The sequence below is a fragment of the Pieris napi genome, chromosome 4 (genome assembly GCF_905475465.1).
Source record: "Pieris napi chromosome 4, ilPieNapi1.2, whole genome shotgun sequence".
Lineage (NCBI taxonomy): Eukaryota > Metazoa > Arthropoda > Insecta > Lepidoptera > Pieridae > Pieris > Pieris napi.
The window spans coordinates 7,242,901-7,472,319 of NC_062237.1; the positions used below are offsets into that span (position 1 = coordinate 7,242,901).

At 32.5% G+C, this 229,419-nt stretch overlaps 10 protein-coding genes and 1 long non-coding RNA gene across 20 annotated transcripts; 7 read left to right on the top strand and 4 right to left on the bottom strand.

The window, feature by feature from the left end:
• The first annotated feature begins 12,234 nt into the window (after nt 1-12,234).
• Nucleotides 12,235-56,590, top strand: LOC125048783 (putative inorganic phosphate cotransporter). 2 transcript variants are annotated; one of them, XM_047647664.1, is made up of 11 exons: nt 12,235-12,459; nt 46,644-46,822; nt 47,138-47,256; nt 47,709-47,838; nt 50,309-50,396; nt 51,025-51,251; nt 51,473-51,622; nt 52,630-52,762; nt 53,640-53,761; nt 54,143-54,262; nt 54,717-56,590. In XM_047647664.1, exons 1-11 carry the CDS (start codon nt 12,387-12,389, stop codon nt 54,930-54,932), a joined length of 1,557 nt encoding a protein of 518 aa, XP_047503620.1. In that variant the 5' UTR covers nt 12,235-12,386; the 3' UTR covers nt 54,933-56,590. The 2 variants fall into 2 exon arrangements, with proteins under 2 accessions (XP_047503620.1, XP_047503619.1); XM_047647663.1 differs by lacking the exon at nt 12,235-12,459 and adding an exon at nt 39,234-39,464.
• Nucleotides 56,591-56,664: 74 nt separating this feature from the next.
• Nucleotides 56,665-62,190, bottom strand: LOC125048782 (DNA-directed RNA polymerase I subunit RPA1). The gene is made up of 3 exons (XM_047647662.1): nt 62,005-62,190; nt 57,772-61,919; nt 56,665-57,475 (listed from the first exon to the last, which is right to left on the bottom strand). Exons 2-3 carry the CDS (start codon nt 61,909-61,911, stop codon nt 56,669-56,671), a joined length of 4,947 nt encoding a protein of 1,648 aa, XP_047503618.1. The 5' UTR covers nt 61,912-61,919; nt 62,005-62,190; the 3' UTR covers nt 56,665-56,668.
• Nucleotides 62,191-63,725: 1,535 nt separating this feature from the next.
• LOC125048784 (SUZ domain-containing protein 1) lies at nt 63,726-65,411 on the top strand. The gene is made up of 3 exons (XM_047647665.1): nt 63,726-63,862; nt 63,947-64,239; nt 64,397-65,411. Exons 1-3 carry the CDS (start codon nt 63,764-63,766, stop codon nt 64,605-64,607), a joined length of 603 nt encoding a protein of 200 aa, XP_047503621.1. The 5' UTR covers nt 63,726-63,763; the 3' UTR covers nt 64,608-65,411.
• On the top strand, nt 64,481-74,021 carry LOC125048785 (tetratricopeptide repeat protein 36 homolog). Of its 2 annotated transcripts, none has more exons than XM_047647668.1 (4): nt 64,481-64,603; nt 69,957-70,136; nt 73,065-73,240; nt 73,598-74,021. In XM_047647668.1, exons 1-4 carry the CDS (start codon nt 64,579-64,581, stop codon nt 73,676-73,678), a joined length of 462 nt encoding a protein of 153 aa, XP_047503624.1. In that variant the 5' UTR covers nt 64,481-64,578; the 3' UTR covers nt 73,679-74,021. The 2 variants fall into 2 exon arrangements, with proteins under 2 accessions (XP_047503624.1, XP_047503623.1); XM_047647667.1 differs by lacking the exon at nt 64,481-64,603 and adding an exon at nt 68,759-68,954.
• A 413-nt stretch (nt 74,022-74,434) lies between these two features.
• LOC125048596 (protein kinase C, brain isozyme) lies at nt 74,435-198,885 on the bottom strand. The gene is made up of 13 exons (XM_047647344.1): nt 198,573-198,885; nt 97,573-97,604; nt 94,700-94,782; nt 90,831-90,942; nt 89,054-89,182; nt 88,154-88,350; nt 87,680-88,000; nt 87,317-87,490; nt 86,915-87,006; nt 86,148-86,514; nt 84,765-84,929; nt 83,836-83,992; nt 74,435-78,404 (listed from the first exon to the last, which is right to left on the bottom strand). Exons 1-12 carry the CDS (start codon nt 198,752-198,754, stop codon nt 83,840-83,842), a joined length of 2,007 nt encoding a protein of 668 aa, XP_047503300.1. The 5' UTR covers nt 198,755-198,885; the 3' UTR covers nt 74,435-78,404; nt 83,836-83,839.
• Nucleotides 116,534-117,712, top strand: LOC125048598 (insulin-related peptide 4-like). The gene is made up of 2 exons (XM_047647347.1): nt 116,534-116,913; nt 117,019-117,712. Exons 1-2 carry the CDS (start codon nt 116,703-116,705, stop codon nt 117,183-117,185), a joined length of 378 nt encoding a protein of 125 aa, XP_047503303.1. The 5' UTR covers nt 116,534-116,702; the 3' UTR covers nt 117,186-117,712.
• Nucleotides 121,156-121,630, top strand: LOC125048600 (insulin-related peptide 1-like). The gene is made up of 2 exons (XM_047647349.1): nt 121,156-121,304; nt 121,387-121,630. Exons 1-2 carry the CDS (start codon nt 121,163-121,165, stop codon nt 121,551-121,553), a joined length of 309 nt encoding a protein of 102 aa, XP_047503305.1. The 5' UTR covers nt 121,156-121,162; the 3' UTR covers nt 121,554-121,630.
• LOC125048599 (bombyxin B-1 homolog) lies at nt 124,876-125,437 on the top strand. The gene is made up of 2 exons (XM_047647348.1): nt 124,876-125,034; nt 125,156-125,437. Exons 1-2 carry the CDS (start codon nt 124,893-124,895, stop codon nt 125,320-125,322), a joined length of 309 nt encoding a protein of 102 aa, XP_047503304.1. The 5' UTR covers nt 124,876-124,892; the 3' UTR covers nt 125,323-125,437.
• Nucleotides 165,596-166,967, bottom strand: LOC125048602. Its single transcript, XR_007116846.1, has 2 exons — nt 166,882-166,967; nt 165,596-165,705 (listed from the first exon to the last, which is right to left on the bottom strand). It is a non-coding gene; the product is annotated as an uncharacterized LOC125048602 (long non-coding RNA).
• On the top strand, nt 198,615-207,889 carry LOC125048597 (rac GTPase-activating protein 1-like). 2 transcript variants are annotated; one of them, XM_047647345.1, is made up of 14 exons: nt 198,615-198,734; nt 199,453-199,564; nt 199,835-200,037; nt 200,258-200,411; nt 200,817-200,980; nt 201,176-201,277; nt 202,326-202,443; nt 203,551-203,704; nt 204,002-204,119; nt 204,861-205,010; nt 205,317-205,567; nt 206,346-206,475; nt 206,847-206,971; nt 207,356-207,889. In XM_047647345.1, the coding sequence occupies exons 2-14, from the start codon at nt 199,453-199,455 to the stop codon at nt 207,384-207,386; spliced, it is 1,812 nt and encodes a 603-aa protein (XP_047503301.1). In that variant the 5' UTR covers nt 198,615-198,734; the 3' UTR covers nt 207,387-207,889. The 2 variants fall into 2 exon arrangements, with proteins under 2 accessions (XP_047503301.1, XP_047503302.1); XM_047647346.1 differs by lacking the exon at nt 198,615-198,734 and adding an exon at nt 199,230-199,248.
• A 2,219-nt stretch (nt 207,890-210,108) lies between these two features.
• Nucleotides 210,109-226,007, bottom strand: LOC125048809 (glycoprotein-N-acetylgalactosamine 3-beta-galactosyltransferase 1-like). 7 transcript variants are annotated; one of them, XM_047647717.1, is made up of 9 exons: nt 225,850-226,007; nt 225,047-225,106; nt 223,743-223,873; nt 218,065-218,297; nt 217,817-217,955; nt 215,648-215,744; nt 214,875-215,001; nt 213,817-213,971; nt 212,730-213,102 (listed from the first exon to the last, which is right to left on the bottom strand). In XM_047647717.1, the coding sequence occupies exons 2-9, from the start codon at nt 225,062-225,064 to the stop codon at nt 212,905-212,907; spliced, it is 1,098 nt and encodes a 365-aa protein (XP_047503673.1). In that variant the 5' UTR covers nt 225,065-225,106; nt 225,850-226,007; the 3' UTR covers nt 212,730-212,904. The 7 variants fall into 7 exon arrangements, with proteins under 7 accessions (XP_047503678.1, XP_047503673.1, XP_047503674.1 ...); XM_047647722.1 differs by lacking the exons at nt 225,047-225,106; nt 225,850-226,007 and adding an exon at nt 210,109-211,797 and having other exon boundaries at nt 213,044-213,102; nt 223,743-224,995; XM_047647718.1 differs by lacking the exon at nt 225,047-225,106.
• Nucleotides 226,008-229,419: the final 3,412 nt, after the last annotated feature.

Consider the following 229,419-nt stretch of genomic DNA (forward strand, 5'->3'; position numbering starts at 1 on the left):
TAAACATCGATGTATATCGAATATCCCCAATAGTTCGAGGTCCGGGTTATAAAATACCAGACACTATGTCGGGAGGTGGCAGATGAAAAATCGACTATGATTGATTTTCAATTATAAAAAGAATCGATTATTTTTAAAATTAAAATCGCGTACAAAAATCGATTTTCCACTTTAAAAAAAATCGATTTAAATCGAAATAAATTTTAATAATAATTTTTTCACATCACTAATCGACACGCCACTCTCTCGCCGCCTTAAAATCGCTTCTGCGCAGGCAAGGACATTTGTTCAAGATGTTTGCCGGTATCTGTAACCCACAATAGATAGCTTCTTCTATCTTTAGATACCTTTTAATATAATGGCTTTGGGTCTACGTCCTCTAAAACCTTCATAAGCCACACTTAGAAGGCGCGCCTCTAAGGAGATAAATTATCAAATGAAAATAAGATAACTCTGACGGGCATGGACCACAAGCATGAACTTCATGAAGCATGGGCGTGTTAAATGCTGGATTTTGATTGGCTGTTGTTTTGCGTCATGCTTGTCATATAGGATTACGTTTATGATGTTTTGAAGTCCTCTTAAGTCTTGATTACAATAATATAGAGATACGGATGCTGAATAAATGGTGTTTTTATGTACAATCATATTTTTTTCAATGATAAATTAGACCACCAAAATTTGCAAACACTATAATTAATTTTATATTTTACTCAGACCTTGTATTCAGGCCATTCATGAAAAAGATAAAAAAAAGTTGTGTACGTCCCATAACTGATTGACCGAGATTTAGTTTTGGTCCTAGCCAGTAGCCCTAGTAGGTAGATCTATTAGGTCCTTACATATGAAATTGGAGTTTGGAATTTGAAGAACAAAAAGTAGATTTTTTGAAGTTATACTTCTTTAGGCGCGTTATGAAAAATTGATGAGAGTGAAATTTTACGATGCGCGCGCACCTCAGACACAAAATTGTCAGTGTGATTATAGCGTGCGCGAGCGAGATGGGAATAAGACAATCTACAAGTAAAAAGAAATAGAATATGCGTGAAGTTAGCAGCTATGCCAAGAATTTTGAATGAACATAATGACATTTACCTTTTAAACAAATAAAGGAGTTTTAATTATTTTTTATAAAATATAAACATAGAGTTAAGAATATGGCAGAGATGCAACCAAGTAATGATTAATTTAAAATTACAAACCGAAATTCTGATGAAGACATTAGAGTCACTTAAAAATAAATAGTATAATGAAATAAAAATGTTTTAAAGATAAATAGTATTTTATTTGTTTAAATAACTTAATTGTTAAAACAACCTAAATTAAGAACTATCAAACTTATAAGTTTTCATCAATAAAAATGGCTCTCACTGCTGCTCCACGCAGTGTATTTTGAGATGAGGGCACTGTTGGTAGTGAGGGCAGGGTCTCTTCATCATCATCAGAGATAGGTCATAGGTTCCCCTTTTAAATCAATGGCTATATTGTGCAATACTGCCAAAGTTACAACATACATCTTAGTGTTTCCTTACACGCACCCTTTTTTTTAAATAGAATATGTTTAATTAATCAAAATATGTACCATTGCTATCCATACACTTTTGCCATAGGACTATAGGCAGTTCTTTGATCCCTTCACTAAAAAAACATTCGGACGGGAATCAATAAAAATTTTGAAGGCGGCTTCGAGTGCCCCATCAGTGTTGAATTTTTTACCTTGCCATTATTGCCATTTATAGCCATTGCAATGAGCACTACCGATTATTGTACAAGGTCCACTTTTCATCACAGGTAATGTTTCGATTTAAAGTCCCTTTATTATAGTGTCGGTTGAGTAATGTAACGCAGCAGTCGACGCGCGTTTGTCGATTTGCTTCACTCAATTAGTGAGGTACCCGCCTTCACCTTCCCAATTTGCTTCAAGTGGATTAATATAGTTTTATCACTAACACCGCAGCCTACAGCTAACTCAGACGTAGTTTGCGATAGATTAGCTTCCAGAATAGCCTTCAATTCTTCGTTATCAACTTTGGTCTCCAGCCGTCCACGGGGCTTGTTCTGCAGGTCAAAATTTCCAGAAAAAAAACGTTGGAACCAAAATTCACTGTGTTTTTTGCGACACCGCCGCCATACACATTATTAATCCTTCGAGCCGTTTCAGCAGCACTGGTGCGATGGTGGAACTCGTACTCGTAAATAACGCGATATTTCATGTTTCCATTTCATAGAGTGACGCAAAGAAAAAAAATAAAACGGGAAAATGAAATGAATTATGGTTTTCGATAAACAAATTTACTTTACTCGTGAGTAAATAGATGTAAAAAATATCAAAACGTCGATAATTCATATACAGTAAGGACCGAATATATATCTACTATTTAAAATCTGTAAATTATCGTATATTCTATACAGATTTCTATATTTTGTACATTGGTTTATATTTCTGTCTACAAAAAAGTAGGACCTAGTATCTAATATGTAACAATAATTATATTTCGAAAAAAGTGTTCTCAGAATCTTATCAAAAATTACAAGTGCAAAAATCACATTTTAGATGCATGATCTTGTGTTTTTATCTTGTGATTTTTATATCTACAGAAAATACTTATCTACTCTTAGCTGTATTAAGAGATTACTTATCGTTGAGGGTTAAGTAACATAACTCTCCCCATGTAGCATTGGTCTATAAAGATGTCATGTAGAATTGATCATTTCATGAAATAATAAACGAAGCTAGTAGGTAGCCTTCGGTTCTATCCTAACCAAATAAATTTTTCGTTGAGAACCGCACCTAGGATATTTTGGACAGTATAGCTTCAAGATGCTAAAGTAATCAATTAAGTCTGCTTTGCCTTTGCTACTAGATAATTTTCATGTATATGGCACCGTATATTTTACAATATACAATCTCTCCAATAGGTAATCCTGATAAATTAAAATAAATCGGTGGCGCTACAACCATTCCTGTATCTGTTTCATGATCATTCGTCAACTAATAGGCAAGTAGGTGATCAGCCTTCTGTGCCTGATACACGCCGTCGACTTTTTTGGGTCTAGGGCAAGCCGGTTTCCTCGCGATGTTTACCTTCACCGTTCGAGCGAATGTTAAATGCGCACATAGAAAGAAAGTCCATTGGTGCACAGCCGAGGATCGAACCTACGACCTCAGGGATTAGAGTCGCACGCTGCAGCCACTTGGCCAACACTGCTCAATTGCAATCAATCAAGGCAATCGTAATAGTAGGTATGTATGTTAGGCAATAGACGTCGCGCGGCACGGTTGCCATCCCCTGCCCTTTGTGTGTGCCTGTGACAAAAATTGGTGGAGCTAGAAGAGGCTTCTTGTCCCAGGATATGTAAAAATATAAATTGTGTTATTTTTGTATAAATTGAACACGATAATAAAAGGCTTTATATGGACATTGGACAGGTTTCTTACTGAATATAGAGTAAAGAAAGTATAGATACAAAAGATTTTTTTTACGCATAGACATTAATATTAAACTAAATAATTTAATATATGTTTATATACTATAGGGTGTATACTGTATAAATATCATACATATTTAATTCAGCGATGACGTAAATATTAGTACATTATGTCCTTGTAAGTTATCAGTTAACTTGCAAATAACTCCGTTTTTGAGATTGATAAACAAAGAGAAATAATTTTAGCAACGCTAAGAAAAAATAATAGTACCTACGTAATAATAACTTTCATCGCCCATTCTGATATATTTAAAGCCTTTAAAATGACGATCACATGTTAAACCAGAAACGTGTATGCAAATGAGTACAACAGGAAAAAATGCAACTGATTCGGGGAAATACCAGCAGAATTTTCGAAGTTTTAATTCAAAACGCGACCTTAAATTACAATCAACATACAAACGGCTTCGAAAGATTTGTTTCGGATTTTAATACTTTTATTGATATTTTGTTAATTAGACACTAATATTTAACGAACAATACGTACAATGAAAACTTTGACATAACGTATCGAAGAGTACCAATTCATAATTATATGTATTGTAATAAACTATTTAAATATTGTATCATAGCGCTCTATTGGTTCTGCTAACAACGTCAATCTACAATGAGACTAATAACAGTACTGTCAAAAAGGTTGTGCTAGTTGAAGATTACGACGCTACAACCCCCGTAAATTTTACTCTTATACAGCCTTCTTCAGTCGCTCCTTTTTTTTAGATTTGACGACAAAACTTAAATAGGTTCTTAATTTAAATGAATTTTTACAATGTATATAACTGTGATTCTCCAGATCTCCACCAGAAATTTCAATATTATTATAACCTTTATTTGTGTTTTTAGTGGCATGGATGGATAAAAAAAGATGATCTTGAACTTCTCCTATGAAACTTTATTTTAGAAAATTATTCAAGCTTGTTGCAAATTTGAAACTGCACTAAACTAGTATTAAATGTTTGTTTTCTAGTGGAATAAACGTTTTGTTTTCTTAAAATTAAAAAAAAAACTATTTGCTTAAAGAGCGGAACTGTGATTCCAGTGCATTGATAATATTTTATTTTCATTTGCTTCAGTACTACTCGTACTTACTTATACCTAAATGTCAATACTGTAAATGATAACAAAATGATCACTATCACTATGAATGATGTATGTAAGGTATTGGTCATATGGAGAAAATTAATTTAAAATGTTAGAAAGTTGTTCAGAATTGACTATATATTAAGCAAATAATAAAAAATACCCCACTTGATTGATTGATTCCGAAAGCACCTTGTACCTTCTATCACATTTTGATTTCATCGTCCTATAAGGACGTAAGCTCCGATTTTAGGGAAGGGGCTCCAACAATAGAGACTTTAATAATAAAATGATTTATACTTGGTTTCTCGATAAGTAAATTATTGGAAAACTCGACTAAAAACAATTTGGGGCGAGGGGGCCTCCACTCTTTTGTTACCCTGAGACCACCAAACCTCAAAATCCGGCATTGAAGGACTCCCTGGATTTCCTAGCTTTTGACCAGACCTCGTGGGCTTTCCACGCACCATTATTAAGCAAAACGAGAAAGTAATTATTTATACTAAAATCTTTTTATATTACAAAAAAATTTATATTTTTATTGAACCTCCTGGCCGACACAATAATAAAACTCTAACTAGCGCTTGTTAATAGTTTAGTCATGCAATTTCCGTTTCACCTCTTCAGGGCTAGAACTAGTACTTAAATATTCGTTTCGTCATCCAGTATAACAGATTCATTACAGATAACTTGATTTATCTCAACAACATAATACTATAGGCCAGTTCAATATCTTGCTTCATTTGTCATGCAACTGTAACCTGATATTATATAATAAATCAGCACCACCGGCTTGAACTTTCTTTTAATATACACAATAACACCTCAAAGTCATACTTTTTATGTATAGAACAGGGGGCCAACGGACAGGAGGCTCATCTGATGTTACGTGATGGACATGGACACTCTCAATGCCAGAGTCAAGCCTCAGATCTGACTTGAAGTCTAAGTCAAAGACTAAACAAATGAAGGTTTCATTCAGGTCTCTGACTAAGGATTTTTCGTCGAACCGTTGAACCTATTGTTATGTAATCCGAATTGACCGGTGAATCTTCAATTTAGTATTAGACTTTCGTAGTTTCAGAGATTAGGTTTAATAAACAATCACTTTTAAATTTTAATGTTTGTGTGTTTAAATGTTTTGATAAATAAAATTAAAAATATGTCTTTATTCATACATGTTGAGGCATTAGAAGATTTAGAATTGCATAATACATGAGGTCTGTTACATTAACACATTAACATAATTTTGAACGGCATTTTTTGTTGTAATAGCTTTTAGTCTTGGTCCCCAAATTTAGAAGCTTCTGTACTTATTGTTACGACTTCTTTAAACATGTTACAAGTACAGGTAACGTTCGACCGAGACAGCCATTCCCAAAAAAGGCCCAAATTTAGGGGAATCGAGATGTCCAGGGGCATTTATGATACTTTTTTTTCTTCAAAAATCACGTGCGATTCTATACATATCATTTATAACTCCAAGATCGAAATAACAGCTATTTTATATTACTTGAAATATTGTTAATGCATATTTGAAATGACCTGTCAAACCGAGCATACAATACCTTTAGGGGAAACATTCTGTAGATTGGCCCGAACAGATTACATTACTTTTAGTTTACTCCAGTCAAATTACGAAATAAATAAACATGAGCGAACACAGTTTGGGGATTTTGAGGATCGATAGGGGGGTGTATTCTGAGCATAAATTCCAATTTGAGGGGTTGTACTGAGGTCAGCTCAAGGTCATTTCGATGGAAACGCGTTTAATTCGATATCTCGAGAATGGTTAGTGTTAGGCGAAAAAATGTAGAGACCTTTTCTTTTCCTAACTAAATTTACTAACTTTTTTATTAGAAACTTTTTTTTATAACATTAATATTTTTCAAGTTATTACTCCCGCAAGGCAGAAATTTTACTTTTTTTTCAATTTTTCGTCGTTTTCTCCCCAACCATTTAATTTTATTAAATTTTACCGATCATGGAAGTGTAGATCTTTTAATTATGAACAATTTTGTTCTTAAACTTTTTTCCGTAATGCCAATACCTTCGGAGTTATAGATTACTTTACCGAGCGAAATCCGCGCCACTGTCGCAATATAAAAAGGTCAATCGATTAAACTATTTAAAAATTAGGTATTTAATTTAGGTAAATTTAAGTAAATTAACAATTAAAACTGTTTCACACATTTATTTATAGAAAAATTGGTTATAAAATTCGGAATATTAAGCACCCGAGGTCGATGGAAGTGATTCGTGAATATTCGTGGTCCTGACGGTATCGGGGCATACGTCGTCCTAAATTATCCGGAGCTGGTTTCAATGACATCGCTATCGGCTAATAATTACTGATTAATTATCATTATTAATCATATATTAAGATTAATAATTTACTGAGATCGATTGCGTGCAAATGCAAAACCAAATGCGGCAAAGCGTGCGAATGCAGAAAGGCCGGCCTCTTTTGCTCAGTGATTTGCACCAATTGCCAAGAGAACTATTGTTCGAATGTCGCGAACGTTATCGACGATGATGATCTTGACGCAATGGACGAGGAAGACGTATGCCCCGATACCGTCAGGACCACGAATATTTACGAATCACTTCCATCGACCTCGGGTGCTTAATATTCCGAATTTTATAACCTATTTTTCTATCAATAAATGTGTGAAACAGTTTTAATTTTTAATTTACTTCTTACCCAAATTAACCCAAGAATTAACCCAAGAATTTAGCCATATTAAATACCTAATTTTTAAATAGCTTAATCGATTGACCTTTTTACATTGCGACAGTGGCGCGGATTTCGCTCGGTAAAGTAATCTATAACTCCGAAGGTATTGGCATTACGGAAAAAAGTTTAAGAACAAAATTGTTCATAATTAAAAGATCTACACTTCCATGATCGGTAAAATTTAATAAAATTAAATGGTTGGGGAGATAACGACGAAAAATTGAAAAAAAAGTAAAATTTCTGCCTTGCGGGAGTAATAACTTGAAAAATATTAATGTTATAAAAAAAAGTTTCTAATAAAAAAGTTAGTAAATTTAGTTAGGAAAAGAAAAGGTCTCTACAATTTTTCGCCTAACACTAACCATTCTCGAGATATCGAATTAAACGCGTTTCCATCGAAATGACCTTGAGCTGACCTCAGTACAACCCCTCAAATTGGAATTTATGCTCAGAATACACCCCCCTATCGATCCTCAAAATCCCCAAACTGTGTTCGCTCATGTTTATTTAACCCGTTTTTAGCCATAATTTGACTGGACTAGTTAGAAACGTCTAGGTTTGACTAAAAATACTGTAGTCAAAGAGAATGCCATTTATTTCGGGGTTTGCCCGAAGACGTTAAATGAACCTAAGAGAGACCGATCATTCAGAAGAGACTGCATATCGACGTATAAAGGTGAAATATTGTACAAAACACATTTAGAAACTGCATTACTGCATAATCTTTAAATTATTACTATTTGTTTCGTATCGTGTCATTTACACGTTTAAACTTAAAAGATTAATGAATCACCTTCTTGATGTGATAATAGAACACTACTCAGAATCAAGTAGGTACTAAACAAATCGCTGGACTGAGTAAAACAATGGAATGTAAAAATATAGATAAGAATTTATAACTCGTCTGTATTGTTCTTAACGAATAAAGGTGAATTATGGAATATTATTTTTCTAGTCTTATAGCTAAATAACAACTTGAGAAATACATATTTAACTACAAATATAGGTAAGATAAAGAAACTATTTGGTTGAACAAATTAAGAATCTAGGAAATTTTGGCGATTCGAGGCGAGTAAATCTTAACGTATAGAGCAGTGATTCCCAAAGTGGTCTATATCGACCCCTAGGGGTCTATGACAACCTGCAAGGGGTCTACGTCAGCGAAAAAAAAATTTGGGGGTCCGTGACATGAAAATGGGGGTCCACGATAGTGGATCTCAACACATACACAGATAGTACCTATTGACTTACATCATACTATCTTATAATATCAAAACATATACATTACAAATAGATACAAAATTTTATTTTGAGTAGTTGTAATTTAAATTCAATTAATAAATGTATAAATTTACATGTGTTTTTACTTTAAGTTTTTAACACTAAACTTCACTACAGTTAGAAATTTACAGGAAATCAATATCAGGTAAGTAGGGGGTCTACCCAACACGGAAAAACATGGCAAGGGGTCTACGACACAAAAAAGTTTGGGGAACTCTGGTATAGAGAGAAACCTTTCCTCTTCCGCTTCAGATCTCGTTAGTATGTAAATATCGGATGCGGCGTCAGGGTGTCTAGGCGTAGAGGTCGGTCACCTTTAATAGGCTGTGGGTTAACGACTACACGCCGATATTGCGATAACGTTAAGGTGGGAACTGACCAAAGTTACGAGGTGTAATGTAGCATTCGCATCGAGCGTGTAACGCATCGAGCATGTTACGCTGTGTTTTAAAATCGGCGTAACATGCTCGTCAAACGTCTGTGCTCCGCTTTCGCCGCCAGTGTTCACGAGATGGCTGACAGCGAGGACGCGCTGGTATATTTGATTCTACTTAATTATTGTTTCATCCAAATTAAGAAGAAGAAAAAACGTTACTGGGCATTAAACTTATTTAAAAACAGAGGCGTATGTGGTGGTTTGTCATTGATAGCAACTTTGAAAAACCAAATGATTACTAGACAGTATAAAAATTGTGTACGCATGTCTCCGATCGATTTTGAAGAACTGTTGAATTTATTTGCTCTGGATGAGCTGGGTTCCACAACACTTCCTCATTTTATAGAAAAATACAGAGATTTTTCTTTGTCCCACTCCATGTTTGATTGATTGATTGATTGACGTGTGATTACTCGCTACGCGCGTGCGCTCGGGATGACTTTTGACAAAAAGCGTACTGACCGAACCGCGTAACACTCAAAGGATTCGCCAAAAAACCGACAGCCGGGTGGAGCACTCAAAGCGAGCAACGAGCGGCTCGTTGCTCGCTGGTTTCCCCGTAACACGACGTACTGACTGCACGAATACTCGCTGTGTAACATTACATTACATGTTACATTACACCTCGTAACTTTGGTCAGTTCCCACCTTTACAGTTTCACGTTCTAAGAACATAATGTGATTAAGAGTAACATTTCCTTAGTGACGTTTTGTATTTCTATGACCATTCATAAACAACCTGGATATTGTCAATTATGATTGTGTAGTCTGTAATTGAGTGGAGAGCCAAATAAAGTGGTAAACGTTTCGGGATTGACCAATTTAACCGCGAAAGAAAAACGAAGATTCAAACGCAACATTCAAACTTACCTTATTTGATTTGTTAGGGATAGAAAGTAAATTTCAAGATCATATCAAGCTATAAAATGCACTACACGTGTCTTGGCCTCAGATTGCATCCATTTATTTGATCATCTATTTTTATATCTACTATATCAACAGGTCGGCAGATTTTAAGTTCAAAAACTTGCCAGTCCAGGTTGTTGCATTTGCATTGCCATTAGCCGGGATTTAAACGGAGATTATCAGGGTTGAGTGTGTTTTAAATATGCTGTACGTACTCTCCACGTTTTTAATGAATATAGGTAATAAAGTTTATCTTATTAAAAAACCTAGAGGTATAATTATTAAACGTGTTAAGCAACAAACTCTCACATCGGTTATTCCTTTATTCACGAGGTTGGAAGTTCATCGTACAAAATTCGTCAGACATAATTTAGAATCGAAATCTTTTATTGATAACTTCAGCGGCGTCAAGGATAGGAGTGGAACAGAGTTTTACCTAAACCAAGTTACATGATATTCGAAACTGAGTAATTCGCTCGAATAGGAAGTCGTTGACTGACATTTAAGAAGTGTGCGACTATGGCGACTTTTACTTTCAAATGTGATTTATTCTTATTATTACTATACACATACATATATATTCTGCTCTTGTTTGCAATTTGTTGGAGTGAGTCGAAGTACAGATAGCGCTGTACATATTGAAGGCTAAAAGATTTACAGAAACTAGCTTCTCAGTAAATTATTGAAAATAAACTGATTGAAGTGAAACTTCTTTATCGGGGTTGGAAAAAAAATTAGTGTAACATTATTTATTAATATTTTAATGACAATTAAATTCATTAAATTCCTAACATATCTTCATTTTTCCGTCCCTCTAAGTATCGGAAATCTAAACTTTTAGATTTGTATAAATATGAACAACACTTCAAGATGAGTTTGCCACTGAAGTTTCACTTCTGACATGTGTACTTTGTACACACACACTTTTTTTTTACTTAGTAAATGTAAGATATAGATACAACTAAAAATTTGACAATACACAACTTATGTCTCACCATGTTGAATAAAACATGTGCGGTTGCCACAAAGCACATTGGTAAAATCTCGACAATGGAAACCTGTTAGCGGCGAGCCCCAAATACGGTAGCTTCAATCCTTTGTATTCAACCGAATACTAATTAGATTAGAACTTTTGGCCTTTCCTCCAAAATTTATCAAATCTGGCGCCGCGATTATGTATTGCGGAAAAACCTATAGTTTTTCCCATGATACAACTTTTATGTATAAAATACGATACGATAAAAAATCTCACATGGATCTTTAATTTAAACAGCCATATCAGAAAATCTAATAAATTAAAAAAGATTTAAACAGCAATAAAAATTAAAGTCGTATAAGAAAAGTTGTGTTTCCTGTTTTACGTATGTAAAATATATGATAATATTAAAAACATGTATTTTTTAATTATGAATTTATTTTATGAATGGATATAATAAGTACAATTGATTTGATTTAAATTAGAATTCGTTTTTAAAGGTCAATACAATTGTTTACACAATTTGCCGTATAATATTTTCTTATTAAAACATAGGTCAATATAGGCCTATGTTTTCTATATATGTAATTATATTTTATATATTATTAAATAAATATATTGTATATATAATTTCGACTTCCATTGTTACGGAATTTGCGCGTCAGTTCTTTAATTTCGGTAAGTATATATTAATTAAAATGTGAGCTTATCATCATTCCAATTAGAAAGAAAAAATAAATAAACATAGCAAGAAATGATTACTTTTTGGCACAAAATGATGTTAAAATTAACACAACCGTAAAGTCGAGTCACACCTTGAGGTCGTAAGTTCGAACCCCAGCAATATACAAATGGGTTTATTTATAAATTAATATTTCCTTATAAAAGGAAAACATCATGAAGAAACAATTGACGGGAGGTGTCAGTCACTGCAGGCTAGCTTTTGCGTAAAAAAAATTTATCAAAAAAAATTGATACACAAATCTGAAGTTAAGACCATGTTGTAGTGAGTAGATTTTTCAATCTCAGGGAACCCATAAACACAAATTAGACATATTTTTGGTAATAACCTCTTTAAATATTACATAATATTTTTTTTTTTTTATTTCGGACCGTCTGTAAATAATCACTGCCCCAAGCTTGCGATTCTATAGCGTTGTGCGTCGTTTATGGCCAAGTTCGAAGTAGAAACTTTTCACAAATTTCATCGGATAAACGAGAAAAGTGATAAAACTGTCAAATAATTATTTATCAACTGTCAATGAAATTCATCTACCTATCGCGTGTTCATACGAAGTAAACACGTACCTTTTATAATAAGCCTAGACCGGCGCGCTGCGGCAGTCGAGTTAAACCTCTCTGACACTTTGCACGCCACGAAAAATACGCCATGGCGCTCTGACGGTAAATTACGATTACAACCTATTAAGAACATCGGTCAAACGTAGTGCAAGTGACACTTTTTTAATTTAATTGTGACAATGGGTTTAAAATCTGAAGATGATAAGCGTCCAAGCAAATTGGCGATCATGGATGACATATCGGACACACCACGTAAGTTGTTTCAAATTTTGCTTGTTATATTTATTAAATGTAAACAATAGCTGATACCTTTATTATAAACGGATTGCTGAACAATCATTTGTTACATTTGCATAGTTAATGTCGTTTTATTTCGAATTTTATATTAATTGCGGCCAATTAGTTAAATGTTGTAATCTGCATTTTTATGAGGTATTTCCTTAATTTAAATTAGTATTAAAATTTTTTCGTTGTTTTTATACTTTCTTTTGATTTAGTGTGTTTCTTATTTAAATTGAAATAACCTTGGCAATTGAAAAACTTACGTCGAAGTAATTCGTGTTATCAATAGGATATATTTATTTCTACCACTCCTATATACTCAATGTATTATGTATTAAAAAATGTAAAATTTTATCTAATAATAACTCGTACTTATTTAGAATTATGGTTTGGGAATAGAATATTCGAGTTTTGTAGTTCTTAAATTACAGGATCTTACTAACATCTCATCTCATCTTTAACCTTTAAATATGATAAAAAAATTGGAAATGAAATTTTCTTGTTAATATAAAAACTAAATTATTAATAAATCTAAATAATCTAAATTATCTTAAAAAAAAATGAAAACAAAAATAACTTTCATATTTTTAATTGCCACCGTGTTATAAGTCCAAGCATAAGAATTGCTCTCAAATTTGAATTTGGACTAAAATTAAAGTCTGCATGTAATACGTGTGTGTAGGTACATGTACTATCTATAATCTAAATTAAGTTATTAGGGGTAAAGGGGGTTTTATTTCATAGAAGTAGGTTTGCCTGTTTGCCCCCTGTTATATAAATTATACAAATTAGGCCTTTTGTCCTACACATATCGTCGTTTTTGGATCACACACATGCCGGTTTTATCTCGATTTTTTCGAACGTGTTTCGTGTTAGATGCGCACATGGACAGAAAGTCAATTGGTGCACGGTTGGAAATCGAACTTACGACTTTTCATCGCTGAGGATGAAAATCGCATGCTGAAGCCACTAGGCCAACACTGCTAGTTTAATATATAATGGGATTATTTATAATGTAACTTTATGTTATAAAGGATAGCTAATTCAATTTTGATTACAAAATACAAGGACGTGAATTAGGTATTATAATTACAACAGGCAAAACATAATTTTAAGCATTTTTCACATTCCATTAAATTGAGGCTGAACATTATATTTCTCTACAACGTGGTGTCTTTTTCCACATAGAAAAAAAACTAATTATAGAGTAATTTAACTACAAACCTTTTGCGATAAGAGAAATGTTTTACGAAGAAACTGAATTTTTACGCAGTTCGTCCCCGATGCTGTGTTGTTCAAGGTTTGTACGTGATGAACCCGGATTATTTTCTGGTTAAAAGGGATGAAACCTTATCTACCTATATAGAGAAACAGTGAACCAGTGAACCAAGAAATGTTTATACTGTTCTTAAAAATATATTGCAAGTTACACTAATTACCAGTAACGGGAAAATTGATTCATGAAATATGCCTTGAAAAGAATCATTAAGAAATATTGTAATATGAAAAGTATTTCCTTTGTTATTATATGCACAATGCTGTATGAGAGATGAGATGCGATGACTGTTCAGTGTACGTTCGGGTAACTTTCGTGAAAAATATATTATTAAAAAATAATAAGAAACGCACTGAAATACGTTAATATTTTTTAAGGCACATTTTGACGCACACCATTGCTATATGTAGAATAGATTGTGTGGGTAAAAAAGTATTCTTTTGTTTCAAGATTCGTGTGGTCACTGAAACCTATAACTTGTAGGCACCTGCTTAATGAACGGATGGAAGTTTCCTCCACCTTATTCCTCCAAGGCTAACGTGTTTAAGTAGACAATTCCAAAACAACGACGTAATTTAATTTTTCCTAAATAAAAAAAAAAAACGTTCTTAAAAAATTGTAAACACAATACGAGAAAGTTATAACTTTCGGCTGGTTAATCAACTTACGCAGTTACGGATCTATCAACACTTTTAGATTGTGTGAGGTCTAGAGGAGGCGCGACTTCAAATAATACATAAAGTATTTTTATTTACTTTTAGAACCGCCACGGAAATATTTTTACGAACTATAAGTATACACACACCATAGAAAGAGATATAATAGTCTTAAAACATTTTTATCAGATTAATTTTGTTTAGAATACAGCTAGCCCGAGACCTAGTTGCAATAAAAAATTCTTGTCATTCACCCACTGGCTTATATAATGTAAAATACAAGATCTGAGGTATTTAAAGGTGAACAAGAACATTTCTAGTTACAAATGTCGAATTCTAAAGGAAAAATGTGACCGATCGCATGTTATTGTCTAGGGATAATTAAAATCTAAGTAGATGTGTTGTTAGACGATTATAGGAAATTTGAGGCTTATTTTTTTTAGGCACCTTTAGTTATATCTGATATCCGACCTCGTTTGTGCAACAGGCCATGCGTGTTCAAAATTCAAAATTTGAAACGTATACAATTAATTTGTAGACTAACAATGATTTTATTTTAAAATATATTACTTTAGAATTAAGAGTATCTATGCACATTGCACGGTATAAAGACTATGTATATCCTATAGTAAAAAAAAATGTGATTTATAAGTATAAAAGATTTATAAGTCGTTAGACATTAATTAATGATTGTATTACACAATTGTATTATTATCAATTACCGTACATTAGTCAACCTCAAAAATGTGTAAACCTACATTATTGTGCTATTCGGTTTTAATATGTCCAATAAAAGTGAAATCATTGCAAATTGAAATACATAATTACTCTTTGATTAACCTTAAAAAGACATCTGGCCATTTTAATATCTAAATACAGCTGTCACTTTCATAGTAGGTAATACAAGGTAATTCATCTAGTCTCTGCATCTTATCTTATGTCATGCCATAGATAATTAAATTCAAATAATTAATGAGTCAATTGTTCGTGAGCACCATTACGGAACTTTATTTCTACCAAGCTGATCTACCATGAAATAGAATAACAATAGGGCTTAAGAAAACACTATATTAAATTTAAACTTGAATAGCGAAAATAGTATAATATATTTTATTTAATAATAAAATATTTACGACATCGTGCGCACAATATGTTTCATATTCTGTCAGGGTAATAACAAATATACCTGGGGGCTAGGGCACCCACAAAGACGAGCCAAGCGAAGCCTATTCTCGAAGTGCTTCGCCGTTTTTTATAGAGAACATATGAATAAAAATAAATCAATGGCGTTACAACCGTGTTAGGTCAGGGCCTCAGATTTCTGTATCTGTTCATGATCATTTGGTTATCTAATAGGCAAGTGCCTGACGCACGCCCTCGACCTCCTAAAGACCTAAAACTAAATCCTTTTTAACATATTGGACAATATAAATTTATCTGGAAATTGGTCGGTCTGTAATCGGTTTTATAAAGGTAACGGTAGTTTTTTAAATTTTATAGTACATATATTATAAATGTTACTTTGATTTCAGTCAATTACGTGAAATAATCAACCGAAATCAAAGTAAACAACACTTTTTAATTTATTATGTACGTATATATAATAAAATCTTAAACGAAAGATTTTTAATATTCGAATGCTGACGTTTAATAAACCAACTAATTATTAGAAAAAATACCTTGGAAAATATTCATTTCTGGCCTTTCATAAAGGAAATTAATTAATAAGTTATAGTTAATTATATTTTAATTTATAATCTATCATTGTTAAATTATAATTAATTTTAATAATAAAATGATAGTTTCCTTGCATTTTCCCTAGTGCCGTTAATAAAAATAATACAATATTAAAAAGATACCTGGACATAATCACAATTGCTATGATAATAACACATCCTCTAGGAATAAATTATAATCATAAACAAATAGAGTGAAAGTGTTTGCTTAGAAAACTGTTAAAGAAAAGTGTGCAAACATTATAACGCATAGATAAGTTGCACGTTCAACGATTATAGATGAACAAGCAAATATAGTTAATTCTCTTTACATATTGGCACACCAGAAGGTCGCCAATAGGAAAAATATCTGAGGAAAACCTTTATTTGAATTTAAAGTTTTACTCTATGTTTCATCCTTTTGCTTTATAACAACGTATAAATTATACTACTTAAATTACAATAATACCCAATTCGACTTAGAGAAATTCAAGAAAAGAGCGTACCAATTCTAAAAAGGCACCGCAGAGTGTCCATGGGCGGTATCGCTTAACATCAGGTGAACCTCCGACCCGATTCCCCTTTCTTCTTTATATTATATATATATATATTAGATATTGTAGAAAAATAAAGACAAACTTATTAATTATAATTTTAGTTTTGAAAAATAATAGGTAGTTCTGGTTCGACTACATTAAACTGTACAATATATACGTATATATAATTTGCGGTTGGCATATACCTGCAGTAAAAAGGTGCCTGAAGGCATTAACCATCGTGATGTATTAAATCAGTTATTCATAATATAAAGAATAGAAAATATGTTCGATACTCTCACTCAGTAAGAGTGACTACCATAGATCCTTTTATAAGAGGAAAGCGATTTAAGAAGAAATTAAAAAAAAAATGTTCTTATTTTAAGAGTACTTTAAATCTTTAATTATAATAAAAAATTATACTAATTATAATTCAATACCTCTTTCTTTATAAATTTACGGAAAAAAACTTTAATCTACTTGTATAAACTCAAATGGGACTTATTTGGTCTACTTATAATTTCCCTTTAGTGCTTGCAACCCGAAAATTATTATTTCACCGAAAATCGAAACCAGCTTAAAATGAATGAATAATTGAGCCAGAAAGGCAATAATGCCAACTATTATGATTTCGTAGTGGCGACATCCATTTACTGACAAATAAAAGCGTTTACTTTTTAATCAATCAAAATCAAAAAATGACAAACTTATCTATGATGTTTTAATAAATACATAAAATAAAAATAAACTGAATAAATCTGATTTCATATCCTTCATCTCTTGCATCAGTGATATGGTTATCAATAATTGTCAAAATCCCACTCATATCCAAGGTATAATTTAAGATATGAAGATTTCTTAACTCGTAAAAGTATAGATTGCATCTGTGTTTACGTAATTCGTTGTGAAATCCGATATTCGCTATTTTTATTGAGATCAACCACGTTACACCTTTTTGTCATAATCTGCTACGATGGTAACCAGCCAACCTTCCAGTATTGTTTTTGATAACTCATAATTCGATTCCCGGTAAAAGTAAAAGGAAAAGAATCTTCTCACCTATTTGTCTATTTTATTTTAACGTAACATAGTTGTTTAAAGTTTACAATTTAAGACTTTTTAGAGAGACAAAAATTTACCAGATTTATTTGATATAAATCATCTTCTTCTTTTATTGCCTCTCCATTACTGGAGGTTGGCCGTCAGTATCTTGAAGCGTGTCTTGTCCTGTGCCAGATGCAGCAACTCTTCCGCCGTTGCAATACCCACTCCCTAACGTTGCGAAATCATGATTTCTTCCTTCTACCAACACGCCATTTACCCTGGATTTTACCCATTATAATTAATTGAAGGAGGTGGTAGCGGTCATGGCGCAACACGTGGCCCAGGTACGCAACTTTCCGTTGTTTAATGTTCTGCAAAAGCTTTTTCGACATTACAACTCGTGTCAGAACCTTCTCGTTAGAGACCTTCTGGATCCAGCTTATACGAAGCATGCGACGATAGCACCACATCTCAAATGCTTCTAAGCGCCGGTATCTTCAATAATATCATCAATATATAAATCATGGTTTATTTCTAAATAGTATAACTGTAATTAAGAGCAAGTAAAATCCTTAAAATGATCTTTTAAAAACTCTAGATTATCTGTATTAAAATTAGAGAGAGATAATAATAGATTATTGTTTAATCCATCTCATGTGATTACTCCGTGTTACGAATATCATTCTAGTAAATTTAATCTAAGAAAATATCTCTAATACAGCATTATGTTTAGTATTATGATTACCATTGTGATTTACAAAACTGAATTGGACCTAGAAATATTTTAAATTTAAATTCGAAATTTCTTTTTGCATCCAGAATCAGTGACATTGAAATGGCACGTGCTTGACCATAAACAAGTAAGAGTATTGCATTTCTAGGTTATAAGTGACATTTTGATGTCATCGATTTGTAATACAATATGTACCTGTTGGTGATACCAACGAACTAGTGTAATAGATCTTGTAATTTCGTTACACTGTTTTAATTATGAAATAGTTCCAGTAAATACGCGTTAAACTTTATTGTGAAGTACTTAATGGAGATTTACATACAAGAGATCTTTTAGATCCGACATATACAGATTAGATAATACACTTTGTAAATGACGGCTCGTAATTGCACTGATTACTTAAGTACTATTATAAAACCAGTTGCTAGTTCATTGATGTGTTTTATGGGCTTGACTAGCTTCGTTTCTGACTTTGCCTGTGAATATGAGAAATTAGCAAGAAATTCTATTATCCGGGATCGCAAAATCAACAAAACCGTTGAAAAAAATTTGGTGACAAATGTGTAATCATTTACATGTGAACAACGCGACGCTGGTCTGTTTACGCTTTACTCGTTATGGTTTCTAAAAATGTTTTCTACCTATAGATTGAAATTTGAAGAATAATATGGACTATCTTTTATTTAAGATTTGAAATACGAAAGTCATAGTCTGGTTTCTGAATCATACCCTAAATCTACGAAAGCCACAGTTTGCTTATTAACAAGAACGCTAAATGCGCAAATATAACTCAGTATACAAAAACGTTTATTCATATATGTTATGTATTGTGCTTGAACAGCAATAGTTATGTTGAATAAAATAAAACTATTCGCGAATTTGTGTCATATAAACTAGGACCATAATCCGCTGACGTTGAAAAATCCATACAAACAACAGTTTTATTGACTCAGTACAATAAACATTTTCCTCACGTAGGCCGGTAATACCGCTCAAAAAGGCCGCTGCTTATCCTTAGAATTTAGATGCTTGTCATCCAAGGCGATAACATTTGGTTCCTAGGATATCCTACGTTCGTATATATGTACTAACTCTCACCTAATTATGTCGTTTGTTTTACAGATTTTTTAATAAACTTGGGTGATAGGCGACGCGAACAACAATTTCCGTACTATTTTGTTTAATTATTCTCGCGAATACTCAAGTCCTAAACGCAATCATTTTCTGAGTTATAAAATATTTCGAAAGTCAACAAGCGTCTCATCGGTAAACTAATTAAAAATCATGACAAATATGCTGTGCCTTAATTTCCATTACATTAGTTATTTGTGACCTTGTTATTTTTACTCTGACTCATAATTATTGTATGAAGGTTAAAATAGTTCCTTTCAAGTAATAAAGCCCTTTCCCACGGCTCCTACAAGAGCATGGTTTATGAGTGTTTTACAAGATATAATGTATTTAAAAGCTATATCACGCAGTTTGAAGTTGTTGTTTGTCATAGTACTTTTCGTATGTTATATATATAATTGTTTATAAAAATAAAATTGTTTTAAATATAAATTTAAGAGATTCATGAAATTTATGTAAACACGCTTGCAAAGTCCGGAACAGGACTCTTATGAAATGAATAAAATAACCATATTTTTTTTATTACATTATTTTTACCGATTCTCGCAAAAGTTTTTATGCATATTCAGTAAGTCTGAGAACCGGCTACTATCTATCTTTCAAATCTTTAAGTGATAAGGGGTGTCCACCCAAAAAAATTTTTTTTTAATTTTTAGACAAATTTTTAGTTTTTATTTTTTTATACCCTCTACAGAAATATCACAGAAAAACCTAAAATGTTTTCATTCCGGAAAATCGAACAGTCTCTGGGGTAGCTTAGAAAAATGTTCCAAGTTGGTATGTACTAAAAAGGTAGGCTAGGGATTAAGTTGAAAAAAAGTTCGCGGGGGTAGCTAGTATTATATAAAACTATGTTCAAACTAAGTGTGGTAAACCAAAGTCAAAAAGAAATCTAGTAAAGCACGTATGTCTTACTCTAACACTAGAAAGTAATTATTACGTCACATTGTGTGAAGCTATAAAAATAGCAATAAAAATTTATTGCTGAGATAAATTGAAAATTAAACCGCAAACGTAGTTATTAGATTTTTATACTTTTAATATGGACTTTTAACTGCCTCTTATAATGGCCTCAAATTGAAAAAAAAACACGTAACTTTGAAAGGATAATAGTAAAAAATAATTACTAATTACTGAAGTTATATTTTGGAACCTAAAGATTGTATGACGTAGGTTGTCTTCTCAAAGATCAGTATTAGGGAAGTCAATTAAAGGTGATACCGATAAATCGCGTTATACTCAGATTCATATTACCATCCACGATGCAATGGCTGTAGGACAATATTGATGATACTTGTTGTATATAAATATGTCTACAACAATCCATCGAAGTTAGCTATACAATTCTGTGAAATCAATAAGAAAAATTTTACACTGTAAAATCGTGCCACAAACGCAAACCAATATTGCAGTAAATTACAAGTAATATATTAAGATATGAAAAATAAGAGAAATATCACTACATTAAAAATACTAGATTTTTCCAAGGTACATTCGCTTTCGTAAGATTGTCTTTTGTCACGTTCGTGGTTCGTAATATTACGATAACTAATGAAATACGTGTTTCTATACGTTCTATACACTTGTTCGCTGTGTTTAATTTATAGTTATTAATAATTATGTCAGTAGGTTACTTAGAAATATACTTGCATCAATTCGCCCTTGATCCACAGATGCAATGAAAAATTACTTAGCACCTCGATCCAAATGTTATATTATTCAGTTCATATAGAAAATAGCTTTTATTTATTTAACTGCATAATATATATGACAGACAATGGATTTCCTAAAACAGCTTTAAGTGAATGTAAACAGCAACAGTGAATATTAATCAATTTCGAAAGAAATTAACTATTTTCTTTTAAAAACCAAATGATCATACGATCAGTGTTTCATGTTAAGTATAATATATATATAAGTAAATCAATGCAAGAAAATAATATGAAAAACCTAGTATAATTCCTAATAAAATTAAACTATTATTATGGAAATGTACGCAAGTTATTTATTATATTTCAATTCCGTTTGGCGTATAGATGACCTTGGAATAGAAAATACTAATGATACTTTTTCGTATTATTCAGCGAAGTCAAACCCAAACAAAATCAGAATGTTAATTCGAAATTGCGTGTTCAAATCGCATGTCGCCGCTCCCACTGCAAAATTTGGGCTTTCTCGTAAAAACATTATAATCACTCATCAGTCATCGTGAGACGTAATTAAAGGTCAATAACCTTACATACTGGTTTATTACCTGCCGATTTTGGGTTGTGATAATTTCGCCATGCACTTTAAAGCCTTAACTCGTGTGTAATCTTAATTTTTAGCAGCGACTTATTATTCTTATATTATTTTTTGAGTTAGGCACTTTTATGTTCGAAATGCATGCATTTGGCTCTCTCCAGATAAATTTTTGGTATTCCGATATCTGAGTTCCTTGGAGTTCACTATTATAACATGTAACGACTGCGGGTTTCAATACAGCACCTTAGCCTCTCTCGCGTTCGCGTTTGCTTTTATCATGTGTGACATGTTTTTGATTTAGACCTGTAATGTAACTGTAGAAAATACAAAAGATCACGATAGAGATACAGCAAATCTGAGGCCCACGTCCAGCGCAGCCCTGCGATTCTGTAACTCACTATTCGAATTCACACAGCGGTTTTCGCACCGGCGCGGCGGTCGCTCTCAAATCAGTCGTGAAGCAATCATTTTATGATTTGACATTCTGAAAAGGTGGGAGCTTGTAGTTTATTGTTTATCAGAATGTCAAATCATAAAATGACTGCTTCACGACTGATTTGAGAGCGACCGCTGATGCGAAAACCGCTGTGTGAGTTCGAAAAGTAAGTTATAGAATCGCAAGGCTGTACGCTGATGTATGCATCGATGACGGTTTTTGTTAATACACTAACATTATTTTCCTATCGCGATTTTAGTTTTTTTTTAAATCTTAAGGTTTTACTTAAAGGATTTTATTGTAGGATAAAATGATTTTCGTAGTACTGATTTTTCGTAGTATTTATTTCAAGAACTGCTTAGAAATTCTTTGTATAGGTACACTAGCCGTTTCGCGCCCGCTTTGCTGGACGAATTAAAATAAATTTTATGTTTCATTATTTTATTTTTTTCCATATTTTTATTATTCTTCTTTTTAACTTCCCGCTAAGATAATTGAAATATTTCGAAAATCGAGTTTTTGACAGATGTTGACGTTTTCACGTTCAAAATTTATGCATACGGACTTCCGTATGCATAAATTTTCATAACAGTAAAACAGCAATAAAAAAATGAAGGAACGTTGGAATTAAAAAAATAAATAGCCATAAACCATCTAGGATCGACCATTTCGCATCGAATGGTGGTAGTTTCATGTCGATACGATCAGTGGTTTAAGCGTGAAAGAGCCTCAAACGAACACCATTTTCTTTTTATATATATAGATAGTAAACGAAATTTTGTGTTATTTAAAATCCTAACAGGACATAGGACATAAACAATGCCACGGAGGTAAAGCATTTAATAGGGAATAAGGTTTGTATTTTTTTAATAGAATAATGTACTGTGTAAGCGTGAAAATATTTGTTACTTGAGCACATATGTTATTCAATATTCCATAGATTCTAAGAAATCCAACTATTTAGTTCGGTTAAAGACAATACAGGTAATTGATGTTTGTCTGTTCAAACACGTTTGAAGGTGAAACAAAAAAAAATAAAGCTGGCGGTAATTTGAGCATTCCTTACATGGTAGTTCTAATTGTATACTTCCACAAATTTAGGTATTTCACAATTTAGGTATCGTAAGTACTTATTTTTTATTGGACAAGTAAAGTTAGTAAATTGTACATATTAACTGTTAATAAAAATTAGATTTAACTTCACGTAACTTCAATAGCGATGCCGATAATTTAATTATTGAGTCTACATACCACGTCATTCAACTTCCCAACATAGCAGGATATTCAAAAACTACATAGACATTCCGTCGCTAGATTTCATTAGGTTCGTTTTTAATGACTACCAATACCAGCGAAAGATCATAAAGTTAATGATTGTAATTTTGCGGTATTTTCTTTCGGGTGCTACAAGATGTTGTATTCAGATAAAATATATACAGTCAAACCTGAGTAAGTGACAACTGGGTAAGCGAGAAAACTCTTTTAATGAGAGTATGTACCGGGTCCCGTCATTTTGCCCTTCTAAAACCACTATAAGTGAGAAACATGAAACCTGTTATATATTATATATATATATATATATTTTTTCAGGCGTGAACCTCTCCATAAGCGACAGATAAACGCATTTAACTTTTGCTATTTATGACTCATTCTTTAATTTCGAGGTTATTAATTCAAACCAAATGTGCGTCTGTTATTGTTTTCTATAGTTTTTTAGACCTCTATATGTGAGACAGACCATTCTGTAACTTAGTAACCTAGAAACGGGTAAGTGAGAAACCTCTATAAGAGAAAATGAGATCGCGGTCCCTTGAGCTCTCACTTATCCAGGTTTGACTGTAAATAACGACCTATGTTAATAAAGTGATTCGCGTTTAGTTAAATTCCGCACATTCGCTTCGCGGTTTCTCCAATATACCTTATGTTCTAATCTTAAACAGACGCGAACCATATAAATAAATACATAACGTATTATTTAAGAACATAGATGTAACAAGGTCGTCTTACCTTATCTTGCAATAATTATGATCACTTTAAAAGGATAAGTGTCATGGAAAACTTGACCTAAAAATATCTCAAAACATATAAGCTACGAAGTCTTGAATTATCATAGCTTATTTAATATTCGTAGGTTACAAAATATTTATACAATATACTAATATGCAATGTGCAGATGATATATACCAAGTTCAGTAATTGATAAGCAAAGTTAAGTGACATTACCACTACGGGCATCTTGATGGGTCAAAAGAGGTTTTAACGGGTTTGCTTTATTTCAATTGCGTCAAAAGGTATAACTAATTTTAAATGCCTATTTAAATAAAAATATGACTCGATGTTTTAACAATTTCTCTGCAGCGTCTTATCAGTATGAAATATTGTGATTGCGCGTCATATATACAGGTATTGTTGTGCGTCAACACTTACTGTTACTTTAAAAAGCGTATTAGCACAAATAAGGCTGATTTCAAACGGACGGTATTTAGTATTAAATGTAATACTATCGTATTTACTTAGGCTTATAACATGACTGTACAAGAAATAAAAACAAATGGATTGGTTTGGTGGAAAAAGAAATCCATAAATGATTTTATTTATTACTATTTTATCTTTACTACTTGAACTTAAAATATACTAAACCTCTGAAATTCCACTATAATTTAATAATGGCTGTAACTAATGTAACAATGTATAAATGGCACCTTAGAAAATTATTGTTCCTGATAATTTATTATATCTTAATAAATCTAATATTTCCAATGTATTTGATTAATTATTTTCATACCTTATGTATTTTTTCCCTACCTCTTTACATTTTTGCCAAATGCTATCACTGTTAGTTTTTCCTTGCATATGCCAACTACATTTGCAGTGCGATACAAGTAATTTATATCCTAAATTCAAAAATAAAATTATCATAAACATTTATGTTAATAATATTATACAGATGTGACCTTGTGTTATTTTATCCTTAATGGCTATTTACTTATAGGCTTGTTATTTAATTCATATAAGCAGAGGATAAGAGCCAAACGGTGGCGCGTTTGTTTGTCACCAGCCTAGTCCGATTACAGGCGAAACAAGCCTTTGACCAATAACAATTGAACATCATTTCGCCTTTTGTTTTACAATACCAAGCGAATAAGGTTTCGTTATCGTTTAACACGTTCACTGCGTAACAGGCCGATATCAGCCTGCCGCGGTATTTCCGCTGGTGCGGACGAAGAAATCTATGTCCCTCTCTCTGGTGCGTAACGATTATCTCAGGTGTTTGTAAAAATTCGACAGGGACAAATATATATTTCATCTTGCGGTCAAAATTGTAGGTTTTCCCCATCAAAACATAACGGCAGGCTTTTATCGACCTACCACGCACTGACGCTGCTTTGCATCCGCTGAGTGCGGCAGTGGGCCTATTTCAGCCCGCCCACCCAACAGGCAGCTGGCGACCCGATACCGCACAGAGCGCGCGCCCGACCAGTTAGTGTTGTGCTATCTAACTGATCTAACATAGCGTTCGATATTATCGACGATGGCAAGCAATACAAGAAAAATACAAATTTAGGAAAATAGAGTAATTCGCCTTGCAGTTATTGACAGTGATAGTGACAGCAGTGAAGAAATATTTTCCACTAAGAAAAATAAAAAGTATTTCTGTTTCCAAGACAGGCATACATAAGTAAATAAATAAATTTTTCAGTTCCTTTAGTAGTAAATGTAAATTTACGATTAATTTAACTTGACGATTCAAAAGTAAACTTGGTTACCCACTTGAATAAAGATATTTTGAGTTTGAGTTTGAGTTGAGTTTACGATAATTCTGTTTTATTTTCGATATTTATCTGTCCCATCACTACTAAAAATATATTCTAGTGCGGTTCAGGTCGATATCGGCCTGCCGCTTTTCCTGCTTTATTTCTCATTTCCTGTTTGCCAGATCCCGGGGCGAATCAAACCTAAGGAAGGTGGGTTCAAGGTCATTCTAACAATATAAAAAAAAAAAGTAAACATTATGTTTCCACAAAGTTATAGCAATTTAATCTATCCTAGTGCTGTTGGGTCTAGAAAGACCTGCCACGCACCGGCGGAAATATCATTGGGGGCGCATTTTGGCCCGCCGCCGCACCTGATGAAACATTATTATTTTACTTGCCGCAGTGAACGTGTTAATCGATGGTACATAAGCGGCTTATTATACATATTTAATGTAGTCATGAGTCGTGCTTACATAATGAGTTTAGTTCCGCAGCTACACGTGCTGCAGAACTGCGCTTGCGACACAAAATGACTAATTTCTCTTACATATGTAAATTACGACAAAAGACCTGTTCTTTTTTTAAAAGTGATATAATGTTTCGCATCGTATAGTTAAACGATGCAATATTGTTTTATTTATTATTAATAATATGTTTAATAAACCTTTGTTTGGTATAAATAAACTGCTAATGAAAGTTGAATTAATTTATTAATACTAACACTAATTGGAATTTGGAATTGATTAGGAGTTCATTAAATTACAAATTCTTTTTAACTAGAAATGTTTTTTATTAATTGATTTGCCGCATCGGATAGAATGGATATGAAGTATGTTCTCTTTTTAAAGATAAAGTCAGAGCCAAAATATTTTATTTCTCGAAAAACGTAACCTCCAAGACGTCCGACGTTTATAATATTTGGAAATTTCACCAACTGGATAACTCGTTTTCTGCAGATAATTGCAACATTGACACAGAAATTGTAATGTATTCCTTTATCGTTCAACATGACCCAACTTGATGTTTTTATGCTTGAGACACTTTTTCATGACTCAACAAATGCAAGGTGTGATATAGAAGCTAGAAATGTTGCTTGCTGGTACTTTACTTACAAATATCGTTGCACAAAAGTTAGGAGTAATAAATGCCAATCCCTTGGCGTTGCGTAGAGATATGGGAGGAGAGATATAGCTCTGCATCTTCTACCGCATTTTCCTAGAGTGTTCAGAGGAGTTATTCGGATTAATATTAGCAGCTGAGTTTTATCATCGGATGTCGAGGCAGAATACGAATTCCACCCGTATCACCTTGACATCCGTCTTTCCACAACTGAGCGTTTTTCAAGGCAGGTTTTGCCGAGCACCACCACTATGTACCGAACCAATTCGACTTAGGGTCCTTCAAGAAAAGAGCGTACCAATTGTTAAAATGTTGGCAATGCACTCGCGAGCCCTCTGGTATTGAGAGTGTCCATGGGCGGCGGTATTACTTAACATCAGATGAGCCTCCTGCCCGTTTGCCTGTTCTATAAAAATAAAAAAACTCGTTTATAAGGACAACGCGTCTGCCAAACACCAAAGATTACTGTGTCCATTCTAAGCTTGGGCTAGTCACTTGGGGTTACAGCGGGGACTTGTCCCGTAGTTTACCAGGATCACATAATAATCGGGAAAACGAAAAAATCTAGGACAGCAGTAGTATTACAGTACGCCCTACGCTATAGACTATAGACTGTACACCCAAGGAGCTCAAAATATAACATGGGTTTAAATCTCATTGTCCTTAGGTACTTATCTAACTGGGACGAGGTCTGTTAAGCGGAAGGCATGAATGAATTTTTGAATATTATATTAACACAATTAAGAATACAAAGAGAGTTTATTAAAGTATTTTTTTTTATTAAAATTTACACGCTTGAACCGTATACAAACGCGTAAAACGCAAATATTTGACGGACTCACACATCACTCTTACGGCACGTGCAAACAAGAAAAATCATAAAGGCCCGCGTTTAGCGAATGTATTTTTCGATGTAGAAGAAAAATATGCTGTATTTACAGAAAAATGAGTCATTTTACGTGCACCTGCATAGCTTTCAAGCGTAATTGAAAGAAAATAAAATAAAATAAATTACTTTACTCTTGGTAGTGGTACATATTCGATTTTTTAATTTGCATTATTGGCTTTCTCTCTTAACATCCGCTTCGATTCAGTGGGAGACGCGGAGGTCGAATGTTCAATATTATTTATGAAACCTTGGTGGTAGTCTGTGGTCCGTAACATCTTCAGTACACAAACTTTAGTCACAATGTTATTATAACGTATAGATATCGTAACAATGCGGCTGTTTGTTTAGTAAAATAAACCTGGCGCAATGTATTGCATCATCGTTTTTGGTCTGGATAACACTTCCTGTTGAGGCTCGCCATAAAGCCTCCTTCAGGATTCAAATCGTTATAAGTAGAATATTTGAATACGTCTGTTTGTAGATGTTAACTACATAAGCCAAATGTACATTATACAGAATAAATAGGATTCAATGACTCATATTTTTGGCAAAAACTTGAAGTAAGATTCCAACCATTATTCATTTGATATCAATAATTTTCTTTTATCGTATTTAAATTAAATTATGCTGCATTATTGAATACGAAAGTGTTATTGTATGAATAAGATATTTATTCAATTGTATCTTATGAACGTTTTAAAACAAAAACAAGCTCTCAAAACAGCCATAGTAAAGGAAGGAAGATTATTTGACCTTCCACAGCCTTTCTCTTTTTGGTTCGTACCGAAATCAGCAGAAAATAGCTTTTACTTGTCGTAATATAGTGTTATTTTCTACACATATTTGCGAAATAGTTTCTAATACAATTTTCTAACTGAAGTGCGCTATGTTTAAAACTTTAATTCTGAGTATAGTTTTCGGCCGTTTTTAAAAAATGTTTTTAGAAAATGCATTATCTTAAAAAAACTGGACTAACGGAGTCTTCCCAAGGTCTATTGGCGCTGAAGATACAGGGGCTGATAAATTAATTTATTATAGCAAAGTATTAATTTACCCCATATAAATAATATATATTTTAAAATTATAATATTCAGTCTTATAATCAGTCTCGTTGTTATTATAAGCCAGCCTTTCTTTCCTATAAATTTGTGGCGTAGTTTTAATATAGTTATTTAAACATTTTATGTATAAAATATGTTATATTAAATATAATTTAAAAAAAAATATTTAACTAAATATCTATTGTACCGCCAACCAATAATCCATATTGTATTAATAACATAATCCAATATTCACTTAATGCGATCACGATTAGTACTGTGAGATTAATCTATTTCTTGAATGAAGTGTTAATTTTGGGATCAGCACACGAGCTGTCAACACTTAACATAGGCTAAAAAGATCACGACGATTACATCTGGTTGCAGCGTGAAGGCGTGACATGATGATTGTACGGAATTTAAGCCTAATCTTATATATTGCAGAGTAGATAGTGTTAAGTAGAAAACTGATAGTGTTTAGAGGCTGTCGCGTATTAGATAGAAGGTATGATTTGTCCATAGATCTTTCGTGGCCCAATTCTGTCACTCACTAACTCACTCCGCTGGCTCTAACCTCCAAAACGAGAAACATCCAGCGCTGTGCCGTCAATAGCTATCTTTCATATGCAGAAGGTTCCCGTCCACTCTGTCGGTCTAGCCGTACCTAGGCCGACCTACTGGTCTCAGACCAATCCTCTCAACATCTGCTATTTATATTTACTTCAAAGTTCCATTACCTCTATTTAGATTCCATACCGATTGTGATGTTTTGGTCGAGGGCCACGGCAAGAGACGTTAGTCGAATATTGTTCTAGAACCAGTGATGGCGATTCTACTATCGATTTTGCCCTTAATTATAAACGAGTTGAACATTCTTCTCTTACATATTAATTTTAATTTTGCTTATAAAGTTCTACGTTACAATGTGACCCACTCAGAGTTGCGTATCTGTAATGGTTATTTATAATTATATATCTAAACTCAGCTTGATTACTATTACTTGACTGATTTATAGACACATAGGGCAGCGTAACCCTTCAAATGGATATATCGTAAACGACTTAAATTTTGACAAAATGCCTACAGCCTCAAGTCTAAATAAACATCTTTGACTTAGTACTACTATATATGAAACTAGCAGACCGGCCAAGCGTTGCTGTGGCTAAGGTTTTAGTTATATTACATACCACCATGCTTTTTTGGTGGTAATGCCATTAAATTGTAGCTTATGTGAAACGTTGGTACTTTCAACACAGCGCCATCTGTTAGAATTGTGACTATCAAATAATAAACAAATATTTTGCAATAAAATAATATTGCGGGTATAAATTGAGATGTAAGCTATCCTATCTTTTAAGTTAGATCAAACTGCACACGGTGTGCAAATTTGAATGAAATCGGTTCGGTAGTTTAGGAGTCCATAGCGGACAAACAATGTGACACGTAATTTATATATATTAAGATATATATACATAATTTTAAAGTTAATATGCAGCTCTGGTATAAAGGCACCCAGAAGTTAGGACTCGTTTGTAGAGCTAAATCTGGGAACCCTTTTACATTTAGGAAAGAGCTAATCTATTTAGTGGTGACCGGTGAAGGTTGGAATTTTTTAATGTAGGTAAATAGCGTGAAGCGCAAGGCTGTTCAATTTGTTACAGCTTTATTAAGAGTTTAATATTAGGCCCGAAATATACGTGCGATTACCATTTAATTTCTTTTAGAAGATCTTTGTCAATGCAAAAATGCATCCAATACACACTAAGAATAAATCTCGTAATTACTAAATGCTTAATATATATCGATAGTTAATAGTAATGTATTTTGAATGGTTATTTATAAACATAAGACAATATCTCGTTAACACCGCCTCTGTTTGTTTATTTTTCATATGTTGACCTAAAGATTTAAGTTTCTCTAAACAATTGGTACAAAGCGCTAAAATAATTAATTTATAATCTTTATTAATAATTGTATTGGTACGAGTATGAGTACGTTATCTTAACCTAAAATTATTAGATACCTATATAAAATAAGAGGTATATGTAGCATAATCCAAATAGCTATGGTTATGATAGTATTGTTCCTCATTAGTATTATCAAGGCATTATAAATGGTAGAAACGGAAGGTTCTCGGAGTACGTATGGCACGGTTCTTCCTATTTTAAGTAGCCGCTGGCAACTTTAATTTTAAACGCAAAATATAAGTTGGATACGTTGCACTTATTTTAAGATTATTATAAAATTTATTGAGAAACGTCATTAGTATAATAACCCTTATTTGTTTAAGACCCGTGGCCTAGGATATCTCATGTTTCTTTTGTTTAAAGCATTACAATTTAATCACGTTTTATGCCGATACGGACATTAAATTCACAGTGAAATATTGAAAAGTATGCAACGATATTTCAAGTCAGATTTAGTATATACACGACTATTATGAATAGAATAAGTGAAGATAATGATAGCTTATCCTTGGTTAATGCTTATTTTATTGGCGTTAAAATTAATTTTATTATAAACTATTTTGTATAGGAATGAGTTAAAACGAAAGACGTCGTAATTGTATTTAAACGCGTTTCTTAATTAGAATTATTTCTTAATTAGAATTGTTAAATATATTGGAGCAATTTTATCACTTTAAATAAGAAAATACGTGTAGTATACTCGAAATTATTGACGCACACATATAAATATAAAAAATACTACATATTATAAAATCTTCTCTGTACATAATTTTCCACAGGATAAAAGGGTCATCATACAATTAAGGTCACCTTCAACGATATTGTTTAGAATGACCTTCACTCTAGATCTAAGAATATTGCCCTTTTCTTTATCTATAAATAAATATTTACTAGTTCATTAGATTAATTTTCTTGTTTAGAACTAATTGATTAAGCGATTAAAATCATTTTAATTTAATTTAATTTTTATATTAGCACCTGCCTTTAACATATAGCGTATAAACTTTTATAAAAGATCACGTAATAATCGTAGGAGCACTTATTAAACGTTTATTGTAAGAAACAGAGTTTAGACTAAGTGCTAGGTAAAAAAAAAAATGAAATTTTGCGACTGTCAATCTTACCCCCAAATCTGATCTAAATCTGAGAATCATCTCTATATAATCAACTAAATGTCATTAACAGTCTAAACGTTTAAAACAAAATTTAGTATTATGACGAAGAATATTTAATTTATAAATAAGTAAGCTGCGAAATATGGCCAAGTTATAAGCCAAGACATAATATACTTTTAAATTACATATTAATTTACAGGACAAATGTCTTATCATTGTATTCTTTTCGGGTAAGTATCAGTTCGTATGAAGATATATCAAAAATCTGGTCTAAGTACAGCGAAGTTTGTACTGCTGAATATCACGAAACCAAAACCAGAGGACCGTAGCATGCACAGAGCGTTAAGAATTTTCGTCGGGAATATTTAGCAGGTGTCGATGCTAGACGTAAAACGGTAGGCGTAGCTGTAGGTGGTGAAATGTTCCAGCCCGAAACGATCACAGCACAAACTATCCACCGTGCACATTTCCGTGCCCTACACGTTTATAGTATGAGACGATTTATTTTAAATGGAACCTCGCTGTTGACCTTAAGGGCCTTTACAGCTCAGCTCGGGCTGTTATGGCGAGCGTAGCTCGACCTGAATGGGCGTTCTTCCCGCGCAAGGGCGAGTGTGAGATTCGAACCTCGGCTTGGGCCGTCGTCAATCGCCTGAAGGGCAGGAGGGAAGCTCACTGGAGTGAGCAAAGTATGCAGTTACCCTAATCTCATTCTCATGAATCGCGACTGAAGCACCTGTAGCTGGTGGATATTGGCGGAGGACCCCGCGCGAAGACTATGTACCTACCTATAGTTTGAGACGATGTAGTAAGCATACACCTTCATATGTAAGATGTAGTCTACCCCTCCACTCTCATTTCTCTATTATATGGGCATTGCAAACAAACTCACTGACTCTAATTACAGTATCTTTTGGTTGCCTAATATTGTATCAACAACAATTACTGAAGTTTACTGAAGCGATTGTTTCTGTCAAAGATAATTTAAACCAGGAAGTGAAATAAGATTAACTTGTGATATTTTTATCGCGATTCTTTTTGAAGTTGATGAATTTATCAGTCATTTTACAAAATAGGCTTTGGATGACTATATAAATGGTTTAAGTAATTACATAATTCGACCTATTTTTGTTGCAAGGTGAAATCTAGTTCTAAAAGAAATCGAAAAGGTTAGAGCTTAATAAATTCTAGGGAATAACACTATTTTTATTTTAGGGAATTAAATGTATAATTATCACAATAATTATATTGGCAAAAGCGTTTTACAGCGGATAATTAATGTGTGATAATAGCGTAATAAAACACAATATCAAAAGCACTTTTTTAAGCAAATTACATTGTGTGGTAAGAATTAATTGAATTTTTGTATTGCTATCGCTTAAGTTTTACGAGGGCATTCACTTATAATATACATTTTCTTTGTTTCATATCAATAATACTTTACTAATAAAGAAATGAGATTTGTTATGAAACGTGGTTGAAAAACAAAAGACAATCATAGTGCAAATCACAAACAAATGATAGATAAATCAAACAAATAGTTTAAAATTGTGTACATGCACTTAAGAGATAAATAAATATTTTTGGATAGGCTTTAATATGTACTTAAATACTGTGTAAAGTATATTGCTTATTCATAAGCTGAAAATAAATCAGGGTATCACCATTATGCAGTATTTCCAAACAGTGTTCAATTAATTGTAAAAGAAAGTTACGTTAGGTATGCAGCGTTCTATAAAAAAAGTTCCTGCTTAGGTATGAATATCGAAATATCAAATATAATCGTGCTAACCTCAATGTACGTTTTCCTTGAAAAAAATACCGTTATTTAAACCTGAACTTGAATTCGATTTATCTTTTGGAATATGAATCTGACAAATCAAGGCTTATTATATATCTTCAGTTTTTCTCCAATATTATTTTAACGTTTCAAATTATCGTTTCTGAGACCCTGAGTTTTTCAATGGCTGTATACAATAAGACATTCCTAATAGCACTTGAAAGGGATTGACCTACTTAGCAAGTATCAGATAAGTCTCACTACAATCGTTCATACAGAATGTAATTTAAGTATAAGTAAGTGACAATAGGTTATGCAATAGCACGATACTTAAGCGTGTTATTTTTAAATGAAACATTCAAAAACTGTTGTTTCATGTTAAATTTTTTATATTTTATATGAAGGTGCAAATAAGAATAAATAACATCCCAACCATTCAAATTTTGACCCGCACCACCTCGGCGATCACTAGATATTCTCCAGATTTTTCTTTAGAATGCATTTCATTTTACGCACTAGCGAGTTAAGATATCAGCTGCCAGACCAAGCGCAAGTCCTATTAAGAATTTGTGTCCTCCTTATAAAAGAGCCTAGACTCTTTCTTAGAATATCGGTAACGTTCTTTGGAAACTGTGGGAGTTTGAAGATAAAACGGAAATACGCAGGCTTGTGTTCACTTGCTTGTTGCTGCTTTTTAATTACATTCAATAAATATTCAAAATACTTTATAATTCGTAGCTATAATATATAATTAAATTGAATTAGGACAATATATATAAATAAAAATCGGTTGTCTGTAAAGTCTGTTTACTGACGATAGTTGAACGTGACAACGTCATAAAAATATATGGATGGGATGGTTGCATTTTTCAAAAAAAAAAAAAAAATTTATTTGTTTGATAGGTATTTTGTATGGATATAGAAATGGTAAATCACAATTGAATTGATCAAGTTACATTTATTTGTACGCATAAATACAATTATGTCAATTTTAAATGGAACGCCTCAGAGCGAGGTAACGCCGCATGAGTCATGTTTTTTCGTGCGTGCAGCCGGCTCCATCGAATTATAAGACGTTGTCACGTCAAAAACATTTGGCTCCTGAGGTACTCTAGGGAAAACACTTTGTCTTTATGAATGGTCTGTCGTATATGTGTATGGAACAGTCATATATTATGTATAATAAAGACGTGCTGGGCGCTGGCATCATGTGTCCTGCCCGCCAATTGTGTAACTTGAGATAAATAGAAGTACGTAACAACTACTAGGTATAAGGTATTGCTATCCTTTGTTTAATATTTTTCATGAGTGCTGTTTTTAATCATCAATATTTATTTATTGATTGTTCTTGGTATTAAATGCATATGTTGTATATATACCTACTACTTATATAAATTTTATTTTTAAGTGATTTACATCAGTCGTGGCTTTAAAGTAGTTTAATTTACATGTTTAGATATAAGCCAAAACCTAAAACCTGTTTATTTTATATCTAAAAATATCCGCAATAAAAAATAATATTTCATAATCCTGTTAGATTTCTGGTTCCGTCTAGTTCTAAATACTTTATAATAAGCCTTTGTGTCTTAACTCGAAATAATTATCATTTCGTGGGGAACCGAACATTAGATCGCGGTTATCGGATAACACTGAATAAATCTTGCACTTGGTCAACTAAGCCTTGAATTGATAAAACTACATATAATACATATGAAAATAATAATACTATTCTTTTGTATTATACACCTGTAACGGTTTTATAAATGTCTTTATACTTTACATATACCATTAACTAAGGATTTCTATGGTTCCATCTCATAAACAAGAACTTTTTATGTCTGCTTTGTTTCCTAGTACAATAAATCTATTATTTTTATATTACCGCGAGCTGGGTTAGCCTAGTCGCTTAGCGTGCGGTACTCGTACTCTAAACTAATACTTTCAGACCCTTTGCAGCAATTAATTTGTCCTTCTCAATGAACACTTGCTCAAAAGAAAACCTAGTAGGTAATCGGAATATCTTAGAAAGAAAAGTCGCACTTCACTTCTAAGCTACCAGTCGTCTAAAGAATAATGATCAAGACACAGCGATGTGTCATGTCCTATTGGAGGTTTACGGGATTTCACACATACACTTTTTATAATACTTTTGTAGATTTCATGTTTGCCTGGTACATTATTTTGAAGTTGAAACTTATTTACTGGTGTTATTTATAAAAAAAAACACGTATTGATATGATGAAGTCGATCTCTTTTTGTAGTTAAAAGAATGTTTTCATTTACGTAAAACTTACAAAGTATTTAATTTTTTAAAATTGATAACATATTGAAGGTTACGGTGTGTCACAAAGGTGTGGTCACTTAAGAATTGAATAAACGGTACAATTACATGACCATTTGGACCGGATGGTCGCTGTTTAACATCGCCTCACTGATTTCAACCAACCAACTATTGTTGATTTGACTAAGGATTTTTATGCAACATACCTATATGTGTTTTCAACATTTGGCAGAATTACGGTCAAATCAAAAACTATACTAAATGTCAATATAATTTCATAATGATTGTAAGTAGATAAATTAAGTAGCTGAAAGAACTTTAATTATAATTAATTTAAATTTATAATTAATTTAATTTTAATTATAGTTCGATAAATATATTATATCAGTAGCAAAAAATATATGTGTCGAAATATAGGACTGCTTTGCTTACTTTTTGATGTCTGTTAGTCTTGATACTCAAGTTACGCTTTGGTCGAAAGTCGGAAAAAAGATTGCCAAAAAAAAGTTATTAGTTTCTATGTACATTTTTAATTAATAAGGTCATACTTCAATGTCATTTTTAATAAGCCTTAATATTTAGACTTAAATCAGTGAAGATAGAATATTTAACACGTTGTATTAGTAGCTTTGTAGTTTCTAATGGTTTTAAATATACGTTAAGGATATTATTTGAATTTAGTTAGAATGAATTTTTAGTTGAATCTAGTTTTAATAAATACTAGAGCATATTGGTATTGTCACGATTTACACGAACGTATCGCACATTACGATAACAATGCTTGATTTAATAGAGCGACATCTAGCGAATTATTCAAGTACTAGTATTAGTTGGTCACATGATCGCGTTTAACGTTAACAACGTACTATGTAAAAGATATACTATTTTGAACAGAGATGGCGGCATAATAATTTTTTTATCAATGTTAATCCACTAGATGTCGTGAGTAGTAGTATTAGACCCGTCATGATAACAATGCTTCATTTAACAGAACGACATCTAGCGAATCATTTAAGTACTAGTATTGGTTGAGTCACATGATAGCGTTCAACGTTAACAATTTACTATGTAAAGCTATAACTTTTTGGACAGAGATGGCGGTTTACTATTTTTTCTCATAAAATCAATCAACTAGATCTCGTTACTTTTTATAAAACTATAAAAGTTAGAATTTAAAAAATCTGAAAAGACAATTCATCTCAATTACTTTTTTAATATTCTTTTGGTTAAAAGCTTTTTTTAACACATTAAGTGATTTTGACAATATCGAATGATATATGTACTACGTTTACATAGTTTCTAAAATAACGAAGCGTGGATATTCATAGAGCAGTATGATTTTTGGTCACACAAAAATATTGCCAACAACTTTTTTACGGAAGACTTAATATAAACTAAAATAAATTTTCTTGAAACTAAGTACTAATAATCTACGAACAAGAAACCTCCGGTTTAAGTCATTATTGCATTATCCTTTTACAATAACGAGATTAACTCTATCTAGTTGTATCTTCCCTTTATTTAAAATTGTACGAGTTTTAACAAACTTCTAAAAGTAAAGTCAAACCATGAAAAGGATATTAAAATTGATCTAGGTAACTTGTTTTATAGTTTATTACTATTGACATGTACAATTACTAGTTAAATTATTATATCTCAAGAACAAGTCGAAAATACATGACCTAGAAAAAAATATAATAGAATAGAACATTCCTATGACACTGTTTTATCTATAACCAAGGGCGTCGCATCTGCAAGACTGAAAAGATGCGGCAAGTTTAGAAATCGGTTCAGTAGTTTTCGAGCTTATCGATTACAAACAGAAGAAAATATTCTTTATAATATTAGTGTAGATGTCGTTAACTATAATGTTTTCTACTCGACCTTAATATAAATCTAAAAACCAAAATGATTCATACATGGTTGAAGAAGTTTTCCAGTTTTATATTCAACAAATATATGTATAATTCATATGAGTAGAATTATTTAAGGAAGTGGTCCGTGATCGAAGCTTTTGCAATTTTCCATCAGTATTATTATTTAGCATTTAAGCGTGAAAGCGTAAAATTATGTCACTGTCGTCTTCATAATTTAAAGAGATTTTATAGCATTAGAGAAAACGTAATATTATATACCTACATTACATCATCATGTATATATATATATACATGATTTAATTAACTATCAAAATATGTATGTATCTGTTAGTTAGTTTCAGCATCGGCCCGTCTCGACAATATTTGATATTCAATATAAAAATATTACATAATAACTAAAAAATCTACAGACAAAAGTAACTGAAAGCTAATGCAATTATATATCCTATCAAATAACGGTTTGTCTATCGGCAAAAAGTAGTTTTCAGTAAAAACTACATGACGTCACCTCACGTCGCGAACGCGTGGTTTCCCCTCCCCCTCTCACTTCTATTCACAATACATCTACCAAATGAGCGCTTATGGCGCTTGTTCGAGATTTCATGGTGTAATTTTTCACATAACTTACAACGCCGATTAGCCGCGCTTTGTGGTTCGTTTACGTACCATTTTGTAAGCTGTAGATGCAAGTGAAGTTTATGATGTTCTATTTTTTCCAGTAAGAGTTACGGTAATATTTAAATCTAATGCATTTTAGACATCCGGGAGTCAACATTTAATCTCGACTCTGAATCTTGCCCTTAGAACTTAATTTATCGTGGACATAAGAAATGAAGGAGATAATATGTGTGGTTTTATCATCCATAATTAAACCAATTAATTTGATATTTTCAAATTACAGCATCTGTACCAGTAAGTTCGCATGTCTTATACATTATCTTGAACGTGCACATCGGTATGCACCTTTCTTTCACCTCTACACTGAATATAGTAGCTAAGACTTATATAATGCCATAGTTCCTTAAAACAGTTACCATAAACTATAATTAATGTTAAAGCAATCGCTTTTTCTATTCTTAAGCGCATTTTTCCTTTAAGAGTTGTCTCCACTCATATTTCAAGCGCTTCACGTTCCAGTCAGTATTTTACAGATTGTCAGTCCGTAAACAACCCCTCGCAATGTCAGATCAACCCTCAATACCAGTTGGTTGCCCCAACGTGACGTAAGCGGAATTTTTCGTGCGTGGTTTCCGTAATTTTCCTTTTTTTTACTTATTCATATTAATTCCTGTTTCTAACATGGTTTCTAACTCTCGCGGTAACCATGTGTTGGTTTGGGAGCAGCCGGGCTTAGAAGATCAAAGGCCGAAGGTGTATAAAGGTATTATTGAATATTTTAGTACTTTATATTGAGAGTAGGGTTAATAAGGGAATAACATTCATTTCGTTAATCATTAAACGTATATTTTTTTTACTGTTCGTTAGTTTTTATACTTACTTGTTATCTCTATGTAACATTTACCTGCTTTAAATAATATTAAATTATTAAAGCTGAAGTCTACTATTATCAATTTTACGATATGAGCATTTAGCTAAAATACTTAACTTAATTAGCGCGTTGACTATAAAGGATAATCCTATTTGATAATTTTGCTATTTATTTTTTATGTCTGTCTTTTTATAATCGAATTAAATATTGCTACAAAGCGTGCGACGCACGACAAGCTTTCGGCCAGTATTATTCGCTTATTGACGTCTTCGACTTGTCATTCAGTTATTTTATAAAAATCCCTTAAAAATTAAACGATGATGATAAATAATGCGCTCACTTGACTTCGAGTTCTTCGCGTTCCAGACATTTAACCTAGTTAGGCCTGCGGGTTTTTTAGAACATTATCATATTTCACTTTTTTATTACAATATTTAAAAATATATAAAATCTACATAGTTAATAATTTCCGGTACAAAATTCCAGTTTTTACAAAATAAACTTCTACATAAATTTAAATATAATTATGTAGCCCTCATTACTCATAGCTGTAGCCTGTACCATAGCATATACGTTCCGCTTTTCCGATATACATATGTATCTATTTAATAAATCCCATTATAAAATTCTTCTTTAGCAATTTCTTTTCCTTATAATTACCCAAGTATCCATATTATTTTTATCTGACTTTTAAGCCCTTAATAAATGACCTAGTGATGCCCCTTATACAAATTAGCAAATATTCGTTATCTACTATCAGTATAACAATATTCCAGTATCTTATCTAGGTATCTACATTTCTGGTGTTTTGTACGGTAATCCAAATCTGCGCTGATTGACTTTTAGATGGTTTAATTAAAGCATATCTTATCAAATATTAGGATAACGTAAGTTATGAAGATCAGACCACAGACTTGCGAATGTCTGCGAAAGAATAAAATAAAAATAAAATTATATAGCCAGAGTTAATCATTATTTTTTAGAGTAGTGTTGGCCTAGTGGCTTCAGCATGCGACTCTTATCCTTGAGGTCGCAGGTTCGTGGCTGTGCACCAATGGTCGCTCGAACGGTGAAGGAAAACATCGTGAGGAAGCCGGCTTTCCTTAAACCCAAAAAGTCAACGGTGTGCGTCAGGCACAGGAGTCTGATCACCTACTTGCCTATTAAAATAACTAATGATCATGTAAGAGATACAGGTCCTGAACGTAATATCTGAGGCCCCGACGTTAAAAGTTGTAGCGTAACTGGTTTTTTTATTAGAGCGATATCAATAGTTTTTATAACAGGCGTGTAATGTTATGTTGGGTGATCACAAAAGTATGTAAAAAAATTATTTGTTCATTGTCGTTTCTTCGAATTGGACTTACAAAGTGATTCTTATCTCGATCGAATACTTTATAAATAATTTATGGATATTCTAAAGTCTATGTTTATTTTTGTGAAGGCTTGTTCGAAGAAAGATAAAATATGAAGCACTTTGGCGCCAACTATAAAGCTAGCAAATTCATCGGGGTTTCGGTCTTAGAAAAGCGCTTTTTATTTAAATAAATTTCCAACAGAGATCCTATACTAATTATTGTAATTTTTACAATACACATGTATCGAACGTTGTCTATACCTAGACAGTTAAATACTAGCTAAGTAGTTTAAACTAAACATAATTACAAACTGAGCTAAATCTTAGTCTTTAGCTTTAAGATCTTTCTGAGTCTTAAAAGCGCTGATATGTTTAATTATTTCAAATTAGGCTTATGACTTTCCAAAAACAAAAAGGAGACTCATTTAGTCGACTATAAATCAATATTTAGAGATATTTAGGTAGTACTATTTAGTAGGTTTGTTATATGGAAGAAACGATGTCTTTCCTTGGCGTGATATTTATTTTACGAATGTTGAAAAAAAAAGTAATTGTAGTTAGTCTTAAAGTAAATTGTCTCTGTCACCTGGCTGGTGATTAACAATTTGACTTTAATTCATAGAGTATAATAATTTTAATATCTTGACATTATAATGTAAAGATTTGGACATGATTCATGAACAACTAATTTATGACGTTAATAAGCCTGATGCTCTAAAATTATTACGCCCGTGAAACATTTCCGTTTTTATCAGTAGATAAACAGATAATTACCACGCCCACATAGTAAAGAGTATGTGTAATAGTATTTACTGAGTTTATGGAAGCTATATAAGGTGACGCTATCATGGATAAAACCATGTCAAAAGGATTCAAAAATGTTATCGTTTTCAAAGCAATTTTGAATTTCAAACAAATTCCCACAATTCGTAAAAATCATAAAATAATAAAACATTATAATTGAGTATCAATTATCTCAGGAAACATTCAGAAGATATATTTTTAACTGCTTTAGGGAGCGTTCAAGTATGGGGGCGTCCATAAATTACGTGAGGTGTTTTTTTAAATTTTCTGTACCTCCCTCCCGCCCTGGTGAGATGTCGTGAGATTTTATTCAACCCCATCCCCCAATCTCACGTGAGATTTTTCAAATGTGGGTTTCTTACGTAAACGCGTTGGATTGTTATTGAAAAAAGAAAAAATTTGCTTCGTGCTTTTATTTACGACTAAAACAAAATAAGTGAAATGTTGAGCTAACTAAACAGTTATGGAGTTAGCGGGAAGTTGCAGAGATGGCCTTTAGGGTCAACCGTTTTCCTATTTTTTTTTTTACGTAAAACTTGAACGCTCCCTTAGACAAAAACGAAGGAGGCAGCAATTTAAAGGGTTCTACGTGGCCAGCCTTGTTTAAACTATGAAGAAAGTTCGATTAGGAAAAAAAATTATCGTAAACTAATAAATTGTATAGAAATCTTGATTTTCTATGAAGCATTACCTGGAAACATTTAATGATTGTGACGGTCAAGGCCATCAAGATAAAAGATTCATTGTGTTCGCTCACTCGGTGTGACGATGATTTTTTAGTAAATACCAAAAACTATATCCAGTACATTTAATTGTACGTACTCCAAGTTGATCTGAAATAATGACGGACGCACCTTAAAGAATTAACTACTTATTTAAACACAGCTGCACCTTTCAGCTTTTATGATTATTTTTGTCTCTGCTGATCTGAAACGGTAATGGTTTCACCGGAGATCGGATTCACAACCTTATTTACTATAACGTTATTTTCGATACGCTACGTTCCATTGTGTAGTAAGGTCTACTACTAAATTTAGTTCCAATAGTAAAAGAAATATTTCAATCTAATCAGATATCAGAATTAATTCGTCATAACACACCTGTATATTCATTTCAGAAATAGACGATACAAAATAATGCGTTTATTGGATCGCGCACATGTTTTAGATTTATCACGGGAACAATTTATATAATAGACGGGACCAAAACGTGATTGTATAATAATATCCATCAAATCTGACCTTGTGTCAACAATGGTTTTTAATGTGTAAATTGATAAAAACGTGCAATGGCATTTGGCTAAAAGCGAATTAATGGCGTGAAACTATTAACATATTAAATAACTATTTGTTTATTGTTAAATAGCACATTAGTATAATGTGCATGAAACTCTAAACTGTAGGAAAGTAATTTCGCTTGATGTTCTACGACGCTTTTATTAAAGCAACGCGCTATTGTAATCAATTTTAGTATAATTACATTTCAAATTGTGTAATTGTTCGGTGTTCTTTTCTATCATTAAACCACGCATCGTACCTTATTATTGTTTAAACAACATGTTACCGTGGCCTAGTTGATGACGATCTTTAGCAACGCTGAAATTCTGGGTTCGTTCCCAAAAAAAACAATATTATTTTGGGTTTGTAGACCCATAATATTTAATAATTGTGCCTCGCCAATACCTCACTGAGGCGGAATTTATGTTTTTTGATTTAACATCAGCCCCCTTACTCTGTAACTTCCAATAGCGACAGTGATACCGAGCCCGACGTTTTTGTATGCTATTTCGATGTTGTTCTCGCAATATCCGTAGATGTCCAAAATCCCAACCTTGGAATTGAGCCGTATAAAAACTCATTATTGAGATCGGTTTCGCTGATGTTAAATGAGTACATCCAGGTGACTTCAACGTTGGCTGATGATCTATAGCCTAGTCGTTGTAATCATATTCCCCATAGCTTAGCTTTTAGTGTATTCTCATACATTTTCTTGAAGAATCCTTGGCAATTATTGCTTAGGTAATTTGCCAATTGCAGAAGTACGTCACAACAGAGATGTTGACTACTAGAGTAACGAGCAAAGGAAATAACCACTAGAAGTTTTGGTTATATATAGATTACATTGTAAGAAAAGTACCTATATAAAAAATCTAGTAGGTATCTATAGATACTGTGATAACTGATTATTCTGCAATGTGTTTCCGTATTAGAAATTCGCAAGACTTCGCATATTAAAAACGAAATATTAAATATTTAGATACCTATTAGAAACTCAGCTTTGAAAGATTCACCTGAAAGGTTGCAGCGCCGCTGGTTTATTTTTATTTTATTTATTTACACTTCGTTGCAAATAAAAGAAACACAATACATAAAAATTATAAGGGATGCAACTGCCGGCCTTATCGCTAATAAACGATCTCTTCCAGGCAACCCTAGTTAAAGAGAAAAACTTAAAAAAAAGAAACATATATATATATATACATATATATATATATATATATAGAACCTTAATATAAAGTAATACAAAAGAAAATATTAATAACAGACTAAAAACTTAAAAGCTAATCTTACAAATTCATGAACAGCGAATAGTGATGCAAAAGGAAACATAAGAATTATACAAGTCACGATTGATCAGGATAGGATAAAGTTAAGAAATCATTATACAGAAGAGTTTTAAAAGATGACAGAGAGGTAGCCAATCGTATGGAGTCGGGCAGCCTATTCCACAACTTAATAGCGGATATCGTGAATGAATTGCCTAAGAATTGTTGATATTAATATAAAATGTTAATATAAACTCCTATGAAAAAATGATTAACTCAAAAAACGCTGATAATAATCACTATAACTAAAACTTAAGTTTAAATTTTCTGAATTCGTGTAAAAGGGTCAAAGAAGCCTCACAAACACCACGGAAGCGCTATAAATTCTTATACAAATATGTAGAAGCTTGGTCACGATTTCGTCTGCATAAAAAAAGTCTATTTTCTATAAGTAAAAATTATGTACAATCGTAACTAGTCGCTCACATGATATTAAAGCTAAACATACAAACACGTCGTGTTTAACGTCACAGAGTATAAATTGTGATCTATTTTTGGTACCGCTACGAAGTATGTACAATCAGCAAAATCAAACACTTTAAAAATTATATTCATAATATTCAAAGTACAACTACTCTGTAAATCCCAATACTCGACTTTTATTTTATTTTTTTCATTTTGTTTGACGCGGGAGTTAGCGATACCGACTCCCAAGGTTAAAACATAGGTATATACATAAATAACTGACAAAAGAAGAAAGAACTATGTCGAAGTCATCAAGTTTTAGAAAATTTTAGAAATTACAGACCACAGTCGCAGTTTCGAGATCTGACAAACTTTTGCATGAAGTTGGTATTTTTGACAATGTTTCAAGGTAAATAGGATTTAAAATATGGGAAAAAACCGAAATCTTTTTGCATTTGGCGTACACGAAAAAAAATAGTCTGACGGAAATTTGCCCCACAAAAGTATATAACTTAGAAAAAGCCATAAAATATTATTTCTGCTAGTCTGTTACTCTTGCTAACGAAGAAGGACTAACTAACTATAAGCTACTTCCTAAAATAAGAGCGTTTTCTGGTAGAACATGTTTGTTTACGTCACGCGACTATTTCATTGAACTGTCTGAATGGGTGTCTACGCGTTTACGGTAATAGAATGATTCCTATAATTGTATCATTCTATCACGCAATCCTTTAATTAATAAAGAAGCTATCAGAACAAAATAAATAATAAATCTCCATACCTACAGAACTTTGATTTTAAAGGGTTGATTTCATCAACCTGTATAGTGTATATATACCCTATATATCAAAACCATTTCATGTCTTTTAGACCGTCAATATTTAAGTGCATATCTACTTTGTACTAATTTACATTTCGCAATCATTACAAATCTCTTGAATTTGTGTTAAACAATTTTCATCTAAATGCTCTACAAATGATCTGAAAACTAAAACAAACCAGGCTTAGAAGCCAAATAAAGATAAGAGTTCTTTTTGTGTCGCAATTATTGAATATTATTGCTTAATCTCAAGTTAAATGTAAACATCAAAGTCTGTGACCGAGTTTTGCAATTGTTTTAGTTGAAAATGAAAACTCAAAGCTATATATTTATTTAGTGCTCCTACAGCTAGCTTTAATTACATATATAACAAAAAACAATTATCTAAAATACTTATCAAGATGATATTAAAACCATATTTTCATTTCAAGCATATTTATGGTTAGCATGTTATACAATTGTATTTTATTGTATAATTTACTCTATACTAGACTATCTAATCATCATATACATACATAGACTTATGAATAAATCTAAAAAAACCTACTGTTATTACATTACGACGGTTACAAAACAGTTTAATTATAAGTCTTAAAAAGTATAATTATATTACAAATTCTTTTTATAATGCAAATGATATTAATTAAACAATACAGCGAGCATATAAAATTGATTACGAATAAAACAACACAAGTTAGCAGAACTGAGTTCGTTTGTTTTTTATTTTTAAATATGATGTGTAATTTTGATTATGTTGCTCAAGAGTTGATATAGCAGGAATTTGATTAATTATGCAGGAATTGTAATTCAACAATACTAACATTTAAAGAGCTATAACCGCTAATGTTACGAAGAAAATATAAATGTTATTTATCTTTTCTACACTTCTTGGTCGAATGGTGAATATGATATTGGTGTACAGGATAGAATATCTTCAACTTTAGATGTTCTCTCATTTTTGTTATTCCTCCACCGCTCTTTTTGGCTTGACGTATTATAAGCATCGAGTGATTTGATTTTGTAATATTTTGGATCGAATTTTATCCTGCGATTATTTTCAATTGTTTTATTTTTTTTCAGGTGGCTTGGGAACTCGTCACTGGGTGACGTTCATGCTGTTCTTAGGGATGGCTAACGCTTACGTCATGAGGACAAATATGTCAGTTGCTATCGTTGCTATGGTCAACCACACCGCACTGCCCGTTAGCCACGAAGCTATGGACACCGAGTGTGGTGACGTCAGCCCTAATTCCACGAAGGTAATTCGAAAAATGCGTTTTACAACCGACATTCAATTCGCGGTAATTTTCAACAAAGCGATTTGGTGTAAATTAATATAATACAGAGATACTAATATTTTAAGTATGTTTATAGAAAGTATATTTGAAATTTCGAGAAAGCAACAGTTTCTACAAGAATTATCAAAATTAACCGAATTTTTCTAATTATTTTTCAAAACTTCAATCTCATCAAAATATATAAATTAATACAATAAAATTTATGGTAATATAAAATTTTCATACTGAATTTAATCATAAAGTTATGTTAACTTACACTTTTTTGACCATTCATAGGATACTTTACAACAAGACGGCGAGTTTGTATGGAGTTCTCCTCTCCAGGGCTACATCCTTTCTTCTTTCTTCTATGGCTACGTAATCACTCAGATACCCTTCGGTATTCTCTCAAAGAGGTGAGCTATTATGATCTTCATCTTTCACGATAAAATAATTCTTAAGTGAATCAATAAAATTAAGTTATGAATACTATACGTATAATTAATGACAAATATGACGTGAATACACAAATGTTAGCATTAATGTTGGAAAAGTGTGATAGTTTCTAAATTTAGTGATGGCAAGGAAACTGCGGCCAAAACCGATCTAAAAATGTACTATTGCCGTCACGTGCCGTGAGTACGAAATAGGAAAAGTGCCTTTATGAAATACTTGTAGATATTAACATGTAGGTGTAGATCTGATATAATTTTATTTTACTCGGTAATTAATAAAAGAACAAGGTGATTGGACAGTATAGCGATACTTTTATGAATATTATTATCTCCAATTTCAATTGCATAGCTAAAAACTGACAAATGTAGAAATATTAATGTCAATAAGAAACCCAACAAAATTTAAATTGCAGGTACGGAGCTCGTCTCTTCCTCGGAGTAGGAATGTTGATCAACTCTGTGTTCGGTCTACTAGTGCCTGTTGCAGCCAAAGCTGGTTATCCTTGGCTTATTCTCGTGCGATTCATACAAGGACTAGGAGAGGTAAACTAATTTTAATTAATTATTATTACCGTACAGAACAGTGTTGGCCTAGTGGCTTCAGCGTGCGACTCTTATCCCTGAGGTCGTAGGTTCTATCCCCGGCTGTGTACCAATGGATTTTCTAGCTCACGGCAACTCTTAATTTGGTGTGATTATTTATTTATTTACACTTCGTTACCGCATACAAAATGTGTATATAAAAAAAAGCAGGCAACGGGCGGCCTTATTGCTATTGAAGTTAGCAGTAATCTGTACCGTTTAATAGCTTTTAATATCATCATAAAACAATTTAGCATTATTATTTTGTTCTAGATAGTAATAATTTGTTTATCATCTTTTTTAACATTCAACCTAATTATCTATAATAGCTTTTAAGTTTTAAAACAACGGAATTCCCAATCACACTTTCATTGTATGTAAAATATCCATAAACTATTTCTTAGTGGAAGTGTACAACATAATGGTCTAAGATCCCGCTGCAGGATTGGTGCGCTCATCGACTATTTGTTTAAAACCAAATTTTTATGTTTATTTATAATTAAGAGAATACATATGTACTAGGGTGCCTATCAAAATTTGGCCGCAATTATTTTTAATTAAATTATTTTTAATTGATTTTTGGTAAAAAATTTCGTTCATTTATTATTTAAATAAAATAACGTCTACATCACGGTAATTAATATGAAGATTCTAAAAAATCACGGGTGCCGTTGCGCATCTGGCCGCACCTCTTTGCAGCCAGGTGTAAACAGGTATGATTTCGATAAATTTATACGTTTATAACCTATTTTTATGAATTATATGTCAAATTGAAGCTAATTTTTTTCTATTAATTATCATATAAAGTTGCTTAATTAAATCTGGCCGCAAATAAGGGCTACTGGCTGTTAAAGATAATAAATATTTAAGGTAGAGTGAAAGAGAGTTAGCGCGTAACATCATTTGTCAGACGAGGACAGCGATTGTCGGCTAAGCGACGCGCTTTTAAGCCATTGCGCATGCGTCGAATGTCAGTGTTCTCAAACTGAATACAGTAGAAGCTCGTTAAGTCGAACCTCGATAAGTCAAAAACCTCCAAATCTCGAAAAAATGTTTTGTTCCCTTCCCTTAAAACACCAAAACCTCCATTACTTGAAATCTTGACCCTCTGTTAATCGAAATAATCACCGAGTCCCTACAAGCCATTTTGGTACATATTTTTTGGCGTCTCCCTTGATGTTCGACTTATAGAGGTTCTACTGATGATAGATGCAACATTTTTATTCTAACATAAAAAACCACGCTGTTTTGGAGTTCGTAATAAACAACGTTTTATATTTACATTGTTATTTTATTTGTGCATCTAAAAATTATTATATTAATTAATGTAAAATAAAATTGATAAAGATGAAGTCGTGTTTTTTGTGTAACGAAAAAAGCAATGTACTCGACTTTAATAATGTATCATTCCAAAAGTGCTCGCTAATGTTATTGTTTCGTCGTAAAAAAAAATATAAACTTCAAAATTTATTATCATTTTAAAAAACCATTTAATATCATTAATATCTAATAGAGATATAATATTTAAGTTTGAATCATTCAAATAATTTGTAATTGGATTATTGCTTCATCAAAATGTTCAACAAATTGCTAACTAGACCGTCGACATTATATCAAATCAATATTAATTTTTTGTTGCAATTTTTAAATTTGTCATTTTGAAAAAAATTACATATTTTTTATAAGTCGTCTCTATTACTCCCCGGTGGTTGAGAACACTAACGTTCGACGCATGCGCAATGGCTTAAAAGCGCGTCGCTTAGCCGACAATCGCTGTCCTCGTCTGACAAATGATGTTACGCGCTAACTCTCTTTCACTCTACCTTAAATATTTATTATCTTTAACAGCCAGTAGCCCTTATTTGCGGCCAGATTTAATTAAGCAACTTTATATGATAATTAATAGAAAAAAATTAGCTTCAATTTGACATATAATTCATAAAAATAGGTTATAAACGTATAAATTTATCGAAATCATACCTGTTTACACCTGGCTGCAAAGAGGTGCGGCCAGATGCGCAACGGCACCCGTGATTTTTTAGAATCTTCATATTAATTACCGTGATGTAGACGTTATTTTATTTAAATAATAAATGAACGAAATTTTTTACCAAAAATCAATTAAAAATAATTGCGGCCAAATTTTGATAGGCACCCTAGTACATATGTATTCTCTTAATTATAAATAAACATAAAAATTTGGTTTTAAACAAATAGTCGATGAGCGCACCAATCCTGCAGCGGGATCTCGTACTATAATGTGTTTCTTATTTGTGCGATACTAGGTATTATGCTGCAGTCAAACCGTAAATATAACTATGTAGTACCTATTGTTTAGTCTTGTTTAAATAATAACTAAACTTTCTCTTTATCATATAGCGGCGATGTGATAGAGAATTTGAATTTCGAACCCGTTTGTTTTGCTTTTCAGGGACCAATAGTGCCGTGCTCACACGCTATGTTAGCGAAGTGGATTCCACCAAACGAGAGAAGTCGGATGGGAGCAGCTGTATATGCCGGTGAGATATAGTTTTCAATATATATGTTCATTGGTCTTTGATCGCACTATAAAATATAATTCATCGTTATTTATCTATCTATATATATATATATAAAAATGAAACCCGTTTTTCGTTGTCACGACATAACATGAAAACGGCTTGACCGATTTGTCTGATTATTTTTTTATAATATTCCTTGACGTACGAGGATGGTTCTTACGGAGAGAAAAAATAAAAAAAATTGAGTGAAAAAGTCTAAAAACAACACTTTTCTATATTCCCATACAAAATATTCGTAATACAATATTTCAAGGCAATTTGAACTTTAATACCATATCATAAAGTTCAAGTGTTAGTGGAGGGGTTCCGGGAAGGTAAATTTTTATTTTTTGACATAATGTATTTGTTGTATTATCAACTTTCGTTTTTTTATCTTACTAGCTAGACCGGTGTCCCGAATAACAGAATAAGTATTAAAAAAAAATAAAGAATCGACTGTTAGGCGGTACGATGTTCGCCAGGCCAGCTAATGTAAAATATAAAAATCTGATTAAAGCAAAAGGTTCTTTAAACGATTCAACACTTCTTGCCTTTTTTATTATGTCGAATGCTCTTGGTCTATGAAAACGTTTTGTTTTCTTTCCAGGAGCCCAATTCGGTACAGTTATCTCCATGCCTCTATCTGGTCTTCTCTCGGCCTACGGGTTCGCTGGAGGCTGGCCTTCCATATTCTACGTATTTGGTCTGATCGGGACTGTCTGGTGTATTGCCTTCCTGCTCTTCGTGTCCGAGGACCCTGAACAGTGTCCGAGGATCAAGGAAGCTGAGAAGAAATACATTTTGAACTCTTTGTGGGGCGCTGCTGGATCTAGTGTAAGCTTAACACTATTAATGAAATATAATATTTGATTATAACGTATACCTACCAATTAAAACAAAAAAATTATGGCAATAATTATGGCATTACTTTTGGCCGTTGTAGTTCTTGTTATTTGTACAATAATAATATAAGAAATAAAATCAAACAAGAATATTTTTTTCATTATTCGGATAGTAACAGAATGGCATATTTATGATATTTTTTTAATTTCCAGTCACCACCAATCCCATGGAAGAAGATTCTGATGTCCATGCCCTTCTGGGCTATAATGTTGGCACACATGGGACAGAACTACGGCTATGAGACCTTGATGACAGAGCTGCCAACCTTTATGCGACAAGTGTTGCACTTCTCTATCAAAGATGTAAGTCTAATTGTTAAAACGTGGCCGACTTATTATATGCTGTTCGCGCGAGTAATATGTTTCAACAATAAAAAATACGACGAGACCTTGAGCCAATATTAATATTATAGTAGGTACATTTATTTTAATTATCTTAATTTATTTATTTTTAATAAAATTTATGTGACGGTGGAACACAAATTGGTCATAATTTCTCAGTCTACCGAAACGTCGACATTCATTTCAATAATTTTATTATACTTTACTAAAATAAATTAACGAATGAATCAAAGATAAAGCGAATCTAATAAACAAAATATAATAGTTGGTTTACAATGTTAAGGTGATACGTACAAAGTGCGATAGTAGGGAATAATTGGTATTGATAGTGACGAGGAGTATGATGGCTTACAAACATTTTGTATGAAGGCCCAAATAAACCACAACCACACGAATTGGCAATTAATCAAGTGACTGTCATATGTTCAAGTGGGGTCAATGGGGCTAACAATCTTATGAATCATTTCGCGCCTTCTAATTGCTACTCGCGTTAAACGGTATGTTATGATGTTAATTGTGTGGTGATTTTTTTAACTCAATAACAGAAAAAAGGTTTTTCTACTTTAAGGATAGATAATACATGAATTCACATCGAATCGAAATGTTAATACAAATTGCAATTGATTTACGTATCCTCTTAGTGATTTCAATTCAATAAATTTTGTAATAATTGATAAATATGTAAATACTAGTGGACCCGATAGACGTTATCCTGCATGATATTTCAAGCGATTAGTAAAGCAAAGTATGAAAGTACCGACTGCAGCGCCATCTGGCGGGCTGATTTGTGAATCTAAACCATTCCCAGATCCCCTTGAACACACACAAAAAATTTCATCAAAATCGGTCCAGTCGTTTGAGAGAAGTTCAGTGACATACACACTCACAGAAGAATCATATATATAAAGATTATTTCGGTCCTATTCTATACTGTACGTTATTTTACAGTATTTTTCATAATGTTTCAGAACGGTTTCGTATCAGCTCTGCCCTACCTATGCATGTGGCTTTTCTCAATGTTCATCTCCGTGGTGGCTGACTGGATGTTGTCAAGCGGACGATTCAACCACACGCAAGTCAGGAAGATTATTAACAGTATTGGTAAGTGCATTAATAACATTTCCTATTAACAAAATTCTAAAATATTCTTGATGCGAATGCTTCTTCTATTTTCTTATATTTTATAACTGAAAGTTTAATCGTTACGATTAAACTTTCAGTTATAAAATAGTAAAGTTTAATCGTTACGATTGAGTACATAATTCCTAAGTTAAACACTGAATACTATTATACCGTAAAATTCTTACTATACATAAACCATTAAACACGTTTAAGATATATCATCTAAATGTAATACAAAAAATTGAAAATAGTATCACACTGTAACGCATTAAATACTTTAATTCTTAAACGATTTTTTATTTGATTTTGTTTTTAAGCTATTGCATAGATTTTATCGCGGGATTTGAGCGCGGCGACCGAATCAAGAAATTCCGTAACGAAAAAACCTTACACACGATGACGTAATATAGGTGCGGCAAATACGCGTTAGAGTGGGGCAAAACGCATACTGCGCATTCCCATCTCTCTCACGAGATCGGTGACGTAGCGTGAGCGCGGAGTTAGAGTGAGACAGACTATATAGTATAGACCTTTTAGTCTGAGTCTGGTAGAGTGGTAGATTGAAATAATATCAAAGAAAAAACTTGAATTAATATCAAAGAAAAACAAATACTGCATAAATAGAAAAAAAATATAATTATAACTGCGTAAGTTGATTAAAATGCTATGCAATAGCTTTGCCGCGGCAGTCCCCGAGTGCCACACGTTTTGTTTTTTTTTATTGGCCTGTGTACCTACCGTTCGTGGTACGTGGTTACCATATAATAAGGCCGTATATTTTATTTAAGCGTCGGTGGTGTGTTATTATAAGTCGCTGGATCATTCTTACTATGTACTAAGTAATATACGATTTTAGGTGAATACGGTCCAGCAATAGGTCTATTCATCGCTGCAAACACGGGCTGCAACCCAGCTGCGACCGTCGCTATTCTCGCCGTTGGTGTTGGGCTCAACGGTGGTATCTACTCAGGATTCAAGGTGAGAACTTTTGATTATCAGATGGCAAGAATCAATCCTTAAAATTTATAGAAATGATTATTTAACTTACTAGTTGACTCGACAGTGTGTCCTGTCTTAACTATGAATATTAAATTTGGATTGATATAATTCATAAAACATTATACATATTATTCAAAAATAGTGATCTGTGTTAAACGATACGTACAGCGTGCATTCTGTCAATAGCTGAGAGTCATTTAAAAAAACTGACAGTTATGTAAAATTTATATTGTCATTAAGTTTTCTTTAATGTTCCGCTGAACTTTATTACGTCACTGTAAGACTTGCTGTTTCGTACCTCACATTTTCCAATTAAAATCTAGCAAACAAAAAATCAGTAAATACCTATTTGTTTTCCAGGTGAACCATTTGGACATATCGCCTCGTTTCGCGGGTATTCTGATGGCATTTACAAACTGCTTGGCCAACCTAACGGGATTGCTTGCACCCATCATCGCTGGATATATCATTGACGGAAACGTAAGATCTTTTAATACTTTCATTAGAATATTTATGTGTGTAAATAATAGACCGGATTTATATATAATAATATAATTCTAAATATGAATCAATCATGACAAAAAATTAGTAAGCATTGTGGTTAGAAATATAATTAGTAGGTCACCAATTTAATATATCACATTTGACATTAGTTCTAGCTTCATAAGTTCACTGACGCAATATTGTAACGACGTTCACTCTTTAGAACATAAATTGTTTTTAATGAAAGTAAATCTCGAATTCACCTTCAAATTTAATTATTACAGGAGTATTTTTAAGCAATTGTAACTTTAAAAATAAGTAATATATTTTAGCCGCAGTTACAAGGTGAAGTTATTGACTTTTTAAATGAGGTGTCAAATATGATCTATTACTTATATTGCCTAATACTATATCCGTAATCCGCATAACTAACTTTTTTTTTCTTTTTTAGCCATCACAAGCCCAATGGAGAATAGTATTCTACATCGCAGGCGGTGTTTATATATTCTGTGCAACATTCTACAACCTATTCAGCTCTGGACGGCGGCAGGACTGGGACAATCCTGCCGAAGACGACGCAAACGCGAAAAAAGCTGCAGAAAAGAAAGCAAGGAAATCAGAAAGGAAAAACGCGAGTTACGAAAACACAGCTGAGACCGCGCAGTAGAAAAGTTCGAAACGCTCGGCGAACGCAACTGGTAAATTATCATTTTTTGACAGCTCTTAGTCGATTGTCAATTTATTGACGGCAAACTCCAAAACACACAATTCAAAAAACAAACCCAATATGTTCGCCTCGAGCTGAAATGATACGAGTTACAAAGATGCTTTTTATGAGACTGTAGGAATATTTCTACTAATTTAGTACAATATGAAATTACTTTACAAATTTGACACTGATTTTAAAAATAAAAAAATGCTTATGGTAATTAAATTATATTGTGAAATTTTGGTTGTATTTATGGTTTATGTTGCATACAGTCAGTGTTGTAAACAACAAGAAGACGCACATCAATGAGGCTGTGATATTATCTTGTGTAGTCCTTTGAGCTCGTATCATCTTGTTAAATATTTATTAATAAAGTGTTAGTTTATTAACTACCATAGAAGTATTGTATAGCTTGAGTGAAAGATATTTATGATCGTCATAAGGTGAATGTGATGAATTCGTTTGGTGAATTTCGGGAAAGTTTGGAGTCTTGTCTTTTTGCATTAAAAATTTTCTACAATACTCACGACAAATCCCTTAATCCACGGTATCATATTTTGAATATTCTAAATATTTTTCAGTGCGCCGTGTTATATTAAAAATAAAATGTATTTTTAAAATGCAGAATAATTATATCTAAATGTAATAATGACAAACAAAATTTCCCATTTTTATCAAACTTGTATTCTATAAGTATTTATATTGTGACGATATAAGGGTCCAAATGTTTGTATAAATGTTTGTTGTCCAAGCCAGTGATTTCTCACAATCCTCGCAATAAAATATTCATAAACAAAGTGCATTTCACGAAATGGCAAGCTAAGCTTAATAATAATAGACGAGACCATCTGCAGATGTATACATCCATCCGCATCATGTTTTGTTGGTTTGTAATTTGTATCGGTTAAATTCTGGCCAGGAATGGAGTATTGTGAAGTGCACTGGAGTTAAGAAAGTATTATTTTGTATATGCAAATTAATTGCAGCATCTCGAATAACAGAAAACCTAAACAAAACCAAATCTAAAGAATGTTTTATTCATTTTCACGTCTGAATTAAGTATGTGTCGCAATTTTGGTTTTTGGCAAATGAAATATTAAAAACATTTACTTTATGTTTGTGCCAATAATGAATTTGAATTTATTAAAATGTTATGCGAATTATATAAGTAAATGTTGCACAACTAAGCAATTATTGTAAGACAAATTATAATTTTAGTTTTATGTAACTTGCGACGTTATGCGTTGCATGCTCGGAGCTGATGTGATCATTTTAGAATATTTGAGCTAAAGTAGCTTAAAGTGTTTTACCATAGACAAGATGTTTTGTATTTATAATATTATTGTAGGCTTAAATGTAGGACGATATTGAATTCAGCTTTTAAAACCAATGGTATGAAACATACCATTATTCCAATGTGAATTAAAAATTATTTTAAATATATTATATAATAATATAGTGCCTCGTTACATCGTTTCTAAATATCGGATGAGTTTGTAATATTAACGTCTGGCCAATAAATACTGTCCATTTAAATAGGCTTAGTGAATATTAATTAAAATAAATTTTATATCATCAAACTTTTACAGCTTTTGAGAAATAAATCGAGGTTAATATTTTCATGTTTTATTCACCCTTAAACTACAAAAATCCTTTGTTGTGAAACTTAATTAAAAGAAAAACAATCATAATTATTAACTTATAACTTTACTACAAAGTTGTAAACTAAAAGCACCTGTTCCACTGCGACACGGTTGTCCTAACATAAGACAGCTAGACGCTGAACGCAAATTATCTACTTTAGCATTTAGAACTGCCTCCTTCAAAAATATAAGTGATGATTCAAATGACATTTGCTGTAGGGGCGATGATGATGCCTCCATACCTTTACGACTCATGGGCTCAAAGATTCCATTGTAAGTCATATAATCCGCTATCAGTGACAAATGTCGCGGGTCAACTTCAATGCCATATACATTAAATACGTTTTGGATTTCTTTAATTATAACTTTATTCGCTGCCTCTATTCCGTATGTATTGGCTATTGCATGAATGTCATTACTGTAGAGTTTATTCAAATCCAGCAAATCATTGTATTTGAACATTTGCACGATATTTATTCCTTCAGTCTTTAAAAATAAAACTCCTTTTTCAGTATTAGTAATTGCTCGCTTAATGTTCTTGATTTCGTAAATAACCGATTTTTTAGCAGCTTCACGCAATGCTTGTGTAAGATCAATTCGAAGGAAGGATATAGGAAAGAGAACAGTTAGTTCACACCATTGGTGGTTTTTGGTGTCGAATATATAATTGGTCGCATGACTAATTCGCTCCACGACATCAGCCATTGCTTTGCTGTCCGCAACAGAGATGCTTTCTGTATCATCAAGTTCTTTAACACTTTCGTCGTCATTTTCAACTTCTTCATCAGATTTCTCCTCTTCATCTGATTCTGGATCTTCATATTCTTGTTCTTCAGCACGCTTATTTCGAAGCTTTACCTGAAAAATTTAAAGTAATATTTTTAATATTACCTGCTACATCCTCAGAAGTGAATGAGATTCAGAAAATAAAAATTTCTAATCCAGTTAACTAAGGTAATATCAAAGCAAATTTTCTCTAAGAAGATCTAGAATAAAATAATGCAGTTTAATACATGGGTCTAAGTCCTAAGACTAATAAAAAATTTGACAAACATTGAACATTTAAAGAAATGATGTAATATAGGATAGGATAAGAGTACTTTCTTGCAACATATGATTATAATTTAATACTTCTTTTACAGATATAATCATACCTCTGTATTATCATCATCATCATTTGGGCCATCTTCATCTGAACTGTCATCAATATTAACAGGCTTCTTTACTGGTTCATCCTGAGGGTCATCATCTTCATCATCACTCGAAACCTTCTTTTTTTTCTTTTTTTCAGTAGACCAAGCAATTCCACTATTACCCTTGGCTTGTTTACGGATAATTGTAAACATTTCTGTGAAAAATTTCTTTTGCATATGCTTTATTATTTGCGATGGTTTCACCGAGTACTGAGTTTTATATTGATTGTATGGAAGGAAGAAAAACCTCATAATTGTCTTCAATTTCCTGTCAGGCTGCGTAACGATTTCGCATTCTATATCTATTTTCTCTAGTACATCGGATACAGTAACGCGGTTCATTTTCTTTCGTAGTTTTTCTGCTTTTTGGGTCAAGCCTGATATATTTCCGTAGAATGGTATATCCATATTAGGAGTTTTAACATTTACCGAAGCTGTCATAAGAATTTCTCTGAGACGCGGAATACCCAGTGTTACGTTCATGTCTCCTCTACCGGCAAAATGGAAAGTATTCAATGTCATCTGCGTTGAAGGTTCTCCAATAGATTGAGCAGCTAATATGCCAACAGGTTCTCCTGGTGCTGCCATAGATGCTAGATATTTTGCATTCATAACTTCGCCGAATTTATCATTGTCAGTGTACTCGTTGAATATGTTTTTATTGCGATTTTTTAAGTAGTTTTGAATAACGCCATCTAATTGTTCATTTATAACACCGAATTTATATTCTGGGGACATTTTACTTGGGATTGGATCTGGACAACGTTTTCTGGTGTACTGTGCCTTCTCATCTTCATCTAATGATCTCCACATAGTTTCTAATTCCCAATAATAGGGATCACGTGTTCGGTCAGTCGGCATTTCGTGAAGTTTGATATCTTTCTTGGTCTGAATAGAAAAAAGTGCAAACCCGTTTGATTTCTCTTTATCTGTAGGATTCCCATGTCTTTTCTTCCACTTTTTTAAAGATTTTTGAGCTTTGGCTACTACTTTAATGTCATCATCTTCCTTAAGTTTTTTAATAACTGATTTCCCAACTACTGCATTGGAGTTTATGTCAAGGAATGGTAATTGGCTGTGTTTTAAATATTGGCATTTTAATACATCTAGTCCATCTTCACCAAACGCAAATTGTATCACACTTCCATCAGCGTCACGTACGGTATGATCATACGCAACACTCAAACCTTCTAAATGTTTTATAAGGCACCTTTGTAAATAGCCTGAACGACTAGTTTTCACAGCTGTGTCAATAAGACCTTCACGACCAGCCATGCAGTGGAAAAAAAATTCCTGAGGTTGAATGCCTGTCATAAAGCGACCATCTATAAATCCTCCCGCTCTTGGTGAAACTTCATAAGGAGGAAAACTGGGCAAAGATCTACCAGATATCATTAATGGGGGCCTTTTACCTTCCAACTCAATTTGCCCAAGCAAGCAAGAAATCTGCATAGTATTAACTGTGGAACCTTTGGCACCAGACTGTACCATCAATTGAAGATTATTTGATGGAAATTTCTCTAACAAACCTTGAGATAAACAAACAGTGTTAATATTATTAGTGTATGAATCAAGCATATTCTTATATTGTCTATCAAGATTAGCACGAAATTTAGGATCTTTAGCCAATAATTCTCCAATAGTTTCTTTAAGTACATTGTCATCAACATCTGCTGGCAGATCAGTGGCTTTTACTGCAGCAACTTTACCAATCTGCCTTACGAGTTGCACTATTTCATCTCTCTTTTTATTAGCTTCTTCAACAACCAAAATATCTTTGACACCCAAAGTAAACCCAATCCACTGAAGGTAGAATGTAAAAACTTTTGAGAAGGAACTGAGTAATGCTGTTGAGGAATCACCGCCATATAACTCATACATACAGTGAACTAAACCATATGGAGTTGCACCATAATGGGTTTTATCTAAAACACCACATAAAAGTTCTCCTTTTCGAATAATTACTTGTGCCTCTGACAAATCATTGATTTCAAGTTGTGTACCTCCTGCAACCCAAGTCCTAGCTGGTACCTTTTGCCAAGCCTTATCACCAATTTTTGCTTTTCCTACTAATGATAAATATGGTTTACCCTTTGGTATGCTATTTATTATTATTGTTGAAAGAACCTGTTTCCCTGACCATAATAATACTGGTTTTAAGATGGTTGGAGGCAGTAGTTTTATTTCACCTCTATGGCTAGATAAAGCTTGAAACACTAATTGTTGATAATCTGCCTTAGAAAAAAATGTGCCACGTAAAGACATTCGCACCCCAGAAATAACATGATCTTGAATCAAACCACTTAGTGGTGTACCATCTTTTGGTACTAAATATTGCTTTCGAACTGACATAATATTATATGCTTCACTCCTTGCAATTTCATTTTGTGGAAAATGTGCATTCATTTCATCACCATCGAAATCAGCATTGTAGGATTTACAATTAGCATAATGTAATCGAATAGTCTTTTCTCCTTTTAGTATTCTAGCCCTATGTGCCATCATACTAGGTTTATGTAGAGACGGTTGACGGTTCAATATTAATACATCACCATTGATTAAATGCCTGTGAACAATCTTCAGGTCACTTTTCTTATATTCTTCTGGAGTGAGTAACCGCTTAGCAAGACTTTTCCTTTTATTTATACAATCTGGTGGGATTCGTATTGTCCTGCCATTTCTAATCTCTATTTTTTCAGCACCTGGATGTACATTAGGACCATTAATTACCATTTTTCTCAACTCATGAACATTCCATTCAGTAACTGGTACTGGATAAGTTAATTTTGTAGCAAAAGCATCAGGGATACCAATTTCATCTATATCTAAGTTAGGATCAGGAGTAATGACAGAGCGAGCTGCAAAATTTACTCTTTTACCCATCATATGCATTCTAATGACCCCCTGTTTTTTTTCTAAAACCTGCTTTAATCCTTGAGACACAACCCCTGCACCTTCACAATTTAGTATTTCATTTACATTTCTCTGAAGTTCTTGCCAACAGGTGTGTAATTTCTCAGCTGGAGATGCCCCAGGTGAAGATTCATAAGCCTGCCTTAACTCTGTATTCAATTGGCCAATAGTTTTGCTTTGATCTGTTGATTTCATAATTTGAAGGATAACTCGAGCTGATAGAGACCTTTTCAAAATAGCTTGATATACTTTGCTTTGGGGGTTTTCCATAATTTCGCCCCGTAATACATTGCAAGGTCTCACATTAATTGGCAAGACTGGCAAAACTTTCATGAAAAATATATCAGTAATTGGTTTTACTTTTGAATATTTTAATATAGGTAGACAGTACATCAAAACATCTTCATTATTTTCTGCTATTGAAGCACAAATTTGTTGCAATTCATCTGGCATCATTATTTTTATACTGCCACCTTTAGTGCCACTTTCTGCACTTGTATTATACATTATTTTATTATCTGAAGTTGTAACTTTGATTAATCGGTTTCTACAGAAAATACAAGTTTTTAAAGTATTTATTGCTTTGAAATAATGATTTATTACTTTACCTCTTTGTTTATCAATGTTCTTATTTTGAAATGTCTTTGTTACTGGATCTGTCTTTTTAAGCAGTTTCTGATATTTTCGAATTGTTTTGTGTGGTTTATCTGGAGAGGCAGACTTATCTTTCATATCAATCAAAAAATTTTCAAGATCCAAAGCAGCTGTAACATGTCCAGCATCCAGAAGATCTAATTGTAATTTAAGAATAAATCTCAGTTTATCATCAAGCTGAATTTTGTAGCATTTCAAGCAAGAAGTACGGAATAAGATGTACATATTTTTAATATAAAGTGGATTAGCTACTACCAAAGGTAGCTCAATATGTCCAAAATGGCCAGGACAGTTTAACAAAATGTTTCCACAAGTAGCACATTCATCATTTCTATCTCTTATTGGTCCCATCAAAGGGTCATAGAGACCTCCTCGTGTGGCATTGCCTAAGGAATCAAAAGACTGAGAGTTGGTTATTTTTACAACACTAAGTTGTTTAACATCCTCATCAGAGAATGTAAGAAATTGAACAGATTCAGGGTCAACCGACACTAGTCCCTTTAAAGCCGAAGATAAATTTATATCCACGTTCATTTTGAACCCTGAAAATAAATTTAAATTTAATACCGAAATAAAATAATGTAACTCATATAGATAACCTTATCTAAACTATTATTATAAACTCACCTATTTTTTGAAACTCTTAATTTAGAAAATTTAGTATTACGTGCCTCAGATGAAACTTTGTTTTTCTATCTAATATCATAATATTTGTAAAACTTTACATGTCTGGGACTACAGCAAGTCCATATTTATAATATAACACACGCCGTACAAGTTACAGAACAACATGCACCCAATTATCATAAGACATAAATAAAATAAATACTTTAAATAGTGCCATCAAGTATCAACTGTCAAAGTGCCAACTGTCAACTAAACATTGTTGATCATATGGATCTTTTAATTTAAGATTTAAAAAAAATAGAACAAGCAATAATCTATTTGACTAACGAAGCATTGTTTTATTTATCAAATATTATTCTTTAAACAAAATTCATTATAAGAGGATTTGATACAATTGAATATGTTTGAACATTCACTGTGGGAACATTGCATTAAATTACAACAAATAAATATTATTGGGTTAACTTAAGTGTAATTGAAGTAACATTAACCAAGGAAATCTAATGTTTAAATTCAAATCCAGTATCATATCTTCATTTGTGTAAAATGTTTAGCAAAAAAGTGCTATTCCTCAATTTTGAGGTTTTTGGTGTAGTAAAATAACACCAATAATCATTTATTTGTGATAAAGCAAGACACGTGACTGCATTTGAATGAACTTTATTGAATTCCTTTTACTAGAAAATAATGTTGCCATAAACAATCTCATAATGTAATGACACTCAAGTCTCAACAGTCACTACAAATTTTTAAATGTACCTAATCGGTAATAATAGTCTTTCCAGTCTGTGCGGTATGGTATACAACATGGCATAAAATAATATCGGTTGTCTGTAAAGTCGGTTTACTGACGATAGTTGAACGTGACAACGTCATAAGAAAGTACTGATGGAATGGTTGCATTCTTCAAAAGCAAAATTTTAATTTTATTTGTTAGATAGATATTTTGTATGGATATAGAGAAGGAAGTAAATGGAAATCACAATTGAATTGATCAAGTTACATTTGTTTGTAGGCATAAATACAATTATGTCAATTTTTGTGTGCAAGCGAGAGCGCGGAACGAGTGCTCTCGCTTGCACTTCAAGCCTTAAATGGAACGCCTCAGAGATAACACCGCATGAGTCATGTTTTTTCGTGCGTGCAGCCGGCTCCATCGAATTATAAGACGTTGTCACGTCAACAAAAAATAAAAAGATTGAGATTTTCATATTATGGCAATGTCAAGTGTCAGCCGTCAAATTAAAGTACGAGATCTGTCAACCACTGCTGAGGTTTGTGTTTTATTGTGACGTCATTTTTGTTTTGGGTAACTCTGATTAGATTAAATTCAGTCTATCAAATCTATCCTCGCCGTGTTAAGACTTAGAACGCGACATTGGCGGAATTGTGATTTACACAGAAGTCGCCATTATAAAATATGAAGTGAAGTGAGGTTTATGATTTTCTTCTTGATATTTGTTATTTTTGTGAAAATGTCGAAAAAGCCATTTCGATCTCAAGCGAGAAATATTGTTTTCAATTTCAATGTATTTATTTTTATGTCCTATCTTAAGAACCCGATGTATAACAACATTCTTCTTATAAATAACTAATATACTTCATGTTCATTATTACTAAAGACAAATAAAAATTAAACAGTATCATGATCATTTGATCCAATTCCCCCAGTATTGCCCACAACAAATTTTTATTTCCCTATTTGCCATGAGATTCCGGTAGAACTATAATACCGGTTTTTTTCAATTTAACATTAATAATGATAGCAACTTTTTCTACAAAATCCAATCGAGTCAACATGGCGGCGCAAGATGAAGTTGACGTCTGTGAAAGTTGGGAGGATATGGACGAAATTGGCGTAAGTTCATAGTGAAAGTTTATATTTTACACTTATAATTTATCTACTAAAGTCTATCTCTATATGATGAACACTTTGTTTTAGTTAGACCAGAAGATAAAACTTATGTCCAGCCTCCCTTCAGCAACAACATTAAAATCTTGCAAGGTTACAAACGTAATAGTTGAGGATAGCGCGTGTATTGGGTCTCAGTGCATAATGCCAGAACCAGCGATACGTATATTGAAGAGGCCTTCGTCAACTGGCAATGGTCAGCTAAATGGAGAAAATCGCGCCAGGCCTGTAAAAACCTTGGAACAAAGACAAAAGGAGTATGAACAGGCTAGGCTCAGAATACTAGGGGAAGCCAGAAGCCCAGAAGACGTCATCGACGATAAGTATGCATCAATTATGGTGTAGAAACATAATTTTATTTCCCTAAGCTACCTAGACATATACATTAGAAATGTAACACAGTTTTAAAGTTTATACCCTTACAACCTTAAAAATGTCAAAGTTTAACATGATACTTCATAAAGCACTTGATAATTCCAGCCTATCCCGCCTACAAGACAAATTACAAGCAAATAACTTAAACGAAAGTAAAGCAAAGAACTGTCAAAATGAAACCAAAGTGAAGGAAAGAAAGGTGCTAGCAAGAATACCTGGTGCTTCAGGTATATTTCCATCTCCTCCACCACCTGGTGTCTTGGTGATACGTACACCTAGGGGTCCTGATGGAACCAAAGGCTTTGTACGAAGGTAGCATATATTTACTACTGTAATTTTTATATAGTGACTGAATTGTTGAGCCCAATATTTTACAATTTCTACAAGTTTTTTTTATAATTTAATTCATATTTATTACTTATGTTTATTATATTAGGCTATAACTCCCATAAGTCTAAGACATTATATTTTGACATAAGGGAGTCATAGTTCATGCTAAATCTAGACTGTGAATCTTAATGAGGGATGCCCTATGCAAAATAAATATCAAATTGAATGGCTTCAGATATGGAAGGACTAATTTAAATCTGTATAAGTTTAGAGTATACTCTACCTCAAATATCGCTATTGACCTTGAATAAGTAATAGTTAAACTGTTGTTCCTTTCTTGTGGCATTGTCTTTTAAAGTGTCTATCTTTGATGCTGACTGTATGTTAAATAATATATTGAACCTATGTGAACCTGTTAAGTGCTTGAAGATAGTAAAAGAAAATTTTTCCAAGTCTTGTAGAAATTGTAAAATATTTATTGTGTAAGTACATTATTTGGGAACAATTACATTGTAATGTTACAATAACAAATAGTTATTGATTTTTTTACAATTGTACGTCTGAATGACATGTGCCTGCTAATGTTATTAATATTTAAACCTCATTTGTTAGAATTGATATCCTGTACTTTTTGTATAAGAAAGGGTTTAAAGTTAAATAAGGAGATCCATACCATGTGTTACTTTAATGTTGCATGGTAACAATTTGAGATGTGTATGAATACATCAATATTCTAAAGTCAGGTATTATTCATAAAATATCCATATACATAAAAATTATATAGGTAGGAAGTATTGTACCTATATATTCATTTGAATTTTAGATAATATCACATTTCTCTATGCATGATAAACCTATAAGTCAGCTGAATATATTTGGAACTTATATTTTGGGTTTTAAATTTTTTTATTGTATGTTTAATAGTAATTTCCGTAAACAAATGAGGTTGAAAGTTTTACCTATTAGACTAATATTTTTACTAATGGAGATCGGAATGACATTTTGTATAATATTTAGTTAAGATTTTCTAGTTAAGTAATTACAATTTTAAACAGCAATTATTTTATTCTAGCACATTTGAACAGTATTAAGGAACCATAAATTTTGGGTCCCATATTTGGAACATTAAAATATTATAGCCTACTGTGCTTAGAGGAAAAATAGTTGCTGTTGATGCTAGTTAAATAATTTTTAAGTTTGTGCATAATTTTAATTAAAAAAACTATTTTTATACATATGAATCAGTAAATAGGTGAAGCTTCTAGTCGTAACATGTTGAAACTGGCATGTTATTGAATATATGGCTCTTTCTCGCAAATAATGGTTACGCTGTGACAATGAAAACATGAAAGATCTATACATAGAGGTAATGTCAACAAAGTAATATGTGTTATGGTTGATGTTTGTACCCATTTTTACATTGAAATAGTTGAATACTGATGGAACTGTAATCTAGGCTCAGCAATAATGTGTACCGCATGATGAAACTTTTTTTTATATATTGATGAAAGCCATTATATTTTTGTAGTTTGAGGTTTATAGACATTGCAAGAAGGCTTCATTTATTTACAAAATTTGTATTAGAGACATTACATACTGCAATTTTGGCAATCGGTTCTTTTATCCATTTAGATATATAGGCCAACGCTATCACAATTGGCTTAGATAATAGAACATCTAGTCAGTATGTTAAGGTTTTAATAAGAGACATATACGCTATGTCAATTAAAAAAGTAAGAAATCAAGGTATATATATTCATAACATATTGAAAAACAAACTTCTAAATCTTTGGGCAAAATGATACATTATGATGAAGTTGACAGTATCTTGGCCTTGTAATTAGTCAGAAATTAAATTCAGTGTCTGCATACACTTGAAACGAAATAAAGTTAAAATTAACTTAACATTTGAAATCGTCAATTGAAAATTACATCTAAGTATAAATTTTAATATGGCCCAACGAAATAAATTGAAATATCAAATTTTTAAGTTGTATCAATAAAATATAAAACTTATAGCTGTTTCATGAAGCGATCAAAACTAGGAACTGGACACGTCACAACATCCCCTTTGTTCAATTCAACAGACAATATTTAACAAACAATTATAATGCCGCTAACTTATTTGGTTCAATGAAAATAGATCTACAGTTTTATCAATTTCTTAGTTGTTTGTCGATTTGAAACAGGTTCACTAAAGAAACAAAAGCTTACTGCCCACTAGTGTCTACGAGTGTACCACAGACTAGTGTGCAAGCAAAGGATCATAAATATGCAAGATATTTTAGATTTATTAATGTTCAACAATATGATAACTTTAGGAGGCAGGTCTATAATTATTGGGCAGTATTGTAATTTTATAAAGCGTCGCATTAATCGCAACTGCTCATTCCATTATTGCCAAAGCGTTTTTGAGTGTCAAAAGAAAAATGAAATTCATAATTGACATACTGATTCCCTCGTCTCATACTTATTTTTAAACAGGTAAAAAGTATTGGTTCGTATGTAATTATGTGTTTGAAAAGTTCTGTTTCATTGTATGTGCTTTGAAATCTCACAGGTTGTCAAAGATTGAAAATAAACGCACAACATCGCATTGAGTTTGTAATTATGTTTGATAAAATTACTGTTCTGCATATTTTTCAATTTTAATATGCCTTCAAACTTTTATTCAAGATCTTGCATTATTTATTTTCTATGATTTTGCTTTTGTTTACAAATTCTACAATCCTATTCATAAATATATTATTGGTCCTAAATATGTATTGATGTTAACTTGATGTGAGAAATTCAATACCTATTATAGACACAAAGTACGTTAATTAATGAGGGACGAGTATTAGTCACTTTTATTTGTAAATATCTATTTAGTTCAGTGCCAATTAATAATCGGTTTTCATATTAAAAGCAAGGTCCGTATTATATAACGTCTTAAACTTTAACGTTAACTGTCGTGAGAAAAAATGGATTCACATATCCTAAAACTTTTAAGTGGAAGTAAATAGTAAGTTAGTTCACTTTTTTGTATGCACTTCTACATTTTTTACTGTAACCTAGGCTCACCACCACAGTGGATTTGGTTTATTCAATTTATTTAACCCAAACCTTTTAAGAAATAACTGTTTGGAAGGCTCAGAGTTGTTGGCGTTCAGGAAGAAAAATATATACAATATACATATATGTATATATATACAGAAATAATATGTTCGACCCCACGATTAATTAATGCTTGAATTACGTTATAATACAAGTATTTAAGTGCTCGGAGCCCGGGGCCCGGTGCTCGCGAAGTCGAGATCTATCAAAAAGTAATTGCTGTCAAAGTTTATTTCATTGAAATACATACTTTCAATGAAAGTAAACCGTAATACTTCTTTTATTAATGAAGTCAGCATTTTAACTTAAACTACAAAAACGGATTTATATCCTATTTTACTATAGGATAATTATTGTATCTGTCCAAATTATTCGTAAGCTCATTGTACTCTTCATTTTAAGTTTAGTTTTATCAATTTATACCTAAATGAAATATAAGAATTGTTAAAAAATAAGTATTTATTTCGCCTCGACTACCTCTCAAAATATAAGTATCAATGCCAAATCTTTAATAATCGCTTATTACAGGATATTGAGTAATATTAAACCATCGATCGTTAAATCTAATAAATATGTAACTGGTCTTGTCTGTTCACACAAGATATTAATAACTGCATATTTAAAATGATTTTATTTGAAAAATAAAGTAACTTTGCCACCTACAAATAATATTAAAAGTAATACATCCAATTAATTTCTGCTTACACGAGCCTTCAACTCTTATAGGTAAGTATATAATTCAACAATAATTGTTGAAGAGTCAAAACAAACCTAATTCACGATATAAAATTGTACCTATATAACAATTATTTTGCAAAGAATGCATTTTTAGTCTAATAAGCATTTGAAAGATAAATTAATTGCCATTCGTTTAATAATATTATGTTGCTTAGCCTACATTAAGTACTCACGAATGTGTGTTTGTTGCGCTCATCCGATCATGATAAATTTTGATATAGGAACTTGGAAAAGAACATCCACGGGCAATAACCAGTATGTATAGTTAATGTTGACAATTCTAGTCGGTGAAGCAAGAATTAAATTAATAACTAGTTTATGTAAATGAACCCGTTCTCAATTTAGTTGAAAACAAACTGTTCTCGAGTATAGTTCTTTGCAATGGCGCACGAGAATTTAAGTGAGAGAGATCGTGCGGTTTTGAGAAGTATTTTTGATCCTACAGCAACAATTGGTGATGTAGCTGATGACGGGGATAAGTTTGGGGAAGAAGAAGAAGGTTGGTAAGAACGGCGCTTTTAAAGTTTGTTCGTCTCGACTCTCGGTGAACGAATGGTCCTCAATGTTTTATGATTTCTGAATTTAATTGAGATATATGCTTAAGTATCTACCTAAAATTTAATATCAGTCCTTACTCTTTCGGAAAACTACTTAAATTATGTGTAAGATAGATTTAAATTCCTCACGTATCTCATATATATGCTAGAGTCTGGCTTGTGGAAGAAGATAACGAAAAAGCGCGGCAAATTCAAAAATGTTGAGTATGGTATCCGTAAAAGTTTAATATATTTTGTGGATTAAACTTGATACTTCATTTTATTTTATTATTTTTTACATTGATAGTAACTGTATTTCTATGAAATTAAATACTTTACGTATTTAGTCTTTTACTATTGATACTTAAAATGACTAGCATTACATGGAAAACTAAAACTATATTTATTATAAAACACAACTTTATTCGGATCAATCAGAATCTAAAAAATTAATAAGCATAGATTCATCAGACTTATTGCTGTTATCACTCTCTGTGTCTCTCACTTTGATTATGAAATCTCAATGTTCCTCTTTAGTCCTGTCCCTTTCTTTATATTTATTTTCCACATGTACAACATTAAGTAGTTATTTTCTTCCACTCTTCTGCTGTTACATTTTCAAAGATTTCCTGCGAAAGAAAATAAATATTCTATCAAATAAAACAAAGTTTAGGCTACCATACCTGTTTACTATTCGGAAAAAATATATAATAGAAATAAAAATGAGTAATTGCATGAAGTATCAAGACAATAAATCATACTAACCTAAGAAATTCAATGACATTCTGTGTTGCCATCCGAAAGTTTTCAAATAATTATTTCTTTCATTAGCCAGACTCTATTCACCTATATACATATTTTAACCAATTACCTATTAATAGTAAAAACTACTTGTTATATAGCACACATACAGTCTCTATTGAATCTTATAAAGATATTTACCCAAAGTTTATCAAATAACTTAGATAATACACCAGCAAGCGAAGAATCGAAAACTCTTTGCATCCAAGGGGTGAAATTAGCGGAATCAGGAAAACTGGACGAAGCTTTGGAGCTGCTTAGCCGAGGAATTGCTGCTGCACCAAACAGAGCTTCGGGGTATAATGACAGAGCACAACTTTTGCGGCTTATGCAGAGAGATGAGGGTAATGTTTCATTGTCTACATTAAAGACATTTTCACCCAGAAGGAATATGATACTTATTTTAGTGGATTGTATTGTAATTGATAACTCCTGTAAGCCATAATAGCCCGGTCATTTTAGACATAAAAATAGTGATCAAATAAAGAAAATTCCGACAAAGCCAAATTTTCGTAGAGACCTTAGGTTTACCACAAGGAATAAAGTGTCAAAAGTCCCCATCAGTCCCATGTGAGCTTAGCGACTTATTCGGGGTCAAAGGTCAAATTTTTAGGTTTTTTGGATTTTTCTCGAAAACGGTAAGTTTTATCGAAAAGTACCTCAGAGCACAGTTGTAGATCTTAAAATTCTCTAAAAAAATGGTCTCTATGATTTTTTCTCTAAGACTCACTATTTCCCAGATATTGCGCTTGTAAGAATCATATTCCACATATGCCACGTATATACATATTTAGGTACTCAAGCAAGCAAAAATGCCTACTCGTGTCTCTTTTATGTATACATTATTAGTATAACCTGGGAAGGCGCAGCAACGGACAGAAATATATTCTTCTAAGAGTTTATCAGCTTATCCAAAATGCCAAAACTTTATTTTATTTTTACAAGCGATGACCGGATGCGATACTACGTCAGCAATGTTTAGAAGGGGCAAAAATTCAGTATTAAAATTATTTGAAAAAAATGATTTGATTGACTGCGCAAAAGTATTTACAGAAATTAATTCTTCACCTCAAATACTAATTACTAAAGGAATTCGGTTTCTTCTTGCGGTTTATGGAGCTCCAACAAAAATTGATTGCATAGATACGTACAGATATTTAACATTTGTAAAAAATACACGAAACAAAAAGCAAGTACAGCTATCTTGTCTTCCTCCAACATCGGCATCTGCTAGTCAACATTTGTTTCGAGTATACTATCAAGTTCAGACATGGCAAGGCAATGAACTGAACCCTGAAGACTGGGGTTGGAAATTGATAAATAATACTTTGGAACCGATTCGAACTTTACTTGCCCCCTGCTCCAGAAAAATTTCTTAACACTATTTTTTGCAATTGCAAGAAAGGTTGTAGTGCCAAATGTGGCTGTAAAAAAGTAGGCTTGCAGTGTTCTCCAGCGTGTACCAATTGCCAAGGTGTCTCTTGCTCAAATGTTCAATTAAATACAAGAGAGGAAGATTCATGTGATTTTGATGAAGAGACAACTGATTCATCTTCATTTGAACAATTTCTAAGCGCTTATCAACAGGAAAAAGAACAGGAAAGAACAAGAAGAAATTGAAGAAAACATGATTGTTGAAGTTGAATATGAAGAGTATGAGTCAGATTAAAGTAATAAAAAAAAGTTTGAACGACAGTTAAACTCAGTAACCCATATCAGTAATCTTCATACTATTAAATAATTATTGTTCCTGAAAATATCGTCAGAAAGGTTCGTGAAATAGGCCTACCGGGGATACCACGTTAAAAAAAACGCGCCGAGTACACTACCTCACAGGTGGTGAGGAAATGTGTGCATATTATGTAGACCGTGATTCTTACAAGCGCAATATCTGGGAAATAGTGGGTCTTAGAGAAAAAATCATAGGGACCATTTTTATAGAGAATTTTAAGATCTACAACTGTGCTCTGTGCACTTTTCGATAAAACTTACCGTTTTCGAGAAAAATCCAAAAAACCTAAAATTTTGACCTTGGACCCCGAATAAGTCGCTAAGCTCACATGGGACTGATGGGGACTTTTGACACTTTATTCCTTGTGGTAAACCTAAGGTCTCTACGAAAATTTGGCTTTGTCGGAATTTTCTTTATTTCAATTGTCTAAAATGACCGGGCTATAACCAGATATCTACATTGAAAAGAATATGGAATATCATTTTTGTATCCTTGATTACATACATCATTATAACGTCGAAAAAAAAATATAAATAGTTTTGGAAATACATATTCAAATTAAAAACATTAACTTTTATTTACAGAAATAATTTGAGCAATTTAAACGACGACATTTTGCGCGAACTGTTGAATACGTCACGTGTTTCTTTACTATCGGCGTATCAGTTATTTCATACATATTTTCAAATTAAATCGCCATGCTTATCACGGAATACCAATTCTTGCAAGTAGCGAAGTCATCTAATGTACCGAAGTGCAAGAACACTTATTACATTATATATGAAGTGCCTTTTATTCTAAAAGATACCGAGTAAGATTAAGAGCCTTTATCCCTTATAGCATCTACATTGCTTTACTGTATTTCTTACTTAACTTGTAGTAGTTGTTAGTCTTATTGACCTAAATACCCATATATAAAATTGTAATCTAATTATAAGCCAAATAGCACACTACCAGGACAAATGGGCATCTTTGGAGGAGGCCTTTTGGTTTTGGCGAGGCTCTTGCTTTATTAAGAAATCTTATTTATATAAAGAATTTTTAAGTGCATAATAATATAATTAGATTAAATTATCGCTAATTTCATGTTTATATTGTTGTGAACATCATTTTAAGGTAGATATGCTGCTATATATAATATATATACTGCTTAGTGTGAACTAGAAGTAATTTTCATTGAATATTTAAAAAACTACTTTACCTACCTAAGATAATTTACAATATAAGCTATCTTCTCATTGGAGTTCTAGGAAACATTTATGATCAGCTTTCGCCCGTTTATTCAGTACATCGTCCTAGATTTACTAAAAATATCCACAGGAATACAGTTATAATCTGTTTTTATCACAAACACTATTAATTCAGTATGAAAATAGACGTCGGATTTTATTTCCCTCTTCTATTTTGCACATTTTATATCGTATTTTATGGCTTCAATAAATAAACAAACAAATATAGAATTATAATGTGACGATATAAAACGATTGGATAAAAAAAAGGTTTGAAACGGATTTAAATGTTATGCATGTTCCTATTTTAGAAGCAGCAGCAGACATAAATCAAGCCATTAAGTTAACTGAAGGCAAACGAACTCGGTCGCGAGCGCTAGCTTTGTGTCAGCGCGGCGTGATGTTGCGAAAGAATGGATCTGACGATGAAGCACGCGCTGCCTTCTCTGAGGCTGCTAAGCTGGGAAGTAGCTTTGCTAGAAAACAGGTATATTTTGTCTATAATAATATAACTAAAATGAACGACTGATTGCATTTATGAATTATTTGGGAGAGATGTTTCGATACGATTTTATTATTATTATTATACTATTGCCTAATGACATAAGCGTACGACTCTCAATCAGGTCGTGCGTTCAACAGTGGCTGTGTCCCAACACATCATGCTTTGTGAGCATTATTCCTACTTAACAAACCTTATTTTAACTTGGATAAAATTGGCAACAGATCGATGCTATCCGAGGCCAAGGCTTTTGGGTATACACCCATAAAGGGCCACTGGATTATCATTAATACAAATAATAAAAACAAGAATTCGACCAATTTTAATAAGCTACTTTTTCAGGTGGTGGAACTAAACCCTTACGCTGCCCTGTGTAATCAAATGCTCAGCCAAGTTATGAAAGGAGAGAATATAAAATTATGAGCAAGAAATTTGAGGCCAACGTTTTGTGAATTATTTTAAGATATACTTAATTACCTAAAATAATTTTAAAAATAAAAGACACATGTCTAATGGATTAGAAATTTAATTTAAATTTTTGAGTACAATTCACAGTCACAGTCGAGAAGATTCCACAAACATTTCTGAAGACATGTCCAATGATCGATCCTGAGATACAAGCGATTGAATTCACTTTCGTATGCGTACGGACGAACGAACCGTTATTAAAATGACAATTTCATGAAAATGACGAATTTAATACTACAAATCCTACGCTAATAATATCAATTATTAGAATATAGCAATAAAATATTTATACGCAGAATTCTCATTTGAAATGTAACCAATAGTAAGCTCGAGACGACGCCATTGGTCGAAAATAGAAAATCCTGCGCATTCACAAATCCAAGTGTACAAACGCTACAAGCGGTACAAAGATAATCAATTGGAACTATGAAACCAAGAAAAAGTTTTGCAAGACAATGTAAATAATAGTTTTAAACTTTTCCTCTTTTCAGAATCTAATTTTTAAAAGTAAGTTTAAAGTAAAATAATTATTATCTTAAATTAGAATCCCTTTTTGGAATACCTTAAGAATATCGAATAATTTTTTTTATTACTTTTCCACACCAATCATGTCTATTAGAATAAAAAAAGAAGAGATAACTTAAATCGTAAAAGACTGAACACATTGATGATTTGCAGAACGTTTTCTTGTTTACAAAGAATGATCAAAGAATGATATCACAGAGTAACAAAGTGTAACAGATGGAAAGATGTGGGCAGGCACAAGAGTTTCATAAAAAATATATAATATTGTCGGAAACATGGTCAAAAGAGTCCTACATAGGAACACTAATCTAGTGCTAGGCGGCTTCAAAATTTACTGAACTGTTAGCTATCTTCAATAAGGAAATTTGACCTATTGAATATTTGATTTATTTTCTGTGGTTATGTATTTTAGATGTAATTTAAAATACGTAACAGTCCACAAAATTTGAAATCACCTACTAAGTTATACAAATCTAACCCAAGGTGCAACAATGGTAATAGATATCAAAAAGGTGATAATAATTTGTTTAATGCTACCAGTGTATAAAAAAATGTGAATGTTTTATTTTTTACTGCTATTTTTTTGGCTCAATACGGATAGCGAATTCGAAAACACTTTTTGAACTTTTTTACGTCATTCGATTCTTTGTATTTTACACTGGCAACACTCAACATTTAAAAATGCAACATTAGCGATACGATAATACTAATTTTGGGGAAAACGTTACACTTTTGGCACAGGCGACGTGATACATTAAATACGACGCCGTAATATTTAAAATGTATATTTAAATCGAGATAAAATTTATACCTAAAATCCTGTATCATCTACGGGCTTAATTTAATAAGGTGATATTTAGGCCTATTTCCCTATGAAGGTTATAATAAATACTGGAAAATTTGACAAGCATCGAATGGTAACTAATCTTTAAATATTAATAATTCATAATTAAAAATATATAACTTATTTTCTTATTGAACACATTACCACAAATTTAAATAAAGTTCACGTTGAAAAATACTTAGTTGAATCTGACGAAAATAACACGTACTCTTGGTATAATGTGTTTTGGATATTTCAGCTAAAATGCAAGATGATAAAACCTTGTGCTTATATACAAGTGAGATCTTATATATAATATTTCACTTCTTAAGATAGAAATAATCTCAAAATACAATGCTTCGTGGAAAGAATCAATACTCAGCAGCACAATACTAGTTTTGAATGGTTTTGATAATTCCAAAAATATCTAATATATTTTTATATCATAATGATCTGTCAAGACTTTCCATTTATATACGAACCGTAGCACGAACAATAAGAACATAAACACTAGAACAACGATATACATTTAGAAACAAACGGAAGCAGGTACATGTATTGTTCGAATATAACTACATAAGTATATTTGAAAAAATCGGCGCGATCAAATCGTAGAAATCTGACATTACTTATTCACGAAGACGAAACAATCGTGAAGTTCGTGCGAAGGCCTCGGTACGAAGAGAACCGTTCACTATTTGGAAAACGTGGATATTTAGTATTACATATTCGATATCTATATTTTTAAGCGAAGACAATCTAAAGTTTTGTATCTGAGTATTTGATAGGAACTAATATTGCAATACGTATGATTTATACTAATTACACTCTACGCAAAGTTATATTATTTGGAAAATAGTCAATATTAGTAGAACAGTTCAAGCATGTAATGCTTCAAATATCTATCTATTTTTGAGTAAGCTATTCAGGATCAGGTAAACTCTTCTCTTAATAATCTTTGATCTTATCTACTAGACGCACTATTGTGGGTTTTATTCTACCATTTAGACTGTATTTTGCAGAAATGTTTACTTAAGCAGAGTCAAAATACGAAAAGACTTGAGGTGCGATTTTTTTAACTTTTCTAAAGTACTGTTGTCTTTCTGATATTTAGCGAGCTTTTTCATATGGTTTATTAATGGAGTTTGGGGAAACGCTTTGCGTCTACTTGTGATTCCCTCTCCAGCTGACGATTATAAGACTCATTTTCTTACTTATGCGACTGTTTTCACACAAATAAAGCAAATCATGTTATAACTATACCACTGAACTATCTCTTTTCAACTCAGCGTAAACAATATTTAACAGAAAGAGACGAAAGAGTATCGATGATAATAAGAAAAAATAAGCTATCATCTTTATAAAAAAATAAATGTATATAAAGAAGTAATTTATTTTCAGGGCTATACTGGATAATTTGGCATTTGTTATTTTTTTATCGGTGCCAATAAATTGTAGCTAAAATTTAGAGTTTCAGTGTATGATACCCTTTAAAATTGTATAATATAAAATCGATTTATAGATAAGTATATATATAGTAAGAAAATGAATCGCATAGCTTAGATCTAAGACGAGAAACTTAATACAAATCACGAAGCCATTTTAAAGAATAATTTCTAAGATCCTTAAATCTACGTACTAAATCTTCTAGAAGGCCAAATTGTAAATATTTAACTAACAGATAACCGTAGTTTAAAAATCAACATAGAAGATTGACTAAATATGCAATTCATAATATTAATGAAGAACAACGATCGCAATTAAAATTATCATCTGTTAGTAAAATATAGAAACCGCATATCCTTTCAGAAGATTGAAAAGTATTAACGCATATGTCCGAATACTCAATAGTGATTCAATAAATTTGATCACCTTTTGTGTATTTGAACATCTGTTTAAACATCTAAAAGTCATTTATTAATTCAATTTAGAATCGAATGCTTCCCAATTTTAAATTCACATTTATTCTAGCGAGAGTTTTATTTTATTTTTTATTTATATTATTTATTATTATTTTAAGTTAGTAAGGCTATTTATTTAACACTACGCGATTATATTATTTACAAATAAAATCTTATAACAAATTAGTCAATAGAATATAATCGCGCAATGGACACACATACAATTAAATAACAAACGTAAACTTTGAACTTAAATCTAAACACAGTCGCGCTGCGATAAATCTCCAAAATACAAAAATAAACTCGAGATTCTCCTAAGAGATATAAATAGGATCTAGCGATATTTTAAACACATTACATTTTTTTACCTATTTTTTTGCAGAAAAAAATACCGTCTATTATTTATTACTGCAAATATTTTTTCTTAAAACACAACATCTATAGTATATATCCCTTTGTTCACAATTTTGAGTAAGACCGGTAGAAATATACAATTCGCAATAATTATTTGTTCGTATATATTTTTTTGTTATATTGAAAAATATAGATTAAAGATTTGATAGATAAATCTAAAATATATATTGCGAATTTAAACGCCTGCATTCAAAAAGATTTTATAAGTATGCATGTTGAATTTGAATACTTTTCGACACGTTATTGTAACCGTGACCACAGTTTGTAAAATTTAGTGATTAGAAATTGAATTCATTATATGTGTTTCTTTACTTAAAATGCATATTTTTTAAATAAAAGACATCTATAGTCTGTAAAGGACCAAACTATTTTTAAACCTTTTTGAAGAAACAAAAGTTTGTAAAAAGTTTCTATACAATTATGGTTTTCAATTGATTTTTATGTTCAGAATTTAATTTATTTTGTGACCACAATCGAGATTATTCGATTTAGTAAACCTAGAATTAAAACTATATCGCTAGTCCGTTAGTAAAACAAAAAACAAACTAACCAACACACTGATATGTGAGATTTAAAAATATGGATATGACATTAAATGATCTGAAACCGTAAGACAAGTGGCCCCGAGATGTTAAAGATAAAACACCCTATATACAAGCCTATTGAATAATGAATTTATTTAATGGCACGTGGGAAAGCAAAGAATGTAAATTAGAGAGCTATATTGCTTTAATTAACAAAATTATTGCCATAATTAAATATTCACCGGCTAAGTCTTCGGGGACTTCAGACCATTGAGGCCGGTGAAACCAAAGTCATGTATGTAATACTTGACTAATACCACTCGTTTAAAAATAAATATATGAGCAATCGAAGTACTCGAAAATTGAAGATCGACGTCCAATATAAATGAGCGAGACAGATATAATATGGATCGCATGAGTGACAGAGAACGACAGTTGGTGATTTCAAGGCCAATACGTCAGTCACGTAAAGAATTTCAAAGTGCGGCTTCCACCTGAAATTAAAATCCATTTTTAGTCTATGGCAGCACATTTGATATATATATATACTATGTCTATGAAGAATCGGGCTGGGGGTTCGCAGAATAGAAAAAATATATATACGAATACATAAGGGGGCGTCCATAAATTACGTGAGGTGTTTTAGGGGGGGAGGGGGTCGAGTCAAATCTCATTTAATTTTACGTTGGAGAGAGGGGGGGGGGGGTCTCGGCAAATATCACGCAATTTTTTTTCTGATTGAAAAAAAAAATTAGGAAAACGGTTGACCCTAAAGGCCATCTCTGCAACTTCCCGCTAACTCCATACAACGCCTAAAACATTTCACTTATTTTGTTTTTGAGCTCAACCGTACCAACTCTGTGTTATTTTGAGTTCTCCGAGCTCAAAAAGATAGCTTATTAAGCGTTTACGTAAGAAACCCACATTTTGAAAAATCTCACGTGCGATTGGGGGATGGGGGGGGGGGTTGAATAAAATCTCACGACATCTCACCAGGGGGGGAGGGAGGTACAGAAAATTTAAAAAAACACCTCACGTAATTTATGGACGCCCCCTAAGGCAGAAATATAAAATTTTGTAAATATGTAGTACAATAGCATTAAGTTTTTTTTTTTTTTTTTTTTTTTTTTTATATATCTGCTCCGCGGCAATCTGTTGCACACAACAATAAGCCACTATTTTGTCCGATACGAGTGTATCCGCTTAGACTTTTTAGCGTGGTGAGACACTTCTCCAGTAGGTGTCTCATTCCATCCTGAGGAATCTATTTTTTAGGGTTGGAACACTATGTCTCTTCAATCTTTTGTGTTGAAGGCTTTGATCTCCACTGAGTTTGAGGGCAAGCTCATTTTTGTGGTTTGAGAGTCTTTTTTGGTAATTGATGCTATATCTTTCTATCTCCTGTTTGACAGTTGGTATATTTAAATCAAGGTATATGTTCTTATTACTGATGTACTGAGGGATATTAAATATGGTCCTCAGTGTTTTGGTTTGGAATCTTTCCAGTATCTCAATGTTACTATTGCTAGCAGTACCCCAAAGCTGTATGCCATAGGTCCATATCGGTTTCAAGATGGCTTTATATACAGTCAACTTACTGTGTGTGCTCATTTGTGAGTGTCGTCCTATTAACCAGTGCATACTGCGAAGTTTTAAGTCCAGTTGCTTCCGCTTTGTCCATATGTGTTTTTTCCACGTTAGTCTTCGATCCAAGTGAATGCCCAAGTATTTTGCATGGTCATCTTGAGGGATTTCCTCATTATTAAGTGTAATCGGTGGACACGTGTCCCGTCTGAGAGTAAAGGTCACATGTGTTGATTTACTTTGATTTGCGTGTATTCGCCAGATTTTGAGCCATTCTTTAATTTTGTCAATGTGGTATTGTAGATGTTCCGATGCGGTTTTTGGATTCGTGTGTGTAGATAGTAAAGCTGTATCGTCTGCATATGTTGCAACCGTAGTCATGTCTGATGTTGGTATGTCGGCAGTATATATGGTGTAGAGAACCGGTCCCAGTATACTTCCCTGTGGTACTCCTGATTTGATCTCATATAAGTCGGAAAGTTCGTCATTGAACTTTACTTCAAAACATCGCTTGCTGAGATAAGACTTTATTATATGGTAAAAAGAGTGTGGTAGCATCTTTTTGACTTTATATAATAGGCCCTCATGCCAAACCTTGTCAAATGCCTGGCTAATGTCCAAAAAGACGGCTGAGCAATATTTCTTGTCTTCCAGCGACCTGCTTATAACGTCAACGATGCGGTGAACTTGCTCGATGGTTCCGTGGTTCTCCCGGAACCCAAATTGGTGATTTGGGGTGATGTCACTTAGGTGTGCTTTCATTCTTTTTAGTAACATTTTCTCGAGGAGTTTCCCTATTATAGGCAAAAGACTTATAGGTCGGTATGACTCTACTTCATTTGGTGGTTTACCGGGCTTAGGTAACATTTTTACCTGGGCTATCTTCCATTGTCCTGGAAAGTGGCAGTGTCTTAAGCAGGCATTAAATATGTTAACAATAGCTAATATGCCCTTTTTTGGGAGATTTTTTAGAAGTACGCTATCGATTTGGTCGTATCCCGGTGCTTTGCCTTCCTTGAGGTGTTTTATTTCACCAGCTACTTCGGTAGGGCTCGTATACTTTAGTGGGAGGCACATTTGCAGTGGACTTTCCACATAACTTCTTATTTCGGCATCGTGCTCTGGTCTCAACTCAGGAAATGGTTGGAACACTTTACTAAGGTGTTCAGCAAATAGTGTAGCTTTCTCCGTGTCTGACCTGGCCCAATTCCCGTTACTTTGTCTGATAGGAGGGATGTGGTAATTGGGACGTTTTAATTTCTGTGTCGCCTTCCATAATGAGTAATTTGTGTCCAAACTTGGGGTTAAATTAGAAAGGAACGTTTGAAGGTTATTATTTGTAAAACTTTTAATGAGGTCTTTTAATTCATTCGAAGATCTGTTGAACGCTGTTTTGTCCGCAGGATATCGAGATTCATGCCATATCTTTCTTAGAATGCGACGTTTTGATATTTTGTCTTTGATCGTCTTCGGATATTTGTTAAGCGTTAGGGGTAAGTTTTTTCGCACTTTTGTTGCAATTGTGACTGCTTCAAATATTATTTTGTTGAAGTTCTCAATAGCCACTTCTATGTCTTCCACCGTTTTTAATGGATTTGTGAGTTTAATTTCCATCGTGATTTTATCCTTATACATCTCCCAGTTAGTACTCTTGTTATGGAGTTTTTCTGCAGGTTGCACTAATACCACTGATGAGCTCATATTTAATATGACTGGCGTATGGTCGGAAGATAGATCCGTGCACGCTTCAGTAGTCATGTAGTTTCGACCTATGTTTTTAGTTACATAGAAGTCTAGCAAGTCAGGAATTTTACTTCTATCCGCTGGCCAGTATGTTGGTTTACGTGAGCTCATGCATTCGAGTCTCAGATTCTGTACTGTTTCATGAAGTTGCCTTCCACGATGTGTGATTAAGCGTGAGCCCCAGTATGTGTGTTTTGCATTCCAATCCCCACCACATACAAATCTGGAGCCAAGTGAAGAAAAATACGTGTTGTAGTCTTTTTTTGTTATTGTGTGTCTGGGTGGACAATACACTGCAGAAAAGGTTGTCTCAACTCTATCATTAAATACTACTTTAATTGACGTAGCTTGTATTTTATCAGTTTGATATTTTTCCAGTTCATAATGTTTAATATTACTTTTAATAATCACTGCAGTTCCGCCATGACTATTTCCTGATGGGTGGTTAGTTGTGTACACTGTGTAATTTTGTACGGCGAAGTGAGATCTTGCGGTGAACCTTGTTTCTGAGACTAACGCTATGTCAATTTTTTCTATTTGAAGGAATGTTTGAAACTCCTGACGACGGTACGTCAGGCCGTTAGCGTTCCAAGTGACTACTCGGAGTGTGTTAATCATTTCGTTATTAGGCTTGAGACAAGTTGGATCATTCTGTCCATCATTTTCTCCATCATGGTGATCATGATTTGTTGAAATTTGGCGAACATTTGTTCTAATCTGTCCGGACCATTCTCTGGGTCCTGTATGCCGGTTAGTGGTCGATCTTTTGTTGCATCCACATAGCTTCTTTTTTCTGTGTGACTATTTTGTCTTAGGTTTTGTTTTGCTTTTTGATCCAATATTTTGATCTCTTTTGTTGTTTTTAATAGTTTTTCTTTATATTGTTTATATTTTAAGCAACCCTTGTAGCTTGCCGGATGTCTTTCTTGACAATTTGCACATGTGGCATCTGTATCAGGAGTTTTGGTGCACGAAGAAGTAGGATGATCGCTACCACATTTCACACATCTGTATGGTCTGAAGCACTGGTTTTTAGTATGTCCAAACCTCTGACATCTTTTGCATTGCATTATTTCTTTTTTCTTATAAGGAGCTTCAAATGTTACTCTCATTTGACTTAGGTATCTTAAGTTAAATATTTCTTTGTTGTTCTTGTTTGGCTCCAAGTCCACAAAGAAGATGGGCAATGCCTCTTTGGTAGTCCTATGTAAAACATTTACTATTTGTCTCACCTCATGGCCTTGTTCTTTTAACTCTTGTTTTATTAGAGCAGTATCTTCTGTGGAGTGTAGTCCTCGTAGTACAACTCTGTATGCTCTTTCACATTTTAATTTATAAGTATAATGTGAAATATTGTTGGTTATAAACTGCTCTCGGATTGCTTTATACGTTTGTATATCGTTGGGCATTAACTTAATGATATGGCCCGATCTTAATGTTGTCATTTGGTATGATTTGTTGTCCACAATTTCATTTAGAGTTGCTTTTAGTGCTATAACATCCATGACTCCCGTCACAAAGATAGGTTCCGGTTTTGGTATATACTCTGTAACTGAGACCGGTTCTTCTGTATCTTCACTGTTGAGGATGTCGAATTTGTTATGCGTAGGCACTGCGAAGATGGGTGTATTCTTAGATTTCTTGGTATTGTCTTTGCAGATGGGGCTCGTTTCCTTTCTTTTTTGCCTTTTAAGAGGTACTTGGTCATTTTGCCATGGGTTTAAAGGGTTATTGTCATTATTTTTCGGCTCTAGTTCATTGTTTTGACATTGTTTATTGCAGGTTTTACTTGCTGCGACTGATGGAAGACTGTTACTACGGTTTCTAATGAACATACTTTTGTGGAATTTCTGTTGGATCAAATTATTAGGATTATTTGTAGTTTTATTGGTTTCGTTCATTTTGTTCCCACGAGTGAGGTCGAAATAAATAGTCACTTGAAGGGTGACGCCTATTCCTTCAAGAAGGCTCATTCAACAACGTTTGCCGGGTCCGTTGAGGTTGGCGCTAGCAGCTTACTACCTGTAAGCCATACATCCTCTCGGCGCGCTTCCCACCTTAGGATTAGGGTGAGTTTTTATAGAGGCTTTCTACCTCGTGACACGGGCGGTGAAGCCAATGCCCCCGGCTCCATAATACAATGGAGTTGCGGGTTGTGGAGGTCATTTCCTACCCCCAACAAGGATCTGCTTGTTAGGCAATCTGAGTCGGGTTAGTAACCGCCGCCCGAGACTCGGCGTTGTTGCTCGTTTAGCACCACCCGGGGGAGACGTGTAGGGTGGGTCTAGGAAAAGATGGTAAATCCTACGGACGCGAGCAACTTTCCCCCCCCTATAGCATTAAGTGAGGTTCTATGAATAAGGGCGAAAGTTTTTAATTTACATATTTAATAATATTAAGTCAATATTTACCGATGATAAAAAACCATATGTTAAAAATATATTCGATGAAAAACATTTCTATTGATATCTATGGAAATGCTATCTTTGGAATCGTTTTCAGCATATTTTGAGTCGTTTCTAAGGAAAAAAATATAATGGATATTGGGGTATCTGTTTGACCGTACACCATAATAAACGTATAAGTATGTATACGTACCAGTTCAGACGTGCTGCACGTACTCTGGGTTGAGGAAAGAGAAACCCATGAACTCAGTCTGATCGAGGTTCATCATGAAGAGCTTATCTGTTGGCGTCAGCTCCGTTTTTTCAGCCGTGAATTGCTTGTCGAAGTTAGACACGTCCTTACGGTGTTTCTGTAATCAAACAAACGAGTTAGATTACCTATAACAGACTGAGAAATCTCTGGCAAAATACCTGTGAGAAATCACTGTCCACATTTTCTATTTAAAGTGAAACTTTTATTACATCGTCTCAAACTTTTTCGTCTGTGTGTTGCATGTCGCGTGACGGTCGGCCGCGGAGTAGGGATAAAGTGAAAGGGGCTCGTCATAGCAGCCAAGGCCAATATGGCGGCGCCTATAGTTCGCAGCAGCTGACCGTGTAGTGTATAGACTATTATTTAATATGTGTATATAATCTAAATAATTTTTAAGTATAATGTATGTCGTACTCTCTAAGACACAGAGTTCAATAAAAATATTAGTTGGAGGCTTAGTCTACTTTTATTATTTCCCATTATCATTCCAATTTTCCAAGTATAAAATTAACATTGATAAAGCGATTTTATACCCTTAATGGAATATTATTCGAAATTTTTTTAGTTAAATATCTATAATGTGAAAAAAAGTTTCACTTTTACCGTGGTTAAAAACCACACAATCCTTTTTGTTATTATTAACCTATTTTTAATGTTTAGCAACTTTGTTTTTATAGAACTGGCAGGAGGCTCGCCTGATGTTAAGTGATACCGCCCAAGACACTTACACTGCCAGAAGGCTCGCAAGTACCGGCCTTATAAAAACTGGTACGCCCTAAGTCAAATTACTTCGGAAACACTTCAGTTGATTTTTATGAGAAATCTTCCAAGAGTGAAAATTTCATATAAAAAAAAATCTGGTAGCTTACGATCTTAGGCTTGAAAGGTGGCTGCACATCCCTGGCCTCAATCCTTGCCCAGTCGATTCGCCTGAAGAAGGGGTGAGTGCGCACATCTTCTTCGCCCCGCATTCCGCAACCCAAACGCTTCTGTGGGATCTTGGTGAGGAAAGATTTGCACGCATCTTTTGCCTCCTGCAAATCGCGTAAATGTTAATTTATTTTAAAGTTGTTAAGATAAACTGTTGAAAAATAGTTTAGTGTCTCGATACACAAGAAGACAAATCGAGTCTTTGTTTTTGTTAATTTGACAGCACTGTTACGTTATTATAGTTTGACAGACTTTATACTTAATATGAATAAATTAAAAGTATATTACTTTTGTAAATAAATGACGCGTAAAATAAAATATGTTTATTAAGGAACATAAGATACATGTATCACTTATTCCACGTCATTAAATTTGAATTTGTAGGCATCCCTACTCATCGGCAAAGAAGACAGAGGGTGTAGGCCGAGAGAAAAAGCCGGCGTAAAAAACTCTCGGTACCTACTCTTTTAAAATATCGTAGCAAATAAGAATTATATTAGTTCGCATAACCACTTCACATTCCGCACAAACTCTAGATTCTGATTTGCCAAACGGAACGACGGATCGTATCGCGTTTCTGTCATTGGACCAATCACAATCAGACGTGAGGCAGCTTCGTTTCGACTTTCACGTACACGTCTTTTATACTTCAAACATGAGAATATTTCTACTTGTCAGACATTGGATGAAATATTTAGCGTTCTATTGTAATACTAAGGTCATTATTATAAAATCAAAAAGAACTAAACTAACTGTAGATATTTAAGACAAATTATTCTTCAGTGCTCAACAGCTATTACTTTAAGATATTATTCAGAATAAAGCAGGTTCTAGCTACAACTTTTAATGATAACTTACTTTTAAACGATTATGTCCGTTATAATTTTTACTTACATGTTAGGAGTTGTACATACATAATATAATAAAAATTAATTGCTGTTCGTTAGTCTCGCTAAAACTCGAAAACGGCTGGACCGATTTGGCTAATTTTGGTCTTGAATTATTTGTGGAAGTCCAGAGAAGGTTTAAACAGTGGGAAACATAAATAATAAGCACGTAAACACTCAAAACGACACTTAAATTTTACAATAAAATCTGTTCCTATTGTGTGTTCCTGTCTTTTTAGAAATAAAGAAGTGTCACTTGGTTGTCATATATAGATGCCTTCAGTAATGTGTATTTCATGGCTGTAGTTTGAGTCTGTTTCAAAAAGTTGTATTACGTTTTCACACAAATATAATATGTAGGTGATACGAAGTTCACGAGTTCATCTAGTATAATATATATGTTATAAATATCGACAAAACTGCCAATAATTTTACCTTGCTCAAAGTCTTCGGATAGGATACACTATTATCAGTGATAGCCGCGAACAGTTCCTCTTCATCCTCACCGTCGAATGGAGGTTGTCCCACCAACATCTCGTATAAAAGGACACCATACGCCCACCAATCCACCGACTTTCCATACGGCTGGTATAGAATGATCTCTGGTGCTATATAATCCGGAGTACCACAGAAGGTCTTGGTAGTTTTGTCACCAGTGATGCCCTCTTTGCACATACCGAAATCGGCAATTTTAATATGACCATCCTGATCGAGCAGGACATTGTCAAGTTTAAGATCCCGGTATATTATCCCACGGGAGTGGAGGAAGAACAGACCAATTGCGATTTCGGCCGCGTAGAAGCTGAAAATGTTAGCTGGTGATTTAACAATATCTTCTAAACTTTTACATATTTCGTTTCTTTCGCAGGATTTGATTGTTTCGAATTAAGTCTTTTATAATAAATATAGTTTTAGCTAGTCATTTTAAGTATCAATAGTAAAATACTAAATACGTATAGTATTTAATTACATAGAAATACAGTTACTATCAATGTAAAAAATAATAAAATAAAATCAAGTATCAAGTAAGTTTAATCCATAAAATATATCAAACTTTCAGGGATACCATACTATTTTTTTTAAATTGCCGCGCTTTTTCGTTATCTTCTTTCGTTAGCCAGACTCTCCAAATATTATATTTGTTATGTGCATATCAGAATGAACCATTTGATGGAGAGACAAAGATTAAAATTAAGACTTACACAGCAACCGGTTCCTTAAACTTCCCGCACTGTTGTATCTGGAACATGAGATCCCCACCGTTCACGTACTCCATCACAAAGTATAGACGATCCTGAAAATGTATAATGAGCTATTGTATAAACACCAAAGTATGCATACAGTACAGCTAAACAGTACAACTAAAAATGTCGTGGGGTTTTAACAAAATTGTGATATATAATAAAATAATTCCAAATAGCTTCCAGTTATCTATATAAACAAAAGTAAATTTTACTAAAAGAAAGACTTGGCACGTACGACACACTCATTTCAAAACGTACCCTAAACTTTTTAATTAAAATAAAGAAAAGTTTTATATTAAAATTTATTATATGTGTCCGATAAAAACACCACGTTCTTCTTATCATAGACATTTTTCTTACCATAGTCTGGAAGCAGGAGTGAAGTTGTACGAGGAAAGGAGGCTTACTGCTGAGGGCCAGTACTCTCTTCTCCACCATTGTACACTCTACATCATCATCTTGTATTATTATGTCTTTCTTCAGAATCTTGATGGCGTACAACTCGTCAGTCCCTCGTCGTTCTGCTAACATGACCTGGAAGAGGTTTCATGATAAGTTAGAAATAATAAGTTTATTCTTATTTCTTAACACACACGTCATTTAAACCAAAAGGAAATCTCCTCAAGAACTAAAAATACTATTGTTAATTTTTATTTGTATAAAATAATAAATAATTAATGAAGAAGACAGACTTAACAAAATTAGTTAGCGAAAGTCGTTTACCTTTCCAAAAGAACCCTTTCCAAGAACCATGATAAAGTTGAAATCTGTCGCTCTGATGACGTCAGCGGCCGCCATATTATGAGGAACCTCACGATCAGGTGGGGGTGGAGGTCTACGTTGGCCGACATTTGTAGCCTTCATCTGGTTCTTGAGTTGAGCTAAGTCAGCTCCCTCTTCGGGTACGGGAACATTGTAATAGTCTCCTTCTTCTTGTGTAAGAAGCTTGAACCACCCATCAGCTGGGGCCTTCATCAACTCGGAGATACCGAAGGAAAGAGAGCCCATGAAGTCGTTACGGGAGGTACGATCCCAATCCCATATCTGAAACAGATTAACAGATAACAGATAAATCATTATTCCTTAATGTTCAATGTTTTATGTCGGTACTACACAATAAACATATTTAGTAAGTAAGTAAGTAAGTACTGTTTTATTTCTGAGCTTTGAAGCTAACATATATTTAGAATATCTTGCCTCGAGTAACAGTCTTCGATCCTTATCTTCAGGTTTCAGATCGAAGGTAAGTGTTTCATTCCACTCCGGGTTCAGGCAGCTGCGGATTGTCTTGGTTTTTTTCTTGACATTGTCAGAGTCAGGAATCAGTTTGAGCTTCACGTAGGGGTCTGAGAGACCGTTGGGGTCCATCGGTATCAGATTCCGGCCTTGCTTCACTGTGAAAATCCCAAACATTCTTGAAAGCTGAAATTTAATTATTGCAAAAGACTATTTTTCGCTCTTGTTACGGCGAACTTCGGAGGACTCACACACTATTTAATCAAATGAAAACTCAGTACTTGACGCGTTTATCTTTTTAAAACAGCAGATTGTTTGCGTTAATATAATCCCTTAATTAAAATATAAATAATCCATATTTATATGTAAACATGTAAGAATATATATCAAGTAACTAATTAACACACCCAGATAAGTCGACAAATAAATTTATTCGTTTTAGCTTTGCTTAAACCGAATTTTAAGTACAAAGGATATAAGTATTTACGGCCTAAGTGCGTCCCTTTTTCACTTAGTTTTTTTTTCTAGACTTAAAATATCTAATGTATCACGCCTATTGAAATAAGGTCGAATCCACATTTTTCTTAGTTTTTTTGTTTTGACTTAGCTTTTTTAACAATATAAGCTGCTGCCACGCGTATGAGTTCGTCCGCCATTGCTACCATAGCCAAGCCGTGTAAAGACAAAATAATGACCCATATACTTTTGGAGAAATATTGCCGAGATATAAATTTTTTTAGCCATGTGCTGCAAGAAAATGTTTTTGTACTTTCGGGATATAATCGGCAGTGATGGATCCACATATTTGATTAAAAGTTTAGCCCGTGTAGAGGCCCCTTTAGGTTACTATTTTGTACGTACCGACGACGGTAAGCTTGTTGCCAACGCAGGAGACGGTGAGTTGTATGCGCCCGCGTCGCTCGGTGTGATCGCAACCACACAAGTTTGGCACCGACTCCTCGCAACGTTTGTGTACGTTCATGTCGCATGCTGAATATATTCAAATATTACATACTACATATTTTGATTAATCGACTTTGGATTTATCATTATCATGTGCATTAATATTTATAATAAAATCATAAACAGTAATATAATATAAAAGTGCTACAAAATCAATCATATTACTTACGTTAATGCTAAAGCTTTAATAAAAATAAATATCAATTAAAGAAACTTGTAGTCACTTAACAATCTAGCTCATCTAAAGCGATACTTTGGGACTCACACATTTTCTATTGTTAGGTAAAAAAAGTAGTTTTTGATTATTACCTGTAAACTTGTGTTACATATAAATCAGCATCGTCGTTATATACAGCTTGCGTACTGTTAGGAATCGCATGTGAACCTAACGCCATGCACATGCAGAATACATACATAAATAACAATAATTAATTAATGATATAATAAATTAACAGTAGAACAAATAGAATGTGTTTCCAAATGTTGTCATAAAGTTAGGACACTAATTTTTCTAGAATATTCCAAATGTTGCTATACTGTTCACATTTAAAAGGTCTATAGGTGCGAACAAGTTACATAAAGTGATTAAATAGGTAGACAAAGCGAAACAAAGGAAATTGACGAGCGAAATAAATACTAATAAATTAAATTGAATGAAGCAAGAAATATGAAACAAAATAAATTGAATTTAATTTATCCGACGTAACGACTCCAATGTTTCAGAGGGATCCAATTTCGTAATAAAACCGGATTAGCGTTATCGTTCATTATTCATTTCTTCAAATTCGTGCAAAGGGAATTTAATCAATATTCCGTAACAATTCACATGTTTACAAAACCCTGGTCGATCCCAAATGGTACATTATTGATATTACTTAAAATTTTAATTTAGTTATTCATAGAAACTAAATCAGCCATAATACAAAATTATCTAGCAATGAAGTCTCTTTTCAGCACAGCGTAAATATAGACGAAAATAATGAAAAATGGGTAGGTAAAGTGCTCACGTTTTAACTAATTAAATCATTGATTTGCTTTTAAGATGCTCAGCATGTCAGTGTCAGGTATTCTTCATGTCATTCACTCATTATCATTGGTCATTTACATATGATATGAGGAAATACATACTCCTAAGCTAACTTTAATGGGTCGCCCAGGGTTTTCTGACCAATTGTATTGCAATTCAGCCTATTCCCATAATCACAGACAGCTAAACATCAATCGGACAATTCTTGAAAGATGCTTCGGAAACTAGTTCCCGGGAGGGTCTAAGTATACCTCCACACTTATATCCCTGATGCGCAAGACCGAGTATCGAGCCGCAGTGGTCGCAAAACGTTGGAGCTAAAAATGTCCAATTGTTCCATTTGTGTGGTGCGGCCTTTAAAACAATAGTGAAGAAATAGAGATAGCAGATTAAAAACAACAGAAATGCCACCAAGCAGTGTTAAAGGCATATTGCACTATAGGATTTGGTACATCATTATTTATATCTTGGAATGAAAAATTCCGCATTCCTCGAATACCAAAACCGGATAGTTTAATATGCCTAAAGCAAAAATGAAGACGTGTCAAAGCCTTATGACTAGAGAAAATTACGTCATCAAGCAGTACGGCTAGAGAAAATTAGACCACCACCAAGCTGAAAGCTAGAAGCGTACGTCGACCGTTCTACCTTGACACTTGAGGCCCTGGTGGAGCAGGCCGTACAGTAGCGAACCGCAGTGATCGCAGAATGTTGGCGAAGAGTAGGTGTAAGCCTTGAAGTTGTGTCTGGTACGAGTGTCCTATAGTTGCATAAATACAAACTTATTCACGAATGTATTGTTCTGTCTATCCTAAGAATCTTAAGACATTAGTTAAAGATAATAGAACGTCGGCACACTTTTATAATTTCAAATTCAATTAATGCGTTGTGATTCGTAAAAATTATTTCTTTAGAATGAGCTTACATAAATAAAGAAAATACTTTTAATATATTAAAAAGCTATATTAATAAATTTTCTGATCCCAATCATAAAAGTGACAAGACGCTCCATAAAACTCGGGTGTACAACATCGGGTTTTTGATGTAAAACCTTTTATGGACCATAAAAGAGGCCCTACACTTGATAAAAATTATTATTAACTGATTTCTGCGGAAATGTTACTGACTTTAGGCCGTCAAAAATATTACGTACTATTTATAAAGTAAGACAGTACATTACTCTAAGTATTATAGGGCACTCAATAAAACTACACCAAATATAGCTTAAATCAATGTAATAATAAAACAATATTGCTTACGGTGGTCAAAGGATTTGCATCAATCAGTATATCTTCGTAAAAGTACTTCTTAAGACCCTTACTTTATTTACTTATCAACTATTCAGCATAACTGGCTCACAGATAAAACATAGTTATGTGATGTAACAGTTAAGTAATTGATTAATTATTATCTACAAAGACACTTTTTATTCTAAATAAATTACATACATTACTCTCGCACACGTCGTCCATTAGGTTTTCGTAATGGTAGATTATAATATTATAATAACTATCTGCAGTAAATAGTGCAGCGTAATCAGATATTTGTATGTTGTCTGATTTAAGGAAGGAAGAGAGGCGAAAGCCTTATGGACGGCTTTCACCCGCCGACTTCAAAAAAACCTGATTGAGGTGAATTACAATTTTACGATTTTATTTTATAATTGAATCTAAACTAATATGATAAATCTTTACTAAATTACCGCATTGTTTAAAGCTAAAGTTTATTTAGTATGTCTATGTATTATAGACCAGTGCCGATAATTTTTGAAACCTAAAAAAATTACAGTAGGATGAAACCCATTAGAAAAGCACGGGAATATGATCAAAATGAAAGGAAAAATAAATTACGGTCGATCTGAGGTCGGGAAGGGGTAGGGGGGGCAGTTTTAAGGGTAAAAAACGGTTTATCTCGATTTCCGGCAAAACTAAAAGTCCTATCGAAGAAAGTTAAATGGCATCTGATTATAATTTAAAGAAGATTCATAGAGAAGTAAGGAAGGGGATGACAGGTCTGGGCGTTACTGCATACGATTTTTTGCGTTTTCTGAGAAGATTTACTATGGTAATATATAAATATTTTTTTACCATAGGAAAGTAGAGATTTCAACGAACTGAAAGCACACCAACTTTATGAAAAAAGGTGAAATTTTGACGTCAGAATTTTCGATTGAAAATTAGGGTGTTTTTTCGATATTAATTCAAAATAAGGTGAACAAATAAATATTTTTAATCAAATAAATTACAGTGTATTTGGGACATAGAAAGGTAAGTTTTCACCAAATTTCGTTAAAAAAATAATATTTTTGTTAAAGATAAAAATAAAAAACCAAAAACTTGGTTTTTTGAATTTTTCACATAAATTTTGAGGTTATGTGAAAAATGTGTGAATACAAAAGTTTTAGATCTTTTTATTACCTCCAACTTTGCCATTTAACTTTTTTCGATAGAACTTGTAGTTTTGCCGGAAATCGAGATAAACCGTTTTTTACCCTTAAAACTCCCCCCCTACCCCTTCCCGACCTCAGATCGACCGTAATTTATTTTTCCTATCATTTTGATCATATTCCCCTGCTTTTCTAATGGGTTTCATCCTACTGTAATTTTTTTCACTTTTTATTTATTTTAAAGGCTATCTGCACTGGTCTATTACGCCAACAGGATCTTAGCATAATGGCTACGTTTTAATATTTTGCTTTCGAATTCGCAAATGAATAATAAAAAGCTAGACTTTTGACTTTTCGTTTGACCTTTCTAAATAACTTAATATTTTTACAGCTGCTACAGAATTAATTATCTACAACAATAATATTATATTTAGAGCTACGAGTATAATTTATGGTTCTCGTTTGGAATAAATGTTCGTTTAATTAGAATAATATAGACGCATAAATTCTTGGTACTTTACAATAAAATTGATTAAGGCAATTCTCTTACTAAATGCAAAGCGTTCCATGTAATTTGTATAAGTATTATTTAATAAGAAATATATTCCAACAGTTAATTTTCATGGCTGTCTATCTGATAACCTAAAATCGTTGACAGCGGTTAAGTAGTAAAATAACGTGAATAGTATACAATGTTTATTTTGGACGGTATCAGATTTATTATTTAATACATAAACCCTTTATTCTATCAAAAGGATCGATTTTCCAATCCCTACAGCCCGATTCCCGCATTTTCATATTCATACCTTACCCTACTTTCCATAAGGTAATTTGGCAATTTCGAAAATAAATCTTCTCAAAAAATATTTACCGTACAGATCCTTGTTTACAGAAAATTTAGTTTTTCATTAATAGGCCCATTTTTAATTCAGTCACGATAAAATATAAAATTAAATTACAAACTAACAGCTATTCAGCTGTTTGTTTTTTAAAATACTATTGACATGTATCTGTTATCAAATGTTAATAAAAACCTGAAGATACTATTTTTACATCGTGCGTAAGCGCATAACCAATTCCGCTATTTGATCACCTTCAAAGAACAAACCACGCTCTGGTTTATTATGGCAAACAGATGCAAAAATATGCTCCAATAGGATTTTATATTGTTTCGGGTAAACAAAATTCTAGTGATCCTCAATCGCGTAGAAAATACCATTCCGTACCATAATATCTCGTGCACAATATATATACCTAATCCAGCCGTGAGTTCTGTTAAAAATGAAAATGTATTTTTTTTAATGAAGTAATATAATATTATAAAAATTTATACCTACATATTTATTAAAGTCTCAGCAAAAAAGTATATAAATATTCTATTCGACTTTGGACTTTAAACAGGCCTTTAATCAATTTGGGCACGCATCTATGAATTTACGCACTGTTTCTAAGGGAAATTTCGCCATTGCTTGCTCCAAAGATTTATTTATTTATTTTTTTGCTATTAAGACACTCAAAGTCGCCGTGTCGTTTAGAGCAGTGTCGTTGATAGTACGATATATGAACATACGGCTGATAGCTTTTGAAGTGTCTGGAATATGACCAACGGCTCCATACCCACTTTGTCCATATTGTAATTTGATAATGAACACGAAGTTTTAAAAATAATATACGTGTTCCAGATTCAAAATAATTAAAAAGTTGAAAAAAATTTCATTTGCAACAGAAATTTTGGCCAGACTAGTTATTGTTAATTTTAGTTAAAGAATGCGAATGTATTGTAAATTTACTATTTAAATGTAATATGAAATATGTATTATTACTCAAATATATTTAAGCGTATTAGATATAAATTAGAAGTCAGATCTTTAACGTAACTTTACAAATAAAAATTGTATTATCATCAATAAACTAGCACATAAATCTCATCAGATGCAGCATTAATATTAAAACGTAATCAAATCTATTATTTTAGAACTACTCTCAAAAGTTGAATATAAGGATTTAAGCACAAAAAAATAGTCTTTATAGACAGTATTAGCAGTATTTTATTTTAGTTGGTTATAAACAATTTCAAAGATCTCGGTGATTTCGTAGCATTAGACGAATTACTAACTAAATGTTTACTTACGTCGGAATCGGCCCCCTTGTCTGCACCGGGACACGTAAACGTAACATACTCGTGGCATCTTTTGTGGACCACGAAACTGCATACTGGAAATAAAAAAGGTCTTATGCCATGCAGTAGTCAAATAGTTTATAGAAAAACTTCTTTTTCAAGGCTCTTTACTATAATAATAATAGTTCTAATTATATTCTTATAATTTGATTTGTTATCTTTGAAGTGTTATGAAAATGTGTGTAATGGTGAATGTGGTAAATCACAGAACAGATTTTTATTTTTTTTACTTATGTAACTTTAATGACGTTGTGGTTTATGACATTTTCCTTTGAATAATTGTAATGTAAAGGGAGGGCAAAACTTGCTGAGTTTCTTGCCCGTTCTTCTCAGAACAAGGCCTCCTGGTAGTTTTGCGAACGGATGGCGTAGTCCTGCTCTTTCGTGAATTTTGTAAACGTTGTTGACATTCATAAGCATGCTCTAAGAAGCATCTAAATTGAATAAACGTATTTTGATTTGATATATTAACTTAAATCCGATTGAAATTATGCAATAATACTAGCTCACCGGCAAACGTCGTTTTGCCATGTACATATATTATTTCTATGAAACTTCTTTTTAGTTCAATAACTATCTATGTACTATAATAAATAAATAGGGGTTGATCGTAGAGGGGTGACAATTTAAAAAATAAAAACAAAAAGTATTGTCTAAAAAATAAAAATTTAGGAGTGGGACCACCCTTAATATTTAGGGGGATGAAAAATAGATGTTGTCCGATTCTCAGACATACTGAATTTGCATAAAAAATTTCATAAGAATCGGTCGAGCCGTTTCGAAGGAGTATGGGAACGAACATTGTGACATGAATGTTGTGACATTGTGTGTTGAACACTGTGACATTGTGAAGAATGTTATATATTAGATTACAATCTAATGTATATTATTCTTCTAGCCTTAGGGTAAGATTTAGAGTCGGTCGAAGTTCAGGCTAAGCCGAATTGCGGCCAAGCCAAGTGTTTATAATCGTATTCAGAAACGTTGTTCTTGACAAAAACATATTTATATCATCTGAAACTACAAGGGGAAAAAAGCTAATTTATTTTTGAATAAAATAAATATAATTCAAAATTAAAATACCGCACGTATTTTCCTTTTGAACAACTAATAATTTAATTAATTAGTGTGGTTAAATTATTTTAGTTTTCTTTGTATTTGTATATTATATCATGCAACACTATCTGTTTTTATAGTAAATATAAACTTGGCATACACTAGAGTAACAATTTAGTAGATCACATTTGACATCTGTCACTTTTAGCTCTATAGTGAGGTGACCTGCTTATTTCATCGACTAAAGTGAATTAATCGATACGACTTTAAACATATACTAATCTTAATAAATGAAAAGATATTTAATTATTTTTATTATTTAAAATATATATAAATACGAGGGGTGATCCAAAAGTAATGATAATCGGTTATTTGTAGAGCATATAAAAATATGAAAAAAATTGTTTTAGCTTCCTCATATATCCACTAGTTCAGCATAAAAAAATCATATAAATAGGCCACGATTTCCGGGAGGTACGTTCATTTGAATACGAACAGACGGAAAGTAAACATCAAAATGGAGAAAAACGAAATCAGAGCTGTCATAAAGTACTTCTTTTTGAAAAAAATGTCTACCAAAGACATACACAGCGACCTAGTGGAAACATTGGGGGACTCTGCTCCTCTATATTCCACAGTTGCGAGCTAGGCAAAGGAGTTCAAGCTGGGTAGAACATCCACAGAAGATGAACATCGCGAGGGACGCCCATCCACGTCCCTCAATGCGGAAAACGTTACAAAAGTCGAAGATGTCGTATTGGCAGATCGAAGAGTGACCATAAGGCATGTAGCTAAGATCACAGGGATCTTATATGGCAGTGTTCAAAGAATCTTTGCAAACGAGCTGAATATGAAAAAGGTCTCTGCGCGTTGGGTGCCGAGAATGTTAACCGACGAGCAAAAGAAAAATAGAGTAGACAATTCGAGGGCGAATTTCAAAAAGTTCCAGACGGATCAGGAAAATTTTTTGTTTCTTGACCTGGATCCATCATTTTGATCCGGAAACTAAACAACAGTCAAGGACTTGGAAACGAGCCTCCTCCCGACGCCGAAGAAATTCAAGGTGTCAAGTTCGGCAGGAAAGGTTATGGCGTCCGTTTTTTGGGACGCCGATGGAATTATAATGGTGGAATACTTGGAAAAAGGAGCCACTATTACAGGCTCTTACTACGCAGACCAAATAAGAAGATTGCGGGAGGCCATCAAACAAAAAAGACGAGGCAAACTCAGAGCTGGAGTGTTGTTCCACCAAGACAACGCACCGTCTCACAAAGCCGCCGTTGCGATGGCTGCCATTCAAAAAACGGGATTCGAATTGCTCGAACACCCACCCTATTCGCCAGACCTGGCTCCCAGTGACTTTTACCTCTTTCCTCGGCTCAAGGAATACCTCCGAGGCAAAAAATTTGACGACGATAGCGAGGTGAAGACTGCTGTAGAGTTTTTCGAGGGTCAAGACAAATAATTTTTTTCAAAGGGAATTATGGGTTTAGAAAACAGATGGACTAAATGTATTGACTTGCTAGGAGACTATGTAGAGAAATAAATTTTTTTTTTGCTTAAAATATCCTTATTTCATATTGATTATCATTACTTTTGGATCACCCCTCGTAATATATTTATTATTTAAAATAAATGGGACTTTTAGTGTCTCTAAATATAAATATGAACGTAAATGATCGATTTTGACATACAAGAGTCAGTTCGCGCTAAGTTCGTTACTGAACCTCACTCTTATTACTTCCGATAGAAGACGTAGAAAATCTCACCTTGACACTGAAAGCCTTGTTTTCCAAATCCCCTGTAACAAAGAGAAAATATCGTTTATTTTTAGCACAAGTAAAACATTTCATATAAAATCAAATTCAATTATAATATGACATTGTATAATGATAATAACGAACTTTATATATACCATTAACTTATTAATTACAACATTTTATAGCTACGTATCAGGTTATGATTCGTGTGCATTTAATGCAAAACAAATGACATTATCATCTGCATGTTTGGAAACGCCAGTCTTATCTAAGATTCACCTTATTCTATGATATATGAAGTTATCTCTAAGCAATGATTTAATGAAATTCAACGATATATCAGAAAATAAGATAGACGAAACGTGTCCGAAACAAATATAGAACAATAACAGATGTAAATGGTATTATTATAGTGAAGACTAAATTGTAATTCATATAAAATTGTACACTTTCGCAACGCTAAGAAAACAATACCCCATATACACGTTCAACATACTGCTCTGATAAAAGAATTTCACGAATATTCAAGACGGGTTTAATAAAGTAAGAGGCGCTTTATGGAGATAATATTATAATCGCGGCGTGTGCTGGCACTTAGAGGCAGTTATCGTAAAAATTCTAAGGCCATATTGTTACATAAATGCTGGATTTCTGCGGAGTAATGTTATAACTTTTGTATTTTCTTTAAGATTATTACTTTAATATTCCGCATATATAGGCATAATATAAAAAATAACTACTATTACCAGATATGAAATTTTACGCATATTGTAAAGAAAAACTCTAGCCGAAAGTAAATATCGGTTTGCAATAAAAGCTTGCCTATTTATCGATTCAAATACTATTTAATCATAAAAACTTTAATATATTAATGGTAATAAGTAATATCTACAAAGCAAAATAAATACAACGTGGCCATAAAAAAACGCGTAAATCGGATAAAAATGTGTTTAATTTAAACTAAGTACTTGTCTACAATAAAACTAAGCAGTGACACGCTTTCAGTCGACATCGCCGGAACAATGAGATGTTTGAACAATGTGCGCGATACAGACTATCTAGGCACTGTTGAGAGATCTAGGTAGCCATCAATTTACGTATATTATATGTGTACCACGTAATACTAAAGGGAACGCGTTGTTATTTACGCAAAAATAATATACTTGTCTTAAACTGAATGATTTCATAGTTGTGATAAATAATCTCTTTCAAATTTATGTCGTATCCGTTTTTGGCTTGTAGAATGTACGTTTAAATACACGACCACAGGATTAAATCGGGCCGACAGCCACTAGGACATAGAATGTATATAGATAGATTAAAGTAATATTCTCACATATAGAAACATACAAGATACACGCATTAATATTCCACATCGCTTACAAAAACTACTTAAGCGCGCAATGTGTCGCATGGCATATTCCATTCACGGTTGACATATGAAATGATGAATAGCTGTTAGCTAAAAGAATTACTTCCACAGATAAGTTGGCTGCGTTGACATTGACAGCGAGAATAGAAGTTTCATCTACAAAGTGTGCAAATGTTATCTGTAGAGAGAATAGAGAACGCATCAATACATCAAAATCTGAACTGTCGGATGGTACAAAAAACAGATATTAAATGTTTCTCCAGGCTGTTCTAGTGAAAACAGTGACAGTCTTATTACACATCACAGGTCAGGAAGGGTCAACATAATGTGATTATTGCCTCGTACCGAAGCTTCATGTGCATCTAATCAAACGAATTTATAAAGAACAGAATTATAACAAAAATTGTGTTGTGTATTCTTCAGTACTTTATATCTGTTCTTAATGGAAAAATATATACATTCTCTCACGTAAACCACTAAAAATTCAATAAGGCTTCAAGGGGTAGAGTATTAGCTACCCTTGAGTAGACACGAGGAACCCTTTCGTGGAAATATTCTATGAGTCCCGGGAGCAATCAGAATCTTGAAACGGTTCGTTACTTCGACGTATGCGCTAAATGATAGTACTATTTGTTTAATTTTTTTACGATTTCAGGTATTTTTGTTTAGTTTAAATTAGTATTATCCTTGAAGAGAAAACTTTTTCACTTTAATTAGGAAAAATAAATTAGTCCTACTACAATAATGTTTCATTAATGATCTTAAAAAAAGCGAAATAGTAGTAGTTTTTATGATATTGTGACATAAATACAAATTGGAAAACGGGCCTTACATTAACTCTTAATATTTAATACTAGATTAGAATAACCATTATGAGCCTTTATGAGGCACTCAAAAATATATTTAATAATAAAATCATGTTTTTTGAGGTTCACATATTTCGTACATTTGAAAATCTTTCCCCGCAATACTTAAGTTTGCTATATCGTACAGACATTTTTTTGACTACCATAAGATGGAAGAGCCGTTGTTAACGATTAACATAACATTTTTTAAAACTAATAATAATGTGAAAAGTCACGTCACTTTTCACCTATAGAATACAAGTTGATCGATAAACATTAGTAAGGGATCCCTGGCACGGGACCAAATCTCGAATAGATAGAATGTAATTTATAACTTATTTCAATTCCTCGTTACCTGCTCAACCGCATCTTATGATACTTTGAATAAATCATATTGACATTATTTATGGTTTCCTGTTCACACTGCTTAATTTTCCTATTTAATCCGTTCCTGGGTTAATATTCTGATCTCGATTTTATGCCAATAGTTCAATAATACTACATCGCAAGTGGATAGATAGATGTATATGGTACAACTGTATAGATAAAGATAATGAAGACAATATTAAAGCATTATGTATATATAATTAAATCGCGTTTATTAATATAACTAAAATGGTTAAAGGTATATTATTTCTGGTTTTCGATAACTTTAGTTAAACAAGTATATCATTAATCACAGATCGGAGTCCTAGCGTCTTTTTATCACGCTGCATTATTAATAAATTATAGTCACTGCAATATTTGCGTTAGACACCTGAGTTACATATGTGTAGTAGGTCCCAGTTACCAAAGCCTATAAAGTATTAATAGATATTTATTTAATCGAATAGTACAAAAGAAATAAATGCTTGTCACCAAAAACAATTGTATTTAAACTCCCAACTTTCTCGTATAAAAATTTCCCTATCAAGACGCGTTGGGTATGTAGAATTTATATAACCCTGAGCTAAGTGCCTTAATATTTACACGTAGCAACAAATTACCGGATGTCCTATAAACTCTGGCATTGTATGCTTTACTAATATAAAATAGTGTAATTTAGTCGACATTATTAACACGCGGTCTTGGCTATAATCCAATTGTTTCACTATATCAATAATTTAATCGGAATTTTATTTTAAACACCTATATAAAAAGATATGTAAGCAAGGTAAATTCCTATGTATAATCATTTTACTAGCCGCTGGCTATGCTCCGATGATGTAATTCGCTCCTATGTCAAAGGTAAAACTTTCGATAAGAGATCAATTTTGAATTATCATACAATGAATAAGAATTCTGCGTTTTTGGAAGTTGCGGTCTTTCTCATAAAAAAAGAATAAATTGCTTGAGACTATATTTCCGAGTTTCCTTTACAGCTCTGAATCTTGGACTATACGAATATCTGAAATGAGGAAAATAGATGTTATTGAAATGTGGAGGCGAATGAATATAATTCTCTTAACTGCTAATAAAACAAACGTATCCATACTAAGACGAGATAAAATTCGTTTTTCGACGCTTTGTTACCAACTGATCCTGAGTTTTTTTGGACATGTAACCCGTAGAGGTCCAGAAAATTTAGAAAAACTTATTGTGACTGGCAGATTGGATAGCACAAGACCTTGAGGCAGTTCCCCTATTAGCTGGTCCGATGAAGTCCCTTCCGGGTATTACCGTCACTCAGGCGCTGAGCCTGTAGGGATATTGTGCGGCGACACTTACATGAACTTTAGAAATGAAGACAGAAGATAGCGTGACAGAAGAAAAATTGTATTTTTTTGTACCGTTTTGTCGGCTTTTATTAAAAAGATGAGAATAAACGAAGCTCTTCGTAAGAAACAGTATTAACATAAGATAGGTTTGTTTTGTAAATTCTATATATAAGCTTTTAACAATACTAAAATTATGCGACACCAAATATTTCACGTTCAATGATATTTATTCATAACGAATGGGGATTTATCGCACAACACTTGCCAAGATATGTGTGAATTGGAGTAGGCCATTTCGTGGTGTACATTACAATATAGTGTCCGAAATTATTAGCAGTTTTTAATAGTTTTTCAAATAATTAGGCTTAACGTTGCCAAAAATGGCAGAGTAGACGCTTTAGAAGGTTTTCAGCCAAGTCAATCTGTACTCCTGGCGTACAGAAGCCGAAATCTGTCGAAAAGTATCTGTATATAATATATATACTGTATTATATGTTAAATCCCGTTACATATTTTTTTAAATATGGGGAAGGCGTTTAGATTTCAGTCACACCTCGTCCAATTTTGCATCTACAATATTACGGTTCCGTCATATATTGCGTCACGACCAATGCAAATGCATGCATATAACACGTAGAAATTAAAATCCAAAACTGGTTACTTCACTAAAGAACCTAACACACTTTTATTGTACGTGACTTTTTGTGAGTAAAAGAATTCGAAGCACAAAGCACTGATAAGCCACCTAGAGATACGCGAGGCAATTCTTTGACAAAAATCCACGGAAAAATTCAATTTTCCGAAGAGGTATTTTCGATGACATGCACACTTTTAAAGCTTTTTTACGTTCGGTGAATCCGTAATTAACGCTGCGATATCGTCAGGAAAAGGGTTAGGGGAGTTTTTGGTCAAATAGAAAAATAAAGTCCATAACCAATACTTGTGACAAATGGGACACTAGCGTCTAATTGCCCCATATGTATTGCTGCCCATAAAAATAAAGATATGAATCCCACAGATATTATTACAACGTTAGACCGGACGGACCTTTAAGAAAATCATACGTTCTTTAACAATGTTGGCTGTAGGATATGGGACTTAAATATGTACTGTAATGAATTACAAAAATGAGTGAAACATTTTGTTCCGTAACAAATGCGTCACCGTGTCCTATAACATAGTAAATATAATACTAAAGTACACAAAGATCCGTAGATTCGAACTCAATATCGTGACTGCCGGAGCGGATATTGAAAGCGGTCTATTTGTGAAAAATATGGGTTCAGAATAATCATAATGGAATCAATGGAACAATTGTTTGACTGGATACTATCGTGTTTATGTATAATATTCATTTAATTACACGTTATTTATACGGTATAAGCTATAAAGTTTAAGACCTTAGGTTCAATTATATTAATTATGGTTCTACATATTAGTCATATACTATTACAAATTAGTAATAATTTCAGTATTTAATTTAAGATTAATTGGCTAAGTGAAGAACTAAGTCCGATTTTGCTATATATAACAGGGAGCAAACGGCCAGGAGACTTACCTCAAGTTTAAGTTAAGTCATACAGCCGCCCATAGACACTAAATTTGCCAGAAGGCTCGCAGGCTCGCTCTTTCTTTGAAGAAAGTCAATTGAATTATAAGCAATGAGGCCGATGTCACACTTAGCCTAGACTTTTAAGTACAATGTACATTATATATAAATAAATAGATTAGTTATTAAACCGCATTATACACTATTGTTTATTAAATTTACTAAGGATCCAGTAATATAGTGAAATCTCCATAATAGATTATTGAATAGCGATAATGATTTTCACCTTATCTCTGATCATCATTAATTTTCATAATGAACGTTTATTGTAATCGAGAACCAATTAAAAATGTAAACTTAAAAATCTATTACGCACTAAAATAATCTATAGTAAAATAAAAGTACATTTATTTCATGCGCAATTCTAGTCACAATATGTATACATGAATAACAATATGTAATTACTTTCTATTAGTCTGAGTCCATTAAAAGCTATACCATACTGTAATGTAAAGCACTGAGCAGTAAGAGGCTTGTTGCGCAAGGCACTCCTTAGTACTTAGACGTCACGATTTCGTCGAATCCAATCAAATTTATTCAATCACATTAGTAACTATGTATGCAGGTATGGATGCCAATATTTAAAAAACGAAGACCAACACAGAGTGTATTATATAAACCTTTATGATTTTCTTAATATCCAAGTATACCAATCAATCAATATGTTATTTTTTCTTATAGAACAGGGGGCACTCTCAATGGCTCGCGAGTGCGTTGCCGGCTTTTTAAGAATTGGTAGGCTATTTTCTTGAAGAACCCTAAGTCGAATTGGCTCGGAAATACTTCAGTGGGTAGCTAGTTCCACATGGTGGTGGTGCGCGGCATAAAAGTGCCTTAAAAACGCTCCGTTGTGAATCGACGGACGTCGAGGTGATACGGGTGGAGTTTCGTATTAGACGTCCGATGATGAAACTCAGCTGCAGGTATTATCCGAACAACTCTGACTCTCACACTCCACAAGAACAACTCATGTTTCGCTAGCTCGTTCTATATAATTAATTAACAAACAATCACAAATCCCTTCATACAATATGTAAACCACAGAGTCACTTGACGTTCGCGTAATGAGTTTTACCAAGACGAAACTTTGCTTAAGTACGTAATAACAAGTTGATGCTTGCTTAATTCTGTTTGCTTCAATATACTCTAACATATAAAATGGTTTGAATATATTCGGGCTTGTGTGTGAGTCATCAATTTAAATAGGAATAATAAATTGTCGTTTTTCTTGTTATAACTATATAAATAAGTATAAAACAATGTATGTAGGAATTGTGAGAGCAGTGTTGGCCTAGTGGCTTCAGTGTGCGACTATCATACCTGAGGTCGTAGGTTCGATCCCCAACTGTGAACCAATGGACTTTCTTTCTATGTGCGCATTTAACAATCGCTCGAACGGTAAAGGAAAACATCGTGACCAAACCGACATGTCTTAGACCCTAAAAGTCGACGGCGTGTGTCAGGCACTGGAGGCTGATCACCTACTTGCCTATTAGATTGAAAAATGATCATGAAACAGATTAAGAAATCTGAAGCCCAGACCTAAAGAGGTTGTAGCGTCTCTGATTTATTTATTTATGTATGAATTGTTCCATGAAAATCAGTATTATTGTCTAGGACGATTGTTAAAAACATCTATTAGGCTTTGAAAGACTAATATAACTAGGGAATAGAGATCTGAAATATAAATAAAGTACAATCGCAAATAAAAGCGTATAGAACGGTTTGAGCCTTCAATTATCGCCGCTGAGCGTGATTATCCCAGGCATCGTTACGCACTTAGTAGTCTAGTCGACAAGTTGAAAATGGAACAAAATAGAGATACTACTCCTAAAATTATGTGCGATAGCTCATTGGATCCGGAATGACGTCTAGAAAAATGTGCTAAAAGCGTGTATTAGCACATAAAAAATTGCAAAAGTTATAGACCATTAAAGATGAAAAAATAATGGCATTTAGTTTTTTGCCAATATTTAATAAACTATTAATATTTAAGAAATTTCAAATAAAGATTCTGAAAGAAGAGGAAATTTCTAATAAAAAACTCCTGACTCCCAGAACTCTATCTCCATTATTTATAATGTTAATTTAACGCTGAAAATAGGTCTGCGGGTGACATTTTTAGGATTCGCGCGTGGCGTCAAAAGCGACTACGGCACATTAATTAATTTATTTAAGGTATTGAATATTTTTTTTTAAATTTGAAAAAATTATGGTGTGTTCTGAACACTATAATTAATTTATTCCCGTTGAAAATTTTACTTAAAGTTAATTTTTCAACAAGTTAAATAATTGTTAACTAACGAAATTTTCTCGAACGACCGTCTTATTTGTAAGTGAAAATTTTTTTTAAAATAATGGTCGTAAAAATATTTCGCTTCGTAGAGCCTTTCTTACATACATACTTAACAAGATCGTGCCATAAAAGTTAAAAAAATATTTATACTTTGTTTATAACAATTTTTTTACTTAAAAAAAAATTTAAAAATACATGTAATGATGTTAAAAATTTTTTTTTTTTTCTCAATCATCATATAATCGTTTTTTTATTAATACAAGATATTTATTGATTTGCAAAAAAAAAAATTCCCGCCATTTGTTGATAATTTTTTTTAATACAAATTGATTACATCAATATTTTTTAAAAAAATTTTAACACAACTTTATTACATTAAAATTTTTATGATTTTTAAAAAAAAAAAATTTCCTTAATAACAATCTTTAATTGTTTATAATCGTTTTTTTAATTTTCTATTGTTTAAATAATTAGTTAAGAAATTTTTTTTTTTCCTAACAATCATAATTGACAGTCTTCTATAAAGTAACAGAAAAATTTTTTTTTTTTATCAACAATTCTATTGTTTATTAACTTACCAATTTGTTATAAACAAATATTCAACTTTTGTTTATTTTTTTTCTAAAACTTCTAAAATTAACAAAAACAACCATATATAACAAAGTATAGAAAAAATTTTTTTGTAAATTTTTTGATTATCATGAATATTACTTTTATTTAAAATTAAAATTTTGTTTTTCTATACTTTGTTATATATGGTTGTTTTTGTTAATTTTAGAAGTTTTAGAAAAAAAATAAACGAAAGTTGAATATTTGTTTATAACAAATTGGTAAGTTAATAAACAATAGAATTGTTGATTAAAAAAAAATTTTTTTCTGTTACTTTATAGAAGACTATCAATTATGATTTTTAGGAAAAAAAAAATTTCATAACTAATTATTTAAACAATAGAAAATTAAAAAAAACGATTATAAACAATTAAAAAATTGTTATGAAGGAAAAATTTTTTTTTTAAAAATCATAAAATTTTTAATGTAATAAAGTTGTGTTAAATTTTTTTTAAAAAATATTGATTTAGTCAATTTTTAAAAAAAAAAATTATCAACAAATGGCGGGAATTTTTTTTTTTGCAAATTAATAAATATCTTGTATTAATAAAAAAACGATTATATGATGATTGAGAAAAAAAAAAATTTTTTAACATCATTACATGGATTTTTAAGTTTTTGTTTAAGTAAAAAAATTGTTATAAACAAAGTATAAATATTTTTTTAACTTTTATGGCACGATCTTGTTAAGTATGTATGTAAGAAAGGCTCTACGAAGCGAAATATTTTTACGACCATTATTTAAACATTTTTTTTCACTTACAATTAAGACGGTCGTTCGAGAAAATTTCGTTAGTTAACAATTATTTAACTTGTTGAAAAATTAACTTTAAGTAAAATTTTCAACGGGAATAAATTAATTATAGTGTTCAGAACACACCATAATTTTTTCAAATTTAATAAAAAATATTCAATACCTTAAATAAATTAATTAATGTGCCGTAGTCGCTTTTGACGCCACGCGCGAATCCTAAAAATGTCACCCGCAGACCTATTTTCAGCGTTAAATTAACATTATAAATAATGGAGATAGAGTTCTGGGAGTCAGGAGTTTTTTATTAGAAATTTCCTCTTCTTTCAGAATCTTTATTTGAAATTTCTTAAATATTAATAGTTTATTAAATATTGGCAAAAAACTAAATGCCATTATTTTTTCATCTTTAATGGTCTATAACTTTTGCAACTTTTTATGTGCTAATACACGCTTTTAGCACATTTTTCTAGACGTCATTCCGGATCCAATGAGCTATCGCACATAATTTTAGGAGTAGTATCTCTATTTTGTTCCATTTTCAACTTGTCGACTAGACTATTAGCGCCCGGCTGCGATAGTATCAGAGGTATAGCTGAGTAGAAAAGCTTTTTATAAAGTGTTTGCTATTGGAACTTTTGTTATAAGTATTAGAGAAGCTCCAGCATAAGATGTTAGGCGTTGGTGAAATGTAAAAACGTTATCGAAGGAAGTAATGAACTATTAGCAAAAATTAAGTTTTTAAAAGCTTTTAATTGTTATTAACAATAAAATTAACTCAGGCAAAAACTTATAATCGTTATTATAAACTTAAGCTCCTAAAGGTTTTATCAGTTCGGAAAAATGGTAACTAAATATTACTTTCGGTAGATTACATATTATATAAAATGACATTACTTCTTTGTTGAACTTCTCTCATAGCTTAAATAAATACGGAGAACTCATTCAGTAGAAGAACGATAATAAAAGAAAATTACTAGCCATTCTCTTTTAATTAGATCAAAACCCAAGTTCACAAATGATCTAAAATAATTAAATACCTCAGCTCATACGTTTCAGAGGATCATTTACGAGTGAATTCTCCAAACAATTGTACTCGAGATGTGAACAAACGAGGATATTTTAAAGAATGCTCGCTCAGCTAAGGGCTTAGCACCTAATAAGGTACGTGATAACAGTGCACGGTCATGTACAGTCACGTTCAACTACTATTGAGTTTGCGAATTTATTGATTAAATGTTTAGTGTAGATTTTAACAATCTGATTAAATATATTCTAAAAACACATATTTCTATCAAGTAGGTAACCTTAATATAAGCAATTTATAGTGATCAAAATGTCTATGTCAAGTTTAATCATTTTGGTAGTTCCTTAACGCCTTCTGATTTTCAAGTATAAATATTTAGTATTCTCGGCGTTAATCTCGTAAGAGTTTATATAAACAGATTCCACACGGGTGAACCTTTCTTCGCGTCATCCCTGTCCACAACAATTGGGGTCATGTCAAACAGCAGTAAACTCGACATCCTATGCAATGACCTATTTTGCGCACATTAGAATTGTATCAATAATTAGACAGCCCGCGGCTCACCTGTTGCGGCGCGCGCACATCGACCGACCGATGTGGGTCGGCACCTACGGAGTCGCCTTTTAAATATCCAACAGATGTGTGCCGTCCTCAACAATTCCCCTAATTCACGTGTACGAGAAACTAAGGTCACAGATCAAATTTGTCGCAAAACAGATCCAAAAAGAATTCCTTCTTTTGGACGTATTTTATTTAGAAACCAGTACTATTATTATTACATATACTCTACCATTAGTATTAATTACTTATTTTATTTGTAAATTCAATCAAAATATATCATTGTAAGGTCGAAAAAATTCAACACATTTTAATTTCGTAGTGTTATTCTACGTTGACGTTATAGCGACTCGCCGTAGTAGTAGTAGAAATATAAATAGCATAGACAATAGCAGTCGAGTACAATGAACTATGCCCACGTAATTTCCTTATTTAATAAAGTTTCAAAAACAATTGAGAACGCCGTAGAAAACTGTAAAGAATTTCATATAAAAAGTTTGAACATTTGTCGCAGGCAGATTCCCTTCGAACAATTTATTAAAGTTTGACGTCCAAATCAAACTTTAAAGAGTGATTTCAATAAAGAACTTAGTCTTAGTTCCACGATCTCGAGTTAGCGGATTGAGTGAAAAACTTCCCAAATTCTCGGCATAAAGTCAATTTAAGGAATCTATCTCATAATTAAGGGAGGCGGATGTAAGAGATTCGTTAATTAATTATCTGATTCGAAGATAATGTTAAATTAATATAAGTGAAGGTAAATTAAAATTCTTAATTAAATTCATATCATTGTCAGTGATAACAAGTCGTGAAAAACATGTAATTTAAGGTTTACTCATTACACTAGTTTAATAATAATAATGATTTATTTGCAAGAATATCGTATAAAACTGTTACGGTGGTACAATCTAAAATTCGCGTATTCTGACACACATAATGGCGTACAAATTTGTCTTAAATGGAATTATACATAGAAGTTTCATACATTATTTTTATATAATTTGAATTGATATTACGCTGTCAAATTACTATTATTTATAATCTTTCACGCAAATAATCATTCATACAATAACATATCTTCTTTTTTTCAAAAGTTGTACATTAAGTCGATTTTAAAACTCTAGTAGGATTTAATGTTTTTGGAAAATTATTATAAACCTTGATTACCATACATGAGGTATTTTTTATATAAAGGGTATTTCAACAAGAACTTTGTTTTTCAATTGTGGCCACACCGAGAACGTGATAGTTTTGACATTTAGTTTTTGGCGGTATTCGTAGCAGGTGCTTTGGCAATTATTACAATGAATTCAATTTCGCTCGAAAATCGCATTAAAATAATTCAAATCCACTATAAAAATGGTGGTTCTGTTAAAGTTACATTTCGTAAAATTCGTGATATTTTCGGCCAGCATAATCGTCCTTCTGAGACCGCTGTTAAGAATTTGGTCGCGAAATTTGAGTCGACAGGCTCGGTACAAAATGTGCCAACACCAACACGTGTTCGACCGGGTCGTTCAACAGAAAACATCGCCGCCGTGAGCCACAGTGTTGAAGAAGATCAAAATTTGTCAATTTCACGACGTTCTCAACAATTGGGGTTATCCAAAAGCACAACATGGCGAATTTTGCGAAAGGATTTGGCTTTGAAGCCTTACAAGATTCAACTGGTGCAGGAATTAAAGCTGATCGACCATTCAAATCGCCGCAGATTCGCTCAGTTCATTCAGGAACAACCTGCTGGTTTTTCTGAAAAAATCATTTTTTCAGACGAAGCCCATTTTCATTTGTCAGGGTACGTCAACAAGCAAAATTGTCGCATTTGGGCTTCTGAAAATCCTAAAGCAATTATTGAGAAGGCTTTGCATACTCAACGTGTTACTGTGTGGTGCACTATGTGGTCTGGAGGCGTGATTGGGCCGTTTTTTTTCGAAGATGAGGCTGGAAATGCGGTAACAGTCAATGGATCACGGTATCGCGAGATGTTAACCACTAAATTTTGGCCTATTATTGATGACATGGATATCACTGAAATGTGGTTGCAACAGGACGGTGCCACATGTCACACAGCCAATGAAACGATCAATTTATTGCAAACCAAATTTCCCGAGCGCATAATTTCGCGAAATTCAGCTGTTAAGTGGCCAGCTAGATCGTGTGATTTAACACCACTGGATTATTTTTTGTGGGGCTATGTTAAAGACAGAGTCTATACGGAGCCAATCGAATCGATTGCAGCCTTAAAACTCAAAATCCGTGATGTCATTAACGAAATAGACCCTCCATTTTGCCAAAAAGTGATTAAAAATTTTGATGAAAGAATCAACATCTGTCAGCGTGGTCGTGGTGGACATTTGCCAGATATTATTTTTCATTCATAATTGCCAAACTTTTCTCTTTGTAATACAATAAAAATTTTATTCATTTTCCTCTAAATTCTTTGTTTTATTTTGTTTTAGAAAACAAAGTTCTTGTTGAAAAACCCTTTACAATTCCAGATGAATTTTTGGCACTGCCAATTTCTCCCCATGTCTTCTTCGACATATGTCTATTCCCGTTTAAGAGTATTTATATTTATGTGAAGAAATAATAACATTTCTAAAATACAGGGAACAGATAAAATTTTGGGCTTCTTAAACAAAAGTACGCGTTTAGTTGGTATTGAGTACTTATTATATAGGCACTTTATGTGAAATTTATAGGTGTGATCAAGAAAACGCGTACCGATTCTTAAGTTCGGCAACGCACTTGCAAGCCTTGTGGCAGGGTGAGTATCAATGGGCGGCGGTATCACTAAACATCAGATGAGCCTCCTGCCCGTTGTCTTGTTCTTTAAAGCATACTTTAGATTTGGTTAAGAAACAAAACTATTATCAATACCCAAACAAAGACAATTAGCGCGGTGGAAACCCATTGCGTCACCCAATCTCCGAAACCACTTTGTTTGTACAAATATGCAGCAAATATTTGTATTCCTTGATCCGCAATATGTACTCTGATTGTATGTGATGTAGCGATGCTACGCTCACAATCTAGTTTACGTGTAGTTGAAACTCAGGAAATTGATATGTGTGGAAAATCTTTGAATAAGTTTCCATTTCCCGCTGAATGTACTACAACGATATTTGTTATGCAAGTATACGCTCCTAGTTGCGGTTTGACTCCTAAATTGTCATGCTTTAAGGAATGATGTTATTTTGATGATATTTTGCGTAGTCAAATATTATATTATTTAGATAAAGAAGTATTTATTATTATTGATTATGTAGATGTATTGAAAGCTGTTGCCTAGTTGTTAATCGTAATTATCAAACCTGAACCATTTTTATATGCGTTATAAAATCTTGCGTCGTGTCAGATGAAAGCATGATTCCCAAAGTTCGATCATAAAAGAAATTATGATGCTAAGAACAAAAATGAACACGTTGATTTGATATGCACTATAAGCTCGGGCTTTCTCAAAAATAAACGATGTCGAGTCGGACTCTAGCAACCCTTTTAATTCAATTAACATTTGATGAATTTTACGAATGGTTTTATTTTTAATTGATACCGCTCGAACTTTTTAATGAATATACACGTGACGTGACATTTTAATGTAAAGCTTTTGATCACTATAATATTTTTAAATGTTTTAAAATAATTAGTTCTATCGAAAAAAAAAACTATTTTTTAAAAATATATTTAATACAATATTTCGATCATTGGTATCAACCTCAATCAAAATATTTCTCCGCGAGCCACAAAATAAATATGAGTATGTATGTGAAACCAAATAGACTTTGGCATAAAGTATATTTACTATAAATAACAAAATCAAATATTGTATTGAATTTTCCTATACTAAATGTTAGGCTATATCTAATATAAAACAAGATAGAAAATGTACAATATCTACAGAACGATTAAAGCATTCCAAATGAATTCCACAGTATTGTATTGCATCAGTTGCCGCTCGGTAACCCATTTAGAGAAGACAAACGGGAGCGGTGGGAAAATCAATTATTTTATCGCCTGTATCTCAGGCATTCAGGGGTGCGGACAATGGTTGAAATATTGAAAATTTAATTTAAGGGTCAATTTTCAAAAGGCTAAGGGAAAAGTCTAGCTTAAAATGGAGCTGCTAATTAAATTATCTTATGACGATATGTCTTTAATTTTATTTGGAGGGTTAAGTTATAAAGTAGAACGTTTTGATCTTACCGCCTTATTCATAAAAACTAATTTCGTTTTATTACTCTTCAATTGAATTTTGTTTATACGATATTGGAATAGATAAATAAGTATAAAACATTGTATGCAGGAATTGTGAGAGCAGTGTTGGCCTAGTGGCTTCAGTGTGCTACTCTCATACCTGAGGTCGTATGTTCGATCCCCGGCTGTGCACCAATAGACTTTCTTTCTATTATATTTCTATTTAACATTTGCTCGAACGGTGAAGGAAAAAATCGTGAGGAAACTGACATGTCTTAGACCCAAAAAGTCGACGGCGTGTGTCAGGCACTGGAGGCTGATCACCTACTTGCCTATTAAATTTAAAAAATGATCATGAAAGAGATTCAGACATCTGAAGCCAAGACCTAAAAAGGTTGTAGCGCCACTGATTTATTTTATATTGGAATACAAAACAGCAAAAAAGTGAAGTTAGACCCTATAAGGCAAAAGCTAAACTTTATGAACATTACGTGTCTCTGATAAGTTTTTAGTAGCGTTTCTTCTACAGCATACTTATACCGTAACCGTAAAAAGAGGTATCAATTCAAAACAAGCAGGTCTCCCAATCTCAGTTGATCGACATTTTTTTCTATTTTTAAAAGACTTTTTAAATTCTATTAATTATTTTTTTTAATTATTATTCAATTGATTTTTTACTCGCTCATTTGTACATTCATTGAGACTTGCAAATGTCGACGTTATATTTAAATCATTGCATCAAATATTTTCTCATCTTTTAGCAATTGTTTCAAACCAATAGAAACACTTGAATAACGACAACCGCGCATTTAAAATTCGTTGAAATGATAATCTGTACAAAGAATTTCCTTATCACTGCAAAATGAGGATGTCAATCTCTTTTATGACTATGAAAGTATACAGCCTCTAATAGTGTTGATAAAGAAACATTGTAAAGTATGTATGCGCTAACAAGGAATCATATTAAAAGACATCTAGAAATGTCGAGTCAAAATGGGAACAGCATGAATCCGTAGCTTGTGTTAGCTTTACTCTTGACTTGGACACTAGAAGACTTCAACATATTACACTACGCTGGCTACATTATAGGGTTAGTAATGGGTATTAATAAACATTCAATTTATACCTTTTAACATGGGTTAAATTATTGAAAGTTAGATTAATAAATAATTTCATATCTATAACAGTTTAAATTTAAATCATTAATAATAAAAATTGTACTTTAATTTGGTTGACTAAGGTTTCAAGTAGCAGAAGGTATTTAACGATAATTGTTAATTATCTTAACTTTTTTTCGTACTCCTTCAACTAATATAAATTATACTGGAGGGCGCAAAAGTACCTACTGGCACTAAAGAAATTTTTTTTTATATGACATTTTCTGTCATTCTGTTGTTGAAAATTGTGTAGTGAACAAATGTAAAATACACTGAAAATAAACATGGACCATTTTACCCCTAAGAACGTGGAATAATAGTGTCAATGTTCTATAAACAAACAAATTTTCTTTAGTGCCACTACTTTTGCGCCACCTATTATATGACAGTAAATAATTAAGCTAATATATAACCAAAGATGAAATATATAGTACATTCAAAAAGGTTAATTTTTTACAATCCACGCCAGGGACACTATCCAACACGATTTCTCTACAGGTGCTTTTAAAATTCCCTCGTTTTCCTCATAGTTTGGAATTTATCGTACGATAAAGAACATCGTCCAGCAAGACCTTAAATCTTAGGAAAGAGATCTAAGGCTATAGAACCAATAGTTTCTATATGAATACGACGACAACCCTAGAGCTCTTTCAAAAGGTAACGGTTTATACGGCTGAAAAACGTGTCTAGTTATCAGTTTTTCCCAGGAAATACTGTACACTGGATATAAAAATAATTTATAGTAGAACTATAAATTTTTGCGAAAAAATAAACAATTTTTGAAATAATTTTTTTTTAATAATACAGCCAGCCTTAACACATAGGCAGTGACAGCCCTATTCCGTAAAGCCTTCTTAACTTGTAATTACATTACTATTACTTCGGGTAAGGATCGTTTACATGCGGGAGGATGTTATGCAAATTACTGAAAACGAAGTTCCAATGGGTTCTAGATAATTGAGGAAACATTTTTATTGCCATTATGCTATATGAGGTTTATATGTAATATTCAAATAATACAGATTTCATTCGTATGCAAAGATACCTTGTAATTTGTTTTCGATCCCCTGCCATTGTCCGGGGACTTTTTTCCATCTCTTATATTTTTACTAAGATACATCAATTAAAATCATACTCACTCGTGTTACGCGTCTCGCGAGATACGCACGACGGCTACATCGATAATACTATTATTTAAAATATGCATGGGCGAGCCGGGGAGCAATTGCTTACGAGACCCGTTCTTTCACTTTTGTTTGCCTACTTGAGATGTTTAATAATTTTGTCTCAGAACCGTTCCAGGTACAGTCTGTGCTTTGTTAACATGTCCTGTAGGCCGTTACGGTCTACTGTCATCTGTGTTTGTTGCTTCAGGTCGTGCCTGGACGGTGCGAATATGTATGCATGTTTCCTCTTATTTAAGGAGTAATGCCCCAGTTTAATCACTGAAAGAATCTATCGAGCCAACAATATCGTGAAGCACCCAGAGAGTCATAAGTGTACAATGTGTTACCTATGATTAAAAACCTATTCTAAATTCAAATTTAAAAATCATTTAAATTTGAATTTAGAATAGGTTTTACATTAAATCATACTGAATAAGACCTAATGACAACAACCTCTTTCCCCACATAATTCAAACGTTACAGTCTACATTTTATATGATGACAATGAATTTTCCGAGGCTTACTATAATATTTAGTAAGCTCGTGTGCGCATAGAGCATTCTACGCTCGCTAAAACCGATAAGGGATTTTCAGTCAGCTTTTGAATAATCTTCGTAAGCCCTATTCAATGGAACTGCAAGTATGTGTTAATTTATTTTATACAGATCTCCTATAAAGTTTCTATATAGCGATTGTAGTTTACTTGAATGTCTACTATACGAATTATAAATAATAATATTACTAGATACTAATATTAGCACAGATAATGTTTGAATAAAGGTTGTTTAAACGCCCGAAGCGGCGCGAGAGTTGAAGGTCTAAGCTAGTTTGGAAGTGCGCATTATTTTTGTCATAAAAATTCAATAACAATTTATTATGAATAGTATCTAGTACATGTTATTAATAATATTCTTTATATTACAATTATCCTTTTCATACTTGTTACAATTAATTATTCCAAGTTCTAGTAACCGCGTCCAGTTTTTGGAAATTCCTGTTTTTACATTAAATTTATAAAAAATAAACCTCCCTAACAGTAGTCGGGCCTATAAAGAGTCAAAATTATTCGTGAATTAAACTTATGGTAACAAAAGCTAAAAATTGTCGCCCTCGTTGAAATATGGCTTCGGCCTTGACCGCATAAAAACCTAACGCTACAATTTACGTGATATAAGAGCATTACAAATAATTTAATGTACCGAACACGATAAAAAATGTAACAACGGCAAAATCAGAAATAGAATATTTAGCCGAAACGTAGATATTCAATAAGATAAAGGTGAGCGCGTTTCCATAAAAAAACAAAATATCTCTGGTTAATATATATAACAAATGTCTTGGATTTAATTAATTGATTTTAATTTGAATTGGCATATGTTTTATTTATTTACAGTCTTTAAGAGAGTTCTGAGTAAGTAGGTACGAAACATCGATTATTATTTACATGACATATAACAAATTGACATTTATACCCGTTAAATAAATTTTATTTAGTGCTCCAATTGTTTCACTACTTAATTACGAATATAAAATATTAGTAAAAAGCTTCACGAGAGTATAGCAAAACCAAAGACTATGATGGTTTCTATTAAACAATCAAGACAATAACATACAAAGTAAAATAACATAGCGATAGGAGTTATTGAAATCGGTTCAAATAGTTACTAGGTAACTTCCAGTGTTTATAAGGATAGCAGAAGACAAAATACTGTTCAAGAACAATCTTATTGCGCATACATAGAACCGATTGCCTATGACAATAACAATTAATAGACAAATAACACGTGCCTAACATATCCACCCACGTCACGCGTCCTACGGGATTCAGGATCAATCAGTCATTAGACAGCGAATATTCATGAGATTACTATATAAGCCGAGATATTCCCCATCTCACTACATTCACCGAACTATCTCCGCAAGCATCATGAAGTACCAGGCCGTCCTCATCTTTGCTCTCGTCTTATGCAGCAGTCAAGGGGAAGGGCGAATGTTATGCGGAGGAAGACTGTCCGAAATCGTAGCGTATTTATGCGCAAACCCGTTGACGAGTAGAGAAGATTTCGCCAGTAAGTTCATACTCGTTAAGAGTTTTATTCTTAATCTTTCTTTGGTGAGCCGATGATAACTTTAATTTGATAATGTGCGTGAATAGTAAATTTTATTGTTTTCAGGTTTTCAAATGAAACGAGCGGGGAACTCCTACAACTCAATAACCAATGCTGTCGACTGGCCCTGGATACCACAAAATGAAGCTAAGGGGATTAGGAACAAGCGTAGAATCATCGACGAGTGTTGCAAAAAGTCCTGTACTGTTGACGAACTCATGGAATATTGTTAAAATCTGCTATAAATGTTCAGCATTAATTACATAATATCATTGAAGCAGAATTTTACATAGATGTTATGAACGGGTTCCTTGGTATGTAAATAAAATCTAGTCATAAATAATTACAAAAACAAATTTAAGCTCTCATTTCTAATCACAAAAACATCTTGTTCCATATTTGGCCTACCGATTTCAAGGCGTATAAAAACCGAACTATTAATCATTAAAAGTGATTTAGCGACCAATAAACGTACACATTAAGCACCAGAACTAAATAAAGCAATTGACAAACAAACCGGGCGCTGAGAGCAATCACATCAATTTGCTGGGGGCTGGTTTTTTGCTCGTATCGCGTCAACCTACATACCACCTCGGCGACAGGTATTGCTGGCATACATCGAAAACTGTTTTATAAATTTGTACTTATTGCGGTATTTATTAGGCTTTAAGTAACATGATGTACTTATCAAACAATCAATGAAGATGTTTTATTGACAATCGTGTTGTAAAATTCGGAACTAAAAGTGAACGTTTAGGTATCAAGCAAAAATTCATTCAGTCCATTTTTAATTCTGACGTTAATTATAAATGTATAATAGAGAACTTAGTTTTTACTTAATTTTAACGTAATATTATAAATGTGATAACAGATTATTGATTATGAATAAATATATTTATGTGTCGTTAACGTTTGTTTCAGTATAGAAAATTCCTTTGTAAATACCATTAAAAAAATGTACCCTAGTTAGCGAAGATTTTTTAACATTCAATTGGTATCTAGTATGGTATAGTTTGGTATTTCTTCTGTTTTTACATATAGTGAACACAGACTTTCAATTCCCAGTTCTATTTCCGAAGCGGAAATGTAGTAACCACTATCCTATATTGATTGTGAATACAAATTGTGCGGTAAATCCATATATAATTGTTGGTTCAATCAAGATAATATTATTTTTATCACAAGATATTATTTAAGATTGCCTAAAAACGCACTCATACACGTATGCACGCCCAGAAATTGCACATTCCCATGCACACCTCAACGTCGTTCAATAATGTTCGTCGTATATATGGCGTAATCCATTATGGCTATAGTTTTAGAAACTTGTTACAAAATTTGTTATAAGAACATAGAATTAAATATAAGAAGTGTGTATGTAAGTAAAGAAACTCCATAAGTTATACGAAACAAAACATTTAGTTAAAATTTAATAAGTCCTAAAAAAAATTAAATCATATAAGTAGTTACTATAGGTAACTATGTACAAGAAACGTCAATATGTAAAAAAGGAAGTAGAGAGGAAGATCTAAATTTACTTTTACACCTTTTTCCAAACCAAGGGAAACTTCGCCACTCTTTTAAATCGTAAAATTTTGGTCATACTGACATATTGAAAGATATGACGTAAAATCAAAATCGTGTAGCATCAGCGGGAAAAATAGAAGCACGCATTTACATTACAGTAAGAAACAATAATATAAATAAAAACCCAAAAAATATAGTAAATTGATTGTATTAATTTATCAGTTTAATCAGATGATTTAACTTAGTGTTTGTTAAACTAGAAAATATCTGTATGTATTCATTAACTTTACTTCACTTATTTTTCATATAAAGTAATTATGAGTTATTAATAATGCAGTAAAAAGTCGTTCAATACCTGTGTAGGTAATTTATTAGTAGCTGTCATACAAGTGCATGCGCGATAAAAATTTAGCGACCGTGTCCATCGACCGCATTATGTGTCACCATATTTACCGAAATACTTGTCGACGATTTTTTGTTGTAAGAACAAGTTAGTAGGTATCTTTACCTAAATTTATTTTACGGGACAAGTAAGGGTCCATTTCACACAGAAAATTTATTCAAGAAAAGGTTCATCGCCTCAAGATTGTGAACGGTACGCATTCTTTTTATATAGCAGACACTGTCATATGTGTTTTCTGGGTCTAGCAAGCAAATTAAATAGCTTCGTAAATACAATAATTGTTTCGCTTAAGATCAAATCAATCAATTAAATCAAAATACGTTTATTCAGTTTAGATGCGTCTTAGGCCATGCGTATGAATGTCGCAAGACTACACCATCCGTTCGCAAAACTACCAGGAGGCCTTGTTGTGAGAAGAACGGGCAAGAAACTCGGCAAGTTTTACCCTCCCTCTTCATTAAAATTTTTCAAAGGATCGATTTCAAGACCTCCATGAGCTTTAATCATGAGCCACGGAGGCGGTGTGCTATAAAAACAATGATGCTTAATCAATACATCTTCCGCGTAGTGGCAAAGTTATTCAGTCATTTAATAATTGCACCTGAGTTTCATCATCTGACGTCAAGGCAGAATACAAAATACGATCCGTATCAGCTCGATGTCCGTCGTTTCACAACTTAGCTTTTTTAATGTAATTTTTCCCGCACACCAGTATGTGGAACCAGCTGCCCATTGAAGCATTTCCGAACCTTCTCGACTTAGGGTCAAGAAAATAGCGTACCAATTAGTGGCCGGCAACGTACTTGCGTCCTTCTGGCTATTTGAGTGTCCATGGGCGGCAGTATCACTTAACATCAGGTGAGCCTCCTGCTCGTTTACCTCCTGTTATATAAAAAAAGTCTTCGCTGTGTTTTTAATGGATATACTTTTCACTTTCACTCCAGAATTGAGAGTCACTTAACCAATTTTGAATATGAATTAAGTTCTATTTGGGGCACGGCAGAGCACCCGCCATGTCGAACAAAACGCGGCACGACGCGGACGGTACCATCATTTTCTCAACGCGATAAACTTATGCGCTATAAATATGTCTATTCTATATGTATCTTAATTATTTTGGACTTACGCGAGTTCTACACATTTGAACATCGTTAATTTCTTTACAGTCGAAACATCAATTATTTACATAAGATAACAATTTGGCCCGTTAAATAAATTTTATTTAGTGCTCGAATTGTTTCTATACTTAAAATATCAGTGAAAAATTCAATGAAACGGCTAAACGGTCTGAATTCAACTATCTCTATTTACAAAAACAAAACACAAATAATTTTGGACATATATATAAACTAAGCAATCCAGACAATTACTTCAATCACATTTACATTATTATTGCTTTAATATGTTTTAAATAAACTAAAAGTACAAAAAACGCCAAAAAACCACTAAGGATTTAACCTTCGTGCCCCACACCACACTACAATTTTTAAATTTCTTATAAACTAAAGAGTTAAAAATATACAATTAATACAAAAAAGTAAATGAAGACATTACAACAAAGAGAAAAAAAATTATAAATTATACCTTATACCTATATTACTTCTATCTTACATTTATGGAGCCAAGCAATCACATCCCATGTTGGCTATAAATATCTTTAATTTGCAATTTACGGGTGTTATTTTAAGATTTAAGGGTAAACAATTAACAAGGCGCGGAACAATATATGAGGTTGTCCGTTCCCATTATACATACATTATTTCCGCGGACTGTCCGAACTTTAAGGTGGCTTATAGCCCTTGTATGCGTTGAATGTTCGACACTGTCTCTCAGGGCAGAATCCAAAAAGTTTTTCTCCAGAAGCGAATATCGAAGTTGTTTATAGATTCGTATTATTATTTCACAGTGTCTAAATAATCTTAGGTCATTATTAATGTATTGTATTTTCACTTTAGGGTCTACAATAGTTCTTAAAATCTCTTAAAATACAGGTATAGGAGTAATTGAAATCGGTTTAAATAGTTGATAACTTCCAGTATGATATGATATTCTTCAGAACACCCGTCAAGCACAATCTTATTATACATAGAACCGATTGACTATGACAACAACAATTAATAGACATATAACACGTATAATATCGACCCACATCTCGCGTCCTACGGGATTCAGGAGCAATCAGACAATTTAATGTCATTAGACAGCGAATATTCATGAGTTGACTATATAAGCCAAAATATTTTCCATCTCACTACATTCAACGAACTCTCCCCAAGCATCATGAAGTACCAGGCCGTCCTCATCTTTACTCTCGTCTTATGCATCAGTCAAGGGGAAAGCCGAATGTTATGCGGTGGTAGACTGCCCGAAATCGTAGCGTATTTATGCGCAAATCCGTTGACGAGTAGAGAAGATTTCGCCAGTAAGTTCTTACTCGCTAAGAGTTTTATTCTTAAACTTTCTTTGGTGAGACGATAAAACATATTTAATTATATTGTTTTCAGGTTTTCAAATGAAACGAGCCGAGACCTCCTACAACTCAATAACCAATGCTGTCGACTGGCCCTGGATCCCACATCATGAAGCTAAGGGGATTAGGAACAAGCGTAGAATCATCGACGAGTGTTGCAAAAAGTCCTGTACAGTTGACGAACTCATGGAATATTGTTAAAATATGCTATGAACTTTTTAGTATTAATTACATAAAATAATTGTAGCAAAATTTTTGATCTATGTAACCGGTGTTATTAACGGGTTCATAAGCATGTAAATAAAATCTTCTAATACTTACAATAATTTTTTTAAGCTTTTTCATTTCTAATCCCAAAAACATCCTGTCGTTCCATATTTGGCCTTCCACTTTCAAGAAATATAAAACCAAACGATAAATCATTTAGGTCATTTAGCGACCAATAAACGCCAGAACTAAATAAACCATTTGACACACATACCGGGCCCTGAGAGCAATCATAACAATTTGCTGGGGGGCTGGTTATCTGCTCGATTCTCGTCATACTACATACTACCTCAATGACAGGTATTGCTGGCATACAGCGAAAACTGTTTTATAAATTTGAACTTATTGTGGTATTGTAAACATGACTGGTACGTCGACTCCGGCGCAAGTGCACATATGACGGCGAAAAAAGATTGAATAGACAAAGCAGATTAATTGCCGAGTTTATCAAGCTTTATTATGTATGGGCTTAAGTAATCATCTGTAAAGTGGTATGAATAGGTGATAGATTGTTTATATAAAGTTTTTAAAATCAGTTGTCATGAACAGTTTTTATTTACAAAATTGTGTACTGATATTAAAATAATAGTAGCAATGTTGATGATTTTTTCATATAATCTACTTGTAAAAATGAGACAAAAAAATTAATAAGTGCGGAATTTAAGATATATAGCATCTAGGTTGTGTAAAGCGCTGTTTAAGTATAATAAATGTAGATAAAAAGTCCAATACAAACAATAGACCAACAACCGTACATCGAACAATTGTTATAGAGAATTAGAATGTTTAACTATGGATCCATAGTTAAAAGGAGTATCTACTCCTATAGAATCTAAGTTAAATCTTGAAAATGCAGAAAATTGTGTAATCGATGATGATCACACTCGATGTGATATTTCATATTCCATTAGTTATTTGAGTCCATTCAATTACTGTTATAATGAAACTCATTACAATCATGCTAAAAGAGTATTAATGTACATACCGAAAACAAAACATAAATGTTAAAAATATAGTAAAGATAATGTAGAGTTAAAAGGTTCTGTTGATGCTAATTGGGCTGGTGACACACTAGATAGAAAGTCTTATACTGGTTTCTGCTTTATCATGTGTGGCTCAGTGATATCATGGCAGAGATGGAAACAGAAGTGAGTTTCTCTGTCTAGTACAGAAACTGAGTATGTACCTTTATCAGAAGCAACTACAGAAGCGATTTAAGCAATTTGTTATACGATATCACAGGAAAATTATGTAATATGATAACCAGAGTGACTTAATAGAACAAAAAAGTTGATGTACGTTATCATTATGTCAAAGATGCTATAAAAATAATATTGTTAAAGTTATGTAGGTATATCTCAACTCAAGATAAGTCTGCAGATTTATTGTCAAATAAATTCTTAGAACTGATAGCTTATGTTCCTTAGTAAAATTTTAATTACGTTAAAGAATTGATTGTTTTTAGTTAATTGAATTATTTTGTAAGATGGGGTTGTTATAATTTAGTAACAAATTATTATTATTGACGCCATATATTATATCTATAGTAATGTACAATAATAAAAAGTAAGTTGTCAGTCGTAAATCAAAGTGTAAGTTTTAATGAGAAGAAAGTTTGCCTCTCTTTTTAATCGTCATGTTTTGGTGTACTGGGAAATTGTAAGGATCCAAGGTTGCATTATTACGTCAATATTTTTATAATTCTTCTTATTAGGCTGTAGAATCAGCCTTCTGTACATGTCGACAATTTTTTAATGTATTATACCTAAATTTACTTTACGGGACGAGCAAGTGTCAATTTCACATAGAAGATTTTCTTCAATAAAATGGTCGTCGCCTCAGGATTGAGAATATATCGCTTTATTTATATAGAGCACATACATTAATATGTTTATTTAATAAAATGTTTCATACAGTTATATGGGTTTTCTACGTCTAGCAAGCAGATAACTACTTTAGTAAATATATTAATTGTTTCGGCAAATATCGATTTCAAGACCTCCATGAGATTTAATCAGTAAGCCACGGAGGCGGTGTGCTATAAAATCAATACGTCTTCCGCGTAGAGGCAAAGTAAATCAGTCTTCGCTGAGTTTTAAATGGATATATTTTTCACTTCACAGAATTGAAACGTAGAACGTGCTTTGCATGGTCACTTAAACAGTTTTGAATATGAATTCAAGTTCTATCTGGGGGGCACGGCAGACGCCCGCCACGTCGCGCAAAAACCCGTACCATTCTTTTTTCGTAGCAGTTCAGACCATTTTCCACCTATAAGTTCAGTTCAGTTATCAAGCAGGCATTGTATAAACACTGTATACAACAAATTTCATTCGTTATGAACCAGTAGTTTAAGAATTATAACTAGTCAATGTTTTTTAATTTTGTCACTCACTGACTGACCGATAACCAAACTCACCTCAGAAAGCAAAAGGCACTTGTAGCAGACATAGAAGCTTCAAATTTAAATCGCAATTAGGGTTTAACATTAAGCAAAACTACTTTTCCGTTTCTCACACAATTTGTATATTCAATAAGATGAACTTAAACGCGTTTCCAAAAAAAAACAAAATATCTCTGATCTCTAGGTATCTCAATATCAAAATTACGCGAGTACAACATATTTAATATGGTTAATTTCTTTACAGCCTTTTAGATAATTCTGAGTAAATAGGTACGAAAAACCAAAAAATTGGCATTTATACCCGTTAATTAAACATTCTTTAGTGCTTCAATTGTTTCTCTACTTAATTATGTATTTAATTAAATGAAACGGGTAAAAGGAACGGACCTTCCGTTACATGAGCAACGTTACATTAATATTTGATTATGATCTACACAAACTAAAATCGATCTACATTTAACTGTCTCTATTCACAAGAACCACAAATATATTTGGACAGTTGAGCTTCACGACATTATAGCGAAACCTATGAAAGTTGCCATTAAACTATCAAGTAAATTACAAAAATTACATAGGAGTTATTGAAATCGATTCAAATAGTTGATATCTTCCAGTGTTTATAAGAATATCATATTACATAACACCCTTCAAGCAAAATCTTATTGCGCATAATAAAACAGATTGACTACGACAATAGAAATTAATATACATATAACACGTGCATAACTTATCGAACCACGTCACGCGTCCTACGGGATTCAATAAGGTGATTTAATGTCATTAGACAGCAAATATTCATGAGATTACTATATAAGCCGAGATATTCCCCATCTCACTACATTCACCGAGCTATCTCCTCCGCAAGCAACATGAAGTACCAGGCCGTCCTCATCTTTGCTCTCGTCTTATGTAGCAGTCAAGGGCAAGGCCGAAAGTTGTGCGGACGAAAACTGTCCGACATCTTAGGGTATTTATGCGCAAACCCGTTGACAAGTAAAGAAGATTTGGACAGTAAGTTTTATTCTTAAAGTTTCTTTGGTGAACCGATAAAACTTTTAATGATAACTTATGCCTCAACTTTAATCTTCCAGTTTTTAATTGCTAGAAACAAACTTAAATATATTGTTTTCAGGTTTTCAAATGAAACGATCCGAGAACTCTTACAACTCAATAACCAATGCTGTCGACTGGCCCTGGATCCCACATCATAAAGCCAAGGGGATTAGGAACAAGCGTGAAATCATCGAGGAGTGTTGCGATAAGTCCTGCACCATTGACGAACTCATGGAATATTGTTAAAATATGCTATAAACTTCAACATAAGATCATTGTAGCAGAATTGTAAAATCTATGTTAGCGATGTTCTTAACGGGTTCCTATGCATGGAAATAAAATCTAGTTATAAATTATGTTATTAAGCTCTTTCATTTCCAATCACAAAAACATCTTGACGCTCCATAGGCAAGGCATATTTATATATTTTTTTTTAAATTTAATTGCTATCTTGTCTCCATACTACAATTCATTCATCCGTTATTTAGGTATTTATTCCGTTTTTACATATACGAACATCAATCGCTATCCTTAATTGTTTGTGAATAAAATAACAATTGATTGGCGCTAAATTCATATAATGAAAAATTAATACATTTAATTGTTGGTTGAGTCAAGATAACTACAAGAAAACTATTACAATAGTAATTTTAAATTTACTAATTACAACGAATAATTCCTTAATACATTATCTCTTACTGCATTTGTATGAAAATCATAGATTATTAAAATTGCACTATAAAGATGCGCTACGCACAAAAAAGTTTAGAAAACTATGATTTTTATCGATATTTGTTTATCCCTAGCGACATATGTATATTTACTACCAATTCCCAAATCAAGATGCAGATTTTTTGCTGTAAGATACCTAAATTTATTTTACGGGACGAGTAATGTCAATTGTCAATTTCACACAGAAAACTTTATTCAAGAAAAAGTTCATCGCCTCAAAAATGAGAATGGCACGCCTTATTTTTATAGAGCAGACACTGACAAATGTGTTTTGCGCGTCTAGCATGCATATAAACAGCTTCGTAAATACAATAATTGTTTCTTCAAAGATCGATTTCAAGACCACGGAGCTTTAATCATTAACCCACGGGGACGGTATGCTATTAAACCTTTGATGTTTAATTAATACGTCTTGCGCAAAGAGACAAAATAAATATTGGCTTAAAGATCTGACAACCAGGCGATCAGTATTCGCTGTCTTTTAAATGGAAATACTTTTCACTGTCACTCCAGAATTGAAACGCAGAACGTGCTTTGCATGACCACTTAAACAGTTCTAAATATATATATATAGTTTTGACGACTCATTGGTCTAGTGGTTAGTACCCCTGACTGCGAATCCATGGGTCCCGGGTTCGATCCCCGGCTGAGACGAACATCGATGTGATGAGCATTTGGTGTTGTGCTTAGGTCTTGGGTGTTTAAATATGTATTTATATGTCTATCTATCTATAATATGTACGTATATCCGTTGCCTAGTACCCATAACACAAGCTTCACCAGCTTAACATGGGACTCGGTCAATTGGTGTGAATTGTCTTAAAAAAAAAATGAATTCAAATTCTATTAAGTTATTGGTAAAAGTAAAGCTTCCGAATAAGTTTAAATACAATATTTTAAGAGGTTCTGTAAATTCTCTTCTAAGTATAAAAACAAAGTTCAGAAAAACTTTTTCAAACTCCTTCAACTTCTTAAGAAAAACGAATATGAAATAATAAAACAACATGAATATAAAAGAATTTTGTCTGAACCTTCAATTTCACCGTGAAACTCCACCCTTAGTATTTTACAATTTACCCGATATATATGTTAGTATTGCGATTGTCTATGGTCTAGTATTTTTAAGATCTTGTAGTAAGCAACTATGTCTACTCCTCCAGCTCTACAACCCAGGGATAAAAAGGCCGATGTGAGTATGGTTCTTGCTGTGCCAAGGTCTATCCCACATCAGTAATGGCAGCTGGGAGCCATGACTTCATCAACTGATCGCGTGGCGGGATACGGACAAGGCTACACTGATACCGAGTTCTGCCTCTGGCGATTTCTGGTGGCGCTGTGGGTTTTAAGTACACTAGCGTGTCCCACATAACCCTACATCACAGTCGCGGGCAGTCGTGCCGTGTGATATGGCTAACATATTTCCCTACGAAAAAAGGCTACTATGTCTAATGAATTAAACAGATCATATTTTGAATTTAAAAAAAAACGTCGCCGAATACGTTCAATCTATATATATACGCAACATATATACATACATAGGAACAAGGCCGCGAGTACTATTCAAGTAGGTAACAGGTAAATAAAAGTTTGCGTGTGTTCATAATGAAAGTATGTGTATTCCCGAGGGCGCTGAGAAACTCATTTGTAAAATTACATCCGAGGGTCATATTCCGTTTGCATAAGTTATTATTATTACAGTTTCTTAATCGACGGAGCGATGTTTTTAATTATATTAGTAATCAGGTTTGTTCTAGATCCCGTGTTGACAAAAAAGTTATATCGCAGACAAGCCAAGTTAATAATTTATTTCTGTAGTTACGATACTAGTAGTTACAAGTCAAGGACCTAGAGCAGACGAGAAGAACTGGCAAGAAACTCTACGCCACTCTATTTTATCGCCAAGTTTTTGGTTAATAAGGAATAAAAGTCTTTATTTACTTGGTACAATACATCACTTGTACCCACCCTATCTGGCTGACAATCTATAATAATAATAAAGCTTTTTATATCTAGCACCAGCTCATCATCCGCTTGCCATGTGGTAAAGGCCTCCCCCATTCTTCTCCGTTCGCATTCATTGCACGCGACGCGGAGCCATAAATTTCCTATAATGTTTGTAAATATGTCGTCCCATAGCTTATGTGGTCTTTCTCTACTACGCTCTATTACTTTCCGTTCAGTCAGCGTGTCCCATCGAGAGATGAGACTACAATAAAAGGCAGTTCGGTATCATCGTCCGCCGCGGACACATTTGTTGGTTTAATCGGAATACTATACTGTTATATTTCTAATATTGAATGAATCTTTTTCCTAATTAAACTTCAGTTGTATCCGATTTTTTTTTAAATCCAATCGCTGGTTCAATCCTAACAGTACGTACATGATGCAATTTCCTAAAGAGAAATCAAAAATTCCCAAATGCAATAATGGTGGTCAGTTCTGTTGTGGCAATTCTAATAAGTTTACTTGATAAACCGTCTAGAATCAGCAACTTATATGTATAGAGATAGAAAGAATGAGTATGCATGATCGTCGTTTATCTTTGAAATAATGTGGTTTCAGATCCAGCAATTACTCCAATTGCGGTTTCTTCCTCGGCGTCGTTATAAAAATTTGTAAATACAGAGGGAGTTGGGTTGAAGCAAGAAAGGGTCGGAGCAAACAAGCCCGGCTAATTAGCCCGCGCTGACTTCCTACTTCATTATACCATGTCGTAAGTTATAAGCTGTTTGAATCGCGAATCAATGATTTTTAAAATCTTGTTGTGGACTGGAAGCGAGAAAATATGATTGAAAATTACACAGAAATTTTGTTTCTAGACCCAGTGTAAAAAAAAGTGTAACGTTAAATGAATTAATTGATATCACGGATTTTGCTTATAAATAATATGATATACTTAGCTATAATTAACATGATTCAAATATTGATTTAAGCTTAAACGATGAATGACGCATATGTAGGTTACATACGAGTAATTATAAATACAATATGTTTCTATAAAATGTCTTGTGACTTACACCACCGATTGGTTGATTAGCTGTGTCTGATGCTTACGTGGCTTTGGCTTTGAGAGCTTACCTGAAAAGATAAAATATTTCATTCAATATTACCGCAATGACAGTTAATTTTATACTATGCTGTGCGTGTATTATCTGTGGTCTGCGGTTTCACCTGAATTAATTCGGTCGTAGCAGAACATCGTGTTCTACAACCTAAAGATTTCCTCGGTAAATACACTTTTAAATGCAATAATAATATTTTTCTTTGAGACATATGGTATCGAGGACTTTCTGTAGATATTAAGCTCTTCTATAAAACTGTAGTACATCATTTTGCCCCATTGACAACAGTGTCCGTAGCGTACGCCATATATGAATATTTTTGGTCATTTTCATAGCTTGGGTTATACTATTGCAATTCATACAAAACCCTGAAATTCTTTCAAAAAAATGAATTGCAGTTCGTTTGTCTCGCTAAAACTCGAGAATGACTGGTCCGATTTGGCTAGTTACGATCTTGAAATATTTGTGGAAGTTCAGGGAAGGTCAAATAATAAGTAAAGAAAAATATTCAATTGTCGTTTGTATACTACCAATGTCTTTTGTCTTTTTAGAATAATAAAATTGTTACTTCGTTGTCATATATTTATAGAAATTCCTTCAGAAATTTGTATTTCATAGCAGTATGTGTAGTAGTATGAGGTCCTATCTCTTTGGTTTTTTTTTTAATTTTGATTAAATATTTTGACACGTAGCAAGTTTCATATGCTGCAGTGAAACTCGAAGCAAAATGTAACGCAATTCCGACAACAGGATGACACCAAGTCTTGTCAGGATAAAACCGAGTAAAGGTTCTGACTAAACCTAAGCCCAAGGACCGGGATAGACCAGATAAAATTGTAAGACGTACGAACTTACAAAATATGTAGTTTAAATACCAATTCGTTCGTCAGTTCACAAAATTCGCAGAAATTCAAAGCGGTGGTGTTTCGAAAAACACTTTAATTCTAAATTCAGAGTTACTTTCGTTACGCTTACAAGCGTGACAGAATTAATATTTAAATTTCAGTGCCTTTATCACTATCTACTTGACAGAGAGAGTTGTTGACACATTTGCTATGCTAATGTTGGCAAAGCTACTGTTATTATTTAGTAGAAAGTATTATGACTAACATGAATTGTGTATATAGAAACTTAAAAACTGAAACTTTGTTAAAGAGTTGAATTGCATTTTATTCGATAATGTGAAGTTGTGAAATTATTTATTAATTTTCATCATTGCGCCTTAGATATCACGGATCTCCCCGTAAACTATCTCTCTGATCCATTATGGGTGTTATAAATGACACGACAAGTATAATACTGTAGTCATTCAAATCGACAGGAATACAATATTAGTTACGTGTAAATTTTTATAGATTTTCATAGCACGAATCAAATACCGAAGCACACTTCAGGGTAACGTCATGCCACAAAAACAACAAAACTTCTATCATAGAATAACGCCTGGAACAAACTACAGCATATGACATTTGAAGATTAGTATGTATGAAGCAATTTATTAATAGGTAGCCGCTAATGTTAATGTCAGAGGCACGCAGCAGGACCATTCATTACATTTTCAATTAGGCATTAATATCGGTTACAAATGAATAAATACATGAACCTCATTACATTTATGTATTCGCCTGGCGGTTAGATAGGGTTGTCCAATACTGAAATATTAATACATACTTTACACGGTAATTTAATAATGGTATTTGATGTACGGCAGTACTACACAATTATAATAAGGAAAATCCTACGTAAGAAGATTAAATATTACTATAATTACTGTTAATAAATCGGCACTTTTAATAAATTAATACTGAATTAATTCAATATTGTAATTCCATGATGAATACGGGATAAAAACTTACCCCCTAATTCATAAAAAAAAAATCTAATTGCAATCTTTTAGCTAAAGTTTCGTCTCTGTTCATTCGTTTCTGTCAAATTGTGTTTACGGTATAATGAAAAGAGACAAGTTCTCTATCTATCTAAGTATATACAGTACATATTGATACGGTTTTATTAAATAAAGGGTTAGTTTTGTGTGCCGTTCACGTAAAAGAAGTACGTTTTAAAATAATATCAGAATTTAATTATTTTACAATCAGACTTGAAAATATGGTTCCAAAAGCCATTCTGTATAAAATAACAAACCTATAATCTATGGTGTTTGAATTATGTGTATTATAATCAGAATGATTTAAAAACTTTCTAACGTTATTGTCGCGTATGCGAATATTTATGTTTTAACCCTAGTAAACATTAGAGGACATTAATCCAGTCTTTCATAACGACTGGTCCAAACATGCGTCGGTCTTACATCTGCCATAAGTATATGTAAACATGGCTAATGCCTCACATAATGTGTAGACGGTACCTTGGTGATTTATGTCTAAACTAAGCTGGTTATTTATATCATTGAGAACAGTCGCAATATCAAGTGAAGTATTAACTCGATATGTTTGTATGTATTATTACAAATGGACAAAGAAGGTGAGTGGTATTTTAGTGGTGGAAAGTTAATCACGGGAGAGAGAGATAGATGAGACGTTAGGAAGACGTTCTTATATCAAGAAGGATAGCCAGGGAGAATAGTAGAGTAGCTGCGCGCTCCGAGTGAAGCCCTTGTCTACCCGCGCGCTGCAGCCCCATCAAGGGCTAACTAAACCGCCTCCGCCCTGTATGAGGTGAAGGCGAACCCCCACAACAGGGATAGATCAAAATGGCGGCATTTGGTCAGCTGATTGGTTACTATAAATTGTGGCAGGTTACCTAGAATGGTACATAAGCGAAGGGAAGAATAGATCAACATGGCAACATTTGGAGGAGGCCTTTGTTGTATTACGAATTTTGGTATTTCTCTTGTAAAACGTTACGATGCGGGGCGGGGATTAAATTACGCGTTATTGTTAATATTATTTTCGACTTTCCAGTACTTTACACCACATAATGGTAACTTTTAGGTATAAAGAGTCACTGGGTGGTCACGAAACGTTTTACGATTGGATACAGAAAAACGTTACGACGTGTTACATGGGGGGTGGGGTTTCAATAATCTCCAAAAATTGCGTGACGTAATAATTGAACGCTCCCTTAGTGGTAATAATTGTAAAAAATACCCTACACTAATTATAGCAAGAAAAGCTTATTTTATTTTATTATTACAAATATTTTATTATGTAGGACGTAAATTAAAAAGAAAAATTGTATTGTAGTATTTCAGAGAAATGTACATCATAATATTGTGCGTACAAGAACAGGTACGTACTTTACCGTACGAGCGAGAGTCGAATGCGCAAATAGAGAAAGTCCATTGTTGCACAGCCAGGAATGCTGAAACCCTTAGCCCAAAACTGCTCATTATCAACAAACAACGAAACAAAAATAATCTTAACAGTAATCTTTAATTTTGTATTCTATACGCCATACTCTTCAACAATCAAATTTCGAAACATTATTGCCTGGTTTTGTGTTATCATTGGCCAGAGCAAATCGGATTCTTTTCAATGGGGTTCTCTTAACCACTTTTTTTTTGCCATAGAATCTCAATAAGAAGAATTGGGTTTCCCAACAGAAAGATAGTTTGAGATCGCATTGTGTGTGTTTGAAAATACTTAAGCACGTAGATTATAGTGAGGGTAGTTCATTAATATACGCTTACGTCCGCTCACATTAAGATGATATCACTGCGCTTTATTTTAGAAGCATTAACGTCAAATTATGTTGATTGTTCAGTGAGCTTTAAATGTTCACATGTGTCGAGTAGGCTTTTATACTTGACTAAAGATTATTTTCCTCATTCGCCTAACTGAATTCAGTGAGAATGGTAATTTTTAGTGCACTTGTGAATAACAGTGGAGGTAAGCTTTTAAAATTATTTATTTAAAATTCTATACACTTTTCCATAATTATAAACTTCTATATTGCCGTTTGATTGTGTTAGTGTGTACCCACATCTCTAGTCCAATCAGAGACACGCAACACGATTTCTGTTTCCGATTAACCAATAACTTTCAAACGAGACGCGTTATCGATTCGCCCATAACAGGTATGGTAAACAATAAATATATACCATCACAATGAAACTTTTATTCCAAACGAAAAATAAATCATTATTTTCTATTTAGAAGTAGGTTAAGGGGGCAAACGCAGTTTTTTGAAGTAACAAACTAGTATTAGACACTGGTGTTTATTCATTCCGGTATTCTGCGTAAAATGGCATGTCTTATGTCTATTTTTACAACTAGGCGTCCGCTGTACGCGGCCCGCGTGTTGGTGGTGCAGGGGTAAGGGATCAATAACAGGAACTGTTACATCCACAAAAGGAAGGAAAAAACTGTACACTATTGAAATCCTTTTGAACATTTAATCAACCGCTTTTCACACTCAGCAAATAACTAAAGCATAGATTGCGTGATACGCTGGGCCCCACACGGCCTGCGAGTTGGAGAGCTGAAGTGTTTCATGTCATATGCACTATGAATTAGATAAAAAACCATATTCCCTAAGATTAAATATAATATGTAATAAGGGTAGGATTTCGCGATGGCAATAACTTTTTAAAGTAGAAATTCTTTCGTATTTGAAAGAAGAGAAAATCAAACGCTTTCCGCTGTCGACAAGTTTCTCATGTTGAGGTTAAAGGTGCGCTGGGCTGCACGCAGTTAAATACGTCTATATGGCATAAAACCCATTAGCCTCCGAACCTGCGAGCCGCCTGCGGCCCAGTGCATCCACCAACTTAAGTTATACATATATATGTTGGGAGCGAAGAGTTTGATTATGTATACGAAAGCATTAAAAAATTTCACAAGTATTCTCATTAAAAATCCATGCTCGAAATCAAATATTTGCTAAATTGAAGTATTCATAATTCATAAACATAACTCGGATTAAAGGTGTTAATTTTTTAGAAAATAGTGTGAAATAGTGTTGTAGTGGCTTAATAGTGAATGGGTAGGCTATTCAGTAGAACCGAGTCTGCTTTGAATGACCAGACTAATAAGGGGAACGAGACCAATTTGAATGTGAATGCGTCTACAGACGTTGAATACCTTGCAAAAGGAATATCTAGGAGTGGCTCGACTGACAATTTGAATTATGGGAATTGAAATATGTTTTAAATTCAGCTCAAGTTAAAAGTTAAAAGGAGTTCCACAATTTACGAGATATTTTCTACTAATGTTATGTAAATTGCATTTGTAAAATATCTTTTTATACGGACCTTTGTTTATAATAAAATGACCGCGATCTTTTCAAGTTTTAATCGAGCATAAATTGCAAAACTAGAAATAATCAGTATACCTATAAGAAACCAATTGCTTCTAACATGTATTTTCTATTTTCAAGGATCACTAAGAGAGAAGGATAAATTATTTCAGTATATAGTAGTTACATTTTTACAGGAGATGATATTTCAGGCTTCAGTAAATATGATTTATAAATATTTCCTCTTTATTTGCAAGTCGGAGATCCGCCTTCTGTTCCTGACACTCGTCGATTCTAACGACGTTTTTATAACAAATTTAACAGCACAAAAAAAGAAGCACAAACATTAATCTACGGGTTTTAAATAATAATGTGTTCTCATGAGAATCGAGTAACATCTAGGCCTTCTCTTTTCTTTATAAAAGACATCTAACCAATTAGTATTGTCTTTGATTTAAGCGTCATGTTAAATAAAACTTTTTGAACAGATATAAAATGAATTTATGTAAAGAAACTAGTATGTTAGTAGATGGCGCTAGCAGCCATCGCGGATGGCAAAAGCAGTTTGGAGTTGCCAGAAGTCAAAGTCATCGGTATTTAATTCAATATTGTTAAATTGTGAGGTTATTGTAAAAAGCTTAAAAAGGGATTGATAATTTTAATAATAGACTTTTAATGTCGTTTCTTTATCTTCAGGTAGTACTAAAATAAAAGACTTTCTTACAAGCAGGTAGTCAAGTTATCGTTAACCAAGATTCACCGTTTAACGATACTTTGTAACCATTTTAAGTGAAGGCAAGTTTTCACATACGTTATGTAGCACCCAAATCTTTAGAACCCAAACCAAATTTCGTTATGAAACCATAATTTACAAACAAACTTCACTAGGAGTTCAAGTTTATACAAACTTTGAAATTGAAAACTCATACGTTCCCGTATTCGAGTCTTAATACTTAATTAGTTAACAATGTTTTAAGATGAGAAGTTTGCTGAGTTTCTAATACTCAGGAGTGACGGAATCTTTGATCCGAAAGATTTACCGGTTCTTGGTAAAGTCTAGTATATATTACAAAATATATAGTTGATCTTGCTTGCGGCTTTCTTATCTTGAAATAAAAATAATAATCTTGGCGGTCATACTTTGAATTTTTGGTTGCAAATTATAAACAACAAATAAATAATGATAGCTTTATAAAAATATCTCGTTATAGTTACCATTGTACAATGATATGTATGGAGAATAAACAGTTTTATTGGAATATAAACATATATTTAGCGAAGAAACCTTATGGAAAAGATTAAAGAGAATTCATGCTTAACTATATATGAGATGAGTCTCATAAAAATCTTGTTTTTTGGCTTCACTTCAACTTCATAGAACAAACATTATCCTGAAAGCCGGTATCATTAGTATATAATCCTGTGGGTCTAATAAGCTTACATCAAAATAGGGGTGATGTTTGAAATAATATATGGATTTGTCTATGATACAACTCGCATATATTTTACGCTGTTCTATATATTTTATTTTCCATAGCATTTAAGTAAATATTACATTAATTATATTATTTTCAATTCTGAGAAAAAAATATTAAATTGTACAATCCTGAACCATCCACGCAAATTAAAAAAGTAATCAACCCACACGTGACATTTCAAAAAATAATAAGGCATTTCACGTCACCTCGGCTGTAGCAAATTCAATCTGAATAATATTTCTTCTGGAATTCCCCGAAAATCAGCGAATGTTGGCTGTTTGTTGAATAATAATAAAACCCATTTATTGCCAACAACCTTAAATAACATTTTTATCTTATAACTATTCATGTAAAACTATGTTATTGAACCCCATGTAGGGTAAAGTTCCCCCTCTAGTTCACTCCATACTTTTCTTCTCCAATCTTTACCAGCTACTTAAATAATTTCGTCGTTCCATCTGGTCCTTGGGTGACCTCTTTTTCTTTTTCCCGCAGGTCCTTCCCATGTTGTGGTTTCTTGCCCCATCTGTTGTCCTATCTCGTATCTTGAATAGTATAAAACAATTTAAGCTCTTTTTTTATATTAATAGGGGGGCAAACGAGCTTAAGGGACGACCAAAAAGGGCAGTCTACGCAGCCCATAGACACCCATTTTTAGTGGGTGCGTTGCCGGCCTTTGAGGGAGGAGTAGACTCGCTTTTTAAACATTTGGAGGTCGTATCTCTGAGGGAAGACCCCCTCCCCCGGGAGTCGATTCCAAAGTTCGCTAGTTCGCAAATAATATTAATAATTAATTTATCGCATGCAATTCTCAACACTGAGCACTGCTTCCACATCTGCTACTGGTGTATAGGCAAACCGGTAATCTTTTCCACCAGCAACCCTAGTTGACACTAGCTGGTACGGTGAAAAAAAAACAATAGGGATTTCGTAGAAATATGCCTGCCTCATATATTTACTGATATAACACAGGAATCAACAAGTTTTTTTCTTATAATTTGACATTCATAGATACACTTTAACTACTTAAATTTCGTTATCTTAGTTTTAAATTCAAATATATTACGAGTGCTATAAACCTCAACCAACTTTCAAGTATTAACGCTAAACCGGTAATCCGGTTTCCCTACTGGGAGAAATGACTTTAGATAAAGTCGCGAGAATAACTTTTAAATATTGCTATTAAGGTCTACCTTTCGTAAGTTAAGTCGCTAAAAGAATTACTGTAATTGTATTGTTCTTAAAAGGTTTATAAAAAAATCTGTTTAAGATATGTATGATAGCAGTCAAAAGAAACTAGATTTCAAAATATCTCACTAATATTTTTTAATACGTGTTAAATAATAATTATAGCAATTTGCACAAATTAATAAGCCAATTTATAACATCAAATAGTACATAAAACCAAATATCATATAGTGAAAAACACCTGAATGTGTTCATTCAAAAACTAGGACACAAGATTGATATCATTCACCGGATCACATAGTGTCTACTGAGTGAAAGAGTCACTTTAGTCGCAATAAATCAAGCGGCCAATCGATTCATCAATCGGATAGGAATTGATTATGTATCGATAAAGTTGTGCGAATGAATACCGATCTATTGTTGTTTAATAAATATGTATGTATGAAGTATGTTATTCATAACTAGTACGACCTTATACGTCGTACGTATTCATTAATTCCAATAATAAGCCCAATTACTATGTGTAATTTTATTACACTGTTTTGACTAAACATATCTCCTTTGAACAAATTTTAAAACATTGTGACACGAAAAAATAAAATATTTTTTATATTTATTTGTCACAAATTAAATACTTCACTTATTTTATTGAGTTATTTATATTTTATAGTAGTTATGTAATAATCGAGTGCCAGCCCTCATGTAACACTGATTCTTTAAATTATAAAAACTTTTTCCATGTGTATAACGCATAGAGCGTGTTTTGTAGAAAATAAAGATGAAAATTTTAAAAAGTAGGAAGAAATGATGACGGCGCGTTTCGTTTGATTGTGTGACCCTTCCATTTGAATATCGTTTTGTCGTTTACGAGTTTTTAAATTATAATAAACATAAACACCCTTATTCGTGAATGTATCACGTGTCAGTTTGCAGAAAAATAAACGTGATAAAGCATTCTTCAACTAATTTAGATTCATAGTTCCCTTATGAACAAGATCGTATATTTTATCAGTGACAGTTCATTATGTTGTCATATTGAAATAAAGAACTTATTGATGAAACGTCTTTATCGAAAATCATAGCGACCGACTGAGTTTTATAGAATCCTGGTAGAAAGTACAAGGATTAAATTCAAAAAAGCTTCACCAGCTTAGCATGGGACTAGGTCAATTGGTGTGAATTGTCTTTAAAAAAAATAATATTAAGCCTATATTTTATTGAACAGGAAGCTCTGACAACTAAACACTACTAACTAAATTCAAGACAACAATCATAGAAAAAATCGTAAAAATATGTATAATCACGGAACTTCACACTATGCAATACTAATTGTTATACTCGTATTTGTATGAATTGAAAATTACGATAATACTCGGGTATCATAAAAAGCTTTTACAAACCCACATTGTTCGTACCTTTACCTAAATAAAAAATACTATATCCATTGTGGCTGATATTAAAAACATTTCGGTTGAACGCACGTCCGTTGAGATGAAGCGCGGAATAAAATTGGAATTTTGTTTGAACGATAATTGGATCGCTCGGGATTTGAATCACAATAAGGTAAACAAATGGTTTTTACGCAAACGATGAAAGGATTGCCATGATTATTGCCTCCAGGCTTGCAACGTTTAAAAAACTTTAAACTCAAATCTTTTGGTACCTGACGCAACCATTATATGAAATAAAAAAGGCAGTTTTTACTGCTGAACTTGTTAATAACCATGCATTATGTATTTTTTAACTGACCAATTGTATAATATACAACTACATCTCTAAAATCATTTTATGAGTTATTTATTCAATATAGATTCACTACAAAACATCTAAAATAATTCACTGATTAGGACGAAAATTTAATCACTAACATTAATGAGCATATTGATTTATGTTAGAACAATCTTTCTACTTACCGTAATTTTGTTTATGATTCTCTGAATGTGGTTTATGTTTTTCAGGTTCTATTTAGTTTAAATTTTCCGTTTTTTATATATGCTGTTTGTTTGATTTTTTTTCTTAGCTTTTAATTTCCATGTTATAATGTAATATATAATAAATAAAATAATTTCTTGTATATTTAAGCATGGATGTTGTTTACTCATAAATTAAAACGGACATGACCTGCACTTATTTATTACTCTATTAATTTGTTGTTTTAAGACAATTTCGGGTTTCACGCTCGGGTTTTATTTCCTTAATATTAATTGTAACTGCTACGAGTCATAGGTTTTCAAATCGAATGACCATTGAATTTGCCACCGTCCTTTACTTTTTCAATTTATCACAAATATATGTGTACATACAACTTAAATATGCTTTTTTAATAAGAAATAACCGTTTGGAATGTTTGAAGAAGACTTTATATTAAGGAGCTATGGTTAAACAATAAACATATAGATAACCTATAAAATTCAAATGAAGGTCCCTTGTTTGAAAGTTAACATCTGTATGATACGGAAAATCGTTTAACATCAAAGCCAAACAATTTACAAGTTATCAGAGTTTATTCCAAAAACTTGTTCGTTTATAATAAGTTATATACTCTAGAGCTTTCTACAAAAATTTTAAACAAAGGTCACACGCCAAGAGACAGTAAAAGATTTTATGTGTGATTCATTTCAAAAACTATTATTATATATATATTTAATATTAAAAAACTTTGTTCGCGTTTTTGAATCCCAAGTAATCCGTTAAGTATAAAATTCAAGTTATGTTAAATTAGTTTCCCTTGGGTGACTTGGTATTATTAGGTCAATAACGGACTTAAAGCAACTAATAAAACCTAACCTTGTCACCTTGTAAGGTTGAAAGTTGGTATGGAAGCATCTGCTTGTTGCTGCACTTATCGTATTCATTTCAACTTCATAACTTAGTAGTAGTGTTAAAAAAGTTACGACTTGTAGCAACAAGTTTTTTGATGGAAACTAGACTGGATATTTAAATCACCTAAATATTACTAAAATGTGCATATGCGAGTGGAGGTAGGAGTAGGGGATTATTTTTCCTTATCAATTATTCTCTTATTTCCTTTGCAACTTACTACTAGTGTTTGATTTGTTTGTAATTAATCGCAAGCGCCAATACATGTAAGGTCGGTTCGTTCCCAGCATAATTTGTCTTCTGTAATCTATGTTAGTGTGTGTCAATTTTATAACAAGACTAAAATCATAAAAATGTAGCGAAAGGAAGGCATTTTATTTCTTATTCTTAACCGACTTAAAAAAGAGGTTATCAATTTGACCTATACCTATGCATATTTTTGGACATGGATAATATTTGAGTAAATAGGCTTATGTGCCTGTATTACTATTTTCTCCGAAACTAAATATTGAACCTTAAACTTAGATGTTTTCCAACTTAGTTAAAGTACATGTTTCATCAAAATCAGTGTAGTTTTTGAAATATAGGTATTCATACCTTCCTGGAAAGAAGATAAACATCTTCTTTATACATCTCCTCTCATATTATTATGCACCTAGCTAAAAAATCAATTATATCGAAAATATTTTTCGTTTTCAGTAGAATATGTATTTGAATTAGGCTGATTTTTTTTATATACTTTTATTGATATATTTCCCTTAGTGTGTTAGTGTAGTTTTCCTTAGAAATAAGGTATAATAAGTCACTAGATTTTATAATCTCACAGGCATCATATTTTAATTACGACACTATACATCGTTGGGTTTTTCATTTTTCCGTCGCGAGGAAAAATAATGAGGCTATTTATTCTGTAGCGCCATTATAAACAGAAAAATATGGTTAATTTAAGAGAATGTTGCTGAGTGAAATTAAAAATTAAGAAGCTTCCCTTTGTATAATAAATTCTAATCCCAACTCATTTAGGTTTTCCATAAATCTTAAAATATTATTAAGAAATATACGTAAATAGCGTTGATTTATAAAACAGTAGGTACAATATAATATGCGTCAAGGTACTGCTTTAGTGATCATCTCCGATCACCATATGATGACAAGGAAAGAATAGCTGAGCTCATGTCCCTCCCCTAGGACCAGCTAAACTAACTTTTGTACTTACTTTTACCATTATTGTCAAGTTGCTTTTGTTTTTTTTGTTGTAAGCTTTTTATTTTTGAATGATAGAACTACAAGACCTGAATTATACGACGTGTACAATACTATCATTGCACAGAAGTCTAATTCTACTTTGTTTTCATACGAACTGTACTATACCCAATTCTTGGCACGAATGCCGCGGGCAACAGGTACACGAAGTATTTCTTAATATAAAAACAGTAGCGGAATAAATTATTGTTCATAAATCCCGAAATAAAACTTCGCAAAGCGCCCGTAGCTAAGGATAATAATTGGTTAGTATTCTTTTCGTAGCAAATCACAATTTGTTGTTGATATAAAAAATATTCGGTGATAAACAAAATTATTTATTTCTGATAGCTGTTATTTTAACGGCTTAGGTTAACGTCACTTACATAAGAACAATTTGGCATTTCAATACATAAATCTATTATATTCTTAAAGTAAGCTATGTAAAGATTATTTACCTACCTTGAATCACTCTGTCTACTTATTTTACCGCATTAAATGCAAGTCCGTTGCGTATTTTAAAAGCTCTAGGGCCACGTAGGACGAAAGCACCAGCTTTCGATTTTATCATTTCGGCAGTGTGTCAGTGTACTGTGTGTAATATAAAGAAGTCACAATAAATATAGTTATAAATATGTCTACGTGAGAAATGTACGACGGCGACAACACGAAAATGTGTCACATTTCATTTTTAATGGACATTCACGCGAATTTAAAACAAAATGGAGTACCGTACTCTAAAATTCCTAAAATTACTCGTGGGAATTGTTAGGAAATCTAAAATATATTCAATAGACACTTAAAAGATAAGGGTTTTACGTGTTCAATTTAGGAATGGCGTAGCTTTTTTGAAACTTGGCGGAAATTTATTTAATTGCTTATGCTTTCGACAAACGTTTTTTTTTCCATGTGCGCAATTATTTTTTGCTCATATGTCGAAGCAGTATATAGCGAGGGATACGGTTTATTTAAAACCCCGAAATTGTCGTCACACAAGGCTGGCCACCTTTTTACCTATAAAGAATAGTTGTCGATATAATACATAATATATAATATCACACAATCAAAAATCCCCGCACCCAATATTCCCCAGTTTCTCCAGTCTTCGCGATTCTCAGCCCTTTGTTTAATTTCAGCCGGAGGTCGTAAGTAAACATTTAATTTGTGAGTTGATAGGAATTGTGCCGAGGTAATTGTATGAAAACAGCAGTTCGCGCAAACGCTGTAATTACTTAAGTTTTTATTGCATACATGAATAATCTATATGCCTTAAATAATAAATCAACTTTTTACTTACATAAAAGTATAAGAAATGCAGGTTGCATTAAAAAGTAATTCTAATTAAGATTATTATTATTCTTTTATTTCATATTAATTTCATAAGTTTACCTAACCGTACGACAGAGAGAAATAGCATATGACCCGGTGACAGTAGCAGACAGTAGGCTCATAACCAACTTGCCTTGAAACTGTCAAAAAAGGTGTGTGGCTCAGAAATAAGGTTTTACTTAAAAACATCATATTATAAAGCGCAACGCCACTATGACTTAGCGTCCTTAAAGAAAAGAGCGTACCAATTCTTAAAGGGCCGGCCATTTAACATCATATGTGCCTCCTGCTCGTTTGCCCCCTGTTATGAAAAACAATGTCAATGCAATTACCGAATCACATAAATAGTACAATATCGAATATGTATGGCATACATTTATTTGCGATATATAGACAGCCAGATAATTGACATAACTTCCCCTGTCGTACAGGCTATAACAATTCTAGATGTTTTGATTAAATATTGAAGCCACAATTTGTACGGCGTCAAAAGCATTGAAAACATTCTTTATATAAAATATTTAAAGCACCACTATCAATTTGTAAAAGTGATTGGAATCCGGTAAATGTTACTTATTGCGAACTGAAGCACCCGTAAGCACTAAAGGCTTTGGCGAACTCTTCTATTTAAATTGATGCAATTTCAGATTTAGAACGCCATATTATGCGGTATCTTAAATACCTTTATTAAAAGAAACATATTTTTATTTTATTAAGTCATGGACTATTTTAAAATAATACTCATATCTACGAAATCAAAGGGTTTGGAGGCCCAATAAAGAAAAACTGGCGCTCTCATCTTAAAAGGGGTTCTCATACAAAGATAAATTAAAATAATTATATTAACTAACTTCTTTCAGAGATATTTTTTTTAGTTGTTTATTGAATATATCTTTGCTTTGTTAAACCTGGTCAGGCACTTAGGCGTGGCATGCCTTATAGAAGTTTCTCTTGCGTAAATCTAACACGATGTTACTATTATCCAGTAGATTTAGACCACACGATTTCTTTTTAATAGAAACTTTTTTCATAAAAACCCATGACTCGCGCTAAGTCATCAAAGAACGCCCACTTAAGTTGAAAAACTTACTTAAGAATGTTTTTCGTTCGAACCGCTTGATAAAACATCAAGTATAAAAGAGATTACAAGTTCTATAATTAAACAGTGTAAGTTATTAATGAAGTTAGGTCCATTGCATTGCGAGTTGCCGTCTCGGAAACAACTTTTAATTGATACACCGCAACTTATAGCACAGAAGGCGACTTAATTGTTCTGTAGGCTTACAATAGGGATAATTATGTCCAAATCGGAAAATCTTATAATTGGATAGATCTTAAATCGCAACGAATTGGATTTATTTAAAATTTAGAGTATAAAGATTGGACACTTACTCACTCAAAGAAGTTGCTGATAAGTTTATATCCTCAGACCAAACTACGGACAAGTTTCAATGAAACATTACATTTGTATCCGAATATACCGATTTCGGAGGCTTAAAAAAAGAAATTTTATATAAATTCATATACATAGATATAATAGTATCAATCGCTTATACGTTTTATAAAGTAAAATAATATAATGAAGAAATTAAAATATCTTATATATTATGTCAAGTGACATAAATTAAACATCGTCGATCAGACGGCAAAGCCAACATTACAAAAGAGTTAATATAAAATACAATATAGACAAGAGTTTGTATAGGAAAATATATTATGTTTTCCTTACATACATTAAAACGCAAATGTGTAGGCGTATTTTTATAACCTAAATAAGTTCTATATTCTATATAACTTTTAATTTTACGGGTAAACATGGGTTCACGTTGGCGTGTCTAATTTTCTAGACCCAATTTATACTTTCAAAACGAGAACACGAGAACACCAGAGAACACTTATTAAAATTTTAAATCTAAAACTTTTGTATGAATTTTTATAACAATGTTTAACTTTATGAACGACACGAGTTGGTCAAAGTAGTATGGGAAACACGTTTATAAATAAGATTTTATTTTATAACTTAAAATTCTGTCTTAAGATATTTTATGTCTGTTTTTAATATACGCAATAAAAAAGCGCATCGCGATTCTTTGACATGTGTGGTCTTTTAAGTTAGACTTGCCTTAACTGAATTGAATACAATGTTCGCAATTTAAGTTTTTACTTTATAGTTCTTTACAATATACTCTGAACGCCTCTTTTCCTTGTCGTTCATTGTGTGGTCTTATAAGAAAATGCTAATCTGGACAAGGAATTTATCATAATATAAATTTCGAATTATAATGGAATTATTATATATGCTATATTTAAATTCTCAGCTTAGTTGTGTAAACTAATACTCGATACGTGCCCAACGTTGAAGCAAGGCCAAACCTAAATCCAAAAGCAAAGTAGAATTGTAATTATCCAGCGGTAATTTTGCAGCTTTGAGATAGAAATATTTAGTGAGCCCAACGTATACTAATGAAGCCGCTATTCATAATTCCGTCCGCACGGATGATGCCAATTTACCAACGGCAATATTTTTTGAACGAGCTGAGTTTTATCTCTGGCATATTTTATAATCATTTCTTGGAATGTCGAACTCAATACGAGATGCTACGAAACGTTATGGCGAGTATTTTACTCTTAAGCCGGAATTACATAACGAAATTAGTGGCATGAAATTAATTTCATGAATTATTTTTACCAACAGTTTCACGTGTAATTCAATATTTTCGTAATGCTGCATGCATTAATTGAATGCCCTGCGCGAATTTTCGGTGAAATTAGTTTCATGCAACTAATTTCATGATGGAGATGCGACGTGACGTGTCGCGAAAGTGCCTGTGCTGTGCGGACGTGTGTATTACTAAAACGTGACGTGTGTTAAAACTGAAATTGTTGCTAAAAAAACGCAGCATTAAGTTCATAAAGAAGCATCTCTTTAGCTACATTGAATGTAGAAAAATAAAACTTTAACGTTGATGGGGCCATGGTTACTGCGATATTGAGGATTTCACGACACTAATTATTTTACGAAATTACTTTCACATATATCGAAACTACTTTCGTGAAAGTGCTTTCCCATGCATGCCACTAATTCCGTAATGTAATTCTGGCTTTAAAGTAGATTACTTAGAATTTTGCTTTACACGACGTGGGTCGAAAGGCCAAGGGGGAGGAGAGTCATTGATCGTAACCAACCCCTATAGGGGTGTAATCAATACTATACTTTTAAGTAATAGTTAAAATGAAGAATACGCAACATACTATTCCAGAGAGATTTGAATATATTTTACTGCCTTGTGTACATGGTTTTGCCTGACCTAATAATAAAACTTAAATAAATTAGACCAGTGCCGATAATTTTTGAAACCAAAAAAAATTACAGTAGGATGAAACCCATTAGAAAAGCAGGGGAATATGATCAAAATGAAAGGAAAAATAAATTACGGTCGATCTGAGGTCGGGAAGGGGAAGGGGGGGGGGAGGTTTAAGGGTAAAAAACGGTTTATCTCGATTTCCGGCAAAACTAAAAGTCCTATCGAAGAAAACTAATTGGCAAAGTTGTAGGTCATAAAAAGATCTACAACTTTTGTATTCACACATTTTTCACATAACCTCAAAATTTATGTGAAAAATTCAAAAAAACAACTTTTTGGTTTTTTATTTCTATCTTTTACAAAAATTTATTTTATTAAACGAAATTTGGTGAAAACTTACCTTATTATGTCCCAAATATACTGTAATTTATTTGATTAAAAATATTTATTTTTTCACCTTATTTTGAATTAATATCGAAAAAACACCCTAATTTTCAATCGAAAATTCTGACGTCAAATTTTCAGCTTTTTTCAAAAAGTTGGTGTACTTTCAGTTCGTTGAAATCTCTACTTTCCTACGGTAAAAAAATATATATATATTACCATAGTAAATCTTCTCAGAAAATGCAAAAAATCGTATGCAGTAACGCCCAGACCCGTCATCCCCGTCATTTCGTATATGAAATACGAAAATTTTAGCCCATCTAAAGGCTAAAAATTTTTTTAAGGTCACTCAGGTATATATAAGTTATCTTAAAATAGTAATAAATAGGCATCTAATTATAATTTAAAGAAGATTCATAGAGAAGTAGGGAAGGGGATGACGGGTCTGGGCGTTACTGCATACGATTTTTTGCATTTTCCGAGAAGATTTACTATGGTAATATATATTTATTTTTTTACCATAGGAAAGTAGAGATTTCAACGCACTGAAAGCACATAAACTTTTTGAAAAAAGCTGAAATTTTGACGTCAGAATTTTCAATTGAAAATTAGGGTGTTTTTTCGATATTAATTCAAAATAAGGTGAAAAAATAAATATTTTTAATCAAATAAATTACAGTATATTTGGTACATAATAAGGTAAGTTTTCACCAAATTTTGTTTAAAAACATAAATTTTTGTAAAAGATAGAAATAAAAAACAAAAAAGTTGGTTTTTTGAATTTTTCACATAAATTTTGAGGTTATGTGAAAAATGTGTGAATACAAAAGTTGTAGATCTTTTTATGACCTACAACTTTGCCAATTAGTTTTCTTCGATAGGTCTTTTAGTTTTGCCGGAAATCGAGATAAACCGTTTTTTACCCTTAAACCTCCCCCCCCCCCTACCCCTTCCCGACCTCAGATCGACCGTAATTTATTTTTCCTTTCATTTTGATCATATTCCCCTGCTTTTCTAATGGGTTTCATCCTACTGTAATTTTTTTCACTTTTTATTATTTTTAAAGGCTATCTGCACTGGTCTAAATACACTTCCTGTCTGCATAATCTAAACTCGAACCATCATTTAAATTTAATTCCCAAGAAAGAACTTATACATATATCTTTATAGGAAAAATAGTTTCAGTCAACCCCGAAGACAATTTGAGATGGCATGTGTCATTCCGAGGTCCATTGTAACAGTATGAAATATGTACGAGATACTGTGGTTCACAGAAATTCGAATCGGTATTCATCGAATTGCTGCATATCAAACCATATATGGATTCCTAAAATCAAGATTTAGAGGAATGAGTGAGTACGATTATCGTTATATTTGAGTGTTTGTTTTTAAATTCTACGTTACCAATCTATTTATATAACAGATAATTTACACTTACTTTTAGACATAAATGAATATTAATAATAATAATAATAATATAGCCTTTAAATTCCGACTCTGTCTTTATGCTATACTCTGATTTTATATATCTGAACTTTAATATATTTTCACTCCAGTATATCTCGGAGTTCGGTTTGCCTCTTGGCAAAGGCCTCCTCTAACCCTTTCCACTGTTCTCTATCTTTTGCGACTCTTCTCCAGTTGTAGCCAGCTGTTAGTTTCAGTTCGTCCTCCCATCTCTTGCGTGGTCGACCCTTCTTCGTTTTCCTTCTCTAGGGTACCATTCCGTCACAATTTTGCTTCATTTTTCATGAGGGCTCCGTAGCATATGACCCGTCCATCTCCATTTCAATTGGTCAATCTTAGTGAGAATGTCTGTCACACCTGTTCTAGCCTGTCCTAGCCTCTAGTATGTCTGAGTTTATTGGTTTATCTAATTTTCTTATGCTCAGCATGCTTCTTTCCATGGCTCTTTGGCAGTGTGCTAACATATCCCTGTGCTGGTTAGATAGTGCCCAAGTTTCGCAGCCATAGGTAAGGCAGGGTAGGATACATGTGTTAAAGACTTTTCTCTTTATTTTTTTGCTGAAATCTGTAGTTTTCATGATCTCCCTCAATGACTAATATCTTTTCCATCCATTTGCTATTCTTCTTTTGATCTCTTTGGTGGTTATATCAGTTAGAGAGATTATTTGCCCCAGATAAATGTACTCTTCAACGTATTCTAGAGGTTGATTATTAAGTTTTATTTCGTATGGGATTGAATTTGATAGTAGCTTTGTTTTGCTTGTGTTCATTTTCAGGCCTACTTTCTCACTTTCTTTGTTTAAGTCTTACGTATCATTTCTCCAAGTTTATGAGGGTTCTCTTCGAACAATACAATGTCGTCTGCAAATCGAAGATGATGTAGTTTTCAAAATGAATATTACTGTCTTATAATTTACATTGAAATAAAGTCTGCATTTTCATACAATATGATAGTAATCCATCTTTCGTCTTAATGTCTATTCATAACCAGTCAAAGGGATTCACAAACTGCGCCGGGTAGAGTTTCATAGAAATAGCTCAACTGCACAACCTTGACACCGACCGGGTCACGGTTTAAGTATCATAGGTGTACCTATAAGAACTTGAATGCCTAGTAGGTATAGGGTTGCTTTAAAATATAATTTCAATCTGTTGCTCTACTGGGATTAGCGATAAAATAACCAAGTTAAAAAGTATAATACTGTCACATTAAATTCAAAATATAACATTAAAAAGCTTTTAGGAGAATTAAGCTTAATATTCAATTTTGGAGCAAGTATTGAGGCATACAGCTTATTTAATACAAATATTTCGTAGCGTTAACGCCTACGCCGTAGACCTCTACGAAATGTCAAACGATCTAATTCGAAATTGGCAAACATTGAAGTACTCCTACAAGTGAAATCAATACACCAGTTCAATTTCTGACTATGCAACTATATATATACGTATATTTGTGCGTTTTTTGGACATTCTTTCTTTCTCATTCTGGACGTAGAAGGTTAACATCGTAAGTGCTAGACAGGCTACTTCTAATTAATTTGCGATATGTGTTTTAAAATAAGTGTTGTTTGATGATTTGCTATTTTAAAAGAGTACCGAGAGTTTTTTACGCCGGCTTTTTCTCTCAGCCTACACCCTCTGTCTTCTTTGCCGATGAGTAGGGATGCCTACAAATTCAAATTTAATGACGTAGAATAAGTGATACCTGTATCTTATGTTCCATAATAAACATATTTTATTTATTTTTTATTTTAAGTAAACCGGCATGTCTTAAGGTGCGTACAGACTATATAACATAACATGTTATACAACATTGCTACACAACATGTTATTGATATGTATGCTAGGACGAAACCAGCATCTACGTTTTTTTGTTTTTCTTTTGTTATTTAAAGTGGTTATATAACATTGTTATATTGCATTGTTATTCTAATGTGTACAGTATTGTTTTATGTTATAATGTTAAATAACAAGGTTACATAATGTGGACGTGTTATAAAACACAAGTTATATAATATGTTACATAGTCTGTACGCACCCTTAGACTTAAAACGACCACATGCGTCAAGAGACAAAAGGTTGATTCTAATTGTTCATCATAAATAGATGATGAAAGATACAGATGTTATCTGACGTCAACGGCTGTACCACCACTGGATTAAAATTATTTATTTATTGAATATTTATAAGAAAAAAAGGCATTTATGACGTAAAATCTTTAATAGTATCCTGCAAGTCACGCTAAGCTTAGTTTTTGGTACACCAAATATTAATCTGTTTAGTTTTCATAAAATGATATTGTTTTGGCCCACTTTGACCCCACGCGTTGACATTTACACAGGGCTGAGCTGAAACACGTCCCTCAAACAATTTCATCATTAATTTTATGGGGAATATTAGATTCCGTACAAACCCATTAGCTCCTGTCTCTCATATATTAAATGCATGTTATACAGTATAAGCATTGATATACAAAAAACCCAAGATGCACACTCAACGTCAAAAAAACGTCCTCAAAAAATGAGCGCAACATTCTAAATTGTGCGCTCATTTCAAATAGTCTCGCGTCTACAAGTGGAGTCGATGTTATTTATTTGTGTTTTTTTTTATAAATCAATTTATGTACTCTTGAACTTTTTTGTGTGTAGTTTTTGACAAATATATTTACGCTATATAAAGTGTAGGTCAGGAGGTAGCCAATTTAATTTTTTTTTTTAATTTAAAGAAAAAACTTTTTAACCGGATTAAAGTTAGGTATTATTATAAATTTACAACTATTTAACATCCAACACCTTTTGTCTTCAGTCACCGTGACCACGCACGCTGTAAAGCACCCGAAAAGTCGGATAAATTTAAAATTATGTTAAATAGTTGTAAATAAAAAAGTCATGTTCGACTCCACTCAATACCTTGTCCTACCGACCACGGTCGGTGGTAAAATTTTATTGCTTTAAGTACGTATACACTGCGTTGTAATAACAACTTTAAGCAATTCGCGTAAGGTTGATTTTGCAATAATATATGCTTGTAACATATACTGTTATGGACAGAAATAGTGTTTCGGGACACTTTCGAGCGTTACTTTTATATGAGACTGTGCATCTTGGGTTTTTTGTATATCAATGAGTATAAGGCATTGATAAGATCGCATATTTAAACGTACACATGTCAGAAGTGAAACTTCTTTGTAAATTAATTATTGAGTAATTAAGCTGCCCAAATACCATAATTTAATTTTGCCAGTTTTTCTATATTAATTAATGAATGATACTAAGGTTAATTAAAAACCAGAACTAAAAATTGTTGTTGTTATGTATATAGAAATACCACCATTAATATGGTAACAATTACCAAATAATATAACAAATTAATTATTATCATAACTAATGTCCACATTTTCTAAAATAGCCACTGGGTCTTAGCAAAAAAGGTCTTGGTTCTGTGCCCTTATAAAAATACAAAACCAACAAAAAAATGGTAATTTAGTTACTTAATAAAATAATAATGATATTGATGTGTACAGCTCTCTCCCTTTTCTTCGACAAAAACGCTGCACATTTTCGTGACGTTCCGTAAAAATTTTACCCTCAAAATCTGCCATTGCCATGCCGTACAATGAAATATTTACAAGCTGATTTATAAAAAAACTGATATTTGTACATAAAAAAATACTATATATTTACTGAATATTTTAATATTTCTTGTATTATATAGATTTCAAAGGAAGTTTAAAGATCATTTCCTACTTGGAAGTTAAAATGATATAAGTAAGCCATACGGCAGTAATCTGACGACGAGGCCAAGTCCTCAAGAGACTGTGCGGGTCTTCCGAAGCCCCACTAGCCTCACCACATTTATCAGCTGATTTTTATTCGATTACCGAAGTGTTATAATAAATGTATTAAATATATTAATTATGAGAGCATGGCTTCACTAGCTGCTACGAATAATGTATGAGAATAACTTGCATTCCTTTACATTGTCCTAACGATCTTAATCATTATAAACTTCTCGTGGTTCACACAACATCTGAGCTTGGGGAGTAAAAAAACCTGAATAATCAGTATCTAGATCTAATGTGATTGGTTTGTCAACTGTACCTATTGACCAGTAACAATCAATCGACAGGAACTGACCCGGGCGGTGTGTTTCTTTCGGAATTCTTATTTGCCTGGCAGGTTTATTTTTCAGAATTATAGGAGGTTAATAAAACGACTACATCTATACTAGACCAGTGGTATCATTGACGATAAAGGCAATAGCTTTCACCCTTGAAATATTCGACTCTTACCTTACCATTAACGCCTATATTAATTATTATTAACTATAAACGTTTCTCCTACTTCTTTTGGTGCCTCTCCATTACTAACGCCATGATTTTTTCCTTTCCAACACGCCGTTGACTCTGTATTTTACCCGTTACAATTAATTGAAGAAGGTGGTAGCGTCATGGTGCAACACGTGGCCCAGGTACGCAATGTTCTTTTGTTTGATAAACATTTCACTAAGTGTAAAATAAGTGAAATAAAACGAGTTACAAAACTATCTAAATATATAAAACAAAGTCGTGTTAGTTACGCCACTTATAACTCAAGATCGGCTGGGCCGATGTTAGTTATCTCTTTTTTGATAAAATATCGGACAAGTCATCGAATAACAATAAATAAATACATTAATTTTACGAATGCAAACAGCATGTGGTGCCTTCTGTTGACAAAACTACGCATAAAAATAAAATTATCGAACAGATTAACAAAATATATTGTACTTAGTTAATCTTTAATTATGTACACAATTTAACATTTATTTCATATGAAAATATTGAAAAAATATTTCTAAGACGGCTAACCTGAGAAAGGGTTTTAAGGAGAAAAAAAACTGGAGAAATTGCACGGCAAAAGTTTCTATGGGTTAGCTTAGCAAAATATACCATATATTAGTTTGTAGCTACTAAAAAGGTAAGATAAGTAAAATCATATTAAGGCGGAACATATTGCATCGACGCTAAAAACCGTGATTCGGGAAAGAAAACCTATTTTTGAAGTGGTTTTTAAATTCAAGACGTGAGTTTACTCAAGAATTTTAATGCGAGTGCGCCATCTTGACTGCACGGTAACGATGACTTCGTAGTTTCTTCTGAAGTTGATAAATTGCTGCGACTTGGCTTTTAAGCCGTTGAGACAGTAATCGACTTCCGTTTCCTTGCAAAGATTTTTAGAAACACTTAAAGAGCGGGATACGGTGAATTAGATTTTTAATGATGTACATTTACAGATTTGATGCTGGTCCGGGACCATTACTACAATAATGTAAACACTGCTTCCACACTATGTGCTTTTTTCTTGCTCGTGCAAGAATAGTATCAAAAACCCTGTAACAAATAAATTGTTTGTAAAGGTTTGTTATACCGCATACTGTAAGCAACTAAATTTAGAAGGTTTTTAGTAAGAATCAAATAACTCACATTTATGACATAAGCCGACTCACATTTGAACCGACTGAGTATTGGAAGAAAATAAACAGTTGGTGACGTATATCCGTAATAATAGTTTTCCCAAAACATCAGTCTCAATTTGTCCCAACTGCCTCAAATGTACCGATAAAATTGAGCTTCACGAAACTATTTCGATATTTCTTTATTTATTAGTAAAATGCTTCCATATACCAAGTTCAAGATTTGGTACATAATATAATCATTGCCGATTTTTTTTAACTGCTGGTTTACAATCTTAACCTTTACCAGTCATCACTTTGAACCAATGTATTAAAAAATTACAAATTCAAGCATAATTAGCTAATATATTTATAAATATACTCGTAATTAAAATAAAACATAAGCAAATTGATAAAAGTGTTTTCAGAATTAACGTTTATAAAGCATTCAAACAAAGTCCGTTTGTACCAAGGCTTTATTAACTAAATCTTTGTACGACTTGTCGTTTCGAAATCCTTTAAATTTATAGTGAATCCCTTTACCGGGCGCGCTGAAATCTACATTAATATCTACGAAAAACAAAAGATGTGAAGTTCGTAGCGTTACTACGTTTCGCGCTACGCATCGTAGCCCTCGGTAGCTCTTTATGCCGTAACTCGTAGCTAGCTTTCATAAAAAGTAACCATAAATAATAAAAATACGTTGTAATTTTCGCGTTGTTCTTATTTTCTTAATAATCTAAAGGGTTACAAAATCTTGATATTATGAAAGGCTTGATATTATACACTTCTGTACTTTACAATTTGTTGTATATACCGCTAAAGAAGAGAAAACTTGTCTAGGCATAACTATTGCCTTTTACTGAATAATTTCAGAATAATAGTTAAAAATAGTCTGCGTGTTCTGAGCGATAGATTTAGAAGACAGTTTTTATTAGTTTTCATTTAGCACATAGCACAGCTTTCTGCTGTATGTGAAAATAAAACATGAAAAAATAACGACAATGAATTTGCTAAATATTATTTTTAATTACTATTACAGATATAAATTCAAGACAGCAGAACTATAAACATCTAAAAATACTCACAATAGGCGAAGAATCAAGAATACATTCCAAGGTCATTTAGAAATAGCGCATTGGTACGACATTTTTGTCGAAAACGTGTATAAAATAGAATGTTTTTGCTGAGCTAACAGGGTATTTTTCGGGCCAGTGGACCGCATCAAAGCGACTGATATAGAATAGCCTATTTGCAGTATAGAATGTAGAGTGACCAGATATTTGGTAAAGATTTGTAAGAAACGAAGGAAGGAATCGTATTCATCTAAAATATGTTTTTACTACAAGAAATTCTACTAGTTATATTATATTATACCAATATAGATAGAGCACAGGAAATTTAGAAGTACAGCACAAAAACTGCGCAACAGTGAACTACATAAAATTCAAGCCCCAGTTTCATTTTCGATAAGATTAATAATATATAATTATGATAATATTTCATATACCTAACGCAAATTCGGATAAGCTTTATTTCAAAAATTATGAAATAAAAACCCTGGCCACCCTATCAATGACGTCAGAGCAGCAAAGACGACACTTGTTGCTCGAGAGGCGAGACAAAAAGACAATCATTACGCGAATGTGCAATTCTCTTTCATACATTTTTCGCTTGCAGATCGTTTATCGTGGTTTATGCGGGTTTTATGAATTAGGTCAGAGCCTGTGAAGAAAAAAGCTGGTTTCAGCACCACATATATTTCAACTTGAGTTTATTATTTAAGATTAGTATTGATACATGGTTTTTACCGATGTTTTATTGAATATAGAAAGATAATGAAATGGTTTAAAACATCAAAAATACATGGTTTGGTCGCGAAATATATGGTTCGCTAAAAAGGTAGATTTATTTCTCCTGTAAATATTAGTGTAGATGTATATTATTGAGTAGCTGGAGTGGACCGTATAATTCAGCAAAGTGGTTTATAAATTATACAACGCTCTTGACTTACAAATTCACTCGCTATATAAATATCTATTTAAGTCTCGAGACAATATCTTGTATAAACAATAGCAGCTGCTATTGAGTTCTCAGAGTTATTGACAATCAAAAGCTGTATTATATTTATAAAACCGTTTTGTACAGTGCTATAGAAAAACGGTTTCCAATTAAAAACTGTTTGACACTATTGTTAGACTGCTTAATTTGACGAAATTTGAATTTTCAATTGTAAATAAACGGGTTTTAAAATTCGTGATCAATAGAGACCCTCGAAAATATTTTGTCAATAGTTTTTTAACATGTAATTAGCTTTCGGATTGATTTCAAATAATTTCATTTTTGATGTCAAAGCGATGAAATGTTCCCTTATTATCCAAGTACGAGTAAATTCCTACGGAAGATTTAATGGTAAAAAAAATTTGACTGATGAAATGGTTTTGCCTATTTCCGCTTAATAAATAGTTAAGTACCTAACGTGGCGTGACCGAGCAGTTCCGATACGTTGTAGTTAATTCCATTAGTGGTCGAAGCCACGCGTTGTCGTTTTGCCAATACTCGCATCATCCCAATGATATAATGCCAAAATCAGTTTACATTTTGATAGTACACTTTTACGCAAAAACTTCTAATAATAATATTTAAACTAGCGAATATGTTGTGAAATTGCTGAATATATTATCATTAATTTTGTAATATATTACAATAATAATTATATCTATGTATATAAAAATAAAACCCATTTTCCGTTGTCACGACATAACATGAAAACGGCTTGACCGATTTTTTTTTATAATATACCTTAAAGTACGAGGATGGTTCTTACGGAGAAAAATTAAAAAAAATTGAGTGAAAAAGTCTAAAAACAACACTTTTCTATATGACCATACAAAATATACGTAATAATACTTAAAAGTCAATTTGAACTTTAATACCATAGCATAAAGTTCAAGTGTTAGTGGAGGGGTTCCGGGAAGGTAAATTTTTATTTTTTGACATAATGTATTTGTTGTCTTATCAATTTTCTTTTTTTTATCTTACTAGCTAGACCGGTATCCCAAATAGCAGAATAAGTATTTTAAACAAATAAAGAATCGACTGTTAGGCGGTACGATGTTCGCCAGGCCAGCTAGTTTCTTCATAAAAATATAATGCGATCTTAATTAAAATAATTACGTTACAATGCAAACTCCGATTTCTTTTATACATTGTATATCTATACTTTATAATAACGCTGTAATATGAGCTTTATCGATTTATAAGCTAAAATAAATTTATATTTACAAACCAAAGAAAACCTAGCATGTTAAGTAGAAATTTTGCTGATTTTATTTTCTATAAAATCGTGTATTTGTCGACGTCTGTTATATTTATAAAGCGAAGAATAAACATCCTCGCGAATAATACTCATAAATATTTGCTTTGTTCAATTCTCTCTCAAGCTCCGAGAAAATACATATTACAAAACACAACAAGGAATACTACTTATGAATCGTGTATGTATCTCTAAATGGTTAAAAGTTTTCAATTCAAAAACATAAAAATCAATAAAAAAATATTTAATAAAATTATAGAATAAGTCACGATTAATATAAGTTTCTGATGCTTCTAGTTTTAAGCCATATCTTAAAGTGTCAAACGATAACATACTTTTATTGTCACTTAGAATATTACATAAGGAAATAAATATTGTGAGGCTTAATATAAACATAAAATTGTGATAAATAAATAAAATAAAACAAGCCTTTATTGCTGTACTTGTCTAGGGTAGTTTTTTACATAATTTACTGTTATTACCGCTTATCAGCCGCTTTGTCTCTCAACAAAGAACTCCTCCAAATGTCGCCATGTTAATCTGTCCTTCGTTCTGTACCATTCTACCTCGGCTTACTTTCTTACGGCGTCCTCCCAAAACCTGCTTTCCCTTGTTTATATTTACCTTTGTCTTCTTACTATGTATACCGTGATTGGAATACAATTTGCATATTACTATATTGCCGGTATAGCTATATCTTTTATAGTTGTGTATCTATTTCCACGTGTTATTATTAGTATATTACTGTTTATTTTATTTGTGTGTTCTCCTCTTACACTAATAAAATTATATCAGTGAAGCTATTTAATGACACTGCCCTAAATAAACTTGTATTCCATTTTATATATTCCATATTCGTAATGTGTCTGATATGTGTATGTAAATAAATAAATCTTCGCTACATTACAGCAAATAAACATCTAGGTTCTCATGACATGAGTTTGTTAAATATTTAATAATAATAGTAATACATATAAACTTCACACTGCCAGAAATATTTATAAAAATAGTATTAGTCATTAGCATTAGTTTTTTAATACTATTACAATATAACACGTCCCAAAACAAGTCCTAAGGTCCCATGATAAAAAATCGGTACTGTTAGTAACCGTAACGTATAAAAGTGCTTGAATTTTGGTTTGACGGAGACGAAATAGCTTAGGTTTGGTATAGACAAATTATTTATTAATATTTAGCAGCATTAAAAGCGGTCGTTAACCGTACATTGGTTAGAGAATTAATGTCGGGCCAGTGGTTCGGAAGACCACTAATGCGATCGACTGCGCACCGCAGCCTTACATACATCAACCACATTACAACAAAACCAATTTAAATTTAAATATTTACCAGGAAACCCGTACAATTAAACAGCTCTATACTAGTGGACTAGCTTTCAGTTTTTGAAATTTTATTAATCATTTAAGTTTTATTTTAAGCCCATGTTACCATGCTTGTAGTATATCTCACGAAATGTCCAGACAACTATTATAATTGCTGCATAAACTTTCAGATTTGAATTCAGAAGTTTTATGGGAAAGAGTTTTAAAAATCTATTAAAAATTATGTTCGCGTCAGCACTAGATGGTTACTCATTTAATGAGTATTAGTAAGGAAATCAACACCCTGTGGCTATTATTTCAATTATTGTGGAGTGTCTAAATGTACAAAGTTTTACTTGGTGTATAGTACATCTACTTAAGCGGTTGTCTAAGTTGAGGTTTTAGGTCCTGCGAGACGTCACTGTTCTGACCGAAACAGCTGGTAACCCCAGTCCAGAACATAGCCATCACAATATCAGAGTAAGTTTCGTTATTGTTAAATTAACAAAAAAAAAACAGAGTAAGACATGATATTGAAGGATTACGGAAGTATTATCAAGCTTAATATATCAATTTTATACAGAAGAAAGTCAGATTTCCCTCCAAATACACAAATCTATCAAACTTATGGGAAGGCTTTCGGACTTAAATAGCGTATTATTTGTGTTTCGAGGTAACGAGATCCTGATCCCACATAAAACGGCACGCATATGTTCTTCTATTTTTCCTCGAATACTTGAAGCAAGATATCCACGACGAAATATCTGTCAGATAATAAATTTTCCTGGTACATACGATCTGCTTAAATTCATGTTAATTTAAACAGTGTCATCACTATAATTGCATCCGTAATAAATGTCGGGGCCAATGTTCAAATTATATTTGAACACCGGCGTAAAAAAGACCTTATCAAAATACTATTGTAATTCGGAAATCAATTGATAAAAATAGTAGTCGTTTAATACATTAAACATGTAGACCTGGTACAACTCGTAAAAAACAAGCTAAAGCTTGTAAACGGATTACTTTGCTTATATCACCATTAATACCGTGGGGGTTCAAGTATTACGTAAGCAGGTTTGTGGAATCAGTTTCCGCACTTAAACGCTCAATAGGTCCGTTGTGCGTAAACCTCCGTCCCTCCGTCCTCTTGTCAGCAAAAGTAAGCAAAGCTCTCAAAAATAATAGTACATGAACGTATTAATTTTTTGTAGGATTCCTCGAAAATGCATTTGCAGGCATTGAAAACGTTCAAGCGTAGGTAGTATGTGTAACCACTATAAAAAAATCAAAGATCCCCCCTCCCCATATGTCGCTAGACAGATATGTATTTGTATGCCCTATACTACGGGAACTTAAGTTAAGTGGCCTTTTCTACATATACATTAAATACGAATAGAAACAGTAATTACAATATGCATTATATACAATCATTGTGTATAAGCCGCAGTACCAACCTGATTGCTTCCATGAAAGCTGCGTGGGATGCGTTCATAATGATTATTAAACTTGCTACTAATTGCCCTTTTCTTCATAGTAATTTTATTTTCAAATGCTAGTATGGCGGCATACCGTAATCAGCATTTAAATGAAATGAAAAAAGACATTGTTTAGTAGGTCTGACACATATAATATTTTATACGCATTACTAAGTTATTTACGACTGTATGATTTGTATCAAATATTTAATCAAAAATTTTAAAACAGACCAAAGAGATCGATCGAACCTCATACTACAGCTATGAAACACACATTTATGACCTTTATCTATAAATATAAGACAGCCAAGTGTCAATCCTTTATTTATAAAAAGACAAAAGATATCAAATATTTCCCAAGAGCCCTAGCTATTTTTATTGAAAATTTGTCGTTTTAAGTAATTTTTTATACTTATTATTTAGGTTTTCCACCGTTTAAACTTTCCCTGAACTTTCACACATATTCCAAGACCATAATTAGGCAAATCGGACCAACCATTCTCACGTTTTAGTGAGACAAACGAACAGCAATTCATTTTTTATCTATACTAATATTATAAAGAGGAAAACTTTGTTTGTTTGTTTGTTTGATTGTAATGAATAGGCTCATAAACTACTGGACCGATTTTAAAAATTCTTTCACCATTCGAAAGCTACATTATCCAGGAGTAATATAGGCTATATTTAATTTTGAACAAAAATAGGGTTCCGTAAGATATTAGGGTTTTTCGGACACAAGGTGTAAAAAATCAACCAAAAAAGTTACTTATTTTGCGTACCCTGCCTAAACTATTAAAGATAGAACCATAAAATGTTCTAAGTAATTGTAGATCTTATAAATATCTACAAAAAAGTCCACGACACACTATACCTATCTATGTCGAGTGAGGCACAATAACCATAAATGATATAATGACATGGCAAAACGGCGTTTGCCGGATCAGCTAGTATAACTATAAAAAGGGTTTAAGTAAACAAACAGTAGTGAATTTTTTGTACCATCGACACCTCAATCGCTAATCGCTATATAAGAAAACAAAATAGCGCAATCTCTGATTGTTAAATACGTAACAATATTAGTTACGTAATACATGTATTACGTAACAAATATAAGTAATAACATTTTGTAACCTACTAGTTCATGCTTAGACATATAGTCGCAGCTTAGAGTCGAGTAATAAACGCGTTATTGTGAACAATGCCTTAAAGCAAAAGCACCAAGATGGCGTACTTCCCGGGGAAATTAAACTGTGCCGTGTCGACGGATTATGTGAGCATTGTGCAATCTGGGTTTCAATACTGATATTATTATGTGAGAGTTTGAATCACATTGCTGGCGATATATTTATCTAGTTAGATTATAAAAATTAAAGTAAAGCAACAAGGGAGACGAACAGAAACTTGAAAGTCTTATGTAATACGGCAATCCGCTTCTAAAAATATCATTTAAGCTCGCCGCCTTAAGGAAAAACTTAATATTAAAATAACGAGGGCAAAAATTTCATTTTTAATACAATGTTGCAAGAGATGTATTATCCTTATTTTCTAATCCTAACTCTTATAAATCCTAGAGCTTGTTTATTAATAAAAATGTAAGGTTTTATAACTTAGAATAACTTCACATCATATGCCAATCAATATAAATTAGATTTATGATAACGATACATGCAAGCCCCTCGAGAATAAATTACTAAAACTTGTATAAGACTAAGAGCCTTGAAATTATAATAACATGCACATTTTAACCTTTTTTTATAGAACAGGGGGCAAACGTGAAGGTGCCTCACCTGATGTAAAGTGCTACCGCCGCTGCCCATGGACTGCCAGTGTCAGAAGGCTCGCGCGCTTTCATAAATTGGTACGCTCTTTTCTTCGACCCTAAGTCAAATTTTTTTAAACATAGGTAAAAATTTAGTATAATCTTTTAAAAAGAGATGTGGAATTGAAAATGAAAAACAAAAGACGATACTTTTGCTCTTGTCGCTTGATTATGAAATTTTTCGTTGAAAAACATATAATACACGATTTCTTCATCACAAATTAATTTAAAACATATCAATGGAAATCAATTATCATATTAATTTGCCTAACGAATTTCCCAACTCTCGATCGGTCCTAATTTGATGATATTCAATGATCTCGTATAGGATTATAATTGAAGGGTTAACATGGATGAAGTGTTTGAATTAATAACTTTGATCGTTCAAGCGTAGCTCTAGGTTTGGACGAGTACAGCTCCATTACTATTTCGTTTAAAAATATTGGTTGTTTGTAAAGTAGGTTTACGATCGAGATGTTTACGTGATAACGTCTTATTGGTGATATAAGTTTTTGGGAAGTAAGGAATTAATGAAGATAACAATTTTTTCAAATTTTAAATTACATCTATCGTTTTATTCACGGAAGATCGGTCCACTCACTCGAACGCTATGCCAGCCTCCGCTCGTGAGGATTCCGCGTGACATGTTTCACGGAATGACTGGCAGCGGTCGAGATGAGACGGGAGATCGGTCCGTCTCTCTCTCGTTATACCTGCGATCGCGCTCGTGAGGTTTTGGTGTGACACAAGTTTCTGAACATGTCACCCGACTAAAACGATTTTAAAGACGTTATCACGTCAAAAATATATGTATATCAAAAACCTATAACGTTGGTAGACCTGTATTTTTTATGGCTTTATAGCGACACCTACGAGTATATTCAACGGCTACAACCACTGCGATGACGTAACCCTGAAACGCGCTAACAAAGCCTTTCCAGACGCTAAGGATATATTTATATAAACAACTTCTGTACCACCACTTGCACCTTCAGCCCGCCAGTTGTTAGACTGGTCAAGGCTTCTTTAGGTTGGAGGAATGTTGTAAACAGTTCACTATTCCTTCTTCCACTGTGACAGTAGGTATTGTGTGTAACGGAAACTATACGTTTAATATATACATACCATAAAATACCGTCGCTTCTGCATTCATTTCCCACAAATATTATATAGGGCTTACCTGAAATAAAAGGAAATCATCTTAATTTCGATATATATTCAGTTCAGTGTTCCTTCAGATTTACCCCCTTACTCATAAAAACTCAATATAATTGTACCGTTTGTCTCTTTTTATCACATTATACACCCAATTTGAGACAACAAAACGATTTTACATACAGTCTTATTTAGTTTTTAAAAATAAGGGTGTTTAACTTGGCACAATTTCCTGAGGCATGTTTGATTTCAGGGACTAACCACATTACACTTGCGTCGTCAACAATTGTTATTGAAATAATTAATAATTAGTTAATTAACAAAATCCATCGGCGCAATACTCGGTATTCGAGGTGGTCGGTCACTCGGTCTTTTTATAAAAGCCCATAAAAATACAAATAAACTTTTATCTTATATAAGGCCAAATAAAAATAATAATATTTATTTATACAAGAAAGTCGCTATAAGCAAACTTTTTTAAATTTTCGTATAGATCAACATGAACGCATATTTTGAAAAGAAATGAAACAATATTTAATCTTCATACTGGCTGTTCGTAATCGTAATTCGGACTAAGATTCGTAAATTTTCAGTCGCATTTGGAATTATTTACGACGTGATACGGGAATAATTCTAAGCATTTCGTATATCAATAATATATCATGGACGACCTCAGGTCACACACGTTAAGATCCAATTACGTTGCATTCTTGAACTGCGATGAAGCCTACGTGAACTAAATTGGATTGTGACGTCCGAAAGCAGTACACGATCAGGGTCCAACTGTTCTAAATAATCTGTGGCGAGGGTTAAAGAGATTAAGATAATCCCACGGGATCTCCGGGACGTAATAGATAATAAGGAATTGCTTATGACGCCGTTCAGTTTGATGTCCCAACATTGTGTTACGCTCCTAATTCATGAACAAAGATTATTAAGGGCCCTTTCATTGTCATTTACTTAAACGAGTATATATGTTAATGTAACATTTTGTTTCTTCTGCTTTAGCTTTAAGGCCTCCTATATTATGCTTTAAACTAAAGGCGAAGTATACGACCTATGAGATAGTAATAGGTAAAAGGTATTCTACTGTAGGGTGCTGCTTCAGAGGTTCAATCAATATTTCTGCTGCAGAAGCGGGCTGTTCGGGGTATTTGTTGTGTTTAAGTAAGTAAGTCGGTTCGGAATAAGTTTATGGACTTAAATATTATGACACTATCTGGTCAATACATTCTTAAAGCCGTACGTACAAAAAAATATAAACGATTTTAAAACAAATGGTGACTTTCACCAGTATAAAACGCGAAATAGTGTAATTTGAGTTTACGACCAACCAGGCTTCAAAAGATATATCCACTCCTTATATGGAAATTGTATTCGTTTTTACAACAAACTCCCAAGCGAAATTAGAGAATTATCGCTAAATAAATTCAAAGCCCTCGCTAAACGTAAATCAATCAATAAAGCTTTTTATAAATTTGACGAATACTTAAATGATCCTAATCCTTGGGATTGATTTGCTCCAGTTCAAACAATTTGTATGACAATACTTGGCGATTAAAAAGCGTGGCGGAAAGTTTCTTGCCAGTTCTTCTTACCCGCTCTACACCCTTGACTTGCGAACTGGTAGTAAATATAAATTTACATGTAATTTAACTTCTTATTGACGATTCATAAGTGTACTTCTTTACCTATATGAATAAGACATGTCATTGAGTTTGAATAAGAGATGTCTTCATGCAATTGTGATATTTCCCTGTAGTTTTCGTTCCCCAAAAGCAAAAAAATTAAACTTGGTTCCTCTACTTAGGAAGTTATTTACCTACATCCCTAAGACCCTAATTGTTAAATTGGGAAAAGTATGTTATAGAGAATGCATAATTAATTTGATAGTACTACTAAAAATAGGGTAGAATTCTTAGTTGTCATTTCATCTAAAATTTCGAACGAAATCTACGTATATCGTTAAGGACTTTATTTTAATTATGGTCGATACAATTTAAATAAAGTCATAAAATAAATCAGTGGCGTTACAGCCATTTTAGGTCTGAGCCTCAGATTTCTCTATCTGTTTCATGATAATTTGCCAATATAATGGGCAAGTAGATGATCAGCCTCCTGAGCCTGACACACGCCGTCAACTACTTGGGCAAGCCGGTTTTCTCACGATGAGTTCCTTCACCGTTTGAGCGATTACTAAATTTGCACATAGAAAGGAAGTCCATTGGTACCCAGATGGGGATCGAACCTACGACCTCAGGGATGAGAGTCGCACGCCTAAGCCACTAGGCCAACACTGCTCGATAAAATCATATGTATTCAAAAAAAAATGTTATAAGATCTTGTTCTATTATGAACATTATTAGTTTGTTCAAGATCTCACGATCCATAAACCAAGTTCATGTTTATCGGGTAAATAATATAGGTTTAGCTTCATGACTTTTATGTCAGTTTTACAAGTAACTTTCGATGTAGCGCTGTTTGTACTTTGTGATGTCAATATAACGACTCATAAGCAGGTATTATTTAAAGAATAACAATAGGCTAACTAGCAAAATTAAAACAAGTATAAAAATATATATTAATATGAAAACTGGTCTTGATCCTAACACTTATTAAATCTAAAATCTTACGACAATGCTACTACGGCTGTTATGTATTTATTTTTCTATTGCCATACAATAACTTCCTTGAAGCTGGGGAAATTATGGAAAAAATATTCAAGGCGGAATAGGAATGTGATACCTCCACTAACAACAAAAACATATTTTGCATTATAAAGAGACAATACACTTTAGAGGGTTCGAAAGCTATATCACCGAACAGCGAAATTAAATAATAATTGTGATATTTATCATTTAAATATCACAATTATTTATTTATATAATTGCTTATTATTACGAATTGACTTATATCTTCTTGTCTACTAGGTATCACATTCTATTTGGCTAATTCATTCTTAATTGCAAAACTGTAGCTCGAGTTTTCCTCGTAAAATCACTTTTTTTTAAATTATAAATAAATCCATAAACCCATTGTAAGCCTCAATTTAATATTTATTCCATTCAATTCAGAGTACTCGCAATAAGCCTCATAAGGAATTCTGTGAGCATAATATATTCAACGCCGAGCGTTTGTGAACGAGATTTCTGAATATCCCACCTGTGTATACGTACTGAGAAAATTGTATGACGCATATTTTAGCCAGTACAGATTTTTTTTCTATATTTATTACATGAATCATCTGGGAAGTACGATACTGTATGAGACCCACACAAGCATCAAGCATTGTATAATATGCATCTACCTCTAGCTAATCCTTCGAATTAAGAATAAAATTTATAGTATTAAATTCGGACTTCTATGGTTGGATTTCCGTTATATATTGTTTTCCTATGAATCAAATGCAATATTTTTTAAAATTATGAAACTGAGACGTGGAGACGATACATAGATTTTGTTTTACTAGACTAACTAAATAACTATGAAATCATTTCCACAACAATTTTAATAAATATAAAGTAAACACGCCAGCGCGAGCGTCCCGCTTTCAAAATGTTTATATAAAACATGTCAATTAAATTCAATCGTTCGTACAAATTTTTCCCAACATTTTATATAAAATTTCCATGTTATACTAAAAATATATTTCTTTACATAAAAATAATGTAATCTATCTAAATGCCTCATATCAAAATATTACCTTAAAAATATTCGAATGATGAAAGCGGAATTCAAAACTAAATATACTAGGGAATTCTTTAGAATAGTCGAATATTGAAATAAATTTAAGGGGTTGGGTGTTAAATACCACCGCACTTTTTTGACGATACTAATTATCTAGGAGTGTCCGGGGGACCTTCATTGGAACACCTCCAAGTGAGTTTTGCTCCGGAAACGCGTCTAAATATTTTTATAAAAAATTTAAAGTTTTGTGTAATGTATTAAAATTTGTAAACAATCCGCCATTTTCTACTTTTCTATTGGTTATAAGTGATGTGACGTTCACTTAAAAAAATCGTGTTTTTAATTTATCGATTGTTAATAATCGTTTTATTTATTTATCGATTATTTCCTCATTTTTGAAATTTAAAGTTATAGAATAATCAACATTGAAATTAACCTAATTTCGTGTTGATAGATTATAGGGTTCCGAAATTTTTTGAAATTATCGATACCTACTCGTCTGTATTTTCTAATTAGTACTTGTATTTCATTGTTTGCAACTTTCTATATTATTTAATTTTTACTAGAATAAAGTGTTTACTTTAATATCCAAAAAGTACCCAAAACCGAATCAGAGCACCCCACTATCCACGTGGTCTTGTCTGTCTTACCCCTAGAGTGTATATAAATAATCGGAGGCGCGGAGGAAGAGCAGCCCCCACCCGCTGTAACAAAGCACAGGCATTATGAAAGCTGTAGCGGCTGAGGCTGGTCGCCGAAGGCGACCAAAAAGCCGAGGTTGCGGAGGCTTGAATAAAATGCCTGTGCTTTGGTACGCAAGGGTGGAGGGGCTAGATTTCCCGTAGCGCCGGAGCTGTCCACAAAAACAAATATTATTTAGATTGGTTAGGTTAGAGTTAGTATATGAATATTTGGTCGCCGAAGGCGACCAGGACGCCGAGAAGCCGAGGCTTGAATAAACAATTACTATTTAGATCGGAGCTGTCCACAAAAACAAATATTATTTAGATTGGTTAGGTTAGAGTTAGTATATGAATATTTGGTCGCCGAAGGCGACCAGGACGCCGAGAAGCCGAGGCTTGAATAAACAATTACTATTTAGATCGGAGCTGTCCACAAAAACAAATATTATTTAGATTGGTTAGGTTAGAGTTAGTATATGAATATTTGGTCGCCGAATTTTCAATTATTTTTAATATTAAAATCGAATACAAAAATCGATTTTCACTTTAAAAAAAATCGATTATTTTTCACATCCCTATTAATTTTATAAACTTAATCGGCCATTTTGAATGTGGTTTATGTTAGACTAGCGGTAATTAGTTTTACAGTGCAAAGTTTACTTTATAAATCTTTATAAAATTTTTGACGCGTTTCCGGAGCAAAACTCACTTGGAGGTGTTCCAATGAAGGTCCTCCGAGACTCCTAAATAATTAGTATCGTCAAAAAAGTGCGATGGTATTCAAAACTGTTACCAATTTAAGCAAGCTACATTGGTAATATTCAATAAAAATAGCACATATTTAATCGATATGGAACATTTAGAAAATTGTCATTTATTCAACGTGGTCGGAATGCACTAAATTAATGGTCTCAATTAACCGCTGGCTTAACCAGTTCATTCCATAATGAGGATGTGGCGAGGCTGTCAATGTGTCAATACGGGTTCGGCTCAGCGGGCGCTGTCACTGTGTAAGGAATATTCAGATTGAGTAATATGGCCTGATAATCATGTTAACTATCAAGTGATTTAAAAAGAATTAGTGCTTTTTCATAAACATATGGAGGTAGCATATGTTGTTAAGCAAATCTCAACCTTAACGTCTAGCACTCCAATCCCGTACACCACTTACTACATGCGCAATCACTCTCATTGATAACCTCCAATATCGGTTTTATTTTTTGAGGTCAGTTAAAAAGTAAAACACAGCATATATTATATACACTTAACTTTTTTTAACGGAAAATCATGAAAAAAACAATGCAGATATATAAGGCAAGACACATAAAGGATGTAGAAAAATAATTAACCTCAGGAAAAGCTCACTTCATAGAACACTTCCAATGAAGATAGTTTACTGAATATATTTTTCTACAAAATTTATTCTGTTACCTGAAGGAAACAACAACCACCCATCGTTAAACTTTAAATATTATTAGTAAGATAAATTTACATTCTATACCCACGTTATCACAACTTACACTAAGCAGCTGTTTCATTTCAACCCACACTAACTTGAACTTTTCACCTTTACAGTATCCAACGGGTCTAATAATGTTTACTTAGCCGTCGTTAACTGCGCGATTTGAACTCGTAGTCTATGATAAGCTGGTTATAACAGGACGTTAATGGACCGGGTTAAAAGGCTCGTTTTTGAATCGCAAATGACTCATGGAATATTAAACAGTCAAATCCATCCAGCCCAAAACATTTTTTAGTATGTTCTTGTTTTAAATTGAAGGACGAAAATGGAGTCATTCAGGCTGAAAGCACTCGAAGTATCATTCGATAAGACATCCTAAATTATCCTAAGTTACTTCTGATGTAGCTGTAAGGCCTCCAATATTAAGCTTTAAACTAAAGACGAACTATACGAACTAGAGAGAAAGACATGTCTTCATACAATTGTGATATTTCCCTGTATTTCTCGTTTTATAGAAATATGATCAATAAATGCGTTTTTCACATCAAAATAAAAGCCTGAAAAAGTATTTGTAGATAAAGAGTTTGTTACACTCGTTATTCCTCGTTAGTAAATATTTCATATGAGGTATTTCAAGTTTACAATTCGTCTGCATAAATTTCCATAATTCATGTATTAAATAAAAAAAACTTTAGAGGTGTCAAGGGACACCCGTATGGAACGAAATTCCTTTGGATTAATTTATATGTTAATTGGTATCATAACAGTATGATAGATTTTCTCGACACCAATCTTACGACGAAAAAAAAAGCACGAGAAGTTCTCAGGCGGTCACCCATCCAAGTACTGACCTCGCCCGACGTTGCTTAACTTCGGTGATCGGACGAGAACTGGTGTATTACAATAGCAAATAGCAAAAAAGTGTCGTGACAACTTTTCGTAAGAATTTTTTCCGTCTAGCCCCCTTTCACAACGCGCGATAAGGAACTTAGTTCCAATATTATTATTTGTATTGAAATCAAACAATTATAATGTAACATGCTTGATGTTACAAATACTTAAAAAATAAATTTGTATTATTTCAGTTAAAAAGAATTCTCATTACATTGGCTCATACAAACAATGAACGAAGTAAATTGTTTATCAATTCGAAAAATGCTCTTTGCTGAGGGCTCTTGTTTGAGTTTGTACAACGTAATCCCAACTCTAGTTGGTCGCTAGTTTTTATGCAGTCGGCTATTTTTGAGCTCACATTCATTTGTTTTCAATTAACGAGAGAACTAGAGCGTAGAACGCTAAGCACAGCACTATAATGTGAATCCTAGAGTATAGTTTATATGTTACTGTAAAAGCTCGAACTGCAGTAAATCCTAAGATATTCCAGTAAAATCTAATATCTACCAATTCCTAATGGTGAATGTCCCAAAAGGTTTGCGATTCGAACTCTTACCACCATTCCGTTGGTAAATCTTAGGATTTACATTATTGGCACGGTAAATGTTGAAAAACAAAAAGACAAAAAGAAGTTGTCACAAGTGAAATGTATTTTTTAGGTACCTTATGTAGGTGAGATATTCAGAGATATACGTTATGTGTTTTTTCAAAATAATTTAAGTAAGTTGGTATTAGTTTGTACTTATTACTATCATATGATACCTTTATAATACTATGTACCTATTTTGTCTAATAGTTCATTAAAGTAAATAATTAAGAATTACTCATTGTTTTATTCCTAAAACCAACATCTACCAGCTGACAGTGGTAAAACCTAGCATATACTGAATTCGAATGGTAAAAGCTCGAAAAAATCGTCGTATTTTAAGAAATACACTTACATTTACCAACTCATGTTGGTAAATCCTAAGACTTGCACGTAAATCTTAAGATTAACCGTAGTTCGAGCTTTTACAGTAACCTATATATATGTTAATCAAATTTTAAAACCATTATTGGCCTAGTGGCCTCAGTATGCAACTCTCAGCCCTGAGATCATATGTAGGTTCGATCCCAGGCTGTGCAACAGAGGACTTTCTGTCTATGTGATCATTTAATACGGTAAAGGAAATCATCGTGAGGAAACCGGAATGTATTACACACAGAAGTCGAGGGCCTATGTCGTGTTCAGAAGGCTGATCACCTGCGAGCCTACAAGAAAAGCAAATCACGAAAAAGATACAGGACTCTGAGGCCCTGATCAAAAATGTTGTATCACAGCTGGTTTTTTCTATTAGTTATAAGTATTTTGTTACGTTTTAACTAAATTTATAGTTGATACAATCGACCTAGACTAACTAGACTTCTAATGAATCAATATCATCTTTAGATTGAGGGCAAGTTAGCTGACTAGTCAAACGGGCAGGCTATTCACATTCGATCAATATGAAATCGTATATTCAATCTTAGATTTTTCACCAATGGATTTTTCTATGTGCGATAACCACATGCTCATAAGATAAATTAAAACAACATCATGAGAAAACAGCCAACTCTTAGACCCGAAGGCCGCACAGAAGAACTTCTTGTCTAAAAACAAATGAAATCGACACAGTTACGTCACTGTAATATTAAAGCAAAAACCAATAACTTGTTTTGCGTTCTTTGTTGGTCTCATAAATCTCCAACTAAAACACTACTAATACGGTGTAAATATAAACTACATACAAAGTACAATCTCAGTTATTTAATTTATTTAGTGCAACGAGGTTCTTTTATATTAAGGAACAGCTTTGAAATACGATGCAGATGCAGGTTTCCTTTTATATTTTCAAAGTCTATTGTGCTCTTCAATCTCGATATTGGCTACGTATATTGTCGTTGATATAGGTTAAATTAGAAAAATATCCTTGCGAGTGGTTTAGCGGGACCTGTTTAGAATCAGTGAGCAATAGTCATTTGATTAAAGATTTTTTTTATTGCATTGAAAGACATTTCTAAGAAATATTTATCTATTTAATTACTACTATTAACTATTATTTAACTAAATTGTTTTGGTGTCGTTAATAATATTCAAGTGTTCAAGTTTCAAGAGTTTTTAGGAATTCACACATTCAGTCCGCTCGGTCTGCGACCAAAAATATCACTTCGTGTCCGAAACGAAAAATCTAAACTATATCAATATATGACAATGTAATCTCATATTTCAAGGAAAGTTTCAATAAACTCCCTTAGATACATGAGAATATATTTTCATATAATTCATTTAACACAGAATATACAATGTACTATGTCTTTGAGTTCATCTCTTTGAATCCGAACGCTGCATTAAACCTAAAGAGCAAAGATCCTCAATGTAATGGAGTGAACATTTCTATCTGACTGTGATAATCCTCACTAGGGTAACAATATGGTTTTGTAAAATATATATAAATATGACCATGGATGGCCGCTAGTTTCTGAAAATTTGTAAGAAGTAGAGACGTTCTTCACAAAACCGATAGAAAACAATGCAAAGATCTTGAGCTACTGAAATATGTCAAAAGTCGAATCTTCTAAAAAACCTTAAAGAAAATTACGAAAAACGCACGATTAGGCGGAACCGATATCACACCAAAAAACTATGGTAGTTAGTAAAACGTATCTGCCACATCGGATCAAAACAATATAACAACATTTTCGTTTCGATTTTAAAGTGTCAACTAAATAGATGGCTTTATTAAATTTTCCAATTAATAATAAATTATTTAAATTAAAATACAAAAGCCGCAGAACTTCGTATTTGGTCAAACAGAAATAAGCATTGTTGTTCTTGATAAAGGTCGAGATAGTTTAAGTAGGTCTTATATTTTAAAGTATAGGCGGAGGTTAGTGCTTAACTAGTCCTATGTAGCAGTACAGAATCAGCCACCGATATCTGGACGCCCGAGGAGTTCAAACGTGCGTGTAGCCTCGTCGTCAATAGCCATTTACTTTTATTACATACCAAAGACACCACGACACAAGTCTTATGTATTGCGTATTATAGTCACTTTACTATATGCAACTTTACAGAAATTGGTTAAATAAAGTTAAATTAGATAACGTTTAACAAAAGGCTTTTATTATCATAGACATGAATACAAATACAATTATTTCATTTTAACTTATTACTGTACTACTAGGTATGTAGTACTAAGATTATTACAGAATTTCATTAATTGTAATAGAATTATTAGTATTAATATCATTGTTATCGTTATTATATATTTTTGTTACTAATGGCTTCGAATCTCTTCGGATCAACCGTGGTAGGGACAAGAAAAAGATGGCGCGTAACCGAAAAATGTGACAAATGTGTGTAAATTTTTTTCCAACGCCGATAAAGAAGTTTGACTTCAAAAAGCAACATGGCGCGTAAGCAACATGGCTACAAAATTTCTCCCATACGTCGATAAAGAAGTTTCACTTCAAAAGATGGCGCGTAACGGAAAAATGTGACGCGTAACGAAAAAATGACACTAATTTTTTTTCCAACCCCGATAAAGAAGTTTCACTTCAAAAACAAAAATATATTGTAAAATTATAAATTCAATTATACTTTATCAACGAATCTCACATTCCTCCATACAATTTCAATGTATTACACGTCTTATCCATTAGTACGTCATGTGTGTCTTTAAATTAACAGCCACGTCTGAAGTGCTCAGTCAATTGTAAGTTCACGAGAAGCGCGAACAACGATATATTGAGATGTGTATCTTGTTACAACCAATTAGAACCAATTGTTGTGATGTAAAGATATCATTAAAACTTCTAAAACAAGAACGAAGTCTCCGGATGGTTTATTATTTTAAGAGAAACGTGAATACCAATTTATCGCAACTTTAAACAACCATTTCATCCTGATATTATTTTTAGAGCTGTAATAACTAAAAAAAATGTTAAAAAAACGTAATAAGTGCAAATACTGTTCATTAAAAGTATTAATATGTACACGTTTATTTTCAATTCCTTCAGAAAATCTCTCGAAGGACTTTTAAGAACAGTGAAAAATTTAGTAAGCTTCATATATGTAGTAATCGTATTTAAGTTATATTGAAGAATAAAACATAAATTATATAATCTGTAGTATTTTTGGTCACCCTGCAGTTTCAGCACGTAGTTAGGACGGAGAACGATATGGCGCTGCAAATTGTTCTCACACAAGCTTTTATTAGACATTGCAATAAACCTATGATTTAAGTACTATGTCAGGCTTTTCGTTCGTTTAAGTGCACTATAGTTTTATTGTTAAAATTATGTATACTTACTTGGCAAACATCTTCAAAAATTGGAGACAGTAAAGGTATACCTTGATGAACGAGGAAACCTAGATTTGTTTAGTGCTTTCTGGCGAAGCCAAAATTGTTACGAGTTAATAGGCCCCTACATATCAACTACTTCTAAATCCGTAAATACAAGAGCTTTGAGGTAAAAATATCTTATCTCTACGTCAGAAACATTTTAGACGCTGCTCTGAATTTAGTGGAGTTGACACACAGCCCGTATGTGAACTTCCTTTGAAGTCGCGATTAGAGGCTCTTTGTTCGGCACATGTAACTGTCAGCTTGATCATTAAGAATGATAGTTTTGTGTCTAAAAATGTGCGATAAATTACCGCTTCCCAATTTTACAAATAAGAAGATGCATATCTCGTCAATATCATAAACATTAAAAATCCTTTATGATGCTGAAATTCCTTTTGTTGCTTTAAAGACTACTTAGTTTTAACTTTTTATGCCTGACAGTTGCGTCGAACACATGCCTTACGATGTTTATCTTTAACCTTATAAGCAAGTATTAGTTGCAAAAAAAATATATTATAATAAACCTTTTATTAAGTATGTATTTGGTATACAATGAGTCCTGGTACACTTTTTCCTTCAATCGCGTCCAAATTAACTATTTTCGCAATACTTCTGAATAGTTTATTAAAAGATCAAATTATTAATTGTTTATTTTGAAATGATGAATCGCAAATATCATAATTAAAAAAATACATATTAACAAATTTGAGGTAAATAATTAATTATAACAATATACAATAATAGGTTGATGAAACCAAATTTTACGATACGATTTTAATTATTTGTGGGATTTTTAAAAACCTGGATACATTCAATCTAAATACTAAACAGTCCGTTTAAAGTCGTATTTATTACCTAATAGCTGCCATATTAGCGAATATGTGAATATGTTAGAGGAATAACTAACAAAAGCGGCATCCCCTTATCAGAATTCAAATGTTGGTTCAGCTTCGCTTCCATAAATATTTCTCCAACCGATCCTTTTAACCTAACGAACAGCTGCCGAATGAATAATGTCTTCACAAAAACACTTTTACGCTAAAAATCTGAGGTCAGGCAAGTTGAGCTTTTGAGTTGATGAAGGTTCATGTATCAAAGATATCGAAATCTCAAAGAAGTATTTAAATAAATTTAGCGTGTTTATTTTTACTGTTATATTTAATCTTTCATATGGTAATATTTTATGGTTATATTTTTGGGGTTTCGTGGACCGAGTTTCGTAAAAACGTCTCGATACTTCAAGAACTCGGTATTAAACAGCGTCTGTTTTCAACAGTACAATCTCGCATCCTTACATTCTTCGGACTCGTATCTCGGCGTGGTGATCAGTCCATAGAACGCCTTGTCGTCCAGGGGAAGGTGGAGGGCACTAGACCACGCGGAAGGTCACCTACGCGTTGGACGGACCAAATAAAGTCTGCCGTAGGAGATTCACTCAATCAGTGCAGCAGGATGACCTCTAATAGGCAACGATGGCGAAACGTCGTGAAGCGCATCACATCTGCCCCTTCTATTACCACTACTTCATAGCGATCACGACCGCTCTGTCTAGAGAGAACCGGATAGGAAGAAGATGGTAATATTAAAACTTACTAAAAATATACTTTGCGTACAAGTATTTACATTAAAAATATTAATAAATAGGTTTTTTTCCAAATGTTTTCGAAGTAGATTATTAGAAGGATAAAAAATACGAAAAACGTCTACCAATTACAAGATTACAATTCATATATTGTCAAAAACTTGTATGCCGCTCGTTTTCGTAGACGTCTACGATGCTACGAAATGTAGCGTAATAGTAGCAATGACCGCAGCGATTGCACATTGCCAATTTGTGGCAGACCGCCAAGATAGATTTTGTTTTTAAAAAGTTTCATAGAATGTTACAATTTATCTTATACACGCCGCGTTGGCTTTATTCATTTATCTTTATTAATAATCGAGTGGAATTGAAAATTTCTAGAAGATTCATTAAATGTTTGTAAGATTTAGTGCGGTCCTTAATAGCTCCAGTAACCTGTTAACGGTTCTAGCAACACAGTTTTAGCGAAGGTTTCTGAAAAACGTCAGATTGGTCTTGTTTGTTGTCTTTAAAAATATTTGCTTTAAATTCGCGCGAATTTGAAGTATACTACAGCTTTTGGATGCGTCGTTATGTTTAGAGAATCGCACCACAAACGGAGTTTTGTTCTATCATTAATGATCATAGAAAATATTTACCACGTGTCAAGATAACGTATATAAATTCGGGAATTATTACTAAAAAAATGAAAATTATACGAACATAAGTTCGACAACAATCTTATTTTGAGTTACAATTTCAATAAATACAAAGTCAAGTAAATTAAGCTAACACCACGGGAATCCTCAAACATCTAATTCAACGACTAACACTTAATCACCTTAACCTAAAATTACTGTTCAGTAAACTTTGAATCTTCAAAGGGAACCGATTTAAATTAAATGTCCGATTATTTTGCTGAAATACGCTATTGGATTGAACAGAGCTTATTGCGCCTATGTTCAATCATTAAAGTGTGATTGTTCAAATATTTATTTTCAACTTCTATCATTTTCATAATCTGCACTAACGATTTGTCATATGTAAATGAATGACATAAACATTCATTGCATACATACAAGGAAGTATTTGGAAGTAATTATAAAATATTTCCTCTCCATTTAGTTCTTTCCGTTACAAGGAATTTAGTTAATTACTGATACTTACTGTTTAATATGATGTAAATTATATAAATGGTTTTTAACTAATTAAAGTACAAAAAATACGCTACTTGATGTACGCAAATGACGCAAATTCTTAAATAAGTTCGTTGGTACTTAGTAATAAAAGCGCTTCAAATACTCAAGTACGAAAGACCTGAAGTTGATCCCGAAATAAAACAAAAGCCTCATTGAAGCGGTTCAGGGTCAAATATCAATAACATTTTTATCAATTTTTACCTGAATACTGTACTGTACTTGTACTGTCAAAAATACATTGTTGCTTTACGTTATATAAACATTCAGAGTTTAAATGTAGGCCAGTGGAAATGTAATGCTTTTGGCTTAATTATTTACCGAAAAGTTCTTAGTAAAGATAGGTAAATATCATACTGAAAGGGAGTACATACTAAACGACACACTCAAATGAATTTTGTTGATGTAATGTCATTTATGCTTTCCATTATTTAAAATGCACAAAAATATAAAGTAATATCGCATACGATTTATTTTTGCATATTAGCCAAGAGCCCTACGCTTAATAAAAGGCTTTCTAACTGACTGGTATTAATGACTCAGATTCGGAAATAATCACGGCATAATCGAGTATTGGTTAATAGTACGTCGGGAGTTGTCAAGTTGGATACGGGTTTTGTATTCCCAAAAGATGTCTTAGAAAGCCTTATTAGAGGTCTGATCATCAGTTGATATCTTTGTTGTCCAGTTCCTAATGACTTATGATATTTTATCAGTTAGATATTACTTACATAAAGAAGTAATAATAATAATTACTTGACACTTCAACCGTTTATGGCTCTTGGATTCTTTATTGGAACATTGCATATTTCTAGGATAATTTTATGTCAAATATTTGAGCAGAACCCTGTGGCTTCAACGGGCGACTCACCTCTCAGATCGTAGGTTCGAAGCCCAGCTGTGCACTAATAGACTTTCTATGTGCGCATCTAACGTTCGCTTGTACTGAGAAGTAAAACATCGTGAGGAAATCGCCATGTCTCAAATCCAAAAATCAACGACATCTTTCAGGCACAGAATGCTATCACTCTACTTGCCTGTTAGAAAAAAAAAACGGATCGCGAAACATATACGAAAATCTGAAGCCTAACCTTTAAAAGCATGTAGCGTTGCTCATTTATAGGTATGCGTGAATTAAATCATTGAATCAAAACCAATCAACATTTTTATGAGTTACTCAAATAACTTGACCTGCTTCTTAAATTTGCAAACAAAATCTTAAAACTTGGAAAAATACCTGTTGTACCTTATTCTATCATATCGATAGTCTGTAGGATGAGAAAAATAATTCGCAAGTCGCGCATATGGCTCGTCGAAATACCTGGGTGGAGGAAGGAGGGTAAACAGTTTCTGCAACCTAAAGACGGAATTCTTGACCATTCTATCCATTGACTGGCCGACCCGAAGGCCCCATTGTCTAAGATCGAGATTTTAAATATATTCTTAGCGGCTGGAACAACTTTGTAAGCGCGTTTTAAGGTATGACGTCATCGGTGTAATTTAGCGTAGATGTCACAACACATGCTCATATACACACATGCATATCTCTTCCTCTTGTTCTAGCTACATTCCTCTAACATATTTTCTTCTTCAGAACATAAATTTCAATGGTTTTTGGTAAGTGGATAAAGTGTCAATACTCAAAATTACTTCAACTATCAACACTAGGAATTCGATGAAATCCAGCCTAACAATAATTCGTTTAAAGTTTCGTTCTAATAATAACAATGGAATACAGTAGTAAATAATTACATTTAAACTTGAGGGTTGAAGGTAGAAGTTTCCCCTTACGGGTTTTGTAATTCAAGGTCGAAAGTCATCTTAGGTCAACTTGGACCCACGAACCCTTACGACAGCTTAATAAGCTCTTGAAAGCTTTACGATTTGTGCGAAAGCTTTTCGATTGCCTTCTTGCCTTTCTTCCGAACTTGGAAAAGTAAACTAGTTTAAAAATATTTTCTAATTTCTAATTTAACACGAAAGGAAGGAAACACTTCCGCTTCTCAATTGTTATAGTGTAAAAGCACCTAAAACAACATTTTAAACAGTGTCTGCAATTAATAGTTTAGAAAAAAATCACAAATTTCAGTATCTCCAAGAATACCTCTCCAAATTCCATTCACATCCCACTTTTGCATTCATAAAATCGAAATGTAACCAGTACAATGAATATAAGCAAATGATTAAATTCTAAACACCGATTGTTATTTTCGACGTCCGTTCATTATTTATTGCTAACACTAAAGAAAATAAACACATCTGTCTATTCGGATATCATATTTGTAAACACGTCTGATGTTACCATTTGGATTGTTTAACAATTTTAATATCTCTTCACATAGTGTATATTATATAAATAAAACGCTGTCTGATGAATCGCAAACAATAATTTAAAGAAATTGATTCATGGAAATCCCAACTCCCATAACCTTTACTATTAATCTATTATTATCTATATATTAATCTAGACACATTGTTGAGGAAGCACTGCTTCCATTCAATAGAAATCTTTCTAGCAAAAGGAGAAAAGATATAGTTGATACTTTTTCTATTAAAACTACTTTTGCTAACAAAAGTTACGGAAGAGCTGGCGCAAGTAATTTGTACTTATTTAAAACATTGTATATAATTATAGTTACTACACAATTTTATCATCCGGTAAAATATACGCAACGACAATTACACTTCTTAGTGGTACTAATAAGAAAATATTAAAGTAAACGGGATGTAAAAACAAAGTCAACCGTTAATAATAAAAACAAAATTAGCCTTTATTTCGGACAAGTTCCTTTTTATTATAGACACTAAATTAAAAACAAACTTAAATCCGTTATCCGATCACGACAAAGACCCAGACCCTTCCATTCTGCCGTTTCTCGCCCAACTCTTAATCAAACCTTGCCTGCAACCAGTTATATTTCATCGTCCCATCTCTTGTACAATCCGCCTTTTTCCTTTTATTCAATTTTTGGGTACCAACTCATTTCAGTTTTACTCCACTTATCAGCTCCAGAAGGCGTGTTTCGTCCATCTCCACTTGCCCTTTCGAATACTCTTTGTGACGTCCTCTATCCGTTTCTGAAGTCTTCTTTTTTTGTTTATATTTAGTAAACTTCTTTCCATTGCTTTTAGACAAACTTCTAATCTTTTGAAACGTTCAAAATGTATAGACCAGGTGGATTGCCATGGCCATTTATAACCAAGTTAAATGCAGAAAAACATACGATTTATATATTTAGGAAAAGGTTTTCCAAACACCATAATCTGTTATAATATAAGCAATAATCAAACTATTCACCCAAGATTTAGGTAGAAAATCACCTACTCACCTATTATAAATACCCCATTTAAATACGTTCAACTTGCAAATTGGACTCGACTCGAGTAGCAAATTTGAGTGTGAATAGGAAATAGAATTTGCGAACGTGCTTCGAGTTATCGTATTTAAATTTGATATTGATACCGTTGCGCCTAATCTAGTACAGTAAGTTACTTTTTACAATTTTCTCTTAGTGAAACAATAATTACTTGGATTCAAGTTGAATTTTTACGGTCTCGGGACAATTTTGTGCGAAAACAGACGAGTTTACCTTACTTTAGACTACTTAGAATAAAGTCTCAATTGCCGCCGCCTCTCTACAAAATAAAAAAATAATTATGGAATTGAAGTTGTGTATGATCTTATTTTTAAATTTGGAATATATTAATGAACTTTTTGAAACGGTAGATCTAAAAAGTCACGTAATAAGCTTTGTAAAAAGTTTGCCATAACACGAAGCTAAATCATTCCATAATTCGATCTTATTTATCATTATTCAATATGTTTTCTTGTTAACAACGCTTAAGCCATTTATATGTTTTTAACTAGAATAAGGATGGACAGAAGACATACAAAGAAGAAAAGGACGTTTATCTGGTTAAATAATAGGATATTAAGATCTGTTAATATGCAAAATACTATTTATAATTTCCCCAAAGGTTATCTTCCAACTTTCACAGAATTCAATAATGCCGAATTTGGTAAATGCACATTTAAATTACAAAGTAATATTAAAAACCAATATTTACGCTCAACGATGAATGTTTATTTTAAAATGAGCAAATGTATGCAATCCATTTCGGGTATTTCCATGTAATTTCAATTTTATTTCAATTAGCAGAAAAACGAAATTCCATGTAAATTATACCAGCAACAAAGGATTCATTACAATAATTAACTGAAACAGTTATAGTAATTAAAAGCCGAGGATTCGTGTGGCCCACAGCACTTTGCAATATTAAATATGCTATCAAATTTTTGATACCGGTTCATTTACCTTATAATTTTATTTATTACAACATCGATTGTATGAAGTATAACTGCGAATGTGTGCCTACCAAAGTGTTATGAGTTGTTTCCCCGGACACCGACCTTCGTACGCAATATATTTTAAACGCTTAGCCACAGGATAGTTGGCCGCAAATCGTTAATATTGAGAATCTACTAAATGAGGATTTTTTTGCAAAATAAGTCATTACATACAAGTAATTTACTGTTACTGAAGAGAAACGAAAAATAAAAAGAAATAGTTTTCCGCAAACGCGTTTTAGCTAAGGTTACTTGAGCGGTGAAACCGATTTAGATTATACATTTACTTCTCTCAATTTCCCGCAAAACAGCGAACAAAAACCATTATTAATAATTATTCGGGGACGCTACATTGAAACCTAATGACCAATTTAACAACAAGTAACATTGTAGCAACCCATAACGGAATGCGCGCAAATACTTGGAATTTCAGCTCCATTGTGATCAGGTGAACATAATGTCTTAACAAAATAGCCAGGGCAATATAGTCCATGTTGCAACACAATAAGACGTAAAATTGCAAACTTGAGCACCAAGTGTATGTCAGCATTTATAAGGGTACATGCACTAATAAGCGAGGCAAGAAATAAATGGCGGTCAGGGCAAAAAGTTAATTAAATTTATGTAATGTAGGTTTTATAATCTTAATGTAAAGGCTGTTGGACAATTATGGTAAAACATGTCCACAACTTATCTGCTAAAAATTAGTATAATAATAGTAAGCCTTCACCAGTTTCATGTGAATTACTAACAATGGTAATATGATACTCTATCACAGAAGAGACTTTAAGAGTTAGTATATAATGTAATAAAAATATGAGAACATAATATAAATTGCAATACAGGAAATTTAGAAATAAAATCGCAATATTTTTGTAGATTATGCGTAATGCCACAGATACCTACGAAACGCATACTAAGAAAAAAACTAAATTCTCGTAGGACAGCGAACAATATGGTCAATCTAATTTTGTAATGGGCAGGAGGCACACGAGAAGGCAGTTTCGTAAGAGTAAAACAGTAAACAATGATAGGATTTTTGTAATACTGTATTTAATTTGGTATCGAAAAAATACTACGCGCGATAGCAGGTACAACTAAAGTCTCTAGCGATTAGCGAATTGGAATACTCGGGGGGGAAAAGCGGGTGACCGAGACAACTGAATAAAACGCGGGGATTCCCCAGGCATAGATAGTATGTGCCTCGTTTGCAACGAACTAAATCAAACATGATGCGCATTTACATTACTTTTTTAAAGCGCGAAATTTGAAAAGTATTGTTGTATCCGCCATAAAAAAGTATCGCCGATATATCTTTATCGGATGCATCCCTACTCCCTAGTCTGGATTAGCTTTGATTTTATGTATTTTTTTTAACACAGAAGATAATAATTTCGAACTGTTATTAAAAAACAATTATATTTTAGATACATTTTGTAGTTTCTTAGTTGTAAATATTTTTGAATATAATAAATATTTTTCCTGTACTCGTGTCTTCAATAATCCATACTGATCGCATATTTGTATAAATATTGTAAAACAAAATATTTCACATCAAAAGCAGGTAGATTTTGAATTTGAATTTCTCTTGTAATCCATCTTTAATGAGAGCGTATTCGGTTTTATTTCAAGTGTCGGGGTACCCTTCGCTAATGGGATTTAAAGTAGGACTTGACAGGTATTCCGACCTTTAGCTCCATTTTTCATTTTCCTAATGATACCGTTTTCTCGGTCAAGTTCAAGCTAGCATTACCATTATTCTAATATTAAGAGCAAATAGTCATTCAGCTATAACTCTTGGATTGTAGAGTATAAATATAAAATATATAAATGCAGTAATCACGTTAAAATAATAAAAAAGAACTAATATGTGGTCCAGTTCGGTCGTGGCGTCAGGAGCTAGAATACGAATGTAAAGATTAAGAATCTTATCCTGTTATTATATTATGGTATAAGGGCACAAGTCAATTGAGTTTTAATTAAGGAAAATCATTACTAATTCGGATTAAAATACATATTGTCTGACTATAGAAACGTTTCAAACAATAGTACGGGAGGTAGCAACGTTTGAAAAAAAAGAATTGTAGGTCAGCTGATATTGTGATATGTCTTCCTTCTTGCACTTCTACTATGTGCCAGACGCGATTTTAAGTTTTATTTTTATAAAAATTTCAAAGTATTTTAGAATGTCTGTAATTTTAATATTATGTTATTTAAATATAAGAAAAACTGAAAATGAATTTGCCAGACATTAATTCGATTGTTAAGTCTTGAATTAAAATGATAAAGTATTGCAGTATGATGAAGCATTGTCTACCTGACAATGACTTGGATGGAATGGAGTTAGCAATGGGAAAAATGTCTGGCAATAAAAAAAGTATGTCAGGTTTAATTTAATTCAAGACTTAACAATCGAATTAATGTCTGGCAAATTCATTTTCAGTTTTTCTTATATTTAAATAACATAATATTAAAATTACAGACATTTTAAAATACTTTGAAATTTTTATAAAAATAAAACTTAAAATCGCGTCTGGCACATAGTTAGCAATGGGAAAAATGTCTGGCAATAAAAAAAGTATGTCAGGTAGACGAATTTAAAAAGGAAAAATTAAAAATTACGCTTCTTAAAATGCTTTTAAAATCCAGGATTATTACCTGGACAGATAGGATGCGCACTAATGAACGCAACCGCTACCGCCAGCCAGATTGCCCAGACTCTAACCGGAAGTGCAAGAAGGAAGACATATCACAAAATCAGCTGACCTGAAATTCTTTCTCGAAAACGTTGCTACCTTCCGTACTACAATAAGAGAGATTTAAAAATAGCCTACATACTCGTATGTGTACTAAGTTAGAACTATCAGAAAAGTTTTACATTATAATTTAATAAATTTATAAACACCATAAAAAAACGTCATACAAAATATAATTAGAAGCACTCAATGCTTGAGTAATAACATAACTAAATTTCTTAATGGCCACGTGGACAAGTTCAAGGAAAAATGCGGTTTCACTAGAGTTAAATAATAATGTTACTATATTTGTACAGTAACATTATTATACGGTTAAAATTAAGTTATTTCCGTATTAACGCAACATTATTCGTATGAACGGAGGGTTATTCATATTAAAATCAACTTTTACTTCAATATTTATATTCAAGTCAAAGATGTAAAAAAAATGCTTAAATTACTCAAACAATATTTAGTGCAATAGTTCGCCAATCTAAAAAACGTGAGGTTACAAGCGAAAGTCGTCACATTCAACACAATGGCAATATACATGTACTAAATATGATAATAAATAATATACATTATACAAGTATGCGTCCAAAGGTCACGGTCGGACGAACCAGTATTCAATATAATTGTTAGTGTATAAAAAAATATTCTTAACAGGCTAGAAATGCGTCATCGAAAACACTCTAGCGTCATCTCGGCTGAGAACTAATACTGTTTCTGCGTAAAAGGAAATAAATATATTAATAATCAGACCCAATTTAATATTTTTTGTTACTGCATACATATATGACGTATTTCCTCATGACTTGTCTTAAGTTATTTATTATTATGTATTAACGATATTATACCAAAAATGTTTACATCGAAACTCTGAATATTATTCTTAATAAAGACTTCTGCACCTGAACCAAATGATTATTATTAGTACTAGGATTCTAACGCAATTAATTCAAAGCACTGATGCAGTTTATTAAAATTGAATATATTTTATATGATTATTAAATACAGTATACCAAATTAAAACGTGTGAAATGTGAGCGCGCTCGTTTTAAGTACGTAATATTATATTTTCATTTTATTCAAGGCTTTTTGATCGCGATACTAACATCAATAACACATAAATCTTAAGAAAATTGTGCTCAAGTTTAATTCGTTAGCATAAAAGCCGGGAAATTATGTTTTTGTAACCTGATATTAAAATTTAAAGTAATTGTAAACATGTTGTTGAAAAGGAACATTCCAATCTGATATTTAAAAAAAAATACATGATGTTTGAAATTAATGAAAAGACTATTCTCACACAAATCAAATTTCAGTCATATAATATTCAGAGCGACGCGACAGAAGATTTTAATTACGATTAATTTAATAACATCAGACATGTTCACTAATTGAGTATGGGAAACAATTAACATAGATCATATCTATAATAAATTTTAATATGAGAATCGTTTTATAGTTACAATACAAGCTTATCGTACAGCAAAAAATGCAAACTAATTAATACTATGCATTAAATTGAAATGACTTTGCTTTCGAAACTGCTTATTTTTATCGTGTTAAACCATGAATGAGGCTTATTCTCGAATTTGTACCTTGTCTTTAGCGCTCTCAAACATCGAAGAATATTTTAACCATTCTCTTCTCCCATGAAACTTTGACTCAAACTCACTAGTTTTGAGTTTGAGTCAAAGTTTCATATAATCTACACAAATTTTAATACTTAGTTGATAAAAATCAGCAGACCTCCGTATCCTTTTGTATGAGAGAGGTGTGCCTATTTTCAAATACCTGGTAGGTATAATTTGCAAATGCATAAAATATTTAAGTACTGTCTGAAATCGTCTTGGGACTATAAATTCCGCTGTCACGTTGTTGCGTAAGATATAATATATATAATGTAAGGAAAACAGAGAAACGCAGTTGCGCCTTACTTTTTCCCAGTATAAGCGATTGATACTATTATATAATATATACTAGCTGACCGGGCAAACGTCGTTTTGTCATGTATATCATTTATAATAAAAAAAATAGGGGTTGATCGTAGAGCGGTGAAAGTTAGGGGTTGTATGTATTTTTTAATGCTGTATCATAAAAAAAACAGAATAAAATTTCTAATAATTAAAAAATAAAAATTTAGGGGTTAACATTTAGGGGGATGAAAAAAAGATGTCTGATTCTCAGACATACCCAATATGCACACAAAATTTCATGAGAATCGGTCAAGCCGTTTCGGAGGAGTTAAACCACAAACACCGCGACACGAGAATTTTATATATTAGATTTATTTATCCCGATCCCGAGTCAATGCCCTATCTCGTCACATAATAGCCTTCAGCTATATCTATAATATCAGATCTTTTAAATTTCTTTATTCCTCTATAAATTAAATATTTTTTACAAAATTTCTGTTAAAACTGTTATTCACTTTGAAATGATTTACTCGTTAGCGAGTTTCAATATGTAATAATAATCTGTTGTATTTTAAAATAATTTACATAAAAAACCGCCGACTTGATGGTATTATTAACTTTACTTTTAATATTTCTGTTGCACTTGAGGATTCAAATTAAAGCGTTTTGAATAGAAAGTTGCAAAACTGTGCTGGTTATGGGTAAACAGAAACATCCTAAGAAATTTTACTTTAAACGAACCCAAATAATTGTAGATTTTAATAAGGTATTACGTAACGTACACTAATGGAATTAATATAGTTTTACAGTGTACCTTTTTCACACAATCGCTTTTTTAAATTGATTTGAATGTAAACATAATTCACCAATATAAGTTCATCAGAATAAGTTAACATTTTTATGTTAACACGTACGCAAAGCTTTGTTTGAAAGTAATTTAAAACACCAGAATGGAGTGGAAAGTTTCATCGTCTTTTATCTTGAAAGATTACGATAAGACAAAAGACAGAGATAGATATATATAACAAGACTAAAAATTTACAAGCAATGCTTTTTTTTAGAGTAAATTATCGCATATAGTGCCAAACCGCATAATATAGAAAAAAAACAAATGAATGTTATTTTCTATATGCGCCTTACCACTCCCCGGTACAGTAAAGAGACACCTTAACCACACATATAGAGCACTCAAAACACTCATCTTAGGTTATTTAGATTTTAGTACTTAAATCAATAAATATTCAGAAAAGAATTATCCAAAATAGTAATTGCAAACCGTGTCGCAACCTTGAAATCGCGCGGTAGGATTACTCATTTTTGCGAAAGGAATCGCCGTCGGTATTGCTATTGAAAGTTACAGAGTAAGCTCACCTAACAAACAAAAACCTAAAAAATTAAATACAAAATCTATTGATTCGATGACAAACAGCTGATTTAATATAAGTAGCAAAGGACACTTTGGCGTGAAATTATACTGTAAGTATAATTTGTTTAGTACTATCTGAAAATTAGTAACATATCAACATGGTTCTGTAGTAGGTACTTGAGCAATAGGGGTTGGACGAAATGTTCCCATTAACACCACAGACATAAAGGCGTCAAGTTATCGTATAACTTATTTGTCGTGTTGTAAATGTATGTGTAATAAATAACTTCAGTTCAAATATGGAATAAGAATAAAACACACAATAAAAAAGTTTATTCTTCGACATACTTGGCAAGACCTCGAAGAAGTCAGTGACACTCACAAATATCGTGGCTTTCTATTGATAGCTATTTCTAACAAAATCCTTTTTTTATGGAACAGAGGGCACACGTGCAGGAAGCTAACCTGACACTCCCAATGATAGAGTCCGGCATTTAAGTGGCGCCGGCGGTTAAGCACATCCCGTGACAACCCCCTACAACCTCACAAATTTTACCTATTCTTAACATTAGTATGAATCTCGTTTTATTCGAATGCAAGTCTGCCAATATAAGATTCAAAGGAGTCTTAGTTTATTGACACAAAGACTAAGGACCACAAAGATGAACTGAACTGTAAAGTTTCGAGGCTCAATCTAACTTTACCTGCGGTACAGAGCTACTTCATAAATCAATATTATGATGAACGGCTGAATTTAGAATCGCGCGGTTAGCTTAAGCGGTTACATATTATATAGCTATTTTAAGAGCAGTAGTCCGTTGAAAATCTTCAACTAAAATCAAATTTTCGTCGCAGTCATAAAGAACATCTAGATACTCTACAAAAATCCCACGTAATTTAGTTTTTAATCCGCCCAAAAATATTTATTTATCTATTTCTTAACAATTATTCTTATTTTTAATTTTATTTTATTTACTACTTATTTTTACACAAGACTTCATTACTTACACTGCTAACTTTTACTAATATTATTTTTTCTATTAAGTTTTTTAAATTTATTACATTCTTTTTCTTTTTTTGCGACTGAGGCGCAAACTAGCTGCTGTGGTCTCTGGCAGAATGACCAGCGCTGTGGAACAGTCTGCTCCTCAGCATTATGCTGAGCCAGGGCCAATTCTACCACAACACTCACGCATTAATTACTTAAAAGGAACGTTAATCTTTAATAGAAAAAAACTAGTTTAATCTAATGTTTCATTTCATCTGAATCTATCATTATTTTTTTTATATTTTTTTATTATTGTTATTTTGTGTTTCTATGTGTGTTTTATTAGTAATAAATGTTGTCTATGTTATGTCTAGTCATTAAGCGGAATAAATATTTAAGAAAACGGTTCACTTATATATTAAGTCTGCCAATTTTGTATCTAGTATGTTTTAGGTATAGGTAAAATAAAAATTTATGTCAAAAACTATACCGTTAAATACTCTTCCTAATAAAAAGTTTCTATATTTTTATTAAATAAGACAAGCCTTACTACAATAACGACTTACTTATATTTTTAATGAGACAGGAGACAAACGAGTTGGCGGGTCACTTAAAGTTAAGTGTTTAACTCCAGGAGGTTTGTATGTGCGTTGCCGGCCTCCACGTCGTAGCAGTTCGGTTTCATAAAGTGTGCAGTGCGCGACAAGAAGTTTGTTAAGAAGCGCTGTCTTGGAACGCCATCGAAGTAAGGAATTTAACTATATAACTAAACAGTCGGAAAACATAATTTACTCCTGCCAACTAAGAACTGTGATTGGCGTACACCTGTTAAAACAAATCAGCCGAAGATGGTTTATAATCGTTGTTTTTATTAGGAGACAATGGTTTGTATAAAATCATGACACATACTTACATTCTCTAGGCTGCAGTCATGAATATTGAATGGATGCATAAACTGTTATTCTCTCAATAATAAACAAATAGAAAACTATTATTTACGAGAATAGCTAAGGGTTTCCATATTAAGCGATCAGGGATCTGTATGGAGGGGATATGTATGAAAATTTGTGGACACGAACTGTCGTTTTCATACAAATATAGTTTTCGACTTTCTACAAACACTAGTGTTAAGGCATCTTAACTAAGCCCCCAGTGTTGGTTTAAAAGACACTTATATAATTACTAATCAATCAGAACAGACAACATTCTTGCATTAAATACAAGCAGTTATCAAACCATCTCATATTCAACACGACATACCGTGTAACAAATAAGGCTAATTGTTCGATACAGCAATAGTCAGGTTTTATAGTGTCCGATAGGATATTAAGATATTTATCGTATCGGATACAATATAGAAGATACGCGATCCACCACAGACAAGCCAACTATTTATAGATGTAAAATACGTAATACGTAATGGCGGTAAACCGTATTACGTTAATTGTTAATATAGACTTAAAACCTTTATTCTACACTATACGGTGTGTACCGATTTTACCATCTCAAGCTCAGAGTGCCCTAAGAATTTGCGCTTTCGATGTATCTCATACAATTTCTACATGGCAAGGAAAGCAATCCGGCGATACTCCAGTGCCTAAGCCTCAGAGTCAGGGTGCCTGATGGTTATGTTAGGTGTAGAACTAACCTTTTGAAAAGGGCACACAATACACAATACATTGAAATACCAAACAAACTTTATAGAATTACGGGTCTTTTTAATTGTCCGTTAAGTGAACTGACCAAATATTTGCTTTATGTCAATTCCTATAGCGGTAGAAAAAGGTATTTTGTAAATATTTTACTGTTCAGTGTCGTAGTTTATGTAGTTTTTTTTTTCCTATATAGATGTGCCTATTGGTTTGGTTATTTAAGTATAAATATTTGGATAAATTAATTAAAATAAAACTAAATATTCAAAACGTTATTTATATAATAAACTGTAATCAGCAGCTTTCAGATTTTTGCAAACGATATCGTCTCGTATACAATAAAACATCCTACTGTTCGTATGACATTCGACACAATGAATGATTGATCACAGGTCGTGAAAGAGCGGCGCAATCAAACGTACAAATGGACATCGATACAAGGTGCTTTTATTTCATTATTTATTTAACCGCCCGAATGTATTTGAAGTTTAATACTATTATATTTTAAAGCAAGGCTAAATATATCTTCTTACGTATTTTGTAAGCGACTGTCACAAACTAAGGCGATTCCTTTCAGAAACTGTATGCGCCGTATTCGTAATCTCTTACATTTTAAGATTGATGCTGAAAGCGCTAGAAACTTCAATTACGCCAAGTTCTCTATCAGCCCGTTTTAATACGAACATTCCTCTAAGAAAAGTATTATTACAATGTCAATAAATTCAATTAGGTGCTATGATTAAATATTTTTGTATTGCTTTACTCTTAGACCTTAGACTCTTAAGCCTCACATTATTAATACAACGTTTTGCTTAAAGCACTTGACCCACACTCAATCTGAAACATCTTCGAAACACTTTATCTTGTAAAATTTAACATCTAACAATGTATCTCTTGTATTTAAATTTCATTTAGGCAAAGCCTCTATCTAATCAACTAATTTTAATAACATTTATATCGTTTGTTTTCAATGACACTTTCATATGAAATTGTTTGAGGCTTTAGTACGATTGAATAAGGACAAATATGAATAAAGAGGAATATGAAAGAAATAAAAGATAAGCTGTAGTTATTAAGGTTATGCGTTCAATATTTTTTCAAAGCGTGGAAAACCCCGACATTGGAATGGCTAGGATTTTCACGCATTAAATAAAGTACCTACTACATAACTGCGGTACGGAAATCTACACTATCAAATGGAACGTAATTCCTAACCTCCGGTTGTAGACACTTTTAGAAGTCATCGTTAATTTACTAACGCTACAACGCAGTGGTCCTAGAAATAATGTATCTTCAATAGCGGTTCTAAATTTAATACTGAGTTTTCTCGCCAGGTTTACGAAGTTTATAAAGGACGAAATTATTGAAAAATAATTAATACTAATCTAGTGGAGCCACAAGCCTGTGTCTTCGCTAAGGCCAATCTCAGGATTGATCAGGATACGTTTGTTCGATATTTTATTATTTTATAGAGAAGTAGGTGTGAGCCTTATGTCTGACACATGTCGTCGAGTTTTGCTAGAGTGACAATTCCTTATATATAGGGAATTATAAGTATCGGTTTTAGACAGCAGACCTGCAGATTGGTAACTAAAGTCACAAATTAATAAAGATTCAGTACTTATAACTAAGAAATTGTCATATGATTCATTTATCTAATCTAAAATGTTTTGTTTTTTTTATTGTAATAAATATTTAAAAAAAACATGCATGTGTACTTGTGTACACGCGTTAGAAGTTATACTTCTTTGGCGTAAAAAGATATTTTATTTTAAAATGTTGACTATGCTTAATAACTTCAGGGTTTCGGTTTTATGTGACGGTGTGCGCGCGCATCGTAAAAATTAACTCTCATCATATTTCCCTAACGCGACCAAAGAAGTATAACTTCAAAAATATTTTAGATATTCAACTTAGTTTAAACTAAAACATAACAGACAAAATACTATAGCAATAAACTTTACGACAAATCTAGTTATATTTTCAATTTATTTTATAGGATTGACTCGTCTAGCCAGTGTTTATTCTTGGTTGTGATTTATGTTCTATTGTCCAGTATTTCTGTGTGACTGACCACATTTGCTACCGTTGATTTACTGAATACCATTTATTACAGCTGGCCGTTTTATAAGCGATACAGTTTAGGAATTTTGATAGTTTCATCGTTTTATGCATACTGAAAATAAATTTAACACTTTTTGCCGCGCATCACTAGTATGCGGAAATGCGGGATCCAACAGCCCGTCGAGGTATTTCCTAACAAATTCGACTTAGAGCCCTTTCAACAAAAGAGTGTGCTAATTCTCAAAACGCTGGCAACGTGATCACAAGCCATCTAGCGTGAGTATCGGTATCACTACGGCGGTACCACATTACATAATATGAGAATTTGCTCTATAAAAACTTACATAAGTGAGAATTGTATTTACTTTAATTTACTACTGTTTGTTCCAGGCAGAGAAGTACTAGATAACGAGTATTAATCAGAGTTTGTGTCGTTCAAAGGAACTTCTCTCAATAAGATTAAAAATCCATTAAAATAAAAACATTTTTTCTTTCGAATACATCTTTTCTATATTCCTAATTCTATGCAAATACCCCAACTAAATATTTAGGTACTAAGTTCTTTAAACTTTAAAGTGAAAGACAGAACTCTTAACTGATCAAGTGTTGCAACGTATACAAGCTCATTAAGCTTGTGATGACACTTAGTATAATCTCCAATGGATTACCATATTTTTACACCACACCACAAACATACCTTACCGATATACCTTTACTAACATTATAGCGATTGTAACACTACTACTATAGTGCAAATTATTATAGTAATGGACAAACATAGTCATAGAATTTTTATTTTAATCCAATCGCATGTTCCGAAAACTACTGCCTTCTGCCTTCAACCCTATTCTGGCCCTTCGCAATAAAAATCATTAAAAAATCTATTGATTGTATGTCTTGGTACTTTTCATATACCAAAATTATTCAAACTATATAATGCATGATGAGTTTTCAAATTTGGGGAAAAGTGTCTTTGATATTGAACCAAATTTGAATTATATAAGTCATGGCCACCACTCTAACTCCATTGTACTGAAATGGCAGGTGATTAGTTATTTGAGCTAACAATATTTTATGAAAAAATAAGACGAACTATTTAATTAATTACCTTTTATGCATGCATATTAGTCAAATTAGCGGAAACAGTAGTGTATCTAAAACGTCGTGACCTAGTCCGCGTCTGCGCGCACGCAACTACGAAATATAACAATACGTATGCATCGCTTTGTTGCGGATACCGGTTATATAGCGTTGTTACCTATTGTTGTTGTTTTGCAATTTTAAAAACACGAAATAAATATAAATTAATAATGATTAATAAATTTACCATCAAATCTTGTGGTAGGTAATTGTCATACTCTTGTAATTTTATAGTGACCTCAGAGTTTTTAGCCTTAAGTTTGAACTTTTGGTCCGGTTTACTAGGTTCTATTATAAACATAACGTAAGAATAATATTTAAAAAAAAACATGTATTCATGTAATCGAAATGACCATGAAACGTGAACGTCCCTTTCTCTAAAGGAACAAACTTTAATATTTAATTAAGGCATTTAATACAACTGAAAATGAATTCTATATGCTCTGCAATTAGTAAAGATATTGATGTCGAGATAAATCTAATACAACATTTGCCATACGTTAGTTTTAAAATATTAATTAACTATTTAGAATAACAAGGCCTTACTAACAAAAATAGTCAAGGTCAAATCTCAAAGTACATATAATTATTAGATAAGGCTACCATTGGCATCATGACTCATTACTCTAACGTAACTATTGTCTGAACAAGATAAATGATCTACGAGACATGTCGACAGCTGCCTGAAGTTTCGTTTCAATTCATATTTAAAAATATGATATGTACTTCCGTAGAAGCGAGTTAATACGACAAAATAATTACGCACTTTCAAATGAAAAGAAATATTATCTTTGATAAAACGATCTTATTTTAAGCTCCTCCGGAGCTCCTAACACTCCCAATTATTAGTATGCAAAGCCCAATAGATACAGCAAAGAAAATCATATTTTTGTACTGTAAATTATATTGATTTGTTTGTTCATATGGGATTTTTTTTGCTAACCTCTAAAAACGTTTTTCCTAGTATCAACTTTACACACCCAAGTACAAAATACAAAGATCGTACAATACAAACTTATAACAGAGATCAAAATAACCTTTAAGAAACGTCAAGAATCAACTGAAACACGCTAAAACGGAATAATTTAAATTCTAAATATGTTTCATACATATCTCATACATCAAGATGCACACATTCACATTAAGAGCACTCGGCGCTGACATTTAATCACGGAGACTTTCGAGTTGAAAACCTTTCATCTAACTGAAACTGAGTATGTTTTAGGTATAGTGTTAATTCGTATATCAAAAGCGACGGCTCCAGTTTAAAAAAAATAGGTATGTATAACTTTACGATATAGGCACAGACCATGGTCGAAGGCTACGGATAATCGGAGTCATTTTATTCGAGAATACTAATTAATATTGATGTGCTCTGAGAGTCCTAATGACCTGAATAACCTAAATAGCGTTTTAAATTTCAATTTAAGTATTTTGGTACTGATGGCTTGAACTTCCGTTCTTAATATGTGTTTTACGTGCGACTTCAGTATGAAAAAAGGAAAATGATCTAAGTTCTGTAACAACTGCCGTACACAGGCATTCATACATAAACGATGTATAACAATTAATAATGAAATTATAAGTGATGAAACATAAACACATACTCAATGAACGAAACATACCTTGTTAACATTGCCTCAAATCGCTTATATTTCTAGAATCGGATTAAAGTAATTAATTATCGTAATAAAATATTGTATCATCGGTTATATAAAACCATTTTAGAGATAATCAATCAGTAGCCGCAGTGATTGATAGATCGCAAGGGCAGAGTCACGAGGCGATCGTTAAATACTTGAACCATTAGATTAAGCTGGAGAAGTATTTTCGGTTGCTCCTACAGACTACTAACGAATTAGCAACAAGATATCTCGTATGCTTAGACATAAGGTACGGGCAATATTAAAATTGTGTATTGCTAAAAATCTATAATATTAAATTTCCTGAAACACGATCAACGTTTTTAATTAAAACATGATATGCATAACATTTGTGTATATTTTTATTAATTTATATAAATCTAGCATAATACTCAACCTAACAGCTTAGTTGAAATTTTTCATTTAAAGATGTGATTAAACAACATTTACGACATACGATAAGGACTATCAGCACGAATATTGCTCATAAAAATAGCTCTTTATTTTTGGTTCCTAATCAAAGACAATGAGACAAAATTGCACATTTTATAGGTTAGCTAATTTTCCGTACCGATAGGTCCTACTAATCTTTGATATTTCTTCATTTATTTAAACTGGATTCACTTTATATTAATATTGACTTGATTTTCTTAAAATATTTTATATATAACACAAACAAGTCCCTTTCGAGGGAGGAGCCTTAGTTTGTTTTATATAATATATTACTTTATTTGATTAGGTTTATTAAGATAATCTTTACTTAAATGAATAAATGGCATGCGCACAAGAAGAAACAAAAAGAATGTGTCTAACCGCCGTGGTAGTGGTTGACGGGGGGGCTCTTTATCTTAAAATTCTTAAATTATAACATTCAGCTTTTACCCAACCTTAACTAATGTGAATTCCCTACAAAGTTCTATTGGTTCATAACCTAAGACAAATTAGACCCATTAAATAAACAAACGCCAAAATACGATAACCTGTGGAATTAATCGTAGTCTTTTAAAATGAAATAATTATTTTACATAAATATATTTCTTTAATAATTAAATTTCGTACAACGTTTTATTATAACAAATTTAAGATTAAGAGAAAACACGAAAAAATCATCCCTGTCCGTCCTCATTAAGCAAATTGATGAAAATTCTGAAGCCTTCGGGCTAAACGTAATTATGACACAAATACTAAATGAAAAAATCTAATATCAGAGGGTATAAATAAGGTTCTTTTATCTCTATTTAATCAAGAAACCTCGATTGAAATATCTAATTACTTACGTTAATGTATTTCTTCATATACGTTCATTGTATTTCATGTACTTGTGTATCATAAAATGAAATTACGAGTGTTTTATTGACTTCTCTAATATTATAGTAACATTCATAAAAAGCATTTGTTTTTCAATTAACCAGCTGTCCGTCTATGTGTTTCTGAACCAATACGACCTGGATCCTTTAGGACTCTTAGAGTACTCATTTTGAAAAAGCACTCCTAAATATTAAGTTTTGAAGAAAACCATACACTTCAAAGAATTATCTCTTGTCTTCTGTACACAAGTTACATAGTTAAGATAACGTGTTTATTAGGCTGGTGTGATTTCGACAGTAGGGAACATGATGACTCAACTTGGGTAAAACCGCAACCAAGGAAACATTTGTATTAACTATGAACCCATTTCAATATATTGACCTGCGCATTCGATAATATTACGGCAACAATTTTGATGGTAATATCATTGTAATGCTTTCGACTCTAAATTGGATAATTTAGCGGTCAGACAATTAAGTATTTTTAACCCCTTTACTTTAAAAGTATAATAAATTACAACCTTAACCTATATTATTTCTATTAAATCTATCTATAAAGCATTGAATAGTTAGTTATACTTTATATTCCATTAAAAATAATTCGTAATTTTTTGCGTAGGTTATTCGAACTTAAGTGTTCGTATACAGTTAGATTAACGGAAAGATAACACAGAAACTATAAACAAACTATGAGGATTAGTGATTACGACATATAGAAAATAGCTTTTTAATAAAAGATTTTAAAATGAAACATTGGCAATCCGAACTTATTTTAATTCACCGAGTTTAGTACATAAGACGAATGACTACCAAAAATATCAGGTATACTAAATCTGTCGAAACCGGTCGTAAATAAAAACTATGCAATATATGTCATATTAACCACATATCTTTTATATCACTATTACGACATACAGAGCTACATATCATGCTCGCTCGTTCACAATTTCGCGGACATTTAGAAATATATTCGTTTCAAGTTTTATTTTTATTTTAGAATGTACATCGAAATATTTTTAGAGATATATTTAGGCAGAGGTAAGAGGACGGATGCTTTAACAAAACTCTGTTGCAATATAGTTTCTTAAATTTACAGATAGCAGTTGAAATATAAGAGAGTAGCAGAAAAAAATTAACACATATACATATATACAGATTAGAATCCAGAGGCGCTATCCCGTAAAGGGACTTCGCTTCAGGTTAAAATCTGTTTCACTAATAATTTTGATTTATGGACAAGCGATCAAGCATGTCTGCTTGACATATCTCATTTTGGGGTCTAAGACGTGCTCGGTTCATTATGAGGTTTTCAATCACAGTAGAGAAACTGATAACAACTACAAACGTGAAATTTGACTTTGATTGCAAAGCATTAAATTTCGGTAGTTTAGGTCGTAATAAGACGGAAAAAATATATGGCATGAAAAACTTTGCTTTTGTGCTTAGAAGACTGATTGAACGAAATTTTTAAAAATCTCGGATTTTAATTTTTGATTGAAAATAAAACTATTGAAATAAAAATGTTTATTATTTTTATTAAGTTTTACTATCAAATTAGCTTACAGAAAAGTGGAAAATAACTTAAAAGTGCACACTTTTACTTTTTCTTTTATGTTCATAGCTACTTTCTCTCAATAAACCCCAAATATAGTCGCCCATCATGTTTTCATTGTATTGGCCTTGATAGCGTTGTTCAAAATTCATGATGTCCTGATGGAAACGTTCTCCTTGCTCTTCGTAATAGGCTCCCATATTGTTTTTAAATTTATCCAAATGAGCATGCAGCATATGTACTTTTAATGACATCCTGCAGCCCATGGCCTTAAAATTTGTAAGCATATCCTCAACCAACTATAACTACTGTATTATTATTATAACTATCACAAAAGCAAACTTTATACCGAAAAAAGGTATTTTCTTTTCGTTTTTGTGCATAACTAACTGGAAAATAATAGTATAAACTTTAGGACAAAGAACGAAATTTTTTTTGTAGAGTCGTGTAATTTACTGTTTTGTTTTCTTTTTATGAGACAGGAGCTAACGAGCAGATTGAATAAACAGATAACCGCCGCCCATAGCTGCAACAAAAACTTACAACTGTGTAAGTATTATACTGTATTTTGAGAAATAAGAAGAATTTTTCCGTTAATTTACAAATGTTATTAATGATTTAAAATAAAGTGTGATAAGGATTACGACAGTCCACACTCCACATAATGGATTACTACATGTATGTCGCATGATAAACGCATTAATTAATTAACCTTATTTGTTTAATGGAATAAACAAAAGGAATACATAAAGGCGCGGTGTCTCTAGTGTGAAAATTAACTGAAATTCTACAACGTTCATTTGGGATTATCGCGAACAGATGCAACAGATGTGATAAATGTTGAGACTGATATTGTTACGAATACATCAAAATAACAGTTTTTAGAGATTTTACAATAAAAAGAAATTCGTTTTATTGTTTTTTGTTGTTCCATAATAAATTAGCGTAACTAGAGCAACGTCTTATAAATACATGTAAAATAACTAATACATACTAATTTTAGTAATAAGTGACACCTTTAATATAAAAGAGAGCAGCTACTAATTACGAAAGTGGGGGATGCTCATCTCAGATATAAAATAAGTTTTTTATAAGTTTATACGAAACTTATCAGTGTAAAATATAATTATAAGATAATTAATTGGTATAATTAGGTTCAACTTATAGAACTTTCTTACAGGTTAATAAAATACTAGTTTTAATACATTATCATGTTATTTGAAAACTACTTATACGAGTTATGATCCAACAAAAATCTATACTTATACCAAAATAATAACTGGTTGCATTTTGCCTTTTATATATTGAAAATATACATATGTTTTAATCTGTTGAATGAAACATTAACAGTTGCTTTCAACATCAATGTAGTGAAAAATGGGTTATCAACTTCTATTTATTTGTTAAAGATAAACTAGGTAAATGAATTACAAGTAAAAAATATGTATTAAGAAAAGCTAATAAGCCCATGTTTAAAAATAAACCCCTTACAATTATATCATAGTACAACATTGATGTTTCTAAAGAATATAACGAAGAAATAAATTTTCCCATATGGATTAAAATTATATCTCATTACTTATATTGATTAAATTAGGATTACCATCTTTAATAAATATATAAAAACATTATGGTCTCATTTCTTAAATATTATAAGATAAGATTAATATGAAATAAGTCTGCATTGAACATTGAGCCGATGCATTGTTTTTTACAAATATTTGGAGCATACATTAAAATTATTCAGAAATATTATTTGCTATGGTTTACTAGAATATACATTGATTCTAAAAAATAATGTTACATATAATTAATATAATACAACACATAATTTGTGAAATAAGCATATTGTAAAATGGGTCGCATTTTTTCCAATATGATTTTGATATATTTTCCAGATTTTTATCAGATTAAATTATATAATAAATAATGTCTTTAATATTTAAACAAGAGAATACAAAATACCGCCTCGTCGTGCGCCAAATCATAAAAGGTCTCACAACAAGCGTGTTAATACTAATTGTTTGCTACGATGCTAACGTACACATCCACGCACCAAATTAATTTTACGACTCTTCTGTTATACCATGGCAAAATGTTATCTTAAGGAAACCGTGCGTTGATCTCACCTTACCATTGTAAACACGTACTATTTTTAATGTGCCTTGATATGATATTTAACTAAAATAACTACAACACTCACCATATGAAATCCTTGCAGTGGGAACAGAACGTCGGCTGCTTGAAGAACCTTGGCATAAACTTGTGATCCTTCACCAAGTAAACATTCTTCTTCTTCAGGGCACCTTTTCGGCCTCGTAAGCGGAAAGCCTGGCCCGCCTTCAAATCAGTGCCATCGTCACAGGTATTATCTTCGTCCGCCATTGCTAGAAACTAGCGAACGGCCGCTGATAGAATCGGAAACAATTAATGTCTCACAATAATATTACGCCAATAAAGACCCGCACGAAGACAACCACTCTCAGCGGAACGTCATTGCAAATGCAAATTTACAATTGATATTAATTTGAAATTTCTTTTGCTGTCCCATTGACATTGACATTATCATAAATTGAATTTGACGTTACCTTCACATTTGGGAAATTTATGCGCTTCTGCGCGTATTCGTCTATGAATCTATTAGTAAACGTGTTACGAAGTCCTGTTAATTTAAAAATATATAATTGATGTGTTCCTGCCTACTTGTGTCGGTATTCAGTGCATTTGTGTAATAACTGGTGCATTAGTAGGATAAAACTACTTCAACCACGTTACTGTATTTGGCATATAGCAACTGGCAACATCAAGCAACGATTGTGCCAAAATATGCCAATAGACTTGTAGCCTAATCATGGTTATACATTAAAAAGTAAACAACGGTTGGTTTTTGACATATTTTGTGAGGTCGTTATTTTAATTTTCTCTTCACCTTCAATATTCAATTAATTATTAGTTTTCGATGGTTAATAACTTAATTGCAGTAAAACAATATTTACTGAAAGTTTCTGGACTGTTATGGTTATATATTACAAAAGTCAAGTGTATTGTTAGCGGGTAAATTAATGGTCATATAATATTTTAAGATGAGTTCTGATGGATTAGAAGGCGGGACGAAGTGGACGCTATCGTTAGCCGCCCAGTTCGATGATATTAATCGTTTAAACAATGTGTTAAATGATGGAACAGTTGAAGAATGTAAGTATTATCTTTTCTTAATTCGCTGCTACATTTTTAAAATTGAAAGTTATGTTCTCGTAAGCCGTTATATGTGTTATATGTAACGATCAATACACTTTTTCCGTTTCGCTAATATATATCCTTAAACTTTCGAAGATTTCATAGAATCTGTCATAGTAAATACTTTTAATCGCATCTTATCATCTCTTTATTATTGTATTATGACCAATAAACAAATTAAGTCATATCATTCAATAAGTAATGAAGTCGGCAATTTTTTTTTTATAGGTTTTCTAGCATATGTAAAGCAAACGGAATGGGTACGACAACAGTGGGCCGCATCAGAAGCAGAGGCTGCTCGGCTTCAAACAGAGCTAGATGAGGCGTTGAGAACTTTATCTAAATGGGAGGCTAAATTTGCACATGTTCGTAAAATGCTTGATGGAGAGAAAAGGGAACGAAATATTGTGTTAAAAAAATATAATGAAGTGGTAAGTTTAACTTGATAATACACAGAGTACAGCGTGCAACCAAGTCAAGCAAATATAATTTTGCTACTGGTGGTTTTTTTTTTGTAACTCATTAAAACATCTAGTATTTACATCAAGCATGCAAGGAGTAATAATTAAGTGATTCTTTATCTTTAATTAAAATGAATAATAAGCTTTATTAGCCTATAGGGCACTGTTAATATAAAATTTGTTTTTTTAGAATAAATTATTGGATTTGGCCCGAGATCTATTGTTTAAAGATAATAGAACTAAGTTAAATGATGAAACACTCAATAAGCTGGCCTTTCTCAATGGTACTGCACAGCAGGATCTTAACACCAAAATCAATGGAGCACATGATCTTAATTCTACAGGTACTGTAGTGTACTTTATTTATAACTAGTAGTTATCAATAAATTAAATAATTTAATGGTTATTAACCAGGTACCCACTTCTTATTATTTATGGTAACAATGGTAAAGAAGTTACAGAAATTTATGTGTATTATGAAAGATGAAGGAAACAGTGTCTCATAAAAACTATTCTCAAAATTAGTATTCTGAAATATGTCAGTAAAAGACCTTACTTTATTTTATGCTCTCACATCACCTCACACATTACACATGTTAAAAAGACAAATACAAAATATGTATACAAATGTAAAATTGGCATGAGAATTTACAAATCGGACACAGTGCTAACCACATCCATGAACATAAAATTTACTAATTCTTGACATTTCATTTTTACTTGTTCAATTTTTATTGACTTTCTCCTAGGAACTCTCTTATCTGAAATGTCATATTCCCGTTCTGAGGATGACTTAGATGAGTCCATGGCATCAGCTCATCGCTCTTGGGCACACCGTGGCAGCTGGGCTGTACGAGAGAATCCTCCGGCTAACAAGAAACGACGATCATCTACTAATTCTTCTGCAACTAAGGTAGGCTTTTTTAGATTCAATATTTTATGGTAATAATGGTAAGGTAGACAGCAAAGCTTTTGAAGCTTCAGTGGTATGCTGCACTGACTAGGTTTAAATATATGTAAGATTTTTTCCATACATACTGACTGCTATTATATTGTTTCTTATCTCTTTAACTAAAATGTTTTAATGACTTTATTGTTTGTTTAATAGACAGTAGAGCTGCAAGGTGGAAAGGTGCTAGCCACGGCTACTACTACGCTCACATTGGAGCGTGCTCCTACCTCACACGACCTTAAACCACCACAGAACTTTGTAAGTTTTTCTAATTAGTAATGTGTAATAAAATGATAACAAAACGGATACAAAAATCTGAGGATAAGAATTAGAGGTTGTAGCACCACTGGTTGTTTTTTTCCTGTCTTCATAATCATGTGACAGCAGGAAATAATGTCTGTTATGAATAGCTAAGCTAAAGCTGAGTTGTGGAATTAAGAAAATCTTCATTACACCGTCTTTCTTGGATTTCTGTTATAATAATAATAAAGCCTTTATTACGTTCCATACCATTTACATTACATGCTAATACAACTAAACTAAAAAAATTTTGTGTTAATGTGGTTAGTAATACAGTATATGTAATATTATTTAGTAATTTAATATTGAAATAAATGTTAGTATTATTAGTACCATATTTTATTTTCCTAGGTATGGATCCCTATCTTGGGTATAGGCCTCCTCTAGCCGCTTCCAGTCCTCTCTGTCCTGACCCCTGATCATCCATTCTTTTCCGGCAACATGGACAATGTCATCGACCCAGCGTTTCTGAGGTCTGCCAACTCTCCTTTTTCCCCTTGGACCTAGCCATTTGGTAGCTGTAAGTGTCCATCTATCATCTTTCAAGCGAGATATATGTCCTGCCCATTTCCATTTTAGCTTCAGTGCATGCTTTAAGGCATCTGTAATTCTAGTTCTTTCTCTTATTGTTTCGTGTCTGATTTTGTGCATCCTTTTTAATTTTAGCATACTGCGCTCCATTGCTCTCTGACATGACCTTACTTTACTTTTGGTTTTGCTATCAAATGTGGAAAATGAAAATGAAAATGGATTTCTGTTATGCATTTATAATTAATTGTTTTTTTTGTCTGAAGCAAGTTCAAACCAGTTTTATATATTTAGAATTCGATATTTCCAAACCCATACAACTTAGGTTTTCAATAAAAGACCACACCACCTCACATACTTAAACAAATATTAACAGACAGATTTCCGTAGGAGGAGGCTTTTTGTAATTCTAAGTGACTTGTCTAATGGTTTACCCTTAGTTTCATAAAAAGTAATATCTTGCAATTAAAATTTTCAGCAACCAATATCAGAGAGTAGTGACGAAGCAGCTACTCCGCGTCGAAAATCTTCGCGTCGCTCGGACAGAATGCAGCCTCCACAGGAGTTTGTCACACCCTCAGCTCCACCTAAAACTGGTAAGTGCAGAGATATCTTTTCTATGCTTTAACAAAGTAATCTATATTGATCACAATGCAAGGCTATGTGTTATAGAAGAATTTTGGAATGATACAATGGTAAAGGATACTTTCAAAAGGCATCTTGAATCTTCCAACTTATTGTACAATACAAATGCCTTTATTATTGATTAACAATAATTATAACACATCAACATTTATTTTGGTTCGAAGTTAGTGTGTCTTGCAGACACATAGACCTCCTCCAGCTTCTTCCACCCCGATCTGTCCCTGGCCACCCTCAACCCAAAGTAGACCAGCTACCCTTCATATGTCATCCGCCTTTTGAGCTGTCTTCCAGGTTTACCATAAGCTTTCTGGGAATCCATTTGGTGGTTCTCCTTGTCAACTTATCTATTTTATCTTTTGTGACGTGGCCCGCCCACTTTCATTTAAGTTGTCTACTTTTTAAACAACATCATCAATTCGTGATTTTCTGATGTTTGTGGCCCTCTTCTTGTCACTTCTCCTTTATCCTAGAAAGCTTCCCTCCGTGCCCCTATGGAAGGTAATCAGTTTATTTTACATTACTTGTGTAATGGCCCAACTTTGGCAATCGTATGTGAGTATTGGCAAGTACCTTTTTAAAGGCTTTACGATCCTTCTATCGATTTCCTGTGCCATTTGGTCTTGAAATCATGCAAGTTGTCCAAAGTAAATATAGGATTGTACATACTCTTTTAATTGTTGACATAGATGTTGGTTCTGTTTCTAATCTCGTCTATCTGTTTGTCATTTTAGTTGTTTAACATTAATTATCAACTCAATCTCTCTTGTCTTTGGTGGCAAGATCTTGTAATAGCGCAATGTAAAATTGCAATGATTCAGAGTTATCAGTTATTAGTCGTCGTAACCACCAGTCGTTGGCAAAGCTTATTTGATTTAGTCTTTGGCCATATATAATTATTCCTAAGTCACCCCAATCATGACTTTTATAACCCCTTCAAGAACCGCAGTAAACAACTAAGGTAGAGGGGGTCTCTTGTCTCACACCTTTTTTTTTACGATATGTTGCGATTTAGGTATAACTTATTGTTCAACACATTAATTTTGGATTTATAATTCTAGATTCTGAGAGTGCATCGGACAACGGTCGCTTACCACAACGCACTCCTTCCGTTCTGTCAGCTGGGTTTGGTTCCCCTCGAGTAAGAGTCAGGCAGCACAACTTTGTGGCCAAGACTTTCTATAAGCGGGAGATTTGTGCGCCCTGTGGGAAGCCGTTAGTATACTTTTTAGACCATGAACAAAATCTGAATCTTATCCTAAGAATTATACCAACCAACTATGCCTCAAAGCAATTTGCATATAAACTGCAAAGGAGTCTTAACTTAGAAGAACTTAAATGCCTTGAAATTATCAAATATATTTCAGCTTGTTTTATTAGATGCATTCAATTAATGCAAAAATGCTTTGTTTAATGTTTGTTAATGCAATTAATTAATTAATTAAATCAAAATTATTTATACGTGCAATGTGCTCGATCGAAAATAATTTAAAACTTTTAATGTGTTAACAGAATCGGATTCGCTAAGCTGGGCGTTCGTTGTGAGAGCTGCCGTGCGCCGGCGCACGCAGATTGCCGTTCGCTTCTGCCTTTACCCTGTGTACCGCCTGGAAGACTGTTGCATAACCAGGTATATCTATCTACACATATATATATAGGTATATCTATCTACACATATATATATAGGTATATCTATCTACACATATAGGCATTCTATCCTCATTCCAATCGTGTGAAGCTAGAATGTTGCTTAAAGATATTAAGGATTGTTTTCTGTATTTTTATGTTTTGGTGTTGTTAGTTATAAGTTCTGAGGGTAGCATTTTATCCTTTAGTAAAAAAAACACTGGATTATTTAATATGCTTAAGAAAAAGTAACTACATATATAGAGGTGCCTTATTCTACACTATATTACTACATATATGATGATAAAACATGAAATTGGTAATGCATTCTATTTATATATTTTAGAAAGGCAGAATTTTATTTTATGTACTTTCTATTCTCTGGTGTGTGATTGAGTGATACTTACAAAAACTGTAGTTTTATAATTATAAGTAGTATAATTTATTACTATACAATGCAATTTGATTTGAGTAGTGTCTTTATAATAACCCTCAAAAAACCTTACCTCTTTTATTATATTAAACAGTAATGTACTTATAATTCAACAGTGTAGATAAATTTTTTAGGAGGAGTGAAAGAGGAGTTTTTTTTTTAAATTTCTTAGAGATTCCAAGACTTGGAACTGTTTTATTAAATTAAATTTTTATTTTTTTACACTACTGTTATTTTTTTGTAGCAAAAATAAAACGGTATAAAGTATTGTTTCGATAATATAAGATTTTTTATGACTAAAATATCTAACAGGAAGGGTGTATATCTGACTATGCTCCATCCACGCCTCCAATGGTACCGGCGTTACTTGTTCACTGCGTTAATGAGATCGAGAAACGAGGGCTCACCGAACGCGGCATATATCGCATCAGCGCTGTTGATAAGGAAATTAAACGACTTAAGGTAGGAACGTATATAAATTAGTTATTTAGGTAGACTAAATTTTGTTAATGACTAGCAAAGCCAAAAATACTATTACTTGAAATTTAATCTTAATTATTATTTATATGTAGTAGCTTTTCATACTTGCTTAACTAATTTACGCATACACATTCCTTACGCAGATTACTAAACTAAATTTCTTTTATTTCCCTTGTTAAATGAATACGTCTTGAAAAAAAACTTTACAAAAATTTTGCTTAAACAAAATATTAAAGCATTTTGGGACAAGATGGTCCTTCGAGCCGGATAAATTTTATGATTTTTCAGGAACGATTTCTGCGCGGCCACGGCTCTCCACAACTCGCTAACGAAGATATTAATGTAATCTGTGGTTGCGTAAAAGACTTCTTACGTTCCCTTCGAGAACCATTAGTGACAAACGCACTGTGGGCAGATTTTATTGATGCGGCCAAACTGAGCGAGCCAAGTGATGCAACCGCATCTATAGTACAAGCAGTCAGTCAATTGCCACAGCCTAATAGAGACACGCTGGCTTTCTTGATCTTACACTTGCAGAAGTAAGTACATTAATGTTATGAAAAGAGAAGCGATTTTAAATTATTTCAGATAACGTAAGCTGCTAAAATCGGTAAAACCGGAGACTAAATGACAAACATTGCAAAGTTTAAAAAAGTTATTGTTTATTTTAAGAGCTTCCTTCTTGATTTATCTAGTTATGGATCTGAGGACCTACTGGTTCAAATTGAAGTTATTTGAGTGCTGGACAATTCCTTTATATATAGGATATATTTAGATATACGAGTACGTATACATTCTGCTTCGCACATTTGTTTTGTTTTTAAAATATGTTTTAAAATTCTTAATTATATAAATGCTACATTATTATATTGTATACCAAATCAGTATTTTTTTCACAATTATTTTAAGTGTTTAGAAATATAAATTTTGTGAACTTTGGAACAGTTGTTGGTTTGTCAACACTGTTAATCAATATTGTGTTACATTTATTGGGAATCTGTTGAATCTTCCTATGTTCCTACTTTCTGATTTCTAATTGTAAATTTATTTTTTCACCATGATCGCATTGCAGTCTTTAAAAATATAGCGGGCGGGTCGTATAATTGATATTATCATAAAATGGTTGACTTGATTGTTCAATCGTCCCGCGTTTGACGATGTTTCGATTAACGTTATCAATAAATAGTAATCAAATCGAAAAAGATTTATTATGAAACTATATATACAATAATGGAAAAAACTCATTAAACTTTTCCATCTCTCCTACTTTTAAGATAAATTTTGACAGGATTTGAACAAGCCTTTTATGTATACCAGGGTAGCAGAAAGTCCAGACTGTGAGATGGGAATAGACAATTTGTCGCGTATCTTTGGTCCTAATGTGGTCGGATACGGCATGGTGACGCAGGCGCCAGAAATGTATACTGTCACTGCGCAGATGGCTAACGTGAGTAAACTTTTTCGTTTTTTATATTATTTACAATAATATATTTTAAAAAATTATTTCTGTACTCAACTCTATTAAATTATTTCTCGATTTCTAACAATAACTGCTGATGGTATTTAAAAGATAATTTCACGACTACTAAGGACTTACCCAGGTGTCATGCGTTCGAACCCCCCGGCTGTCCTGGAATGTCCCAAAAAATAATGGATTTTTGTATGTGGGCAATTTGTACTTTTTCTTTTGGCGATGGAAAACATCGTGACAAAGTTATTAAGTGTTTTTTTTTTAATTATAAATTATTATAGTTGTGATGCTGTATCAATTATTATATTTTTTTATATTAAAAATAATCATTAAAACATGTTCGTCAGGTTATGCAAGTTCTACTCCGCCTACCAGGCGACTACTGGTCTCAATGGGCGTGTCCGGGGGATTCTCCTCAACGTGCGCCTGCGCAGGCTCCAAGGGGATTCTTCTTTTCGCCCGCTGATAATGGGTATGTTATATTTCTATTTCGATTAAATTTATACATCTCAAATAAAATATTAATACTAAAAAAACTTATGTGAAGGAATTGTATAGTAAACATTAAATATACATGAAAGAAGAGTCCTAGTGAGATTCAGGAACTATGACTCTCGAATAACAGAATCCATTACATTTTTGACGTACCTGAGTCAGACTTAGTAGTAATAAGCAATTTAACGGTCGTTGTATTAAACTGTATTTTTTGTATTAATAAATTTAAAGAAATATAGTCTTTAGTTTTTGAACCAGTGTAAGAACTATCTCAAATTATATATCTTTTGACGAGTTACGGTCTTTTCAGTCATAATTTAGATTATTATGTTCATATTTTAACACCTTTTTTCTATTACAGCGTATCGCGCAAGAAAAGGAACTTTTTCTGAATTTTTGTTGGTTTATGTAACCCTTTAGTTAACCATTGAATTAAGTTTTTTGTACTTTATTACGTAGTATATTTACAATAATATATAACATATACCTCAATATTTCTGATTCAGTAATTGCTTAGAGAAAATAGATTTTTAACTCAACTTTTATAACAAATTATATAACCTAAAAATTCATATATTAAAGAAACCTCATGGAAATCCGTGCAGTAATTTAAGCTTATCGCGAACAGAGGCGTCAGATACTCAGTTTTTCATGCTATTGAATTTTTTTTTTTATAACTAATAAATTACTGAACTGGTATGAAGGTATGAAAAGATTTTTTTGGATATCTATATTAAGTTGCGTTATTTATTTAAAAAAAATAGTCTTAAAACGTATTATAGAATTGAGTACTTAATAGTATATAAAGCAAATGGCTCAATGTTTAACATATTCTATCGGTTTAAGTCGCGTTCACTTATTTATAATTTGAGGCATTCGAATTTTTAGAGACCTAGAAAAAAACAAAATAATTTTAATAACTGAACGCGTTTAAACCCAATCATGTTATACAGTATTTAATATAGACCATGGAAAGTGTAACATATTATATTTGTATTTTTGTACTTCAAACGTTAACCTGAGGGCCTTCGGAAAATTTTGTTTTAGAGGTAGTGTCAATCCTAACATTCACACATTATTTAATCATGTTTACAACGCATTGATTACCCCACCTTATTTATTGTGGTTTTGACAGTACCCTGTTTAATATTCCTCTTAGTTAAAAGAAACAACTTTCATGTTAAATAAAAGCTTAAGGCCGATTTACATTATCTTAGTGTTTAGGAGAGTGTAAAGCACTCTAGTTGAAACATGTAAACGCTACGCTAAAGAACTTGCCTTTCAAGTTGTACTAAAACACTCTCCTAAACACTAAGATAATGTAAATCGGCCTTTATATGTACTTAGATACTTAAACATAGACTTAGTACTAATAATTCTAAAAACAAACATACGAAATGAGGAACCTTTTAAAACAATTCAACCCTGTTTTTCAATGTGTAAGTAATATCGTCAGTAAGTTTCCACTATTTAATATGTTTGGTCTGATACAGTTATATGTTGATGAATAAAGGCCGTGAAAGGGATATTTTATTACACACTGTGCCTTTAATTGCCTTTTAAATGGATGTCAAATATAAGTTTTTTGTACCTTATAACTATATAAATTGGTTTAATCATTATAGTATATACTAGTATTTATTTTGTTTACATAAATATGTTTAATGACATGTATATTGTATAATTTGTAACATTAAGTCGACATTGTTTCTTAAGTTTTTTTCTTGACATTAAAATTATGTGCCTAAATTTGTTTTAATATAAGCCCTTGTTTTTACTACTCGCGACTTTACATGGTTATTACATTGGTGTGCTGTCGGCGAATTGACGTCACATAGTCAAAGCTTAAATATAACCCTATATTATGTTTATGCAATAATGTAAAATAAAGATTTGGGTTATAATTATACAGAACTTGTAGTTAACCGCTAAACACTATATTTACGCTATGGATGCGCTCTTACCGACTTGCAAGGTCAGGAATTGATTACATTACAATTTGTGTAAAGGAAAGCTAAGCATTAAAAAAACCATCCCTAGAAGTGAAGTCGGAAAGTCTTTCTTTTGAAGAAATAGGTACTTACGTATTAACGCCACCGCGGCAAAAATTTGGTTAGGTTAGTATAATTATATTTTATTTAAATAACTGTTTCCGGTGCGTGAAAGTGTTTAGGGGTTATTAAAACTTTAAAATTCAAAAATTAGAAAATAATCGACAATTATTAATATACTAAACCTAACCAGATTTTTGCCGCTGTTAATACGTAAGTACCATGAAAGATAATGTGTAGTTAACGATATAGTGTTTTTTAATACGAGTTATTACTACTATAGCGCCACAGCTCTTTTCAGGATTATAGTTAATGACCAAGACTAAAATAAAAACGGTCTTATACCAACTTTACGCATAATAGCTGCAGAATATAACACAATACTAAGCCAAAAATGATTCATTGCTGGATTTAACAATGGCGGAAAAATAATTGTCTGGTTGATAGATAGGCACAGAAGCCCATATTTAAGTCGATGTAGTGAAAAATTATTATCGCAGTAAAGTCAACCATGGACTTTGCCGATCTTAGTTGTACTGTAATGTACAGCCTTGCCTCGTAGAGTAAACACATCGTGCTATTCTTAAAATATTTTGCGTTTCCAAAATAATACTTCTACTTAGTAAAAAAGTCGTCATCGACTATTCATGAAATTTTCAAAATATAGGCGATCCGTAATATATTGATATATATATATGAAGAAATAAAATAACTTTACAGAAATTATATCATATTTATTGAAATAATAAGTAATTGAGCAAAACAATTTAGAAAGATTTTATATAAATAACTATATCCAATTGTACTAAAAAAAATGTAAATTATGCAAATAAATTAACATCTATCTTTGAACTAGTTTATTATTTTGCTTAATTAATTCTAAAATCGATTAGCAATAGGTACACATTAATAAAAAAGCAACTATGAAGTTTCTTATAGAAATAAATAAATGCATCACCTGCAGTCAAACTGCGTAAGCAGTTTTGCGGGGCATGGTTTGATTTAAGGTGTAACTATTTTGTGAATAAATATATTTAAAATAAATAAAAAAATAAAAATAATTATATTAGTTATATATATGGGAATTACAATGCTGCTTGTTAAAAAATATACAAAACCATTCGTACATTTGCATAAAATAATAAACATTGTTTATTGTAGGTACAATATTACAGAATTGAATAGGAATATCGAAAAATTATACAATTATTATTATTCGAGAAGCAACTTAGTTGCGACACCTAACATTTTTTATTTACATGACTTGGATACAAGCCCAATAACCGACAGCTTTGTTAAAAAAGATGATATTTACTACTTTACATAATGCGGTTACAATATACAGATACTATGTATTGAAAACCTACTTCTTTGGTAGCGTGATTTGGTATTAGCTAGCTTAGGTATTTTTATTCACGTTTGTTTTCATTAATATTATAATTCTTAAAATTATAATTATTGACTTATTTTTTCTAAAGGTAACGTTGTGTCTTAAATTATTATGAATGAAATCAAGGAACAGATAAATATGGTTTGAAGAGCATTTAGTCAAATGGTTTTAGAACCAGCGTCGGTAAGTTATTGTGCGACAATCTTCATACTTGCGGTCCCTAAGATACTAATCCAACCATATTTCTAAATTGCGTGAAATAATTATTACGATATTCATATTTTATGTTTCACAGTAAACACAGAAATAAACAATGCTACTGTTCTATATACAATATAAGCATAGATACGTACATGAAGCCTTTAATTAATTAATTTTATATATTTATTTCAAACAAAATCCTTAATATACCTGCGGCGTTCAACTTTATTAAACTTTTTTGAAACTTATGCTATCTTATAGTAACCTAGATAAATACAATATATTAATTATGAGATTATAATAGAAACGTCTACTTACTTCTAAGAATGTAAAAGCATTCTAAACGTCGTAAGAACAAATTGTAGTTTAATTTTTAGTTCTAATCTGTTGCTAATTACGTAATAGTCTATGGTTTCATCTATTTATCCAACTTATTTCTCACTAAAGGGTGCAGCTTAACATCTAGCCGCTATTTCTTTCAACGGTAACGGTGTACATTAGTGATTGTAATACGTAACACACCTAGTATTGTTCTATTTAATTGAAAGTGTATCTGACCTCTAACACTCAAAATTACATACAAATATATATATGTCTATATTTTCACTAATGTCGTGTTGACATGAAAATCTGTGAAATTGACGAGTCGAATAATTAATGAGATTCAACGATTTAAGAAAAAAAATCAACCTTACACAGATTTTTTTCTGACCTTATGTTTATGAGGAAGCTAAGACTTTACGACAAATATAATTAAATATATAACGCACACGTGAACCTAAAAGCAGTCGTGCTTATATTTTCTATCAGCAAATCCTAGAAGTAGAATAATTAGAGAGAGTACACTCAGATTTATGTAAACCTATGGAAGCCAACATGATCTCAGATGATTCCTGACCAATGTGTGCCACTTGACATTATAAAAATCAATAACAACACTTTAAGAAGTATAAAAGATTGATGGAAAACTAACTATAAGTGCTGAGAACAGATAATGAAGCAAGAACGGCATTTCATCAGAACTTTTTTCGGATGAAATGGAAAATTATTTAGAAACAGCCTTGCGATTCTGTAACTCACTTTTCGAACTCACACAGTGGTTTTCGCATCGGCGGTCGCTCTCAAATCAGTCGTGAAGCAGTCATTTTATGATTTGGCATTCTGAAAAGGTGGGCACTTGTAGTTTATTGTTTATGCGCCGATGCGAAAACCGCTGTGTGAGTTCGAAAAGTGAGTTACAGAATCGCAGCGCAGATAGTTCATCAAAATCTAACCCCGGCAGAGAATTTTACAATCTCACAAATAGTAAATGGTATATTTGTAATATCTTTGTACCATTTCAAGTGTGTAATAGTAAACTATATGTACACCAGACTGAGTAAAAAATTAAGTTCAAATTTCAAGATAAAATATTATAGGACAAAAAACAACTGTTTTGGCATGAATATAATAATGGGTAAGATATCAGTATGCCATAGAATAAGGAACCATTTGGTAATCAAAAACCAAACGTTACATATACAAGCTATGACTGTATGAACAATAACATTTTCATAAACAGATAAAACCACAGATTTAGTTTAAAACAGGTTAAGTCAATTGTCACAGAATTTTCTTCGGTAACAAGTAACCAACGAACACTTTCATGCCCGTCGAAGAATATATGTTATAGGTAACGACGCTATAAACTATTGACCAAGTGGACGGTGTCTAATGAGCCAACCTAAGAAATTCGAGAACCAAAAATTTAATCATCGACTATTCTACGTATAAATAAAAGGGTGCGTGTACTTATGTACGCGCGTAAGAAGTTACACTTCTTTGGCATTATTAGAAATAGTTTTTGATTGCATGCAAATAATTCATTACAATTAAATAATCAAAGACTGGAAAAGGAGTCATTATAGTCAATAAAGTTCCGTTTACATTTGAAAAATTAAATAAATAAATATTTATTATTAATCTCTTACATTAAGTGTAACATAAATTCTATTATTATTCGAATGTTGTTTTTAAATTATGTCCAATGCCGTAACATCTTCCGTGGGCAACTTCATTCTGTTAATTTTGTGTCACGGTGCGCGCGCATCGTAAAATTTCACTCTCATCAATTTTTCATAACGCGCCTAAAGAAGTATAACTTCAAAAATTCTACTTCCTACAAAAAAAATCTTCACCTATACAATAAATTAACCTTACAAAATCACTCTGAGATTCTATTTAACAGTTTACATATCTCACTTAAATCTATGACTAGTATCGGAATGTTTATCTCGTCCCGTTTAACTCCCGGGTCGAGATTTGAGAAGAATTAAATCTTTCAGTTTTTACATGAGGAATGATGTCTGCGCCGCCATAACGAATTCCGTACGGCCGTAAATGGTATATAAGATAGTCTAATACATACATTTGTTGAGGTTCTACGTAATGGAATGATACTGCGTGGTCCGAACAGCAGTCGAGACCCTGAAATTAATTAATATTCATTTACGACCAACATTTTAATGAATAAATATAATCAAAGGTATGTGATGAATGACGGTTTTGGTTGATAATATTTGTGAAAAATTGTCTCTACCGAAAAAAAAATAGGAAAAACATATTTTAATGATAGGTAGCCGAACTTACAATTTTTTGATACTTCTTGGAAATCTAAATATGACAAAATTGGTCAGTTATCTGTAACTTATAATAAAAATGTTTTTATTATGAAAATGATAAAAAATAGATAAATAAAAAAAGGGAGACAGAAAATGTATGCCTTTATATCGCTAATTTGTTTAGTCTGCTATACAGATAAACAATATTTCAAAATTATAAGAATTACTACTATGTGCAGCCACAAGACATGATATAAAATTGAATCCAAACTTTTACAAAACATATTTATATAAATAATAATCGAAATTTTGAAATGTAACAAACAAAACACTGCATTGCTTACACTAGATTTATCACTTGTACGATAGAATATGAAAATGGACGTTTATAGTGCCTATGTGGGACATATTTATTTCCGAACCAATTCCACTTACGATCCTTCATGAAAAAAGCGTACCAAATCTCAACGCTGTGTGTGAACCTAAAAACATGTGTGTGTAAGTGGTTTTACATCAGGTGAGGATCCTGCCTGATTGAGCCCTGTCCTATAAAAAAAAGTGCCTAATGTGTAAAAATTACCTCATCCGAAGGGTAGTAGATATACTTCCAGTACCAAAATCCTTTATCGTGGTTGGGAAAAAGATGGTCTTTGGGAACGAAAGGGAAGAACCGGCCTCGGTGTAACGCATCACGGGAGTCCATTGCTTTCACACCTATGTGCTCAAGGCATATACCTGAAAATTATATAAAATAATAAATTACTTTCTTAAGAGGTCGTCAATATATACCAAAAGTATAAAATAGTAAATAGTCCATTGAAATGTTACAATTTGAGGGCCAAACTGAACATTTGTTAGAGGACGCAATTTTATTTATGGACATTTAGTAAAAAATAGTATTGTCTGTTATTAACATAACTTTAATCCGGTAAAAAAGTGTTTTCTTTAAATGTAGTAAAATTGTTGTTTTGACCGGCTTGTCGTGAGTATTGACGAACCCGGTCAACTTTGGAGCGCTGTAACAGCGTTTACAATAAACGAAATTTAAATTGTTGTGTGTTCTAACAATTTTTTTTGATAAAATCAAAAGAAAAGTTATAAAGCAAAAAAGGATTTTTTTCACTTGTAACTTTTTGGATTTTGGATTTATGATAGAAAGTCACACAGACATAATTGTAGTCAAAGCGATTTGCTACGAAATATGTCGTAACAAATTTTTTATACGATGTTTATGAGATATAGCCAAAAACGTGTTTTCACCCCTTTTTCCAAGATGGCGGCCGGGGGACAAGAGCGCCAACCCCACAAACTTGGGGTTGAGTTTGTATTGACCCCCCTACATGTCCCATAAATAAAATTGCGTCCTCTTACAAATGTTCAGCCCATGTAACACTTTAATGGACTAAATGTCTAATTAGAAATGGTCTCATTATAAATGACAGCGATGCCTAATCTATATTAGTCTAACATCGCAGTAGTCTGTGCGACTTTAGCAATTCAAAACTTTTCTGACCTTCATAAGGTAACAATTTTTTTTAAATAAATGTGTTGCATGAATTTGAAAAGACCGTTGATTATTTTTTCCAATAAAAGTTTATTCACTTTGAAAGGTATCCATAGATCCGAAAGAGAACTTACCCATTTCAGCGTCTTCTGCACCATGATCACTGGCCTTACAGAGATGTGGTGAAGGGAGGCCCTTGTTGACAAACCGCTCCAATGCTGTACTGCTTAATACGTACCCAGCACCTCCACTCATATAGCCCTAAAAGATTTATATATTTATTGACACTTTGTTGCATGAATAGTACATACATATACAACATATTATTAAGGAGCATCGGGCAGCCTTATCGCTAACAAGCGATCTCTTCCAGGCAACCCTAGTTAGTAAATCAAGGATCATGCACTTTTCAATTAATTAAAGTTTTTGTATCCGAGAAATAAATTTATGTTTGAGTTCTTGTAGGAGAGAACGATTCTTTTCGGGAGAACATATTTCAAATCACTAAACATTTATGATTATATATTTATGATTTTTTTAAAAATGTTAACAAAAAATTTTGATACAATACCTATAGTGGGCGATTACGGGTACTTAAAATGATAAATACTAATAAATATATTTGGGCTTGGTTTATGCGACCAGAAAACTTACTAATGATCAGAACCTACTCTATATTAATTTAAAAAAAAACTTAATTTCGATAGACACCTTGGCATCGCGTGCTACAAAATCACTCCGCCAGAGTCAGTACTAGTTTTCCATTTAAACATACACTACTTACTTCATAATTTAATTGCAGTACACAAGACTTATTATTTATTAATTATATGATATTGCAGTTTTTCATACAAATTTTTAAGAGTGTTGCCAGTTCTGTTAACATTGCAACCCACCAAATAATTACCTGTGATGTAAACGGCCTGAACCTGCATCCAAAATAAATAGGATCCGAACTGTCATGTTCTGACAGCATAAAACGAAGATTTTCAACTACGACATATCTGGAAAAGAAAAATTCGTATTTTAGCATAAATAGATGGAAACATATCACATGTGATGAAGCAAAGGAGTGTTGACATAAGTATGATGTATATGTGAGACAAATAATATATATGTATATTCTTTTTAAATATATTAATTACTAGCTGGCCTGGCGAACATCGTACCGCCTAACAGTCGATTCTTTATTTTTTTAAATACTTATTCTTCTATTCGGGACACCGGTCTAGCTACGATAAAAAAAAGAAAGTTGATAAGACAACAAATACATTATGTCAAAAAATAAAAATTTACCTTCCCGGAACCCCTCCACTAACACTTGAACTTTATGATATGGTATTAAAGTTCAAATTGACTTTTAAGTATTATTACGTATATTATGTATGGGAATATAGAAAAGTGTTGTTTTTTAACTTTTTCACTCAATTTTTTTTAATTTTTCTCTCCGTAAGAACCATCCTCGTACTTCAAAGAATATTATAAAAAAAGAATTGGCCAAATCGGTCAAGCCGTTTTCATGTTATGTCGTGACAACGGAAAACAGGTTTCATATATAGATTAGTTATGCAACTGAAAAACGCTGTTGACAATTAAATAATCAGTGTTGGCACTAGGCCAATACGGCTTCATCAATAATTCCTGCCCGCGAAGCACCAACGATGTACGGTGGTAAAACGCGTGGCTAGGCGCGAGTGTTGGTGGCGCAGTGGAGTTTTAGTGGGTCGCAAGTCCAAAAACCCCCCGCTCAAAGCAATCGCGCCGCGAGGGAAATGCGTAATGCATCGCCCCACTTTCAAAAAATAAAAGCCTGCGACTCTCATCCCTAAGGTCGTAGGTTCGGCTGTGCACCAATGTTATTTCTGTCCATGTGCGCATTTAACACTCGTCCGTACGGTGTGGCATATCTTAAATCTCGAAATAAAAATGATAAAAAAAAACGGATCCGTTTTTTACTGAATTATTATTATGCAATTTTAATAAACTTGTGACAGTAACATAATGAATCACAGTATTACCTCACCGTCAATATTATTTATTATTCTGGGCATTATTTCTTATTGAAAATAGTTTTTTACTCTATGTTAAATTTTCACATAATTTTTTTTCACGTATTCAGTATGGAAATGTATTCCGTTTGGCACAAACAGACAATGTATTTTTAAAAAGGTTAAATGGTATAAATGCTGTATCTGATAAACATAATAATTTCTTCACGATGTCCGCGAGCTCTTTTGCACACAACTAGGACATTCATTAAGTTAATTAAAAGGGATTAATAGTGTAAGACACATAGATTATAGATTATAATATGTCACTGCGTGCTGGGTTAATTTGAACGGATTGGGATATAGAGCTACAGTAATCCTTAACACAACTTAAAATACACAATTTATATACACTAGGTTTTCCTTTTTTTTTTTGTTCTATTAAATATTAATCTCTTAATTCTTGGAAATAAATTGTTGACCTCGGTTGAAATATACTTGACAATTATTTAAACAATAACTAGCTAGTGTTAGGCGTATTTAAAGATTTTATTACGTTCCAGTCATAAACCTAAAAATTTGCACGACAGTTGAACGGTTTTACTCTTTTCTGTATCATATTAAGCTATACTCAACGTTAAATGTTTATTTAAATAAACCTTCGTACATTATTTAGTGGTCAGAGACTTTCAGGTAAATTTGATAGATTACCATTTGATATTATGAGTAACCTATTCAAATTTTGCATATTAACGCGATTAAAAAAAAATACTGATTATGTCCCTTTTTATTTTAATACGTTTTAATATTCACCGTTATATCTATTAAAAATGTTTTATTTCAAAAGGTAAAATAAACTAGTAAAATTTAAAAGTAGGGTTACATTAAAGTATATTGAATCACTTAACACACAAATTAATTAATAAAACAGTACAAATAGTTTTTAGGACAGGAAGCAAACGTCCTAATCGTTGATACGTTATCGACCTTATTGGGAAGTCTTTTCAAAAACCGCGTTTATTTCGTCGGATATGAAAATAATACTGAAAAATAATTATTATATTTTATGTAAAAAAGCCCAAACTCACGTATCATCATCAGCCTTCAAGAACCAATCAGCATCCCTCCGATGATGTTCGTACACGTATCGGAAGGCGGCCTTTGTCTTTGCCCATAAATAGTCTCGCCCTTCGTGAACCGGCAGCTTCACCGATGGGAGGGAACTATCTGAAATTAAATAATGATTATTACTAGTAAAATCAGCGGAACCAAATATCTAATTTTAGCTATATAATCTAAGTTGTTGTCTACATTTTACTATCGAGATGAAATGTACCTTCAGAAGTACTCATGAAGAGGAGTTTATTGCATCGTTTTCCCCAAGTCGCTTTAACATGCCTCGCTTTGCGTTCGTGATTGCTGGGCTGCGTCATTACCCAACAAAGCACCCTAACTTTCTTAGCAAGTTCATCTGCCACTGATCGATCTTCATCCCTATGAGCTGGCTCCTCACTGCCATGTTCAATGACGCTCACTATCGGGTGTCGATCCAAATCCCTTGCTGACTCTCTGAAATAAAATTTTCTAACAATAAAGAAATCTAAAAGGAAAGAGACTTATTACGCCATGTATGTAGGACTTACTGAACTGAAGATGCACTAGTTTATACTAGTCTTTTGCATATTTCCCTTATGGAATTAGATAAATTATAGTCTATATTACTTCATATATATAATATATATTATTATATACGGGGGCGGAACGACATAGAGGCGATTAATGATAAAATAATAATAAAAGTAGAAACAGAAGTTTTTTCTCGTTCATTAATTTTAAAAGCCCATTAGATTCTCCTTATACATAGAATTCAAACCGATTTTACTCAAATATTCTTTGATGTATCTAGAACGAGATCTATTCGAGTTTTAACAGTGAAAAAAGATTTGGACGAAGAGAATTAGTTTTATTGATTTTACAATATTTTTTTGGTTTTTGGGTTCAGTATGATAGACAAGACAGATCTTAGGAGAGCTGCAGATTTTTGTCTGGATTTTTATATAGTGGGAGTCTAAAGTACACTTAACAAAATTGAAAGAAATACATTTTATTTATTAATCAAGCCTCATCATCATTCCTCATCGCAACATATACTCTAATCACTACTATAAAACTTAAAAGCTTAACTAACGCTACAATTTCTACTGATACTAAATTAAGATTGAAATTATAAAACCGAATCCCAAGTTAAATTAAATAAAGCCTACGATAACAGCATTTTTTCATAAAAGCATACATTTCAATACAGGTTTAAAGTAATGTGTAAGTAAAAATTAATTGAACAAACGTCCAATAACTATCGCTAATTACAGTTTATGTGGCAGAAAATTGCAATGCATATTTCGTTTGTAAAAATAAATCTGTAAGAGAAATTATTTTCCTAATTGAGAAGAGAGAATAGTACTAATAGATAGCAATAGATTTCAAAAATGTTTCTTAATTTAAGCCTCGTAGTTCCAAAAGTAACCATGCTCACCGCGCCACGACGCACGTACCGATTATAAGAAGAGAACTAGAATAAAACTGTAGGTTGCTGTCAACATTAATAACTGTATACTATAGAATATGCGCTAGGCAAATCCAGCGAATAATCAAGCGTAGTGTCAACTATTAACAAGTTAGTTCCAATTATATTTTATGTACAATAAATCTGATATAATTCAGAATGTCCACAATGAACGTGTAATCGTCAATTTTCTGGTCAGATTAACGCGACCTATTTGATGACGTAGACGCATATTCGATACATAGAATTGAAGATTTTTATTGCTATTTTTTTAGTATATTTTTTTTACCTAAATATTGTACCGGAGTAGAATTGTTCGAAATAGCGAAGGACAGATCAACATGGCGACACTTGGAGAAGGCATTTGTCGAAAGACAAGCTAAGTAGTGATAATAACAGTGAAAATAATGAAGAATACAATACTCAATAATCTAGACTAACAAATAAAGCCTTTTTATTTTTACCGATGCACGGTAACATAGATAGTCGTCCAAAAGTATATAATAAGCATAATGCCTCACGAGAAAAGCAGCCTGCAAGCGTACGAATCACGCTGTGTATTTAAAAAAGAACACATTTGCAGAAAAAAATATTAAAAAATGTCAAAAATAAAAGAATTTTTTAAAATATTCTTTATCGCAAAATATTTATAAGAATAGTATTTATATTTAAGTATATATTTATCAGGAATAATTTATATAACGTCCTTTGGTAGGGGAGCCCACGATGCTAAATGGGCTCGAGCGTCGTAGAGACCTATTGGGATGCAAAGCTTAGATAAAAAGAAGAAAAAAATGTTATATGATAAATTCCTTTTCATCGGTGGGGGAAGCGGCTATAGATAGTTAAACATGTAAAAAAAAACTGTTGCATGGACATCGTCGAGCGCGTCAGATATTGATAGCATCTATGCCCTACGTATTTTTAATAATGTACGTATGTTAATCTGATCGTTTGCATGATGCGGGTGGTTGTATTTAAGGGTTGAAAATGAAAAAAAAAAAAAATTATCGAGCGCGTCAGATTTTCTAAGGGAGTGTTAAGTGCACCAAAAAAAAGCTCTCATTCACTAATCTGACGATTTCGATGGGACGCAAACCCACGGCCATTTTCATAATATGCAAAAAAAAACGCAATTTTGAAATACTCAAGCGCGTCAGATTAAGATATATGTGGTTCATCTTTATGTTCTAAACGTACTGTCTCATAATCTGACGATTATCTAGAGGGATGCCTGATCTGACAAAAAAAAATTTAGAAAAACAATTCACCGAAAGGGCCATCCCTGCAACTTCCCGCTACTTCCATTCCTGGGCGCTTTAAATTGATATTTTGAGCTCGCTGAGTTCAAAGAAATAACATATCTATGCATTTGAGCTCTCCCAGCTCGAAAGTCTGATAGAATTTTCATAGATAACTATTTTTGGAATATTCAAACCGCAATAACTTTTGAATGGATCAAGCAATTTTCACACAGTTGGCGGCATTCGACGCAGTTTTATCATCATCATAAGTAATTTTGCAATTTTAATTGATAGAACCACAAATTTCGGAGTAATCCCGAAAAAACACTTTTTCGGGTTTCTTTCGTTCACTATATCTCTCGAACTAATCAACCGCTTTTGACGAGCTTGGTGGCGATCGACGTGGTTTTTCAAGCTCAAAGGCGGATTAGTTTTTGAAGTTGATCAATAAAGAAACCACTTTAAAAAAAAGTATTTCTTATTTTTTTAAGATTTTTCAAAATTTCTCAAAATCTATCGGTCCGAATCGGTTCAAATTCACAGGAAATGTAATTTTGAGGGAAATATTTAGAACGCCGTTTAGTAGATTCCGATCGGTTAAAGGAAATGTAGGCATCACGCAGCTGCACGCATTTAACTTTATCGACGATTTTTTTGTTATTTCGGCTTGCGGAAATCGTCAGATTATATATTTTTCATTATTCTTGAATTATTTCCTTCAAAATAAAAAACAAATTAGCTACGCTCGAGAATGTCGAGATGACGGTTTTTTTTTACAACTTTGTTGCCCTCCCCTTTTTTTCCGTCACTCTCAAATTGTCAGATTAGTGGAATATACACTTTTTAGGATGTAATTAACTCACCCTACCTTAATCTGACGCGCTCGGGAAATTCTGATGGTCAATTTTTTTTTACTAATCTGATCCTGTCTCCTTCACGGGCGGCCTTATATATGGGCCTCATATTTTGTAGAGGTACTTAACCGGGTACAAGGTATCCCCCTATATATTAATCTGCCGCGCTTTAGTAAATCCCGAAATCTCCTTTTGGGCTCCCCTACCACTTGGTCGACAAATAGATTAAACAAAATTTAAATTAAACCATAGTTTTCCTGTGCAAAAATAGAACTGATTAACAATTTCCTTATAACAAAATAAAACTATTGTATAAATTTAATTTAATAAAGTATGATATGACATGTACGATACAAATAATATATGAATTGAGTTTATTTTTACCGATGCACGGTAACATAGATAGTCGTCCAAAAGTATATAATAAGCATAATGCCTCACGAGAAAAGCAGCCTGCAAGCGTACGAATCACGCTGTGTATTTAAAAAAGAACACATTTGCAGAAAAAAATATAAAAAAATGTCAAAAAGAAAAAAAAAATTTTAAAATATTCTTTATCGCAAAATATTTATAAGAATAGTAATTATATTTAAGTATATATTTATCAGGAATAATTGATATAACGTCCTTGGTCGACAAATAGATTAAGCAAAATTTAAATTAAACCATAGTTTTCCTGTGCAAAAATAGACCTGATTAACAATTTCCTTATAACAAAATAAAACTATTGTATAAATTTAATTTAATAAAGTATGATATGACATGTACGATACAAATAATATATGAATTGACTTTGACTAATAATGTAAAATGTAAAATTCCTTAAGACAAATTTGCGAACGATTGTACCTTACACATTTTTGTACCATGATCTTGCCATGAATAAATAAAGCTATATATTTATGCGTACACTGGTAAAGCTAGTCCAGAGACCTCAGATGATTTTTTCGTAATTAAAACTAGATCACGTGCTAACATAATAGATGATAAGACCAGGGTCGATAATTTTTGAAACCTAAAAAAATAATAGTAGGATGAAACCCATTGGAAAAGGAGGAGAATATTATAAAAATTAAAGGAAAAATAATTTACGGGCGATCTGAGGTCGGGAAGGGGTAGGGGGCTTTAGTTTTAAGGGTAAAAAACGGTTTATCTCGATTTCCGGCAAAACTAAAAGTCCTATGGAAAAAAGTCAAATGGCAAAGTTGTACTAAATCTAGCTTATTTCTAATTGAAAGCCACATAGTTAATTTAAAGAAATCACACAAGAAAGATCTAAAACTTTTGTATTTACACATTTTTCAAATAACCTCAAAATTTATGTGAAAAATTCAAAAAACCTCAAAGTTTTTGGTTTTTAATTTTTATCTTTTACAAAATTTATTTTTTTCCCACGAAATTTGGTGCAAACTTACCTTTTTATGTCTTTAATACGCTGTAATTTATTTGATTTGAAATAATATTTTTTTCACCTTATTTTGAATTAATATCGAAAAAGCACCCTAATTTTCAATCGAAAATTCACCCGTCAAAATATCAGCTTTTTTCAAAAAGTTGGTGTGCTTTCAGTTCGTTGAAATCTCTACTTTCCTATGGTAAAAAAATATATTTATATTACTATAGTAAATCTTCTTAGAAAATGCAAAAAATCGTATGCAGTAACGCCCAGACCCGTCATCCCCTTCCCTACTTCTCTCTCCCTCTTTTACAGACTTTTAAAAAAAGCAAAGCAAAGACTTTTAAAAAGGCAATGCGTACAATGTACTCTACCAGATAGAAGTCTATAAATATAAATATGTAAATAAAGATATAACTTAGACGACGAGTAATATTTAATAACTTGAAACATATCATGAATGAGATTTGAACTCGAATAAATTTAAATGAAGCGTGTATTGATTGTCTGAAACTAGGTCTCTTGTGTGATTTCTTTAAATTAACTATGTGACTTTCAATTAGACAAAAGCTAGATTTAGTAGCCGCAGTTTTCTTCAAAAAACCCGAATAAATAATGTAATATCCACATTATCCTACGATTAAAGTGAGAAACAAAAACAACGAAGGATTTAACATAATAAATTATTAAAATAATTAGAGAGCAATACTTATGAATGATATGTTGAAATAGTAGGCGATAACCTAGTGTCAAAGTTACTGTTCTGAAAGGATTTTTAATGTTTATTTTAACACAAAGACAAATAAAAACAAAATAATATAGAAACACGCAAACAACTTAAAAATATTTATTTTATCAGGACACTCGTCAATACAGTAGAGTGAGCTCATATCATTTCTACATTCTGGACGTGCAACACGCAAATAACAAAGCAATCAAGCACCATGCCAACGTTACCTGTACGATGACCAGGCTACGTCTCGGGGAAATCCAGCTGATGTTAGTAGTATGTAGGCAAAACTAAAACCGGCTGATATCCCGATCACCAGGGTTAGCACAAACCGGCGTCCCATCACCCGGCCCTCCGCCTGCACAGTTGCTTTTATAGACATCAAGCTCAAAAAATTTGAGCTCCAGCAAGCATAAAAAATTAAATTTTTTAATTAAATAAAAGCGACTGGTGTGTTCACGCAACGAATGCCTAAACTGCAATGTATGAATTTCATTTACCATCGAACGCCAACTACAATGATGAGAGATATTAATGTATTTTATAAACAATTTATACAATATTAATTTACCAGTACTTTATTTACGTTTAATATAACTTGCGCTTTAATATTGACTGAATAGATGTAACAAAACTAGCGCTCACGATTTACAATTTATCAGTAACGTAAAACGCCCCCGACATAAAATTGTAATAAAATCAAATGTCGGCGATGCTAGTGTCTAATCACTCGGTCACTCGTGTTATCGGTGCCCGCACATTATCACATCTTCCAGAGCAACAATATCAATTATTAATATACATACTAATTTATACTACTGTCTGCGGTACATACATAAGGGAAGAAAATAATCTAAGATAGGGGTTTAACATTAAAGAATCGTTTTTCAATAAATTTTTCACATTATTGTTGACAAAACAACAATATGAAATGAAACATTAGAGACTTATTATACATTGAACCTCAGATGGCTTAAAATAAAAGAAAATGAAATATAAATGTTGTCTCTGAATAAAAAGAAAATATTTATGAATATAATTATGAGCGGGTAGAAAGTTATGTTTGTCATACATATCTTGATCCAAAAATTCATGTGTTTAACAAATTGGGTGCTTTATATTGAGGAAGCTTTCATGGACAAGTGACTTGCAAAATCAGTCTACATCAAGTCAAACATACATTACAAGTTTATCTATACCTTAAACAGGAAAAGTACATGTGAATAATTTTTGTAGAACTCTGCAATTTTTTAACTGCCCCAATTACTTTCAACAATTAATAGTGAACACACAAAGAACAAGAGAGAAATGGGTCTGCCTTGTTACATTGGAACAACTTTACAGACACTACTATTATCATATTTCTATCAGAAATATGTAACATTGAATTGAAGTCACTAGAAGCTTTTTATGACACTTTTAAGAATAAGTAAATAATATTATCTTTAGATGCATTTTAAATATATATATTTTTTTTTTGCAAACGGTATATCCTTTGAAGAGAAACATTTCATTACATGAACACACTCACATGATATTTAAGTCGCATTGTAAAAGATTAGAATGCAACTGTGCTAACTGGTTACCGCAACTGTAAAGGTTATACATATACATTGTGGTTGTTTGTTGTTAGTTTGTTTGTTTGTTTATTAGTATTTGTCTATTGTGTTGCGTGCCTTGAATAATTGTGTCGTAAAATGTGCTGCCAAGGAATTTACAAATACAACAAGGGATTTTTATTTTAGAACATATCCTTGTTAAACTTACCTGATGCTGTTAAAGTATTTTTATATTTTAATAAGACAATATTTTTACAGATTTACAACAAATTCAGATTTAGAAATAAATATAACAATACCAAGAGAAGCCTCATATAAGACCTATAGCTATGAAATGAACCAATTAGTAAACATAATAAAAACCTTATCGAATATGTGTAGTTAAAGAAAAGGTATGCAGTACTTTTTTATTTATGCAAATTAATATCCGCACAAATAAAAACATACCTTTGATAATTCCCCACTTAAACGGAAATGTGCAATGTTTTTACCAGAATTAATTCTTAACCAGACAATGTATGCTATTGCTATTTTAAACTTGAAGTTCATACCTACAAACTTAAACCTTTAAGACTAGTATTAATCCAAAAAACTATCTATATTTTGTAGTTACTAATCAATGTGTATCTTGTTGACGAACATGTACCCATTTATTAATAATTTATTTTCTTATGCTACTTTTTTATATTTTATTAAATTATTGTTATTTATAGATTTATAAGGGGTAAAAGAAAATTGAATATAAAACAACAAAATCCAGTGTAGTTCTACTCACGGTCATCGCTGTCACTTTTAAAGCTTCATCGACAGGGTTTTTGGTGTTTCATTATTTGAGTCATGTTATAAATGATAATCAAAAATTGTATTTTAATGAATACATAATTATTTTATAAATTAATAGTAAACGCATAAAAATAACAAAGATCAAAGATGTTGGGAATAGGGATGTGACGAATGACGATTCGCTACTATAGATTATAGAAGAAATATGGTGGACATACGATTCAATAAATTTTCGAATCGGATTGAATCCATGCAGTTCAAAGTATCAATCTGTTTTGAACTAACTCACTAACTCTTTAGAACAAAACGTTGTTGTTAGGACTTTGGATATATGTAATTAAGTGTCCTTATCGAGGTAACCGCTATAGATGATTCAATTTTGTCGTTAAATGTCGGTGTCATATTAATTATTTTTAGTATACTTACTTATTTTAAGTAAATTTTCTAAAATCTATAGATTATCTTCGCTTTATATGATTCAAACAAACCCCATTTTATTAATGGAATATAAATAAATGTCAATGTTAGTGTTTTATAATGTTGTAGTTCATTGCAACTTTTATCGATCTTTTGAAAAATTCATCGAATTATGATCCGTCAGAAAAAATCTAATCGGAGTTGAGCTATAGTCCTTTTCATGAAAGAAGTCCCCCAGACGCGGCGCTGCAATCGCATGACGTAATGTTGCCATTTATGAGTAAAAAATTTACCTATTTTATTTACATTTAGCAGATGTAATTTATCAAGTAATATTATTTTCTGCATACTTCGATGCAACAATATTTCTGTTATGTAAAAAGTATATTTTTATTTACTTATATTAGCGGTGTTCTATCTACTTACAGGGAAAAGATGAGAAAATAGGGTAAAGAAAAGCAATACAATTTTTTATTCAGAGTTTTAATGCATAATTGTTGGGTTACAATTTTTTTCGAAATACACGCCGCTGTTATACCTTCGTTTGTAATTCTTGTTACAGTTTTCTTTGACACACCTGCAATTAAATTATGAACAGTTAAAAATAAGTAACTTTAAGTTTATGATGATATTATATAGTTTCATCACGTTATGTATTTGTTCAAATTTGTCGCAAAAACGAATTTATATCATAAAAGCTCCATCAATACAGCAAAAAATTATTAAATGGCAACTCTAAAAAGTACCCGTTATGGCGGCAACTCTCTTCCGAACATTGTTTAGTGGTATTAAAACACCTTGATTCTTATGTTCCGCTTCACAGAACTCTTTCACCTTTAATATAATTTCTCGAGCCGAACTTTTTACAACTTTTGGCATCTTTAAAATGCACTAAGCTAGTTAAAAATTCACACAAATCTACCACAACAAACGAACTTGATAACATTGACGAATGACAACATTGCCGACCTGTCAAATTTAGTTCCAAAAATCACCGCGGGACTTCTTTCATGAAAAGCACTATAGATTAAAAGTTCTTATCCTTGGACCTCAAGTGACCTCGACTATTGACAAAATATGACAGTATCCTGTGTCAACGATTGAACATACAGTGTTCTCTTATTCTCTATAACGTCATTTGTTATTACGTAAAAATAGTTAGATTTAACACATAACCCATACATTAATTCACTCTTTATGACGCACTACCCACTCTCTATAACCAAGAAATTTTGTCATATTTAGACATCAACAACATTCTTTAGTGTAATAGTATTTATAATCAGCTTAAGAAACTAACCTTTTGAGGTGCCGATATATCTACGAAAGACATCTGAGGTCATAAACATCCGTCTCGCCTTTGTAATTGTTAATTGCTGTAGGAAATTTTGGTCTGTTACCAAACGCACCACCGTCAGACGAAAATATACTTTGAAACTGTCAAGATGGCCATTAAAAAAAGCGTTATATTTTATATGTGTTTATAATAATTTACCTATTGATAGTGATAAAATTAGAAATTACTGTAGGTAATTGGTTAAATTTATTATTTTTTCTCTTTTCTCCCTATAACGATAATAATGCTTGGTCCCTTGAAATTCTTTATAAAGAGTTACACTGTAGTTTAGTTCGTTTTTTCTTTAAAATAGTACTTGTATTAATTGTCGTTTGTTTAAGGTTTAATTTCAGTTTTCTTTTATAGCTATTTTTATGCTATTGCATAGATTTTATCGCGAGCTTTGAGCGCGGCGACCGAATCAAGAAATTCCGTAACGAAAATAAACCTTATATTTAGACTAAATTCTTTTGAGACTCCAACCTTATTAAACAAATAATCAAATTTATCAAAAGTATCAAGATTGTTTTTTTTTCAGACTATATGCAGGGTTAACAGCTGAAAGATTTTTAAATTTGCCGCCAGAAGCTCGTTCAGATGATAAATAATTTTAAACTCTGATTTTTCATTCCGTGGAATTCTGACATTTCAAAAATGTTGCTACTAAAAAAGTTTTCCACCGAAAAAGGGTGATATTTGACTCATTTAAGGGCAATAAAAAATAAAATGCTACGTATTTCTTATGTTTTACCTACAAAAAGGTAAACCTAAATATTTATTTACTCAAGTGACCTTATATAAAAATAACAAATATTAATTGATATCACGAACAATATATCGAATTAACTTTAATAACTTTATTAGGTCTTTAGAACAGGGACGTAATTATCGCTCGCCGTAAAACATTCGGATGGCAACACAGAATGTCATTCAATTTCTTAGGTTAGTATGATTTATTGTCTTGATACTTCATGCAATTCTCATAAAACAATGCTAGTCATTTTAAGTATCAATAGTAAAAGACTAAATACGTATAGTATTTAATTTCAGAGAAACATAGTTACTATCAATGTAAAAATAATAAAATAAAATCATAAAATCAAGTATAGTGCTTTTCATGAAAGAAGTCCCGCGGTGATTTTTGGAACTAAATTTGACAGGTCGGCAATGTTGTCATTCGTCGATGTTATCAATTTCGTTTGTTGTGGTAGATTTTTGTGAATTTTTAACTAGCTTAATGCATTTTAAAGATTGATTACAATGCCAAAAGTTGTAAAAAGTTCGGCTCGAGAAATGATATTAAAGGTGAAAGAGTTCTGTGAAGCGGAACATAAGAATCAAGGTGTTTTAATACCACTAAACAATGTTCAGAAGAGAGTTGCCGCCATAACAGGTACTTATTAGAGTTGCCATTTAATCATTTTTTTGCTGTATTGATGGGACTTTTATGATATAAATTCGTTTTTGCGACAAAATTGAACAAATACATAACGTGATGAAACTAGGTAACTGAAATTAAAACATATATTACATAAGCATTATAAACTTAAAGTTATTATTATTTTTAATTGTTCATAATTTAATTGCAGGTGTGTCAGAGAAAACTGTAACAAGAATTACAAACGAAGGTATAACAGCGGCGTGTACTTCGAAAAAAATTGTAATCCAACAATTATGCAATAAAACTCTGAATAAAAAATTGTATTGCTTTTCTTTATACTATTTTCTCATCTTTTCCCTGTAAGTAGGTAGAACACCGCTAATATAAGTAAATAAAAATATACTTTTTACAAAACAGAATATTGTTTC

Coding starts and splice junctions, on each gene's coding strand:
- LOC125048785 (XM_047647667.1), top strand. CDS start 68,837: ATGGCGCACGAGAATTTAAGTGAGAGAGATCGTGCGGTTTTGAGAAGT. Junction 68,955..69,956: donor GTTTGGGGAAGAAGAAGAAG/GTTGGTAAGAAC, acceptor CAAATAACTTAG/ATAATACACCAGCAAGCGAA. Junction 70,137..73,064: donor GCTTATGCAGAGAGATGAGG/GTAATGTTTCAT, acceptor TTCCTATTTTAG/AAGCAGCAGCAGACATAAAT.
- LOC125048783 (XM_047647663.1), top strand. CDS start 39,383: ATGGTTTCTAACTCTCGCGGTAACCATGTGTTGGTTTGGGAGCAGCCG. Junction 47,839..50,308: donor TCATACAAGGACTAGGAGAG/GTAAACTAATTT, acceptor TTTGCTTTTCAG/GGACCAATAGTGCCGTGCTC. Junction 53,762..54,142: donor GTATCTACTCAGGATTCAAG/GTGAGAACTTTT, acceptor TTTGTTTTCCAG/GTGAACCATTTGGACATATC.
- LOC125048599 (XM_047647348.1), top strand. CDS start 124,893: ATGAAGTACCAGGCCGTCCTCATCTTTGCTCTCGTCTTATGTAGCAGT. Junction 125,035..125,155: donor AAGTAAAGAAGATTTGGACA/GTAAGTTTTATT, acceptor TATTGTTTTCAG/GTTTTCAAATGAAACGATCC.
- LOC125048598 (XM_047647347.1), top strand. CDS start 116,703: ATGAGATTACTATATAAGCCGAGATATTCCCCATCTCACTACATTCAC. Junction 116,914..117,018: donor GAGTAGAGAAGATTTCGCCA/GTAAGTTCATAC, acceptor TATTGTTTTCAG/GTTTTCAAATGAAACGAGCG.
- LOC125048600 (XM_047647349.1), top strand. CDS start 121,163: ATGAAGTACCAGGCCGTCCTCATCTTTACTCTCGTCTTATGCATCAGT. Junction 121,305..121,386: donor GAGTAGAGAAGATTTCGCCA/GTAAGTTCTTAC, acceptor TATTGTTTTCAG/GTTTTCAAATGAAACGAGCC.
- LOC125048596 (XM_047647344.1), bottom strand. CDS start 198,754: ATGGCGGACGAAGATAATACCTGTGACGATGGCACTGATTTGAAGGCG. Junction 94,783..97,572: donor ACAAGGCTTTCAGTGTCAAG/GTGAGATTTTCT, acceptor TTTTATTTCCAG/TATGCAGTTTCGTGGTCCAC. Junction 88,001..88,153: donor ATCGAAGACTGTTACTCGAG/GCAAGATATTCT, acceptor AATCTGTTTCAG/ATATGGGATTGGGATCGTAC.
- LOC125048782 (XM_047647662.1), bottom strand. CDS start 61,911: ATGAACGTGGATATAAATTTATCTTCGGCTTTAAAGGGACTAGTGTCG. Junction 57,476..57,771: donor ATGATGATGATAATACAGAG/GTATGATTATAT, acceptor TAAATTTTTCAG/GTAAAGCTTCGAAATAAGCG.
- LOC125048784 (XM_047647665.1), top strand. CDS start 63,764: ATGATAGCAACTTTTTCTACAAAATCCAATCGAGTCAACATGGCGGCG. Junction 63,863..63,946: donor AGGATATGGACGAAATTGGC/GTAAGTTCATAG, acceptor ACTTTGTTTTAG/TTAGACCAGAAGATAAAACT. Junction 64,240..64,396: donor GAAGACGTCATCGACGATAA/GTATGCATCAAT, acceptor TGATAATTCCAG/CCTATCCCGCCTACAAGACA.
- LOC125048809 (XM_047647716.1), bottom strand. CDS start 223,897: ATGTCTATAAAAGCAACTGTGCAGGCGGAGGGCCGGGTGATGGGACGC. Junction 218,298..223,742: donor GTAGCCTGGTCATCGTACAG/GTAACGTTGGCA, acceptor ATTTTATTTCAG/AGAGTCAGCAAGGGATTTGG. Junction 213,972..214,874: donor TGCAGAAGACGCTGAAATGG/GTAAGTTCTCTT, acceptor TATAATTTTCAG/GTATATGCCTTGAGCACATA.
- LOC125048597 (XM_047647345.1), top strand. CDS start 199,453: ATGAGTTCTGATGGATTAGAAGGCGGGACGAAGTGGACGCTATCGTTA. Junction 199,565..199,834: donor TGATGGAACAGTTGAAGAAT/GTAAGTATTATC, acceptor TTTTTTTTATAG/GTTTTCTAGCATATGTAAAG. Junction 200,038..200,257: donor TAAAAAAATATAATGAAGTG/GTAAGTTTAACT, acceptor TTGTTTTTTTAG/AATAAATTATTGGATTTGGC.